At 45.1% G+C, this 288,358-nt stretch overlaps 1 protein-coding gene and 1 long non-coding RNA gene across 8 annotated transcripts; one reads left to right on the top strand and one right to left on the bottom strand.

The window, feature by feature from the left end:
- Positions 1-78,113: 78,113 nt before the first annotated feature.
- Positions 78,114-127,285, bottom strand: LOC137231474 (uncharacterized). Of its 3 annotated transcripts, XR_010946563.1 has the most exons (5): positions 126,802-127,285; positions 98,239-98,313; positions 87,440-87,529; positions 84,565-84,655; positions 78,114-80,615 (listed from the first exon to the last, which is right to left on the bottom strand). It is a non-coding gene; the product is annotated as an uncharacterized lncRNA (long non-coding RNA). The 3 variants fall into 3 exon arrangements; XR_010946562.1 differs by having other exon boundaries at positions 78,114-84,655; XR_010946564.1 differs by lacking the exon at positions 84,565-84,655.
- On the top strand, positions 126,110-282,383 carry EXOC2 (exocyst complex component 2). Of its 5 annotated transcripts, none has more exons than XM_067751836.1 (29): positions 126,111-126,552; positions 157,311-157,470; positions 161,312-161,488; positions 163,476-163,602; positions 174,479-174,592; positions 176,035-176,159; positions 185,738-185,818; positions 193,612-193,757; positions 193,892-193,973; positions 194,711-194,813; positions 198,470-198,588; positions 212,152-212,277; positions 216,885-217,009; positions 222,577-222,642; positions 222,816-222,973; positions 223,341-223,462; positions 224,564-224,625; positions 230,836-230,916; positions 231,183-231,242; positions 231,924-231,985; positions 233,722-233,788; positions 237,541-237,657; positions 247,764-247,905; positions 269,692-269,747; positions 271,705-271,827; positions 277,023-277,084; positions 279,150-279,282; positions 280,999-281,130; positions 281,346-282,383. In XM_067751836.1, the coding sequence occupies exons 2-29, from the start codon at positions 157,353-157,355 to the stop codon at positions 281,361-281,363; spliced, it is 2,904 nt and encodes a 967-aa protein (XP_067607937.1). In that variant the 5' UTR covers positions 126,111-126,552; positions 157,311-157,352; the 3' UTR covers positions 281,364-282,383. The 5 variants fall into 5 exon arrangements, with proteins under 5 accessions (XP_067607939.1, XP_067607937.1, XP_067607941.1 ...); XM_067751837.1 differs by having other exon boundaries at positions 126,112-126,552; positions 279,223-279,282; XM_067751838.1 differs by lacking the exon at positions 237,541-237,657 and having other exon boundaries at positions 126,110-126,552.
- Positions 282,384-288,358: the final 5,975 nt, after the last annotated feature.

The following is a 288,358-nucleotide window of genomic DNA, read 5'->3' as shown; positions in this document are numbered from 1 at the left end:
AGATCATCCCAGTGTCGCCTGGTAGGGGCCCTGATAGGTGTGGGCAGCACAGTCATGGGAATAAGGGGGGAACCTGGCCCAGGAAGCAGGGAGGATGTGCAGGCACAAGGCACACAGCAGCTGCAGATAGGAGCCGAGGGGATACGTAAGTGGGGTAACTGCATACTCGGGGGGAGGGTTGCCTCCACACCCATCGTGGTGACTGTCCACATGGCATAAAGTAAACACACAGAACGCAGTCATCGTCACCTGTTTAAACTGTAGAATAAAGGGTCTGTGCTTACACTAAGATCTCATTAGTTTGTAAAGACCATTGATATCAGATTACTTACATTAAAACTGATTTTGGTTTTCAAACCAAAAAGGGACGGAGGAACAGGCAAACTTGCACCTGACAATTTCTAAAAGATGCCAAAGATACTTTCTTTGGCAAGTAATTGACCTCAATTTTATGAGTGTAAACATTCCGACTGACTCTTCTTAGACAGCTTTGCTATGTTTTACTCTAATAAGTCAAGTTCATATGCTGAAATAGAAACAAAATATTTTTGCTTAGAAACAAGTAGTTTTCAGAACTGACCGGCACTTTGCAGGGTGGCCAGCAACCTGGGTGACTCAGATGCTCTTAAAAAGCAAATAAAATACAAGACTCCCCATTCAGTGTGTGCTTTCAGCTGGGGTACGGCTGTGTCTGTCAGGGTCCAGCCAGGAAAACTGAAAACACACTAGTGCATTGGACAGTGGGGATTTAACATAGGGGCTTTGTTCTATGGTGTTGGACTCAACCTTGGTAACCGAGAGGTAGTAACTGCAGGAAGCAGTTCCTCGCCGGCTGTGATGGCTGTGACCAGAGGAGAGAGGTTTGAGGTACCAGCTCCGCGCTCAGGGAGGGGGAAGGGCTGCAGAGGTGGGACTCAGGCCCAGGAGGGGACGCTGCCTGGGGGGCAGGGGTGGCATGTCCGGGAGGCATGGCGAAGCTGGTCTGGGGAGGCTGGGGTGCAATAGGCCCCCAAGCCAGGCGTCGGGTGCAGCCAGGGAGGGGTGCTGTCCACCTTGCTCCTGAAGGAGCTCCGGCCCTGGCGAGGAGACGATCCTCTGCCCTCGTGCAGCCGTGCAGCTGCCCTCTCCTGCTCCTGGTCAGAACCAGTGAGGAGCCGTCGGCAGGCGGGAAGCCCAGCTCACAGCCACGGCCCAGGGTGGGTGTGCCTGAAGCACCAGAGCTTCGTGAGGGGCACAACGGCCAGACGGCGAGCGTTTGGAGCTTTGCGAATCGTAAGGTCATAAGGTCACGCGGAACGTGGTAAAGGGAAAGCAGTGTGGACGACGTGTAAATAAATGAGCGTGGCTCAGTTGCAGTAAAACTGTATTTATAAAACAGCAGGAAGGTGGGTTTGGCCTGACAGCCGTCCTCTGCCAGCCCTTGGTCTAGCTCGTGCACGTGATAAAACCCTGGAGCTTCCGACGTGCTCACCAGAGTCACAGAGGTAAAGGTAAGTAATAAAGTCCTACTTCTCTTTCCAGTCACGCACATGGGCCCTGGGCTCAGAGACCGCAAGTGACACGCGACACCCCAGTGCCCCACGGAAATGGCCTGAAGTGCAGGGACCTCCGAGTAGGGCTGTTACAGACGCTGGATGGCCAGAAGCAGGTTTTTGCTTCCAAAGTTGGATAAGAGCAGAAGCAGGGTTCCTCTTACCGGAAGTAACATCCCTTTTTCTCAGCCTCAACACCTTAGCAGTTGTGACAGCAGATCCAGCGTATTCCCGGGTCAACTGTAAGCAGCAGGCCCCCCATCCAATGTGCCCGGGTGACAGCACACGGCCTCTCAGGAGCATAACGCCCACTGGGGGAGGGAATCGGGGGCCGCTGCTTCAGCGTTTGCTTTGTAGAGAGTTCGTACACAGCAAAACTACAATGAGAACCAACTTTTAAAAAGCAGTGCAGGGGCTTCCCTGGTGGCGCAGTGGTTGAGAGTCCGCCTGCCGATGCAGGGGACACGGGTTCGTGCCCCGGTCTGGGAAGATCCCACATGCCGCGGAGCGGCGGGGCCCGTGAGACGTGGCTGCTGAGCCTGTGCGTCTGGAGCCTGTGCTCCGCAACGGGAGAGGCCACGGCAGTGAGAGGCCCGCGTACTGAAAAAAAAAAAAAAAAGCAATGTAGTCCATAGGCGGAGGTCCCCAGAGGTCTGATGAGCAGAGTGAAGACAGGCTGCGGGCAGGGGAGGTGTCACCGTGTGCAAGCAACCAGCTCACTCGGGGCCGTAAAAAAGGTGCCGCTCTGTCATCAAGGGAACAGCTACTCGCAGAACTGATTGACGGTAGAAGTAACACCCTTCATAGGAAATTTAGCTTGTTTCCAACAACCATTCCCAGCCCAAGGGCGTTTCCTCCTCTGACACAGAAAACTTACTTCCTCATGAGTGGCCATGGAGCAACTCACTGGCCTTCAGCGTCTAGTTCAAGTTCCTTCTAACCTAGGAAGTGTCCTGTGGGCTGAATTGGCAGGAACTTCCACCAAAACTCCTCGTCTGTGAATTCTATCTTTAAAAATACACGTTTCTAGCAAACTTTCCTCAAGGCAGTCAGCACTGAAATTTCTTCTGGGCGTTCTTTCAGAGGCATAAGAGGGGCCTACCTGGGCTTAGGAATGCCTGTCACTAATGTTTCTCAGACGGGCACTCTGTGACGGGCTGAGTACAGGGCAATGCCAGGGAGGGTCCCCCATCACGCAGGAAGTCCTGTGCACGGCAAGGACAAACAGTCACATCCCCTCACCTTACAGCCCGCTTTGCTCTGGGTCCAGATCTGGGAGCACCGCTGGCAGGGGCATGGGGGTTGCAGGTGTAGAGCAAGGACGACCATGACCGTGATCGAACGTGCTGGGGGGAAGGAGACACCGCCCACTCGGGCCCTCTGCTCTGGTCGCCATCTAGGCTTCCTGCACAGCTGTGTAGCCAGCCACACACTCTCATGGGGCTCCGGAACAGCAGTGGGGACAAACGAGGGTCTGGGGGGCTTGCAAAGAGCTCTTCAAGCCACTACAAGCAGACAGCTGCTGCCTGCACCCAACCTGGAGGTCACCCACCCCCGGGGAGGGGCAGACACAGGTCAAAGGTAAAGAGCGGCCACCTGGCTGAGCCGGGCAGCGTGGACGGCAGTGCTGGCGGGGCCAGTTCTGACCGTCCGAGGCCTCAGAACATTGGCCTCTTTGCCAGCCCAGACAATTGCTTATTCTAGAGTATTCTCTGTAACTGGGATTCACGTTTCTTTTTCTTTAAAAAGCCAGAGAGTAAACATTTTTGGCTTTGCGTCCATAAAGTTCTCCCACAACTTTTCAACTCTGCTGGCCACAGACAATGTGTGAACCAATGGCATGACTGTTTTCCAAAAGGAACTTCCTTTACAAAAACAGGCAGTGGATGGATGAACAGATGAACAAGATGTGGCCACACCTGCAGTGGACTATTAGCCTTGAAAAGGAAGGAAACTCTGACACGTGCGACAACATGGGCAAACCTTGAGGGCACGATGCTCAGTGACATAAACCAGACACAAAAGGAGAAGCACTGTGTGGTCCCACGTATGTGAGGTGCCTGGAGGAATCAGATTCACAGAGACAGAGCAGGAGGGTGGGCACCAGGGGCTGGGGGAGGGGTGGGGAGTCCGTGTTTAACGGGGACGGAGGTTCGGTTTGGGAGGATGGAGAGGCTCTGGGGATGACGGTGGGGGTGGTCGCACAACACTGGGAATGTGCCTGATGCCACTGAGCCATGCACTTAGCGTTCAGATGGTGAGTTATATGTTCTGCGTATTTTATCACAAACACACATGTAGACGGACATCCTCTCTGCTTCTGAAGAATAACGCGTTCCTGTGCAGAGAAGTGTTCACTCAGCACAAGCCCTGGTGCTTCCCCAGGACCGACCCCCGTGGGGAGTGGTGGGGCCTGGGGGCATGGGCCACGTGTTCCCGGCTTCACTGGCGACACAGGACATGCGGTCGTGAAATCACTTAAATTTCCAAGAAGTTCAGAAGAGAAAATAAGAGAGAAAGAGGTCTTATTTGGGGGGAGCGGGGGTGGTTATTATTTTATTCTCGAGAATAACCCCGTGCACGTGAAGCCTGTTTGAACACATGAAGTTAATTGTTCTCATGGCCTAAAAGTATTCCCGAGGAGCCGTTGTAGCAGAAAACCAAATGTGGTCCCAGTGCTGCGTCACGTTCGTCTACGAGCTGGCATAGGCAGCCGTGTGTGTGTGTGTGTGTGTGTGTGTGTGTGTGTGTGTGTGTGAGAGAGAGAGAGAGAGAGAGAGAGAGAGAGAGAGAGAAATGCGTCCACACAGTCACGGTGCGTGCACACATGTACGTGTCACCAAGTGGTACTGAACCCGTCAGTGTAGACATGCAGGGTGCAGAGAGGGAGGGAGGTCAAGCCCAGCCTCCGCTTTGGGGGTGAAACTAATTCAAGCAATTCTACCAGCCCACACCCACCCACCCCACCCCACTCCCGCACCCCCGGAGTGAGAGGCTCTAACTCCGAGCAGGACTCTGTGGGTTCCGGAGAGAACGGAACAGGGCTTGACCCTGCAATCGGACTTTTTCTTGCCCTTCCAGGGTGTGGGCTGAAGTTTGCCTGGGGCATTAGCACCACCTGAAAGGGCAGGCGTTGGCTAAGTCAACACGCCCCACTTCCTTTCCTTCCACAAATGCTTGCCGAAGCTCTGATTAGATTTGCTCACGATCTGGGCTTCTGTTCCTGCTGCTTCTGCTCCCCAGCGGGGCTGCGTCCACACAGCTCCCTTGTTTCTGCTCCCCAGCGGGGCTGCGTCCACACAGCTCCCTGGGGACGGTGGCGGGAGGTATCCTCGCTTTCCTCACTTAGGACTTTCTGAAAATTCTCCCCACCAGCCCTTGGGTGGCTTTAAACCCAAGACCTCGAAGCAAAAGGCCTGGGAGCCTGCTGGCAGCTCCGCTTTACCCCCCCCCCACAAGCCCCTGGCCAGGCCACCTCCGTCCACTGTCCCCAACTCTTATTTCCTACCCTTTAGGAAGGCTTACGTGACATCCAGCCCCTAAGGTGAGTCTATGAGCCATATTCCTACGACTGTAGTTCTTTTCCTCCCTAACACCTCTGCAGCGCTTACTCGACCTTGTTTGATGCTGCCATTGACTTTGGACTTGTCATTACTGCTACTGATTGAGAGAGCTTCATGCTGGATCGAGGCACAGTGACCATCCCCTGTGTGGGGAGGGCACAGTGGAGCCCTCAGAGCGAAATGGCACAGAACGGTTTTAATTAGACGAGACTCACGGCAGCCGCTCTGTCCTCAGGGTGATGTAGGCCTGGAGTTCAGAAATACCGAGGTCACATCACCTTGAAGGAAAAGATGACTGGTCCCCAGCAGAGCCTCCGAGCTGAGGCACGCCCTCCTCGTCCAGTGCCCACTGCCTGCGATGCCCACTGCCCACGACGCCCTGGCAGAGGCCAAGCTCCCCACCCAGCTGCCCGCCTGCTGGCTCGTCTTGTCTGTCCTGAGTCCCCGCTCTGTCCCTGGCAGCCCAGGACCCGGCCCGCTAACTGAAGGGCCTGGGCCCTGGAGGAAGCGTGCAGGGTTGGCAGAGGGCAAAGGCCACAGCCCCAGGGTGCCCACCAGTCCTGGGCCCAGCTTTTGGTCTAAGTAAGAGTAAAAGGGGAAAATCCTCTCCCACCGGTTGTGTTTGGTGACAAGGTGATTTTATTTTTATATTTCTGTAATTTCTAAAATAAGCATTCCAAAATTCTCATTATAAGAAAAAGTAATCTTTAACAAAATCATACCTATTCTTTAACATCTAGTTTGTATTCCAGCCTCTCCGTGAAATCTTAACAGCCGTGCACGTGCAAGAATTCCAAAAGCACTTCTGTGCTCACAGATGTCGTTTCTCCAAAACCCAGTCTGTCCAGGAGGAGAAAGAGGACACGATCGCTTCCCCCACTTTATTGATAGGACAGAGGGTCAGAGATGTGACAGCACAGAAGGAGGTAGAAACACGTCTCTGACCTTTGATCTCTTGTCTGGCCAGGACAGATGATGCCTTCCTTGACTTTATTTGGCAAAATAAATCCCTCTCCTCTGCCTACAGACAGTTCAAAAAGCAAATAAACAAGCAACAACAAGTAGGTAAAGATACGTCTGCTAAGGCCACTAATTTAAGAAAGTCGTGTGTGTGACAGAAACAGCAAGACTCGCACAGACAACCCTTCCCTGGGGGCCGAGGCCGGGGCCCGACTGCTCTGCTCGCCAGGTGACCGACTGGCCATCGGGCAAATCGTGCAGGACTGGAATGAGAGACTGAGTGATGGAGGGGGACCTAAAAGTAAGTATGTTGGCCTGAAATAGGCGGACACGCCTGTGTTCTGGCCCTGGCGTCTCACAGGCGCTCTCACCTTCTACAGGTTCTCTACGAGCATTTTTAACCCAGCACTTACGTTTTATAACCTGAAAGTTTACAGTAAGCAGAATGAGTGATCTCTTGTCCTGGCTCACCTGGGACTGTCCCTGTTTCAGCACCGGAAGCCCCTCACCCTTGCAAACCCCTCAGTCCCAGGCAAAGCAGCCACTCGTCCGTCACCTTGTCTGGTGAAGTCCTTGGGACAAGATAATGCTTCATGAACCCAGGCCAGGGTGCGTCTGTGTTGAAGACCCTGTGATCACCTAAAGTGTGATCCTTTAGAGGCAGAATCCGTCCCCGCCCACGTCACCAGTTCATCGAAACAGGTCCCATTTTGACAATGTGGTGCACATGTGCTGGGGTGTGAGGTGGGCGCCTGGGGACCCCTCACCTCTGTCCTGGGCTCATCCAGGTGAGATGCATCCCTGTCATCTCCACCCAGTCACCCCACCCCTGACATCACCCCCAGGATAGGACTGGGACAGCAAAGCCCTCTGCTCTGGGAGTAGAAGGGTTCCACCAGGAAAAGGGAGAAGTCCTTTCTTCAGACCCTTGTTAGTTTGGGTGAAAATATTTAAATCAGTGTCTCTTGTCCTACAAGCTTCTTAACTTGCATTTCTCTTTTCCTGGTGGAAAGTAAAACATTTTTGCTTTTGCAAAATTGTAGCCTTGGTAGTTGAGACATTGCCTTCCTTTTCTGTCTCTCTCTTCTGGAGCCTGGAGTAGGGAGAGGCACAAAGGAAACAGAGAAAGAGAGACAGGATTTGCTTTATTTTTTTTTATGTAGGTGTTTCTTTTTTTAAATTTTATTGGAGTATAGTTGATTTACAATGCTGTGTTAGTGCCAGGTGTACAGCAAAGGAATTTCGTTGTACATATACATATATTCATTCTTTTTCAGATTCTTTTCCCTTTTAGGTTATAACAGAGTATTGAGTAGAGGTCCCTGTGCTATACAGCAGGTCTTTGCTGATTATCTATTTTATATATAGTTGTGAGTGTGTGTTAATCCCAAGCTCCCGATTTATGTCCCCTTCAACGTTTCCCCTCTGGTAACCGTAAGTTTATTTTGGAAATCTGTGTGTCTGTGTCCGTTCTGTAGGCGTTTGCTGTGGAGAACGTTCTGTCAGCAGGAGTTTCTGCCAAGCTTATCTCTTGCTGTGGCTGCAGCTTACCGGCTCTGGCTCTGCACCTGTAGCGCCATCGATAGTGGTGCACAGGAGATAAGCCGCTCGTAGCCATTAGTGACTTTTCTACAGCAATAAGCTCGGAGCTGTAAATTCAGTTATAAACCTAAAACAAATTAGCAGGATCAGGCATCCTGCCCTGCGGCCGACCAGTTTATCTAGTTGAGTAAACTTTGCCTTGAACGTATAGTTCAGCAGCGACGTGACCATCGCGGGCACATTCCTGCAGGTGAGAAGGGGTGGCAGGTGGCGCTGAGGCCTGCACTGCGGGTCAGACGGCTCTTTTCCAGTCTTCCAGGGGCCGTGGAGCCTTCGAGCAGAAGAAGAATCTTGCTCTGCTGTGGGGAAGTTCACCGCATTTCTTTCTTTTTTTTTTTTTAACATCTTTATTGGAGTATAATTGCTTTACAGTGGTGTGTTAGTTTCTGCTTTATAACACAGTGAATCAGTTATACATATACATATGTTCCCATATCTCTTCCCTCTTGCGTCTCCCTCCCTCCCACCCTGCCTCTCCCACCCCTCTAGGTGGTCACGAAGCACCGAGCTGATCTCCCTGTGCTATGCAGCTGCTTCCCACTAGCATTTGGTAGCGTATATATGTCCATGCCTCTCTCTCACCCCGTCCCAGCTTCCCCTTGCCCCTCCCCATGTCCTCAAGTCCGTCCTCTATGTCTGCATCTTTATTCCCGTCCTGCCCCACATTTCTTACTTTCCCGTCGTGTAACAACGACAATGAGGTCCTTCAGGAAAGAGGGCTTTTTCTGGAAACTGGGTAGCGACCTCAGCAAGTCACATAAGGATGTGGCTGTCCTCATGGGGTGGGTTAGGACCTCAGTACACAAGCTCAGAGCCCCCAGCTGTGGGCCCAGGACCACCTGCAGCCGGCAAGTGCCCCCACGGGTGTGTGGGGTTAAACGATAGGAAGGGAGGGGCCGGGGAGGAGACGCAGGGCGGACCAGCCTGTAGCTCGTGCCCGAGCCCACGTCACGCGGTGTGTGGAATGTGCTCTGGGCACTCTGCATCTTCCTTCACTTTTCAGACACCGACTACAGAGCAGCCTGTGAGGGGAGAAGGCTGCTCCCATTTCAGGAATCAGCGCTCAACGGTAAGGAGGAGGGAGATGGATTTCCCCTGAACTGCTATGTGCGAACCAATTAGAATTAAGCCGGAAGAAGCTTTGTGTTTAGAGCCCTGTTCTAGGGTCCTGGAATGGGGTCTCACCAACCCACTGTGACTTAGGACATCTGCCAGAGAAAAGGCCACCCTGAGCAGGGGACAGGGGCTGAGGGCCTGTGTAATTCTTCAAGGCTGGGCTGAGATAACGTTGCAAAGAAGGTCTGGAAAGGAACGGGGCGGCAGAAAATGGGGTTTCTCCCAAGGGGAACTGTTTAGTCTAGAGAAGCGTCAGCCATGGTGAGAAAGGCCAGGCCCCAGGGCTTGGGGGAAGCTGGCCGAGTCCACCTGACCAGCTGGTCCCCACGAGGGGCAGCCCGTCCCTCTGTGGGCCGCGCGGGCTGGGAGGACAGGGGCAGAGGAGGGACTCAGGAAGACCAGGATCCACTCGCCATCCGCACGGGGACAACCGCCACGTCCCCGAAGTCCCTGCCCAGCCAGCTGGAGAGGACAGCTCCCACCATGCCCTGAGCCCCGGGGCCAAGCCCCCTGCAGTCCCTAGACTACAACTCATGCCCCAAGCGCCCCCTCCCGCTCAGAGAGCTGGCGTCCTTGCCAACTTCGAAAAGACGACTGATACTTCGGTAGGTGTTTTCATCTTCTATGCTGTGATATTTTTAAGCAAATAGGGCTTTATCAGTTCAAGGGGTTCTTTTTCCTCCCCTTGGGATGGCACATGGGCAGGAAAGCCTCAGCCCCAGGATTCCCTGCAGGATGGGCCCAGCACCCAAGGAGCTGGGGAGCTGGGGGGGGGGGGCGGTGGAGGGACTTCGTCTGGAGAAGGAGAAAGGCTCCTCTGGAACAAAGACTTTGTGCAAATATCCTGCTTCCCACCCCGCGGAGAGGGTGGGGCCGAAGGGTCAGGAGAAAGAAAGAGCATCAAAGAAAGCCAACTGAAAGGCTAAGAAAGGGAGTCCCATCCCATTGTCTGCCCCAGCCCGTGTCATGAGAACTGGCTCCTCCGAGGTCCCACTTCCTGCCCCTTTGCTCTTTTCTCATGAGAATCCAGCGTCAGACTGTGGGTCTGTGATGGCTTCCGACGGCCAGGGGCACTGGCTGTCCGCTGAGGACGAGGTGCAGGCACCAAATACTAACCAGTAAGACCACGCTCCAGACTTGCGTGAACTCCCAGGCTGGCAAATACTCCGGAAGCATCCGGACCAGAGGAAGACTGTAAAACGTGAACCTCAGAAGTCAGTCCCATGAGGTCCTCGTCCAGCCCCAGCTCGTCGCCACGAAAAAGCTAACAGACAAAGCGTGCTGAATCTGACCCCTGGGAAACAGAAAGCTAGAGCCCCGGGGGAGACCCCTCCTCCAGGAAATCCTGAGGGCAGAACAAACTCATCTATCAGGGTAGTTGGTCTCATTTTCCGCAGAGAAGCTGGAGTCCGGGTGAACAGCCTCCCAGGACCCGTCATTCTTTCTCCCGTTTCAGATCCATCGAGGCTCGAGGAATAGGAGACACTGGGCCACGCGTCTCAGGCCCAGAGGCCTGTCAAAGGTCAAGGCAGGGGAATTTCACAGGACGTTTTCTCACTGAAATTGTGGGGTTGAGAGGGAGACATCTGTGCTTCTCTGGCTTCCTCTCAAATTTAGATAGATGATAGATAGATAGACAGATGATAGATAGATGATAGATAGATAGATAGATGATAGACAGATGATAGATAGATGATAGATAGACAGATGATAGATAGATGATAGATAGATAGATGATAGATAGATAGACAGATGATAGATAGACGATAGATAGATAGATGATAGATAGATAGATGGTAGATAGATAGATGATAGATAGATAGATAGATGATAGATGATAGATAGATGATAGATAGATAGATAGGTGATAGATAGATAGATGATAGATAGATGATAGATGATAGATAGGTGATAGATGATAGATAGATAGATAGATGGTAGATGATAGATAGATAGATGATAGATACATAGATAGATGATAGATAGATAGATAGAGGATAGATAGATGATAGATGATTGATAGATAGATGATAGATAGATGACAGATGATAGATAGATAGATGATAGAGAGATAGATAGATGATAGAGAGATAGATGATAGATAGATAGATGATAGATAGATGATGGATAGATAGATGATAGATGATAGACGATAGATGATAGATAGATAGATGATAGAGAGATAGATGATAGATAGATGATAGATGATTGATAGATAGATGATAGATGATAGAGAGATAGAGAGATAGATGATAGATAGATGATAGATAGATGATAGATGATTGATAGATGATAGACGATAGATGATAGATAGATAAATAGATGATAGAGAGATAGATGATACATAGATAGATGATAGATGATTGATAGATGATAGATATAGATAGATGATAGATAGATAGATAGATGATAGATGATAGATAGATAGATGATAGATGATAGATAGATGATAGATAGATAGATGATAGAGAGATAGAGAGATAGATGATAGATGATAGATGATAGATAGATGATACATGATAGATAGATAGATAGATGATAGATGATACATGATAGATAGATGATACATGATACATGATAGATAGATAGATAGATGATTGATAGATAGATGATAGATATAGATAGGTGATGGATAGAAAGAAAAATAGACTAGTGCAGCATATGAGAGAGGCAGGCAGGAGGAAATTTAGAAAAATGACCAAGTGGCCCATTTTGGTTTTTGGAGCTTTTCGTTTGCTTATATTTAAAATGGATTAGAAGAGAGTGAAGTCTGTGGTTGACTGAGAAGCCCTCAATTTCTCTTCTAACTTGGCTGCTGTGAGGTTCTTGTCAAGACACAGAAAGGGCGACATGACCAACCACGTCTCCATCTGATCACGTCTTCTCAATGGCGCGGGCTCACCTTCCCCATTCGAGGGCCCAGAGGAGTTGCTGGGCCTCCTGGCGACGTCGCTGACGGTGATGGGGACCACCTGCAGAGCCCAGGCCGGGCCACTGTCCACACCCACCCGCGCTCTCAGCTCCTCCCAGAAATCGCCAGCTGGCCTTCCCTCCAGCTGCAGGCTCAGGACAGGGACTTAAGAAGACAAAAAACCTCTTCCTGCTTCACCGGTGCTGGATGCAGGTGGCCAAAGACACCCCAGCGGATGCTCTCAGTTCACATCCCGTGTGACAGGGTCTCCCAGCTGGAGACGGGGCGCCTTTGGCAGGGCTGTGAGGAAGTGGCCCCCATGAGCCTATCCCTGTCCTCTCGGCAAAGGGGATCTGGTCTGGGGTGGCCTCTTTGTCCCCCCCTCCAAGGGGCCCCGCTGCTCACGGCTCCGTCCAGGTATCAGGAGCTACCCAGGGGCAGGCTCTGGCTGTCTCCCCAGGGAGTGGCTCCGACTCCAAAACAGCAGCTGCTGCTGACCCTTTGGCTGCCCTGAAAACAAAGGACACCTGCGGCTTCCCTGCACCAGCCCAGCTTCAGCCAGAGACCCCCAGGCCCCAGCTCTGCCCAGGGCCCCAGCGGCACGCCTGCCTCTCAACGGCCCTGGGAGAACAGAGTCCGGGGCCAGACGTCAGATGATCCACCGCCCCCAGCCTCTCCCAAGGGTGGCTCCAGCCCTCAGCCTCAGGCAAAGCCTCTGGAAACCAGGGCACCTCCAGCCCGCCGTCCCATTCTGCGCAGACCCTCTCTTGGGGATTATATTAAAAATGAAGTGAAGTGTTATTAGAGCAGGTACTCTAGGCCCATTTTCACAGCACGCTGTACAGGACCTAACTCAGCCCTGACCACATATGGTATGTTGGTTTTTTGAGTAATAATTTGAGAATCCAGCACTTGGTCCATATTCTGACCTCCATTATGACATAAATAATGTAAAATATTTATACATATAATATAAATTAGACTGGACTGACATCATTTCAACTTGCAGTGCCTTTCCCAGAAGCAAACCAGCCTGGTCCCAGGAACGTAGTCCTGACCCGCAGGCGAGGGGCAAGGGGTCCCAGAACGGGGGCTACCCTTTCTCTGCTACTTTCTGGCCGAATTTCTTAGGAAAGAGTGTCCACTTCCTCTGTGCGAACTGTAGCTAATAATGATAATAGCCGCCTCACCTGCTTTGTTTCATTGATCATCAGTGAAGATAAAAAGAAAAGCGATTTGTAATTGCTTTCCAAAAGTCAGCTGGGAAGATACACATCTGCTTGAAGCAACCCGTAATGGTCATATCCACACAAGATAATTTGCATTCTCTTAACTGTTACATTTTCCCCATTTCTAAGGGGAAAAAAATAGACCTTTCAGAGAAGTTAGTGAAAATGGATGGTACAGAGTTTGCTCCGGCAGCTGTAGCAAATGCCACGGACAGGGGCGCGGCTCAGACGCAGAAGTTCATCTTCTCACATCCGGGAGGCTGGAAGTCTGAGATCAAGGTGTCGGCAGGGTGGTCCCTCCCGAGGCCCCTCACCTGGGCGTGTAGCTGCTCCCTGCTCCCTGTGTCCTCACGTGGCCATCCCTCTGTGCCTGTGTCCTAATTTCCTCTTCTTATAAGGACCCAGGCAGGTTAAGTTAGGGCCCACCCCAGTGACCCCGTTTAACCTAATTGCCCTTTAAAGACCCTCTCTCCAAATACATCACCTCACCTTATGCAGTCCTGGGGGGTCAGGCTTCAACACGCGAGCTTTGAGGGGACACAATTCAGCCCATAACAGGTGGATAAGACAGAAGCTTCCCTTGTGAATTTGAACTTGCTCATTTCTCGTTTCACTGTTAATAACCAGATCTATCAAGAAAGACGATGATGTAGTGGATGTGGGGACTCTGGGCTGTGGCCTGCTTTGCTCTGCAGTTTGATCAATGTCCGCAGGTACCAATAAGCCTCGGAACGTTGGTCTTGTCAAGGAGACAGAAGCATCACCCCAGCCAGTCCAGGCGCAGCTGAGTTCCAGCGCTGGGGGTGGGCCTTTTCTCCAGCTCTGCAAGGAGCGCTTGGCTGTCCAGAGATGACAGGCTTCATGGTTTTCTTCTCCCTGAAAGGTTTTCAAAGTTGGCTTTACCTTATTCTTTGGTCAGTTCAGAAAAGAAAAGCTGACCTCCTGAGAGCTCCTTGCAAATAGTCTCCAAACAGCCCAGGAAGATTTCCTATGTGTTCACAGGGCCCTGGGCCCTCTCCAGGGTCAGACACAAAACAAAGATAACAGAGAGAAACTGTAACTTTACCAATGAAGGATACCGAAGCCACCGTTTCCTGTGTGATAACATGACAGAAATACCCTAACACACATGCATACATTGCCATAAAGGATTTTTATGAAAGATCCTGCCAGTGAAGGTAGGGCTAATATTTAGTAGAAAGAGAGCTAGCACTTTGTGTCTGTAACGCGATAAACATTTTGTTTTCAAATCACCATAATCTTTCACCTATAAGCTAAAAACTTAAAAAGTGCTTTCATGTTCAACATTACATTAAAGAAAATCTTACTATCGTCTCTCTAGAGAGAACTGGCATTCAAAAATGTTTATTTGTTCAAGATCAAGAAGTTGTGTCCTGAAGCACCAGAAGAGAAAATATGTAAATTAGACTTGATTAAAATTTAAAACTTTTATGGTTCAAAAGACACCCACAGAATAAAAGAAAATATTTGCAAAGCATTTATCTGATGAAGGGCTTGTATCTAGAATATATAAAGAACACTTGCAACTCAGCAATAAAAAGGTAACTAATCCGATTTATAAATGGGCAAAGCGTGTGAACAGACACTTCTCCAAAGATTTACAGATGGCCAATAAACACACGAAAAGTTCCACCTCATCAGTCATCAGGGAGATGCAAACTCAAAGCACCACGAGGTCCCCGCACACGCTGCCAGATGGCTGTGATCGCAGCGACAGACAACAGCAGGTGCTGGTGAGGTGAGGATGCGGTGGAGCTAGAAGGTTGTACTCTGCTGGTGGGAATGCAAAATGGTGCATCTGCTTTGAAACATAGTCTAGAAGTTCCTCAAAAGGTTAAACATAGAATTACCATATGACCCAGCCATTCCCTTCCTAGGTATATACCCAAGAGAAGTGAAAACCTGTGTCCACAAAAACTTGTAGACGACCGTTCACAGCAGCATTATTCACAATAGACAGAGTGGAAGCAACCCGAATGTCCATCAGCTGCTGAACGGATAAGTGTAATGTGGTCTATCCAATAGAGTGAGATACTATTTGGCCGTAAAAAGGAATAAAGTACTGATAAATCCTGAAGATAGGATGCTCGGTGAAAGAAGCCAGTCCCACAAGATCTATTCGTATGATTCCACTTACATGAAGTGTCCAGATCAGGCAAATCTATGGAGACAGAAGGCAGACCTGTGGTTGCCAAGGGCAGGAGGTGGGTGAGAGGAAATGAGAGTGGATGCCAGCGGCTTTGGGGTGATGAACACGTTCTAAAACCCACTGTGTTGACAGCTGCACAACTGTGAAAGTACTAAATGCATTGAATTGTACGCTTTAAATAGGTGAAGTGTAGGGCTTGTGAATTATGTCTCAACAAAGCTGTTATTCAAGAAAAGCTCAGCCCCGCCCCACCTAACATAAAGGCAATTTAACATGTCACTGTACCTATTCCCACAGCCTTTAAAAAACAATGACAATATATATTGTAGGCCTGCCCCTGAGAAAACATGACTGTTAATGCTTTTGTAAACTCAGTTGGAAATACGACACACCTGCAGGAAATCCACGGCAGGAGCCATGCAAGAAAAATGCTTAGAATATCAGGTGTAATCAGCGATCCACCCCATTCCTTAGGACTGATGGGTGTGGACACACCCCAGTGAAAGGTCCGCGGTAAACACAGACAGAAACACTTAGGCCTGTTCCCTCGGCACCACTGACCATGTGGTCGGGTAGACTTTCCTCCCGGGGATGTGGTTACACTCTAAAAGGACGAGGTGTCCGCGCCCTGCCAGGGAACGACCTCATCTGCGTTGCGCATGACTGTGTCTCCCGGCATCGCGGATGCTGGTAAGTGTCTGTTGAATGAATGAATGAGTGAACGGTACGTATTCTTCTCAGTCTCTCGTCACCTGTCACTCACCCTGGCACACGGGACTCAGCCCTGTGGAAACGGTTCGCAGCCTGCTGCTTGGTTGGGTGATGGTGTTTCCCACTTAACTCCTCTGCACAATAGACATTTTAACTCAGAATAAGAGGCTGTTTATTACCAAGTACATGGTGGGCATTAATCTCCATTCAAAAACTGGTGCGTAAGAAGCCACTTTCTTGTTTTGAAAGTGAGCTGCTGTCGTTGGCGGGCCCCATTCCAGAGCGATGGGAACCCACTGGACCAACTGAAGTGTCCCCAGAGCTGCACAGGAGGGGAGGGAGGTAGCCAAGGGCTGCCTGGCCTCGGGTCCGTCCGCGCTCAGTCCTGCCTTTCTGGTCCTCTCCTTTCCGGCCACTGGTCTAGGAAGTTCACTGCTGTCCCCAGATTATGACCTCCTGGCATCTGCCCTCTGGGCCACACCCACGCCATGTCCAGGTGCCCAGCAAACGTCCGCTCACTCCAGACCAGAGCACCCCGTAGGGTTCTTCCTGTTCCCACTCGGTTCTGGGACCCCTGAGGTTCTTTACCAAGACTTTCTCTGTAACCATCCATGCCACCACCAGCGGCCCTGTGAGCGAGGGCCAGAGCAGAGGCCCCTGAGAAGGGGCCCCCCGGTGCGGGGCCCACCTATCCTCACCATCGTGTCCCCAGGCTCGACAGCCAGCCAAGGCTCATCCTTAGTCTTACGTCAGAGTCCAGGCCTTTGAAACTCAAGAGCCCGAGAATTCCCTTCGTTCGTCGTCTGTGTGTGACTTGTCTTCCCTTCTCTGCGGGAAGAAGGCGGAGTGGGTCAGGGGCCTCGAGAGGGCAACGTAGAAGGAAAACCCTCTCCTGGCTCAGGTTCTGAGGATTCTACCGTCGAACTTTACAGAAGTGAGGCTGCCGGAAGCCGCGGGGCAGGTGCAGGGCCGGGGAGGCTGCAGCCTCAACCCCCAGCTGCGGGGCAGCCTGGGCTAAGCCACAGGTGAGATGGAGCGGGGCGGGGAAACAGCCGGGCTCCCTCAAAGCTGGAAGGCGAAATGATTTCAAGCCTCAGGTGCGCTCACCATCCCGACCCATCCTCAATGTCAGAGCTGTTGCCCAGATGGCAGAATTCGGTCCCAGGAAGTAAGGCAGGGGCCTCTGCTTTGCTCTTCGTGGGTCAGACTAGCTCCAGAGGCCTCCCCCGGGGCCCGCGGGGAAGAGGGTCTGAGAACCAGCTGAGGCACAAACAGCTGAGCACACCGGGCACGGCCAAGCTGGCGAGGGGGTGGTGTGGAAAGGCTGGGCCCACAGGCGAAGGCTCCCAACATCAAAGGCTTGGAGAGTGGCAGGGCGGGGGGAGAAGAGGGGAGGCGGGGATTTATTCAAATAAGAAAGATCTGCAGAAAAACGGGGTCGACCCAGCACCTTCCTTCATGAGGGTGCAGAAGGAGGCTGGCTGGCGAGGCAGCCTGACACGTTTCTGCTTGAGGTGGAGTCGGGCCCAACGGCCCTGAGGTCACAGCCGACTACGAAGAGTCAATGGCTTCAGTGTCAAGGTCAAGGTCATCTGATGTCATTGATTTGGGAGCAAACATAAAACCAGAGACCCAACCCAGCCTTCTTCAAGAATAGACCCACAACGCTAAAGATTGGTTCTCTTTAGCAAAAAGTCATTTCATTTAATAGTCATAAGAGCAAATTTCAGTTCAAAGTCCAGGAAACATGTTAATTAGCACATCACACATCAGCTCAGCCTCTGAATTTCTGGGTTCACTGCCCCTGACGACAGCCGCTCAGATGTTATAGGCTGGTCTTAGCTCAGCCGGAGTGGTGGCCGACACAAGCAGTGTTTGCTGTTAGGGGTAGCTGTCTCAGCAAACATAAATTTGCCTAACACAGACAGATCTGCCAGCTATCCATCTTCTGCGCGTATCACAGATTTTGAGATTATATTTAATTACTAAAAAACCTTCCTTAAGAGTCCTGTTGGCACTCTGCAGAGGCCAGTTTTCAAATCTATCAAAGGGAAGTGGAGAGAGAACACAGATCATCTCTAAGGAAACATTCAGTTCTGGAAGCTACGATTCTAACCCTACTCCCTAGGACAGGGCTGGCTTTAAGGGTTAGCAGCATCTCTGTTTTTCTTAAATTTAAATAAACAGTAATAGTCCACTGGCTAATCTGCTGGTGCAAGCTGGCCTATTTATCTGTAGTCTCTTAGATAAGTAATCAAAGTCTGAATTTAGACTTCATCCTTTCCCCTCCCCCCCTCCCTCATTACACTTCCTTCGGGCAACTTGCTTTTATTTCAGGCACCAGAGGAGAAAAAAAAAAAAAAAAATCACACATGCGCAGCTAAACCTGCCCTTTATTCCTTTTTAGGGAGGAGATCTGCCTTATTTGATATTTCCAACATAGATGAATCTTTGGGAGAAAAACCATAGTAATTTCAGGAAGTAGCTGTCCCAACACAGACGACCTCCAGCTGAAAGGCCTCCAGCCTCCCTCACTTGCCCGGGGGTCTGCAGGATGCTGGCTGGGGTCGGGGAGGGGCGGATCGGAGGGACCGAGGCCAGTCGTTGCCTCTGGACAAGCCAAGAAACCTCGGTCCCCTTCGGCTGCCGAAAGAAGCTAAAATGGAAGAATTCCTTTAAAAGGTAACTATAGCTTTCTTTCCTTTGGCTTTCACTTGATTCCGCTTAGGTTTTTTTCCTCCCTGGTCTTCTTTCTTGTCCTGGTGGATCTGGTCAGCCTCGTCCTGGCCCTCGGGGCTAGTGAACCCTTCTCTTAAGTAACTGTTTATATCACTGTTTATCCTTCCAAATGCTGGTATGGAAACTGGAGCTGATAAACGGGTCCATTCAATATTATCACCATTTTTCTGTCAAGAAAGGTGTGAATTTGTGAGGGAGTCACTATCTATTGTCTTTATTTGGGTAAGATAAAGGAATTATGGAATAGGGTGTACTGACTTATAGTCAACACGAGAAACCCCACCAAGATTAGCCCTTGGAAACTGTGAATTAACTACAAAAACATCTCTGGAACTGTCGACCAAACTTCCAGGAGACCTGCTGGCTCATGGGGCAGGGCAGGGGGAGGAGACGCCTCTGGGGAATAACCCGCCGTTCCTTCCTGGCCGCCCTCCGGCCCTTTCCCGACAACTTCACAGGGGCCAAGGGTCACCATGCAGGGGTGCTGGGTGCTGGTCCAGGCATAGCCCCCACCAAGCCCCCAGGGACCCCCATCTAAGGGTCTCCACCTCACGTCCACTTACCCTCTGGGCCTCGGCTGGACACGGCACCTCCTCCAGGAAGTCCTGCTGGATGCAAAGGCCTCCGGGGGCCGGACACCTTGTCCTACTGAACGAGGACCCCTCAAGAGGCAGTAAGCATCTGGAGGAGTGGGACCCCTGCGCTTTCTGAGGCGCCCGAGTCTCAGGGCCTGGAGCAGGGCCTGGCTCACCGGAGAGGCCGGACGAACAAGGCACAGGCCACTCCCTTCACGTCCCCAACGCTGTCATCGACCCGAAAGTTAGAGCAAAACACTGCTGTGCAGGGCGGGCCGACACGCCTTCCTAAGCACGTGGTTTAGATCTTTCCAAGGTTTCCTGGGGAAAACGTACAATGACCGCCCCAGACCCGCGCTGGTGCCAGGCCTGGATGCTGTACACCTTCCTGAAGACAGCAGCAAGAGAAGGCGCGTCGGGAAAGGCAGTGAGGACACCCCCCACGAAGAAACCCAGGAACACGCAGGCCCTTCCGGCCTTTCCCCATACAAGTGCTTTCCCTCAGAGAGCAAAAAATAAATACCTGCAGACCCTGGGATGACTTGGAAAATAAACTAAAAGGTAAGTTGTGGCACGTGGAATATAAACCCCTGCCGAAAGCTCAGACAGCCCAACGTGCCCCTGACAAGAACTTATCTTGACTTTCTAGGAAATAAAAGAAAGGCCAGGAAAACGTAGTAGTTAAGTAAAGCACGTCTTAGAACTGCCAACGCTGACTCTGAATGAGGCCCTGGGCTGTTTCTAACACACCTGCACGTCCTCTGAACTAACATTTTATGGACTTGTGCACAGTGACTGCTTTATCGATATGATTTCTAGAATTAAGTAAGCTGATTCTAAAGATTCATAAGAGAAGGCAAGGAAAGGCAAGACGGAGCTGGAGAGGAGGAGACCCAACTTTGTGCGTAAACGTAAATGCCTCCGGGCTTCCCTGGTGGCGCAGTGGTTGAGAGTCCGCCTGCCGATGCAGGGGACACGGGGTCGTGCCCCGGTCCGGGAAGATCCCACATGCCGCGGAGCGGCTGGGCCCGTGAGCCATGGCCGCTGAGCCTGCGCGTCCGGAGCCTGTGCTCCGCAACGGGAGAGGCCGCAGCAGTGAGAGGCCCGCGTACCGCAAAAAAAAAAAAAAAAGAAGCTGGTCAGGATGATTATTTCTGTCTTCAGACATGGCTCCACTAACTGAGGTCAGAAGAGACCAGGTGGACCCCACTTTTCTCCTGTGCTCTCATTGAAACAAGCTACCCCAAAAGGCTCTTCCCCAAATTCCTCGCAGTTTTTAATATGACTTCACAACCACTGTCTTCTGACCCTCTGGCAAAATCCCATTTTAACGTATCCCAGAGGACTGTCCAAATTATTTCACGGTTCTGGAATATTCCAATTCACATAAATGTTGTTTTGAAGAGGTGCACAGTCACCGAAGCAAAGACTCCTGCTAGTGCAAGAGTGCGACACCACGTTAGCTGTTCACGTAACAGGATGTGATCTGCAATCAGACCAGTTGATGGGGGCCACGGTGCCCCTTATCCCAGAAGCAGGCGGGTCAGTCCTCAGCCACAGCCACGTGCTGGACGGTCAGAGGCTCTGTGTCCAGGTCAGAACCAGTGCGCCACAGGGACGTGCTGCTCCCACATCGCTTCTTCCGGGTCCAGGCGGTGGTGTCCAGGATGCTGAGACCCTTGGTCACTGGTCAAGGCAGCCTCGGTCTCAGGAAAACAAAGCCGGCCCCGGCCGCTCAGAGATCCCGTCCTGGACCGCCGGCCAGAGGACGTGATGTGGCCGTGACGGTCCTGGGGGAGGTGCACGTGATGGAGAACCTGGGGAGTGAGACCAGACTCATGCAAGAGCACCCCCAGAGACGCAGGCCACGTGGAGGCCAGGAGCTGGGCCGCAGGCAGGGGCTGAAGGAAGGCCTGCCAGTCCCAGAGGCCCACCAGGAGGAGGCGTGCCAGGGCTTCTGCTGGGTGCTCCCAGCCTAAGCCGCTCGTTACCTGTGCTGTGTCGTCCACGCCCCGTGGCATCCTTCTCAGGAACGTGGGGACACTGGGATCCCACAGGCTGCGATAGGATGTGCTTGGCTCTGGTGACAGGACAGCTCATCCCCCGGTCCCGTCCCTCCGGTCCTGCTGCCCCGTATCCCCAGACGGTGTTCCAGAGCACAGGCCACGAATGTGAATGTGCGATACACACACACACACTCACACACACACACACACCAGACCCTGTGGTTAAGTGTCTGGAAAGCACCGTGTCTCCTGAGAGTTCAAGGCACGTCACTACCGAACCCCATCATGAGAAAAGGTTTCCTCCGAGCTCCCCTCCAGCGCAGCGCCCATGGAATCCCAGTGCCGGCATGGAGGCGGCCACTCTCCCATCTCCTCCCCAGAACTGCTTCTCCCTCCTCACAGGCAGAGCTCAATCACGTGGCTGTTTCCACAGCATCGGGGGTTTGAGCGTGTAGCCTTGTAGGTAGGCAGCCTCGTGTCCAGTCCAAAATTCTGGCACAGACACGGAGAAAACAAGTGGACCTCTGACAGGACGGTTACGGAGGGGACCCAGAGGTAACGTGCCTGGAGAGACTGGAAACCCAGGCCGCCGCCTGCCCCCTCCCCCCACCGATCACGTGCTCTGGGAAGAGACGGGTCCTGGCAGTTGGGTGTTCCTCATTTCCATGCCAGTGACGGCTCTTTTCGCAGTTTGGGGGATGCCATGACTTTTGTTGTTTAATTCCTTTAATAGTCCCACTTCCAAGAAAGAATAATTTCAAAAGATCAATCGGGCCTGTGATGAAAACTACTCTCCTGATGTGTGCTCCTAGAGGTGTCCTAACAGGTGGCCTGCTGGACACTGACCCCTTGGGGGAGGGCAGAGACCAAGCAACGCCTCCCCACATGGGAGAACGTTCCCATGGGCATCAGCCTCAACTACAAGAGGCTCTGAACAGAGGCCTATTTTATTCAGTTCTGCTACCTGAGTTCCTAAAACAGTGCTGACACATAGCAGGTGTTGAGTAACTATTAGTCCATGGATGGACAGATGGATGGATGGATGGATGGGTGGATGGATAGATAGATGGATGGATGGATGGATGGATAGATGGATGGATCAATGGATGGATGGATGGATGGATGGGTGGATGGATCAATGGATGGATGGGTGGATTGGTGGATAGATGGCTGGGTGGATGGATGGATGGATGGATGGATGGGTGGATTGGTGGATAGATGGCTGGGTGGATGGATGGATGGGTGGATGGATGGATGGATCAATGGATGGATGGGTGGATTGGTGGATAGATGGATGGGTGGATGGATAGATAGATGGATGGACGGATGAATCAATGGATGGGTGGATTGGTGGATAGATGGCTGGGTGGATGGATGGATGGATGGGTGGATGGCAGTGATGTGGATTTCCCACTGAGCTGGTGTTCTCATCAGCACACTTCACAGTCTACACCATCAGACCTCTCAGCATTTTGAATGTTGAGGTTTGAGCTTTGCTTGCAAACTAGAATATTTTAATTCCTCATTCTCATCTGAAGAAACCAACCTACAGAAAATCACAGGAATAGTCCAGTGAGCCTGAATATCCGGCCACATTTTAATATGACTGAGGTAAGAAGGCTAGAACGCCCTCAGCAGGATGTGTGCACTCGGTTGCAATAGTATCATCTTTTCTATACGGCTCCAGTCGGCATTTTCACTCGTGTAAATACACAATCTTTTTCTAAATATGAGAGAAAAAAGGCTACAACTGGCTTTGTTTTTCCAGAAGACTAGGAAACTTGTAGTTTTCAACCCCGTGCTTTTCTTCAGCTGAAAGGTTTTTGGAGTATCTGACTCCAGGGGCCAGCTACATCTTCGGATTTCTGTCTTTAGTACTAATGTTTACTACAGCACTTACGGTTTTCCAAAGAGATTGGAAAAACAGACATCTGCTACTCGACAAGTGAGGCTGTGACCGAGCCTACCACACGTTGTCCACAGACACCCAGATGCCCGCGGGCCGTGTCATAAGTGAGCGGTACGCACCGAGGAAGGAGGCTCTCCTGCCGACTTCCACCACCAGCAATCAGACTCCAGTGGCCTTGGGACTCGACTGAAAATGCTTGACTATTGAGTCAGACCTCTCATGGAAAGAAAATAATTATTTTTTCTGTTCTGGGAAGTAGACTTAACTTGAACTCCATCCTGCAGAATTCTTTGGATTCAGGAGCTGAAAGCCCCTGCCTTGGTTCCTCTTTGTAAAGAGCACAGGGTCTGGATTCCGAAGTCCCCAGTTGTACCCGCACCGGGGGTTCGTCTGCTGGGCGGTTTTCTCTATATCACTTATCTTCTCTGCGCCTCGCTTTCCTCATCCAGAAATGATGGTCAGCTGGCTTAGGGACGTGGTGTGTGTACCTCGCGTGCAGACTCTTTGCAACTATAAACTCTGGACGGCAGAGGGGGCCATTTCGGAGAGAGGGACTGTTCTCAGATTGGGGGTCACACCTGCCGCTGTTGCTGGTGGGTCAGCAGACAATCTCATGGCCCTATTGGGAGATAATTTCAGTGGATGTGAGAAACAAAATGTAAAATGTCGTGCAAATATTGTCACACTATGAAGTGAAAGCAACTTGACAGATGGTTTCACTCTGTGCTCAGATGTCTCTGTCATGGTCAGGAAGGCTTTAACCTGCCCAAGAACACGATTTTTTCTGTTTTCCTCCTGGATGGTTTTAAGATGAAACACACTTTAAAACAGAGTAGGAAAGTTTGAGTTTACTTGACATTTTTAGATTAAATTGTCTCCACTCAAAAGAAAAAGAAAAAGCCTCAAAAAAAAATCAAGCATAGTATTAAGGCTTTAATTCAAAGGAGCAAAATCTTTCTGTTCTGCATTACGGGATTATGCTCTTAGAAGGAAAATTGGCGTCAGCATCTGGGTATCACTGCCGGCTCACGACAGCGGACAGCGCTCACGGGCATCTGCTCATCTTACAACCAAACCTCTCCACATACAATAGCGCCAACAACTGCTCGCAGGAAATAAGGAATCAGATCCAAAACGTTTGAAATGTGTTTATTTGGGTGGCGGTGAGGGGAGTGGTTGGATGGTGAGTGTGTGTGTGTACACACTAATGTGTTCTTTTGTAGATAGAGTTTAGTTTTAGTTTTAAAAATATATATATCATCAGGAACCGTTTACACTTGGAAACTCCCACAACCCCATGCCTCGGGCTTTTCCAGGGGCTTGGGGTCTGGAGCGGCCGTGTGAAACATGCAGCAGCTCTCCCTCACACAGACCTCCCACACGCGGGGCTTTGATGGCCTGGGGCGGATCCCTTTACTGCCCCGTCCCGGAAAACGCACAAGATGCCTTTCAGATGATGGGTCTACAGCAGTTGAAGCAGCGATTGTGCCTGGCAAGGAGCCCGCTAGCCACACATGATCTCCACGCGCCTCACCGTTCTCATCCTTCAAAGAGCAGCCCCTCGGGGATGCCTGCCCTGCTCGAGAGGAGCAGAGCAGGGCCCTGGTGTCCAGGAGGCTGCCAAGGGCGGGGCGAAGCCCGGCCTCGCTTCCACACGTCCCTCTGTCAGAACTGGGCTCTCCTGGTGGATACGGACCTTGTGCCCCCTGACTGCCCTGGTCTATAGCCTCCTTCCCGGCAGCGAACAACTTGTAAAGTCAGAGAGCAGCCTTGCTGAAGCAGAAGCTGAGAACCAAGCTGTGTCACTCAAACAGCCCACCTTCTTCCCTCTCCTCGCCAGACAGAAGGCAGCAATAGGGTTCGGAGGGAGGAAGGGCCACAGGCGAATCTCGGAAGTAACTTAAGGGGAAGAACGACGCGTGTCCTCTTGCAGCACCTTCACTGCAGGCCCCGGCAGGCCGGGGGCGGGGGGTGCCCTGGCCTCAGGACAGAATGTTCTCGACTGGCAGTCACAGGACCTGCGTGGGGCCTCTCAGGTGGAGAGGCAGAGGGCAAGACCTCTTTTATGCATTTTGGTCAAATTATGAGAAAAAATTCAAACTGAAGCCGTTGAAGCAGCGATTGTGCTGTTTTTTGAGCTTAACTGGTTCTCTTCTCACCTTCTGTGCCTTTCTGACCTGGGCTGTAAGGTTGGTGGGCAGTTACACACAATCACCTTTAACGAAAACACAAATGGTGTAAACTGGTGAGCCTCAGCCTGGCTTTTGCCTGTTCCTCTGAATGAAATCAGACTCAAAGCACCAGCTAGTCTTCGTGCACAGCAATCCACCAAAATCTGGTGGTTTTCATCCTGGGCGGGGCTAAGGTGACCAGCCCAATGGCCTCATTTTAAATTAATCACCTCTTAAAGGTCTCGTCTCCAAACACAGTCACATTTTGAGGTGCTGGAGGTTAGAACTTCAACATATGAATCTGGGGAGAATGCAATTCAGCTCACAGCACCACCGAAATCGAAAACAACCAAAGACTGTACAGTGGTGACGGGAGATAAGAAAGGAAGCAGTCCAGCACTGCCCCGCCCACCTGCAGCTTGAACGCGGCGCTGTTCACCATCTGCCCGTGCCCCACATCCCGCAGCCTCTTTGCCTGCCCACCGCTGCAGCGTGCATCCTTTGAATTCATCCTGCTGGTCGTAATACGGTCTGCCTCTTCTGAAGACTGCCACTCGCTTAAGTAGAGTTCAAATCAGAGGACACTGGGGAATCTCCGACTGCTTTAACCCTGCTGTACCCTTAGGGAAACAGTAGAGCCCAGGTATAGCGTGAGTGTCCGTGGTGCTCCAGGCAAACGCAAGGATGAAGTGGGGACCCAGGGAGCAAGGAGGTAGACCTTCCCAGCCTCCAGAGCACATCCGGACAGACAGAGATAAAACCACAACCTGATGGCTGAAATCAAAATGAACCAGCCCTGAGAATTCTTTCATTTTTTTGTTCAGAAGATATTTATCTCCGAGTGCCTTCCCTGAAGGCCTTGGGGTGCGTCCCTGTCCTGGGTGTTCTGTTCAGATGCCCCTTCTTGGCAAGCGACTCATGACAGGCACAGGCATGGAATCTGATACCCTTCTTTCCCTTTATGTCTTTAAAAAACAGCTGCTGCTCTAACAACTAAGCCTCCCAGGTGCCAGAGCAAAACACAGTGAGAGCAGGAGAGCGTGGTGTCTGTCTCAGGTCTGCTCCTCCCCTGTCTCCAGCCCGTGATCAGCTGGGAGCTGCTGCCGGCTACCCTCCCCTGTGCCTCCAGTAAGGCGGCCAAACGCCTAGAGCAGGGCCCTTGCTCGTATGGACGAGAGAACCATCCACACGTCACATAATAAAACATGTTGGCTAAGACCAATGCTTCTTTTGTCTTAGCAGAACTGTTTATATTTCAGCCTCTGACAACGAATGGCCAGAGACACGAAGAAGCATAGATGCGTTTTCTCCCCCGTCTTGTCTTCCAGGGAAGCACAGGGCATCAGGATGATAAGAGGGGTCTGTCTGTGAGCAGCAAGCTCAGGGCCCAGGAACCTAACACAGATCCGTGCTGTGCTCCAGTGCTGAGAGAATTCAGAAATCCAGAGCGCACACTTCCAACGGCTGGATTCTGTCTGTGCTTAACTTTTCAAAGATGTTTTCCTTATTTATGAATTTTATATGCAAGGCCACCTTTTAACTATGAAAAAGGCATGTCCATCTAAAAGAGCTCAGTGTCAGACACTTTGTATCCATCGTTGGGGACCAAGTGTTAGGTTCATCGCTGCCTGAGGATGAGAATCTAATCTTCCACGCGCTGGAGGAATCCCATATTTGCATGAAAATGGGTTTCAACATACTTGAGACTAATGTGACCTGTACATTCATATTTTCCATGCAATGCCCTTTGATAAACTTACAATAAGGGAATGGATATATAATTCGAGTATTTTATCAACATGCAAACATAATAAAAGAAATTGAGGAAGGTCCACACAAATGGAAATCTACCCATGTTCATGGATCGAAAGAATTAATATTGTTAACATGTCCATACTATCCAAATCCTTCAAGATTCCAACTGCATTTTTACACAAATAGGAAAACAATTCTAAAGTGTTTATGGAATCACAGAAGACAGGAGGACAAAGCTGGAGGCATCAGAGTTCCTGACTTCAAGCTACAGTCATCAGAATAGTGTGGTACTAGCCATACAACAAACACATAGACCAAGGGCACAGCACCAAGAGCCCAAACATGAACCTGTGCAAACACAGTCAACTAATATTTGGCAAAGGAGCCAAGGATACTCAATAGAGAAGAGACAGTGTCCTCAGTAAACAGTGCTGAGAAAACTAGATATCCACATGCAAAAGAATGAAACTAGACCCCTATCTTACACCACGCACACAAATTAACGCAGAATGGTTAAAGACTTAAACATAACACACAAAACCACAAAACTCTTAGAAGAAAACATAGGGGTAAAGCTTCTTGCCATTGGTCTCGGTGGTGATTTCCAGGATATGACACCTAAAGCACAAGCAACAAAATAAAAAAAAGCAAGTGAGACGACATCAAGCTAAAAAGCTTATTCATAGCAAATGACTGACAAAATGAAAAGGCAACCTATTGAATGGAATAAAATATTTGCAAACCACACATCTGATAAGGGTTACTATCCAAATATATGAGGAACTCACACAACCCAATAACAACAACAAATCCAATTAAAAAATGGGCAACCCCAGAGGGGTGGGATAGGGAGGGAGGGAGGGAGACGCAAGAGGGAGGGGATATGGGGATATATGTATATGTATAGCTGATTCACTTTGTTATAAAGCAGAAATTAACACACTGTTGGAAAGCAATTATACTCCAATAAAGATGTTAAAAATATAAATAAATAACCCCCCCCCAAAATGGGCAATGTACCCAAATGGACATTTTTCCAAAGAAGAAATACAAATGGCCAACAGATTTATGAAAAAATGTTCAACCTCACTCATCACTGGAGAAATACAAATCAAAACCACAATGAGATATCACCTCACACCTGTCAGCATGACTAAGAAAAAAAGATAAGAGACAAGTGTTGGTGAAGATGTGGAGAAAAGGGAACCCTTGTGCACTGTTGGTGGGAACGTAAATTGGTGCAGACAATTACAGCATGGAGATTTGTCAAAAAATTAAAAATAGAACTACCAAGTGATCCAACAATTAAACTTCTGGGTATATAGCCCCAAAGGAAATGAAATTACTATTCTGAAGAGATATTTGTAGCCCCATGTTCATTGCAGCATTATTTACAACATCCAAGATATGGAAACAAACTAATACATGAACAGATGAATGGATAAAGAAAATGTGATATATATATATATATAATGAAATATTTTATATATGATATATATAATGATTGATATATATATATAATGAAATATTATTCAGCCATAAAAAAGAAGGTAATTCTGCTATTTGTGACAACATGGATGGACCTTGAGGGTAATAGGCTAAGTGAAATAAGTCAGAGAAAGACAAGCATGGTCTGACTCACATGTGGAATCTAAAAAAGCTGAGCTCATAGCAACAAAAAACAGATTGGTGGTTCCCAGAGGTGGGGGGCAGGCAAACTGGGAAAAGGGGGTCAAAAGGTACAAACTTCCAGCTGTAAACTAAGTAAGTCCTGGGGATGTGATGCACAGCGTGGTGACTACAGTTAATAACACTGTATGGTCTATTTGAAAGTTGCTAAGAGAGTATTTCTTAGAAGTTCTCATCACAGGAAAAATTGTAACTATATGTGATGACGGATGCTAACTTGATTTATTGGGGTGGTCATTTCACAAAACATACATATATCAAATCATTATGTTGTATACCTTAAACTTGTGCAATGTTATATGTCAATTATCCCTCAATAAAACTGGAAAACAATAAAATAAAGAATAAAATGGGGAAATTTTTTAAATGAAACAGCAATAATTTGATGCACGCAAGTGTTTGTGTGGGTGTATGTTTTCAATCTTTTGGGCATCTACCTAAGACTGGAATTGCCGGGACTTCCCTGGTGGCGCAGTGGTTAAGAATCCACCTGCCAATGCAGGGGACACGGGTTCAAGCCCTGGTCCGGGAAGATCCCACATGCCACGGAGCAACTAAGCCCATGAGCCACAACTACTGAGCCCACGTGCCACAACTACTGAAGCCCGTGCGCCTAGAGCCCGTGCTCCACAACAGGAGAAGCCACCGCAATGAGAAGCCCGCACACCACAAGGAAGAGTAGCCCCCGCTCGCCACAACTCGAGAAAGCCCGCGTGCAGCAATGAAGACCCAACACAGCCAAAATTAAATAAATAAATTTATTTAAAAAAGAAAAAGACTGGAATTGCTGAGTCATTTGGTAATTTTATGTTTAGCTTTTTGAGAAACTCAAGCTGCTTTTCAAAGTGGCTGCACCGTTTCACGTTCCTACCAGCAGCGTATGAGGGTTCCACATCCCCACATCTCTACTCACACCCGCCCTTGTCCATCTTTGTTGCTATGGCCACCCTGGTGGTGGGAAGTGGTATCTCAACGTGGTTTTGATTTGTGCCCCTAATGGCTCATCCTCTTTATCTTTTTATCGTGTGCTCTTTGGCCCTTTGTGTACTGTTCTTGAAGAAGTACACAGATCCTTCACCCACTTTTAGTTAGGGTGTCTTTTTTCATTGAGCTGTATGGTCTCTGTATATTCTAGATACATGTCTCTTGTCAGATTATGATTTGCAAATATGCTGCCCCATTTTGTGGGTTGTCTATTTAGTTATTTATTTATTTTTGATAGTGTCTTTTGCAAGCGCAAAAGTTTATGGTTTTGATGAAGTCTAAGTTATCTATTTTTTCTTTTGTTGTTTGTGCTTTTTAAAAAGTAAAATTTTTTCTTAATTTTTCTTATCTTCAAATCTTTTTCTTTTTTTCTTGAACCTCATGTGTGTCGTGAGTTGCTTACTGTTTCTGCCCATCTTAATCACCAGTTTCATGTGCCACTGGAACTGTAGATTTTAATCAAACCATTAACTTCATCTTCAGTGAAAATAAACTGTTAGAGCTATTTCCTTCTTTGACAAGAGTCAAAGTTCCCAAGCCATGAGCAACTAGGGTCCCTGCAGCCTGGAAGCTGCTTCTGTGAGAAACTATGTCCTCCAGTCGGTGGCGTTTTCAGGAGGAGGGGTGTGTTTCCTGTGAAGCTCTTGTCAAGTTTCAGTCCAAATAGATCTGAAAGAGTTTGCAGATTGGGAAGGCGGAGGGCAGAGAGCTTCGTGGGACTTGCTGGTGCATTTGTTTTTCCTAATACTGGGCTTGCCAATCAAAGGAGTAAGTAAGCCCAGGCTCAACGCGGCATAGACTAAACAGCCAGGGGACGGGGTGGGAATTTGCTTACACAGGGATTTCCTGCATGGTTTGGAGGTCAGTGGCAGTGGAAAAACGTCAGTTGAGGGGCTTGACCTGTGACTCAACATGTGTTCTTGAACATAAAGCCCCACCTTTGCCTCTAAAACCCGTGAGCAGGACGAGGCAAAGGCTCTCCCTCAACTCCACCTGTAAGGGCAGCTCCCCTGCAGCACAAGCCCCTTCTTGGGACACGTCACGCAGGTCTCCTGCAGAGCAATGAAACTAGGTCACGTTTTCCAAAACTGACTGATGTGCAGCAGAACGACTTAACTGGCATCCTGAATATTGTCAGCGAACATTACCAGCGCTCCAAACTTCATCCCCCCAGCGCTAAAGCAAACCGCCACAGGTAATAGTCCAAAATCACCAAAGTTTTCTCTGTTTAAAGGATATAAAACATTGGAGTGGGGTGGGGGGGTGTGGACACTGAAAATTAAGGTTCTGACTTTGAAAGATCTGGAATAAATGGAGAGTTCCACTTAGCAGAAGTGACTCCCAAGAGAAATTAATTAGAATATAAAATCATACTTCAGTAATACTAGAATCAAGGACAGTGATGTTTAAATAATCCTGGGGATTTTTAAGTATTATGAAACCCATATGCCACCATAAGATAAACAGAAGCTTCCACAAGGGAAAATAAAAGTTTGATTATGTGGCAATAATAATGAATCACAAAAGGAGTGAGGGAAAACCCACCACGTGGTAGGGAGCCGGCCAGCACCTCCCACCCCGCTCCCGGGTTCAAACTTTCCACCTGGTCAAACGACGTGTCTTTAAAACATCTTCTTCCGGAAATCCTCTCCCAACCCTTCCCTGTGGAGGGAGTTATTTCCTCTCTGACCTGGGAGCATCCCAGCACGCCCATGACCCACCAGGGAGTGACGATGGGCATCACGCCTGCCGCCCTGCAGGACGCGGAGCTCCTGAAAGGTGGCGTCGGCGACTTGCTGGTCTCTATTCCAACCACCCAGCAAGGAACCTAGTAAACCATCGCTACTCAATGAATAAATAAATAAATGCACTTCACTGAAATACACAAATGCAGCTACCACCACGAATATTATCACATTGTCCCTTAACCAATCTAGAAAATCCAGCACTGCGTCACATGTGACTGAAATCCAGTACATACAGGAAGCAACCTCTCTCATTGTAGAGGTTAGTAAAACCGTTCTATGTTGAACTAATCAGAAAGAAACAAATATAGTAACGTGAATGCATCATAGAATTTAATGTAAAAGATTAAAGAATTCTTTTTAAAATCCAAACATTGTTATGATATATATGAGTACATAGCATTGCTTACCAAATACAAGTTCTGCAGGGTCTGTGCTGAGTGATTTATATGTAAGTCCATTTGTATGGAAGAGCTGGGAAAAAATGCATTTTTTTTCCTACATCGCCTTATGATACCAATCTGCTGAGCAAACAGTTTTCTAGTGAGTAATTCAGAGGCAAATTTCAATCTGGTTCTTATAAAATTATCATGAATTAAGGTGGACTAAATTAACTATTTAGTACTATTTAGCAAATATTAGAAAGAGCGGTTTTGTTGGAAATAACTAGTGACAGGAAGTAATTTGATTGACAGATAATTCTTAGTATACTTTTGTGTATTGATTTGTTTTACTTTTTTATTTTTGGTTTGTTTAATTTTGAAAAGAGACAAACACATACATTTAACTTACATCTTTTAACTTTTTAAACAATATATAACCTTCTTTGGAAAGAAAACTATTTTAACTTATCTATCTCTAGACCCATAAATTTTCAATTCCAATGAATTCAACTTAGCTTGATTTGCTCTGAACAACTATTTTTAATCACTACATTAAAAACTATGGACAGCTGATGTAGTGTAACTTTTTTAAAAATGGAGTCCAGTAAAAAAATAAAAGTTAACTTCTGAAGCTCTGATATATCACGCTCGGATCTCATCACGTTTATGTCTATCATTCAGTCGATCATGTAAGGGAACCTAAAAGCTTTGGATTTGAGGCCAGGTCGTTCCCTTACTGGTGGTGTGTTTTGCTGTAAGTTTTTCTCTTGGAGCTTTAGGTCCTAATCTGGAAAATGCCCAGTGTCATCCCCACCAGCATCACACATGCCTGGCATGCTGTAGCAAGAAGTATTGTTTCCAGTAATGCGCTAAGTACCCTGTGTTCCCCTCACCAGCCTGACCATAAGAATCGCTTGGACACTTATTAAAAACATAACAAAGAGCCCACAGCTATCCCCCAACCCACGAGTCAGGATTTCCAGGGACGAGCCCTCAAGTCTCTCTATTTAACAACCCCACCCCCACCCACCCCCACCGCCGAGTGGTCCCTAGGGTGGGAGTTGGGGAAACTGTGCTCAAGGATCCAAAAGAGGATGTTTCTGCCCAAGGAGTTCCCCTGGATGGGGGGCAGCGGTGGTACAAGGTGGACCAGAGAGCCCGGGGACACTTGTGGTCTAAGTGGCACAATCACCATCACCACAGAAGCCCCGACCCCAGGCAGCAGTGGGCGGGGGCCCAGCCGTCAAGACACGGCTCAGGCAGCATCTCATCACCTGGAATCTCTTGTCGTTTCAGCCTGACTCATTTCACGCTCCAGGCTCTTCTCTTGGCCAGAAACACCCTTTCTTAGGCTCCTCCGTAGAAGCACCGTGACCTTCAAAATGCACCTCAAATGTCACCCCCTCCGGCAGGCGTCCTGACCCTCCTGTTGGATGCTGCTCGTGGCCTGATCGTCTGCATCGTTAGGACCTTTTTTCTCCAGCCCCACTGCCCTCTGAGGGCGCGGACTGTCCTCCCCTTGATGACCGTGTCTCCCCAGAGGACCTGGCGCAAATAAGCAGGAGAGAGAGGAGAGAGCAGGTGCCGGCTGAGTTACCAACACCCTGGAGTCCAGGGGATGGTCACAGCACTCCCCTGAATAAAAGGTCCATGAATGTGTTGAAATGGGATTTGTCTCCACACAAAACCTGCCCCTTCCCAGCAGGCCCGACCAACCCAGTCTGGGTCAGCTCATAGGCCGGAGTGAAGACGCTTCCCCTCTGTGAAGGGGTGACTGGCTACATCTTTGCTGTGTGGGGAGAAACAGCTGGAAACATCCCCGAGGTTGTCGAATTCCCTCGTGTTGCAGGGAACTGCCTAGAGTTTCGGCCTCTGTGTTTTTGACGACCAGCCCACAAAGCACATCCGAGGGGCTGGTGGAGACCTTAAGCCCAGACGGGATTCCCGAGCACTTTACTATTTGAAAAGTGAAACTGGACGGCCACGGACCAGGCGGTTCCGGGCAGCCTGTGCTGGGATACAGGGCAGAAGCCCTCAAACCTAACTGTGTTCACTGCCCGTGAAAACTGGAGCAAAATTGAAGTCTCAGGAGTATGAAAGAATGTGCATTACATCAGCTAAAAAACCTATGGCTTTCTTGTTTGTTTCCACCCACCTGCAAGGGGCCTTTGAAATGAAGCTGGAATAGTCAAGCCTAAAGTTTAGAAGAAAATAAAAATACCGCTATTTTAAGATTTATAAACCACTCAAATAAAAACTGAGATCAGAGCCTCAGATGCAGGGCACAGACCCTCGGCAATCAGAGCTCTCCCACTGCTCTGCGTCTGTCCAGCAGCCTGAGTCACGGCCCTGGGCTCCTCGAATGCCAACCCACGTCCCGATCCTCCCGGCCTGCCCTGCGTGTACCTCTCTCCTTGTCTCCACAAGACTTCTGTTTTACCTCCCATCATTCCTCCTGAATCTTCTTGTGGAAATCAGAATTGCTTCTCTGGTCTTTCCAGTAAAGCTTCTAAATGCTGCTGTGCATCTTACTTGGTGCGAACCTCGGGCAGTGGCCTAATTGCTCAGTTCTTTTACCTGCACCTCCCACTTCTTTTTAGGGACTGTATTTGTATTTAGATGCTACTTCATGTAAGTTTGCTTTGTCCTTGCAACTTTACTTAGTGCTGATTAAACTTGGAGTAAATAACAGCTTCGGGGCTGGTACAGACCCTCAAACACCCAGGCTGCATGCCCACAGGCCAACGTATAACCTACACATAGATCTCCTCGGTTGGATCTATATTTAAAAACAAGATGACATCCATAAGAAATCATTTTCTTCTGAAGCCTTGCCTTAGCAGGGACTCACGTTCAAAAGTTTATTCATCAAAAGTTTTCCTCCATGTGAGAATTATCCTGGGATTTTGCAATGGATGAAAGATTTTGTAGGTTAGTAACATGCGTAACCGAAAGCAACCGTAAAAGCCTAGAATTAGGCAAGAATGTCCACTGGAACGCTGACCGTGTATATGCTTCCCCACAAATCCTTCAGATGAAACGTCATACCTGAAGACCTTAAGGCAATTAGTAAGGGAGATTATTTCTGCCTTACATGGTGCTGAGGGATAGAGCTTAGCCCCTTTGAGAAGGGTCTTATTCAGACCCCCAGAGCACAAATGTCTGTCAATAACAGACTCTCAGGAGGGATGGAAGCGGCGGGAAATACAGAATGAATTCCACGTAAATCCCAATTAAAACATCGTCTTGAAAATGAGTGAACTTTAAACTAATTCATTTAAAAATAATGGGAACCGTGGAGATCAATTTCTCTCGAATCCCATGAAAACCAAAGACCTTCAAATCTGTGCAGTGTCATTGCTTTTTATGCTGACAAGTATGAAAACAGGTGTGTTGTAGCTTCACTTTGCTCAAGGCCTCACTCGCAGTCTACTCCGTGTGGCAGAGAGAGAGAGAGGGAGGGAGGGAGGGAGGGAGGGAGGAAGGAAGGAAGGAAGGAAGGAAGGAAGGAAGGAAGGAAGGAAGGGAGGGGGGGAGGGAGGGAGGGAGGAGGGGGAGAAGAAACAGAGAGAGAAAGAGGAAGGAAGGAAGGGAGGGAGGGAGGGAGGAAGGAAGGGAGGGAGGGAGGGAGGGAGGGAGAGAGGGAGGAAGGGAGGGAGGAGGGGGAGAAGAAACAGAGAGAGAAAGAGGAAGGAAGGAAGGGAGGGAGGGAGGGAGGGAAAGAAGGAGGGGGAGAAGAAACAGAGAGAGGAAAATGAAGGAAGGAAGGGTGGACTTTGGGTTGATACCACGTAGGACAGATTTCCAGCAATATGTAAAAAAAGAACAGCCCACATTCAAAGGACAATAAATTTTAAAATTCTATTCCAATTCTTCTGTTTATCTACCGATAGGTGTCCATTCAGAGAACCACTTTAAGGAATAACACTGACACCTGCTGAAAACTTACAAGACCCTGCATACGTCCGTTAACATAAGCCTCACGACAACATCTCGTGGCTGTGTTTCATTATTGTGACCACTCTATACATGAGATAACTGAAACTCCAAGATGCTCAGTAGCTGAGCCAAGGCGCCCAGCTAGAAAGCAGCAAAACTTGAGTTACTCAGATGATATGGCTCTGGAGCCCATACTCTTAAATACTACACAACCATTTTGAGAAATTACATCATGGGCTGAACAAAAGCGGGATGTACGAGCAGGCGGGAGGACCTCCCGGGCTTACCCCAGTCCAGTGTCTCTGGATGACAGGGACAAAAAAAAAAAAGGCAGCCATGACCCTGTATCACTGGTCTCACATATCACAGCCGTGGAACTTGAAAAATAAAGCCTAGAACAGTGAGTAAAGAATGATTCGAAAATATCTGTACTTTAACTGATCAAACATACATTGTTGGCTTGCGCTTGTGCAGACAAGGTGGTCAGACGCTTGGGACCACTAAGTCCTTCCTTTTGCCATTGTCTGTATGATGTCATCTATATTCTTCTCAGGTAATTCTATTCTCTTTAAAGCAAGATAAACACAAGCAACTTTTTTTTTTTTTCGGTATGCGGGCCTCTCACTGTTGTGGCCTCTCCCGTTGCGGAGCACAGGCTCCGGACGCACAGGCTCAGCAGCCATGGCTCACGGGCCCAGCCGCTCCACGGCATGTGGGATCCTCCCGGACCGGGGCACGAACCCGTGTCCCCTGCATCAGCAGGCGGACTCTCAACCACTGCGCCACCAGGGAAGCCCAAAGCAACTTTTTTTTATTGCTGACAGGCAACCCTATCCATTGACTCATCCACTCAGAAATATATATCAAGCCCCTGAAATTTTCAAAACTGGAAATGCACGTGAGACCCACGCGGGGTTGGCCTGCACAGCAAGATGAGCCACACCTTACACGATTTTCAGATATGACAGAAAACACCAGGCCTTGTAGCTTTACTCGTTTAAAAGTAAGGAGACTTAAAAAGTATATGAAGTTAGCAGATTGATAATTATCTGAAAAATGTAACTTGTAAATTTACCTGCCATGTGATTTTTAGAAATAAACCAAGGTATCTGGACTCTGGGCCAAACAGCAATTGACCTTGAATCTACGAGCTTCACAGATTAACATTACTTCCATGTCAGTGTTCATAGAACTTTTCCTCTTTTATAATAAAGTTCCTTTTGCCTGCTTTTAATTTTCTAGAAATCAGAGCTCTCCTAATGTCCTTCAAATCCATGATAATTTTCTATAGCAATTACTGTAAAATTTCAACAAGGAGGCTCCCACACTAGGTACCAGGAGGTGAAAACGCTGGCCCCTCTGCACTTCTGTTCTAACGCATTACTACCACCCTAAGTATCACAGTTGACGCTCTGAGCTATGTACCAGCATCATATGAGCCCTTCAACACATCCCACTTGTAAGATTTCTGTTCCTTAGTTAAGCAGACCCTCCCCACTATGTGTAGAGATGTCTCTGGGACCAGAAGCCTCTCTGACCGGGGTCGTCACAGGACTGCAGATATTTTCACTTTGAAAGTTGACACAAGTTACTACTTTTACAACCAAATGCCCCGTGCTTCGGGGTCTCAGGGCGCAGCTGCAGTGAGATTTTGTCACCAGTGCTAACGGCACAGAAAGCTTACAGTCTCTGGCTGCTGTGCGGGATGACCTCACAGAGGCGTTGATGGGGTTCCGTGGACCAGCAGGACAACACATGGGACTGCAGAGTTCTGGGGACAAACTCACTTGTCGATTTATCGTTAGTGAATCCCCCTCAACGGCATAGAAATGACAGAGCAGAGTCCCTACCTCAGCAAACTTCCCACGTCCCTCCCGACCTCAGTCCTAGGAGGCGGAAGTGGGGAGGCTCTGTGAGCCTTGAGTCAGGTGGTCCCAGCACCCAGACCTCTCAGGCAACTGCCCTTTGATACAGCCAGGTCTGCGGGCGCCCAGCTATGACGTGTTCACATCACTTTGCTCAGCCTCCCAGGGTCCTAGGGTCACTGCCCTCACTGATCTGTGCAAGGAAGCTCTGTACCAATCAGACTGCAGGACGTTTGATCCAGAAGTGACCTGAGAGCGTCCCTCCCAACCTCCTCCACTGATCAGTGGCCGATCTGGCGCTGGCTCTGCCTCGGCGCCCCACACCCCCACCTGGGGCTGCACAGCCTCCTCTGAGACAGCCACCTCTGCTTCCTTCTGATGCGGCTCAGTCTGCATCGCTGCATCATTTCCCAACGCTGCATGTTCCCAGGACGAGGCACAGATGTGGACGCACTTCCCTGCGATGTCCCTAGAACAGGTTCCCCATCACTGGGGAAATTTAGAAACCAGCCTCCTGCTACAACCCAGGCCTGGCGCGATGGTGCTTGGCTTCCAGGGGCAAGCCCAGGAGGAGGGCTCTGAGTGCCCTCCGGGCTGTGGCTCCCGGAACCAGGTGTCCAGATGGCGGTCCTGCAACCTGGGGCATTCTGTCCTCATCCAGATTGAGGCCTGCTTGGAATCCCACTGAGTCTGAATTTCCAAACTTCTAGCATGCTGACCCTAAATGCACAAGCATCTCTTTTGGGCACGAGGATGAACAAAAATAAGACACGTTAACCACAGAGTGCACGAAAAAGGCAAACTTTAAGCCTGAAGACAGCGTGCGTGTGGGTTCTGCCTGAACTTTATCGTCACGTCTCTAATTCACATCTTAATCGAGTTTCAAGTCCAAGCCTTTGTAGGTTCAGCTCATTCCTGCTTAAGTAGCTGATGATGAACCATCTGGGGCACCTGCCAACTTGAACGCAGTGGTCCGCGCCTGCAGAGAGTCTGAGCGCCACGTCCTGGAAAGAAAAGGTTCTGGGAACTAAGTGATCCCAGGAAGGGAGGGGCCGCGGGGGGCGCTGGTTTCCAGTCCCCGGAACCCCAGCTCACACCGGGATGTCAGCATAATCTCTATCACACTTTTCTTCTCGGCTGTGTAAACAGAGGTGATCGCATTAACCTTTTCAACACAAGAAGTAGAAACGCTCATTCCATATATAGAAGGAAAATGGAGCAAAGAGAAAATGAGCAATTATCCTGAGGTCAAAGAAGAGCTTTACCTCGGATTTTAGAAAAAGATTCTTCCTTTCAAGTGGCCTCACAGGGCAGACACGGGGGATGAGAAAGTACCAAACAGGGGCAAGTTTGAGGTAACAACGTAGAGTCTTGCTGACTAATATAGATGCCAAACGCACGTTGCTGTTTTAATTGGAAACAGCCCAGATGTCCTTTAATGGGGTACAAGAGACCACATGGTGGCACCTCCGTACCGTGGAACACTACTCAGCAATAGAGAGGAACAAAGCATTGATACAGTTAACAGTTCGGATGGGTCTCAAAGGAAATATGTTCAGTGAGAATAGTCTCAGAAGATCACATATTGTGTGATTCCATGCATATAGCACCTTGAAATAACAAAATTACAGACATGGAGAGCAAGTCTGTGTCGTAGGAGTCCGGGACGGGTGGCTGGGAGTTGGCTGTGTCTCTGAAGAGCAGCACAAAGGTCCTGGGGCAGAACCGCTCTGCTCTGTGTCCTGACTGTGTCTCAGGACCCTGCACTCATGGTGGGGCTCAGTGCACACCCAGCACAGAGCAGGTAGAGCAGGTGACAGCGGGCGAGAACCGGGGTTGCACCAGAGTCCGTTTCCTGGCTGGGGTGTTGTGCTGTGGTCTTGTAGGATGTCCCCCGCCCCATACCCAGGGGAACTGGGGGGAAGGTGCCTGGATCTCTCCACATTATTTCTTACAACTGCATGTAAATCTACAATTATCTCAAAATAAAAAGTTTTAAAATACACTGGATTTATTTAAGGAGAAAACCTTAAACGCAGAAAGGAAGATGGCAGGACCCAAGACAGCGCCTGAAGCCCTGGCTCAGTCGGCCTCTCTGGGTGAGGCCAAGGTGGGGTACCCCCGGCCTGTGTCCCCCGTGGAGAGTCCATCGCAGCCCTGGCTGGACGCTGGGCTCGGGGCACAGCTTTTAGAAGTGCTCATGCCCGGGTCTCACCCGCAGAAACGTCACTCATGGAGAGTGGGCCCGGGCACCCAGGTTTCTGAAGCCGCTCAGCAGTGCTGATGTGCTGCTGGGATGGGACCGGGTGCCGCCGGTCCTCACTTGCCCCTGCCCGACGGTTCTCAGACCGGTGAGTTCGAGGAGAAACTGACAAGCAGAGGAAGAGCTCGCTCCGCGGTCCCGCAGCCGTCAGATCCTCCTGTCGTGCGTCCAGCCGCCTGGGGTGGGCAGGTGGTCACCGTCCAGGCCGGGGCCTCTCCTGCGCTGTCAGCAGCACACTTGGAATTTTGATTTCCACCCAAGCATCTCCTGGGCCTTATCTCCCACTTGGTTCCAAACACAGAAGGGGGGAAAGTGCTATTCTTTGACCCTCCCCAAAACCTGAATAGTTAAAGCCCAGTCGAGAAGAATACATTCAGTACCTGACTCGTGGAGGTTGGCTTTACGAGACTGCACGGCCATAGCAAGGGTTACATCATCTTATAATAGTTTGAAATAGAAATCCTGGACAGGTCCAACTGAAATAAATAAAAGTTCATTTTGGAACTTGCCAGCTCTCCACCGCTTGAAGTTAAGACGCCTGGAGTAACAAAGCTAACATCAAGCCCTCTTTACGCTTTTAAGTTCCTACAAGGATTGCCATTGCACAAAATAGACTAGGGTTTTTAAAGCTAAGGGAAGAAATTAAGTTATTACACCTGAAACCTGTTCCTTTAACCCTCAGACCGAGAGCCTTCAGCCCCGAGCTGAGTGCATGGCCATGGCCCCAGAGGCCGTGGGCCCTGGACTGTCTGTGGGCTCACACACAGCCAGTGACCGGGGTCAGATACACCTCTTTCCAGACCCTGCTTTTCGACTCCTTTTCTAGGCTCCTTCACGTGACCTTGGTAAAGTTACTTCCTTTTCCGGTTTTTAGAGTCCTTTTCAGTCCATCGGAAACCACCGTTCTCATCACCACTTAGTAGAGCTCATGAAGAACCAAAGTCGCTGCGTGAAATAGGCACTTGGCTTCTTGTCTCAAGTGCAGGCGCAGGAACAGACGCCGGCTAAAATCAGCTCAGGTACACAACCGTTTGTTTTGTGGATACAAATCCCATAATATGAGGGGAACAAAACGGAAGTAACAGGTCAGGAGACCACCGAGACCTCAGCCCATGGAGTTAGGGGTTGGGGGCCACCAAACGCATCTGCTCTTAGTCAAGAATTCAACACACCCTCGGGTTTAGAACCAATGGAGAGAGATGCAGGTGTAAACAACTACTTTTATGTTGGTAGAAGCTGGACCAGAAAGCATTGCTTGCATGAGGGGACAAACAGCCTTGTACACAATAATCATTAATTGTTAAAGCAGTTTACTTTTGCAGTTATAAACAGGCATTCGTGCTTTACTGAGCCCTACAGTTCCAACCTCTAAAGGATGTTGTAAGGATGCTGGTTTACTCCGAGTTACATCTTCGAACGGCACTTTTACCTGAGAGTGAATATTCAGACACTGACAATAAACATGAATGCCTCGTAAGTATTACAGACCTTGTCAAGCCTCTAGGTGTGATGATCACCTGTATCACTGACCACACAGAAGGTCAGAAATGATACAAGATGTGCATTTTCTGTTTTGTCTTCTAAAGGCTGGGACTGAAGCCAAGGTTAAAGACAGATTTTCTCTGGATCTTGAGGCCTGCTCTGAGCTTCAGTGCCTCCCTAAATAAAGAGAGATCGAAGGTAGAAGATGGACGGTTGGATGGACAAATAGAAAGCCAGTTTAGCATGTAGAGCTTCCTCTGGAACCATCATTTCACCATGGCTTATAAACAGAAGGTAAGCAGGGTCAAGGGAAAAATGTCAAGTCCATCAAATTCTGGTTCACTGATATTCAATAATTCTTGCAAAATATCGGAAAGCAAGATAATTATATAAAAGCTAAAATTAGAGATTTTATGGTCAACTACGAACTTCAGTGATTCTTATTTCCCTTCACTGTAATAAAAAAAAAATTGGTTGTATAAGTGCACACCAGGGTTTGGTTATAAGATTTTAAATCTTCCCCACTTGGAAGCACTTCACAACAATCTTTTAAAAAATATGACTAATATGCTTTGCTCGAAACTCTTGGCGCTGTTTCCTGGAGAAAGATTCCACTATTTCGTCTCGCACGTTAAGAGGCGGCCACGCTGAGAGCGCCGCTGAGCAGCACCGAGGGCCGAGGCATCCGCTCTCCTCGCAGCGTTGGTCTTCATCCACGTTGCTACAGATTTGAAAGGCAGAAGGGTCTCAATGCAGACAATTGTTTTGATTTGCTTTATTTCAAGTCACAAAAATGGGCGTTTTGAAATTCCTCCCCTCTAATTAAATGCTCTGTGCATTTTTTTTTTTTGCGGTACGCGGGCCTCTCTCTGCTGTGGCCTCTCCCGTTGCGGAGCACAGGCTCCGGACGCGCAGGCTCAGCGGCCATGGTTCACGGGCCCAGCCGCTCCGCGGTATGTGGGATTTTCCCGGACCGGGGCACGAACCCGCGTCCCCCGCATCGGCAGGCGGACCCCCAACCACTGCGCCACCAGGGAAGCCCTCTCTGTGCATTTTTAATGCATCGCACCCTCTGGCACCCCAACCCCTTCTCTATCAAGGGCCCTGAATCTTGACTCAGCCCCACGAGTCCCTCTGTCTTAACACCTAACAGACGATATCCCAATTCTCTGTTTCCTTGCCTGTTTCCACCATTTTATGCAGGCTTTTAACTAGTTTCTCATGATTATCCAAGTAATACTTGTTCAGATAAATTTTGGAATATTTAGGAAAGCATAAGTTTTGTACCCATAGCACTCACCAAATTACACTAGCATGAATTAATGAAGGAAGAAAGGAAGGAAATATTTAGTTCTAGAGTAGCGTGCTTGTAGAAGGTGTGGGTAATGGAGACTAGGCTGGAATTGCAGGTGGGCTGATTGTATAGAGAGCTTTCAGATCCATGGTAAGGTGTCTGCTCTTCCCTGTGTAGCAATGGAAATCATGCTTCAACCTGCACTTTAGAAAGAATGGTGGTGACATAAAGACTATGGATTGGGAAAGGGGAGACTGAAGATTGTGATTCTATCAGGTCCAGTAAAAATTCAGACTAAGGAAGCAATATTGTAGATTAAAGATAGGATATAAGGTTGCTGAATGGAGCTGATAAAGATCAAGAAACTGGATAGTCTGGGATTAGCAGATGCAAACTATTATATACAAGGTGAATAAACAACAAGGTCCTACTGTAGAGCACAGGGAACTACATTCAATATCCTGTGATAAACCATAATGAAAAAGAATATCTATATGTGTGTGTGTGTGTGTATATATGTATATATATAACTGAATCGCTTTGCTGTATAGCAGAAATTAACACAACATATTGTAAATCAACTCGACTTCAATAAAATTTAAATAAATAAAGAGAAATTGGCTAGTTCTGCAAATGACAGGGAAGAGGTGACTATGATCAGAGGGTTTCTCCCCTCGCTGGTGGTGGCGTGAATCAAGCCCCGAGGGCGGGAGAGGAAGCTGTCCCTGAGGAAGACTAGATGCGGGGTGGACACACACACACACACACACACACACACACACACACACACACACACAGAGATTCCACAGGATTTAAGCTCAAACACCTCCTGGGGCTGCACGTGAAGCCCCGTGAGTCATCTGCAGAGAACAGACCAAGAGGAGGTGGAAGTGAATATTCCCCGAGAAGAAACTGCGTTACAAAAGGAGAATGCAAAGACACAGCCTGGGGATGCCGGTGTTTCAGAGCAGCTTACGAAGGGGCCCTGGCTGAAACACATACAAGGAGTGGCTGGAAACGGAGAAGAATCGAGAAAACGTGGTACCGCAGGACCCAAGGGCAGAGAGAGCTCAAGAGGGGCAGCACCTTCAAACCCTGCAAGGAGAGAATGCGGACACTGACCCGGAGAGCTCTCTGACATACCTAAGTGCTAAAAGTAATGTCCATGATGATGAGATAAAGGATGAAAGTGGGCAAAAAGAAATTCATATTAACATATTAACAAGGTTGTTTGCCCACAGAAGAGCTTGATGTTTTCACTGACCACATAACATACAGAAATCACGTGGTTCCTCCAGGGCCTCTGTTTACTGTCTGTAAAGTGAATTAATTCAGTCGAGTAATCAATCATTTGACTGTCGTGTCTACCGCTCCATGCCTGTGTACATCCCATTAAACAAAGTTGTAAACAAACTTGCTCTCATGACTTTAAACGCAAATGTTCGAGATGTGTAACTGTCTGCTCTGATGCCTTCATAACTTTATTCTGTAGCGCCGAGAAGATTGTTAGTCACTAATTTTCTTATGGACATTCCCAGGTCTCAAGCAACGGTCAAATCAAAGTCTAAAAAGCTTAAAAACCCTAGTAAGATGCATGCGAGCTTCTAAAATTTGTGAGATGCTTACACGTGTCGTTTTAAAGCCTCATCCTTAAATCACAAAAGTATTTTTTCAGAGGAGGGTGTGGTGTGATATTTATTCACCATATTTAGGTATGGTTTCTTCCAACAAAGAGCAGAAATGTGTCCTAAAGGCCCAATTATAGTAGGTAAATATTTCCATCAAGAACATCTGGCTTTTTGCAAAAACTTAGGTGGTTTCACGACCGTTCCTCTCTTCTCCTGCCGTGCTTCGTGCTTGGATGGTACAAATCTGCTCCACTCGGGCTGCAGAACGTTTTTTCCTTCCGCCTGAAAAACAATTCCTTTCGACTTGTTTTCTCTCATTACTATTCTGGTTCTGATCCAGGCTGAGTGGCAGGGCCAGCCTCGAGGCTTAGCGCTTCATTTTCCCGTCCTGTGTATTCATCTGTACATTTCCCTCATTCTCTAAGTTTTATTTTATGCGTGAATAGTTTGAGTGTAATATATCGATTAACATCGATTATTTCCCAGCCCTGGTTCTGTCTTGTGACTCCAGGTAGTTTGTGTCTGTGAGGCTTACTCTGGGGTTGAGATGGCAGATAAAGCACAAGTTGAAGTCCCCCGCTCCTCTCTGAACAGATGGAAATGCCGGGTCGAATACGAAGTGTTGAGAGCCAATCTCTAGAGCACGGAACGAAGCATTAAAGGAAGAGGAACGCACAGCAGTGAGCAGGATTTGCGACTCAGTGCACGGGGGATCACAGGCGCTGGGGTTTTGACAATGGCTCAAGCAACAGGAGTCGAAATAGCAGTCGAAATAGCATAAAGGATGCAAGGATGGTTCAACACACAAAAATCAATTAATGTGCTATACCACATTAACAGAATAAAGGATACAAATCACACAATCTTTTCTATAAAAGAAAAAAGGGATTTGATGAAATTCAACACCCTTTCATGAATAAAAACTCTCAAAAACTAGGAATAGAAGAAAAGTACCTTAACATAATGAAGATCATAAATGAAAAGCTCACAACTAACATCACACTCAACAGTGAAAAACCATAAGCTTTTCCCCTATGATCAGGAATGAGGCAAGGATGCCCAATCTCAACACTTCTATTCAACAAAATACTGGTGGTTCCAGCCAGAGCAGTTAGAAAAAGATATAAAAGCCATCCAAGTTGGAAAGGAAGAAGTAAAACTGTCCCTCTTTGTAAATAACATTACCCCATATACAGAAAACTTTAAAGACACCACTAAAAAATCTGTTAGTACTATTACATAAATTCTGTAAAGTTGCAGGATAGAAAATCAGTATTCAAAAATCAGTTCTATTTCAATATACTAAAAACAAACTTTCTGAAAAGGAAATTATAAAAGCAATCCCATTTATAATAGCACCAAAAAGAATAAGATACTTAGGTATACAGTAAACTAAGGAGGTGAAAGACTTGTATATTGAAAACTACAGAACATTGATGAAAAAAATTAAAGACACAAACACATGGAAATACATCTTGTGTTTGTGGACTGGAAAACAATATTGTCGAAATGGCCACACTATACAAAGCTATCCACAGATTCAATTCAATTGCTGTCAAAATCCCAATGCATTTTTTACAGAAATAAATTGTACAATTCATGTGGAACCAGAAAGGATCATGAATAGACAAATCAATCCTAAGAAAGAAGAACAAAGCTGGGGGCATCACACTTCCTGATTTCAAAGCATATAACAAAGCTACAGTAATCAAAACAGTTTGGTACTGGCAAAAAACAGATATATCGATTGATGGAACAGAATAGACAGCCCAGAAATAAGTCCATACATATAAGGTCAACTGATCTTCAACAAAGGTACCAAAAATACTCAAGGGAGAAAGGCCTGTCCCTAGCGCTGGGTAAACTAGATATCCACATGCGACAGAATCAAATTGTACTTTTATCTTACGACACACACAAAATCAACTCAAAATAGATTAAAAACTTAAACTTTAGACCTGAAACTGTGGAACTTCTAGAAGAAAACATAGAGAGAAGTCTTTATGACACTGGTCTTGGCAATGATTTCTTGGATATGACATAAAAGCAAAGGCAATAAAAACAAAAATACACAAATGAGACTATGTCAAACTAAAAAGCTTCTACACAGTAAAGGAAAACAACAGAATGAAAAGGCAACCTCCAGAATGGGGGAACTATTTCCAAACCATATAACTGATAAGGGGTTAATATCCAGAATATATAAGGAACTCCTACAACTCAACAGCTAAAAAACAAATAACTGGTTTTAAAAATGGGCTAAGGCATAAAAGGAACGAAAATGGGTCATCTGTAGAGACGTGGATGGATCTAGAGACTATCATACAGAGTGAAGTAAGTCAGAAAGAGAAAAACAAATATCGTATATTAACGCATATATGTGGAACCTAGAAAAAACCGTTTGCAGGGCAGAAATAGAGACACAGATGTAGAGAACAAACGTATGGACACCAAGGGGGGAAAGCGGCAGGGGTGTGGGGTGGTATGTGATGAATTGGGAGATTGGGATTGACTTGTATACACTGATGTGTATAAAATGGATGACTAATAAGAGCCTGCTTATAAAAAAATAAATAAAATTCAAAAATAAATAAATAAATACATAAATGAGCTAAGGACTTGAATAGACATGTCTTAAAAGAAAACATACAAACGGCCAACAGGTATATGAAAAGTGCTGCATGTCACTAAACATCAAGGAAACGCAAAGGAGACACCAGATATCAGAGCCACAAGGAGAGACCATCTCCACACCTTCAGGATGGTTATTATCAAAGAACAAAAGCCAACAAGCTTTGGCGAGGATGCGGAGGAACTGAGACCCTCGCGCACTGTTGGTGGGAGTGCAAAATGGTGCAGCCACTGTGGAGTACAGTATGGAGGCTCCTCAATAATTAAGAGCAGAACAATCATATGGTCCAGCAGTCCCACTTCCAGGTATTTACCCAAAAGAGTTGAAACCAGGATCTTAGACAGATATTGGTACCCCATGTTCATTGAAGCACTTCACAATAGCCAAGATGCGGGAACAACCTGAGTGTCCATCAAGAGATGATGGATAAATAAAAGTGGTCCATACACACAATGAAATACTGTTCATTAAAAGGAAGACAATCCTGACACAGGCTACAGCACGGATGGACCTTGAGAGCGTCACACTCAATGAGAAAACCAGTCACAAAGACAAATATGCATGATTCCACTTATATGGTGTATCTAATATAGTCAAATTCATAGAAGCAAATTACGGGATGGTGGTTTCCAGGACTGGGGAAAGGGAAATGGAGCACAGTTTCAGTTCAGCCGATGAATGAACTGTAGAGAGACGCCTACAGTCAACAACGTTGTGTGCATTCCGAACTCTGCTGAAAGGGCAGATCTCGTGTTAAGTGTTCTTACCACAGTAAAATGTACTTTTAATTGGGTAACGGTGATACCCCAGTGTGTACGTTTACCGTGCCTCCGAAGAAGGACTAGGGCCTACATTTTCTGACAAAGACCACCCAGCTCTTCGGCAGAGCCCCCCCTCCTCCCAACCAACATTTCACTGCCAGGTCCTCACGAAGAGAAGTTAGAGTAGCCTTATGGAAGGAGAGTGGTAACAGCTACCTTCATACAGAAGAGTGACCAAAAAGTCAGGACAGAGCTACCAAATGTCATGGCAACTATGTAACATGTATCAGAAAAAGTGAATTTACTTTTAAAAAGAAAGACTTTACCAACCAAAAGATAAAAATTCCAAACACACACACAGACACACACGCACGTGCCAAGTAAACAAGAAAATTATGCACAACTGCTTATATAAGGCAAAGTAATCAGGTGACTGACTCAATAAAACAACGTAAAAATCAGGAGATAAAATTGAATGAATAGCACTGTGCCTGGTCCTTAGAAAATAAATAAATATTTGTTGAATAAATGTTTGCATTTCAGATCTAATGAAACATATTAAGAGCTAAAAGAAACCCTTGTATAATGAGAATATATACGAGAAACACCAGTGTGTAAATTAGACATCACTGAAAGCTGAATTACGTACACATAGAGGAAATGCTCAAAGCGATACCAGTGAATGGGTATGACAATCACAAGGTGAGGCCTCACTTTCCCAGAAATGACTCTCTGTGTCATTAGCACTTTTCCATATTTTAATTAAATATACACGTCAAAGAAATTCATGAAGGAATACCATTGAAATAAAAAGTAAGAAAAAATACTGAGTAGATATTGAAAAGAATCAGAAAGAGTCTCTGCAGCTAGATTAAATAGTAGCCTGTATGTAGCTGGAATTAGAAGATAAATCAGAGCGCCTGTTCCAGGATGTACTGTAGTTATGAGATGAGGAATACAAATTAGAGATTGAGAGGTATATGGAAAAAGAAACTCCTTTCCAGAAGGATTTCCATGGGGGCAGAATAGAGAGAAGGGCAGAGAAGCAACACTCAGAGGTAGCGGGTGAGAATGTGAAAGAATGAGGGAAGAAACCCTGTCCAGGACCGCAGAGATGATTCCCTTTAAATCCACATACAGACACAACCCAGTGGAGCTGAAGACATCACGGTAAAGAGAAAATTATTGGAGCTTCGGAGAGAAAAGACAGACAACACACAGAGGAGCCACAGTAGGACGGCAGCAGTCGCTTAGCGTCAAAGAGGCCAGAAAACCACGGACGGGAATCCTCAAATCTCCGGCAGGAACGACTATGGGTACAAAGTACCCAAACTCACCTATGAGCCGGGAGAAAGAACCCTCTTTCGGGTTACGTGGCAAACACAGAAAACCCTCATTACAAAAAGAAGGGGAAAATACACGAAGCACTGTTTCTGATGTATGAATAAGCTGTGAAGAGAGTAAGGAAACTTCCTGTAGCCAGAAATGAAGTGGGAACGGGAATGGGAAGCACAGCTCTGGAGTCGCTGGCTCCTGGGGGGTCGGGGGGAGGGGATCCACCATTGCGGGTGGTCTTGACCTTGACGGGCTCGGCAGGAGGGAGGTGGGGACTCACGTTAAGAAACCAGCAGAAAGCCTGACTCCCCAGAGGCCGGCCCTGGGGGAGGAGCCCAGGCCCAGCAGAAGGCCAGCAGCTTCCTCAGCTCATCCTGGGCTCCAGGGAGAGACATGAGCCACAGACCGGCCCTTCCAGGCCTTGGCCTCCTGCAGTCAGAGCTCCAGAGAGAGCAGAAGTGTTAAAAGTTCATCGGAGAATACTCCTAACAAGTTCTGTCAATACATTTGAAATGTATTATACTTTTCCCAGGGGAAAAATGACAAAACTGACTTAGGAAGAAATTAAAACATTGATTTTCTGAGAATAATGAAATAAAATGGATCTGTAATTCAAAGTATTCCACATAGAAAACGTGAGAGCCAGGTGTTTTTATGGGTAGCGTCTGTCACCCGTCACAGTGAGGGCGGCATTACCAGGGTCACAGAAAGGAAGGGAACCACCGGCAAACCTTGACGTTGTGAATGTGCTAACGCGGCTACCGAAGGCTGGCAGCTGAAGGCGGGGCTCTGAGCAGCCCTGCCGGGCTGATTGTCTCCTGTTTCAAAGTGGCTCCCGGCTCCCAGCGAACAGGGTCCAGGAAGGAAAGAAAGGGCGACGGGGCAGTAAGCAGCGTGTGTGTATAACGGCACGTGCGTGCATGTAAGAGAAAAAGCGAAGTGCTGGGCGAGAGGCAGAGCACAAGCCCATTGCTGTAAAAACAGAACTGGACTTTGCACGTGGCCAGGAATGAGGCCGCAAAACTATACAAGAAACTGTTCCACACGGCCAGCAGCCGCTGCTTCTGCAAGCTGAATTCGGCCAGAAACCGGAAGCTGGGATCGAACAGGACGCGGCACATCTGCCTCGGGCCCAGACGCCAAGCGGGCACGTGTGCTTTGCGTTTTCAGCTGAAGTTTCGGGGCACTGAGTGCCGTGAGCTCGGGATGCGTGGTCATCACTGACCAGCCCATTTCTCAAATGTCTCCTTCTGCCCAATAAAATGAAGACTTTCTCCAATGAATCACAACTTGAGAATGAGAACATGTTTCTCCGCCACGGGTTGCCCGTCTCCTGGCGGGGACGTGTCGGGCCGGCCACCCTCTGTCCCCAGGGCCCTTGATGCCCTGGGCCCTGGAACCACGGAGGCTTCTCGTCTAGAACCCGTTTGGGGAGCTGTGTGCAGACTGGTCCCAATTTGTTCACAGGGTAAAAGCTCAGATACCAGACGGCCTAGTTTAAACCTGGACATCTGGCAACTCTAAAAACAAATTCAGTTGTCTTTCCTCAGAGAAAATTGTGCATATCATATAATTTCTGAAATTGGGTTAAATTACAGCAAATTGTAGCGTGTAGAATTGGTAAATAAATACAACAGACGACACCCCACCGTCTGAGTGCAGCTGGGGGGGGGAACATTAGGCATGATTAGATGTGGTTAAAAGTTATCATTGTTTTGCGATTTGCAACATAAACATACTGTGTAAATATCCCGTGAGAAAAGTTAACTTCTGTAGCTCTAGTTCACGGATTGATTTTCGTGTTAACTTCAAAAGCGACTACAAATATTTACATAAAATTGTTTGCATAGTTAGATCACCTCTACTTCTCCAAGATACCCCTAGTCCCGACTCTAACGGGTCGGTCGGGGTGCCCGTCCTTCACCTGCTGAATGCAGATTCTCTGTGACACCAGACGTGTCCCTGCCAGGGACGTCCAGGGGACCCCGAGAAACCTCAGCAGGTGGACCCGACGCCTCCACGACTTGGCTTTTCCTCGTCACTTTCAACATCGCTTGCGTGGCTGGCTTCATCTGCATCAGAACCCAGGAACTGTGCGTGGGGAAGGGGGGCGTCTGTGTGTGCACGCGTGTGCGCGCGTGTTGAGTGCGTGCGTGTCCACCCGCGTGCACACAGGCCTTCTCCTTCATTCGTCACTCAGAGATGCATTCAGTTCACGCTTAGGCTCCGTCCCCTTCAAAGCGTCTGGAGGGCAGACTAGAAAGCGGACAGGATGTGAGGCTTAATGTCACGAAGACGACCTTACATCGACGTCTAATAAGGCGCAGCTCTGACCTTTTGTTTTGCCATCTCTGCATCATTGCAGTGTGGTTCCAAGTCTTCTGACTGTATAAACCATCCTCGACCAGAGGACAGAACGCAAATCAAGCAGTGTTCTCTGTTTCAACCACAGAGCAGCACCGAGCCTGTAACTGCTCAGGAAGCACCTTTTGATTATGAAGAAGAAATGTTAAGTCAATTGTTCCTGACAAAAGTACACGGATGCATTTGTGCTCCTAATCCCAAAGTCAGAAGGCATAGTCAGCAGCAGGGTTACTATCGTATATTACACTAGAATACAAATTATGTGAGTAAGTGGGGGCCACTGCTCAGGGAGCACAGGTTTGTACCTGGACGGTGAGGGTCCTCCCTGGTGACCTTACCTCGGGTCTAAGACGACACAGCCCGGCTCTGAGATGGTGACCCTCTTTCTGCTTCAGGGGGCAGTTCGATGGCCTGAGTGTGACAGACAGCCATGGACAAGGGGAGAGGCCCCCTGTGTGACAAGAAAGGTCACGCTGTGTCACCATGAGAGCCGTCCATTAGCCTAAGCAGGTAGAGGCCGCCTGTTCCCGAAAAAATAGGACCATATCCTCCACACAGAATGAGTTCCATGAAAGCACTTGTCGTATGGGGTGGGAGATGGACCTCACAGCCTCAGACCACTCTGCCAGTTCTAAGATGCTAAGATTGTCCCCGTAAATGGGAGACGCTCTGCACATTCCGAGAGGTGACATGTTCAACACAGAGAAATAAGCCTCAAGACAGACGGGGCGGACATGGCCACCGCAGTCAGACTGTGAGGACTGGAGATCAGCAAAGACACACATGTAAACACGTCATCACGGAAGGCTGCTTCCGCCAGGCTCCTGCAGCTCTTCTACTTCAATCCTTTGGGGGGTTTCAGCCTTCTTTTTGCATATTTGGCTGCTGGCGGTGGGCAGTAAGGTGAGAAAAGGAAAGGACTGGGGAGCTCGGTAAACCTGCAAAGTGAAAACTGTCAAGGAAAATGTCACCGCTCGGTGGTTTGTGACCACCTAGAGGGGTGCGAGGGAGGGAGACGCAAGAGATATGGGAACACATGTATATGTATAGCTGATTCACTTTGTTATAAAGCAGAAACTAACACACCATTGTAAAGCAATTATACCCCAATAAAGATGTTAAAGAAAAAAAAAAGTCATCGCTTTGTCATCTCATCTCCAGGACGCCATGGGGGCTGGACATCTCTGTGAGACAGACCACCGTTTGGGAGAACCAGACGGGTGACTTTTTGTTTTGATGTCTTTAAAGTGTTTATCCTGGAGAAGAAAAGAAAACAAATAAGCCAGTATGTTCCAATTACTGGCTGTATAGAGATCCAGTGAAATGAAAGAATTCAAGAGTGAGCACAAAAGATCTTTCTTCATAAAGAAAAGAGTACAGAGTATAAAGTTAATCAACTTGGAATTTTCCTTTCTGTGATTCAAACCACATTTCTCCAGAAATGGTCCTATGTCTGAAAAATACATATCCCCACTTTGCAAAGTTTAAAAATGCTGAGTTAAAAAGTCAGGAGGTATAGTTAGACATATATTTATTAAATATATATGAATCTGACTGCCTGCTCTATCATTTATTACACATAAAATCTCAATTTTGGAACTTCTTACAATTTTAATTAAATATTTTAAATAAAAAACTAATTTTATTAAAACTTTAAAATATAAGTAATGTTTTATTCAGACGTCCAAACCCGAGCAATTTAACAGAAGGTTCAAACATCTGCTTCCAAAGCGGGCTTAGCAAATGTTCGACAATAAAATCGTTTCTCCCCCCCTCACTCAAATGTGCAAAGGTTGTACAGAAGTTGCTGGAAATGAACGGAAGGTCTTCTCACTTTCCACTCAGTCACAAGTGAGCAGAGGCAAGAGGAAGTGCTGTGATGGCAGAGTTAAAACCACAGCTGAGGGGTAAAGGCCTCGGTCCGTCCACAGAGGGGAAAGGGGGGCCCCGGAGGGGAGCAGAGGACCACCAGGGAGCTCTGCCCGCAGACCTGCTCTCTCCCGGGGCTCCTGAGAAACTGCCTGGGTTCACCTGAAATGATATAAATTAATCTACATCTGCTTGAAATGAAACTGCTGACAGAAATTTCAGTCACTAGGGCAATTATAATTTATTATCCAGAAACACATTAATACTCGTTAGAAATAAATTTGGAGATTTCTAAAGTGCCGTAAGTTTAAAGCAACAGTTTTGTCGAGATGCAATCCTTACACCACATAACTCTTTCATTTACAGTGTACAATTCAACGGCTGTTAGTATTTCACAGAGTTCTGAACTTACCTCCACGACTTTAATTGGTGCCTACGCCACGGAAACCCTCCTCCCCTCGGCACCCCCCAGACGTCCATCCCAGCCCCAGGCGACCACCTGCGTTGTCTGTAGACTTGCCCGTTGAGGACATTTCATGTAAATGGTACCAAACCATATGGAGTTTTTAAACTAATGAAAGCCATTTTTTAAAGTCCTAACAAAATTCACGATCAGAAACACTTCTTCAAATCTCTCCTCTTCTCTCTTTTTCAGTAATGCAGGAGACCTTCAAAGCAAGTTCAGCTTCGTTTTTCCGGCCGTGACCCGTGGTTTCGGTCTTACCCTCGGGTTTCTGCCGGCGGCTCTGCTCCCCACCGCCCCCTGCTGGCGCTGCCCCCGCACGTTCCCGAGTCACTCCTCGCCCTTCTAGGTCTTAAAATACTGAACAGAGCACAGGACTATTAACCGGTGTAAAACGTCAGTGTGGTCGCTCCGATGTAAGTATCCTATTCTTCTCCTAGAAATTTGAAAGCTTTGAGTCAGTCCTAAAACTCTTATCAAAACCTCGTCCAAAAATGTCGCCTTCTTAACACTTTTCATTTTTCACAAGGAAAATGCTGAACCTTAAAGAATCTTATTTCAATCCTAACAAAAACATAAACTTGGAAAGCTCTTTCTTTACTGTTTAAATGAATACAACTCATGAGAGATAAAGATTTTACTAAAACCATGTGTGAAGACTACTAATAAAAATGGAAGAAAGAAATATAAAAATTCGAAACATGCATAAATAATAGTACGTTCCCCTAAGGCTTAGAACCGTGTGAAAGTTATTTTTAGTTATTTAACGTATCTATTGCTCTTTGAGTATTTCTCAATTTTTAAGTGGTTTTAAAATGGAAACTTTACTATTTACTGAATATTTTTCCTAACCTTAAGAGTTGGGTTTTTTTTGAAATTTAAATAGACAGTAAAAGAAAATAAAATTTACAAACCACTTTCTATGGTCTTCATAATGTAATAGTCTAGTGCTTCATCTTTGTATACAGTAAAATTATTTCTGATTTGTTACTAAAACTCCATAATCCTAGGACTAGTGCTTCAACATCTATGCTTAGCAGCCTCAGTAAGCACTTAGCCATTTTAAAAACATTATCTCCAACCTCGCAGAAAGTTTAAGAATTTTTCAGAAGTGAAGGTTTGATTTAGCATGTTACTCTGAATTTCTCTCCTGGTTTTAAAACAAAGAAGAAGTAACATCAAAAATTCCTTTGGGGGCGGATGAATGAGTACATGTGTTAGACTTTCAGTTATTTTACTATTACTTGTGTGCCCCAGGTAAGAGTACTCCCCAGGGAGTACTTTATTCTATTTTACGGAGATTTTAAAACATATCCGTGTACCACCTAAGGCAAAGAAATTTTTAATCAGTTTACATGTAAATAAATAAACTTTTGAGTTGAAGGATGCAAATTGAGTTTACCGTACTTTTGTTTTAAATAAAATGTTTAATGTATAAATAAGATATGGATAATAAATTATGTCCTTTGAAAAATGGAGTTTTTATGTATAGGTAAAGTACAATGAAGAGAGGAATTTTGCATTAAATCTGCATTTAGACAAAAAGCTTTGGTTTCTGAAGGTTGACAAACACGACGAGGCTCAGGAAACCCATCCCAGTGCTTTGAACACAGGGACCTCAGCATCCGTCACCGCAGAGGAGGACGTGTCGTTTCAGGGCTACACGTCCTGTGTGTAAAGGAAAAGCTGGAGGTGAAGAACGTGTTCACACTGATTATTGTTATTATTATTATTTTTTTTTTTTTTTGCGGTACGCGGGCCTCTCACTGTTGTGGCCTCTCCCGTTGCGGAGCACAGGCTCCGGACGCGCAGGCTCAGCGGCCATGGCTCACGGGCCCAGCCGCTCCGCGGCATGTGGGATCTTCCCGGACCGGGGCACGAACCCGTGTCCCCTGCATCGGCAGGCGGACTCTCAACCACTGCGCTACCAGGGAAGCCCCACACTGATTATTTTTACCATATTTAAAGCATGTTTCTCTACTCACTACTGTTGGTTCCTCTTGAGCATGGCAAAACTCACACATTTTAATATAGAAAATAATGCTGGATGGGTCCCCTTGCCTTCTTTATTATGTATCACTGCCCAAAAGACTGATCCAACCCATCGCCTCTTAAATAAAGCAGCCTTCATTTCTCCTATATTTCAAGCCTACAAAGAATATTAGCTTCCCTCATTTCTTGTGGGTGTTTTAAAACAAACATCTCTGTGCTGTTGGGTCCTTTACTCGGCCCATCCCTCCTACGAAAAGAAAAGAACTAACAATTAGAGGATGCTGTCTTCTCTTGGCCGGTGATACTAGGTGCTTGCTCTAGTCGTGAGGGGCTACCGAGGATGGGGGGCCTGTCTTGCAGGAACTACCTTTCCTTAGAAAACAACCGGTAACGCTTTGCGGTTCCAGCAGGCTTTGATACCCATCGGTGAGTCTGTCTCTGGCCTCAGATACACCGTTGTTTACGCCAGGGAGTAGTCCACATTTCAGTGCAGGGAAACACATGTTCTGCTGAAACCTGACCCTTCCCATCGGCTGCTGAGATGCAGAGGTTGAGGACAAAAGACAAAGACGGCTGGTGACAGAAGCAGCCAAGTTCGGAGCCGTCTCCAAGGACGTTTCTTAAAGCGAGGGAGAAGTTCGAAACCTGGCTGGAGGGTGTGGGTAAAGTGAGTCTCCAGGACACAGGCCTGGGTGGGGACACCTGGCCTCTTGTGGCCCCCGCCAAGCCCCCCAACATAATTCACTGCGGCAGGAAACCCGGTGCCGCCTCCCAATGACCCTGCCGAGGTCACGGGCACGCACGGCCAGACGTGGCCAGAGGCTCCTGTTTCTGTGCTGGGGTTTCCTGCTTGTAGCTCTCATCTCTTACCAGCCTGGATTTGTTCCTGCTTCTGTGTCTTGGGCAGGAATCCATCACTGGACGCATCCAAGTGGGGACATTGAAACAGACGGCAGTGACAGGAGCGTCTCCAGCCTGGGGCAGAGGCCCAGGGGAAACGGGGAGATTTCCGAGTGACCACAATCACAGCTCCTTCTATACGATAGACACTTGCATCTGCTTGTGAACCAGTGACGTGTGTGAACATGATGTTCCCTGAAAACCTTCTGTGAATATTTTAAATGTGTCTTATATGTACATGGACACAAAGCCCTAGGTGCCATTATATCTATGAACCTTTTTTTTAACTTCCCAACAACATGTAAAAGTATAACGTCAAAGCTTCACCCTCTTGCTCTTTGCTCTCTGCACCTGAGGACTGGGGCCTGACAAGATCCAGGGCTCCGGGACGGCGCTAACCCCTCCCCGCCCCTCAACAGATACATAAACGGGAAGGGAGCAGAAAGGGCTCAGCATGGAGCGGCCGCTCCCGTTAAACCGACCTTCTCCAGCAGAGCCACGCGCCGTCTCCCAAGAGTGGATGTCAAGGTCACCCGGGCTACCCCGAGCCCGGCCCGCACCGCCCCGCAACAGAGCGGCCAAGTCAGGGAACAGGGGTGAAGCCACCATCACAGAAATCACGCGGGAACGTCCAGCGTTAAGGAGGCACCTGACCACAGCGGCTGCTAATTTGTGGAAAAAGCCCAGTTACTGGATTTAAACTTGAAACTTACCACTGCACCCTGGGACACATTCCAGATCAGGGTGCACATCACAAACCCATGCTGATCTAGAACACATAGTGCCTCCTACAAATGCAATAAAAAGTTACATGGATACATGCCTTTATATGCGCATATGAAAAACAATATAATTAATTCCTTTAACTTTGCTAAAAGTATGAAAACGGTTTATAAGTACCATTTTTAAAAGGAAATCATTTTTCCTATGCAGAATATAACTAGGGTCTAGGGTCTTGAAATACTCTACAGAAAACTCCGGTAAAAACACTGGATAACATTTCTATTAAAAAATGTAAGTGTATGAATGAAAAGTAAAATATTTTAGTGACTATTACCCACAGAAGTCTTTCAAACTGCATTTTAATTCCTAGATTCTATGATCTAAGAAAATCTCATTTTCCGTGGTAGAGCTTACAAATGAAATACAAAAAACTGAGGTTAGAAAGAGATTGCATTAGTTACATTTAATGCCATTTAAAAAGCTGAGTCAGAATTGAATGTCAGAGAGCAGCGTTTATTGTACACGTGCTGAGGCTCGTTGATGGTGCTGGAAAACTGCAGTGTGAGGTCAGGGGGTCGGGGGAGCCGGTGATCACGGAGGGGTGGGATCACAAAGGCAGGTTTCCAGTGACCAGTGGACCTGACCCTCCACCACGTGGACTCCTGGACCGGGGGCGAGTCTCATGTGAAGATTTCCTCACAGCCCCATCTCGGCTCTGCTGGTCTCGCATCGCAGGGTTTGCCCTTCCTCTCTCCTGGGGGGTGGGGGGCAGAGGTGTGTCTGGGGGGCAGGGAGGGCAGTTCTGGGGGCCCTCAGAGCTGGCCAGGGTGGAGGGCGGGCTGTGGCAGAAGGTGGACAGTATCTTGGCTTCTCCTGTTCTTCCCCAGCTTTATGGGGAGGGGGGTGTCTTTATTTGGTAAAAGGAAAATTTCAGACAGAACTTCAGGCACATGTTCACATGTACCTACAAAAGCAAAACCCAAAGCCAGATACACATAATTTTTGGATGGTCATTATTCTGGATTGCTCCTGTGATTTTTTTTCTTAGCTAAGAGATAAAGAGAGAAACTTGCTGCAGTGCATGAGAATGGGCAGATTTTCATATCATTTATTTTCCTCCAAGGAGATAAGAGGGCACATTGAACAAGCTGGCCACCCCTGTCCTTCCCGAGATGAAGACACCCATCCTCCCCAAGCCGGTCTGGTACCAAGCCTCTGTGCAGAGTTTTGAGGATTCGTCTTAGTTTTCCAGAAAGCCTGCCGGTTACACTAGTGTTTGAAGCCCCGCAGGATTTCCGATCGCCTCACGGGAGGCAGTGACTGACCCCAGCAAAGCCACCGGCCCGGAAGCTGCAGCATCCCCCACATCCTCTCTGAGAAGCACCATTGGCAACGGTGCCGTTTCCATGGAGACAACTGCAGACCCAGAGGAGAATCTCGTCCCAGCAGCAGGTGCCGTCAGTAGGACCCTTGAGCAGAAAATGCAGAATTAGGAGAAAGCAGTGCCCTTTTGTGGAGAATCAGGCCCAGATTAGAGTCTAACCTGGGTCTCCTCCTGGCACACACTCACGCATCTTTCCACGAGGCCCACTTTGTGTTAATATTTGCATAACAACAACAACAGCTCCTGCTCTGATTTTCATGGTAATCAAGATGCCCTGGGCCCATTTTACAGATGAGAAGGTACAGAACAAACTGCAGCTCACCCAGCTTGTAACTGTGCCAGTCGTGTCATATTCTGAGCCTGTCTACTGTAACCGTGTCACATCACCAGGTGGTAGAATTGGAAGGGGTCCCCAGATGGATCACTGGCATAAACTATTTCCAAATCTATACCACAGAAACCAAACTTACAGAGGGTATAGGGTATGCACAGCTGTAACCCCATCGTGGGTGAGTAGGAGGCATTCTTAAGGAAGGAACTCTCTCCTGAGGCTGTTGTCTGTAAAATGCTTATAATCTGATGAATAACACACACTTGGAGGCTCCCATACGATTAAATGGGCAGGTGAGTACACCTCTCCTCCCACAAGGACCAGGATTTAAGGCTACGTTAATGATAAGCAAAGTTGATGAAAAACGCATGAAGACGACGCACAGGATTCTCTCAGAAGACCTACATAAAAGACCCCTCCATGGGCACAGAGACCTTCTAGCATTAGCAAACAGCACTAACTGTTTTTCTAGCATTGGGTATGCGGCCAACGCTATTTCATCCCCAGGAGCATTCTGAAGGCCGTCCACGACCTCTGGGAGGTTTGGACCTGTTAACCATTTAATCATGTGACACTTACTTGGAAAAAGAAGCCCTTTCTGCTGTTTCTTACAGCTTCTCCTTTTAGCACTCAAGCCCCATTAGGTAGTAGGCAGAATAATACATTTCTTCGGTTTCCCCTCCATTCTAAGCCCAGTATAAGAAATATGGTCCAGAAACCTACTGAATGTTAAAATTGCTGGCGCTGGTTCAGATCGATTAGGGAAGAGCTGACTTCACAGGAGGGTGCTGAGAAGGGGAGGATGGAGTCAGCCTCACACTGTCACCTTCACGGAGCGTCCCAAAGAGCTTGCTCTACCCCGGCCACAGTGTCCTCACCTGTGAATTGGGGGAGGTTTCACCCAGGCATAACCCAGGCCCGATTTCCAAACCCCTGACCTCACGAGCAGCATTTCGAGCCCAGGGCTCTGAGCGCCTGGGCCTTTGCGGCTCCTGAACAAACCTGCCCGGGGCGAGTGAGCAGCAAAGCGGCCTGGATCCAAAGTACTTGCCCCAAAGTCTAAGCACCTCGGGCTTTTACGTCCTCGAGGCCTCACCGTCCTTTTGGTTGTTATTGTGTTTTTTCCCAACAGCCTGCAAAGTCTAAGGGCACGAGGCCTGAGTGAGAGCTTCGGATGGTATCGAATTCTGTGGCGCCGCCAGTGGCTCCGTTTGGAGAAGGAAAAGCCCGCGGCAGGGGCTCCCTCTGTCCTCTTCTGCTGCAGCTGTAGCAGGTCAGTAGCAAAGCGACCCAGAGGCTCTGCTGTTACCTACACACTTTGTTTACCTTGTACACAGACTGGACTGAAGCAAATATTTTAACACACAGCATTTGTTCATCTTGAAAGGTGAGAACCTGAGTTTTTGTCATATTATTTTCAGTATTTGTATGTTTTGTTTTTGCGATAGAAAAGTCAGCAAAAGATAATAAACACAAAATATTAAAACAAGAAATTTAAGATTTCCTGAGAGGTTTTTAACTTAGAAAATTTAAAATCAGATATGTATTTTATTTTTCTATGCCTAAATTTGTTAATAACTTGAATATTTCCTCCCTGGAAAAAAGAAGAAAGAATTCAGAAATCACAAAGTAGTGTTTGCTACTTATTATTTTGGTTTTCTACATCAGCTATAATAGACACAAAATGTCCCTAATTCCTCAAATTCTCTATTGCCAATCTCTGCATTGTCAAACCAACTACATCAAGATGAAAATCACATTAAGATAAATACAATTCAGTATATTTATGCTTTTGCATTAATGAGACAGTTTCAGGTCACAGGGAAATTGATACTCAGATTATTAATTATTTGCTATAAACATCATGTTTACTTCACACAAAATGTATAAAATGCACCCCAATTTTGTAAGAAAATATGTTGAAAAAATGTAACTTGTATTGAGAACAATTTTAAAGTTCTGGGAATGCAACCTAATCCATTAACTCTGAAAGGAAAATATCACATCACAACGCTAAAGAAACTGTGTCTCATGGTTAATACGGACATATACTAGGTAACAAACAGAGTATTTGCTGGGAAATTGTCTCACACTAGCCACGGCCATCGCAAGGGCAAATAGCGTTACTGTATCTAGTGAATATTAGGAACTAAAAAGCCATGTTATAAAATCACTTTGACTGACATTTAATAGAACACATGAGAGGCAAATATAGCAATAAAAATTTATTCAGAAAGGCAGCAAAATAAAACTTTGAATGAATTCCTAAACAGGTAGTTAGAGTGTATGTAGACAAAATTGTTTGTTATGAAGAATACAGAAAAAAAAAATTTGGAGGAAATATAATGTCATGCTGCACAGGACTGAAATAGGAAGAGGAAATAAAAACTAACACATTTCAAGACAAACTGGTATTTCAGAATTAGTATTTGTAAATACGTCATGAGCAGAATAAGCGTGAAAAAAGAGCATCAAAATTTCAATCTTCATCCTCAAAGACTAGAAAACTCTCATCTTCAAAAGCAGAGGCCCAGCCTCGAGGAAACCCAGGTGAGCCTCTCATCATCGCCAGCTCTGGCTCTTGGACGCCCAGCCATCACTGTTGTCAGGCGATAAATCACCCTCCACAGAGTGGAAGGCACCGCTAATGCCACGTGTTTAAGGGATTAGACCACTGCCCCTTGATATTCAGCCTTGCATGAAGCCTCAACTCCCACGCTGGTCCCCGGGGCCACTTCCTTCCCCTCCAGGTCACTTCAGAAGCCCAGTCTTGCACCCACCTGTTCCTCTCCTCCTTCCTGAGTCCTCCAAGTCACACACTGAGTTCCATCTGCAGCTCACAGCTGGCCGTAGCCCGTCCGGAATCACGGCTAAATCAGTGTGTCCTCCAGACACTTGGCACTGAGGAGTTCAGCCGGGCTTTTGAAAGCCGACAGGACTGGCTGCCCACAGCTCCCTTTGTCTGCGGACGGCTCCACGCCATCCGCATTCATCTGCCCTTTTCATGGACACAGATATAAACTTCACTTGAGATGCCTTCTTCTGGTACAACGTTTCTTCTGGTCATCGACACATCGGCCATTCATGACAGCGTGCTCACACAGCTCTGTCTTCTCTCTCGTGTCGGAATGTTATGACCCGTTAAAAGAGGAGGCCACCTTTTTTTTTTTTTCCTTTTGGGAAGCACAATAAATATCAAAAGACTTGGCCATACTTGCTGTCTATAAAAGGCAAAAATGAGCTTTCCTGTGAGCATCCAAATTTATGTAAACTAATATGCAGCTGGCATATTTACGCTTGAAATAACTCAACTTTCCTCGTTAATCTGAGCACATGAGAATTGATCCATCTGTATACTGTTACCAGTTGTTGTTACTAAACTCTTCAATTTTCCTTTATCTAATACTCAAGTTTCTCAAATGCTGTGATTGGGGCCCCTGTGGAGATCATTTTGTTTGTTCTTATTATGTTGATAGATCCACTAGCTTCTTGCTTCTCGTTCTGATTTCTAGAATCCTTATTAGTTATTCAGGTTTCAGTGGGCAAAATGCCCCTCAGAAAACTTTGTTCCTAATTCATTTTACTAAATCATTAATATGGAGTATCTACCTAATACTGTAGCAATGCCTCCGTTAATTTTGAGCCATGGCTTATGATACCAATTAAATAAAAAACTAAAATGTGAAGGGAATAACTAAAATTCTACCTGAAAAAAAAAAAGCAGCAATTGGTTTGACACTGCAGTCTTGGCCAAGTTACTGAGGTCACCCCACCACCAGGAGGTCCTAGAGGGGCCTTCTTGGCCAAGTTACTGAGGTCACCTCACCACCAGGAAGTCCTAGAGGGACCTTGGCCTGCATCACCCTTCGCAAAGGCTCGAGACGCCCCTCTTCCCACCCCTGGGACTCAGAGGGCCCCCAGGCGGACAACTGTCAGGCCTCCAGCACCCTGCCTTGGGGACGAAGGTCCCAGCCTTGGAAGGGACATACAACCTGAGGGCCCTGAAACCAAGCTTGGTTAGTGTAATGGCCTCAGGAGTTGAGGGGAGAAGGGAAACAGTCGTGGGAAGAGAGGATCCACAAAGCCGTGTGTGTGGGGTGACCCCAGGGGCCTGGGTTCTCATGGAGACAATGTGAGTGGGATGAAGAGCCTGGTGGTCTGAGGCAAACCCGGAGGTGGAATTTGGCCATGGGGCTGGAGGACCTTGAGTCCCACACCCCTTCACCCCACAGGGTGATATGGGGCCGGAAGAGGAGGGGTTTCAGCTACGGGCTGTTAGGGCTCCGTTCCAAACCCCAAAGCCCCGATCCCTATGGCCAAGGGAGGGGAGACGGCTGAGGAAGACGGTGGTCTCACCCTGCAGCCCGCGGAGCTCTTGGTCCTCACCGTGGATGCTGGGAATGGTCAAGAAGCCCGCCGGGGCCTGACAGAGAGAATCCAGAATGTTCCGCTGGGATGGGGGGTGGAGACGGCCTCAGATGGCTGCAGGTGCGGTGCGGAGTCTGCGCTTGCCCTGCCTTTTGCGTTCAAGCCCCACCAAGGGATGGAATCAGCTGGGAGCCACATGCTGGGACTGACCTGGGGCCAAGAGGTGAAGCTTAGAGCAAAGCCCTTTCCGATCGAGAATGAGGAAAATTGCCGACAGGGCAGGCGGAATGGACTGCACCCCTAGGTCATGAGTTTCAACACTGAAAATATTTTAGCCAAGACTGTAGGGTCACTGGTAAGAAAAGATGTAGAGAGGATTTGTCCACAGAATAGGAGTTTGGAGGACAATTTCTAAGTTTCCTCACAATGATAATTTTAGAATTCTTCCAGCCTTCTATGAACTTCTATTACTTTTACAGTCTCTTCCTTTCCACACTGGTTTCGGGTAAGTTACCAGGCCTCCCCACCCAGAATTCAGGGGGTGGCTGCCACACTTCATTTTCCTTCTGTGTCCTCAGAACGTTGAGCACAAAATTGGAACCAAGTACTGACCGGCTGATTGATGGTTTGGTAGGTTTATGTTGTTAGTGGACTTTCCTAGTATGACATTACTGTACCCTCTTCTTTCCATAAGGCCACAATTTACAGTACTCCAACAATTAGGGCAAAAATGTTAGGAAATGGTGAACCTGGTTTTCGGCTTATGGGAGTTGAATCGTACTGTTTCTGCTTCTTTTTTCAAAGTAGAAAAGTTTTAAAGACCTTAAAAGAGCTAGGTGAGTGCTGCGTGTTGGCCGTATTGGCTGCACTCGTCAAGGCGTTTCAAGAAAGAACTGGTCTCAGGAAAGGCTGGTACAGAACACAGCAAGCAGATATGAAAGTGGATGGAGAAAGTCCAAAATGTGGAGCCTTAAGGAAAGGAAAAACCAAGCGATTCCAGATCCGAGCAGGAACAGAGGCAACCAGGAGCGGCTTCGAGAGCAAAAGGCGCAAACCCTCCCCATTTGGTAACATGACTAAGAGCACGCGGAGGTGTGGCCTCCACGGTTATTTCCAGGATGAAACTGGCCGGGGGCGGGGCGGAGGGTGGGGAGTGGAGGAAGCCCAGCTAGAATGGGGGGGAGGGGCCAGGGTCCCGAGGGCAGGAAAGCGGAGAAAGTAAGCAACTTTGAGAATTATTATTGAAATATCCTCTGGGTGTGGCTAGTGGCATATGGAAGTGACCAGCAGCACGTAGGTCAGACACCTACTAAGTTTTTAACAGCCTTACTGAGATATACTTCCCGGACGACAAGAGGCACCCATGCAGTGTATACAATTCAGTGGCTTTCAGTGCAGTCCCAGAGTGGCGCAGTCCTCACCACAGTTGATTTTGGGCACTTTACTCACCGCAGAAAGAAACCCCGTGCCCGCTGGGGGTTACGCCCACTTCCTCCCCTGCCCCCAGCCCTCTCCCAGGCCATCCCTGATCTATTTAACGTCTCTGTAGATCTGCCCGTTCCGGAAGCTTCACACGTGAGGAATCATATACAACATGGGGTCTTCTGCGTTTGGCTGCAATCACGTGGCACGTTTCCAAGTCTCATCCATGTTGCAACCTTCCTTTCTACGTAGTCTTCCTTTTTAAGGCTGAATAACTTTTCGTTGTACTGCTACACCACATCTTGTTAATCCGTTTATCAGGTCATAGTCATTTGGGTTTTTCCCACTTCTTGCCTTTTGTGTATAATGCTGCTATGAAGATCCATGTACACAAGGTTTTGTGTACACAGGGCTTTTCAGTTTGGGGGGTATATACCCAGGAGTGGAATCGCGGGGTCACGTGGTAACTCAGCTTAGCTTTGAGCAGCTGCCAGACTGTTTTCTAAAGTGGCCGCACCGCCTTGCCCTCCCACCAGCACTGTATCAGGTTCCAACATCTCCCGCCCTCTGCAACACCAGCTATTGTTCACCTTTTCATCGTGGCCGTCCAAGTGGCTGTGAAGTGATGTCTCATTGTGCTTTTGACTTGTATTTGATGAGTATGTTGAGTATCTTTTCCTGTAAACCTTCTTTGCATCCCTTCTTTGAAAAAATGTCTATTCAAATCCTTTGCCCATTTTTAAAGTGGGTTGCCTTTTTATTGTTGAATTGTAAGAGTTCTTTATATATTATGGACATTAAACCCTTATCATATTGTGATTTACAAATATTTCTTCCATTCTGTGGTTTGTCTCTACACTTTCATGATAATGTCCTTTGAAACACAAAAGTTTTTAACTTTGGTCAAGTCCAATCTATCTGTTTATTTCTTTTGTTGCTAGTGCTTTTGGTGTCATATCTGAGAAAACAATGCCAGCCTATGAGAATATCCCACTCTAAACACCTCTAGCAACTTTTAATAGCCATGAAGGGCTAGGTCTAGCCACATAAGAATTGTTGAGTTGTGTTTTAAAAAATCAGAGATACAACACAAAAATTATTCTGAAATGAGTGAAGTACTGAATCTGCAGATGAAAACAGCATATCTTTGTTCAGAAAAAAAAAATAGAGGTCAGTCACTGAGACACATCCTGGTGAGGTTATTGATTTCTATCAAATTGCAAGGATCATGAACATTTTTTCCCAACATACAAGCAGAAAAAGGAAATCATCTACCAGGGGGAAAATTCCTTTTAGGCTCAGTTTTCCAACAAGCAATGCCAAAGACCAAGGGAAAAAAGGCCACAAAACTCAGTAGGAAAGGAAGTGTGACTGTGGACTAATGCACGCAGTCAGCTTGTGATTGGAGTTTAAAAACTAGCCTCTGAATGTCACCCACGTCACCAGAAAACCATCCAAGTCTGCGATTATTTCCATGTTAGTCTGTCCTGTTACTGATGTCCAATTGCTCTGCATGTTTCCCAGGACGGACTGCAAATCCCTGGAGGGCAAGCATGTTTCTCTTTTGCTCTTCGTAGACCTGGCTCATAGGAGGCACTCCACCCTGTGTGTAAGTATATGTGCCCCGTGACAGCTCTGCACCAGCCTCTCCCCGTCTGACTCTTGGAGTTGACGTTAGTGCAGGTCAGAACCCCCAGACGGCTCGGTGACACCGATTCCACAGGTCTGGGTGGGACGGCACCTCTGCAGTCCCAGGGGCTACTGCTGCTGGACCAAGGCCACACTTGGAGGGACACTGCTCTACGCGGCAGCCCCAGCTCTGGCTGCACCTGGACATCACCTGGGGAGACTACTGCTGGTGCCTGGGGCTCCCCGAGACGTAATGATTCAATCCACTGGGGAGAGGGCTGAGCACTCGCGTGACTCCCTCGGGCACCCCGTGCCTGAGCTGGCCCTCCTGCCACACATCCTATGTGTGGGCACGGGATACAGGTATCTGTCTGGGAATAATGACAGGTGAAGGCAGAGATCGTGGAAGGTTTGTGGGTTACTTTCCTCCCCAGCATCTCTCTCTCATAGTGACAACAGTGAGTGACCAAAAGGTTGTTTGAATAAAGGAAGGAGTGAAAGGAAGAGTTGGGACAAGTCACAAAGAGGAATTAAAGTGCAGTCCTTGGTGGGAGCCCCCCTCCCTCGCATCCTCCCATAAAGCCCAGCTTTGCGTGGGCGACAGCATCTCCGTCCCCGAGAAGGATCCACCTGCCCCATATTACTTTCATCTGTGTCACCTCATCTCCTAGACATCTTAGAGTTTGGACCCGGGGTTTGGGATGCTCTGTAATGGCCACGGCCCCCCTGGGCCGGAGGGCGGGAATTCGGACCAGAGATCCTGTCCCGGGGGTGGGGGGGGCTTGGAGGTCACATCGGATTTTTTTCCTAAATTTGTCATCATTGCAAGCAACGCACATGCCTATTTCTTGAATAACTGAATGGAATTGACAGAAGTCACTCCTGTCCAGCTCCGCAAGGGCCTCCTTCTTGCAGTCTGCTGGCTTCGCCTGAGCCCGCTTCTCAGCAGCCTGGGCCCAGCGCCTCTAGCATGCTCTGTCTCCAGGTGGGGCCCACCTCCGTGCCGCCTTCCGCCTTCCGGTTGCTGCCTTAGGCACCTGTGCCAGTTCAGCTCCACCTCCGAGGGCCGGAAGGTCCCGGGTTCTTTCCTGAAGCTGCTCCTTGCCTGTGATCTTACCCAGAGCTCTCGGGCGGACCTGGGGGAGGGCAGGGGAGGGAGAGAGGATGGGCAGTTCTCCCCATTACATGGTGTGTGTAACACACAGCAGAGAATTCACAGCTAACAATCCTCGCTGTTGTAAGGACAACTTCTGAATCACCAACAACTTTATTTATTCAAAATACATGGAAACAAGGAAGACTTCTCTTTCAGAGTCTCCCAGAATTTCCTGACAGATTCGGCTGGAAACGGGACAAGTGCGTCACTCCTTGGAACTTCCACTTCGCTCGGGGGAGCCTGCTCTGGGGGTGCTCTCTTTTTGGTCTTAACGTCTACAGCTAATCAAAAGCCCGACTGGGTTAGGATGAAAGAACCCTGTCCCACTGCATTCCCACATTCCTCCTTCTCCTTTCAGTGTCTTCCAAGATCTACTTTGAACTGGAGTGTTGTATACTGTTCAGGGGCCCTTTGACCTCTTCCCATTAAATCAAAAGGAAACTGGGTCTCAGCCTTCACCCAACAGCCAGCCCACTAATGTCCGTGTCCAGCACCCCTGCCAAGGAGGTGGTCATTTCTAGGAGCTTCCCTGCCAGTCTGTCTACACAGCTGACTGCTAATCCAGTCCAGATTAGTGGGTAATTCTGGAATTAGCCTCTTTGAGGGAAAGTGTTTAAAGGATGGAAGTTTACAGGGAATTTTACCGACCTTGTAAGACAACACAGAAGTTCCCAGCGGGCGGCAGAGGAAAGGAGAGGAACTAGCACGGCCCCCGACCCCTGCACGCCCCACCCTGTGTGTGGGCAGCCCACATGGCACCTTTTGACTTTTCCAAATATTGGGAGAAAAAGCAGCCACGGTTTTATGTGAGAACAAAAGCCCTGAAGCTCCAATTTCCGGTGGTTAAACAAAAGAGGACACACACCAAGAGAAGCCAGTCCAAATGCGTGTGAAAAGCTGGACAAAAGAGAATCTGCATTTAAACAGAGAAAAAAAAAGGAAAAAGAGAAATGATCCATTTTTGGATGTAGCATAACTGCCTGGTAGGTGTTTTCATAAATTCCTTGGGCGTCCAGGGACGGGATAGTGTTATAAGGTCCACATCCCTCGGAAAGAGAACCGATCTGGCCCTGCATCTTCTCCGAGGGATATTCATCACGGGGCACAGTTAGCACACAGATAAAGCTGCTCTCACCACAAGCACGGGTGTTGCGGGCCTGAGTTCAGCATTGCTGGGCCTGGAGCCCAGAGACACCCAGATTTCTCGGCGGGCGCACAGCCCCCCGGGAGCAGGGCCTGCGGCAGAGCAGGGCAAGTATTCCGTAAAACTGCCCATCAAAGAAGTCAGTCAGAGTGGAGTCAGGGAAAAGCTGCAAATTGATTCCAGACCCTGCTTCTCTCAGGCCGTCCTGGAGAGAGTGGCTGAATTTATTGAAACCTTCCCGCCAGGGTGACTCCTCCAATCACTGCACCCTGGTCTCCTGGGAACGGGGTGGGGGGCCCGGGACCTCACCTGAGCCCCAGGGGCACCGGCGGGGCAGGTGAGATGCAGGATGCAACCCGAGGGCTGCAATGGCCAGCCACCTCCTTCGTGTCCTGGAAATCCCTCCCCGGGCACGTTTTATCGCGCATCTGGATATAATCCTCTTCCGGAAATCTTAAATTGACCACGTTTAGTCACATCTGAGGAATCACGCTGAACAAAGAGAGGTGCGTGAATACTGGAGAACGACAAAAGCGCCAACTTTGTGTAAGAAAGAACTAGACGCATCTCAGGTTCTCAACTGGCACATGGGACTCAGATACAGAAGAGCTCTAATGGAATAGTCAGTTTATTGATAGCTTGACTGCACTTGAAGAGGAATAAACAACGCATCCAACCACGTGAAGTGACTGAAGATTGGTTATCACACGTGTCTGTAATTGAGGGGCTCCCGTGACCCACGGGTGTGGACCCTCAGGTGACAGTGGCCTGGAGGAGAGCCTTGTAAGGCCAGGCTTGTGCAGATGGCTGACGCGCCAGGTGACGGAATCTACACCAGAACGATCTTCAGGCCTTGAGCGAGGAGCGAAAAACAAACAGATCAATTTATTAGAGATAAAAGTTGAAAAAATATAAAATTCTGATTTCAGAGGCTCACAAATGATTACACAGTTCCAGTGCAGGTAGCAGCCAGCTTGGGAGGAAGGCTTGAGGATGAGTTGCAACTGCTTCAAAGAGATAAACAGAGGCAGCCGTGGCTAGAAGCACAGAGTCCCCGTCACGGGTCCCTAGAAGCCCTGGCACACGTGTCAGACAGGCCGTCCCGGGCCCCGCCTGCCACTTGCCCCACGCCCGCCGCTTCCCCTCGTCCTTCCCCGCTGCCCAGACGCTGGCCACACCGACAAGCACTGCTTCCCCGTAACGAGGTCTCGCCCGCATTCCAGCTTTAAGAACATGACAACCTACTCATTTCAAGGCCAAGTTCAAATCCCGCCTTCCCTGCCTGGCTCTCCTCTTCTCACAAGGAGATGATCCTGCTGCCTCTGGCCATGGATCCCGCAGCTCGGGGTCCTGGTGACTCTCAGCTGCGTCGTCAGAGAGGGTCTTGTCTGAGACACTTCATTACACTTTATGGCTTCTGAACAACTCTGTAGGCAGCTGAGGCTGTAACTGTATTTTTACGTAGAGTTTGCATTTGTCATATAAGCTTATTCCTATTATGGGGAAGGAGGGAGGGAAGAAGGACCCAGTGGCCAGAATGGGGCCCCCAACTCGCAACTCCCAGGAGGAGGGGTTTCAGACAGTCGGTCACATGTCACACAGTCCATGATGCTGGCATCAGTTATGAGATTATAACGCTCTGCACCAACGTGACAGTTAATCCCACCCGCCTTGAGAGAGTCAGGCTTGGGCTTGTTGACTGACAGGTCTCAGTCTACACGGATGTGCCCCTTAAAATACCAAGCACCACTGTGGTCGTGGCCCCTCCACCCAGGTGTGAGGTGGGTGTCGGACACGCTGGCAAAGAAAATCTCTGCACCTAGTTTCCCTGGAAAACTTTTCACAGGAAAATCTCAATCCACAGGGCAGGAAAACGAGGTGCAGAGAAAAACGTGTCTCTGAGCCCAGCAGTAATTTATTAAAAGGTCGGGGGGATATATAAGCATTTTCCCCCTGAGGCATATGTAGACAAAACTGGAGGAAAATGCAAGTATAAAATATATTACATTTCAAGCCAGTAAGCGCTGGTTCAAAAAGATTTAAAGAGGTGCGGCTGCACAAGTGAGCTTGGGAGCGAGTCTGCCCAGCTCTGCCCCCGAAGCCGGGGAGGACTCGGGAAGGGTCAAGTCCGCGAGCAGGGTTTAGACTAACAAACCCAGTTTGTTTTGGAAGCAAATTTCTTCCAGAATGTCTCAATGGGTTATTACTATTCTACTGATTTTCTCTAATCCCTACTGTTTGCTGGGACTTCAAATTCGCCAACCGTGGCAGTCTTCGGGTCTGTGGCCGATGACCATGAACCCAGCGGGGGGAGCCCCGCTCGGTCTGGCTCCCTGGGACGGGCTTACACACAAAGACAAACTTTTATCCGAAGGGACTCCTGGACACAGGTCTAGCCCGAGCCACCGTCGCTGTGCAGAGAGCGCGGCAGAGCCTCTCCCAGAAGCCTTGGACTTGGACATAAATACATCAAAGGTTGGATGAGACCCTGATAAGCTGTGGGGGCACAACGGATTTGTTTACGACACCGCCCAACCCAGGGATCCGAGCGGTCTCCTGACGCCCGCTGACGGTGAGATGTGCCCCAGTCTGCAAACAGGATGGTTTCACTCAGAGAAGGGCATTGGCCTGTGAACACTGCGTCAGTTTAAAACAATCTCATCTCACCCCGCTGCGGGCCCCAGGCATGAAGTCCTCGTAAAGGTTTACAGAGCATGTGGAGCTCTATCGCAAAGACAGGTCGTTGATGGAGACTGCCAGGCGCTTCTCCCTATTTCCTACTTCGAATTTATTATTTTCTCCTTTTAAAATATCTTTTGCAGAGTGTAAAGTTTGGGTCAAGCCAAAACCTCAATCTTTATATTTTATTTCTGAACGTATTATGAGTAGACAGTTGAAAATAAATGTCGAAGCACTTGGTCTCTTTTAACCAAACCAATAACAAAGAATTTAAAATAAACTTTCCGAGACGCTTATCAATTACACGATGTACAAAAATTCCACAAACACATGAAAATCTTACTTTTAAACATGTTATTTACATTATAAAAAAAACCTTCAATATGTTTTTTCTCAACCTCCAGACAGCTTTTCAGATGAAGTACCTCTAAATTTAAAATTAAAAATGATCCTATTGTTAATCTGAAACAAAATCGCAATAAGGACACTCCAAATATTCTGGAAACATGGGGAAAATAGTATATTTATTGTATTTTTTCAGGCTAACGATCAGACTTCTTGTTTTAAATTGAGTTACTTTACCTAAAAAGGTGTCTGGAGGTTGAGGGGAAACGTATTAAGTATACCCTTTGAAAGGTAACTAATAAACTGTTGCAATAGGTTTGTCCTCTGTTGCCAGGCTTTTCGGACAGGCTGCACGTGACTTCGGCTCAAGTAGCAGAGCGTTCTACATACTAATGAAGTACATATGGGTCGCAAAGCTACCGCCCAATGAAAGTTAAAGACATGAACGTACGTATTGATCTATAGAAAGAGGCTGATTAGGCAAGGGACAGGTCACAGAGTCTCTCTGAACCCTCAACAGAGAAAAGAAGCGTGAACAAAAGCTGGGGTGTACACCCCCCCCACCCCCCCAAGGAACAGAGGTTCTAGCAAGCACACATTTCCTGAAGGCCTGGGTTGCTCAGCGACCCATCACACAGGCCCTGACGGCCCACCAAGCCTGTGGTCCATCCATGGGCTGACTTATTCCACACATCTCCTGAGTCTCTACCCTGTGCCAGCATCACGATCCCTGGGAAGCTCTTTTTGGGGTTTAGGCACAAAGTTCCCAAAGGCACAAGACTCGACACAAGGTAGCTCAACTCACAGCACTGAGGCCCCTGCTCTGAATGCTCCAGGGACGTGTGCCCACGTGGGGCACCCGAAGGAGGAGACTCAGCTCCCAGGTCTTCAGAGGGTGCCTTCCGGGCACTGCTCACTGCCTGGGACCGTCCCTAGGATGCAGGCAGAGGATGCTGTTTTGATGCCTCTGGCCAAGAGGCGAGGCCTAAGCACAGCCGCCCGCTCTTAAATTCTAATCTCACATTAGCGTCAGCATCACAAAGCCACTGAGAGTAAAGGCACGTGCGATCTTCATCTCTGCTGTGCTGTGTTACACAAATCTGGGCTATTTTATTCGATCAGATTATAAATGGGCAATATTACAATTTGTTAATTGCCAAATGTCAGCTTAATTCGTTTAAGATGATTGCTACTGCAGAGCCTCCCAAGGCACCCCGACCCCATCCATTTTCTCAGCCAGATGCCCCTCCTTCACAGACGTCCCCACGCACGCACAGACATACGTGGGCCCAGCGGGCTGAGGGTCCCGCCCCACTGGCTCTTCGCCTTCAGCATTTCCCAGGACGTGGTCTTCAGCGTCTTCTCTCCCTCAGGCCATCTCCCGAGACCCTCCGTGAACCTCCTGGACTCTCCTCTCCATCAGTCTCTCAGTCCTGACCCCCCTTCCAATATTTTAGGGACTCTTGTCACCATAATGTCAGTTTGCAAATATGCAAACTGAGGTCTAAAAGGAGTAACAATCGAAGATTTAAGCATCAGAACCATATGCAAAAGCTCAGCGTAACAGATACACCAGCCGCAGAAGCAGGACTGCTGAGAAGCACGCGTGGCCCTCCTGCCTCCCTCCCTCCCAGGCTTGCTCTGAGTATTCCTGCTGGGCTCACCACCCTAACTTTTGAACACAGGTGTAGCCTGGCTGACGGGTGCTTGTGCTCCATAAGGTTTCCAGGCGCTCAGGGTCCCCCTGCCCTGATTCTCTGCTCTACCCAAAGTGCCACCTTCATCCGCCTGATGCTCCCCCACCAAGCGCACACTCCAGCCACGAGGGAGGAGGGGAGAGGAAGGGGGGAGCTGTCCAGCAGGGGCACAGGGCTTCCATGCCTTCCATTCACCCCCACCCCCCCGACACACCTCGGCCAGAACTTAGGCATCTGGCCACACCTGGCGGCCAGAGAGGCTGGGATGACGTCTGCACGTGTCCAGCCAGCTATGGACCCAGCTGAAAACCCTACTGCTCTGGGCGGTGAGAAGGTGGATACTGGGAGACAAGCAGGAGGGTCTCCACACCCAAGCTCTTCTTCACGTGTCTCTGCTCAAATTTCACGCTGAATATCTGCGGTCCTGCAACACGGTCCATGATCGGCCAGCCGGGTGCCCCGCAGGGCACCCCTGAGCAGATGCACCTCAGTCAAACTTCCGCCATCAGCTCAGGCTTTCGGGAGCCCCTGAGAACCCCCCACCTCCCTGACTCTCTGCGCCCTCCGCCCCCACCCTGTCCGTAAAGGGCCCCCTTGCCACATCCCATGACGCGCTCCCTCCTCTGAACTCCTGCACCTGTCGGGCACCCTTCACCCCATGCTCGGCCCTCAGCACCTGCCGAGCAGCCCCCGGCTCCCGCCCCGCCTGCTCGGGAAAGCTGGACCTCCAGGCCGGTGGTGCTCCCGAAGCAGCCATGGCGGGTGCGCTGCCCCGTCTCCCTCGCTCTGGGTGGACCAGCCTCAGGCTGCATCCCGTTGGAATCCCGGTGGAACTAGCAGGCGCCCACCATGCAGCTGGTCTCATGTGTTCCACGTTTCTGCCCGTGCTTCCTGGGATCACGCTAAATACACCCGTGGTCCTCGAATCCTCATGTCAGCATCTGCTTCTGCGGCCCAAACTGAGACAAGCAGGCCCCGCCTTCCCGCCCTCCCTGGAGTCCCGGTGGCTCACCTGCTTCCTGCACACAGTAGGCACTTAACAGAGGCTGGGCTTTGTCAGAACTGACTGTGTCTACCTTTTCCTTCTCTGTCCTAAAGCCAGTGTAGTAACTTGTTAGTTCAAGACCCAGGTTGCTAGGGAGCGGCTGCTGCACACTCAGAAGCCTGTGGTCCCGCCAGGTACCCGCCTGTCACTGCCCACGGGGATTCAGCCCAGAAGTACGTTCCCCGGGCTTACAGGGCACAAAGCTATTTGTTTGGGCTTCATCAGCACCACTTCACTGAGCAGCACAAAGGGAGGCTCTACGACGAACCAGCTCTGCACCAAGCCTTGCCTACTTTCTGCCGAACGAACGTGCTAATTCGCTGTCGCAAAATCCACGGCTGACACGAAGATCCGTTGTCCACTATCTTCCAAACGTGAGCAAATAAAATGTGTAGCCGATGGCCCCGCAGGACTGAGGTCAGCCAGGTCGGCGGTGCACGGGGCTGCTTCTCCCCCTCCGCCGCGGCTCTCTCGGCGCCCCTCGCCCTCCGAGGAGGGGTCCCAGGAGAGAGAACCATTTCCATCCGGCACGGCCGCCCACAAGCTGCTTGGGTTTGCACCCATCACTTTTGCTGCCTCCCCAGGTCGTTGATAAAGTCTTTGCGGTTGTGTTTGGGCGTATGTGTAGAACTTTTTCAAGCATTTTGAATTCTGTGAAATCCAGAAGAAGCTGCCCAATCTATTCCCTTCTTGTGTTTTAGACCCATGTACATTTAAAGGGATATTCAATACTTTTGTTTTTGAACTGGTTACCCATATCCCATTAAAGCGTTGTCTTTTAAAAGCTATTTGCTATTCAAGGAGCCTTGGGAGCCCATTAAAAATCCTTTTTAAATCCTTTTTCTCTGAAACAGGAAGTTGCATTTTGCCGAGTAAACACTCTGGCCTGAGTGTGGGGTGCCGGCCCCGCGAGCGGCTGCCCACGCTTCACGTGTGTGAATCCCCAGAGGAAATCTCGGTCAAGGCAATTAGCATTAGAAAGCAACAAAATGAAAATCAGAAGCTTAAATACCAGCAAAGAACTTGTTCTTCTTCTGGGGCCAAAACCAGTGATGACCGGAGAAGACGTGTTTCTCGGAATCTCGGGAGCTCCTGGGAGGAGGGTGCCGCGTTTCCTCCCCGGGCTGCTTTGGCTGCACAAATCAGCGCACGAGTCGGGCGGCGTGTGGCTACGATGGCCATCTGGACGGTCGCACCCTCAACACTCCACTTCACCTTTAACTGGCCCTGCTGGGGAACACACGCCCCGGGCTAGAGAAAGCAAGGTGAGCCCCCTTCCTCCTACTGCTTCCTGTTGTGGACGTAAGGAGATGCATGACCACTCTGGGTCAGCTCCCTACAGCTGCCAGAACAAACCGTCACGCACTGGGTAACTTCGAACAGCAGCGGTGTGTTCACTGTCTCCCCCGTGACTCTGGAGGCTGGACTCTCCACCTCTGCGGTCACCCGGGGTCCTCTCTGACACCGACGTTTTGGACTTAGGGTCCACCCTACTCAAGTGTGACCACACCTTACCTTAACCACTGACACCTGCAAAGACCCTATTTCCAAACAGGATCACGTTCTGAGATCCCAGGTGGACATGACTTTTGGAGGGATGCCCTTCGACCCTGGAGAGGCCCCCTGCTGGCCCCGAAATGTACGTTCATCCCACGTGTAAATTACATTCACCCCATCCCAACTTCCCCAAAAGTCTTATCTCAGCATCACCTCTAAGTCCAAAATTTCAAATAAATACCATCTGCTCAAAAAGTCCCAGTCTCACTGTCTAAACCAGATATGGATGAGGCCCTGGATATGAGCCTTCCTGGGACAAAATGCCTCTCCCTCTGGGGACCTGTGAAACTAGAAAACGAGTTAACTGCTTCCAAAATGCGAAGGTGGGACAGGCGGGGGATAGGCTTCCTAGTCCTAGATGGGGGACAAGGGGGCCACTTGTCTCAAGCAAGTTCAGAACACAGCAGGGCAAATTCCGCCAGGTTTCAAGGCCTGGGAATAATCCCATGGGTCTCCACGCTTTGACCTCCAGGCCCACGGAGGCCCCAGGAAAAGTCCGATCAGCCCTGCTCTCTGGGCGATGCGTTCCCACCCGTGGAGCCCAGAAGCCTGACACGCTTCCCTCATCTCATTCTGTGTCTGTCCACTCCAGTCCAAGCTGGCAGTGTTCCTGCTGGAATGACGTTCTCATAAATCCGGTTGGTCTTCCATGGATATCACAGGTTCCAATGTCGCCAGACACAAGGGTCCTCCGTGGGTTTTTCCTGGACCAACCGATCCCTGTCCCTTACTCCTGCTGCAATGGTTCAGGGACCCACAAGGGTTAAACCTAATCTCTCCACCAAAGCTTGTCCAGCCTCCCCCTCAGCCCTTTCTCCAGAGCACACCTTGGCACCTTCGGCCGTATGGACAGGTTGAGAATTTTCCAAATCATCAAATGCTTGTTCTTTTTGTTTTCCAGTCCCCTCTGCAGTTTATCTCCTTCCTCACGCATTTTACTGTAAACAGCAAGGAGTAACCGGGCCACTCCCTCCGTCACACCTTGCTTGGAAATCTCCCCAGCTAAATATCCAAGTTCATCACTTTCCACCCAACATAGAACTTAATTCAGCCAAATTCCCTACCATCATATAACAAGGCTCACCTCCAGTGTCCAATAACATTTTTCTCACTTCCTTCTCAAGTCTCACCGGAGGTACCTTTAAGGTTCACATCTCTAGCAACGTTCTGATCATGACTATCTATATTCCCTAAGACAGCAGGAACTTCCACAGTTTTAGATGTTACAGTAGAACCCCTCTTCCCAGTACCAAAATCTGTATCAGTGAGGGTTCTCTAGAGAAATGGAATCATTCAATAGGAGAGATAGATGGATGACAGATAGATGGGTAGATAGATAGATACATAGATGATAGATAAGATACATAGATTAGATAGATAGATAGATAGATGATAGATACATAGATTAGTTATAGATAGGTAGGTAGATAGTAGGTAGATGATAGATAGACAGATAGAAAAGTAGGAGAGAAAGAGATTGACTGCTTTGAAGGAACTCGGCTGGTCCAACATGTGTGCGGCTGGCAGGCAGGAGTCAGCACCATAGTCTTGTGCATAAATTCTCCGGGACACCTCAGTTTTGCTCTTAACAGCCTTTGCCTGATAGCGTGACGCCTACCTACGTTTTCCATTTTACTTTTTAAAGTAAACTGATGGTGGATGTTAACCACATCTACAAAATCTCTTCATGGCATTTAATTAGGTAACTGGGTACGAGCCAAACTGACACATGAAATTAAACATGGCACATTCCCAATGTAATGAGACCCCAAGATTTAAAATCGTTTGTCCATATTTGAGTGGTCGCTATTTCACTTACTTTAAGGTTCAGTTGGGCCTAAGATGAAATTCTTATGTGACTTTTAGGGGCAACAGCATCATTTTTTCCAATCAAAGTTCAGAGATAAAGGAAAACCAGTTGACTTGTCTCAGTTCTTACAGCTTAAAGATGTAAATGGATTGAAAATGTGGGAGACAAATGTATTCCTATCCAACGCGCAAATGTATAACGTTTGTACCGCATCAAAAAAAAGCGTGTACGTATACCATAGGAAAGCACACTTGATTTTTGTTTTACTTTTAAAAAGAATCTTTATTTCTCCTGGTTACAAAAATAATACATGTTCACTCTAGATAATTTGTAAAATGCAAAGAAGTAAAGAAAAGAAGAAAAATCATATAAAATTCCACTTCAGAGGTATCCTCTCAACATTTTAGCGTATTTCCTCAAACATGCTTTGCCATATACACCTACATACATTAACATACACATGTATAATCCAGAAATGTGTGTAGACACACACACACACACACACGCACACGGAGATACATATACACATATATATACATATAAAATTCAAAACATCATGACACTTTATATTTTCACATTTCTGGTTTATAAGTCCCCTTTTCCTCCCCAGTAATCATCTCTATTAATTTGTGGCCAAATTAGACCCTTCAAAAACGTCCAGTGTGTATCAAAACTTACAGCCTAGAACAGATGTTTAGAGACTATGCAATGATAACCTACTTTCCACCCAAAGTGGCAGGATGTCACAGTCTGACCAGCAGATCTAGACACAACTGCAGCAGGTAGTAACCTGAGTATAATGTGGGCACGCTTCCTGCACTTCCGACAGCACAAGTTTGATACCAGGATTAAAACACATGCAGGGGGGCTTCCCTAGTAGCGCAGTGGTTGAGAGTCTGCCTGCCGATGCAGGGGACGCGGATTCGTGCCCCGGTCTGGGAGGATCCCACATGCCGCGGAGCGGCTGGGCCCGTGAGCCATGGCCGCTGAGCCTGCGCGTCTGGAGCAACGGGAGAGGCCACAACAGTGAGAGGCCGGCGTACCGCAAAAACAAAACAAAACAAAACAAAACAAAAAAGAAAGAATCTCTTGAGCATCCAAACCAAACGAAGGAGAGACACACATTAGGTGGATCATCTCTAAGAAGAAACGGTCAGGCCGGCCTCAGCTTCTCTCACAGTCACATGTGGCATCAGGAGACAGGTGCCAGTACCTGTGATGGCCTCAGTGATGTAAGAGGAGGTCTGAGAATGTAACTGAAGGAGGTCAACTGAGCTCTCACTCACATAAAAAGGCAACAGCAAAAGTTCACAATAGGCAAGAACTCAGCTCCCGTGACCCTTTACTAAAGAAATCATTAAAGGATGGACTCTGGCCAAAAACTAGCAGTGAACACTGAATCCATCAAACTGCAGGATTAGGATTAAAGGAAATATGGGCTGAATACAGTAAATTTTATAAATCTTCTCAATGTAGAAATAATACCACAAAAGGTGTGAGAAGAAAAAAAGATGAAGGTGCAAAAAAGAATAAATATGCTGATTTCATCCTTGCCTTTTACGCTGGATAGACAGTTATGCCACCTGAAGCTGATGAGTCAAGTAATAAAGGTATATTTAAAGATAGAAAATAACACCAAGAAGAATAAAATAAATAAAACTGCATGATGGAGGGGAACGAAAAAAGATGAGAAAGGAAAGTATATTAATTATAATAATGTTCACAGAAGCAAGTCAAAGGATATTGTCTAAAGAAATGTAAAGTAAATTTATAAAGTTAACCATCAGAACAAAAATTCAAACCATCCAAGTTATCAGAAGAAATGGTGAAAAAGGAATAAAGAAAATACAAACCATATTATGAAAAAAATTTAAATTTAAATCGAAGGTATAATGTTAAATATTGTGGCACATAGGAATTGGTATAAGGGTCAGGTCAGAAAATGCAAATGGGCAAAACATGCTTAATAACAGAAGCAGATTTAAAGGTTGTACCACATTATGCCATTTGTAATCTAAACATTAAAATAAATGATGGTAAAAGTATATTAGTCAAATACAAACCCCCCCAAAAGTTGTTGATTTAATATGATTTAAGACTGATTTAAGAGCAAAAGTTTTTTGTTTTTTTGGTTTTTTTTTTTTTTTGGCTGTGTTGGGTCTTTGTTTCTGTGCGCGGGCTTTCTCTAGTTGCCACGAGCAGGGGCTACTCTTCGTTGCGGTGCGTGGGCTTCTCATTGCGGTGGCTTCTCTTGTTGTGGAGCACAGGCTCTAGGTGCGCAGGTTTCAGTAGTTGCAGCACGCAGGCTCAGTAGTTGTGGCACGTGGGCCCTAGAGCACGCGGGCTTCAGTACTTGCAGTGCGCGGGCTCTAGGGCGCACGCGCTTCAGTAGTTGTGGCTCACAGGCTCTAGAGCGCAGTCTCAGTAGTTGTGGCGCACAGGCTTAGTTGCTCCACGGCATGTGGGATCTCCCTGGACCAGGGATCAAACCGTGTCCCCTGCATTGGCAGGCGGATTCTTAACCACTGTGCCACTACGGAAGTCCCAGAGCAAAAGTATTAAGTCAAGTAAAGAAGGTAAATTTATTAAATTCTATAAACCAAATAATACAGTACCTACATTCATAAATCAAATTATATAATTAATATAAGAAGAAATATACAGAGGTACATTACTTTCAGGAAACTTTATTTCACATTGTGTCAACCCAGGACAGATCAAGTGATCAAAAAAGATCTAATTAATATAATGAGATACATATATATGGATGTACATTGAACTCTGTGCCCTAAAGAAAAAAATATATCTTATTTTCACATAAACATGGAACATTCATAAAATTGACCATATAGTAGGTCATAAAAATCGCTCAATAAATTTTAAAAAGTATAACACAGGCTCCATTCTCAGAACAAAAGGAAATAAAACTATACATTAATAATAATACAGGAAACAAAAAATACGTCACTTGAAAATTTTAGAACTCTCATTTAAACAAAGAATAGCTATAAACTTTTCATGAAACTATAGAAATTACTGTAAGTTTTCATGGAAACACTAAATATCAGACCTTATAAGATACAAGAAAGTACTGCTCAGAGGAAAATATATAGCCCTAAATATATATACCAGAATAAGAAGGATGAAAATCTATAAATTAAGCATCCAATTCAAATATTTAGAAAAAGAACGTTATAATAAACTTAAGGAAAGCAAAGAAAAATTAAAATAAAGGCATTAATGAATAAATTATAAAATTTTCAAACGTTTTTATTTCTTGAAAAATAAATAAGTAAACTGACAGTGGTAAACACTTGGCATGGCTCGTTTAACCCTCTTTGACCCCCTTTCTGTTTGGACAGGATACAAAATAAAGAACAACATTTCCCGTACTCCCCTGAACATGGGAATCTGGTGTATGTAGCAGAGTCCACCAATGAGACACATTTGCATGAGATTTAGAAAGTCTCAGAGGGAACCATAGGTGGAGCCTGTAGGGGGAAAATATCAGGAGTTCAATTTTAGACTGGTTGAGTTTCAATTGTCTTTTAAATGTCAACTGGATGCACTGAATAGGCAACTGGATTTACAAATGTGAATTTGGAAGGGTGCTCAGAGACAGAGGTATAAGTTTGGGAGCTGTCAGCACGTAGCTGGTCTTCAAAGTCGAGAGACTAGATGAGATCCCAAGGGAATACATGTGGCTAAACAGAGGAAAGAACTGAAGTCTGAGCCCTGTGGTCTCCAACATTCATTCACTCAGTGATAATAGGTGGAACCAGCAAGGGAGATAGAAAAAGAGTGACCAGTGTGATAGAAGAAAAACTGAGTAAGTGCGACTTCTTGGAAGCCAAGTGTAAGTGCACATCGTAGAGGAAGGAGGGATCACCAGCTGATGGATCAAAAAGACGAGGACTGGATTTAGCAAGTGCGGAGGCCATAGCTGACCTTGGAAGGAGTAGTTTCAGTTGAACAGAGACTAGTTAACTTTGCCGTCTGCTCATTACCCATAAAATAAGAATAATAATAGCATCTACTTCAAAGGCAGTGTTGTGAAGATTGCATGAGTGAGTATGTGTGGAATGGTGCCTAGTACACAATGGCGAGACAACAGATGTTCTTGCCACATAGCATGATTCCATACATGAGAAGGAAAACCAAGCAATAACTCCAAACTGCTGAGCAGATATAAATGTGTGTGCACAGAAAATTATGTGGAGTAATATACATAAACCTACTAACATCACCTCTGAGAATGTAAGTATGACTGGGAATGGAGACCAGGGATGACGAAAGTGTAAAATAAATGTTTTATCATATATGGTTCTTTACTAAGTTCTTTGCACTGAGAATGTGTTCATGTATATTATTTGTATGATACTTTCTAATTAAAAATTTATAGAGGGGAGCAGCCTCAACTTGATAAAGATCATCTATAAAAAAATCCACAGCTAGCATCATACATAATGATGAGAAACTAGACGCTTTGCTCCTAAGATTAGGAACAAGCAAGGATTTGCCCTTTTACCCCTCTTGTTGAACATTGTATTAGAAGTCCTAGCTAATGCAATAAAATAAGAAAAGGAAATAAAAAGTTTACAAGTTTAGAAGGAAGAAATAAACTATCTTTTTTTGCAGATAATATCATTGTCTATGTAGACAATCCCAAAGAATTGATTAAAAAAAAAAAAAAACCAAAACCTCTTGGCACTAATAAGCCTGTATATTAAGGTTGCAGGATACAAGGTTAATACACAAAATTCAATTGCTTTCTCAGATATCAGCAGTAAATAACTGAAATTTGATATTAAAAACACATCATTTAACACCAAAGAATTAAAACTTAGGTATAAACCTAACAAAATATGTACAAAATCTATATAAGGAAAACAACAAAACTGATTAAAGAAATCAAAGATCTAAATAAATGGAGAGATAGTATCTTCATGGACAGGAAGACATAAAATTAAGATGTCAGTTCTTCCTAACTTGACCCATAGGTTCAGCGCAATCCCAGTCTAAATCTCAGCAAGTTATTTTATGGATGTTGACGATCTGATTCTGAAGTTTATATGGAGAGACAAAAGGCCCAGAATAGTCAACAAAAGACTGAAGAAGAACAAAGTTGGAGAAGTGGCATTACCCGACTTCAAGACTTTCTACAAAGCTACAGTGATCAGGACAGTGTGGCACTAGTGGAAAAGTAAGACACATAGATCCGTGGAGCAGCATGGCGAGCCCAGAGACAGACCAGCACAGACGCAGTGAACTGACCTTTGGCAAAGGGGTGAAGGAGACTCAATAAAGGAAGGGCAGTCTTTCTAAAACATGGTGCCGGAGAAACTGGGACCCACAGGCAAAACACTGAATCCAGACACAGACCTCACACCCTTCATAATAATTAACTCAAAATGGGTCACAGACCTGATGAAAATGCAAAACTATAAAGCTCCCAGTAGATAACATAGGAGAAAATCTAGGAGACTTTGAGTTTGGGTTTGGTGATAACTTTTTAGGTACAACACCAAAAGCAGGATCATGAAGGAAAAAGTTGGTACGTGGAACTTCATTAAAACTAATAACTTCTGCTTAAGACACTCAGGAGATTGAGAAGACAAAGCATAGACTGGGAGAAAATATTTGTAAAACTCATATCTGATAAAGGACTGGTATACAAAATATACAAGTTTCTCTTAAAACTCAATAATAAGAAAACAGGGACTTCCTTGGTGGTCCAGTGGTAGAGAATCCACCTTCCAATACGGGGGACGCAGGTTCAATCCCTGGCCAGGGAACTAAGATCCCACTAGCCGCAGGACAGCTGAGCCCGTGCACCATAACTCCTGAGCCCGTGCGCCTCAACTAGAGAGCCCAAGCACCACAAACTACAGAGCCCACGCATCCTGGAGCCTGTGCACCGCAACAAAAGATCCCGCATGCCTCTATGAAGATCCCGCATGCCACAACTAAAACCTGACACAGCCAAACAAACAAACAAACAAACAAATAAATAAATAAAATAAAAGGCTGTGGGTGGCAAGAAAAGAGATCACATTTTGTCTTGTCGGGGTGAGGTTTCAAAAGGTTGCTTTCTAAATAAACCTCGAAGTAGAAATAGAGATAGAAAATAAAAGATGCACTATTTAAAAAAAAAAATAAGAAGAAAACAAACATCAAACTCATAGAAGCAGAGAGTAGAAGGTGGTTACCATGGGCTGGCTCGCAGGGTGGGCAGGGGGCAGACACTGGTCAAAGGGCACGAAGTTACGGTATGTAGAACAAGTCTAGAGACCAAGTGAACGGCATGACGGCTAAATAATACTGCAGAGAATGCTGGAAATATGCTAAGAGAGTAGATGTTAGGTACGCCCATCACACCAAAGCCATGGGCCATGTGAGGAGGTAATATGTTAGTAGCTGGGCTATAAGAATCATTTCACTCTGTGTACATGTATCAGTCGTGTTGTGCACCTTAAATATATACAATTTTGTCAAAAACTATGTAAATAAATGACAAAAGTAATAGGAAAAAAGGAAACAAACACCCCAATTACAAAATGGGGTCTGAACAGACACCTCACCAAACAAGATGTACAGATAGCAAATAAGCACATGAAAAGATACTCAGCATCACAGGGATTAGGGAATCACACATTAAAATAACAGTGAGATTCCTCCACACAACTATGAGAGTGTCACACAATTAGAATAGTAACACAGAGATTTCTATCATTTACCTGTGGAGTAAACATAGATTTGCACTTTGATTACGTTGTTGCCAGCCAGGGGAGTGAATCTTTTGTCTCCTATGATAGAATCTGAACCAAACTAGAAAACAGACAAACCAACCAGACCACTGACAAGAAGCCAAAGACCCGCGTGAGTACTGATCAGAGGAATAAAATACTTAACACCCCAAACTAACTTTAACTGTCATATTTCCTGTAAATATTATCAGTGCCCCATCCCTCAACCAGCACTATCATAGTGAAAACGTTGTACAAGTAGAGCTGTTTCCATCTCTTAGAGATTTTTTCTCTCTTCCCCCTCTCACTGAAAGAATTCAGCTATGGGTCTATTGAAGGCAGTGGTTCTCAACTTCGTGCATTCTCTCACCTGGGAGCTCTAAAAATGTCCAGGCCAACGAAATCAGAATCCTTGGACAATTCTGAGTTTAGTTTAAGAGGTAATTCTCTCTAACTGGAAGATGTGTTTCTCCTATTTCATATTTTTGACAAGTAGTCTTTGGCACAATAATAATAAAGGCTAACAATTGTACTGCTCTTACTGTGTAACAGAAGTTACAGTAAAACGTCAACCCCTTCGTCTGTAACTGTGTCCTCAGCTCCTTCGTGCAGAGCCACTTTCTCTTCTGTTTAAGAAAAGTCCACGCACTTGGTTAGACTTAAACTGGAGACAAAATCAAAGCATCACATTTGTCCGCGCTCTACAAGAGGACGAATCTGCATGACTGTTTCTTTTGGTCCCTGTTCACGAAGCCTAAATTATGAAGAACTTAAATGCATGATGCAAATATTTTAAAAATCACCTTTCCTTCTGCCGCAGTGATGGGACACATTTTGCAGCTAATCTGCAGGTTTCTGGTCAGATGTTCCTTCCTCCCTGACAAATTTGCCTCCTGGGTGTAAGCAAGCCCCCGGGGGCAACCTCCCCGGAAACCCCACGTGCCAGCCCCTCTCCTCAGCTTCATGGCAGTCCGGCCAGACCCATGTGGCTGACACCGGGTTGTCCACTCAGGACCCGGGCACGTGGATGAAGCCTCAAGCTGCACACCCCCCAAAGGAGGTAAATAAAGTTCCCGTGAAGCAGCTTTGCTCTTTCCCTCAGCTCCCTTCCCTAAGGACGACCTCAGTTCTCACCGCCTCTTTCCCTAGAAGACCTGTGACAATTGCTTCCCCCAAATCCACACATGGTGCGCCTACCCTCGCTTTGCAGAACCTACTCAGAGCCTCCTGGTGACAATCCACCCTTCCCTGAGGGATCTCGCCTCCCAGGACAGGCAGCTGCCACAGCGTACCTCCGGAAAGACAAGACCCAGGTTTGCTCTCTTAGAAGACATTTTCCCACACAGTGTCTAAATTGTACTTTTTTCAAAAGGGTTTTTATAGAAATCATGTAGCTAGCTACCCATTGCCACTCTGAATCTATAGTTCTGAAGATACAAAAATGAACTGAACTTACCTCCGCTCAGAGATGGAGAAGGCAGGGCAGTGGAAGAACAGGTGGCCTGTCCAATTTCTCAAAGCTTATGGCAAACTGTGGAAGGTCACACTAACCCCTTTGACTTACAGCCCAACTTTCTTACTGCTAAAGAGCGCCTCCCAGTAAGGACAAACTTTCTGCTTGAAGTGGGTCCTTCATCTTTATTTTCTCATCCATAAACTGAAGCTACGCCTTATCCTTGAAAATTCAAGTGGCTTCTGTGAGGACGCATAATATGAATGTGAACATACTGCGTGTTTCTTAGAAGAAAGAGACCTAATCAATACAAGGTGTTGCTCTAACCAAGATCAAGTTTTGGCCTCGGTTACATGTCAGTGGCTGATGTCATGCATTTCGAAGCAAAATTAGCCCGATGTTGTCTGGGTAAACCAGGCATGTAAATTAACTCAGCCGCAAAACTTCCTAAAAATTTTGGAAGAGACGGGCTTTGTCAAGTCATTAAACTACAGAACAATATAAGTATTTCAGGATGTTGGTGCTACCCACTGCCATCCTGTCCGTTACTGTTGCGGCACTGACAGCCTGGCACAGACCACTGGCTCTTGTGAGAGGTAGATTTGTCCTAATCTGTTCATGAGATCGTTCACACTAACCCCTCTCACAGGGAAAAGAGGGCATGGGAGGTACCAGCTGAGGTGAGGCAGGTGATCCGGCGCCACTTCTGCCCACCCCGCTCCTGGGCGTGGCCTGTCTGGAGGATGCAGCAAACTGAAGCGATCGCCATTCACCCTTTTTCTCTACGACACGCCTGATTTTACTACCAAAGCCATGAAGGCATCATCGTAACCCATGGAGGGCACTTAGTAAACTGAATGGCATTGAATCATACCCAGAAATCTGCAATTGCTTTCTGTTTTGTTTTGGTTTTTAATACAGAAACACATTTGAAATGTATTTGTCTGGTAGGGATGAGATTGGCATAAAGGTAAACAGCTGGCAGGCTGTTCATAGCAATTAATTTGTGCCGTGGCTTTTCATTCCCAAACTTCAGAAATTAGAGACTGACTGTTCACCAGATGTTGTTAAAAAAAAGATTTTTTTTTTTTTTTTTACTAATTAACTACTAAATTACTAAAAGGTACACTCTTGTAAGTCCTCTTTTAGCTGAAAATGTCTGTGTCTTGTTAACTGTTTATTGAATTGAGTAATTATATTGCTTTTGCTGTTAAATGATATTGACATTTTTGAATGAAGGTTTTCGGTCAGGAGAAATGAACATGCCTTCTGGCAGTAACCTAAGGTGTGCAGTTGAAACAAACAAACAAAAAGCTTGACTATTTGTGTTATTTCTCCCTTTTCCTTTTCCCCAAGTTCTCTGGGTGTGACTCATATCAGAATATACTTAAAGATGAGGACTTTGTCACTTACCATTGAAACGTTCAAAGTAAGTCCCTAGGGAGCTGCTGGAGTTGGGGTTGATTTAGCCCTGAAACAGCTGCTTCTCAAACCGTGGGGCAGCTGCTTGATTCATTTCAAATTATTGTGATAGAAAAAGGAAAAAAGGATTTTTAAAATAGACATAATATAATCATCATTCATTATAACATTGCCAGAAGCTTAATGTTTTGTAAAACATGTTTATTAGGACTCAAGACACCACAGCAAATGACAAAACTAATTTCCAGATGGAATTGTCAGTTTGCTGCAGACTTTTTTCTCTACGCAGAATGTTCTAGTGTAAAAATCTCTCAATTTTGTCTGTTATATGATTGGCCCTCCACAAAGCAGCTGTAATTAGGCCACAGGAAGAGGATCAGTGGCAAGGTCGGCCCGCTGTGTTCCGACACATTCCTTTCTTCTCTGTCCCGCTTCCCACTGTGTAACAGAGGGTGACCTTAGGACTCCTTATTCATTTAAAGGCACCATTCTGATTTGTGTGGAAGAAAGAAGTTGAATATAGCCCTGAATGTTTCACAAAGAATCTCCAAGGCAGATTTTTTTCTTTTAGGTCTCCCTGTCAAAAAATAGATTTAGACATCAGAGTAAGTCAAATATAATCAAATGCGAATGTCTAGCACCAGCTGTGTCCACACAGTAAGGCAGCAGTCGACAAACCGACTCCCTTAATCCAAGCCCAAGTCTGAAGGCATTTATTCATCTTAAATATCCAGAATGACTATCAGGAAAGTCTCCAGTTGGCCAGTTTCTCAGCATCCTGTTTGCTTTACTTTACTTTAAAGCACATTCCTGCAGAGCCAAGGCATAACAATGTGACCAAAGATCTGGTCCCCACTCTTCTGCTCATCGGCAGGGCTGCTTATATCAGGTGCTAGGATGGCCCGAACCAAACGGGCGATCCCGATCCTTCAGTCCCAGAACAGGTTCTTGAGCGTCTTGAATATGGTAGGCCTGGAAATGTGAGGAGAACTGCTAAAGGCATTTGAGTCCATCACAAGCAGAGGCGCTGAAAACCATAGGGCCTATCTGGTGAAAAGTGAGTGGGCTGAACTATTCAGAGTAGGAGGTTACTTTCAGTCTTGAAAGATGTGTAGGTGGATGGTGGTGGGTGGATGGTGAGAACATTAAAGAGAACAGGCAGGACAGTTAAATTAGCCCAGCAGGTGAAGTAATTTCCAGAGGTCTGGCCAGCCGGAGCGTAAGTTCTGGGTGTGGGTGGGGACCGGTTCACACCAGCAGGAGTCAGGTAATCGAGTCTCCAGGCATGCTGAGGGCTTTGAATTTAATCCAAGAGGCATCGGTATTTTTGGTGAGTTTTGTGTTTCAGAATGATCACCCCCATGACTTAGAGGGTGGGCTGGAGGGACAGTAATATAGGAAAGAAGACATGAAGTGGGAGGAGAAATTCTAAAAGGTGGAGCAGGCAGGCCTCCTTGTTGGGTGGCACGAGAAAGGTGAGGAAGATGGTTTGGGTCACTGTCTCCATGAAGGTGCTCCTCTTAGATATGAGGGAGAAGTAGGAGTTTGGTTTGAGACAGGGTAGTCTAGAGAGGTGCTTGTTAAACATTGATGCTGAGGGAATTCCCTGGCAGTCCTGTGGTTAGGACTCTGCACTTTCACTGTGGAGGACCCGGGTTCAATCCCTGGTCGGGAACTAAGATCCTGGAAGCGGCTCACCGCTGCCAAAAACAAAAAACAAACACATTGTATAGGGCTTCCCTGGAGGCACAGTGGTTAAGAATCCACCTGCCAGTGCAGGGGACACGGGTTCAAGCCCTGGTCCGGGAAGATCCCACATGCCGCGGAGCAGCTAAGCCCGTGCACCACAACTACTGAGCCTGCGCTCTAGAGCCCGTGAGCCACAGCTACTGAATCCTGCACGCCTAGAGCCCGTGCTCCGCAACAAGAGAAGCCGCCGCAATTAGAAGCCCACGCACCGCAACTAGAGAAAGCCGGAGTGCAGCAATGAAGACTCAACGCAGACAAAAATAAATGAATAAAATAAATAAATTTATAAAACAAACAAAAAAACATTGTAGCTGAATCCCCAGTAGATGGGGATGGAATTCGGGAAGGATCACTGGAGCAAATATGTATATATGTGTGTATATGTGTGTATATATATATACACACACACACACATACACACAATAACTAAAATATATAAATATGTATCATATATGGGATTATTCTTCTGATTTAAAAGTAACAGAAGCTTATTTCAGAAAATTTAGGAAAATCAGCAAAGTGTAAAACATAAGATCTGAAATGGGGCTGGATGTATAGACTCAATAGTCAAACGTCCTGAATGACAATTGCCGTCTAGTTCACACGTGAAGCATACATTTTCAAAGGTTTATCATATAATAAAATGCACTTAAAAGTAAAACTAAACTCTTTACAGGATGTAGTTTGACTGTCATGAACAGAAAATGACCTTTAGAAACTGAGCTACCACGAGAAGGAAAAGCTCAGTGTTCACTGCACTAGAATCGAAATAACATTCATATCAACCAAATCCAGTCTTCAGGTCCACGGGAATATCTCTGCAGCTCGCCTGTCTCAGCAGGCCCATTAGAAAACAGTACCCGGAGCCTCATAGCCTTGGGCTCATCCACTGTTAACACAACTACCCGTAAACACCTGCTCCTTTAATTTTCTGTTGCCTATGTATGGAATTCCACGATCTCAAGTAATAATCGCCCCATACATGAGCAAATCCAGACTTCCTTTGAGAAGAAGTTGGCTCTGTCTTTGGCCAACTCTACAGCTCACTTCCGCAACAAGGTGGAACCTCTTTGAGGCAAGAATGAAAGTCAGCGTCTACCATTTCCACAGGCGCCTCTCACCTACGTAGAATGTGCACACTCCAGCCTCTTTCCAAACCAGCCCGCATTTTTCTTTTGTGTAGAGGTGTGCCTCACATGAAGCGCCCAACTAGATGACTTCTCCCATGTACCGTAACAGGCCTATGTAATCACCACCAAGGTCTCGATAGAGAACCTGTGCACTCAAATGCCCTTCGTTCCCTATTACTGAGGGCTGGGGAGGTAGGATAGGCCAGGAGGTGCTGGAGGGGGGCCAGGGGAACATGGTCTAAGAGACTGTGAGGCCGTGTCTGTGGGGCGACGTGCAGGTGACGTCTGGGGCTTCGAAGGCTGAGAAATGGGGCTGAGTCTCAGCAGCACGGAGTGAACCGGAGCAGGACCCTCAAGACCCTCTTGGGTGTAAGAGCCCCACCCTCATGTCTCTGTCTCATGAACTCAAAGGACTTGCATCAGGCCTCCCCTGAGTCTCAAAAGTCTGGCTCAGAAGTTAATGATGAGGAAAATGTGAATGTGTAGAAACAAAGAAGAGCTGCTGGGCTGGAAACTGGTGACAATTTTAATGACAGATCAGCAGAGACCTACGACCCTTAGCTCCTCCCTGAAGCGCACAGGTAACAATGTCTGATGCTCACCCCTAACTTGTTTTACAGAAACCGGACTCCCACCAGATGGGAACCGCTGACCATAAGCCCGTAGACCCCAGATGGGTTGGGACGAGAAGGTTGACGATGCTGACTTCTGAAATACCACCCTGTCATCTCAGCACCAGCCAAGCAGAATAAGGTCCACGAGCTGGTCCCACTCCCCGAAACCCGCTCCCTCACCCTGCCTTTAAAATCCTTTCTCTGACAGCCCTCAGGAAGTTCTGGTCTTTTGCGCACGAGCTGCCCATTCTCCTTGCTGGCAACCCTGCAATTAATGCTGGGCTTGCCTTCTCCACAACCCCATGTCTGTAGAGCAGCTTTGCCAGGTGAGAAGACCCAAGTTCAGTTCAGTAACAAGAGGTCAGGGAGGAAGACAAGTTGCCTAGCTGTCGGGAGGGTGCCCAGGGCGTCAGTTCTGACAGTGTGAAAGTTGGAGAAGTGAACAACACACCTATGGAAGGAGAGATGCCAGGACAGTCCCCTGAAATGAAAACAGGAGAGATGTAGATAAAGAAAGAGCCTGGGAAAAGAGAAGGGCCAGCCCCCTTTTGGGAGGGTTTGCGGGGGAAGCACGGAGGGAAAGCCAGGCTTCAGATGAAGAAGTAGGAAAAACGTTGAAAAAATGTTCAGGATATAGAGGAGTTCACTAAAAATTAAATGAGGAATTCACAAGAATAGTCCAACTTATATTTAGATAAGGAATTAATTAGTGAAAGCAAAAGCCCCATGAGCCGTGTTCCAGAAACCAAGCATTCCCCTGCTTCCACAAACTCATGGCGGTTCCTACGCTTTTCTCCTCACCTGGTTTCTACATGCTGACGTGGGGTAAGTACTTTGTTAGGTCATTTCTTTGCAAATTACAATTTTAAATCAAGAACTTAGCTTGACTGCCCTACATCTTGTCAAACGAATTCTAATTGAAGGCAGCATTAAATGCCCTTCTGCCAGAACTTCGAACACAGTGATGGAATTATGTGAATTGACTCACTTTCCCAGGTTTAAGTCTCCTCCCGTGTAAGAAGCATGTTCTCCAACAGCGAAGCTTTGTAAGCTGGTGACACATTTGAAAACTGCTAGAGTTCTAACATGAAGTGAGTACAGGACTTTCCTAGACTCTAATTTGATGCCTCAGGAAAACCAAATGATTAGGTATCTTGCTTTGATGCTGTCACTACATCAGTCCTAGAAAGAAACGTATTACTTTTGAAATTATTTGACCTTAGTGGCACTGAAATTCTACTTGCTCTTATTCCCCTTGCCACATTCTAGGATTTTTCTTTACAAACCACTGTTTTCCCTTGTTACAGAATGTTCAGCTGATGTCAGTGCCCTGAAGCTTGCTTTTCCTCCATCATGAAATTATTGGAGTCACGTAATCCAAAAAGTGTACATGGAATAAAAAGAAGCCAAAGTTATTGCAAGATCATCTTTCAGAACTAGCTATTATTCTTAAAGTGTAAGTCTAATATAAGACCCGGTCGACTGGATGTCTGCAGAAACCAGTCCTAAGGGAGCAGGCGGTATCACGGAAGTGGGAGGGTCTCGGGGGATGCACGCCTGCCTGCTTGGCAGAGGGCAGGGCCCCTTATCCGCGGACAGAAGCAGGCTCTGAAGCCCGGGGGGCCTTTGGGTCTGCACTCAGTCCTGGTGCCTCGATTCTGGGTCTCAGTGGACTGTACCCTGGGGGAGAGAGAGAAAGCCAGGACCTGCACAGCTGGAAGTTTCGCTAAGAGACTAGAAGAGCGCTGGAGGAGGGGGGTTGCTCTGGTCAGGAGGTTGGGGAGGGGAGAAACACAGGAACAGAGGAGACCCCACTGCATGTGGACACTTGACTCTTACCTTAGTGGTGGGTACCCAGGGACTCACTTTCTTTTTATTCCCCAAATTATACACGCATTCTTTCCATCAGGTTGTTTTAGTTTGATGTGAAAAAACTTTGCTAAAGTCAAATCCATGTCAAAATATAAGGGCAATTTCAATTTAGAAAATGACCTTTGTTGCCCACAAAAAGCACAGCTAATATGTTAAAATACCTGTGAATATACAGTCACCCCAGAGGACATGCTTTTATAACAGTTTTGCAATAACCCACCTCCTCTGCTTTATCCTGCATTTGGCGAATCAGAGGAATACCAAACCTTGGTTTGTCCAATTAGCTGAAGCTCAACTCTGTCACCAAATCCACTATACTCCTCATTTTGCTGTCAGATTGTAACAGATGACCGTCTGTAATCACCAGGGTTGCTGAGAATGACTTGCAAGTTTTCAAAAATCAAATTCATACACCTCAAACAAAGAATGACCAAAAATAAGGTTTTATTTTAATTTTCCAATATTTGAAAACAGTCCTAAATAGGAAATGCAAGCATTTTGAGGACTGGCCACTCACCAGAATATGTGTCCAGCTTCCCAAACGACAACCCTGAGAGGCCAACATTCACTCAAAAGTCAAAAACTTTGTGTTATGTTTTTAAAGAATCAATTTCCTTAATTCATATTATACCCCAATAATGCTTTATTAATGGAGAGATGTTTCTGACAGCCCACAAACCACTTATAGAAAATACCAGCTGTTGAAATATTATAGTTAATATTTTCTCTGTTAAGTACTTGAAGAAATCAAGAGATGTTGCGATTTGCAATTTTAATTAGATTCACTTGAAATGTGGCCCTAGGCTTCAGACCTGGCATCCTGAGGACAGCTGTAGGCCAAGAGTAAATGCCCCTCTCTCCCAGCACTGCCTTTAGAGGCAGGACTCCAGGCCGGTCACGTCAGCTGACTGGTTACACCCCACACGCACAGGGCATTCCTGCCTCAGCACCTCTGCACCTGCTGTTCCTTCCGCAGAAGCATCTCCAGCCAGAAGCCCACGTGGCTTCTGTTCAGGTCTCTGGGTCTTTCCTCAAATGTCATCTTTTTCTGTGAGCCCCCTCCCCCAGCATTCCCTGCCCCCATTCCTTCTTTCTCTTCCTTTTCTTCTTCTTAATTTCAGCTTTATGGACTCAGCTGACAAATAAAATTGTAAGACCTTTAAAGCACTCATCATAGTGATTTAATATATATACGTTGTGAACGGATTTGCCCCGTTGAGTTAATTAACATGTCCGTCACCTCACATACTTACACTCATCTTTTTTTCTTTTCTTCTCCTTCTCCTTCTTCTCCTCCTGCTTCTCCTTCTCCTTCTTCTTTTTCTTGGTGAGACTATTTAGGTGCTACTCTCTCAGCAAATTTCAACTATACATTACGGTTTTGTCACCACGTTTTAACATGAGACCCTCAGACCTTCTCATCTTATGGCTGAAGGGCTGTGCCCCTGTGCCCACCCCTCCCTAGCAGCCTCTCCTCAGGGCGGTTAACACTTGCTTTACCTATCTAGGTGCTGCTATGTTGGGTGCACGAATATTTACAAATGTTACATCCTCTTGTTGGATTGACCCTTTATTGTCATATAATAACTTTTTTGTCTCTTCTTACAGTCTTTGGCTTAAAGTCCTCACCCCTTTATTCCTCCACAGTCTTTGTCACATCTATCGTCTTACACACTTTTTAAGTGTTTTTATTGTCTGCGTTCCCCGCTAGAGTGTAAGCCCTGTGGGTGCAGGGATTTTTGTCCTTTTGTTCCTGCTGCGTCCCCAGCACCAGGGGGAGGGCTGAGTACTTAGCAGACGGGCAGGAAATATTCCTGAGTGAATGAGTGGAAGGCAGCCACCCACATTCACTTGTTTCAAATAACGACGAGAGGAAGACTCCCACCTACGGACCTTCGGGAGAGGCCGGGTCTCCAGTCACCGAGGTCGGCAGAGTCTCCCGGGGCAGAAATCCTCTGGACTCTGAGCCTCACGGCCAAATCAGGATTGCAGAGCAGGGCACACGCACCAGAGATTTTTCTCTCTTTGCCCACTTTTCGAACCCAATGAACATTATAGAAACATCCTTTATTTCCAGTAGGTTTTGCCATAACTCTCCAAACAATGTTCCAACGCCAGCTCCCCCGGCAGGAGCGCCGTGTGGGGAATGAGCCTGCGGTCAGTCAGCCGCTGCCTTTCTCGGGGACTTTCCACGCCGTGTTTTTCTCCTCATTCTTAAACCTTCCGGATCTGCTCATTTCTCCTGGTGAGAGATTTAATTACTGGTATTTTCAGGGGTGCATGTTCACTACAGGAACGATGAAAGCGGCTAGGATCGGGGCTGAGAGGGCTGAGTCCTGCCACGGTGACCACGAGCCCTGAGTGACGGCGACAGACGCACCAGGGCCGGAGCCCCCACCCCGGGCAGCTCATGCTTGCAAAGCAGCTCAAAGCCCGACAGAGTCAGTCCTTTCCTCACACGCTCAATTGTAAAATCCTAGAGCAGCGTCAGCGTGAGAACGAAATGGTAATTTGCATGGGTCTCCTCCATGTACTCCTTCTGGAGAAATAGAGCCGTGTGGGGTGTTTCAGGCTGAAAAGCCTTTCCCTGCGCTCTGGCTTCAGTCCACTTTCCATGGCTGGCTCAACAGGAAAATGAGTAGGAATAGGATAATCAGCACGCTGGTTTCTAACTGGTTCCATCTATCTATTAATTCAGCACAATTGACCTAATCTGTAGAGTGAAGTCAGGTGGCATTTGTCCACAGTGGAAACAGAAATATGTCACCAAGTAGCCACTGCTCCGTCTTTAAGGCAGACGGAAATTTATTTATTCATCTGCCAGTCTTTTATCGTCACCTGTCCTGGGGAATTCTGAAGGGAGTATAACACGATTTCTCCACCGATTTAATAATGCTGGTCAGTCACTCGAAGTCCAGATGCAAACCTGGCCTTCTACAGAAATCTAGTCATCTACATAGGCAGGTGCAGGTCTTTAACTGGCGGGGATAATTTTATATATGAATCTTATTCATTACTTAGAGTTTACAGAAAATGGAAAAACCTCGTTTTTAGCTAATAATGTGGAATACAGCATACCCAGTGTTGTCCAAACTTTAGGCATTCTCATTCTGCTTTCAGAACTTTTGTCATCTCCAATGTACTTCATTTCTATGACACTCTTTAAATTTCCTGAATAATTTTCTTTACAAACCCACCTTTACCTTCATTCCAAGTAACAGTAGCTACCAAAGCATTGGTTTGGTTCATGCTTTCATCTAACAAATATTTATTCAGCGTGTACCTTGTGACACATTTTTGGGAGCTGGAAATATAGCTGTGATGACGGGGGACCAAGACCCCCTCTCGGGGAGGTTACATTCTGAAGGAGGAGAGAGTCAGTAAACAAGTACTTACAGGGTGTTCCAGAAACACCATGTCAGCTGCGTGAGAAAAAGAAAACTAAAGGAAGGTGAGGGGAAAAGAGAAGTGGGGTGAGTGAGCCTCTGACGGGGGGACATCTCAGCGGAGACCTGAGTGCGAGCCCAGGCGGCCTCCGAGTGGGAGACGAGGGAAGATGCTCCCAGGGGACAGCGGAGGTGGGGTCTGGGACAGAGTCGGGGGCAGAGCCTGGGGACCAGGATCAGGGGCCAGGCGGGGGCCTCACAGGCCCCGGGGAGGAGCTCGGGTTTCCTTTGTGGGTAACTGGGGGGGTTCTGTCATCGTCATCACTGGGGCTCCTGCGGGAAGAACAGACCTTGGGGAGCAGTTCTGGGCACCACTCAGGGTTCCCACAGGGATGGGGGCGGGGAAGCGGGTGGATGAGCCAGCTAGCTTTATTCTTCTCTCTGAGACACACCAAAATGAACACACGACTACTAGGGGAGGTTTGCGGTCCCTCCACGTTCTGTGTGGACGCATGTCGCAGGGTTCCTGGGTCCGGCCGTCGGGAGGCCGCACCACAGGCTGGGAAGGCGGGCTGCCTGGGGTCCGGCCCGCTGCCCGAGTTGCTGCCTGACACATCTTTTGCAGGTTTCTCCTTCTTTGTCTGGATACCAAGGATGCCGAGAGCTGTCTCACGGGGTCCCCGGCGGTAGCAGCGAGATGGGTATGGCCCTGCTCAGCGCATTCCTGCCGGCTAATAAGCAAGGGCTGCCCCAGTGTCCGTGAGCAACACGGGACCGAGCCCTGACCTTCCCACGGCGACGATAACCAGCCCCACGCGGACTGCACGCTCAGTTTTACTTGCTGCTCTTATTACCCTTAAGAAGAGCCACGTTTTGTTTTTAATTGGGCATTTAATAAACAGCAGTAATACTTTCCAAATATAGGGGGTGTTTTCCAAATAATTTCAGGGCTTCAAAGTCCCAGGAGGCTTTTGCTCCTGTGCTCCCGCAGGTGAAATCACAGCTGGGACGACCAGAATTCTCTCCGCCTCCAAGAGTCTGAGTGCGGTGGGTAAAGCTGACCCAAGTGCCCCAGCCGCCCCCGAAGAATGAACAGAAGCATGTGTTCTGAAAGGGACGTAACCCTCGGTTCTCAGAACACACATCGGCTGACACCTGCCGGGCCACCTGGCTTCCCTTATCGCGTTTATTATTATTAACTATTTCAAAAGCACCTTGGAGATTTTCAAGAAAGGGATAGATTGTGATCTCTGCTTTGAGTGTGGTCCTGCCAAGAGACCCAATGACTCTTTAAAGGTCCCTTTACTGACACGGTATGTCTTAACTGATACTTTCCTTTTAAAAACAACAGTCCTTTTGGGGAGTGTGCAGAAAGGATATTGGGGATTATGCTTGAATAAAAACACTGGAACTTGCTTTCCTGTGCCCCCTTTTTTTCAGGGAAGAAATCCTCTTGGAATGTGGAAAAGAAATGAGTTTGAGCAACTAAATCCAAACATCCCCACGCTGATCTGCTCCTCCCAGGTCAGCACCAGAGCAGAAGCCCCACGATGTTCCCCTCCCTCCTGGAAGATGGGACCACAACGTGCTTGCCTGCTCGAGACGGGCGGGTGGTCTCCAAGATGATTCTCCTGTGAGAACAAAGGCCTGCACACACACACACACACACACACACATGCTTAAAAGACCCCTTGAGGAGGCCTTCTGTGAATCTCTGTGCTGTCCCCAATTCTTCCAACTCAAATTGAAGAGCCCTCTGACTTTTCAAACTTTCCCTAAGTAACGCCAAGTGCTGGGCTTCGCTGTGCTTTCCTAACTGGATATTTACTTGACCGGCCTAATCAACCCCCATCTGAGAATAACCTCCCAGCTTCATACTTGATTTTCTTCTAACCGTAAACTGTGGTGGCCTCTCCTCACCAGCCTCCAAAATGAGCGTGATTGGGTGAATCTCAGGACAGCCAAGCCCAGACTCACTGAAACACGGGAACGTGTGACCAAGGTGACCAACAACACTTTTCGGTTCAGCCCAAACTTACCTGAGTGCTCTTGCAAAGTGCTCACGTAGTTTGACAACCTGTCGATCTGCGGAGCCGGGCCACAGGCAACCTCAACTGTGGTAGAAAGATACAGTTGGGAGTTACGAGGGGCAGCACCTTCCAACACTGCCTTCCCCCGAGTCTGTTAGCAATTCTCTTGGGAGTTGGTGGAAAGCCCATTTCTCTACCTGGGGTAAGTGTTTCTTCTTCTGGATTCCGTACTAACTGAATCATCCCACATATTAAAAAATGTAATTCGTGCCCCCACTTATGGAGAATTTTACAGCTAAAATGTAGAAATACCGTAGTCAGAATATTTTATGAAAGACCCAAAACACGTGGTTGTTGATTTGCATGAAATTTCACAGATACCCAGATGATAATATAAAAAGGAAACAAACTCTGTTTGAACCGTGTAGCTGTTCTATTAGATTATCCCCTGTCGGTCCCAATTCCTGCTTCTGATCTAACACCTATAAATGGCCATGGAAATTGTGTATAAAACATGCATTTCATATTGCAAAGGTAGAAAGTTCAAGTTGTACGAGAGTCAGAATTTTATTAGAATTTCTTTGACTCATGCCTTTTCCTAGCCTTGAAAATGTGGGCAATTCATTTCGATCACTCTTTGTAACTTGGAGAGTTTGGTGGCAGTTTGGTGGCAGCCGACAAACTGGTCAGCGAGCTGGGAGACATTGCTGGGCTGTGAAACATGGCGAAGAGGTGAACCAGATGAGTTTGAACTTAATAGTCTTCTAATCCATTTTTACATTAATTTCTTGAACAAACGGGCAAACTGGAGGAGCCCCCGGTGGCTCCACTGACCCTGACCCTGGCGGTCTGGCTCCTAAGCCCCCAGCTTGCATCACTCCATCACTTGCTTTCCTCTTTCCACAGGTGGGACCTGATCCACTGCTGCAAGCCTCCCAAAGCGAAGGCATCAAGCAGAGAAACTCCTTCCGAGGCGCACTTCTGTGCCAGTCCTTCCAGAACGTGGCCTCTGCTGGAGATTTCTAGCCAGAAAGCTGCGTTGCGCCTGTCCTTGCCAATGCTCCTATGTCTCTTCTAGCTTCTTGCCTGGCACCCCTCTCTCTCCATCTCTCTCTGTCTCTCTGTCTTTGTGTCTCTCTGTCTCTGACTCTCCATCTCTCTTGATAGCTGAGGGCCAAAAGATTGGCGTCCAGTTCCCACGACGTACAGACTGTGTCCGGGAGGAATGTAAGGCAGCGCAAAGACCTCGCCGGGAGCCGCAGGCGGGAAGGGGTTTCTGTCTGCCTGCTCCTTGGTCCTCATGCCTCGGGCTCAATCACGCACGGAGCACCGCCTGAGAACCTCCCCGGCCAGACTCCTGGACACGCTGCTCTTGTTTTTATAAATGCAAGAAATTCCCCGTGATTTTAAATCAGGACCACAGTGAGAGAGCTTCTCCCAAACACGTGTGCCCAGTAGACAGCAGACCCAGGACTCCCACCTCAACTCCAAACCCTGGCTCCCGCCCCGGTCAGTGTCCCTGGGCTGCATTAGCTCACAGCCGGTTACTTCACAGTAATGTCAAGGGCCATTGGAACTATTATTAGCAAAGTCCCTGTAGCAAAATTTTCAGTATCTGTTTTCCAGATAGACTGTGAATCTACCGCTGAACTAGAGCTAGACTCTAGACTTCCTGAAAAACTCCATTTGCCCACTTGCAGCGTCTTCATAAGCTCCCTTTGGTGTGAGAGCACTTAAACCTTCTGTTCTCCCGGGGCCCCTGGGCAGTGGGCAGGTGCACCCTAACCGCGACAGGCAGGTGGGAGTCAAAGACTAGGGACAGGGTGACACCAGATGGTTAAAGCTGTATAACTCTTCCTCCCCCATAAATGTGAACTTCCCATTCTTTCTTTCTTAATTAAAAAAATTATTCTTTATCTAAACAGCAAAACTTAAAGTTTAACCATTATTTATAGATGATGTTTTAAAATCCCTCAAAGAAATGAAAGAGGAAATTCTAACCAATTGCTACCTTTCCCCCATTTTCTACCATATGAATCTACACCTTCAGTTTCAAAGCTCTTTCATCCTGGCAGTCTTTGGCAACTGTTTGGGCTGCCCAGTTCCACCGCTCAGGGCACTGGGCAAACGTTACTGTGGCTTCAGCTCTTGGCTGGGAATTTCTCAGGTGCCTGGGCAGTGACTTACATCCTCAGGAGATCCTGATGAAGGACCCTCCATCCCCAGGTAGAAAGTGGCCATTTTCACTCCTTTTGTTTTGAGTTTCCACCACCCCTTAGTTACTTAGCTTCACTAATAGCCCTTATTTGCATATTATACTGTTTATTGTGCTTTATTTTTGGCAACAACCGGACTCACAAACTGCTTAACTAAGAAAAGTCTGAACAAAATGTGAACGACTCTTAGGACAGGTCCTCACACGAACTGGATCATTTCACATCCACTCACTGGAGCTGCCCCTGCGACCGTCACCGGAACCTGCAGGCTGGGCTCCGGTTAGTAGCACAGCAGAGCCGAGCGTAACTGCAGGACGAAAAATCCCAGTAGATCACAGAGATCCACTTATAAATTATAATTTTCCTCTGGGTGGAAGAAAATATTCCAGACCTGTATCATTCACATACTTAGAAATGAAAACAACTTATTTTTGCCCTACTTTCTCGAATTGCTTGGGGGTGAAAAATGTTAAACGGATAATATCTTTCAACGCTGAATTGATTTCTCAGCTTAATTTAAGCATGGAAATTATGTGCCAGATGGCATAATCAACATGTTCTGTTGAAAGACTGCAATTTTATTCCTACAAGAAAAAATAAAAGAAGCGTTTTTCCACGTGGTCTACTCAGCGGGAAGGAAAGTTTATACATGCTCCCTCCAACAATGCCACCCTTGATGAGGAAAATGACAACAGCTTTGAATGTATTGACTGAGCCCTTTGGAAAGCAGGAATAGTGCTTTGTTTCATTCTGCCATGCGGTTCACATGGGAAGAGAAAGAGTGAAAGGAATAATCATGAATACAGTAAAACTCATCTCAGCGCCACTGGACGTTTAAAGTCTTTCTGAAATGCATTTCATTTTCAATCATGTCATAACTATTTCATTAGATATCCTGAGCCTCATGCTATAAAATCGGAATATGCCCTTGGTTCTCTCCTCCCGGGAGGTTGTTCAGAGATTTGCGTGTCTTGGGAGAGATGGGAACTGCCTGTTTTCACAACCCAATCTGTTTTATGTGACATTCCCACTCCCTGCCTGACGCCCATAAAGCTCTTGGCGAGGAACTCAGTTATGAGCTAAAGAGAAAAGCGTGATGTTTATGAAGAGGGACGAGCACAGTTCACCGGCGCAAACATCTGAGCGTGAAGAAGAGGTGGGGGCGGAGGAGAGGAGAGCAGACGCAGGGAGGGTGACTGATGCGTGACCTCGTTTCTGTGCGATGAAGATGCCCTTCCTACGACAGATCAGTTATTGCTGGAGAAGACAGGATGTTTCTACTAACTTTGAACAAAAATTTTAAATGATTATTAAAACAGATCCTTGGAATAAGATATGTTCCAATGAAGCAATAACCCCTCAGTCTGCACTTTTTGGGTCTCGTCAGCACTTTTATGGTCATGGGCGCAAGTTCTTTTTTTCATCTCTGGGTTGAGACTCTTCCCTCTTATCTTTAAAACACCCGTATTTTGATGCCTCGTCAACTCTAGGCATCCCTGGCCCGAAAATGACAGCCTGCTTGGCAGTATTATGCTAAAACACATTTTTCAATCTTCTCACATAAAAATAACTCTATTGAAGATGCATTCGCTTATCATAGCAGATACATTTCAGAAGAACCACATTATGTTTATTCAGACATCTAAATCTTATTTCTTGAGTGTCAATTTTTTTCCATCATTATTCTCATGATTAAATACACGTCACCACAGTCTCTTACACAGGATGACATGATACAATCAGCTTCTATGAAGTTTACTATGTGTCTAACAGATCACTATTTACACACAGTTCAAAGATGACAAATCACACCAGTTGACACGTTAATCACTCTGCACCTGGGCTGTTGCAAGTTCCGCATGTCTGGGGTCAAGTATGAATTTTCATGTTGTTCCAACCCTATTTCTATCCCGATACCAATGAAAACAATATGAATCAAGGAAAGTTGTTTTTAAATGGTTTGCTTTTTAGTTTACATTCTAGAATAAACAGCCCAAATAAGTGGAACATGGGGTGGGGGGAGAGCAGCTTTTATTTACCAGACAAAGTGACAGAAAAGCCATACTTGAGAAACGTGAGCAACACAAGGAAGAACGAGGTGCAGAGACCACAGAGTCTGTGTCCAGAACAGGGGCAGCGAGTTTCCAGAAGGAGACGGCGGCATCGCTGTCAAAGGCAGCGGCTCATCAGAAGTCACTGATTAGGAGCTTCGGCCACGAGGTGGGTCTGAGGCAAAGTGCAGGGTTTGAGGTGTGAATGTGCAGCAGGAAAAGGGACAGCAGAGAATCTTATGCAGAATTTAGAGCAACCGTTCTCCATTTTTTTTCCCTGTGAAAGGAAAAGTGAATGCCTGCTACATCGTTACGGCTCCTCCCTCAATCTTTAAGTGCTATTGTGGACCCCAAGTTGTTGCGTCAATTTTGCACTCTACTTATTTTGCAGTTGAGTGATGTTGAGTAGTCTGTGTTCTAGTTTTGAATCTTCCGCAGTGCAGAGACCGAGAAAAGATTTGGGTGCAGCGAGAGAGCAGAGGGAGAGACAGGGAAGGAGGGAAGGTGGGCAGGGGTAGCTGAGTGGGCTGCCCCTCTGGGGACGGAGCCAGTTCCAGTGGGATCTGCCGAGGAACCACCGCAGACCCTCCTCTCCAAGACCTGGGGCCGGGGGAGTGTGCACTAGTGCCCCCAGCACACACACCGGGCGTTGCCCCCCGGGGCCTTACCCCTCCTGCACTTCCTGGGGTCCGACTGTGTTGGAGGGACCCGGGCAGAGGAGCCAGAGGAGAAGGGGCTCGGTGGGGAGGGAGTTTGGGGCGCCTGCCCCCCCAGGGGAGTCAGACAGCCTCCTGGCTCCGCCAAGGGTCCTGCTCGGTCGGGGCGGCGCCATGCTTTCTCATCGCCCGGCCTGGGAGGGACCACTTACACCTGCTGGAGGAGCGTGGCCTTGGATGCTGTGAATCTAGGTGCCTTGAAACGAACAGATAAGCAGGTTGAAAGGACCCCAGGCCGTTAGTGGAGTCTGATATGGGGATGAGGGCCGAGCGGCCTCCACGCAGAGCCCAGGAGCCCGGGCTGCGGCCCAGACAGATGCAGGGTGATGCGGCCATTCTCCTGTCTCCTGTGCCGGCGGCTCCAATGCCAAACCCGCCCCTCACAGAGATGGATTGGGAGGTCGAGCAAACACTTCTGTGTCAAACAGCACAAGTAGCTAATAGCGCATGCAGTGTTAATAGCACAAGGGACCACCCAACTCCAGACTGACCGTCTGACGGCTCCATGCCCCCTCCCCACGCCTGACACGGGCCCTGACACACAGGTGGCTCTTGTCCTATCAGTGCGGGGCTCCACCCCAAGGTGTCACAGCGATGCCAGCGCTTTCAGGGGGAATGGAGGAACCCACAACGTGTGCATTTCTGCCTCCCCAAGGAGCTCTCAATGTCTCAGACCCGCGAGGCTCCTACTGGGTTCCCGAGCCCAGAGCATCCGCATCACCTAGAACAAGTTCTCCCCCGTGACCGTGACGGAGACCGAGACTCTCTCCTGGACCAGCTTTGGCCTCCGAGCCCTCTTCTCAGCTGGGCCCTCATTTCGGCTCCTGTGTTCTCCGCGCTGTCCAGTTCTAGCAAGAAGCCTGTCAGGTGGGCTTAGCCAAAGCCCTACCACCCACATCTGCTCACAGCCGCCATCTGATTGGTCTCCTCACCCCTGGAGCCCCCAGGCTGTCCGATTGCCCTCAGTGGCGATCCCGTGGGGTCAGTTCAGCCAGTGCGCCCCGCCGCCCCGCCGCGAGGTTTCCTCCGAGTAACCCTCCTTTCCCAGCCCCCTGCTCCTTGGCTGTGAACCCGCACTCTCCTTGTGGCGCTCTGAGTGAGGCCCACCTCTCCTCCCAGCTACAGGGCCTATGGAAGTGCCCCTTTGAGTGACGTCTTCCTTACCGTCCTTAAGAAGCAGCAGAATCGCTATTTTCTCTAACAACCTCCCTAGACCTAGTGAAGCGGAAACTCTGAGAGTGGGGTGCGGCACCCGGGTTTTATCCAGCCCTCGGTGGGTTCTGGGGTGATGACACACGTTTGAGACCCACTGCTCAGATGGAGACCCTACACAGGGCACTTTCCTGCTGCAAAGACGAGGCCCTGGGTGACCAGGTAGGTGCCGGAGTGCTCGGAGGAGGTGGAATCTTCATTCCCGTGGGTCTCCTGTCTGAGAGAGCTCCAGCTGGAGAGGGGCACCCACCAATGTGCAACAAAATTGAGAAAGGCTGACCCAGGCCCCCTGGAGGAATCGTGATTATTTCAGGCATCAGATGGTAGTCATTTAAGATCTGGATTTAAGTATGGAGACAGTTGTGGCTCTAAAAACCCCACAGGACAGTGGCTAAAATTCTAATTGCCAGGATCAGTTCTGTGGTTCTGGACTGACCTGTGGTTTCACATGGGAAAGACCCACAGCTGTAGAGGAAACCACAAAGGTCTGGAAACGGCGGGCAGAGGTAAACAGAACCACAGTACATTCTGCAAAGGATAATAAGGAACCACAGAAAAGCAGCAAAAGGGGGAAAAGTGCATTCCTTGGCTGAGACCCTATTGAATGTTTAAAGTCAGGGAACAGACGGCTAAGAAGGGAAGGGGACCTCCTAGGCTTGAATTCCACAAAGAAACAGCAGTTCAAGCCTATATTTTTACTTCTTATTAAGGCTGGTTAAGAACATAATACAACAGAGGAGTTATTTCAGAATATGTCATTGTTTCACTTCGTATTTTGGTTGCATTTTAAAATCTCTACAGACGTTAGGAATGTATATGTCTCTGCAAATGTTGAAAAATACAGAAACTTCTATAACAGACATGCTTTTACAAGAGGAATATTTAAATAAGGAGAAAACTTCACTTCTCCAACTTCAGCATTTGACCATTACTATCAAATCAGCCACCTAGGAGACAGGTGAGCGAGTGGTAACTGTTAGGGGGCAGATTTCTTCAGATTTCGCTCCACGTTTGTCCTGGAGGAGCCCTTAGACTCCCTCTGGTGGCAGCTCCTTTGGAGCTGGAGAGAACAGGCATCTCAGAACTCTGCACAGTAGAATTTCACGTGAAATTTCAAATCCAAAGCTGCCCCATTGCTAATGCCCACCTGCCTCCAAAACAAAAGTACCTTTTCCTTAATTCACTAGAAATACCGGGAGAGGGTTTTACTTTGTGGCAAACTCTAGTGCAATATTTGAATAGTCATTAAATTCTTTAAATTATTCCTTAAAATTATAACGTTGATGTTAATACTTATAAGTCATTTATATACGTCCCTATCAGAGACAGTGTTTAACATTCACGATGCAGAAAGACAAAAGCTATTTCTTTAATTATGAATTGTCTGTTCCACAAAAATTAATAAGACAGAAACTTTATATCTTTGCAAAGGTTTAAAACATTTAAAATTGGGAGAAAACTTCAATTCTCCGACGTCAGCTTCTTGGGCGCAAGTACTTACGCTCCAAGTCCCTCGAGGTCCAACCCACTTGGGGTGAGCAGGCCCATCCTGCTCATCGCAAACGTCCTCTCCTGCGCCCCGTCCCCGCCGCTGCCCTGCCCGCGTTCCCCTCTTCCTCCATCCTCACCCTCCCCTGCTGTCTTTAACACATGCTAGTTTAGGGCAGCTTCCATCCCATGATCGGCCGGACCGGCACTGGTCAAACGCACCCACCGTTTTCCTCTGCCCACATCCAGTGGTCCCTCGGGTTTCCTTCCTACTTCCTGAGGGGAACTGGACTCCTCTGGCCTCCCAGCTCATGACCCTCCAGCGGCTGCCCGCTCCAATCAGAAGGAAATACAGCTCCCCCCCATGGCCAACAAGGTACTGCACCATCCAGTCTCGCCAGACCTCCACACCTGTGTCCCCACGCCCACCCTTGTGCCCCTGCACCGTCTGCTCCCCCTGCATGCACGTGGTCCGCTGCATGCCTCTCCTCCTCTGACCACCCCGTCAAAGCAGCCCCCACCTCATCCATCACCTTTCTCAGCGTGCACGGCACCTTCCCCGTCTTGAATCGTCTCGTCGGTTCCTGTGTGTGGTGTCCCCACCACGAGAACGTAAGCACGGTCGAGTCAGGGATCTCCTCTTGTTCAGCCACCACTGGGTTTGCGCGCCAAGTACTCAGGACGCGGCCTACTTACTGAACAAATCAACGAACGCGTCAGTGGTGCTGTGAGTTGCCCCTTCCTGGGCATGTTCCGGGCTGTGCTGGTTTCCTCCCCGCTAGACCACTTGTGTTCAGGACCTGGGCCTGGTGAGCATCCCGCTCCCACGTCCTCCATGCCCCAACACCAGGAGAGCCTCGAAGGGAGACTCCTCAAAGGGAGACCTCAAAGGGAGACCGTTCCTGGCTCTGGTCCCCGAGACAGACGAAGGATGAGTGGATCACGGCAGACACGAGACCAACACGGAGGCGATTTCAATGGTCCAGGAAAGAGATTAAGTGCCTGAACCGAGGCCCCCGCAGGGGCAGGCGAAGAGTGAATAAGCTCGAGAGATGCTGTAGCAGCAGAATCGAGTCTCTAGGTAAGTGGGTTGGGAGTGTTCTCGTCTGCTGGGGCTGCAACAAAATTCCACAGATGGGGCACAGCTTAAACAACCGACGTTTATTTCTCCCAGTTCTGCAGGCTGGAAGCCTGAGACCAGGGTGTCAGCAGGGCTGCTTCCTTCTGAGGCCTCCCTCTCTCCTTGACTTGCTGGTGGCTATGTCCTTACAGTGCGTGTGTCTCTCTTCCTATAAGGACACCAGTCCTAGGGGATTAGGGCCCCACCCTATGACCTCATTTAACCTTAATTACCTCCTTAAAGGCCCGTCTCCAAATACAGTCACATTGGGAATTAAGCTCCAACATGTTAATTTGTGGGGAACAAGATTCAGTCCATAAGGAGGCCTGTGGAGGTTAGGGAGCATCTAGAATGACTTCCAGAATTATGTGAATTGCTTGGCTGTTCTTCGTTTCTATTACTTATGTCTTATTTATTTTCTATATTAAGCATATTATGATCATTTTAAAGGGCAGGAAAACCTTCTGTTGCTTGCAGAGCACAATCTATAGATTGGTTTTAGGACACAGGATCCCTCAACTTCCAAATTCCACCCCAAAATCCCTGAGCCAATTTCTGCATCACTTTGATGAGTGTGTCAGGGGGCTTCATTCGTTTTCAGCACCTGAACCATCACTGCTGCTTCTCAATTCTCCTTGAAAAGATTGGGAAGGAGCTGAGGACACTGTGGTCCCTACAGAAGTGCCCACTGAAGGCTGAGGGTTTGAAGAGTGAAGCTTGCATACCCCAGGTGGGAGGGCATGCAGGACGGAGCCGGGGTGCTGTCCCAGCTGGGCCACCTGCAACTCGTCACCTCCTGCTCTGCACACACGCCACATGGGCTTCCGACCTTGCAGGAGCCCCTCTTGTCCCAGTGCCAGGACTGCCACGCACCACACTCCACGGTCAAGCCTCGAGCCCACTTCACCGACTGCTGAAGGAGAAGCAACACAGCTGAACATGCCTCTGGCTCAAAGCACCATTTCCCTCAGAAAATGTGCGATCTCCCTCCAGCACACGGGGCCCTCCTTCTGGCTCCTTCTCCCTTCCCCAGCCTCTCGATGCCCATGATCTCCTTTAGGACCCCTCCTTTAAAGATCACATCCATGTCTCTAGCTCTGCCCTTGCCCAGCTCGACCGTCTTCCACGCAACACCTCCGAAGCGGAATTCCCGATGTTTCCCTCCACCTTCTCATCGCAGCCATGGGCACCGAAGCCACCGAGCTGCTGAACTCACTAATAATAATGAGAATAATACTTGCTAACACATGTGTGTCTACTGGAGGCCAAATTCTGATCTCAGCAGGAAACCTGCTCATTTTTAAGCCTTCCCATTTTCTACACTGAGCATCCTTGGAAAGTTTCTTGGAAGGTTTCTTCTGTACACGGTAGGAGCACAGCCACAGGGCAAGATCAGAGCTCCCCTCCCGCCGCAGCCCTCACCCACCCATGCTGGACCACGGATGCTGCAAGTCTGCACCTGAGCAACCCCGCCCCGCCCCCGGAATGCCGTGCTCCCCTTCCTAGGGAGGGTTAGCTGATGGTAACAACTACCACGCTCTTTTACACCCAGGGAACAGAGAGCTCACAGAAGACACTGCCTCTCGAAACTGCAGCAGGAGACACTATTAGAAACACAACCGCAAGGAAAAGCTTTAGCTGCAGGTCGAGACCCGCAGGCAAGCCCAGGGCAGCCGGGCTTTGCGGCCAGGCCACCCTCCCGGCTGTTCCTCCCCCTCGAGCCATGGAAAGGGACCACATCCGTGAGCCAGTGGGCACCAGGTGGTGGCTGGGGACACATGTGTCCCTGTGTCCCGGCCGCAGTGGCGTCTCCATTGAAGGGCTCGGGCGAGCGGCTCAGCTTCACAGCCGTCAGGACTCTGGGTAAACACGCTTGACTGATTAATGATAACAGCTCTAAAACCCCACAGACGTTTCCAGCACCCAGAAATGTTTATTTTTTATACTAAATTAAATTCATTTTCTCCCTCATTCCCTCTAAGGGAAACGGTGACAAATTTAAATTCAGAGTGGCCTTCTCTCTTGGAGGTGGCCCTGTGCCATGACCTCTAGGCAGGCTCTGGTTTGGGTTTGTCTTTCAGTGGGGGCGGGGAGGGGGAGATTGAAGGGCAGGAAAAGAAAAAGCACTGGGTACAGTGCCCTGAGCCAAGCGCCTCGCGCAAGAAGGAACTTGCTAAGGATTTCGTATTTACCAGGCTCACGGTGGGTGCTTACGTATGATGGAAAAAGAGAAGGAGACAAATCCTTAGGAGCATCTGCTTTGTGCCAGACACCACGATGCTGGGAAACAGAAGACGTGGTCTCTGTGCGGCTCCTCAGAAAACTGAAGCTTGGAGGGGTTCCGTTGCCCAGAGCAACACCGGGCAGAACCAGGGCTTCAGCTCAAGTCTCTTGCATTCCAAAGCCCATTTTCCATCTCTGTATGTTTATCCACACAGCCGTCAGTGAGGAGAGCAGCAATGGACCCTGATTTCTGCAGTGCCTATTTGGTTTACGTAAAGCATTCTGGCCATTTTTATGCTAGTACATTTGTGACCTCTTGAAAATCTGCATTAGACTACATAGTCTTTGTGCTTCTTTCCATGTTAGCCTGGCAATTCCCACCAGCTGCGCACTGGCCAGCAGACAGATGTTCTCAGATGAGCAATCCCTCCAAGGACTAGCTTTCCCTGGATGCTAAGGCTCTACCTCTGGACTCAGGGACGTACACAGATCCTCTAGGAGCTGAGACAGGATGAGAAATTCAGATTGTTGAGAATATCGTTTTAAAACACTGAGCTGAAATAAAGCCATGGTTTGTCAGTCAGTTCCAAAGGACAATCAGACATTGCTTTTTCCAGTTTTGTTTTCTTTTTTAAATTTTAGTCACCAATGAATTTGTAAAGGCGCATGCAGTTACGTATAAAATAAGAAGATGTGTGGCTTAGCTGTGACCTTCAAGGAAAGAAGACACTTGACTGGCTGTTCAGGAGAAGTCATCATAAATGTTGGGAGAACGCTTGACGATGATTCTGATGTTTCTTCTACATGCTAAAGATGGGCCTGGATTTCCCTCACTTCATAAAGTGTAATGTAGAAGTGAGGGAGGCCAACAGCGTGGATTGGGTTGCGCTTCACTAAGGGCCTGTATCAAGAGCTGTGCTCGGTTTCAGGGTCGCAGCTCGGCCAGACGCTGCCCTGTACTGATGCCCAGTGGTGGGTGGGACGCAGGAGTGAGAGCAAACAGCCAAGTGCAGGACTTGAGCCAAACTATCAGCGAAAAAAACGCTGGGAGAGATCACGTTTCAGAACCTCCTCTCCCATCAAAACAAAAACGAAACAAGCAAACGCTTGCCCCAATGTAGTAACTACTAACTCTCTGAGTCAAAGATTCGTTCCGGAAGGTGCAACACACTTTATGAAGCTCTCCAGGCCTTCCTCCATGGCTCCACATCACAGAGGACTCATGGGGCCAGTGGCCATTTCCTGCTCTCTGAATGCTGAGCTCCTGCGCATTCCTCAAAGCCCAGCAGAAGAGCCGCCTCCTCCAAAAGGACCTTCTGGATATCCTGAGTACACTCTGTGGCCGGCTCTACTGCTGTCTTAGAAACAGATAATTCTCTAGCCCGCCATGGCGACTGTTTCTGCCTTTTGCCTGTGGGAACACATGGCCCAGGCAGAGGCCACCTGAAGTTATCAAAGAGAGAAAGCTCTCCTGCGAGACCGTCCTGTCATGGCAGCCCAGCTGATGCTTCGACATTTGGTCAAAGGAGAGCACCCCATGGTGCAGGGGGCCCCTGCTGCTGCTGGGCCCCTGTGGGCCCGTCCACGGAGCCCTGGAGCCGAGCACATGGGTGTCTGCCTTCCACGAGCCCACTTTTTGAGCTTAGTGCAAACAATCAGGATGGTGATGTACAGAAGGGCCCCCGACCACGGTGAAGCTGTGCTGAAGGCGGGGAACCACGCTGCCTTCGTAGCAGCACCACGTCGGCTGAGCTGTGCTTTGCTGTCAAAACAAACAACCCTGAACCCTCAGGAGTGACGACAACAGCACTTCTCTCTCACTCCCGTGACCCCGTCCTGGCTGCGGCTCTGCCCCACCCAGTCTTTCTCCCAGGACCTTGGCTGAAGAAGCAGACATGATGCAGACATTCTCCAGGAGGGAAAGAAGGTGACAGGTCCCAGGACTGCTTTTCAGGCTTCCCCTGTTGCTGCTCCACCATGGAAAGAAGCCCGGGGCCGAGGTGGACCCCAGGGGGACGGGAAGCCTGTAGGAGGGGCAGGGACTGTCCTAAACAGTAATGTCACCCGCCACAACCTGTGAGAAAGATGTGCTATTGAAGCAATCCAGAAAGAACGCTAGACGAGCAGGTTCCTACTGAGTTGTACTGGAAATACAGTCCCTCCAATTGTCTGGTTCTAGGCTTTAACATTTTCACCTATAAAATCAGAGGTTTGGGCCACGTGGTGTCAAGGTCTCTTCCGACTCTGCGTTGAGCCCGAAGCCTTGCCTCACGGTTATCTGTTTTGCTCTCTTATCCAAAGGACAAGCGCCTGTGTCATTTCTCTCTTTCTCACCAAGTGCGGTGCGTGAGAACACAGGCTGAATAAATAAGTTAAACCTAATGAATAGCTTACGCGTTAGTGGGAATTCAATAGATGATTTCCTGGAAGCAGGTTCATGGCCCCCGCCTCGGTGGAGAAGGAGGAAAAGAAGGAGAAGAAACAAAAACGCAGCACAAGAGGGCCTGGGGGTGGGGGGCAGGCCCGACAACGCAGCCTGGGGATTCCCGGCTCCTGGGACGTCCCCTTGAGGGCAGCTCCGTCACCACGGGACTCAGCCCTGGATCTCCCCATGGCTGAAAACTGCTTAACTTACTAAATCTAAAGGCATATGTATTTTGAAACTATTGCAAATGGAAAGAGGTTTCTTTCTTTTTTTCCCTGTTCCGTGTTTTGTGTAGGGAAAGTAGGTAAAGAGCACACTCCCAAATCATTAGAATTCAATTATAGGAAATGCTGCAGTATTATGCAAAAATGAAATTCCTGATTTTACTGTGAAAAGGAAATGATAGCCTTTCGAACCTAACAAAATAGCTGATTTGCCAAGAAAATGCTCTCAGCTAGAAGGAATCCGCCAGGAAGAAAAATAGTCAGTGCTTGGGTCCCATTTACTCTGTTTTTGTAAGGTGATGAATAATCATTTTTTAAAGCTCTCCTAAATTTATGACAAATACACAGCGTTCTTATTTCAATAATTACAAAGCATGATTTGGGTTTCACATTTTGTCTTCAGCTGGAGTGAGTGATGGGCACTGTCTTCCGCTCAGCCCTGCCGGTCCCGCCCCGAGGTGCAGCTTGGCAAGGTCACCTGCGAGTCTAACTCCTTGTTCTAAGGATTGTAGCCCACAGTAACTCCTCAGTCATTGCACTCCTTGGTTGTAAGCGTAAATCGGATGTGTAGATTCACTTTGCGTCAAGGCTTTGTGTGGTTTGAAATTAAATACAAGTAGACCCACAACACAGATAAAATCCATCCGAATAATAGGGGCTGTTTTGTAAGCTCAACCAACATCATGCAGCTGGAAAACCAACCCTTTTTCCTTTTTCCTTAACTAACTCCAACATGATGAGCTGTAAAACTCCACATGCTGTAGTGAAATCTGAGAAGTGAAACAGAAAGCAAGTGAAGGAACAACGCAGGAGTCGGGGTACGAACGCACAAACCTTGAAGGGTCCTTTGTTTTCCAGCTTTCCTTTTGTGGCTTTCAAGTATTACCTTCAAATCAGTGATTTGAGCATTTCAGAGAAACACATTTAAGGAAAGGCACTTCTACAGCATAACTTTTTACCTCCCTCAGAAATCTGTACTCAGGAGACACTGGCCCTTGCTCTGGGGAGGGAAGGCGCCCCGTCTCCCTACCTCATGACACACCCACTGGCTACAAGCCGTACCACCAAGTGGGAGACAACCCACCCTTAAGCCTGACACTTCTAACTCATGAGCATTTTATACTTTTCACCAACTGTCTGGAGTATTTCTGCTTCCAGCGGCTAAAACTCTGTATGTGGGCGATACTGAGAACGTTCGGGAAGCTTAGGCTTTAAATATATAACGTTCGAAGAACTTTCAAGTGCTACTTTACCACTAAACCCCCGAATCACAGAGCCTGGCAGCTCCACGGGCAGGACGTGATGCCCGCCGCCTGCCTCTGGCGTCACATCCCCCCGTTGGTCTGCAGTTTTCCTTGGAGACGGGCCATCTTCACACTGTGCCTGCATCCCCTTCCAGCCCTCCTGCCACTGCTCTGTGTGCACGACCCTGCCTGGGGCGCCTGGGACGGATCTCCTGCCATTTCCTGCACTCTGCACAAGCACTAATTGAAAATTTGGGTGGCCTTGCTTATTTATTTTCCTGGAATGCAGTGGGTTATATTTTCATGGCATTTTCTCAGCAGTGCAGCATTTCAATTTCAAACTAGGACAATGAGAAGAAAAGCCAGTTCCCATCAGCAAAAGACGACTGCACCCAGTTTGGATTTGCAGGATGGCGTGTATAAATTGTGACTAAACATAAACCATCAGAAATGCCTGTTTTTTTCAGGAAACTAAAGAGACAAGTTGACTTTCCCCCTAAAAAGAAAAAAAACAACAACATGGTGATGGGCTCAGTTACCACAAAAAATGAAAGATAAATAGAAGGTAACATTCAAAACTATTTGGTAAAATTCAGCAATTCACTGTCCATGTCTAAATCTTCATAAGATGCACTGGCTCGAATTTTCTGTTGGATTCATGCATGTCAGAAAGCTTCACAGCAGCACTGGAGTCGTGTACAAATCACATCCTGGTTTGCATGGGCATTTCTCTTTAGCAATATGAAGGCTAACAGTGGAACTTTTAATTTTATCAAGATGTTATCCCATGTTATTCTAATAATCTACCACTGCTGTAAGTTTTGTATTGCTTAATATTTAAAGAGGAATCTATTTCGATGAAGTTGTGTAAAAACACAATTTTGGCAAAAATTGAATTTATACACATGGCTTAGAGAGTTTACACCTTAAAACTGCCTTTCGATTTCATCCTGAATGTGTGCATCTTTCATTTCTGAAATAACAGTATATATAGAGTGAATTTTTAATATCTGATACATTTTGCATGAAATATTTTAAAAGAAAACTTTAGAATGGTTGAAAATATATGCACATGTTAAATAAACTTATTTACCAAAGACAATTACTTTAATAAAACTCCCTGAAAAAGTGCCAGTTGAGGGGCAAATACATTTCCAATTTCGTGTCTTAAATAGGGCTGAGTCTAGGTCATTTTCTTAATCTTGAGAGCTACCTTCCCTTGGTCTGTATGCATTTCTGCCATTGGTGTAATTGACGGGCACACTAACTGTACATCAGTTCACCTCAGAATGGGACATTGATGAGACCTTTTCATGGAGCAAAGTTGCCACGCTATGATCTGAAAGTAAAATGTTCAAAAACGTCTGAACTAGTTTGGGCAGATGATTTGGGAAATAAAGAAATTTCATCTGTTCATTTTAATCAAACAATTAATAATATTAAGTTGCTATTCTGAGTTACTTTTTAAAAATTGGAAATAGTGCTAAATTGCCAAAGAATAAATGACAATGGCACATATCTTCCCATAAAAATAAGTACTAAAGGTATCTGGCTTCTCAGGTGAACAAACTTATTAAAGCTTCACTATAATTCATGAATAGGATTTCTCTTCCACACACGTTTTGTCTTAAAATTAAGGGTGTTAAAGAGGAGAACAAAATCTGTTGGACTATGTAAATATTGCTGAAGTACTGATTTTGAACATACAGATGTGAGCTGAATAACATAATTATAGTTTTTCATGTGCTACTGATTATGTATTTGAAACTCACTCTATAAGAAATGCTGTGCATGTAATAATGGTAACACTTCATGTTTACATAGGTCTTCATAAACTTCAAAAGTATTTTTCAACACATGTAATTGAGGTTCATAATAATTCTTTGAGGCTCACTTGCTTAAAAAGCACATTAAATTTTGTGTTTTAAGAAAAGGTATTAAAGGAAAGTAAGTGTATGTTTATTAAAAACATAGACATAGTCGTAGAACCAAGCATGAAAAACACAAAAATTTTACAGTTTAAATAAAGAAGATACTTGGCCTTGGATGGCCGTGTCAAATGTTTGCTCCAGTGCAGCTCTTCTGACCTTCTGAACAGCTTAGAAAACAAGCTAGCAGAACTTCACTAGCTTGGTAAATTCAAATATATTTTATGTAGTATTTTTCCTTTCATTTCACTGACTTTAATAAAACGATAAAAGGAAATATTGCATTATTCACACTCACATCATTTTTTCCAGCAGTGGGCCTCTTCTTATGTCTGTCTTGTTATGTTAAATTACACCTTAGGAAAATATATGCCACCTGAGATGCAGTCCATTAGGAGACTTGCCGTTTGTAGTTGAGTCAGAACAGATATGGGGAAAGATATACTTGCACAAAGTGTCAAAAATAAAAATTACATATTTCTAATATTTCCCAGTATCATTTCCACTTTGCTGGAATTAACAGTACATTTTAGTATGGCTGATGATTTCTTCCCTAGATGTGAAATAGCAAAATATTTTTTAAAAGAAACGTACGTCACAGAACAAACAAGAACCAAACCGCTTCTGGTGACCAGCCCTTCCCTGCGTCTGGCGGAGCTGCCGCTCCCTTAGGTCGGGATGTAGGATGACTCCAGAGTAGCGTAGACATAATTCACAGCCGGATTTAGGAATTGCCCAACAGAAATTAATTCCTAAAATGTCGAAACTACTCCTAATAAAACCGCCAAGTCTGGGCTGGAGGATTATTTCCATGACAGGGGCGGGCCGTTACCTGCAGGGGAACAGGCTGCTGCGGGGACTGCACAGAACAGAAAACCGAAAGCCTGAGTACGAACATCTTCTCATCTGTGCTTTCTCTGGAAACTTAACGACTTGGACAGCAAATGAGGTACATGGACAGTGTTGGAGAACAGACTCGTTGGATCTATGTATCGGTTTTCTGCATCTGACATCCAACTGTATACAACTGACAACTTACCTGATTTGGATTAGTTTATCCAAAGCACAGGCAAAATAAACCAGGTCCTGATTTCTTCTTCTTGAGAAAATAAGCTGGTTCTTCTGCACACTTTCTTGTAATAGAGGCAAAAAGCGGTGCATAACTAAGAGAACAAGGCACCTAACAGACTTCCAGGCCAAGGATCTGCCAGTGTAGACCGTCCACTCCCTTCAAGTCGGGGAGTGGAGCCCAGACCCTCCCAAACACGATTCTCCAGTTACACGGCCTCAGACAATCTCAAGAGCCATTGAAAGCAAAGCACAGTTTACAACCTTCCTGTGATGAGGAGGCCAGCCGCAAAAGAGAAGTGTGTCAATCGGAGAATGTTTTAAACATTAGAATGCTGCTGTCAGCATTCCTTTCACAGAGAATTCTGCCGAAGGCCTCAATTTACAGAAAAGATGAAAGAGCTGCGAGGAAAACAAGTATTTGAACTGTGACTGAGGGACAGGATGAGGCAGGTGGGCTGAAGCGGGTTAGGACAAGCGGAGTCTGAACATCAGAAGCCTGCAGCCCCCGTGGTGGCCCCCCGGTCCTCACACCCGCCGTCCGTGGGACTGCGACCCCCAGGGGCCACCCTCACCCCTGCAGCCCTTCCCAGCGGCTGATACCTCCAAGCTCGGTTTAAGTTTTCATTCGTTTCTTAGAGGGTGTGGGTGCGTGTGCATGTGTGCGTGCACGTATGCGTGGGTGTGTGCGGCGGGCAGTGACCCACGGTGCACACCGCCGGCCTAAGCTCAGCAAGCCCCTGGCCTACCTGCCAGGTGAGTCTTTGCCCGCAGACGAGGTGGGGCCCCTGCGCAGGGCACAGCCCTGCCCTTGGGTTGGCTGCCTCCACCCGCCACCTCCCGTGGCTTTTATAAGGTGAAAGCCGAAGCATCAGTAAGTCCGTGCAGTCACTTGCTACTCTTCCTTCCACTTCTCTCAGAGGCATTTGTTCTGTTGGGAAGTGGAAATGGAAGGAGGGAAGGGAGGGGGATGGCAGGAGAGAAGGGGCCCTGGTCTGTGCGCTCGCGTCCCCGTCCCCTCCTACTCAGTTCTCCCCCAGGCACCATGACTTGTCAGCTGAGGGGCCTCGCCTGCCTGCGGCTGCCTCTTCTGGTTTTCTAACCATTTTTCTCTTCACTATGAAAGTGTGATTTTCAGTAATAAAAAGCCACAGGATATAATCAACCCCTGTGAATCTAAGACAAATTATTTATGCAAAAGGGATAAGAAGTTGACACCTGCTGCTACCGTCTCTGGCAGGTACAAGTGCTTGCTTCAGTCTTCTGGACCAGTGGCCACCACCTCCTGCCCCCCAGGGTGCGGTGCCCCCTGGACTGGCCGTGAGGCTCTCCATATGATTATGTTCACGATGGCCTGAAAAGAACTCCAAAACTGGATGGAGATGTTTACACCTCAGACTCCCACAGATTTTGTACATGAAAGAAGGTTTTTGTCTCTAAGTGTTTCTCAGCGACTGCAGACTACTATTAATTGTAAATATTGTTAGCAATATTAATTTTATTATAACTATTACAGATATGCTGAAAAGATAAGTCAGCCTAAATTCATATACCAGAGTTGCTAACATTTTTAATTTTTTCACCTTTAAATAAGCTGCTTGCTTAGTCTTCTTAGAAGTGCAGTTCATTAAGTGCTTCTACAATGAGAACTATTCTGATTCCCTCTTTAAAAAATGTAAGGTCTCTCAAGTTTGTAAAAGTTAATCTGCGGTTGCTGTTGATATGCTAAGACAACATGAAATCTCATTGGATGAAGGAGAAAGCTTTGATTCCATAAAAGAGCTACCTGCATCCTCTAATTATATTTTATAAGCAAGGTCAGTATTCTAAGTTAGTTATTTAGGTTCATTAAACGTCATGAAATATATAACATTTATGGTAATTTAAAAATGTTTAACATGCAGTTATTAGATTCCTAATAAGGATGGGCACATACTTTCAAAGTGCATTTGATTTGTTATTGTCCTTTTACAAAGAAAAAGGTGGTGATAATGTGTATTTAATTGTATTCTCGTATGAAGCTTACAAATGGCCTATATTTCTGTATCTCCGAGATCACAATAATGTGAATGTGTGTGCATATAATGTGAATTATAACATATAGACTTCTTCCTACACGAATAAGTTCACATTAAAAAATTCAAAGATTAATAGTGTACAGGTCGCTCACTTTTAAAGCAGTGTTTATCTGGGCTAGCATTGTAACAAGATTAGTTGTGTCAATAGCCTTGTACCTGGGATTATTTCCACCCCTAACTCTGCTTACATAATTGTGTTAACTCAAACCTAACCAATACCCCAGTCCTTTACATGGTTCTGCTCAAAACTTGCTGGTTTAAATATGTTAGAGTGGGGCTTCCCTGGTGGTGCAGTGGTTGAGAGTCCGCCTGCCGATGCAGGGGACACGGGTTCGTGCCCCGGTCCGGGAAGATCTCACATGCCGCGGAGCGGCTGGGCCCGTGAGCCACGGCCGCTGAGCCTGTGCGTCCGGAGCCTGTGCTCCGCAATGGGAGAGGCCACGACAATGAGAGGCCCGCGTACCGCAAAAATAAATAAATATGTTAGAGTATGCTTGAAAAACAAGCAGGAAAGACAGATTCTTCAGAATTCTAGCTCTTATTTGTTAAAATCTTCCCCCCAAAGATTCTCTCAGACAATGAATTTGCTTCAGCCCTAATTGTAAATATTTATGAAACAAGACCTGCATGCAAAAAATAAAAAGACAAAACAGGATGTTTTATTTATCATCATCACCTTCCACAGTCCAAAATATGTTGTTCTTATTTTACTTTTGGAAAATAAATATTGCGAACAAATAATTAGAATGTCTTTAATGGCAGATAAGCTTAATTTATAGAAACAGAGAGAGGACGTGTAGGGAAAGAGCAATGCCCAGACCATGAGGCACTGTGTCTCTACTTGTTGATCTGCAAAGCAAGCTCGGATTCCTGCAAAATGCATGTACAGAGGACCTCTCTGAATTAGTGGCTAGATGATTAGTTTTGTGCAGAAAACAAACCTTTTTTTGAAAGTGCCTGTTAGAATTCAACTGCCTCTAGCACCAGTTAAACAGATATCTTAGACATTAAAAAATTACTACCAGCTCTATTGAGGTAGACTTGAATACAAAAATTGCACATATTTCATGTATACAATTTGGTGAGTCTGGAAGTTACACATCTTGAAAGGAAAGAATTACGGTGTGTAAACCAAGAAAGGAAAGCAATGTGAAAATTCTGTAAGTATAGGAAATCAACTAAAAATGCAAAAAGCTTGCCTCTCTGTTTGATGTGGGAAGCTGCCTGGTCTTGTTCAGGAAGAACATTCTCAATTCTCTGAGAATTAATTTAACTCTTATTTCTCTTAAAGCATGCCAAAACCCATGGGTCGGAGGCGGCCAGGGCTGTACAGCAATGCATTGCTTCTCCTTTATTTGGACGATGCTCTACTTTACACTACAGTTTCTGGTCTGAAATTATATTTACTAGAAAAATTGCTGCCACATTTAGAGTCAGTGGTTAGCAGCATGTTTATGCAAAAACTATTAAACTGGATGGTGTTTAATTTTTTTCCTGGCTATTAACCCATGTTGTGTCTTGTCACACCATGGCTGGTCGCTCTTCCATTAGACAGTGGAAGAGAACTGGCGCTTCAGAGCAAGCCAGCACTGTAACCAAGGAAAATATGGTCTGTAAATTCTGGTTCAAAACTGATTTTCATAAAGAATGAAAACCTCCTTCTAAATGTGTTCTGACAAATACAAGCTTACAAAGAGAAGGCCAGTTCACAGCAGTGACAATGACATTTAAACACATCCGGAACACAAATGGCACAAAAGGGCTAACAGCAGTCACTGAAGTTTTCTTCCACAATTTGAAATCAGCAAGCAGAGCATATAAATTTCTGGGATAAAATTATAATTACAGCATTAGAGAGAGAGTCTCCACTAGTTCTCAAACAAAGCTTTGTTAGGGAGCCTCAAAAGTCTACAGTTCGAAAAGCTGTTGTTTATTGGAAAGAAAGCATATGCGCACAGGCGGAAATCCGCCATTCATACCTGTGCATTCGAGGGTCTCTGTTAGCGGGATGGATACGCCGCATGATAAAGCACAATGATGCAAATCAGCACAGCCTCACACATCTGGGCTCTGAAAAAATGTGGCCAAGCGTGGAGGGAATTACTTTATGGAAAAGTAGGAATTCAATAAAAACACAACGTTGAAAATCAACCCACATGTTTACATTGTATTGTTTTCCTCTTCATTGCTTTACTTCACAGCTAACCTCCTACAGTTTGACTTTCCACTCCAGCTCCACTCCAGTGCCACCGCCAGGGACAAAGAGGCAAAGATACTAGTTCACGGGGGCTGGGGGCTGTGGAGGTGTGGACGCGATTCAGGACAGGGGGCAAAAGTTACAGAAACAGAAAAGGATCAGCAATCTGCTTCAAGTTCAGAGAAGGCAACCAAGAAGTTCTGTTTTAAAATGGATTGCATTATAGGTGACAAATTCAAAGAACAAAAAGATCCCTTTAATTGAATACCAAGAAAAATTAGTGTGACCTGCTACCACTGGCATATAGTTATTCCGAAAATCCCCACTAACAGCCCCACCTGTCTTGCCCTATGCACAGAGGAAGGCCCAAATTCACTGCAGAACAGTCGCTTGCTGGAAAACAGAGCCATGAGTTCAGGGCTTACAGGGGCTTTACGGTGGCTCCTACCCACCACCTTATTTCAAAAATGAGATCACCGGACCTCTCAAGGGGTCAAAGAATGCACCTGATCAGGGTCCATATAAGGTTGGTCCAGAATGTGGGTTTCTGGACTCTCAGTGTAATCTCTCTCTATATCTATCTATCTACCTACCTACCTATACATCCACCCATCCATCTATCCATCTATCAATCTATTTACCTATCACCTATCTATCTATCTATGTGTATTTAAACCAACAGCAGTATAGTCAACTCTTGATTTTTCAGGGACCATTGATATTTGTTTATTTTTAGTATGTCACTGCTCAAACTCCACCAGGAGCACAAAAATAAGTTCTTACTCAAATCAATTGGCTATACTTTGTTATCACTTCTTTTTTTTTCAAATTCAGGTACTTATTCAGGACCTGCATAGGTTTAAAAAAAAAACCACATACAGTAAAGTAAACAAATCATAAATGAAAAACTGGATGAACTGTCACAAAGTGAACACACCTGTATTATCACACAGGTTAAAAAGTAAATTCAATTATTGCCAGCACCCCAAAGTCTCCTTTTTGTCCAGTCCCAGTCTCATCTCCACCCCTACATTACTGTTTGCCCATATAATTGAAATCATACAGCATTTATTCTTTTGTGTCTGTCTTCTTTTGTGCAGTATCATCTGTGAGTAGATCTTCATTGCTCTGCTGTACTTCATGACATAAATATGCCACTATTTATGTGTTTATTTTCACTGTGGACAGGCGTTTCACACACACCGATGTGAATGTCCTCTTACACATCTTTTGTGCCAGTATAGACACAGTTCTCTTTGGTAGATGGCTGGGGACAGAACTGTATGTTATCACTTTTGTTATAAGGGTCCAGTCAGAAAGGAAAAAGGTTCAGACTGTTGTCTAAAGTGTGGGCTGGATATTTTCTTTGGCTTTTAATTTTCTGTGTACTCCTTGTCCCTCTGTACCACGGAAAGTGTATAGGGAGCTCTGCCTTCCTGGGGGATGGCCCGGGATACTGGGCGGTGGGAGAGTACCAGCAGCTGCTGGCAGCGGAGCTCACAGGGGGCGGGGGGCAGGACCAACCTCCGGGATGCACAGGCCTGAGAGCTGGGACACGGGTGTGGTGAGCAGGTCCTGCACACTGACGCTTGCTGTTGCTGTCGGGAACACATTCACTACCCCAAGCTGGGTATAGCTTAGTTCACAATGTAGGCGAAATCTACTGAAAACAGAGGGTGAGAAAACTGCCTTCAGGGAGTTTAAAATCTTTTATCAGCTTGGTGGGAAACCAAGGAGTTAGTCGAGCAATGAAAGGACTCATAAGTATCGTGTCACATTAGAATAAAAAAGAATGAGATTTGAGGCCAGGCAGATTACACGTATTCAAGGCATTCCTAAAACTCCTGGGAAGCGGGAAGCCTTCATAAAGAAGTGTCCAGAGGACTGAAATCCTACGCAACAGCCGAGAGGCCGACAACATGTCTCCCTGCCTAAGTAGAGCCGGAGCTGGCGACATCTGCCTTTACAGCAGGGCACAAAGAGCAGCAGGCCAAGGCAGCCGGCTGCGCCGAGCCCCCGTGCGTTAGGACAAGCATCGCGTCAGTGGAGTAAACTGGGAACATGGTACCATTTTCTACGGCTACTGATAAATGCAAAGCACATAGGACCTTAAAGTGGAAAGTCGGAAAAGACAAAACACACACACTCAAAAATCCAAGACAAACAAAAAAGCTCCCAACCCCCTAATGCTGCCTAGCAATTTAAAACAAATTAATGCTACCTTTCATTCAGCGGTAAGTCCTTCATTTAGAACATAAAGAGGTCTAAATTCCTAGTCACAGAACCTCAGCAGCAGCAGGGCCTAGCAGGGCAGGGAGGCCTCACTCCAACCCTGTTCCCTCTCTCCAGGTGCCACACCTCTCATGTCTCTGGCAGCCAGTGACTGTCCTCAATCTGTCCTCTTCCAGACCACCTACAGACAGCCGGGAGAGACCCCGGAATAAACACAGCTGCGTCTTTGTGCTGGTGGCAGCAACGGGCTAACGCTGTGGAAACACGGCATCCTTGCGCAGACCCAGCTTTATTTACAGGGTGCTTAACAAAATATGCAAAGAGAAGGTAAGCAGAAAAACACAAGGGCTCTGCTTTGCTGTAGAATTGGAGACATTTATTCTGAGGCCTTTGCAGATACAGCGCTTTGAAGCTGACAAGAAACACAGCTGCTGAAGTCCACACAAAGGCATCTGCTAGGAGTACAGGGTAGCCAGATTCCTCAACCAACAGGCCCAATCTGAGAATTGCTAAAACAACGTCATAACTGTCACAACCTTGGAGGATTTCAAATTGTCCTTGTGATCTTAAATCATAAAAGACTCCAGCAAAGAATGACAAAGCTGGGTGGTATTCGATGAAACCTCTCAGCAATTCATACATTGTCAAGATGGACACAGTAAACTGGGCTCACGTTTGCCTCTAAGTGACCATAAAGCACGTTCTGAAATTGACTGCTAGAAACAGCCATCTCCCCCAACTCTGCCACTATCATGATGTATCGTTATGATTGTTAACTTTTCGTTTTCCACTCAACACTGACTTAGGTTGTGGTTAGTGCTATTACTGAGTGGCTGGCCTGATGTATTGAATACCTGCTGTGTAAGGCCCTGTGGTATCTACAATGGAGACAGGAATTTGCCATCAAGGGGCTTTGTTAAGCTGTGCGTTAACACATCAAACCATCGTCAGTCTTTGGTCAAAAGGATCACTAGATATGGCAAAATATAGTTGTTTCGAGGATTAGAATCTGTACTAACTATGGTCCATTCCAGACTGATATACCATGTAGCATGAAACACTTCAGGTGTTCACTTAATGTAAAAAACATCTACAGAATGGGGAGCTGTGCCATCACAGTGTTTGCTAAGACTGAAACCAAAGGAATTCCATGTTTCAAAGTGATTTTTTCCTCTCTAGGACAAACGAAATCTGATGCAGAATTGCAAACACAAGCTCTACAGTGATATTTCATTGCCTCAGCAGCTACAGCAATTTTGGGTTTAATGATTTAATTTCCGGCCAGCTTCTGCACGTATTACACTAACATTTGCCAGCTGGCTTCAGAATGTGGACCAGAAGTTTAAGAAAAAAGAAACACTACCAGTAATTTTTATATTAGCAAAAGACTCTCTTTCTTCTTCTAGTGTTTCTGTCTCAGGGATACAGTATTATTTATCACTTTTTTGATCCAGGAAAGACCTGTGAGTCCTCAAGAGTCATTCATACCAGCTTAATGGCAGGATCGCCTGACTTGGGAAACGATGCATCGCCGAGAGCAAAGGAGAGACGAGAAACAGGTTCAGTTTCACTGTGAGGCAGGGTACCACTGCCGACCTGTGCTTCAGGCCACTGACTCGTGCTTCCTGTGTTTAAAGTGAATGATCCTGGGAAAGCTGAGGTACTGCACACGGAAGCACTCCTTCCGAGGTAAAGGGGAGAAAAACGAAGTCACGCCAAGTCCCACAACTGCGAACGTTTGTCCAAAATGTTACCTTCTTTTTCTCAGGATGTATTTCTCTAATATAGGTGTGCAATTCAACACGTAAAGGTATTCAAATTATAATAAAAATAGGCTGCTTATTTTTCTGTGATAACGCCTGTCTTGGCTGGACTCCCCCGGAAGCTGACCCTGCGATATGGTTTCCAGGCTCGAATTTAACTTGGGAGGTGATACCAGGAAACATCAGGAGGGGATGGGGAAGCCAGGTGGGAAAGGGGAGGAAGCAAGTGGAGGTGTGGGTGAAGGTGGTCCTGAGGGTACTGGGGCCCAGCCTCGAGGGCAGCTCTGGGCACGCTGCATACCGTGCCTCCCAGCTGCCCCGGGAGCTCCACACCAACTCCTCGCCCGTCTTTGGCTGAAGCCTGCTTCCGGGCCAGGAAACTCTCCAGTGCTTCCAGCCTACCACGTGTCCAGGAAGAAAGACCCAAGGCACAGCGGCAGGTACCAGAGAGCAGAGGGGCAGCAGAGGGGGTACGGGTGGGCTCTGGTGGGCACTGCTACACCCTGTTGTGTTCACCTGGTCCTGTCACTGGTGCCTCATGGAGTTACACCCGCACCAGGAGTGCTGATAGGCTGAGCTGTGGGCTCCTGCTGCAGTTAGTCCTGGGGCCACAGAGGTTCTCAGCATCTTCCTCCTTTATCACTCGTTCCGGATGTCCCTCACTCTCCAGCAGCACTTCTGCTGGCCTAGGTTGCCTGCTTGATGATGTTGCTTGTTTCGTCCCTGTGGGGTCTGAGCCCCTGGTTGCCATACCCCTGTCAGGCCAGGGGTGCTGCGTTATCCATTTGCTGCTATCACCAGGCACGGAAAAGATGCTCAGCGAGTGCCCTGAGTCCAGAAGTAATCCTCCCTGCCCCTATTTCCTACTGATCATAAAGGTCATTTTTTTTTTTTTTTTGGTCGCCTGTATGAGGAGCCCAGGGGAGGAGAGGTCTTTAGATTGAGTGGAACCTTGTGTCCCCTGGAGGTGCATCCTTCCCTGCCGCAGGAGCCAGGGCTCTACTGGGGACGCAGCACCGTACGCTGGTATGAGGTTCACAATACACCTTGCATCCCATAGCACAGCATCCCACCCCCGCAAAAAGTTATCCCCGGCCAGAGCTACAGTTGTGCCCCTGAGGCCGTTCTAATGTTCTACGAGGGTGGCACCTTCTGGGTGTGTGAAGTAGGGCAGACCCAGTGCATCTTGCGGTACTGGCCCCTCTGTCATACCTCTTTCACTCTCAAACGGGTCCCTGTCCCAGGTGATATCACGGGAAGCCCCCTGATGATAAATCAGACACAGTGAGCAACTGCACAGTGATGACTACCAGAGCCCTGCAGGCAGGGAGGACTAACCCGAACCCGGATCTGCATCTGGGTCTGAGAAAATCCGCTTGCCACCCAGTGGCTGCCTGGCCTCCGGGAGGGAAGGCCCCGTTCCCCGGCTGGACCTCGGCCTCCGCGTCCGGAAGGGCGGACGCAGCGCGCAGTTCCATAGCCGTCACCACGGATACACACTCCCAGGCCCCGGAGCAAACAGGCCGGCCCGTCGGCTGGAGTAACCCGCACAGGCGAGCTGAGAGGAGGGGCGGGGAAGCAGAAGCGCAGCCAGCCCTCAGCCCTGGTACACACAACGCGCGACTCCTTCCGCACTAAACCGAGTGGCCGGAAGAGCGCGTTCTCTTCCGTCCCGCAGCGCTCGGGGCTGCGCGTCACTTCCGGCCGGCCCGCGGCGGCCGCTCCCTGTCAGGCAGCCGGTTCCTCCTGGCCGGGCCCGGGTGGGCCGCCTTTCTATGTCGGAGGCCGGCTCCCGGCAGCGCCCGCCCACCGAACCCGAGCACTGTCCACGCTCAGGGGTCCCGGCCGCGAGCACCATGGCATTCCGGCCTGCGCGTCGCCTGCCGCCCAGACGCGGAGGTTCAGCCTGAGGCTCCTGAGGAACCGGGGTCGCGGACGGGTGCTCCGCTCCCATCCGTCTCCCAACTCCCGCCCCCACCCCGCCCCTGGGGCTCGGCCGTCGGGCGCTCGACGCTCGACTGCGCGGCGGATCGACGCCCTCGGCGCTCCGGTGGCGGAAGTGAGGGCGTTGGCGGCGGGGCGGCAGCGGCCAGGGAGCCCTTGGTCGAGCGCGGGGCCCTGTCCGTGCGGGCCTGCAGGTAGGTGTGTGGGGGGGTGAGGCCTTGGCTGAGGCCGGCCGGGGCCGCCGTCAGCCCCGCGCCGCCCTGCAGCCGCGACCGTGCGGAGGGACCCTGCGCGGGTCCCGGAGCCCCGCCCCCTCCCCGCCGTCCGGGGCCCCTGCTGGGGACTCGGAGCCCCGCCCCGGCTCCCGGCGTGCGCCTTCGGAGCGCCGAGCCGCGGGGGCGGGTGGCCGCTGGCCTCAGCTGCTCCCTGGAGCGCCTGCTTACCTGTCCCATCGTAGGGTTGCGGGGTTCACTGGCGGGGAGCGAAGTCAAGAGGCCGGTGTTGCTTGTTCTCCTCGGTCGCGTCACTGGAGAGCTGCGCCGAGCGTTTACTAGCGCCCGTCGCCTTGCCTCCGGATCGATTGCGTTATCCCCACTTGACGGCCGGCTAGACGGAGCTCATCGTGGCGGGGCGCCTAGCCGTCAGTCTCAGCGCGGGCTGCCTGGCGGCCGCGCCCCAACGCCGGCGCTCCCCCAGTGAAGCCGGGGCGTGCTCAGGCGGGCGGGAAACCGCGCGCAGGCGCTTCTCCTCCGAGAGCGAGTCTGAGAAACGTGTGCCTTTCTTTTCATTTTTTTTTTCTTTTAATGAATCTGAGTAAACTTGCAAGGAAAGCTTTAACAAAGTGTTTTAGAACGCTTAAGTAAGTCACCTGGATGCGCTGTATTGAAAAGCTCCTTCTCGCTGAGGGTGTGCGCACCGCTCGTCGAATGCCTGACGATGCTCTGCTTACGTTCTGGGCAGGCTTGGTGTAACGACAGGAACTGACAGCCGGAAGCTTCCCGGGGAGCCTGTGTGTCCAACGTGGTGGATCCACAGGGGTGATGGAAAGAGGGCGATGCGTGCTTGGTACTTAGATGCTCTCTTCTGTCTGGTTCAGTAGAAGTCTAGTAGTTTTAAACAGAGGGCCCCCCAGCGCAACTTGGACCAATTCTTGGAAGTTTCAGAAAATGATTTTTTCTTCTTGTCAGGCATTTAATTTCCCGAGCTGAATATCGTGTTGAAAGTTACCTCTCTAAAAGACGGTTTACCAGCATGCTAAGTCGAATTTTCATTCATCCCACAAATACTGGAGAGCCCGTGCTGTGTGACTCTAATGGGAAGGGGGACTAGTACTTAAAATTTTTGCACAGGCAGCCTTTTAATAAAGCACTGCGGCCAGTTTCCAGTGCTGGGCCCGGCAACCTGAGGCCATGTAGGAAATGCTGGTTGTACAGTTAGCCTCTGCATTACTGTTCACCCGTTCTCCACCTTACTCCTGTCGTCTCGCCAGGGTTCCTAGTTCAGCGCCTGCCACAGAGGAGAGCTTACATGTTTTCCGAGTGCGTGGGTTTTAGGCCCGTGTTGGGTAGAGAGGATTGTAAATTGACTGGGGTGGGAAGTAACGTCCGTCACTCTGCTGAGCAGAATGCTAGGGCCTTGATTGTTCTCAGACGCTGGGGAAGGTGTTCCTGGATCCCCGGGAGTGCCTGGTGAGACCGCAAGGTGGAAGTGTTAGTTACACTCTCATGATTCTGTGCATGTTTATGCCGATTGGAAAGAATTGTTGATGCAAACACAAGCTTACAGTAATTGTAGAGAAATGATGCATCTCTGTGGACACACCTGTAGGTATCCTTAGACCTCAGTTTGAAAATTATGGGGTCGAAGCACCATTTACTGGTCCGTGTGCTACCACCACCTGCTCTGTAGCATGGGCTGAGCTACTTAGCAGCCTTTTTGGGCTTCCGTTTCCTTGTACCTGAGGATATATAAAACTAGATTATCTCAGAGTTCTTCCTGCTTTGAAATTTTCCAACTCAGTGAATCCTATAACCACTTAGCGCTTGTCCTGTCCTGTGGTATCTTAGGGGTTGTAGCTATTGTTGGTATTTACACGTCTGTCAACAGACTAAGCTCTTGCCAGACAGGGATTAGCCTTAGTCATTTTTGTATCCCAATTTTAGCATATGCCTGACACATGTTAGAAATAAAATTAGTCTGTATTCAGAAAGGGGATATTTTTGCCCTCTCCATTAAATAGCCAAGAACTAAGCTGCAGTATTCAGTGTAAGTACAGCAGGAATTCAGAGGGGGGAAGGATCTTTTGGGGTTGGAGCAATTGGGAAGGCTTCATGGAGATCAGAACTTGATGGGGGAGGATTTGGCCCTTCCGAGAGAAGGCATGTGAACGTCTGGGTGGCTTATGAGAGACAGAGGCCCATAGGCTGGGAAGTGAGTGCATTTTGGATTATGGAGTTCCTTGAACTTCAGGCAGAGGAGTTTGGAACTGACTTACGAGGCTTTTTTTCCCTGGAAAATTGTATTAGGTTTGCTCAAAAGCTTCATTAACATCCTTTAATACTGTTGGTAGCAGTTAAGACTGGGGTGGACTATACAGTTTGCTTAATTTTCGGTTTGGGTTTGAGTAATTCCTTCTACTTACTAGTTGCCACTTACAGTCAGTCTTGGTGCCAGGATGGAAAGAGCAGTGGACACTGGGACTTAGGAAACCTGGATCTTCGTTAGGATGTGAGCTGTGCAAGGCGGGTCCTCGCCACGACCTGTGGTGCTGTCTGGCACCAGTTCGCTTTCAGAAGTCCTTGTGCAGCGCTGACTGAGCTCTGCCTGCCGCTGCTTGCTCGCTGTGCCACTTTCGACAGGCTCGACCTTTAGTTTCATCTGTAAGCTTTGGTGCATTTTTTACGGCCATATCCGCTTGTAAAGTGCGGGGTATATGATTTTAACTTTCGTTGTATTATAATTTTACTGAAAGACAAAACAAGGTAAAAAGCAAGGAATATTTGGTTTTAGTTTAATTTTAATGAAAGCCCCATGTGATTGACATATCTGGGTGTCAGGAATCAGAATTCATGCCAGATGGTTCAAATAATGAGATTTAAATAAAGAAACTACTTGCAGAGGTGTGGGCAGAGTGAGGGAACAAACGGGATAGTGAGGCCCAAAGGGCTACTAAACAGCTGGAGGGGGCAAAGGAGAAAGCAGAGCTGCCCCAGCTGGAGCCTCGGCGGAGGGGTGGCTGCTGCCAGAGGTGTGGTGCTGGGGGCTGGGGGAGCAGGACAGAGGTGCCCCAACCTGAGACTGGTTCACCTCTGAAATCCGGAGCTCAGACCACCCACTCTTTGCTGGCAGTCTCTTGTCTTTTTGACCCTCACTCAGTTACCTGCCTCTGCTCCTTTACCCGATATTCCGTCACCCTTCTACCAGGATGCTCAGTTGTGTCCTCCCTCATCTTTCTGTGGCATCTGGCCGACAGATTATCAGTCCTGGACCATCTCAACTCTTTGCCTTTTTTAAATGCTTGAACTGAGGTTCTGAGACCAGAAGGGGAAAATCATAGCGTCTAGATTTGTACCCCTATAAATCTGTGGTCACCACTTGCAAGTGGCCATCAAAGAGTTTTTTAGAGTTTTCTTTGTTAGCCACTTGCTGCTTCTCTGCAGAATCTATTTTAAGCATTTTCTACTCTTGTCAAACCTCTCATCCTTACACATAATCAGTCTCTACTAAGCAGATAATCTTGCCACCTGAGAACTATGAGAGCTCTCAGAGGAGAACCCTGGGCTCTCTTCCAGAACTTTTCCTCCTCCCAGTTACATTGAAAGTGGTTGCCTTTACCCCAGGATGGATCCCTGTACCCCTGCACTCCTGCCTTTGGGAGCACTTCACTCAGTGTTCCTCTCTTGCTAAAGGCTCCTTCCAGTCAGCCTTTAAACGTGCTTAGACAGACAGCAGCAAAGCAAAATAGAAAAACAACAATAAAAAGGTAGCATCCTCCTTTGATTTCACATTCACCTGTTAAAGTTTCTCTCTCCTTCCCTTCCAGCCAGATTTCTTAAATAGTTGTTCATACGCTGCATCAGTCACCCCACTGCTGTCTGGTTAGGTGCCCACCACTCTGCTGAAGGCCAAGGTCACCTGGGACCCCCTTGTCACTAGGTCTTGTTCCTGTCATTTCCCTAGTGTAGTGCCAGAGACCCAACCAATGCTTAATAGATACTTGTTTTGACTGAACAATCTGAGGGTACTCCCTCGTTTCAGATCCCGGTTTATCTGCATCTTTTTTGTTTTTCTCTTTCTTTTTTATTAAAGATTTTTTTGATGTGGACCATTTTTAAAGTCTCTATCGAATTTGTTACAGATATTGCTCCTGTTTTTGTATTTTGTTTTGGCGCGAGGCATGTGGGATCTTAGCTCCCCCACCAGGGATAGAACCCGCACCCCCTGCATTGGAAGGCGAAGTCTTAACCACTGGATCGCCAGGGAAGTCCCCTCTTTGTTTTTCTTAGGGATGGGAATCTGACACTGTCATCTCTTGAGGTGCTGGGTAACTAGTCTCTCTATATATCTCAAATCTTCTGGGTCCACTAAACAAATAGAAATCTGTTTTATTTGATAATGACCTTTTCAGTATTGTCCAGGTGACCTGTCTTTCCAGGGGGACCTGGACATTTTTTTCCCTAAAAAATTACATTTCCTAAAATATCAAGAAGTTATGTTGTGTCCACCCCATGTGGATCTAGTAAAGAGGAAGTGGTAGGGACATGGGGACAGCTGGCAATAGACTTGACGAACGAATAATGCCGTGCTTTGACATGAAGCACTCTCCTTCTTCCTTCCAATAAGTAGTGTATCTTCTTGGACGTTTTTGCTCTTACGTTTCTTTTTTGAAGGGTGGTGGTAGAGGGGATGGATTTGCACTGTTCTGTTTCATTTTTGATATGTCATCAGTGTCCAGTGGCATGAGTTAGAGGACCAGTCACCTTTGGACCCACAGCTTTTTGCTTTGAAATGTAGTGAAGGTAATTGTCCCCTAGGAGGAGACTTAGCCTGCTGAGGCAGAGAGTTTATAGTTTCTGGGAAATAAAGGAGTGTTTTAATAAACTCTTCTAATTAAGATGGAATCCAGTGCTTGTTTTAAGGGAATAGCTGGGTAATCAAGTATTTATGTGACAGATGAGGTGTGTGGGAGCTCTGGAGGGTGGAATTGTCAGGCTTTCCCTGTGGACTGTCTGGCTTCCAGCATTCCCTGCTAGTCGCCTTGTGTACCTTCTCTCCCTTTAATACCGTACCTCCAAACATTATTATTATTATTATTTTTGGCACGCGGGCCTCCCACTGCTGTGGCCTCTCCCGTTGTGGAGCACAGGCTCCGGACGCACAGGCTCAGCGGCCATGGCTTACGGGCCCAGCCACTCCGCGGCATGTGGGATCTCCCCGGACCGGGGCACGAACCTGTGTCCCCTGCATCGGCAGGTGGACTCTCAACCACTGCGCCAGCAGGGAAGCCCTATCAGTTATATTTTTTAAATCATTGGATTTTTTCTCCCCAAATGAGTTGAAACTTATACATTCATTAAAAAACCCAGTATACCTCAGTTATACTTTCTTTATGGGAGTAATAAGGGAAAGAGGTATAAGGAGAGCTGGGAAAGCAAGGATGCTTTATCTCTTGTCTGTCCAGCTCTTCTGCTGACGTCCCTTCTGAGACCTCAGGAGCCTTCTTAGTACACTTGGTACCCCACGGATTCTTTCAGATTTGTGCATGACTCTGTTTTTGTTAACCATGGTTTTGAGACGGAGCAGGAGGGAGATGATTAACTTAGGACACTGGACAGGAGTTCAGGACCTTGTGTCTGAGACTTGTCCCACCCTGAGCTTGAGATGGTGGAGGGTGTGGCAGTGTGATAGAACTTGACCTTGCTCAGGAACAGTAGAGTTTACAGAGGACAGAAGGAGGTAAATCACCATTCTCAGAGACTTTTCCCCAGGTCTCTGGGAGATCCCTCTGGGGCCACCTGCCCCTGCCGTGCCTTGCCGTGGGGGGCAGGTCTATCCTAGGATAGGTTGAAGTGGCTCCAGGAAGATGTGAATTCTGCAGTTTGGGTGTGTTGGTGGGTGGCCCAAGAGTCTAGTTGGGTATGATTTTATTTTTCAGACTCATTAGGCAGCTCTGCAACCAGATTTTTCTGGGGGTCCTTTGGATCCAGGGCGGCTCTGGGCAGGATAGGTCTACCGAGTGCTTCTCAGACACTCCTGTGCACAGAATGGCTTAGATGTGTATTAGTGGGTCGGGCTGGGCTGCTGAGAGTCCCCCTTCCTGATTTGCTCCCTGGTGATGCTCATTTGAGTAGCATGGGGGGGGGGTGGGGGGGTGGGGCGGGTGGCGGCGGAGGGAGTTTGGGAGTTTATTATTACTATGATTTGGTGGTTTGCGGGGGAAACTCACTTTTCTACGGCCTGACCTCAGAAAATAGTGCTTCAGCATCAGGAGGCTTTCCTTGGCCTATTTGCTGAAGGTTCTCCAAGTCTTCAGTGAGTCAGAACTTCTGTTTTTCCAACTCCTGGCCTTATCCCTTCAGCTGAGCTGGGCCTCTGGGTACCTGACAGTGAAAGAACACCTGATCACTCGTTTTGTTCAGATTTCTTGTCTGCTATTCCAATCAAAATTCTTCCTTACTAAATAGTAAAAAATTTTGGTTTAATCCTTTTAAAGCTACTTTGGTGGTTACGTTTTCTGTTTTTTCCCCCCAAATGCTGCTACTTGTTATTTTTTTCTATGTACATTTAGCCTGAAATTATGTAAAAAATAATTTACTGTGTTTTTTTGTATCAATAAGTCTTTTGGAAAATTAAAGATTGTGCCACAGTGAAATATGGGAAAATTATAAAATTAAAATTTTCTGACCTCTGTTGCAGAAACACTTGATATTCATGTTATGGGCTTCATTAGAGGAAAAGAGGCAGGCGGGTTAAAACCAACGTAATATAAATCTAAAAGAAAATGCATTATTTAAGTATATATTACAGATTATAAGAAAATACGTTTGTCTTTATTTTAATGAAATGCTTTTATAATGGTAATTTTCTCTTTTGACCTGTGATGGATAGGAGGTTAATTGATGTTAAATGGATGCTTTGTTAATCCTTCATCAGCTACTAAATTGGTTGGGGGAGTACAGGTCAAGGCCACACAAGGCCGGGACTGGCTTGTTTTCTCAGGGAAACCACTCTTCGCTGTCCTGACTCTCTCCCTTTCTGGCTCTCCATCCCCTCCTCCCTCCCCCCGCTCCCCCCCCTCCCATCTCTCTCCTCTCCCCTCCCCTCTCCTTCCCTCCCTGCTTCCCCCTCCGCTCCGGGCCCCGAGTGACAGCTGTTGGACGTTGCGTGCGAGTTGAGCCAGCGCTGTGTGGTCCGAGTGTGTGGTCTCCCTCAGCCGAGAGGCTGCTAACAGGGTGGATGGGAGAGAGCACGACTGTTTACTTTACTTTCTTTCGGATGCCGGGATTGTGCCCAGAGTTTCTCCTAAGCACGAGCAGCTTCGATCCCTCCCAGCTGGGCTGCAGCCTCCGCCTGCGCTGTCTCCCTGTTTGATCCCTGAGGCTCATGGCACTGCTGAGTGCTGGGGTGATTTTGCTTTCGCTGTGCCAAGATATGTGGCCTTGGAGAAGTTTCTTTTGAGATAGAGCTAGGGAAGTAAAGCAGAAATTTCAAGATAAGTGACAAAGTTGATGCATTTTTAGAAATTGGGAAAGCTATTATACAAAATTTGGGTCAAATTAATCCAGCTCTGCTTATGTAAAGGAATCTGGGAGTTAAGTGACATCCTGTCATGTATAACAATTTTAATAAAAGTAACCAATTTAAGCTGACAGTTGATTCCTTGACCTTTTGTGAAAATCTACATTGATTTTGGCATGCCTGTTTACTGTAGTTATTATATTGTCAGCAGTCATATTGGCTTATTTCATGGTAAAGATTTGACAAGTCGAGACTTAAAAAAAGAGACAACAGGCCCCAAATGGAAGCACTTGTGCTAAAACCTATGTCACCAAACTGAGACTTTAATACCTAATTTAATTGCAGTTTCAGTCTTTCCCAGGAAGATAGTCTTAACCAGTCAGTCTGAAATTGCCTGGTCAGGACAGTGAGGTAATCCCTGCTGTTCCCCGGAGGAAGGTGACCTTGCCTGAAACAGCTCTATGCTGGTAACTTCTTTATCCAGCCCCTTCTGCCTGCAGAAGTCTTACACTGGGTACAGCTCTGAGGAGGACCGCCTTTCTATTTGCTAGATGGGGTATTGCCCAATTCATGAATTGCTGAATAAAGCCAATTGGATCTTTAAATTTACTCAGTTAATTTTTTTAAAATGAGACAAATGAAACTTTGTTTTCATGCAATAATATATATTTAGGATAATATCTTTTTTTCCTAATTCTTTTTTTTTTTTTTTGCTGTACTCGGGCCTCTCACTGTTGTGGCCTCTCCCGTTGCGGAGCACAGGCTCCGGACGCGCAGGCTCAGCAGCCATGGCTCACGGGCCCAGCCACTCCGCGGCATGTGGGATCTCCCCGGACCAGGGCACGAACCTGTGTCCCCTGCATCGGCAGGTGGACTCTCAACCATTGCACCACCAGGGAAGCCCCTTTTTTTCCTAATTCTTTCATTATAATTAGCTTAGTTTCTTGATTTTATTCCTCTCTCATTCCTGAACGTTCTCATAGAGATGGTTAAATATCTTGTGACTTAAAGTGAGCACATGTGGACTGTTGATGTCATTGGGATTTTCCATTGTTTACTTCTTCCTCTCCCTGTCTTCCCAACAGTCTTGCTGAAATGGAGTTGGTGTTGCTGATGCCTGTTCAGGACTGGAAAGGCTAGGCCACTGACGCTTTCCAGAGGGGCTAATATAGGTGGCTTATTGTTGTTTGACTGCTTTTCCCGCTGATTTTAACCCTGGGTTTCAGTAAATGAGCTGGGAGGGTAAAGCCTTCCTCCTCTCCCTTGCTCCCTTTCAGTCCTGGCCTTGGCCTTCCTTAATCTCATTTGATCTTGTATCAGAAGATTTTAGAACTTAGTAGTGTCAAATGCTTTAAAAAAAAAATACTGCCATCCTGTATTTCCTCTTGTGTCCATTTTTGGGAGGTTCTGTGTTTGTGGTGATAATGATAATCTAATGCTCCTAGGAATTCTGAAGCAAAATTAGTATAGTCACAAAATCGTGTACACATCACCACAATCGAATTCTTTAACATTTTCATCACTCCACTATCAATCCTTTCCTGTTCCCCTCCTCTAGCCACCACTAATCTACTTACTGTCTCTCCGGGTTTACTTGTTCTGAATTTTCATACAAATGGAATCATAAAATATGTAACCTTGTGTGTTGATTATGGCAAAATGTGTGTAGTGTTAGTAATTTCATTATGTCTTTTACGTAACAAATGAAAATTATGTAGAGAGAGAAAACACTGATAAATAGATGCTACAGTCAAGTAATCATTAAAAATAAAATTGAACTTATGTTTTGGAAACAAATATTTAACAGGAGCTGTGAAATGTTCTAGGCTTATCTTCGATAGAAGTGCTGCTTGTGTACTGCCTGTCACCCAGCCCTCTGCCGCAGCAGCCCTGCAGGGTCCTGAGTTGCACAGTGTCATTGCTAACCGGTTGTTTGAACTCTCAGTGGATAAATCCTGATTGGACTGAGTCCCGCCATTTCTTGCTTCGAATTTACTGGGCTGAGTCCTCCAGGAATGAGCCCTGAGCAGGGAAGCAGGAAAAGGGGCCACTGGAGTGGAAACTGCCCTCAAGAGCAGCGAGTCCTTTGCAGGGCAGAGGAAAGCATCTGTAGAGCCACAATACCGTGGCAGCGTTTTTAAAATAGCATCTCCAAATGCTTCTCTGTTGGAGACAGATTCGTCTTTAAGTCTAAGGGAAAAATTACTGTCTTTGTTTGGACTTTACATTATTTAGACCTGAAGAGTTGGAATCTCTTGTGGGGTTTTTTGGAATTCTTTTTATATTCTCAGTACTGCTCCTTTTTTTATGTGTGGAGTTTTTAAACTGAAAAATCAAACTTAAATCAGTTTTGGCTTGGTTTTTGTAGAAATAAAAGATGGTGAAAAATAAATATTTTTCTAATCAGAGATTTATGAGGGGTAAAACTCATTTTGGTTTAAACATTTTAAGTACTTTTGGGGAAAAGGGGACTCAGTATTAAAGATCTGACCGTACACATTAGATTTCTGATCTTCAGGTAATTCTTTGTGGAAGTGGTAATAGAATAGGAAACTTTTCACCTCTTGGGCATTACAATTGGAGACCACCCCTCCCAGAGGCAGCCCAAGAAGAGGAGTTGTTCTGAGCGGGTCTTGGTAGTTAATTTGGATTCACCTCTGATTCCTTCCTGTGGTGTGAACTATAACCTGCCTGTAAAGTGAGCGCCACTGGGCTGGGTGGCCAGAGGAGCTGTCATAGGGTGATCGGGTAAACTTTTAGGATACAGTTAGAGGACTCAGTTTCTATAGTAGTTTTTGGTGATTGCTATTGTGGCACAGATTTATTGGTTTAAAAAAACAATGGGAGGGCTTCCCTGGTGGCGCAGTGGTTGAGAGTCCGCCTTTCGATGCAGGGGACGTGGGTTCATGCCCTGGTCCTGGAAGATCCCACATGCCGCGGAGCGGCTGGGCCCGTGAGCCGTGGCTGCTGAGCCTGCGCGTCCGGAGCCTGTGCTCCGCAACGGGAGAGGCCACAACAGTGAGAGGCCTGCGTACCACAAAAACAAAACAACAAAAAAAAAAACAATGGGATACAGCACAGAATCAAGGAATGGCATCTGTCCTGCAGTGGGACAAATCAGGTTGACATCCCTCTCAAAGGCCACCTCTTGGTGGTGTCTTATAGCTGGAATCCCACATGGCCTGAGGTTTGCTGCTGTCCTTGAAGAGCCAGAAGAAGAGAGCGCCAGTGAGCCCATGTGTTCCCTGGTCTCTTTTCCCAGCCACTATCTGCCAAGTGTCCACGTTGTTCTGGCCCTGGGCTGGGTGCTGGGAGTACAGAAAAGAATACGACGCAGTCGTAACCAAACCCATTGAGGACTGTTCTTTATCAGGGACCTTGGTACAATAATTCTTTTTTTCTCCTTTTTTTTTTTTAAATGTAGGGGATGCTATTGTTATCCCTTTCCTATGCAAATGGATTTGCAGGAGTAGTGAGCAGGTCCAGAACTACCAAGAGGAAACTGTGGTCACTGTTCCTAAGGAAGTGGTAGACTGCCTGGGTCCCCATCCATGAGGGCTGCTCTGTACTGTGCTCCAGAATTGGCCTTTCTGCACAGCCCAAGGCTGACTGCACCTCAGAAGTTTACATATGTGCTCATTGCCACAGGGAAAGCCATATAAAAATGTATTAAAAGCATGATTTCTCTGACCCTCTACCCTCTCCCAAGAATGTTAACCTCTGGAATCTGTCCTCAGCCTTTGTCCATATTCATCAAATAGATGTACAAAGGTAGCATTGGTTTTGGTTTTTTTCCCTCCCTCCTTCCCTTTCTTAGGAACATTGGTTGGATCCCCATTCTACCACATCCACTGTAACAAATACTTTTTTTTTAATATTTATTTATTTTTATATGGTTGCACCGGGTCTTAGTTGTGGCAGGGGGGCTCCTTAGTTGCAGCATGTGGGCTCCTTAGTTGCGGCAGGTGGGCTCCTTAATTGCGGCTCGTGGGCTCCTTAGTTGTGGCACGCGGGCTCCTTAGCTGTGGCATGTGCACTCTTAGTTGTGGCATGCATGTGGGATCTAGTTTCCTGACCAGGGATTGAACCCGGGCCCCCTGCATTGGGAGTACAGAGTCTCATCCACTGCACCACCAGGGAAGGCCCTGTCACAAATAATTTTTGAGACAATATAGAACAGTTGGACTTGGGCTGAGTACAAAGTCCTTTATAGAGACACAAACTGAAATATTTATGGATGACATGGTATGATATCTGGGATTTGCTTTAAAATACTCCCTCAAAAACAACATAAAAGTGTGTTGAGGAGGAGATGTAGTTGAAAAAGAGACAAAATGGGAACATGGAGGTTCATTATGCTGGTCTCTCTTCTTTTATGTGTGTTTAAAATTTCCATAATAAAAAGTAAAAAAAAAAAAGAAAAGAAAAACCACATGGAGAAGCAGAATAACATGGCTCTGAGGACTGGTTTTGAATCCCAACTCTGCCACTCACTAGCTGTGACTTTGGACAAGCTGTTTAATCTCTGATAATCTTACCATTATTAATAAAACTACTTAGTATTTTAGAAAACTAAACTTTTTCTATACATTCTAAAATCATAATATATATAAAAATTATATAGTAACACAGTTGTAAATATATAGATTATATAATTAGTATTTTTTTTTTTTTTTTTTGCAGTACGTGGGCCTCTTACTGTTGTGGCCTCTCCCGTTGCGGAGCACAGGCTCCGGACGCGCAGGCTCAGCGGCCATGGCTCACGGGCCCAGCCGCTCCGCGGCATGTGGGATCTTCCTGGACCGGGGCACGAACTCGTGTCCCCTTCGTCGGCAGGCGGACTTTCAACCACTGCGCCACCAGGGAAGCCCATAATTATTAATTTTTAAAGAAAGAAATTAGATTTTTTTATTGGCAAAAATTGAAAATGCTCATATAAATTACTAGCCCAGAGCTTGAATTTCCATTGGATCCATCGCAGGAAACAAGAGTCTGTCATTTCTTGCCAGGTTTGGGGGCCCTTTCTAGGCCTTGAGGGTGTTTTTGAGGAAGCTGATACTCTTCAAGCACAGCTGGCTGAGGTGGTCGACCTGTTTCCCTGCATCTGGACCTGCAGGCTGTCCTTGGCTCTGGGGGCAGGAGGGACAGTGGTGTTGGCCTGGCGTTGCTGCTGGAGGATGGCAGCCCCCCAGTGTGGCCCAGATTGTAGGCCTCCAAGGTCAGAACCAGGCTTACCTGTTTACTAGAAGCTTTCTGTGCTGGGCTTGTGTCAGTTGGGTAGGTTTTTCTCTCTCTTCACAATAGAGTCTTGTCCAGGAAATGTCACTTGATATGCAGGCTGTAGCTCTTCTAAACATCTGGTCAGGAAACTGTCCCATGGAAGCTTTATATATTGTGTTACATATGTATTTGTGTGTGTATGTGTGTGTTATATGTACATATTTATACATAAATTATATAAATATGCATAATATGTATACATATACAAATGTATATATAAAAAATGATTTAAATTTATAGAAAAAGTTCCTGGCAGTAAGTATTCTAAAATGGCAAATAGTTAGCTAAATATATATATGTGTGTATATATATGCCCCCACATGTCATTATTTTTAACCAATTTGTTTAAGTGTTCTCTTGGTCTTGCATACTTTTCAGAACATTTTTTTAGAGGATCATCCTGCCAGTTAAGCCATGGCATCACTTTGAGACCAATCATTTAGAGCTTGAAGAAAAAGGAGTTGAATGGTTTTACGTGTAGACATTATGAGCTTCTTAAAGGCAAAAATTACTGCAGCTTTTCACACTAGAAATAAAAAAGCCACTGAAGCATCCTGTAGGTTTTAATTTCTAATAAAGTAACTATTAATTGCTGTCACTTATATAAACAAAAAGCCCTTTGGGGTCCCCCCTCTCCTTTTTCTTTTTTTTTTTTTCCTGCATAATGCGGGCCTCTCATTGTTGTGGCCTCTCCCGTTGCAGAGCACAGGCTCCGGACGCACAGGCTCAGTGGCCATGGCTCACGGGCCCAGCTGCTCCGCGGCATGTGGGATCTTCCCGGACCGGGGCACAAACCTGTGTCCCCTGCATCGGCAGGTGGACTCTCAACCACTGCGCCACCAGGGAAGCTGCCCCCTCTCTTTTTTTTTAAAAAAAGTAAAGGGTTCTTGTGACCAAAAAGTGAGAAAATCACTGCGGATTATCTCCAGCCACTATTGGCTCATTTCTTGCTTAAGGAACCACTGTTAGGAAGCTCCAGGCTCTTGTGTGAGAGTCTTGGCTCTTTTACCTAGGGAGCTGATGCTTGGTGAGAGGGACTTGGACCACAGGTGGCTTCTTTCCTTTTTGTGATTTTTTTCTCTTTATTTTCTCTATAAAATTTGTTTTTTCTTTTTTCTTATTCAGTGTACAGTTTAGGGGGCAAGGTGGAGGACAGGGTGGGGGCATGATCATGGGGTGTCAGGGGGGACTCTGGGGGACAGGGTGGGTGAGTCTCCATTTGCCCCCTCTCTGTGCAAATGATGTGAAGCAGTAATGACTGAGAATTTTCCAATGTTAATACTAGACAACAAACGGCAGATCCAGGAAGCTCGGAGAATATCAAGTAGGATCAGTACTAGAAAATCTGCCTCTAATCGTATTATATTCAAACTGCAGAAAATCAAAAAGAGGAAATCTTGAAGTAAGCTAGAGGAAAAAAGCCTTACCCTTGGGGGGGACCAAGAGTAAGAATTATATTGGATTAGAACAAATGAACTAAGTGTTCAGTCCAGACAGAAAAAGAAAAGCAAAATAAAATGCAAGGAAGAGGAATTAATACATGTTGAAGCTGTCAGTAATGAATTAGTAACAGTGCTCCTGAAAAAGAAGGTAGAATTTATAGCTTACATCAAGGACTGTTATTATAAAAGGTCATTAAAACAAAATATTGACCAGTCTAACCATGAAAAAGATATTTACAGATACTCAAGACAATGAAAAAAGTAATAAAATGATAGCTGTGGAAGAAAATAGTATGATATTAAACTTGAAAATCAGAGCAAAATACCTGACTTTCTGAAAAATATAATAAAATTGTCTGAAGATTTATAAAATACATACCCATAATCATTAAGCAAATTCCCAAATAATCATACCCAGCGTGGTACTAGAATGAGATGGTTTTATAGGCCAGTAATAGGAAACCTACAAGGAAAAATATTCCTGTACTATTTATAAGATGACAAGTATCGAAAACTTCAGATTCTTTCTATAAGGTAGCAATAGCACTCTGGATACAGTAAATGCTTAATAATATTTGTAAACTGCTGAGTGCTTCCTGCTACTACAGCAAACAGGCAATGGAGTAAAAGAGAAGATAATTTCTGACTAATTGTAAATAAGATTAAAGACGTAGAACTCCTAAATAAAGTATTAGCAAATCAAATCCAGGAATACCTAAAGGACTAGTAAAATGGAACCAAGTAATGTTTATTCCTAGAATGCCCACTAATTCATTAATAGGAAAATTATTTCAATTCACTGTATTAATAAGTAAAAAAAATTATCTTGAAAGATGCTGAAAAATATTTGATAAAATTAAAACTTCATTTCTGATTTAAAAAATAGACTTTCAGTAAATAAGGCTAAAGACATTTTCTGTAAGATAACTACATAATATCAATAGCAGACATCTTAGTGGTGAAATGCTAGAGCATGTATTCTCAACAGGAGCAATAACTGAAAATTAGCTCTTGAGGGGACAGGAACATCTTAACCTTTATGTATAAAGTGCAGATAGACATACAGTACCTAATACAGGTTTTACATTATGATATTGAAACTTCTTGGGAGTGACTGAGAAAAAGACCTAAATAGAAATGCTTCTCCTGGGGTAGGAAGGCAAACAGGTGGAGAAGCGTTGCTCTAGAGGCTTGCCTGCTACGGTCACACCTGTGCTTGCGAATACCACAGTTCGCACTGGTTGGGATGTTACAGCAAATGCAATGAGGCAACTGAAATAAGTGACACAAATATTGAAGAGTAAGAGCCAAGGCTGTTACAGTATTTGAAGGTGATGAAAGTTTCTGCAGAGAAAACATAGAAGGTCTTTTGGGAAATTATTTCAGTTGAGAGAGGCTCAATAAGTTGGTTTCAGATAAATTACATGAACGCTCCCTGTGAACAGAGCTGAATGCTTTATTGACAGTCATAAAAAATGAGTAAGTGGGAAGATTCAATGTTGTAGCTATTTTAAATGCCCTGAAATTATCCAGAAATTCTGTGTAATTTATACATTTGTTCATTTAACGAATATGTGTTAAGCATCAGTTGTATGACATACTGTTCTAAATTCTGGGTGTACAGCAGTGTGTGGACAGACAAAAAGCCCTTCCCTACTGGAACTTATACTCTAGTCAGTAGAGATAGACAAAAAAGTATAAATAGAGTATGTCAGGGTGGTGATAATTCCCATCAGAATTCTAGTAGGATTAGTTTTAGAATCAAATAAAGTATTTTAGAGTTCATCTGGACCAATATCTCTGAGAGATGGCTAAGATAACTTGTTAAAGATTAATTGTCCTGGGCTTCCCTGGTGGCGCAGTGGTTGAGAGTCCGCCTGCTGATGCAGGGGACACGGGTTCGTGCCCCGGTCCGGGAAGATCCCACATGCCGCGGAGCAGCTGGGCCCGTGAGCCATGGCAGCTGAGCCTGCGCGTCCGGAGCCTGTGCTCCGCAACGGGAGAGGCTGCGGCGGTGAGAGGCCCGTGTACCGCAAAAAAAAAAAAAAAAAAAAAAAAAAAGATTAATTATCCTATCAGATAATTGATTATAATATAAAATTGAGTTATGCCATAGGTGCAAAATAAATCAGTGGGGTGAAATATAGAGGGTCCAGAAACAGACTCAAAATGAGAATTTTTGTCAGAGATAAAAGTGGCATTTCAGATCAGTGGAGAGAACAGTGGGTCATTCAGTGAGATGGTATTGTGGTCGACCAGCTATTCTCAGTACTCCAAAATAGATTCCAAAGGAGTTAAATTCCAAAATAGATTCCAGAGGAGGTAAATAATCATAAAGATTAAACCAGCATTAAAGTACCAGGAACATGACGTTGAATGCGTGACTCTAGAGTGGCGAAGAAAAGGTCAATGGGTTTGATGTTAAAAGACTCAAGATTTCCCGAGGCCCAAGAGCACCGTAACCAATGTGAAAAGACAGTGATAACTGGGAAGATTTGGACAGTGGACACAGGGTGAACATTCCCATTAGAGATCTTACAGTTAAGGAAATTAAGCCTAATAAAAAGATGCAAAGGTGATGAAAATGGAATTTACACACAGTGCAAGTTGAAACCATTTATTTTGTTTTGCCTGTCAGATCACTGCAGATTAAAGAGGTTCTGACACCCACTGTTGCTTGTGGGAGATGTGCTGATAGCACTGCAGGCCAGTTTGGTTTTTACGTTAGGCTCTTAAATGTACATCCTTTGGCCAGTGATCCCTCTTTGAATGTAATGAAAGGAAATAATTGGGTAAATGTGCAAAAATCTTTTGCAGTCAAGTGTCCATTGTCATGGTCCAATAGGAAAAAATTGGAAGCCATCTCAATGCCACTTTAATTATACATCCATACAGTGGAATACTAAGGAGCCTGAGACTGGTGTAGCTTTGTATTTACAAACACAGTAAGGTGTCCCTTGTGTCATTTACGTGTTAGATGACACTGCAGAGCACATGGCACCTGTGACACCTGTAGACGAGGCTGCAGAGCACACAGCTAGGTGCCCTGGTACACGGAGGACCTGTGGCCTCAGCGCCACGGGCATCCTGACTGAGGCGGCTGTGTGTGGACGCCTGCTCTTAAAGGTGAAGGTGGCTCCTTGCCCTGAGGGATGGTTTTTAATCCCTTCGTGTAGTTGGACTGTTCACGGGTTTCTGCGATGGACGTGCCTGTCCTTTTCTCAATGCAGGCGGGAACCCTGAAGCCCCTCTCAAGGGAGGAGGAGGAGCAGGGAAGGTGAGGATTGAGGCTGAGGGGTCCAAGTTGTCTCAGAGCTGGTGGTGCCCTGCTGCTGGGCACGAACAAGGCCCAGGAGGTGCTGGGGCTAGTGCCAGCTCACTGGTGGGCAGAGCCAGGTTCCTGAGTGTCTTCTGCAGGGTCCTGGGGGGTCCTTGAGCTGATGTCCCCTCAGCAGTGGGTGGGACCAGTTACTGACATGGCTAACTGCAGGGTCCAGGGTATTCCAAAGTTGGTGTTGGCCTGCAGTGGGCAGGGCTGGCGCCCAGGGGGTTCTGGGGCTGGTGCTGGCCTGCTAGTGGGTGGGCTGGGTTCTGACATGGCAGGCTGGTGGTCCTGGAGCTTGTGTTCCTTAGTGGCTGGAGTTGGGGCCCATGGGGTCCCAGGCAGGGCTGGTGCCCGTCCACTGGTGGGTCAGGCTGGGTCCTGGACTCTGGTGAACAGGGCTGGGTCCTGGGATGGCTGGGGGGTCAGGGGGTATTAAGGCAGCAGGCCTGCTGGTGGGCGGGATTGTGTCCCTGCTCAACTAGTTGCTTGGCCTGAGGCCACTCCATACTGGTGCCCATAGGCTGGTGGGTGGTGCCAGGTCCACACTAATGAGCTAGAGGACGGGTTCCAAAATGGCCCTTGCCAGCACCAGTGTCCTCCTGACAGAACGAGCTCCCCAACGTGGCTGCCGCCCGTGTCTGTGGTCCCAGGGTCTATGGCCCCAGGGTCTGTGGCCCCAGGGTCTGTGGTCCCAGGGTCTGTGGTCCCAGGGTGAGCTCCAGCTGCCTCCTCTCTCTCTGGGAGTTTCTCCAAGATCAGTAGGCAGGTCTGATCCAGGGTTCTTGTGAGATGCTGTGTGCGCCCTTTGAGAGTGGAGTCTATTTCCCACAGCCCTCTGGCACTCCCAAAAGTAACCCCCATGATCATAAAGCCAAACGACCTGGGGGCTATGGCGTCTTCCTGGTGTAGCACCGCCAGTCTGGGAGCCCGACCTGGGGCTTGAACCACACTCTCCTTGGGGAGAACCTCTGAAGTTGTGATTACCCTCCTGTTTGTGGGTCGCCCACCTGGGGACCCCATTCTGTGGGTCTTAACTGCACCACATCTGCACTCCTCCTACCTGTCTTGTGTGGTTCCTTCTTTATGTTTTTGGTTACAGAAGATCTTTTCTGTAGGCTTCCGGTTTTCTCATCAATAGTTTCTCTGTATGTAGTTGCAGTTTCTTGAGACCTTTGGAGGTGAGGTCAGGGTCTTCCTACTCTGCCATCTTGGCCTGGTTTTGTTTTTCATAAAGCTTACGGGCTTTTCAAAACGGACACAGACCCTGAGCTAATTGGGTTGAAAGTCTGGACCCTTACTGTCTTATACAGATGTACCTTTTGTTGAGCCTCTTCCTTTGTAAAGCTTTCATGAAAAATCATTGGTGAAGAGAGTTGGATAGTTGATTCTTATGTTCACTGTCAGTTTTTTCTTGCTTTTTAAGGTGCCAACAAGAAAAAGCTTTTCTAACTCAACTCTGTTTTTTTTGGGGGGGGGAAGGATTGTAACAAAATAAAAATAATTTTGAATCTTGAAACAATTTGGTCAGTATTTTATTATAAAGTGCTCCTGTGTAAAATGGGAACTTCTCTTTTTAAAAAAAGAAATATAAACATTTTCTGAGGGATTTTTCTTAATTTAGAGAGCTCAATATGATACCTGAAACATAGAAGATGTTTAGCATTTCGTGTGTTACATAGTCCTTGTCAAGCTGTGTGTGTTTCGTCAAAGTATGTTAGTGTATACTCATGGGTTTAGATTTATCATCTACAAAGTTTGAATTGGTTATTCGTGAGGCTTGATAATAATGCTTCTTATTCACACAAGGATTCGAAGAAATAGTCAAGTTGATGTGGACCAAGATAACTTTTATATAAACCAAGTTTCCTTTTTTTTTTTGCGGTATGCAGGCCTCTCTCACTGTTGTGTCCTCTCCCGTTTCGGAGCACAGGCTCCGGATGCGCAGGCTCAGCAGCCATGGCTCACGGGCCTAGCCGCTCCGCGGCATGTGGGATCCTCCCGGACCGGGGCACGAACCGTATCCCCTGCTTCGGCAGGCAGACTCTCAACCACTGCGCCACCAGGGAAGCCCCAAGTTTCCATTTTTTTCCCGTAGTATTCCAGTATTCCATTTAGAAAATAATTCTTACTGCTTCATTATTTTGAGAAGAGGAAGAAGGGGTTTTTAAAGGGCTACTACAGTGAGTTAAAGTCTCATGAAGAAGGGACGTTCATATTCTTTCACGTTGAATTTTCGTTCTTTAATGGCTCATGCAATAAGATAAACCACTAACTTGGCAGCCTTTATTTTTGCCGACTCAGTAAATTCTCATGACTGTATTTCCATCAGTAATGAATAATTTCCTACTAGATTTGGTGATAAAAATACTTTGTTAATTTATTTTGTTTTGCTGATTTCTGAATTCCATTCATGGTGTTGTGGAAAGAACACAGAAACAAAAGACCTAGGCAAGTCACAGGAACTCGTCTGCAGTCTCTTTCGGTTTTGAATAGATTGTGATTCAGTAGTACTCTAAGGGTTATAATACGGACAGTTAAACAGTTGTTTTCAGAAGTATTTCAAAAATAGTGTCTTAAAATTAATAATACATAACCATTTCAGAGTTATAGTTTAAGCTTTGTGAAGCTGTTTACTTTCTGACTTCTGAGTTATACAAAAGTGCTTGGTGAATATTTTCAAAGCTGTTTGTGAAGATTTTTACAAAAATCTGCTTTTAACATTTTAAAATCCTTGACCTCATGGGCATTTTTGTAGACTTTAAATGCAAGATAAAAATGCAAAACAATTTATTACGATTGTATTTTTCTCCATATACAAACCCTACTTATGACATAATGCCTTGTGATGTAAGGTTAGTAGATAGTCAATAAATTTTTATTGTTTAAAAAAAAGAAAATAAATGCAAAACAAATCTTTAACACAGAAACTTGTAAGATATGCAGATTTTTTTTTTAGTTGTGCCGTCACACAGAAATGACTTACCAGGCTTGTTTCTAGTATCTTTTCCATATTTTTCTTTGGTTTATTTAATGAGAATTTCTAAGCCATAGTAAAAGTCTCTCTTTTTACCTAAATGTTGCATTCCCTCTCCCCTCCTTCCTTCCCTCAGTCTGTCTGTTCATCTCTCTCTTTCTCTGTTTCTCCTTTAATAAAATGGGGGAAATGAAAAAAAACCTGTGGTTTGTTTTTTAAAATAAATAATTGTGTATTTTAATCTGGTAACTATAATGGTTTACTTTTAATAATTTATTTTTAAAAAGTATCTGTAAAAGCTTTGTAGCCTAGTCTTTGCAATATAACTTTCGAAAATGAAAGGGATAATTAGGCTATCTAATACCCTAATATTCAAATATAAGATTTTAAAAATTCAGATTCTTCTAATGATATATCAAAAATATTTTATAATAAATACAAGAATTTTTAAATGAATAACAACATGCTTTTATCATAGTTTAGTTTAATTGTGAAAAGCTAGGGAGGCCAGTTTCTATAGTCTTAACATTGGTAACTGAATTTAAAAGCTTTGTCCTATAAGACTCTCATAGAATCGAGAACTAAAAAGCGGTCTTAGGAATAATCTCATCCAGCCACCTTATATACAGATGAGAAAACTGTTTCAGAGCACATAAGAGTAACCAAGGGCTTTTAGTTGTTAATGCCAGAGCCCAGCTTAGAACCTAGATCTCCAGACTATTCACAAATGTTAAGTTTTTGAGGTTGTTCTATCAAGGCTTCATTCAGCGACTTACAGCTTGGATATACTTCTGTTTATTAAAATATATCTAGATTACCATGTGAAACTGTTACTTATCTAAAAAGATAAAATTCAAATGAAATTCTGAAACCTTTTTGAAGGGAATTGTTGTCCTTGAGTGAAGATGTCCTTTGTTCCTATAGATAGGAAGGAATGTATTTGCCACAAAATGATAATTCCATGGTAAAGCAAAACCTCACATTAAAAAAATCAACGCATCAAGTTGAGAAATTATTTCAGCTTCTTCCAGTTCTTTCTTTTAGAGAAACACTGCTGAGAAGCAAGAAAACACTTACGCTTTTATTTTCATTGTGTCTACAGAATGTAAATCATTGACAAAATGTAGTATTAAAGTGCTTCCTTACTGAGGTACTAAGCAAGTGAAGCTCCAGCCAAAACATTAGCCTTGCTTATTAGTACCTCAGTGAGACAAAACAAAATATCTCACCTGGTCCTATTTCCACGAGTACAGACGCTCTAGGAGGTAGCACAAAATCAGGTCAAGAGTGGGCACATTGGAGTCAGGCAGTGCATCCAGCTCCGCCCCTCACGTGCTGTCTGAGCTCGAACAAGTCTGTTTACTTCTCTGAGCCTCCGCTTCCTCTTGGAGGCAGGAGAGCTGATAAGACTTACCTTGTCTGGCTGCTTAAAGGAAGATGCGGAATGTGGTACCTGGACGTCAGGCAATGGGATATGACTGAGTCATTCAACTGGTATTATTGTGTCCTTTAAAATTTAACATTAAATATTGCAGTGGTAGATATGTGTCATTATACCTTTGTGAAAACCTACAGAATGTACAACACCAAGAATGAACCCTAATGTAAACCATGGACTTTGGGTGACACTGATGTGTAATGTAGGTTCATGAATTGTGGTAGATATACCAGTGTGTATACCAGTGGTAGATATACCACTGGAGTAGGGTGTCCATCATAAGGGAGGTTGTGTGTGTGTGGTGTGGGGGAGGGTTGTGCAGTGGGAATCTGGGGACTCTGTACTCTTGGCTTAATTTTGCTGTGAACCTAAGGCTGCTTTAAAAATAAAGCTTATTAATTTAAAAAATAACATGAATAAATGTTAGTTGGGTCACCTGTCCATCACACATTGGGTAGAGAGCCCAGCATCCCTCCAGATATCTGGCAAGTTTTGGAGAATTCTCTTAGACTTGGGCTCTTCTAGCTTTAACTTCAGGTTCTGCTGCGTTGCCAACCTCAGCTCTGCCTTCTCCAGCTACCTGCTCTGTTCCTTATTAAAAGGCACTGGCCTGTATACGTGCAGTGTGAGCAGGAGAATGTATTAAAAGTTTGGGAGTATGAGTGGGAGAGGGAAAAAAAGCACAGCCAATCAAAAGTGTTAGTGCTCCCATTCTAAAAGTCTCTGGGTTGTACCTGCCATTGGGACAGTTCATTGGTCCCTTCACATAAAGCTTTATTCTCTTGTCATGATTTACTGACCCTTGCACCTACCACTCTCTTCTCCCTCTCTCTCTCTTTTTTTCAGTCTACCTAGAGAAACTGAAAAAACTTACTTTCTTAATGCAGATCCATTTTCTTTCCTTGGTTCTGTTAAGAATTATTATTTTTTTAAGGGTAAAATCACGACTGTGTAAATAAATTTTAAAAGTAACACATTGAAAAGAAAAAGTGCTTCCTTAAATCCAGAAATGTTTCAGTGTAGTTTTTATTGTCCCACTAAATATAATTTGCTATAAACTAGACCTGCAATTCATATGATAACGGTGATATATTTTTATTCCGTTAACTAAAAAAGGAAAAAAAAATCACTCTTACGTGTATGTTTATTCACTGTAACTATATCAACACCATACCAACATCAAAAGAAATCAGACAAGTGTCTATTACCTGGTTAATTCCTAAAAGGGTCCTCTTAGTCCCGTTTATTCCCATTCAGGTCCAGGTAGTTGAAATGTTCTTGACATATTAACATGAATCTGGAGACATGTCAGAATTATGATTGCTTTTTAAATTTTTTTTTATTTTTTAGGTTAAAGTATAATTGTCTTACAGTATTATTTTTAGGTGTACAACATATTGATTCGATATTTATAGATTGTACTCCATGTAAAGTTATTATAAAATACTCCTATATTTTCTGTTCTGTACATTACATCCTTGTGACTTATTTCTCTTATACCTAGTAGTTTGTACCTCTTAATCCCCATCCCCTGTTTGACCCATCCCCTCCCCCACTCCCTGCTGGTAACCACTGGTTTGTTCTCTGTATCTGTGAATCTGTTTCTGTTTTATTTGTTCATTTGCTTTGTTAGATCCCACATATAAGTGAAAACATACAGTATTTGTCTTTCTTTGTTTGACTGTTTTCACTAAGCATAATACCCTTCGGGTCTATCCATATTGTTGCAAATGGCAAAATTTTATTCTTTTTAATGGCTGAGTGGTATTCCATTGTATATATGTACCACATCTTGTTTATCTGTTCATCTGTTGATGTACACTTGGGTTGCTTCCATATCTTGGCTATTGTAAATACAGTTCCATGAACATTGGGGTGCATGTATCTTTTTGAATTACCGTTTTTGTTTCCTTCAGATATATACCCAGGGGTGGAATTGCTAGATCATATGGTAGTTCTATTTTTAAATTTTTTGAGGAACCTCTATACTGTTTTCCATAGTGTCTGCACCAATTTACATTCCCACCAACCGTGCATGAGGGTTCCCTTTTCTCCACATCCTTGCCAACACTTACTTCTTGTCTTTCTGAGGATCGACATTTTGACAGGTGTGAGGTGATGTCCATTGTGGTTTTGATTTGCATTTCTCCAGTGATTAGTGATGTTGAGCATCTTTTCATGTGCCTGTTGGCCATCTGCATGTTTTCTTTGGGAAGATGCCTATTCAGGTCTTCTGCCCAGTTTTTATTCAGGTTGTTTGTTTGTTATTGAGTTGTACGAATATATTTTGGATATTAATCCCATAGTAGACATATTATTTGCAAATGTCTTTTCCTATTCAGTAGATTATCTTTTCGTTTTGATGATGGTTTCCTTTGCTGTGCAAGAGCTTCTCAGTTTGATGTAGTCCATTTGTTTATTTTTGCTTTTGTTTCCCTTGCCTGAGAAGACAGATCCAAAAAAATATTGCTAAGACCAATGTGAAAGAGTGCACTTCCTATGTTTTCGTACATTTAGGTCTTTAATCCATTTTGAGTTTTTGTTTATGGTGTGAGAAAATGTTGTAATTTCATTCATTTGCACGTAGCTGTCCAGTTTTCCCAATACCATTTATTGAAGAGGCTGTCTTTCCCCCATCTTATAGTCTTGCCTCCTTTATCATAAATAACCGTGGGTATATTTCTGCCTCTCTATTCTGTTCCATTGATATGTGTGTCTGTTTTTATGCCAGTACCATGCTATTTTGATTACTGTAGCTTTGTAGTATAGTTTCAAGTCAGGGAGCATGATTCCTCCATCTCTGGTCTTCTTTCTCAAGATTGTTTTGGCTGTTCGGGGTCTTTTGTGGTTCCATACAAATTTTAGGATTGTTCTAGTTCTGTGAAAAATGTCATGGATAATTTGATAGGAATGGCATTAAAGCTGTAGATTGCTGTGGGTAGTACAGACATTTTAACAATATGAATTCTTTCTGAACATATCCATGAACACGGGATATCTTTCCATTTCTTTGTATCATGTTCAGTTTCCTTCATGAATGCTTTATAGTTTTCAGAGTATTGGTCTTTCACCTCCTTGGTTAAGTTTCTTCCTAGGTATTTTATTCTTTCGGATGTGGTTTTTTTTTTTTTTTTTGGCGGTACGCGGGCCTCCCACTGCTGTGGCCTCTCCCGCTGCGGAGCACAGGTTCCGGACGTGCAGGCTCAGCAGCCATGGCTCACGGGCCCAGCCGCTCCACGGCATGTGGGATCCTCCCAGACCAGGGCACGAACCCGTGTCCCCTGCATCAGCAGGCAGACTCTCAACCACTGCGCCACCAGGGAAGCCCTCTCGGATGTGGTTTTTAAATGGGACTATTTTCTTTCTTTCTCTTATAGTTCATTATTAGTGTTTAGCAACACAACAGATTTCTGTATGATTCCTTTTTAGCAAATCTATAACCCTGTTTGGTACCTAACAGGTTTTAAGCATGGAGTATGTTCTTAGGCTAAGAGCCAGTGTGTAACAATTTGCAGCTCATCTAAGTGTACCTATGTATGTATGTAAAATTCCCAATACAGTACTCTGCTGCTGTCAGCCTTTATTATTTGTCCATTTGTATAATTTAATCCTTTATTATTAGTGTGCTTGGGTGAGGATATTGCCTTTAAAAATGGCTTATTCTGTGTCTGCAACAATTTTCCTTACATGAGTAAGTAATAGCTACTTTACCTCCTGTCTCTGTCATTCCACTTTCAAAAGATAAAATTAGCTTGTGGTGTGTAATTTTAGGGTAGGTTCTTTCACTTTTTATTCCTTACCTCTTTCATTATCTTATATGGCTGTATAATGTAAACGCTGGATATTGTTTTAATTAAAAAATGAGGCTTATGACAGGAAAGTCAGACTTTTGTTAACCTCTGTTCAGTGTATTTATATAAGAAAGATCTTATGACAGAATTTCAAAGACTGTTGCGTTATTGCATTTGGAAAATGCTTGTGAGGAAAATGTATAGGCACTTAATGACAACTCTAGATGAAAGTTTTCCTTTAAAAATATCCTTGTTGATTCGGCATGAGTTGTGAAACTGAACATGTTCAGAAACTACATTCTCTTTTCTTAAGGCTTAGACTTTTTCCTGAGAGTGATGATAATGTATTTCATTTATTTGTGATTTTAAATGTAAGAACGTTACCTATAATGCAGAATGTTTCTAAGTGGAGGTGGGTTGAAAAGAGACATCTCTTTCCAGAATTCATTCCACAGATAATTATTGAGTGCATATTTTGTGGGTAGGTACTGTTGTGTGTGTTGTGGACATTGTAGTGTAAAAAGTACATATTCTTACATTTGTAAGTTACATGGCTCACTGATCTTCCTGAGATAAGGGTTTGTCCATGCTTGGGGATGTGTAGGTGATGCTTCATGGTAAGGAAATGCCATTTAATTTTTGTATATGAACCAACATAATGAACACTGGATTTTCAGCTGCCTTTGATGTGTATATCTGGAACAGAGCTGTACTTTTCAATCATAAATAAGAAAATAGATCATAGTTTTTGATTCATGACTCTCCATAGTGGCCCAGACATTACCTGTTATTACGAGACCTACTTTGTTTTACGTGGACAAACTTTGAGGATAACATAGGTAAGATTTATGATCCTCTGTAAACACCTTCAAAATGGATTTGGGAAATTGGGAGTAGGTTGAAAGTGTCTTGTCCTAATTGTGTGTGTGTGTGTGTGTGTGTGTGTGTGTGTGTGCATGCCCTTTTATTTTTTTTGAGACCAGAGGTATTCTAATTTCAACTCTATCTCGCAGCAGGATGAGCCAGTGCCCCCAGTCATGTAAGAAACAACTAAGGTTCTTAGAATGTGACTATCATACACAGATGACCTAGTAAGATGCAGGATGCTCTAAAGGAAAGAGTGGTATCAGACTCCTGTGAGTCAGGAAACCAAGGGTCTGGTCTGTTTTACAACGAATTGGGTGTGTGACCTTGAAAATGGTCTAACCCTAACTCTGGGTAGTATTGCCATCTTAACAATATTAAGTCTTCCTGTCCACATCTTTCAATTTATTTAGGTCTTTAATTTCTTTCAACATTTTAAAATAATTTTCAAAGTACAAGTTTTGCACTTTTGTAAAATTCATTCCTGAGTATTTTATTCTTTTTGATGCTATTGTATACAAGTATCTTTTAAACTTTTTTTTGTTTTTTCATGTGTATACCTAATACCTCTCCCCATCCCTATTCTCTACCCCTTGTACCTCTTCATCCTATTTTAATTCCAGTATTCCACTGATACCATGAACATTCAGAAAACATTTATTCAACTTCCGTCAGCAGTCATCTGGCATGTTTATTTTGTGTCAGGTACTGTATGACAGGTATTAGAAAAGTAGAGTTGATTGAATATTATGTGTTTTCAATGAGGAGATACAGACTTGGTATCTAAGATGTAACACTTATGTAACAGAAGTGTTATAGAAGGAGGAGGGATCAGGGAGACTTTTTAGAGAAGGTAACATTTAAGCTTGACTTTGAAATATTGGTAAGGATTTAACAAACTTGGAAAGTCTTTCTATTTAGTCGAAATAAGGTAAATGAAATCAGGAAGGCATAAAAAGTACCTGGTGGTTCTTAAGAGGTGAGTGGGCTTGTGTGGTTAGTGTCAGATGGGTGAGGGAAATGACTGAGGATGACCTAGGAGTGTAGAAGAGTCTGATGGTGACAGGTTTTAATAAGATGCTAAGGATGTCATGGGGACTGGAGACCACTGAGCAGTGGGGGAGATGTTTTTTTTGAATCAGGAATGATGATTAGATCTGTAGTTTGGAGAACTGACTCCAGTGTTTGCTGAGGGGGGATTGCAGCGAAGGGATAACAGGGGCAGAGTGACCAGTTAGGAGCTGGCTGGCTTCAGTATCCAGGGAGAGAAGCAGTGGACCTTGGACTCTGCCAGGGGATTCTGTTTGATTCAGGGGGTGTGATGGGGAGGGAGGGGAGTTCAAGATAATTTTGGGTTGCCTCATTTGGCTTATTAGGTGAATGGTAACCTCCTGTGGTTCTTCGCTTTTTGCTGCTGTTGTTTTGCTGTTTTAATTGTTAAAGGAGTTTACATAGGCATGATTGAACTCAGTCTCCAGCCCCCTCCCCTTTCTCAGAGGAAGCCAAGCTGATGGCACCTGGCTCAGAACCCCAGCCCTCTAATCACAGGGTTGCTGTCTCTGGTTTGGCAGTCCTGGTACTGGGCTGCCATGAGCACTACGTACGAGCGGTACTGAGGGTTCATGAAGAGCCAAGACACTCCTTGGATTTTGAGTCTCTCTCTCCCAGAAACCAGGGACAAAGGTCTGTCACCTCTGTATTATCCATATCCAGCACAGCCCAGACTTGTTTAGCTCACTCTGCCAGCACCCACTTCCATGTTTCCAGATTCTGTGGCTAATCTGCCAGTATCTGGATAGTCACTTCTGGATAAAATTTAAAACTCCCTCCCCCTCTTCCCAGATACACATCTGCCTATTTGCAGCCTTATTACCACTTCTGTTAAACCAACGGTCAGTTCTTACATTAACAGGACGATATAAATCTCTTTTCTTTTGCCTCTTTTCAAAGTTACAAGAGCTGTTATTCTTGGATTGATTCCTTTTCATGGCATCCTGTTCTTTTAGGCATAAAAGTTTTCTCCTTCTGCAGATATTTATTTGGGGGTCAAAGTTTACAGTACTTTTGAAGTGTGTGTGTGTGTGTGTGTGTGTGTGTGTGTGTGTTTCCTGTTATCCACTGTGTTAATTTGCTGGGGCTGCCATAACAAAGTACCATAGGCTGAAACAACAGACATGTGTTTTCTCATGATCTGGGGGCTAGAAGTCCAAGATCAAGGTGTTGGCAGGGCTGGTTTCTCCCGAGGCCTCCCTGCTTGGCTTGGAGATGCCACCTTCTCCCTGTGTCCTCACGTGGTTGTCCCTCTGTGTGTGTGTGTGTGTCCTCATCTCTTCGTATAAGGGCACTGATCCTGTGGGATCAGCGCCCATCCTAGTGACCTCATTTTACCTTAACCACCTCTTTAAAGTCGCGATCTCTAAATACAGTCACATTCTGAGGTCCTGGATTAGTACTTCAATGTAATTTGCAGGGAAGCACTGTAGCCTGTAGCCTTATCTCTGTTTCCTCTGGATCTTTTTTTAATTTTTTTTAAATTTATTTGTTTTTTTATTTTTGGCTGTGTTGGGTCTTCGTTGCTGTGTGCAGGGCTTTCTCTAGTTGTGAGCGGGGGCTACTCTTCGTTGTGGTGCGTGGGCTCCTCATTGTCGTGGCTTCTCTTGTTGCAGAGCACAGGCTCTAGGCGCGCGGGCTTCAGTAGTTGTGGCGCGTGGGCTCAGTAGCTGTGGCTCGCGGGCTCTAGAGCTCAGGCTCAGTAGTTGTGGCGCGCGGGCTTAGTTGCTCCACGGCATGTGGGATCTTCCCGGGCCAGGGCTTGAACCCGTGTCCCTTGCATTGGCAGGCAGATTCTTAACCACTGCGCCACCAGGGAAGCCCTGGATCTTTTTTTTTAATCTGACTATCATCTCTCGCTCACGTATTTTCCTTGACCACCTTACAGTCTTTGTCCTTGTGCCTTTTAGGATGAGGCTGTGACAGCTGCTTGTTTAGTCTAGGCATGGGCAGAGTTGGTCTGTATATGCTTTTCCTTGGGTGATGTGGCTGCAAGTAGTCCTTTCTGGGAGGACCCTTCCATGTTAGAGTCTTCGGTTCTGTCTTTCCAGGGCTCCTTAGTTTCTCCAGAGTGATTCTTGTTACCCGGACAGAGCGGAGTTGGGTGAGAGGGTTGGCGCCCTCCTCTCTGTGCCTGGTGTCTGTCCCTCAGTCCTGGTCCGTTCTGTTTGGTTTCGTGAGAGATTGAACTGATCTGGCTAATGGTGGGGTGAAGGCAGGGGCCACTGTCTAACTTCGCTCTGTGAAAAGACAGACAACCAGCAGCTGTTTTTCTCTGAACCCACCCTTCCCTTGTCTTCTGGAGCATCTGAAGCCTCGAGCACTTGAGGAGTTCTGTGGGTTTATTAGTGAGGTTTTCTCATTTCCTGGTTGCCTGCTGTGCACTAGGTGCTCTGCCCTGCTGGGATTATGTACCTGATCTTTGTTGTAGCCTTATGGAAGGTTCTGTTACTGGCCGCAGTGTCCGTATATGAAAACAGAGGTTTGGAGCGGAATTAGAGCGCCAGGACTAGAGCTCAGGGCATCTGAACTCAGAAGCTGCACTTCTGCCGGCTCCGCACTGGGACAGTTAGCAAGTCTCTGCTTCTGTCTCAGTGTCGAAGATGTCAGTGTATTGATTTGAGCACATTTAAAAGAGTTGCTACACTAAGTCTAACACAAAAATAAAATGAAATTCAGTATACCTATGAGAATGGAGATGTTCTTTAATTTTATGAATCTGATTAGCTCAGAATGTGCTCCTTCAGGAGCTTCCAGCATATACTTTGGGTGCAGCAGGTGGTGGCATGGAGCTCAGGGGGACCTTAGGTTCTGTCTGTCCTTACATCAGAAGTTTATGTTCTTGATGTCTCCCTCCCAGTACTAGCTAGTGTCCTTAGTCACCTTCATGTGCAGGAATTGTTGGCAGACAGGCTAACTGACAGCTAAAAAACCTGGCGCTGTATGTTTGCAGAATACTGCTGTGTTTTGGTACTGAATGTCTAGTTCTGGTGTTTCTAGTTGCTGCTCATCTCAGTTGGCACTAACCCTTTTTTCCTTTCTCTTCTACAGATTACTTCTGTAGCTTGACCTCTACTTTCCTCAACAAGCAGAATGTCTCGAACACGACAACCCCCGCTTGTGACAGGCATCTCTCCAAATGAAGGAATCCCATGGACAAAGGTCACGATTAGGGGAGAAAACCTGGGGACTGGGCCAGCTGACCTCATAGGTAAGGGCAGGGACGATGCTGTGTGTTCATGGTGAATGCATTTTTATGTTGGGCAACTGAGGCAAGATATACTATTTTGAAATAGTGAAGGTGATAGAAAAACACCCCTGAGGTCTGTACAGGATGATCTGAATAGAAATGAAAGAATTATTTGGTTTTCTGATTTTTCTGTTAAAATCATTATTTTGTCAGATCTTGCCTGTATTGTCTTTCGCCTGGTCATTGAGAAAGCCCCCCACAGCCGAGGTTTGCCTCCTTTCCTCGGGGTCGGCCTCTCCTGCCAAGACTGCCAAAACAGCCGCCCAGCTCTTCTGGCCTCCCCTCATACAGCTGTCTGTTCTTCTCAGGTGCCGGGTGAGCTAGGCCTCTTCTGCTCCTATTGCTCTCGGAACCAAATCTAAACTCCCTCCACCCAGAGGAGCCTGTGCGCTCTGCCGGGCCGCACCGTGGGACCTGTGGGCATTTGTCTGCACCCGATGCCCATTGGGGCGGGAGCACTGAGCCTCCAAACTTAACAGCCACAGGCTCTCTGCAAACTCATGCCCGCCCACGGTTTGCATTAGGCTCCCCTAATGTTTACATATTTAGAGCAAGCTACGTTTTAGTTTTTAGGATCAGTTTATGCTGTTTATCTTTATAAGCCCAAGGACGCGAGCAATAGAACACTGCATCCACTTGGCACTGCGCGAGTTTTTTTGATTTTGGTTTGCAGTGTGCCCCCTTCTTCTGGGGGAGACCCTTTCCTGCTGGTTATTTCATTATTCTGGTCTGTCAGTGGTTCTCACCTGGCTTGTCTTCATCTTCTCTAGAACTTAAAAAAATGCTCTTGCCTTAGCTGCTAAGTCTCAGTCTCTAAAGATGGAGCCTTATCATTGCTTTTTTTAAAGCACTGCCAGGATAGAGAGCAAACCATAAATATCAGTGTGTGGTCAGTTTGGGTTATTTTCATGTGAACTCTGCATGAGGGTGTGCAGATACATTCAGAATAAGAGAGCGGGGAGGCAACTCAATATGTGCTGCTGAATGAGTATTCTGATTTCCCACATGTTAATTTATTTGGATTCAGACATTCATTTGACTCATTTCTTAATTCATGAAGGACCCCTTGGTAAATACTAGAGATTATGAGTTAGAGCTTGTTTTCCTTGCATTATAGCTGCTGGTTGACACATTGTTTTTTGGCCATCCGGAAATCCCTTGGAAAAGAGAAGGTTGATTAGAGCTGGGCACCATGTTTAATTACTGAGTCTTGCCCTCCCCAGCTCGTTCTTTTCACTAGTGTTACTTAACTGTGTCTCATTTTATACTGTTTTCTCCAGCCACAGTTTTTGATTCTTCAGTAAATAAAACTTAAGTTTATTATCCTTATGAAGGTAGTCTGTCTTATCCTATGTCTTGGTTCTTGACAAAGCTCATTCCAGGTTGTTCTTTATCCAAAGTGGAAAAATCCCTAGAATTCATGGAAATAGACCATCTAGATGGAGGTTCAGTTTAACTGGCAGTCACTGAGCCCTCACACGTGACTGCTGCCCGTCTGTGTGGATGCTGATCTCTCTTTAGCTTCAGGCAGCGCGATTCCTGTTTGACTGAGTGCGCACGACTTTTATAAACCTGCTAGTTCAGCTTTCAGCCTGCCCATGTATTGCCAAGAAACCACTTTTTAAAAAAGCAAACTTAACCTACTAAATAATTTAAGCATTTTTATAACTCCGGTGACATCTACACTAGCCAAGTAAAATACTACAAAAACACTTTATTTGGAATTCTACAAGTTACTTAAAAAAAAAAAAAAGATGTTATATTTCATGAAGCAGATTTCTTGGCAAAACATGTTTAAGAAATAGATCGTATGATCTTATTTAATTTTCATGCATTTAAAATGATCTGTTTAAATCTGTGTTTTAAATTATATGGTGATTATTAACTTTTTTAGTTAAAATGCAGAACAGATATTAAATCTGAGGAACCTCGATAGCAGCTACAACGAGATGAATAAACTGTTATTCCGGGTGCTTTTTCCCAAAGTTCCATCATCATGGATATCATACATGTTTGCTCATCTGAACATGTTTTTAAGACTTTATGTCTGTATATCTGAAATCTCCCATTTCTCAGTTTTAATCGTAAGATAGCTCCCCAGCAGGGGACTTATATTAGGAACTTTAATACATTAAGTCCTGACATTGGATTGCGTTATTTCCTTTCTAAAGTTAGTATTTAAATCACAAAAATGTTTTTGATATTGTAAAATTTAAAAATATCAAGTTATGTATTGACCTGGAGTGATATTGAAATATATACCATCTATAACTAAACAGTTCATAAATTAAAACATTTCCCATTTATATAAAAAAATACATAGACTGATTTATGTGTACATAAAAATTATTAGAGCACTGTATGTATTGAAGTGTTTCACAGGCTTACCTTGGAGATGGAGAGGAGTTTCAGGGGGTGCTTTCAACCTCTTAAAAGGCTTAAATTTTTCATAATAAAAGTTGAGTATCAAGAAAACTAACAAACACTCCCATTTTGAAAAATAATTTTGAATTATGAATGCATTTAAAAATGTGTAAATGTCATTACACATTTAAAAAGCCAATGGAAAACTTAGTCCTAAAGGAACTTTGAAGTGCTGTCATTAGAAAAACTGAATTCCTTACATGAATAAATAGTAATGTCTTAGGGAAATCTCTGAAATTAATTATTTCAATAAACATCTTTAAAATGGAGTTGTTTTTATTCATTTATGGTTAGTATAACATTCTTACTAAATAGTGCTTTAAGTTGTAACAAAAGATGACTTGAATCCCTCCCTACATTTTTTCAACCGAATTTGGCATAAGTTGAGGTGTTCCTGGTATCTGATTGAAAAAACAAAACAAAAAGCTTGCATTTGCTAAACTTGACTGCCGAGCAGTATCAAAAGTTAAATGGTGAGAAAAGAAAGTGCGAGTGTCTGGGTGTTTGCTGAATACACTTCGGTCTATTTTCTCCATGAATGTTTATTACATTGGTCTCTGTTTAGCAGAAATGCACGTGGTGGGATGGTGGTCCTCTGCCTGGGGCCACGTCTTCCCTGTCTGCATTGCAGTCTACGTGGGTCTGGGCAGAGATGCCAGGCGTGGGCTGAGATTTTGGGAGCAGAGTGTAGTACAGCGACAGGACCATGAGGGAAACATTTAGGCAGCGTGGACTGCCGTTGCAGGAGTGATGTACAGACATGAAAAATGCACTAGTAATCCAGTAATGCCTGAGAACATTTACTGATTTAACAGACTTCAGGCTGTGCTTAACATAAACTACAAACTTTAGTTCATTCTGTAGTATCATGTATAATTGAACACTAGGAAAAGTATGTGTGGATTATTTTCAGGAAGATGATAAATATTTTTTTTAGGGAATGATGTACACATTTATTAATACGCTTTAGAGCTTTATAGCACGAACTTGGACTTCTAAAAATAACAATAATTTCCTTTCTAATACCTATGAAAGCAATCTAAGATTCTCATAGTTAAGTAATCTGGAGTGCCTAGACATTATTATGGTTATTATTTTCTAATTCCAATGATGTTTGAAGACACTTAAATATAATCTAAAAGAAGTATTAAATATTAGAGAAAAAATAGGCAAATTCAGTAGAGACAGTCGTTTATTTGCAAATGATATTGGGTATATTCAAGAATAGAAATAACTAACTGATGAACCAGGAAATGCTATTTCTAGTTCTGTTTTTCAGTTCAGGAAAAAGGCCTGGCGATACTGACAGAAGAATTGTCTTTTCATGAAATAGCTGTTCTTTGGACTTTGTTATGTGCATGCATGTTTTTACTTTCAGGTCTGACAATTTGTGGGCATAATTGCCTTCTGACAGCAGAGTGGATGTCTGCGAGTAAAATTGTATGTCGCGTGGGACAGGCCAAGAACGACAAAGGAGACATTATTGTCACAACCAAGTCAGGTGGCAAAGGAACCTCCACAGTCTCCTTCAAGCTGCTCAGACCTGAGAAAATAGGTATCATCTCCCATGACTTTACTCTAAAGAAGAAAATAAAAGTGGGTTTTGTTTTTAAAACTGACAACTGGTAAATTAGTATAAAATTTACTTACTCTCATATGTCATTAACTTAGATTCAGTTTATGTTTATTTTTTCAGGAATGGGATATTGGTTAAAATCTGCATTACTTTTGAAAAGGCAGTTAGCTGAGCTGACGGTAAACCCTAAGGATGCTAACTAATCATTAGAACTGCTGTTCTGTCCTGTATAAAAGCTGTTCATGTAACACGTCCGAAATGCCGATTCTAGTTTCTTGATCTTGAATACAATAATTGCATTTCCTGCTGTGATACAGATAAGATTTGAGGTGAAATACATACCTGGTTTGGCCAAATTAGCCAGTAATGCCTAAATAATGTTCCGTGTTCCTTCACTTTCTGCGTCCTTTGAGGCCCCGACAAGATGTTGCCCACCTAGATGTGCCTCTGGCCTCCAAACTAGAAATCACACTCTTCTTGTGCCCTAGAGCCCCTCCTGTGTTCCCTTTGTGCCCTTAACCCGTGCTTCCTCACCTTGGGGTACAGAGCTTGGTCTGAGAAGCTGGGACTCTGATCACACGAGCAGCCAGCTGTGGGTGGAGTGGAGTCACAGAATCACCTACCTCAGAGGATTGAATGAGTTAGAACATTGGAGAAAGTGCTTAGCATAGGTCCTCACACAAACTAAGGGCTCCATAAATTAGTGTTTTTAATTATTCGTCTCCTAGCTCTTTATGTATATGGCATCTCCTCTGCTAAAGTAAGAATACTGTTAGATTCATCTTTGTGGTCCTGTAATGACTTGCACATGGTCAGTACTTAATAAATATTTGTGTAATGTAGGACTATCACAGGCATAATTAAACCCAGGCCTTCTCTCATATAGAAAAGCAAAGAGTTTTGCAAATTTTGTTTTCTGTCTTAGAGCATAAAGCCTTTCTTCAGCATTATATCCTTAAATTCCTTGATTCTTTTTAATAAAAATTTGAGGAACTTAAGGGAAAACCAAAAATGGAATTTACATTTATGTACGTGTGTGTATGTAAACGTATGTACATATATATACATACAATATTTTTGTTTTTGTTTACTCACTTTTATTTAATGTCTTTGAAAACCGAACTGTGAAATTAAAGCAGGAACTTGTTTCCAGTTTTCTGGAGGAACTTAAAAACATTTTGACAGAATCTAGCATCATCTTGTATCATGTTTGTACAGCAGGTGAAGAAAACTTATTTGAAAGTATTGATTTTATGCTAAAATGCTCTGCCCAGGACTTAGCACAGCACAGGCTCAGGAAAGGCCTATAGACCTGAACCTGGGAGTGTCTGGGCCTGAGCTTACCCTCTGACAGAGCTTCCTTGTGTCATCCTGGTAGACCTGTGGGTGCCCATAGAGTTAGAAGGCTCACGAGGAGCCCTCTGGTCTCCCGGCCCTGCGCTCTACTCTGCTCCCTCGCACACTGCCCATCCTCTGTTTCAGCCCAGTCCGAGCCACAGGAAAGAGGGTACTGTTTTCAGAGATTATATTTTGTTTTTCCTGAATATCCTAGTCATTTCCATCACACAAGCCGTGCATTCCGTGGAAGGTGTTTGATTTCTTTATATTGATATAAGGATTGTTGGGTGTTCTGTTGATGTACCAAATTAATTGTACTGCTTATTATTTGTAAAATACATTTGTTTTAGAGAACTTTTTCTCAGAGGCTTAACTTGTCTTCTGTATTGAATAATGTACAGTGCAATCAAGAGGTGTTATTTTTGCCTTTCTATAGATTTTTAGTGGTTTTAATTAAGCTACCAGCCATTACAAAAAAAAAAAAATCTGGAGCTTTTGTGCCTTCAAATCTTTAAAAAATTACTGTAGCATGCATTCTGTATTAGGTGTTTCAACAGTAAAGCAGTATGGTAAGACTTAGTGCCTGGGGAGTGTGTATCTTATTAAGGCTGTGCTCCTCATTTGGTAGGTATTTTGGATCAGTCTGCTGTGTGGGTTGATGAGATGAATTACTATGACATGCGCACTGACAGGAATAAAGGGATTCCTCCCTTGTCCCTGCGTCCTGCTAATCCACTCGGCATCGAGATTGAAAAGTGAGTACCGCCTTGCCTCCGTTGTCTTTATTTCTAGCTGCTGAAAAGTTCTGTGCACTCAGTGAAGAGAGTCGGGCTCCAGGAACATCCAGGGAAGCACAGTTGAAGACACTCTGTTGTTGGGAGTCGGGCATCATCTCTAGGAGCTTGGTCAGCTTTGCCAGAGCGAACCTTCCAACTGGTTAGAACTGTTGGCGAAAGCTACTTACCTCTTCAGTTTTTGAGTTTACATTTTGTGAAGAGGAAAAGTATCTTGAAATTTTGAATAACTAATACTTTTAATGATATGAGAATTAACGGGTTGTCTGGAGTTGGTAAGTTTAAATATTTAGATGGTACTTGAGATTAAAACAGAATTTTCCATGTGCTTGATTTTTCAGGATATATTTGGCAGTAAGTAGAACCAAGGTAGTCTTGTCATTTTGTTTACAACCCCTACCTGTAATTCATACTTAATTCAGACTTACTTTACCAGAATTGTGGCAGGTAAATCTTACAAGATGTCTTGGACCAAATCTAGAATTCCCTGTTCTCATTCCCTAGTACAGTGTTTTTGTAGATTTTGTAATCAGTGCCTTTATCCTTGCAGCTTCCTTAGTCAGTTCACCTAACACGTTAGTTGTTTCTGACTTGTCTCTCGGCCTTAGTGACTCTGCTGGTGAAGTTACTACTGAGCGTTTCTCCACAAGCATTTCTGCAGGCGACAGATTAGTTCTGCTAATGTTTTAGCCATAGTTTATTTTAGGTTTTTCTAGGAATGGAGAAAGTTGTCCACTGATCTTTATATATTTAACCTTCAAGCCTACACTTGAAGACCATTAGTAAATCAAAAGTAAGCTTCTTTTTCACCTGCTGGGGTTTGCCCTGGCTGAGAGGGAGGGAGCACGTGTTTGTCGTGGGAAGTTGTCTTGTGTTGAAAAAGGCCTGGGGTTTGGCAGCTTTTAGTGAGCGAGGACTGTCCTGGGTCACAGCTGGGAAGCTCTTTGGCCAGCGTGGGTCATTCTGGAGCTGTTTTAAGGGTTTCAGTACCCGATAAATTAAGAGTTTAAGGATCACGAAGGTCCAGGAAAGAAAAGTAATTGCTGGGTCTTTATTTGAGCATAGTTTCCTGCATGAATGGACTTTGTGGTTGAGAGTAAACCTCTCAGTGGCCTGCTTCAGTGGCCTGGATTCGGCTTCTTTCCAAGGCCCACCACAAAGGAAGTGTGGAGCAGAAGCGTTCTTTGGATTGTTCTTTTGTAAGGAAGATACAGTTTTGCACCCTTGTACCAGGATTATAGGAATATGGTGTGACTTTTGTCTGAGCCTTAGATGGAACTATCAAAGTTAGGATTAAATTGGTTATTTACTATCATAAAATGGATTTCCTTAATTTTTAGTTTAGCATGTAACTCACCCCTCGTTTGATCTCTTTACCTTTTCATGTCCTCTTACTTTTTGATTGTCTTGATTGTTCCTGTTACTGCCGCTGCTCACACAGGGGTTCAGCTTGAACTCTCTCTTACAGCTCTTTTTCTTAATACATTTCGGGATAATCCCGAGGTAACGTTGGTAACCAGCCAGAAGCACTAAAAGTGCCTGGCTCTTTAGAAGTTGTTTTTCTTCTTCTCTGAGGCAGTCTAGTTGGGTCTGAGCCCCTCTCTCAGTTTAACTCTTGGCCCTCCCGTTACTTGCAGGGTGACTTGGAGTCTGCTCAGCTTCCTCAAGGTGCAGACGGGGCGGCCTGGGTCACGCGGCGTGTGCGTTTCAGCGGTGGGGACGCTTACTCGCAGTGGGCGCTGGTTGGATGTTCGTCGTCGTCACCGTGATCCCCTGCTCTTCTTACATGTGCGCTACTCAGTGCTGTGCCCCCAGGGAAAGAATCTTATGACTTAAGATTTCAGGGTGATGAATTGTATTCAGATCTTAAAATAGTATTATGTACATTCAAGAAGTGCTTAAATGGTGATAAAATTTACAGTAATATTTCTTTGAAGTTGTTACTTGAAAGTTTCAGAAATAATCTGCTTAGCCATGGAATAACTAAAGGATAGTTTTTGAAAAGGTAAAAGCTTGACTCGCATACAAATACAAAATGCGCACGTGTCCAAGCTTTTATTTAATTCATTAATTAATGGGAAAACCAGTGAAATGTTAAAACCAGTTCAGGGGGAATTCCAGAGGACAGACATAATGGGCAGTGAGGAATGCTGAAAGGTGCAACACCGGCCACTTCTCCTCAGTAACCAGTTGCATCTTCACCTGACACGTATTTCTGTGCCAGGCATCCCTGGTCACCATCAACCCTCCACTTCTGCTTCTGTAACAGAGCTGCAGAGCAGAGACAAGGCATGGATGGGGGAAGATCAGGGGACCCTGGGCAGACCCCTCCAGACAGTGAAAGGATGGCCAGGAATCTTTTTGCCCATTTAAAGTCTTTCGCAAGTTTTCTGGTCAAAAGGAAGAGTGGATAGACGGCTTCCTTGGTGGCGCAATGGTTAAGAATCCGCCTGCCAATGCAGGAGACACGGGTTCGAGCCCTGGTCCGGGAAGATCCCCCATGCCACAGAGCAACTAAGCCCGTGCGCCACGACTACTGAGCCTGCGTGCTAGAGCCCGTGAGCCACAACAAGAGAAGCCACCGCGATGAGAAGCACGCGCACCGCAATGAACAGTAGCCCCCACTCGCCGCAACTAGAGAAAAGCCTGTGCGCAGCAATGAAGACCGAGTGCAGCCAAAAATAAAATAAATAAATTTAAAAAACAACAACAGCGTTCACTTAAAAAAAAAAAAAAAGTGCATAGAGATACTAGGAAGCAAGAAAATGGAAGGTGAAGGTAGGAAAGGGTATAGAAACCAAGAAGAAGAGTATATAGTTTGGCCAGAAAAATGCTTTTCCAGGTTCCTTTTCACCTTTTAAAGATACTGTCAGGAAAACTGCATTTGTTTTATTGAAGTCTGACTTCAGATAGAGAAGCCTTATTTTAGAAAAAGAGAGTAGGAAAGGAAAAGCAGATGTTAAAATATTGGTGTGGGTTTTATTTCCCTGACTCTCTTAATATCTTTTAGATAAAAGCTTTGGTCCCTGTAGAGAATGGTGTTAACATTGAGGTTAGAATCCCTGAGAGCATTTCCTTTTACTATGTCTTTTATTTCTGTTTCTTAATGTCATTTGGGGTTTCTTTTATAATTAAAAGACGGGAGAGGACCTATTTTAAATTTTTAAAAAAATGTCATCAGAGAAGGAATAACAGGATTTAATTACTTGCTTGTTGAAATATACTAATTGAGAAGGTTTGAAGAATTATGACTGCTTGTTATAAAGTACCATGGTCCTGATGAATTACCAGACTAAAGTAGTGAGGTCGCCTTTGGAAGAGGAATCAGCTCCTGGTAATTACAATGCTGAGTGTTCATGGCAATTCTCAGCCCACAGTCAAATGCACAAAGTGGAGCCAGGAGGAGCCTTGCAGTGTTGTGGCCACTTCATGTGACCATGAGTAGCAAGCACGAGTAGCCGAATACAGTGTTGTTCTTTGGTGTGAGGCAGAGTTTAATAAATGTTTTATTGGTGTGCTCGGTGTGCGCGCTGCCATCTTTCAGCGCACAGGCTTAACACCTGGCGTTTATGGGCCTCCTTCGGCTGCTGAAGTTCTGCATATCCCTAGAGTTTTAACTGATGTTCTGCACACATGGTGCCTTGATACTTATAAAAATGTTACTAATTGCTCAGAAAAAAATAACTTCACTTTGAACTGAGACTAGGATTTGCTTGTAAAAAGTCTGTATTTCTGATTTACTATACTGTCACAAATACGCATTCTTTGCACTGCTTAAAATTATGATGGAGACAAACTTAACTGAAAAAGAAGGTAAAAACAGGTTCATATTAATAAGTAAAAGCCTTCACTCTGTTTTATTTCTTAAAAGTACTCTTTGCCTACTAGGAGAATATCTATAAGTAATGTTTTTGGAGACAGTACATACATGGGAGTTAGGGCCTTAAAATGGAGCTTTGCCCCTCCTGTTTTTATGGGATCTGCAACCTTTTTGTGAAATTACTACCTGGGAAGAGCTGTCTAGAGTAGTCAGTTGATGCACCACTAGTATCTTTATTTCCACAGAGGCTTCATGAACAATGCAGGTCTGACTTGCTCCTCATCAGTTTACTTTCCAGTACAAAGAAAAGGTGGCCAGTTTTCCTGCTCCATTTAGAAGACAAGGAAAGGTGACAAAATAATTCTTAGTATGAGTGTGGAAGGGAAAAAAGCCTTGGGTAAATTTTCAGAAATGTTATGAAAACAGATTTGTGGGCTGTGATGTAGTGCCTAGGTCCATAAACTGGACCAAAAAAGGAAAAAAAACACACAACGTAAAACAAGCTCATAATATTTAAGGTGCAGAGTAACACTGGTGCTGGAGTGAAAGCTATGAGAATTGAGTGTGACACACACTTGGAAGAGCCCCCTTTCCTCCTATCTTTCTACCTGCAGGTCAGGAGAGCGTGTTCCCCTTGGTGTGAGCACAGTGATGCAGCCGTACCCAGGCTCCTCTGCGCGGGTAGTTAGACTTTCTCTCAGAAGGGTTTTTGTTGTTTTGCTGGCTCGCGGGTCATCACTGCCAGTCGTTCTCGTACTTGAAAGTGAATGCTGCTGTGTTGAGAGCATTCCTGTTTTGCATCTGACCACTGGGTCAGTCAGGTCCGTGTACCTGGGGCTTCATGGCTAATCCTTTTTGGAAGGTGTAATCTGAGCTCACACTGCCATCTAATGGGGAGCTTGCGCTGTAGGGGCATGAAGCTTGTCAGCTACTGAAATTGTTGGTTCCTTAATGAAAACACTTCCCATGTTTACATGGTAGACTCTGTGTTGCTTTCGTCCTCCAGTTAGTGGGTTTAGTTTGAATCACTCAGAATATACCTTGCTGTTACTGACTTGCTAAGCCATCACTTCACTTGGAGGGTCAGAGCCTAAGATCCAGTTATTGTGGACAGAGGTTTAAGTTTTAACTCTCCAGACTTCGTGCTCCATTGACACAGTGTTTCTGCCCTTCCTCATGCTGTTACCAAGACCATTAGCAATTTTCTGCATTCTGAATCACTGTCTCCCTCAGTTTCTATCTTTCTGGATTTGTAGTTGTGGGGTTTTTTTCATGCCTGAGATTCTCTGGTTCTTTAATTGGCAATAGAAGTGTGGGGTCCTGCTCTTGACTGTTTACATGCAACCTCTCCGGGGCTGTTTCCTGACTGTGAAATGGGAATACATAACTCATGTTGTTACGAGAATCAAACAAAATGGTTCTTACGAAGAGTCTGTTAAATATAGAGAACCAAGTGGAGAGAATAAAAGTAACAGCAAGTAACATTTTTGAGCATTTATCACATGTCAGAAACTGCTAAGCCTTCCACACTGCATTACCTACTTTAATCCTCAAAATAGTCCTAAGAGGAAGATACTATGATCCCATTATCCTCATGAATAAATGGAACCTTAGAGAGGTTAAATATCTTCCTCAAGGTTATTCCAACAACGCTAGCCAACTTGTAACTACTGCCGTGGGCCGTCTCTGCTTTTGTGGGTACACTCCCACAGAGCATCATTGCTTCCCGTGTTGTCATTCGTTGTCTCTTTTTTCTGGATCTTCTGTTTCACATTCATTTTGAGGTGTTTGCAAAGAAGATCTTATTTTGGGATAGACTCTTGACTCAGGATGCCTTCAGCTGTGAGTAGCAGAAACAAAAATTCATTCTGGTTTAAGCAAAAAAGATATTTATTTTCTCATAATATACAAAGTCCAGAGATGGTGGACTCCACGATTGGCTGAGTCTGTGGCTCAGAAGTGTCACTGAGACGTAAGGAGCCTGGGTTTGCTGTTCTGCTGCTCTTTGAGTGGCACTGATCTCCTTCATAACTGTAGAGTGGCGTTAGAGGTTTCTAGTGTCGCGACGACAGTAATACACAGGAAATAACAGTGTTAAAATAAAGATCCAGTATTGCAGAAACTGTAATAATACACAGGAGATAACGAAGCTCGGTAAAGTCTGAGGGCAGAAAGACACCGTCTTTTCTTAGTTCTCCTTAGAAGTGTGGAGGCCTTTCCCAGAAATGCTCCAGCAGCTCTTTCCTCAGACATTGTGGTCAAAATCCAATCACTCGATCAATAGCAAGGGGAGCACGATAAGCACAACTGCTGAGGATTATTGGTGTTCGTACTCAGTGAGGCGTGGACACCCCACTCTCTCTGCAGGTGGTTCTGTCCGCGAAAGGGGAGGGGACGTCGGGTCTTGGGCTGACGGCGGGCCACTTGTGTGGTTTGGATCGAACTGTCTGACTCCGTGACATAGTGTTGTCATCTTTAGTGTAACTTGTCTTATTCTTGTACGGCTGATTCCTAATCACTCTTTTTCTAATTTAAATGTATAGTAAGATTGGTAAGAGTTGAATGTCTTCAGGAAGAAATCACTCTAAAATAAACTCATTCTTAGGGGTGATTATGAGGGTTTGAGAACTAGGACTTAGTGTTCTGACCAAGAGAGATCCAGTACCTTTCAAAGTCTTGACCCGTTCAGGTGTGTGAAGGAGCTGTGTGTACAAGAAGTGCAGTGGGTGGGGTGGATTAATGCTTCAGATCTCAGTGGACAGCTCTCACGTGGCCCTTCCAAATGTCGCCACTCACACTAATGCCAGCACTCAGGGTCAGCCCCTGCCCCCCGGCTGCGCTTGAAGGGACGCACAGGGGTGCAGAGCCCATGGAGTCCTGCGGAGGACGGTGTGGGGAGGGGCTCCCGGGGCAGCAGAGTCCTCTCGTAGAGCCCACACTAGACTTCAGGCCTTTATCCTGTGATGAAGCAGACCCTGTACATGTGTAAAAACAACAACATAGGGCATTACAGGTGAGGTGTTACTAAGGTTTAGGGATCAGATCAATTTTAAGTGTGGGAAGTTCTAGATGGTTGGGATTTGTTATCTTTCAATACCACCAGTTTAAGCATCCTAACAGTATAGGATATAACCTTTTGTTTTTTAACTTTTTTTTATAGCTTTATTGAGAAATAATTGACAAATTTGTAAGATGTTTAAAGTGTACGTCTTAGTGATTTGATTTACGTGTACATTGTAAAAGGAGTCCCACCATCTAGGTAACTAACACATTCATCACCTCACATATTTACTTTCTTGGTGGGAACATATAAGTTCTATTCTCTCTATGGTGTTATCACCTGTAGTCACATATTACACATTAGATCCTCAGACCATATTCATCTCGTGAGTGAAAGTTTCTACCTCTCCCTATTCCCCCATCTCCAGGCAACCGCTCTCCTACTCTATTTCTATAGTTTGACTTTTTAAAAAATATTTCACATATTTTGCACATCTGATAAGGGGCTTATATTTGCACATCTGACAAGTGGTTAATATCCAAAATATATAAAGAAGCCTACAACTCAATAGCAAAAAAAAAAAAAAAAAAAGCCAATCTGATTAAAAAATGGGCAGAGGATCCGGACGTTTTTCCGAAGAAGACACACGAATGCCAACACGCACATGAAGAGGTGCTGAGCATCACTAACCATCAGGGAAATGCAAAGCAAAGCCACAGTGAGATCCCCTCGCACCTGGCAGAATGGCTCACAACAAATAACAAGTGTTGGAAGAGGTGTGGAGGAAAGGGAACCCTCCTGCGCTATTGGTGGGAACGTAAATTGGTGCAGCCACTGTGCAGAACAGCAGGGAGGGCCTCAAAAAGTTAAATATAGAGCTACCATATGACCCAGCAGTCCCGCTTCTGGTTATTTATCCAAAGAAAATGAAAACAGGATCTCAAAGTTATCTGCACCCCGTGTTCACTTGCAGCATTAATTACAGTTGCCAAGATATGGGAACAACCTTTATTCACAATAGCCAAGATATGGAAACAACCTAAGTGTGCATCCACGGACAGGGGGTTAAAGGAGTTGTACGTGTGGGTGCCCAGGCTCGCATTGTTACTCAGGAAAACAGGAACGTTACTCAGCCGTGAGAAGGAGGACAGTCCTGTCATCTGCAACAACGTGGGTGGACCTTGATCTCAGTATGCCAGACAGGAAGACAAAGTTTTTTTCTTTTTTTAAAACTAAACCCATTGAGTAGTACTTGCTGTCAGACCTGTGGGAACTGCGTGGCCTTAGCCATCTCACTGTGGCATACAGCTTCTGTATTTTTTAGTTTCGTGTCTGCGTTTGGTGCCTCTTTGCTTTATTTGCTGTCATTGTCTCAGAGCCTTTTTTGTCCTGTCATACTTAACTCCAGCTACTCTTCTCACGTTGTGCTTTGATGATGGGTAGGAACCACCCAACGAGAGTAAAGCTGCAGGGCCCGAGCGAGGGAGAGAAGCTCAGTTTGGCTCCCAGAGGCCCTTTCTGCTGCTCTTTTGTCAGTTGTATCTTCAGTGTCTTGAGTGTGGACCTGACCCTTGTTAGGTGAGAATTTCATGGAGTTGAATAATTTATAAAGACTGTTAATAGCAGGGATTTAGTTGGTATCAGGTGATTCTGTGGTACTTTTGATTCTGTTAAGACTATTTAACTTCAGGACTACATGGAGCGCCACGTTGACGAAAAAGCAGTAGGTGGACCGCCATGCCCTTCTTCGCACTGATGAGGCCCCACTGGTGCACCAGGCTGTCCTTTCCAGCTTAGACAGCTCCTGGGCAGATACCTCCCGGTGGTGAACGTAGAACTGTGGCTCGTGACCCTTGCCTTTCAGAGTGAGCGGAAGGCTCCTGGGTGCCTCCCTGGGGCTCAGCTAAGTCTCCACTCAGCCATATATTCCCCCAGAGTTCCAACGTGGAGGCATGAAGTATAAATAAATAAAATGATAAAAACTTCCAAAGGTGACAGGATTTTATTACTAAGTAAAGTATCAAACCAGCATGAAGAATCTAAACCAAAATAAACTTCAAAAAATGCAGTTCTCCAACTCCCTCTCAAAGACTCTGGTGACAGTGACCAGCGTGCCTGTGGAGCACACACTCAGAGGCACACCTGCTCACACACATCCCCCAAGAAGATTGAGGCTACAGTTATTCTTCACTCTTGAAGCCAGTGAGGAAAGATTAAGGTTGACTTGGTCTCCAAGTTACTAAGACTCAGGTGATGCCAGCTTGGTATCCACGGCTCCCTTAGTCTCATCTCACCTTGTCTGTTACTCCCATGTTAAACCTTTTCTTCCCCTAATTAAGGAAAACTCCGTGGTGAGAGAGGTTGAGTGTAACAGGAGGGAACATGGGACCTCCTGGCCGAGGTGCCAGCCTCCGTGTCCAGATGCAGGGTTTCCAGGGGAGATCGTGGAGAGCTGTGTTTTGGACTTGTGTCCCTTGCCCTCTGGGGGAGAATGGGGACAAAGGAGCCAGTAGAGAAGAGGAGGGTGGGCGAGAGCTGCTGGAGGGTGTGACGGGCTTCCCGGCCACCCGGTCAGGGCCCCCGAGCCCAGGTGAGCACCTCCCTCTCCCTGGAGAGAGTGGGCTCCAGGCCTTTGCCAGTTGTGCCCAAGGGGACTGGTCACCTGCAAGGTGAAGGGCTCCAGCGGGCAGTGCTCGTGGGTGGAGGTGGGATGTTGCCCTTGGACAAGGCTGCCTAACTTCTTAAATGAGGCTGTGTCTGTGATAATGTGGCATTGGGACTCTCAGAGAAGTCATCAGACCTGCACACCTTTTCTTCCAGGCTGGGGATAATTTCTCCCACTGAATAAATTTTAGAGACAAAATAATTGTGTGTCCCGTATGGGGGTGGGGAACAATTTCAGTCAGAGGGGAACGAGGTAAAAACGACCAGGATGTTTGCAGGAAACTGTGATCCCTTTGAAGTTGCTGGAGCTTCAGCTTCGAGGATTAGGGTAGCAGAAATGAGTCCTGAGAGAGAAGCAGGTTTGGGAAGTGGAGGGACTTGACCGCAGAGCTTGGACTTCATTCTGCAGGCGGAGCGTGGGCACTGTAAGGGCTGCTCACTCACAAGCCCTCAGTGGGCCGGGTCCTGCCCAGTTCTGTTTGCTCTCAGACACAACTTGCTCACCTCCAGTGTGGAGCCTGACACCTGTGGTAGGTACTTAATTCGTGTTTGAATGAATAGATAAATGAACTGATCGAGAAGTTGACCTTAAAAATGTGGGCAAGAAAGTGAGCTACAGATAAGGGAGTGTCAGGTAGTGTAAGCTTTTCTTGAAATTGATCTAGACGTGGGCATAGAAACATGGATACTATATAGATCTGATTTTATCAGTAGGGGTCATCAGGCATCAGTGTGTCTTAAAACAACTTTCATATAGGTCTTGAACAAAAACCATTGTAACAAGTTGATTTACTGTTTTTAATTTCAGTGTACCCAAATTTTGATTTTTATCTACTGAGTAGGAAATGATTTCATGTTTGGATAGATTTCGTGAAGTATCAACTCAGCCTCTTTAAATCTTATATTCGGGCTTCTCTGGTGGCGCAGTGGTTGAGAGTCCGCCTGCCGATGCAGGGGACACGGGTTCGTGCCCCGGTCCGGGAAGATCCCACATGCCGCAGAGCGGCTGGGCCCGTGAGCCATGGCAGCTGAGCCTGCGCTCCACAACGGGAGAGGCCACAACAGTGAGAGGCCCGCGTACCGCAAAAAAAAAAAAAAAGAAAAAAAAAATCTTATATTCTTTTTTTGATGTAATTTCTGTATTTTAACTAATTTCCTATCTTACATATACAGTCAAAGTTTATATGTTAAGTTAGCTGAGGTGTAGGAAGTATATTTTTTTACACATGCAAACGTAGGCTCCATGATGTATCATGTATCATTGTAATGGTTTGTATTCACGTTTATTACTGTTGGTTACATCTTTGTAGTAATAGCACTCAAAATATATCTCAAACCTTTTCCTCCCTCAGAGGTAAATTTCCCCAGAAGGACTTAGAAATGCTGTTCCCTGGAATGAGTGCTGATTTTACAAGTGAGAACTTTTCGGCTGCCTGGTACCTCATAGAGAACCACTCCAACACCAGGTTAGTGGGTGCTGGGCTGTGTCGTGTGGTTTCACGGGGTGCAGCTCATCAGACTTCAGGTAACGCGGGTTTCCCTCTGGCTTTGCTGCTTAGCAGCCCTTTGACCTCGGGTGAGCTTGTGAACATCTCAGAGTATCTGTTTCCTTATTTATAAAATGGGATCATTAATCAAGAGGACCCCTATTTCCTACTATCATGTTCTTTCTATATGTTTCGTTATTTATGCCACCCATTAAAACTTTGGAGTCTCAGCTGTGTCCTGTGTCTGAATGTGATCCCCCTCCCTACTCAAGTAACAGAATTCTCGAGTGCTGCTTTAAAACGAGGAACACACCTCCTTCCCTGACCAGAGAGCAAAGGAAGATGAGTTATTTATCATTTTGCAAAGACTTGGCTTAAAATTAGCCAAAAAATAAACAAGGGTCATATATCCAATTAAAGTCCTCCTTTGTATCTGCTACGTATAGTTTACCCGCCCTCTGTACAAGAGCAGATCTGTAACTTTTTCGCAAGACTGGCTTAAAACAGTTATATTTAGTAAAAATGTTTTAATAAATCAGTGGCTTAGTGTTTAAAATTTGTATTCTTGAAAAGCCAACTTGTTAAAATATACCTTAGGCGAAATCCTTCCCTCACCTATTGGGATGAAAACCATTATAGAAAACAGGAAAAGTTGGTATATACCTAGAGTAAATTTGGCCTGATAAATTTTTAGAGCAAATGCCTGTCACTTTCTTTGTGGAAGACGGTTCTGAGTTCACATTATAGATGTGCTTTTCTGTCACCATCTCAGGATTGATCTCTGTTCTCTGTGTAGGGCCATCTTGGCATTCAAGAATATAGTTAACATTTTACATAGCCAGATTTTCTTAGCTCAGGTGGAAATAAAACTTCTAAAATACAGAGATCTGACTGTTTTTTCTCTGCCTGAGATATAAAGATGAAATAGTGTGATCTGTTTAGTTATTTAAATTTTGAGTTGACCCCCAGGTTTTCTGTAATTTCACTGTTAATGGCGGGGCCTGGTCATGATGGGCTGAAGAGGACAGCGTGCGCAGCTTGTGTCCAGAGCATAGCAGTGGACGTCCAGGGGGTCCTTCTTAGTCCTGTCACCCAGCACTGCATGGTCCAGGTCTCCACATCTGGGAGACGCTCTTCAAAACTCCTTACCTGGCAAATCCTGTGTGTGATTTGGGTCGATTATAAGAATGTCTCCATGTGTATTTACTTCCCAGGGTTCTGACATATGAGGGCTACAGATCTCCTTGTATAGCTGCTGTAACTTTGGTGTTCATAACATGTAAAGGTTTAGATCTAGGTAAGCATTTGAAAGCTTGGTTTCATCTGATTACATACTGTATCAGTCTGTATCCTTCCAGGGTAGGCTTCAGTATTTCACACTTGATGCATCATCTTCTTGTGGCTTCTTCATTTCACTTCAGTTTTGAACAGCTCAAAATGGCCGTCACCCACCTGAAGAGACAGGCTAACAAGAAGAGCGAGGGCAGCCTGGCGTGCGTGAAAGGGGGACTCAGTACTTTCTTTGAGGCACAGGACGCCCTCTCAGGTAAGGTGACCCCCAGCCATCTGCTGGGGCTTCCCCGCGGACACCAGGCCCTGCACGTACGGAGTGTTTGCAGGCTGTGATGCTGAGGCTGTGTCCCTGGGAGCGGAGCTCTGCAGTGGCCACCAGTCAGTCTTTGCGGCCGGGCTGGAATCTCTTTGAAGGCTTGGTACCTTAAGTATTTGTCCCTGAGGCTTTGCTCACCCATCAGACACGTGTGAAGTAGGAGACCACTTTGCCTCCCCGCAGTGTCTGGTGTCCAGGGACGATAAGGAGTTAAATCCCAAGGGTAGAATTCTAGAATTTTAAAAATCCTTGTACAGCCATCAGTATCTTGCACATGGGACTAATTCTGTAGATGTGACCCATTGTGTGTTTGGTCTGGGAAGAACTGGTGATAACGTGTCCCTTCTTTGTAGCCATCGCCCCACCAGCCCCGCACGGTAGCTAACTCCCTCACCCACATACTCATCCTTACATGTGAAGGAAATGGTATTTAATAGAAATGGTATGGCTTTAGACATTTCAAGGGAAGATGTTGGACAGGTTATTTTATTTTTTTCTTTTTAACTACCTTTAATTAATAAAAATCAAATTATTGTTTATCTAGTAAAAAGTAAGATATATTAAAAAAAAAAGTTAGCCCAATTCTCTTTAAAAACAAAGACACCTATAACTAAGTACCTGTATAGCTAGATACCTATAACCCAAACTGTAGACTAAGAGGCCACACCTTCCTCAATTCAGAAAGACTTAGTTTTTTAAATTAATTTGTATTGTTAAAGTTCGGACGTCCTATTAGCTTTTTTAAAACGCTTCTCCTCCTGGGCCAGACACGCTTGGTTGCCTTTTGACAAGTTAAATGTGCATCTGGTACAGCTCTCTGCACGTAGAAGTTAGGTCTTTGAAGGAGTGAGTTGTGAATGCCTGGGAGGGAGCTGAGAAGTCAGGTAAACTTTGATAAAGTCTCTGTGCCCTGCGTTTTTTGATGGTGTGCTGTGCTGCTTTCTTTGTGCTTATTGATATTCTAAGTTGTCAGTGGTGCTATGTCAGCAGCAGAAACTTGAGCATAAATGAACTGAGTTTAGTGTTCTCGAGTTGAACGAAGTTATCGATATGCCTGGTAGCTGTGCACATGATAATTTGCCATATGTGATTAGCAATTCTCATAACTATTGTAATTACAGTATTTCCTTAGCAAAAACATGCTTGACTTTTCTCTCCATCCTTTTTTTTCTTTTTTTTTTTGCGGTACGTGGGCCTCTCACTGTTGTGGCCTCTCCCATTGCGGAGCACAGGTTCCGGACGCGCAGGCTCAGCAGCCATGGCTCACGGGCCCAGCCTCTCCGCGGCATGTGGGATCTTCCCGGACTGGGGCACGAACCCGAGTCCCCTGCATCGGCAGGCGGACTCTCAACCACTAGTGCCACCAGGGAAGCCCTCCACCCTTTTTTTTTAACATATGTATTTGTAAACACATGTATACTTGTATTCATTTATTTATGGTTTTACTTATGTAAATGGCTTCACTCCTGGCAGATTTCAAGAGATTTTATTTGGTGCATTAAATTTAGTCTCACTTATTAGACATTTGTCCTAGAAGTATACTGGTAATTTAAAGTTTAGCAAAGATGATAATGCTGACCAACTACCAATAAGCGAGTGACTCTGTGGCATATAGAAAATGATTTTAATGGTAAATTAGAAAATTTTAAACATACATATATCTAGCTTTTCTATTTTTTGATGTAAATGTACATTACAAAAAATATTAAACAGACAAATAATCAAGAATGACTTACAACTCTACTGTAGGGATAATCACAGTAACATTTTGATGTATTTCCTTTTGGTCTTTTTTCCCCTCAGCTTATATGAGTGCCTATTAAAAAATTGGAATTATATTGTGTATATAGTTGTGTGTGCTAGAAATCTTTTATATGTTAGGTGGCTCCTCTGAGTAATTATTTTACTATACTTTAGCATTTGATTTGTTTTATTAGTAGCTCTTTAAAAATTTTTTCAACTGTAGTCTTAATTGAAATTGAACTGTAGTTTTAAAAAATGCTTTTTCGGTCAGGTTTTGGTGCTACTGTTATACAGAATCATGTGGATCTGTACGAGTATATGTTCGTACTGTGAAGTGGGTTATGTAGATTAGGAATTATTTGAAATTTGAGAGCATTGATACATTGAAAGAGCTAATAAACTATCTGCTCAGGTAATTAGCTTTACTTTCCTATTATGAAAAATTTCAAGCATGCTAAGAGTAGAGAGAATAGTACCATCACTTCCGTATATACCTATCACCTAGATTTAACAGGTCATATTTTTCCATACTTGCCTCATCGCAGGTTTTGAGGTTGGCTGGTTTGTGTTTTGCTGATCTCAGGCAGCACGACCTTTCTCTCCTGTGCACTTCAGTGTGAGTCCCCTGATAAGGATGTTACGTACTCGACCACAGCCGCGTGACCACAGCTCAGAAAGTTCCAGTAATCCTTCAGTATCATTCAAGGCCCCAAATTCAAATTTCCCCAGTTACACTTACTTGGTTTGTCCAAACCAAGATCCACATAAGACCCAGACAGTTCATTTGTTTGTTTGTTTGTTTTTTTTCAGTCTCTTAAGGCTCTTTTAAACTAGAACAGTCCTTTCACCTTCGCTACCCGTCTTCGTTTTTCTCATGCTATTGATTTGTTGAAGACATGAGGCTGTTTGTCCTGTAGGATATCCCATATTCTGGATTTGACTCATTACTTCCTCATGGTGCCATTAGCTTATTTTACTCTCCATTGTATTGCTGGGACTTACCTGATTGGATACCAGTTAGGATTCAGTTTTGACCCTTGTGGCTACATGTGGTAGTGTGTGCTTCCGATCTTATCCCATCAGGAGACGTTAGTGTCTATTCTTCCTGGAGAGAGACCCTGGGGTGTATATATAGACACTGGCAGTGTGTATATAGATACACTTTTGAAATCTCTGCTTTTTGTGTTTTGTGGATTTTGGTTTGGCTTTCTCCTGAAGTTCTCTATTTCATTAAGATTTTCATGCCTTTTAGAATTACATTATAATTGAAAAGTCATTAAAAATTCATTGTAATAGGCCCTTGTCGCCAGTTTCATTCACGCGTGTGTCCTACTTCTTTGTTTACGTTGATTCTTCAGTTATGCCTTTTCTGTGTTTTTAAAATTTGAAATTTTCCTCTTTGATCTAGTAGTTTGTAGTGGATTTTTGTTTTTTAAAGTTAGTTTCTAGTCTAACTATATTATGAAAAGAAAATGTGTTTCTTGATAGATACCAGTTTTCTGCAACTGCCTGTTCTCTTCAGGGCACACTGATTGGTGTATTATTATCAGTGCCTGATTAATTACTTATGTTATTTAAGTCTAGGTTATTTATAATAAACATGCCAGACAAATCTCCCTCTTTAATTTTGATTCTGTCAGTTTTTCTTTGTATGTAAAACATGTTTCCTTTGTAACTTTTGATGCTTGGATTCTCTTGATACTATATTACACTGTAAGGTAATAATAATAGCTGCAAAATTGGGTACTTCCCAGGACTACCGCAGGTTTGGTGATCAGCGGGAAGAACTCAACAGTTGTGTACTCACAGTTGTGGTTTATTATAGCGAAGGGAGACAACTTAGCTCAGCCTGGGGAAGGGCACCTGGGGTGGGGCCAGGCAGTCCCACCCACAGGGAGCCCTGGTTGTCCTCTTGGGTGGAGTCATGTGGCACCGACCCTCCTGATAGTGATGTGAGATGGTGGCGTGGAGTGTTGCACCCAAGCCTGGGTCTGGAGTTTTTATCGGGACTCTGTCACATAGACACGAGCTGACTCCCAACAGCTGACCTCCATCTCCAGTCCCTCTGCAGATCGAGCCAATGCCAAGTGACCAAAGCCCTTACCATAAACCACGTTGTCAGACTGTGCGGTGCAGCCCCATCACAGAAGATGCTTGAAGAGCTTAGAGGTGACCTTCCAGCAGCCGAGGGCAAAGGCCAACCCCCTCTTTGGGCAAGATTAAATTCTTTACTGTACAGGATTAACATTCCATACCCTTCTTTTTGTATGCATTTGCTTGATGATATTATGCATTAAGTTCCTTTTAACCTTGAGAAATTTTGATTTTGTTTCTCTCTTATAAGCAAGAAATGGTAGGATTTATATTCTTTTATGCCGTTCTGAGAGGTTCTGCCTTTTCATAGAAGAATTTAAGCCATGTACATTTATCATAAGTGAAACTTCTGTACTTTTGTTCTATAATTGTTTTTTTTCATTTTTACCTCTGCTATATGGACCATATTGTTTGCAGATTTGGAAGAAATGGTCTTACATTTTGTTACAGGTTGTCTCTGACTCCTGATGTGCATGACAACAGTTTGTCACATCTGCATTCCTCATGTGCTTTCCTTTTTTCTGGTCTTAATTTAATCTGAAGTCATAGACCTAGCTGCTTTTTTTTTTACCTTTTCTATTTTATGATTCTGTTTCTAGATTTATTCTTGTCTTTTGCATTTAATTTCATATTTACCACAGTTACTTAAAATTTACCATTTATACACATACATTTCATTGGCTTTACTGTTTGTTGCCAGTTGTGTATGTGTCATCTTTCCTCTTCGGATCTTTTGTTTTGTAACTCTTGTGCGTTATCTGTTGAATTCCTGCATGCAGAAGTGTCTCTTGCTTTCATACATGAACAACCTCTTGGCCATAAGAGAATGACTTTTAAAACATTGATTCAGGGTCTTTTAGTGTCACAGAGAGGAAATCCTGAGCCAGAGTAATTCTTTATTACTTGTAGGTGACTTGTTTATTTTTCTCTCTGCCTAAATGCTTAAGATATATTTGTTTAGCCTTAAATTATTTAAAAAAAAAACCCAAAACACCTTTTCAGGGTATATTGGAATGTAGGTCTTGTTTTTATTCCTTTTACCCAACACTTGATGAGCTTTTAGAGCCTATAGACTCACACCTGCAGGCTCTGACACTTTTCTTTCGCTCGGTCAGCTGTCACTCCCTGGGGTGTCTCTGAGAGGCTTCTTCCTCTGCTGCTTCCCTGCACGGTGCCCAGGGGAGGAGCCCTCTGCTAATTTCCCTCCCTCTCCTGCGTGCTGGGTGCTGGGAAATGGTGTTCTTAAACAGTCCTTTCCTTAAAGGGGTGTTGGAGGTGAGAACAGTAGGGGAGACTCTGTAGTCTTGAAGACTTGGGAAAAAGTCTGCAGGTGTGTCATGTCTGGGCCACCCTGTGTTACAGAGTTAGCTGGATAAATACCTTTCTCTGCCCTTTTGATATCAGCCGTGTTCTTCTCTTGACTGTAGTGGACTTTTTTCATACACAGTCCAAGGATTCTTTTCAGTGCATCCCAGTCAGTGTACAGTTGGCAGCAATTACCTTCTCGTATGGCTTTTATTTACCTTTAAGGTTTTATGCTGTTTTCTTTATTCCTTTGTGTACCATGAGTATTTTAATTAGAATTTGGCAAGAAGTGTGTCTGGCATAACTAATCTGCCAATGTTAACCTCGGTGTGTTCATTATTATAGTTTTTTCTTTACCATATCCTGCAAAAATATTCCCAGTAGCGTACTTCCCTTTCCCGTGGCTGTCACCCTGCTGTTCCCTTCCAGGCCTCAAAGCCTTGAAGCCCAGGTTCTCCCCCGTTGCGGTGGTGCCTGTGGGGCCTCCTTACAGGAAAGGCCGGCTGTTCCTCAGTCCCTCTGACCCTCACCTGGCCAATCATTTGTTTTAGTGGCAGGTCCAGCCCCATCAGCTGCTCCTTGTGAGAACAGCTGTGGGCCTGGCCTTCTTTACCATATACGCTAGGTGAGGGGTCGCCGAGGGAGGAGGCCCAGGCAGAGTGGCAGCGCGTACTGCTCAGAACACGCGTGGCCCTCCCTCCGTCCGTGCGTTGCTGCTGCTCCAGGAGCGGGTGCCACTCTGTTGAGGGGTGCAGATAACCTTGGCATGCGCTTATCCAGGACCCACTTTTCTAAGTGGGCTCCTTTGTACCTGCTAGTCTTCGAAGGAGTAGTGGGAATTATGTTGTTATTGTTTTCAGTATAACTGAGGAAGGAGAGAATTCATGGAGTACCCAACCAATTTAGATGTAATTTATGTATGATTTAGCCACTCTGATAAAAATTTGGTAGAGTAAGAAGTAGAGAACTAAATGTTTGAAAAGTTCTATATAAATCTGAGTTATTAATACATCTCAACCTAACCCTGCCTACTGTCCTATCTTAGTATTATCCTCAGAGGTCGGCAACTCGACCAAGTTGGGCCACACCTGTCTTTGTACACGTCAGGAGCTGAACATGCCTGTTTTTCAAGAGTTGTTTAAGAAAACAGGGAGAAGAATGTGTGCCAGAGGCCCCCTGTGGCCCCCAAAGCCCTCAATATTTACAGTGTGTTTCTTACAAAAGTAGTTTGCCAGTCTCTGGTGTAGCCTGAGATGCCTGCCGCACCCAGGCCGGTCACAGCATTCGGTGGTTAGAGCCTGCAGCTAGCTTGTGGGTGGCCGTGTGCCTGACACTCCTGAGGGACTCCACCTGCACTCATGCCTTTCCTTAGTGGTCACCTACTAATGGCGTTATATAAACGCTTACATAAATATTATGAATTCTTAAATTGAAATTAGAAAATTCGATGTCTACATTCTTCTGTCAGAGTTCAATAAAACAAATCATTTCTTTGAATCAGTAGGCAATCTTTCAGTAACTGATTTTTCTTTGAGTAGAACTTGCACATACACTTTTTTGTTTCCCAAATATAGATTTATGGTGTTCAGCTGCTTCACATATTTAAGTTTTAATACATGAGAAACTGTAACAAGCCTGTGACTGTGGACTGAGTTTTTTTTTTTTTTCTTGAGGTTTTCCTGCTTATCAAGGTCACAGTTTTTTTAAATTAATTACTTTATTTTTGGCTGCGTTGGGTCTTTGTTGCGGAGTGCGGGCTTTCTCGTTGTGGTGAGCGGGGGCTACTCTTCTTTGCGGTGCACGGGCATTTCATCGCGGTGGCTTCTCTTGTTGCGGAGCACAGGCTCTAGGCACACGGACTTCAGTAGTTGTGGCGTGAGGGCTCAGTAGTTGTGGCTCGCGGGCTCTAGAGCGCAGGCTCAGTAGTTGTGGCGCAAGGGCTTAGTTGCTCCGTGGCATGTGGGATCTTCCCGGACCAGGGCTCGAACCCGTGTCCCCTGCATTGGCAGGTGGATTCTTAACCACTGCGCCACCAGGGAAGCCCCCAAGTTGCTTATTGAGTTATACTATTTAAAAATGTTTTCAGAGAAAATAAAAGGTCAAGTGACCCAGACCTTGGGTTATTTGCATTAGTTTTCTGGAAAATAGGATTGCCTTTATCAGATCCTAGTGTCTCTGGGTCCTCATGCTGGCTGACAGCCTGACGGGTCTGCTGTGTGGAGATGGGCCCAGGAAGCCGCTTTGTGGCAGAACAGGGCTGTGAGCCATGCAGCAGCCTGGACCTGTGGAGTGGCGAGGGGCCTGTCAGTAGCAGAGAATGTGGCTGGGGACTCATTTAGCGCAGACTCTGACTTAGAAGCAGCATTCGAGCAGAAGCTCTCAGGTGTAACCTCTTAACTGCCACCGATAGACCGGGAGCGGTGACCACCTAATAACATGCCACGTGGCCACTGGCTCCCTTCCAGCCAGGACTGTCAGAAACACAGCAGCCTTTGCTCAGGAGCAGTGCGAACAGATGTGCTTGTTTGAAACATAGGCGTCCTTCTAGTTTCGCTTTTTAATATTTGGGCTTTTTTTATCTCCATTCCTTAAAGATAGGAAAGTTCTTTTCCATTTAACTTAATCAGTTCAAGGTATGTGGAAATGTTTTATGTCATCACATAATCCAAATTTAAAATATTAGATGAATAACTCTTTTCATTCCTGAATCAACCAAGACAATTAAAAATGCAGTAGTTGGTTTTTCCCCCCAAATATATATATTTTTCTTCCTATGAATGTGTTTTTTTCAACAGAGAAGTAATATATTTTTAGAGTTTCATGCAAAATTTGAGGTTGTTTTACAAAAAAGTATAAAAAAGGACAAGATTAAGAGTAGAAACTAATTAAAAGAAGTCGTGGATGTTCAAAGCTCATTTGACCCAGAATTCCCTAACCAGTGAGTCAAGGGAAACCAACTAAATTGTAATTGATTAAAGAAACACACATCAGGTTTTTTTTTTTTTTTTTTTTCCCATCAGTTTTGCTTAGACAGACTTTTTTTCCCTGTAAATCTGCCACTCCTGACTGGTGGGTTGAGGCAGAACCTGTCAGTTCCTTCTAAGGAGGAGTTTGAATGTTAGAGAAGAGCTCATGTCCTGGAGTGCTGCTGCCCTGGAGTCCTGCCGGGATGCTGGGGAGTGAGCTGTCCTGCAGCGGAGTGTGTGCTGGAGCATGTCCGGGAAAGGCATAGAATCCTGGCTGTCTCAGCAGCTGTTATTTTGGAAAGAAGTCTTGTATTTGCAACTGAATGCAGTTCCCCACTGACATAGTAGTTCTGTTGTTCCCAGTTTACAGATGTGGAAACAAAGGCTGAGGGGGTTTGGGTCACCTGTCCATGCAGTGTGGGCAGGATGTGGTGAAGCTTCTTGTCCTGGGATCATACCGCTTGAGCTCAAATTTGGGGTTTGGCTTTGTGACCTTGGTCAACTTATTTAATTTTACTGAGCTGTGGTTTTCCCATCTATGAAATAGAAATAACATTAGAAGCTCATCATTGGCTTCTTACCAGATGTGCGTCGTGCGTTAGAAACTTATCATGGTGCTCTGCTTATGGTCATGTCTCGATAATATTTGCCTTGCTATTTTTATTACTTTTACTGTGTCACAGTTTTGCATTTGCAATTGTATTTGGAGATTTGTTTTGAAATTTTTCTTAATGAGTCACCTGAGCAAGCCTGATCTGCTGTTTAAAGCCTCCTCTTCAGTAGGTAAAAGTTTTTAAATATAAATTAACGCTTTCCTAATACTCTTTATCAGAGTCGTTCAGATGTGCGTCAGTGTTAGCAAACAACTCCAGTGTAATTCGTACATCCACAAATTGACGTATTGGTAGATGTTACTAGATATTTCTTGAGAACCTCCAGGGAAATAATTACAGACTAAATAGAATATGTATAATATGTATTTTGCCATGTTAAATCCCAAGGCTGAAATTAAATATTTTGAGGTTGATAGATATCAAATAGTAGTATTTCTATTTTGTAGTTGGTGAAACTGAGAAATAGAATGACTTTCTTATGGCCAGATATCAAAGATATTAGTTATTTAAGCCTCACTTTTCGTTTTTAATTCAACCGTCTTTACCACTCAGCCTTGGTGATCAGATGATTAAGTATGTGTATTATGTACTATTTTAATAGCATTAAACTACCATGACTTAATACTGGTGTCTGCTGGTTACTTTGCAGAGTTTGTGCAGAGTTTTTGTGTTTGTGCTTCTTTCTAGCACTGAAAATATGACCATTTTTTATGCTGTTTAAAAATGTCATTTTGACGTAATGTTTTCCCACCCATTAAAATAGCCTATATTTTAACTAGATCCTTTTTTCTAGCCATCCATCAGAAACTAGAAGCGGATGGAACGGAAAAAGTTGAAGGATCCATGACGCAGAAACTGGAGAATGTTCTGAACAGTAAGTTTTGTCCTACTACCCAAAACTATTTATGGACTTCATAACACGCTTTGATACAGTTCTTGGACCTGGTTTCACAGAACAAGGCAGTAAGTTGTATTTTAGTATTTATTTCTAAATAGTAGTGATTTAATGAACATAAAGGGAAATAAAAACATTGAAAATGAATGTTCTCTTTCTGTTTGCATTTTATTTATGAGAACTCATCATTTGAAAGCAAGCCAGTGTACTTCTTAAAAAGTAAAATTTGTTACCATAAAGGAGGCCAGAATATAAATAGCATCATCAAAGATAGAAAAATGCTGCAGCAGTAACCAAGATTGTCATTGACCAAAACCTGAAAAAGCATCTTCAAGTACGTGCCATCGTCAATGCTGATAACATCAGCTACTAGAGTGACAGATACCGAGCTGCTGTCTATTTATTTGTGCCTTACCTTTTTCCAAAACAACTTTAAGGCAGCTGCATACTTGAGTGTTTCCAACTCTGAGACATTTTGTAGGAATTGTAGGCCAAGAGAAACTGATACATGCAATTTGAGGCCCTGTCCACCTCCCCTTCTTTTTTCTGACATCTGTACTTGCAGCTACTTATCCTACTGATTTAGAAGAAACTCATCAGATAAATCAATCCCTATGATAATATTAGTGGCTTAAAAGTAAATTATTCTCTTCCACGTATGTAGTAAAAACATCTGACAAGGAGCAGTAACGCCCAGGGGACTCTCCTAGTCTTCAAGTATAAGCATATATAGCATATGATTTCTCCAGGAAGTAGAGTAGGCTCGAGAATAACGGAAACATTTAAGAACCTCGGCATCGGCTCTTTAGTGATTCTATAAATGCAGGACTGTGATAGCAAGTCAGTTTTGCACGTCTAGCTTAATTTAGTCCCATCAGCAAAAGTTTCTGAGCTTTTTTGTAAATATCTATTTGTCATTGACCAAAACCTGAAAAAGGTTTTGGTCAATGACAAATATCTAAACCTGGGGATAGCTCTAATAATAAAAGTGTTTCCTAGAAAGAAGCTTTAATTTGACACAGGCTTTCCTTGGTAGTAGAATTTGAGTACTTGGATTTCATCCCAAAATTTATGAGTTTAACAGCACTTTAAATTTTTTGGTCTCTGGTTGTTGGTATTACTATCATCATCATCACCATTTTGCCTTGGGATTTTACCTCGTTCCTCGTTCTCATCTGAGAACCAAGTCACCAGCTTTGTTCAAATGGCTATATTCTGAATTCAGCCCACGTAAGCATTTACTAAAGCTATTTCTATATTAACATAGACATTTTAAGGTCTTGGATGGATATTTTCTGTTTAGGGATGTTATTTTCCCTGGAGAAGTTGCCATCAAACCATGATATCTGTTTAAAAAAAAGATTGTGTCAGTAACTTTTAAAAGGTGGCTTGTGAGAACAATCTGGCTTAGTAAGTATCTCATTGTATCAGTAGAAGAAAATGGATATTTGCTCAGGTTTGGAAAAAATTCACGATCTGTTTCATGGGTGAGCCCTGGCATAGTACGTTAATGTAATTTTTTTCTTTTCAGTAGTTTAGGTAATTCTCCTTTGGGACTTGTGGTATAAAATTTGTAAGGGAAATGGTTTTACTTCTGTTCCTTTATAAGCACAAACTTTTTCTAGAAATGTGTCCTTTTACCTTTCTACTGAAATTTGCTCTTTTTTGGGTAAAGTTGGCTTAACGTGAGTGTCACTTCTTTGAGACTCAGGACTTTTCTGGGATAAAAATTTCCTGTAGATTATATTCCTTTGTAACAATCCGTTTTTCCTAGACACATTTTTATGTCAACTGGATGTTGATGTTTGCTATCTTAGGGTAAGTCGTGTTAGTTTAGGTCAGCTTGGCGAACATTTGTAAGACTGGTTGTGTCAAGTGCCGTGCTGGGTCCAGCGTCGAGCTTGGAGCTGGGAGGGATGTGGCTGCCGCCCAACAAGCAGGTCCCCTGCCCCGACGGCGTGCCCAGGTCACCGATTCACCGATCTTCAGGAGCTGTACCGCTGGGGAACTGAAACAGAAATTTTGCAGGAGTGCAAATGTAGTCTGGTTTGCTTAAATTATATATTTTTTCTTTTATTTGAATTTCTATTTCTCCATTTATTTATTTATTAGCATCTTTATTGGAGTATAATTGCTTTACAGTGGTGTGTTAGTTTCTGCTGTGTAACAAAGTGAATCAGCTATACGTACACGTATATCCCCATGTCTCCTCCCTCTAGCATCTCCCTCCCACCCTCCCTATCCCACCCCTCTAGGTGGTCACAGAGCACCGAGCTGATCTCCCTGTGCTATGCGGCTGCTTCCCACTAGCATTTGGTCGTGTATATATGTCCATGCCACTCTCTCACTTCGTCCCAGCTTCCCCTTCCCCCTCCCCGTGTCCTCAAGTCCATTCTCTACATCTGCTTAGATTATATTAATGCTTTAATCTTGTGTATAATTACATACTAACTTATGTGCATTTTCCCTGAGTTATTTTAAATGAAAGTTTTTTAAATTTGGGCAACCTTTTCCACTTTGTTTCTAAAGGGTGATGTTGACTAAGAAATTCAGTCCCTTTTGTTCAGAATTTATCAATGTTGAAGCCTTTCATTGAAATTCTTTTTTGTTTTCACTGATACATGTTTCTCATATTTGCCTTGGTATTTAATAATTCCATCTTGATTTCAAGCCAGTGATGAAGTGATGACTGTTAATTTCTATCAGATCCACATATCTCACTCTGTGTTGTTACCTGTTCCAAGAGCATAGAACAGCGCCGTCCAACAGAACTTCTGCCATGATGGAAATGTAGCTCTTGAGCACTTAAAATGGAACTAGTATTGCTGAGGAATTTAATTTTTATTCAATCTTAATAATTTGGCTTTTAAGTCGAAGTAGCCCCGTGTGGCTGGTGCGGCTGGGCTAGGCAGGCAGGTGCGGGGAGGGACCCTGTGGTCTAGGTGTGTGTCGCCAGAGCTGGGACAGCTAGACCTCTGTGCCCCTCACTGGTGTCAGGGCTTGCTCCCACAGTCCACAGATGCTCAGCCCCTGCGGTAACCCCGGGAGGCTTGTGCTGTAACCCGCATTTTATTGACGAAAAACTGAGGCTCAGAAGGATTGAACGCGTTACCTAAAGTCACATCAGCAGTAAGTGGCAGAGCTAGGATCTGTGTCTGTGCATCTGGCTCTGAGCCTGCGCTTTAAACTACAGACTGCCTTGCTGGTTTGGGATGCGTGGGTTTCAGTGACCAGTATTCTTGCCACGTTGCATCAAGCACACACCTGGTTGCTAGCTCTGCGGTCCACTGAACGTTCGGCAGTAACGTGCCCAGCTGCTCTTCCTGCAGAGTCGGGGGGACCCACTGCAGACGCTTGCCAGGTCCTGCTCAGACAGCAGAGTGTGCCTGTGGGCAGCCTCCTCGTCTCCCAGAGAGAAGCTTGCAGACATTTCGCAGACATGGAGACTCAGAAGGGGAAGTTGGCCCACAGAGATGAAAGCGCATCAGAAAAGAGAAAGTGATGACAGTGTGAGTGGAATTCAAATCCAGCACGACTTGGGTTGTAGAAGTGGCTGTGGTGGGGTGTGGACACTGGGAGGCCCGAGGAGCTCAGTGAGGGTGGACTTCCCCACCGAAGCCAGGAAGGTGTGACGAGGAGGTAAGGCTGTCCCAGAGGGAGTGAGGCCGACGGAGCGCTCAGAGCTGACCAGTGAAGCTGGAAGTACAGCAGACAGACGTGGAAACGAGCGTCATTGTTTGTCAGAGCGCAGAAAAGATGCTTGATACGTGCTGTAAACTTTATGACAAGAAGAGGCGGGCTATCTTGATGATAAATTTTACAAAGAAATTAAACATTGAATTTTCAGTTTCTAATGTTTTTTATTATAGTGTGCTAAATAAAAATTAGTTTTACTGTTTTTTCATTTTCTTATTGATCTATAACCAACAGTAAGCAAGTTTTTAATGTTTCAGCAAAAATTTTCTAAGTCACAGAACAGGCGTCGTTTTCGCGTTGATTATTAGGATTGCTTGCTCTGCTCGGTTCAGCTGCCCGATCACTGACGTGGTCCTGCACATGGGCCCTGTGCTGTCCCTCCCTCAGGGGACAGAGTCCTGGGCACTGGTTCTGAGGCTGGTTTCTGGCACTTGCCCTGTAAGCGTTTATTGAGCGCTCTTATTCCTCTTCAGGGACAGGAGGATGAAACTTTGTGCTTTGCTTCCGAGAGTTTATAATCCAGTGAAAAAGTAGGACCAGATAGGTAGGGGATTAAATTGTGGTGTGACAGTGCTCTGCCGGTAGGGGTCCCGGAGCCCCGATGGAGAGAGGACGGGGGAGGACTGCGAGCCTCAGGAGAGGAGGGGGACAGGCCAGGCAGGCTGACATTGGCCGGTGGGCACTAAGTGGGCCCAGGTGCATCCCGGGCGGGGCAGGCTGTGCGAGGAGGAAGGCGCTGACCTCAGGGGAGATGGCTGTGGGCCATGAAGCAGGACCGAGTACCCTGGGGTGCAGACGTGAGGGCTGAGGCTGCCGGGTAGAGGGGTCTGCTCATGACAAGCTCTCTGTGCGGCGTTGTGGAGTTTGTCTTTATCTTGAGAATACTGGTGAGCCGTGGGAGGATTTTACATAAGGAATTCACATGGTGAACTTTTAAAAAAACATTCTGTCATCTGTCCAGAGAATGCACTGGAGGGAGCTGGATAGAGACCAGAAGAGAAACCAGTAGAAGTGTGCACTGGTGACGTGACAGCGGTTTGTAGGACCCCAGCGTCAGGCCTGGCTGGGAACAAGCACTAGGTGACTCAGGTAGTGACCTTGTTCATGTAATGTCGCCCTGTAATGTCAGATAGCTGCCTGTCTGGCCGTTTTCTGGAGTCTGTTAAGAGAAACGAGACATACAGTAGGTTGTTCAGTCTCTTTGTGTCCTGGTTTTGCTATGAATTTAAGTATACGTTGAAAAGTTACCTTAAGTTTCATTCAGCTTCATTGTTCCTGGGGTAAATTGTGTCGTGAGTGTGTAGGGGGAAGCCTCCTCCCATCCCCCCCCCCCCCCCCAGCTCCCATCAAGCAGAGACGCAGGTTATACATCACCCGTACTGTCCTCTGTGCTGGGTGCCAGTGCCATGAAAAGGGGCCAGAGAGAGCTTCGTGTTTACTTTAATAAACATGCTTGAAATGACCAGGCGCCATCAGAAGTACATGACTAGCTTTTGTGGATGACGGGTTCCTGGCACAGTTACAGTGTTTTTCCATCTTTGAGGGCAGGTATGAGTTTGATTGGTCAGTGGGCAGTACTGCAGTGACTTGTCTTCCCATCTTATTCTCCAGCTCTGCTGAGATATAGTTGACACAGGACATTGTGCAAGTTTAAGGTGCGGAGTGTGATGGTTAGATACCTGTCTGTGATGCCGCGTGTTCACCCCACCCCCACCCCCGCCAGCGCTGTCACCACACGTAATTCCATTTGTTTGTGATGAGAATGTTTGAGATTTCCTCTTGAAGCCACTTTCAGGCTACAGTACAGCATTGTTAGCTCTGTTTCCGATGCTGTGCATCACATCCTCAGAGCGCATCCATCTCCCCGAGGCCCCAGCCCGGCCTGCTTACAAGAGCTCGGCTTTTCAGGCTCCACGTGTAAGTGGAGCCACTCAGGGTCTGTCTTCCTGTGACTGCACGTGGCGTGGAGCCCTCCGGGTCCATCCGCATCTCCCTGTCTCGTGCTGAGGAAAATATCACTGCCCTGCCAGCCCAGCTGAGGCCAGTGTCATTGCTGTCAGTGCAGGGGGGGCATCCATCCCCCAGACCATGATGCAGTGTCCCTGCGGGGGGAAGGGGAGAGCCTTCAGCCTGCACGTGCCCAGGGCTGCTCGTGGGCTGGCACAGGTGGCCTTCAGGGCGGCCCTGCCTCCGCTCGTGGGGCCAGCGCGCCCTTCTCCTCTCAGCTGCCCTCAGGTGTGGCTGGTGAGCTGCTGCTGCTTTTTTATCCGCTTGCACAAATCTCGGTTTCCCTGCTTTCGTTTCGTTTCTTACTGTCTATAATCATCCAGTTATCAGAGCTATGAACTCCCAGAATTTTATTGTGAATGCAGTAAAGTTTGCAACAGAATAATTTATGGACAGAAATTATCTATAAATTAAAATCATAATTTCATGACTTAAAATTTGTACGTAAATTAGAATTCTCTATATGTATACATTTTTGTGTAACTAAATTAAATTTTAATTTTATAGTTTATAATTTCTGCCTATAAGTTTTTCTGTATTAAATATTTATATTTTATTTAATTTTAAGCAAATTTTCTACCTGTGCTTGTTATAACTTTTAGGGGAGTTTGAAATTATTAGTTTGTATTTTTTTATTGTCTTTAATAAGATGAAAAAAAATCTAGTTTTGATATCTTGTACTCCTTCATTGTAGAGAAGGTGCTTGGGGATTTAACATCCGCAGCGCACACATAAGTAATCAACCTTTAAAAATATTCAGTCCCCATTCACGTATCTAATTCATTCATGAAGCCTCAATTCGTGAAGTTTATTTCTAAATGATAAACAAATGCTTAATATTAATTTTCTTCCAAGAAAAATACTTTTAACCTTAATCACATTTCCAGTATTCATTTAGTCATCATTATATGGTTTGGTGGCAAGAAAGGAATATATTTTTTTTCTCAGAGTAGAAATTTAGTATTCTACATTAAATAGCAGGTGGTGAAAATAGCTGTCCTGACAAAACAAAGTTTTTATACCAGGCCTTTAAAATTTCAACAGAATTTAAACATTATTTAGATAAAACAATTATGTTACAAAGATGACTTTTAACACACTCAGGCCACCCACAGTGTGGACCAGAGAATGCGGCATGCCAGCCACCCAGCGAGACTGAGGTCGTTTTTTTTTCATCTTTGCTTAAAGTATAGTCACTAGACCAGATAATGTAGAAACTTTTTATGAGCAGTGGTCAAACAGCCAAAAAAAGTTTATCCTTTTTCTTCCCTTTCCTTGTGACTAATTAAAAATAATTCACAAGTTGAAAAAGCTTAACTATTTTTGTACACGGTAAATTTTGTTTTAGATAAAGAAACTCTTTCATACAGTGATTCATAGAGTTTGAGGTCTTTAAGGTAAAAAAAAAAACATATATATAGAATGTCCAGTCTGTGTATCATTTTAAGAAATACTAAGCTGATTTAAGAAATATTCATTAATAGTGGTGTGTTAAAGTTTGACACTTTAAATTGCTTATATCATTTTTTGTGCCTGCTACATAATTAGATAATTTTATGTAGAAGTAGGATTAGGTCTAAAATATTTCTTTTGAACAACTTTTCTGAAAAATTTTTTCCGTTTTTTTTTATTACTATGGATCTGTAAATATTGAATCCAGAGAATTTAACTAGTGTACTTGTGTGTGCACGCGTGTATGTGTGTGGGTTTTAACCTGTTGTCTGAATTAATGAAATAACCTAAGGTTCCATAATGCTGTAAAACTTAAAAGAAGCTAAAATAAACGTAGATTGACATTAGACAATTTATTTGGGCCCGGTAAGTGTGGTTATTCTTAATTGGATACCATTAACTGGTATGCACATATGAAAAGACTTCAGAGGCAAAAAGGAAATTGTATTTTAGCAAATCGTAAAATAAACCTCCAATATAGCTGACTTTTAGAAAAGTTGACTGAGTTTTAATATTAAGTGCAGTAGCAGTCTAACATTTTATTTCTTTTGTCCAGTGACACATTTTCTGAGTAAAATGAGTTTTTATCTAAGTTTCTTTTTGTCCTTTTAAAATAGGAGCAAGTAACACTGCAGACACATTATTTCAAGAAGTCTTGGGTCGTAAGGACAAGGCGGATTCCACTAGAAATGCGCTCAATGTGCTGCAGCGATTTAAGTTTCTCTTCAACCTTCCTCTGAGTATTGAGAGGAACATCCAGAAGGTGGAGTGCATATTTGTGTACCTATGGTCGTAGAGGCCATAAATTTTAAAGAGTTGTTACGATGTTTTTTATCTTAACCAAATGTCTTCATTAAACTTTACTGACAGTCTCCAAAATGTTTCTTTATTTTAAAGGGTGATTATGATGTGGTTATTAATGATTATGAAAAGGCCAAGTCACTTTTTGGGAAAACGGAGGTGCAAGTTTTCAAGAAATGTAAGATTTGTTTATTACTTTTAGATTTTCTACTTTGCTTTTACAGGAAGAATGTGGAATGTAGTCTGCAAAGAATGTTACATTCGTTTTAGTTTTTGTTTATATGGTGCCCTTTCTCAGGTGTAAGACAGTTACTTCAGAAGTAACAGGATGGCTCTTCTTACTAAGATGGAGTGAAAACTGTAGGATAGGTTAGTCTTGGACATTCTTTGCTGCTTGTTAATCATGTTGCTATTTAAAGTCTTTTCTACTGGAAAGAATCAATTATAGATATTTTACAGAAACATAAATCTACATTTTAATCTTCCCTCTTCAGAAAGACCAATATATTTATGAATTCTAACCCTACTTTAAAGTAAACTAAACAACTTTTGAAATTATCTCTAAGGCTAGAGTTACAGAAAATAAGAAAAGCCTAAAATGCCTTATGGTCATGCCTTATTAACTAGGAGAAATATCACAGGGCTTGATTAAATTTGTAAATAATTTTATTTTTATTGTGATAAATTTACATGCAGTGATATGCACAGGCTTACATGTTGCAGCTCAGTGAGTTTGACAAATACCCACGCCCATGGAACCCACACCCTGGAGAGAGCGTTTTCATCACTCCGGAAATTTCCCTCTTGCCTCTTCTCAGTCGCCCCTCTTCCCCAAGGCAGCCACTGTTCTGCTTTCCGTAATTGGATTTTAAATTTTCATTCTGTAAGTCCTGTAATTCTTTCCTTTTTAAACAGATTATGCTGAAGTAGAAACACGGATTGAAGCTTTGAGAGAATTACTTCTGGATAAGTTGCTTGAGACACCATCGACCTTACATGACCAAAAACGTTATATAAGGTAAACCTTCTGCAAGAATTTTGACAAATCACATGTGTCTGGATAGTGCTGCATACATCATGTAACTCTTAAAGCTGATTTGGGGGAAATTGGGAGACTGATGAAATGGTAAAAGGGAAGACAAGTAGCAGAAATTTAGGGATACCTAGTGTAGGACACCAAAATTCTTCTGTGTACTCAAAAATTTGGGAGCACTCACTCTTTAAAGGCAAGGAAATCCTGCCGGTTTGGAGAAAGGAAAAGTAGCCTCATTGCACCTCTCCTCCCGTCCACAGCACCTTCCCCAGCCTGGGGTTGCGGGGCCCTCCCCGTGGGCCCCTGCAGGTGGGGACTCCCTGACTGGCTTCGAGGGTGGCACTGTCCCACAGGCGGGAGGGTGTCTGGTGCCCCGAGAGTGGCCAGGGCTCAGCAGCAGAGAAAATTCTGAAAGCTTTCAGTCTTGAAAAGGAAGTGGGAGGGCTTACGTGAAAAAGACAGCAGTAACAGCAAAAGCCATGGACACCACAGCATAGAGGGAACCATGTTGCCCGAGAGGGAGGGGCTTCAGCAGGCGCAGGGGCGCTGGAACTGCTGACTGCCCCCCCCAAACAAGCCTGCGCAGCTGTGTCTGAGCCTCACAGCCGCCATGCGGTGTCTGCATCACACCTGGCGCGCAGGTGAGGACCTGGGACTCAGAGCGGTCGCTGCTCAGCACGCACCGCCACAGGCCTCCCTGTCTGTCTGGCTTCACAGCCTGTCTTTGCTTTTCTCTAAGTGCCCCCAGAGGAAAGAATGCATTTGGGAGATTTTTCTGGCCTGTAGAATCATAGAACTCTAATGCTGCGAATAAACTGCACGTTAGTTATCCAACCGCCTTTTTTTTTTTTTTTTTTTTTAACATGTAAAGTAACAGAGTTCCAGGAAGGTTAATCTCTCATGTAGGAAACATAGCTGGTTAGCATCTTGTCTGTGTTCTGCTGTGTTGCTTCACTAATCGGGCTTTGTGTCTATTTACCTGTTTACACTTACTCTTTTTCATTTGCTGATAGTCATACGTTAAACCTTATTGAGTGCAGGATTTCTTTGTGTAGCGAATTACCATTTATGTAGATTACTCATGTACAGTTCCTGTGACTGGTTAACCTACTGGATACCGTTTAAAAGATGGTGGGTGTTAAAAAAGATTCTTTAAAATGGCCTATTTAATGTTTTATTCCCTGTCATTTTAAAGGGAAAAGAACAAGAATGTCACTGAGAATGTCAAGTCATTATTTTTTAATCATTATTTTATTTTTGATACTTTGAGAAGATACTGAGCAATTTTATCATCCTTCTTAAATTACGGGTTTCATTATTAATGAATAGGAAAAACAACATCACAACCAGGCCAAATATCTGTTGGACTTTGGAATCTATGGTGCGCAGTCCTTTGAGCACCAAGTGGGGATGAGACTCTCAACTTTATCATCAGCAAAACTCCATCTCTTAGCTCTCACGTAACCAGGTTGCGCAGGGAATGAGCGAGTCAGATTACCCCTGTGTTGTTGTGCTGTTGTTCACTGCTGTATCTACCTAAAGACATCCTGATTCTTTTCACTCTCCTTACTCTGGTGAGGCTAGTAGCTCAAGTAAGAAGCAAAGTACCACATACTTCTTCCATGCCAGTGTGATTCTGTCCTTGGTAATTGTTAAAAATCATGTTCGAGTATGGCTAACTACTTTAATTCTTAAATTTAAAAATTTTGAGCCTATGCTCATCATAATTAACATTCCTTACCTTCTGCCCTTTAAAAATGTTTTTTAAAAAGTGTTCTCGGATAACACGTATTTAAAAGAAATAGCAATAACCTGTATCATATGCTAAGCCAAGATCTTTGAAATGAAACTACAAACTAAAAGAAAAGAAGACGCTCATTGCATTAAGTCATTTAACCAAGGAAGAGCCTAGCACAAGTTGTGCTTTTGAACTGAGACACTGCGGAGTTTCTGAGACAAGAAATTTATCTTTCTTTATAAAACTCTTTTATGTAATACCCATTAGCAAGATGATAGAAAGAGGATTATTATTAAATTTTGGGAGGACCTAGTCAGCATACTAAAAAGACATAATCTGAGAAGATGCTGAGCAGAAAGGCATGTTGATCTTGCTGTACTGCTCGAGAGCGAGCCCTGTGACGGCCCCTCTGTGTGCTGCTGGTGGTGTGTGCACACAGAGGGAGGGAAGCCGCCCTCCGACAGGGACGGTGCCATATTTACTGCTGCTGCCGATCTGAGGTTGCTGTTGAGTGCCAGCGTCAGGAGGTGCAGCAGGACCTGTCTGAGGGCACCTCCGGCAGACAGTCCCGCCCTGGCAGGAAGGGTGGAAGCTCACGTTTTGGGGAAAGAAATGACACAATGTACTATTTGTCATATTTACATTCCAGAGGATAGAAGAGGAAAGCCTGTGTGAGGGGAAGACTCAGATTAGGTTTTGAAGGCTTTGCTGAACGTCACCTGTTAGATCCTCCTGGGGATGCTGGTAATTGATTTGCCAGACTCTCAGCACAGCCAGCCTCCTGGCCCCTATAAATAAAGGGTCATGGCTCGGGTAGGAGAGGAGCCCGCACGGGACACCCCGCTGTCCTCGGAAACCATTCTTCCCCGTTAGCCCGTGGAGGTCAGGGGAGGTGGGTCGTTCCCGAATGTGATGTCAGGTTTCTTCTCAGTGTTTTATTTGCCACTAACTTGTTTCTCCTCTAATTAGCTGCTAAGTAAGGAAATACTCAGTATTGCAGAAGCTGGGGAGAGAAGCCCAGGTGTGTCCCTGCGTGTTTAGAGGTCACAGCTTGTCACCATTAATTAAAATTTATTCTTGAACAAAACTTTTAACCCCAAGACAACAGACAGCTTAGGGTTTAAGAGTTATTTTAAGACAATAAGTCCAGCTTTTGAGGTTGATTTAATTGGATTTAACTTGTTACATTTATATATTTCATGAGGGCCAAGTTTTTAATGATATTTGGCAGAAATTTTTCAAGTTGTCTATCTGGGTTTGGAATTTTTACAGAGAAAGAAGACTTTAAATATTTTAAGAACTATTTAAAAACTAAGAAAAATGCCCATCTATACTGTATTTTCTAGAGAAATATCTTCTCATGAATTAGAGTTTAGACTTAGAAGTCAGTGCTTGCTGTCACCAAATCTCTTTGTGTAATAAAGTGTTGCCCTGTTTGGATCCTGCAGAAAAAAGGGTCACACTGCCACCTCGTGGCCGTATTTCAGACCAGAAAGGAATGAAGAAATATTCACGCTGAGGCCTCTGCTGGCTCTCACCTGTTTTCTGTGTGACTGAGAACTAAGTAGAAACAGTCTGTGAACAAAATGTAACCATAAAGATACGCTCTCACTGGGCGTTATAGGGGCATTGCAAGTTGTCTTTGTCTCCTTGGTTGTATTTTTATAAAGTCCTAACTTCTTAAAGTGTAGGTTTATTGTTTGTTAATTGCCTGAAAAGAAATCTGAATATATTTCATTTAGAACTGAATATTAAAGACTAGTATTGACGAATGCTTTACTAATTGACAAAGTTTTAGGTTTTCTTAAAAGTGATGACTTTAAGATATGCTAGCTTTCCTCTTGTCCTCATTATGGCTGTGCAGCAGAAGCTGACTGGGTCAGCCTTGGCCTTGCTGTTTCAGGTACCTGTCTGACCTCCACGCGCCAGGCGACCCTGCGTGGCAGTGCATCGGAGCCCAGCACCGATGGATCCTCCAGCTCATGCACAGCTGCCAGGAGGGCTGCGTGCGGGACCTCAAAGGCAAGACCCTTTCTCCCTGCCTGAGTCCTCCCCCTCATCACTCGACACACTCTGGGGACGCTCTAGATTGAGGGATGAGTCGTTCCCTTTGTAACTATACCTGCCCCCCACCCCGGTTAGCGTCCTCCCTGGGCGAGTAAGAGAGCAGGGGAGGGAGAAAGCCCTCTCAGCATGCCTGTCTCATGGCTGACTGGCAGTGTTGACAGAGGTTCGGCTTACAGAACAGTTACCTCTTGTGGAAGTGACATGATGTTGTAGAAATGATACTAGTCTTGATCAACAGGAACAGTGCACTCACTATTCCATCAAGTGCATGTTGAGCCCTGCTGCGCACCAGGCACCATGCCAAGTCCAGGTGCACGGACGCAGTCCCAGCCCTCATGGAGCTCAACTAACCAAGTACCAGGTTGTGACTGGTAGATGGCAGGTTTGGGGACGTGTCTTAGACAGGACTCTGTGTTAGCAGAGAACCTAGAGGATGAGGAATGCCTGCCGGGCCGCCTCCAGCACAGGCCCTGAGGAGAGTGGAGGAAGAGTCACAGCTGGTTCACAGCCAGCACAGTGGCAGGACTTGAGGCCGGGTGAGGAGGCCCCTGGCCTCCTTCGTCCAGGGGTTTGAAGCCTGCGAAAGACCCGATGAGACGGGGACAGTGGAGCCGGTTAGGAGGCTGCTGTGGTGATTCAGGCATCTCGCCGGCACGGGGGCCGTGGGTGTGGAGGAGGAGGGGATTCAAGAGCTGTGCGGAACCTGCGATCGCCAGGACCTGGTGAGGGAAGGAGGGGTAGGAGGGGCTCGGTGATGCCCAGAGGTCTGGCCTTGGCAGCTGGTTGGGATGGGGCGCCGTGGGGCTGGGGCGAGGAGGAGAAGATGGTCTTCCCTTCTCTTTGGACCGGTTGGTGTGCGGCTGTCTGACGAACAAGTGGACGCGTCCAATAGGTAACTGAATTTAAAGAGCGAGAGGTTTGGGTGTGGTCTGCACGTAGATGGTCCCTGGGAGTTGACATATTCACCCAAGAAGGAGAAAAAGGAAGAAAATGTAGGAATGTAGGACAGAGTCCTAGGGAGTGCTCTTTACAACACTGGTGGAGGAGAAACCTGCAGGGTGGCCAGGGAGCCGGGAGGGAAAGGAGGGTCAGCAAGGGTTTTAAGGTGAAGAGTCCGATAAAGGGGTGTCCTTTAGATTTTGTGCTGAGGCTGTTGATGACCTTGGCAAATGCAGTTTCAGTGGCCTGAGACACCAAATAGATTGTATAAATAAGGCGCAGCGATTCTTACAAGGTTTCCGGACGAGAAAGTGAAGTAACATGAGAGCAGTCCTGGCACAGAAGGAGGTGCCACAGAGAGGCCATGATTATTTATTTATAGTTTAGTTTTGTCGTGAATTAGGTGGCTTGGAGTTGAGTATTTTCCAGCTATGAGTCTGTTCTTTTCTATTGTTGATGTTTAGGAAAACCCAAATATCTCTTCACTGATGCCATATCTAAATTTCTAGTATGTCATTAATTATTTTATAGTTTTAGCAAGTGAAAATGACATCAAACAACATATGCACAGTCTGAGGTCATTGGGGGATATTTAGAGGTCCTCAGGTTCTTGTGTACTGAGTCTGCTCTGTTGGGCAGGACTCTCAACGTGGCTGCCCGTCACAACCCCCTGGGTTTTTTTAAAGATTGTCACTTCCCAGCGTCCTCCCCATTCCTGACCTGATTAGACTCTCTAGCAGTGGAGTCCACGCAGCAGTATTTTTTAAAGCTCCCAGGAGACTGTGGTGCAGCCGGGGCTGGTAATCAGTGTGGTGGATGTGCTCTCGGGACTGAAGAGCCGTGATGAGCAAGACCCAGAGGTCTCTGGCCTCTTGGAGCTTGTAGTCTAGTGAGAGAGACCTATGTCTTTAAACAATTCACATGTTGTTTATTACATAAGTGTACTTGTGAAAGGTATTGCAAAGTGGGGAGTGCAGAACTCTGCCTCAGTCTCGTTAGCGGGAGGCCCAAGGAAGTTTCCTAGAGGAGGTGTTGTTGCCACTGAACCTAAATGAGGGATGTGAGTTTTCCAGGGAAGGAGCCACGGGGAAGTAGTCCAGAGACCCAGTAGGTGCTCAGTAAGTACCACCCTTCCCCTCTCCAGTGAAGAGGCTGTAAATACAGTGATACAAACAGGATCACGGTCTGACAAACGTTTTCCCTACTCAGGCTCATAAGAAACAATCCAACTGTATGATTTAGTTCTGAAAATACTTGAATTTCTGGAAAGCATGTGTCATTTATGAAGACAGCATATAGACCATTTGAAATTGGAGAAGTGCCAGGAAAATTCATATGCCTTATTGTCGCACCCATACCTGAAGGATCTGATAACCGATATTCCATCACTAAAGGTCTGAATCTTTCTTGAAGATCAATAGAGACACACCCTTACCTAATGGATTCCTGCCCTGCCATCTTGGTGTTATGTATTGCTATATGTATTTATCCAAAACTGCTGAAAATCAGCATTTCTGGAAGAAAAAAAAAAGACACGAGCTTCCGTGTAACTGGAGACCTGCCTTTTTATTCACTCTGACCAAGCCTGTTGTAGACGTTGCCGCTCGCATATGAAGTGCTTGGAGGACTGTGCATTACCTGGATCCTTTTGTTAGTGATGAGGTTTACCTAAAGTTATTTTCATAAGTTGGTCTTTAAAATTAGGAAGTGAAACATAACAGTTTACGACTCTTTGAACTTACTCCACAGATTTCGTGACAATACAATGTAAGTTTCCTAAATTCATTAGCCAGATGTTTATAGGTTAGGATTTAATCGTCCTTGACATTCAGAGGAACATCCTGAGCCGTGCCCACCTGTTGTCAGCAAACACGACTAATATGAACAGTATAGACAGTCCCAACAGATAACTGTCTTTCAGTTGGAAAGTTGGTGTGTTCTTTTGAGCTCACCATCAGGAGTTCTTATTATTTTATTTTGGAGAATTCCAAACATACTTAAGAGCACCAAGGGTGATACCACAACCTCCCGTGTACCTGCCCAGTTTCGACAGTTATCCCCTCACAGCCAGTCTCGTTTTATCTACACCGCCTCCCTCACCCTGAATTATTTTGGAAGCAGGTCACATCATTTCATCCATAATTATTTCAGTATGTAATTTTCAAAGGTAAAGATGCTTTGTGAAAACTGTAACTAAAATACTATTATCATTACCTGAAATGTGGTTTCTTAATATCAAGTATTCAGTTAATTGTCAAATTCAAAAGCAGTTTAATACCTCCAGTATCTTTTTAAGTACACGGATACTATGTACTTAATGTGGCTTTTTAATCGATAGCCAGTGCAAAGGCAGATGATACGAGAAGTGACACAGATGGAGACAGAACTTGTGTTTCCTAGAAGAATTAGCCGTGGTGACATAGTGTCCACTTTGGCCACTTGGCACCTAGATGCCTTCCTGGTTGTTGTCATCAGAGTGTGCATATGTCACTGGACACGTCAGCTCTTTACTGTGCACCTGCCTACCCGTGTACAGGTAATGTCATTATATAGCATAGGCATGTGCATGTGTGGGTGTGTTTATGTAAGATATTGGCCTTAATTATACGTTTGCTGGGAATAAGTACAATTTTTCTTTCATGTAATCTACACCCGATTGTTCCCGATAGACTCCTAATTGATATTTATGAGCGTCCTAGTTAGGTGTAATAGAAGTGCAGTCAGTATGAGGGCAAGTCTCCTAAATATCATTTGGACTTTCTGTTGGCCATCCTCTCGTAATCACAACATTTGGGGTCTGGAAGAAACCTGGGAAGTTGTCTGGTTTGGTACATGACTTGGATCTGTTTTGCACGTGAGGAAGCTGCCTCAGAGAAGCCAGGTGACAGACAGCTCAGCTTCTCCGTGTCCTGCACGGTGGTTCCACAGACCTCTCTGTGTTCTGTGGTTGAAGATAGTATTTCATCAAGTGTGTTTCTGAACACGGTGAACGGATGGCACGATGGCAGTGCCTTTTTGTGAAGCTGCATTGCTTTCATTCAGGTCTTCTCCAGAACCTACTTTCAGAATGAAAGCTTGCCGCATTCTAAATCTAAAGAATGCATTGTAAGTTCTTCTATTTGTAACACCTGTACTTGGACTTTTAACACCAGAGAAATGCTTGTAACTGATGGATAACCCAGTCTTGTGAGGTGAAATACAATTCTAAAAAGACAGACTGTAAATATTTTAGACAGGAAAAGACTTCTTTGTGTCTTTGTAAGTAAAGCTGGTTTTTATGCATGAATTTAAGAAACCTAATTAACATACAAGTTTTTTTTTTTTTTAAGTCTTTACATGATGCTTTGGGTTAAAATGTTAATTGTATTTAGTCTTGTGGTCTTCAAGAAAAGTTCATGAGCCAAGATGGTGATAGATTTTCAGAGACAGCAGTCCTACATAAAAAAGCCACATTTGTCCAGGTTACATTCATCTGTATGTGAAGCATTCATTGCTCAGCAGAGGTAGGTCATAGGGTTGATATTTTTATAAACACTGCATTAGAGCCTTCTCTGGATTCCAATTTTTATAATAATAACGCATACGAACCTGGTAGATGGTGCCCCTAGATGTCGCACACCAGGACACAGACAGGAGATGAGCATTACGCCTCAACGCACCCTGCCAGGTATCCAGGAATTCCTCACTCCTCTTCTGCGGCCGCCTCTGTAGCCCAAATGTGATCTTTCCGTTTTTCTAAGGGGAGACAAATAGGAGGAAAAAAACAAGAATAAAGATCAACATTAAAAAAAAAATTCATCTTGAAAGCATAAACACCTATGGAAGGGCCTGTTTTCTTCCAGCTTGAGCTAGTCAACTCTACAGCTTCTCTTCCAAAACTTTTACTGCCTTATAAGAAGTGTCATTTGTCTCTTAAAATTTCTGTGAAATAGGGCCAAAATTAGACTAAATCTTCAGGTTTCCTGTCAGGAAAAGCCTTTGGTTTAACCCCCTACGGACATTCTCAAACAGGATTTTGAAAGGTAGCCTTCAAAGGTGTGTTTTTTCCTTTGTTCTGAAAATGAGTTTAACTCTAAACTCATTTAAAATACGTGCTGACTACATGTGGTGACTCCAGGGAGAAGCATCTAGAGCAGTTATCTCTGCTTTCTGCTGTCTGCACCGCTAGGGCTTCCCAGAGGACATATTAGAGCAGAGGCAAGTGACGCGTTTAGAATGGAAGCCATAGATTCTTTCAGACAGTCACACAGCAGATGGGAACACATTTCCATGTGGCTCAGGTTCTCTTTGAAAACTTAGAGATACGTCACACCTGAAAGGTTTATTCTGAACCATCACAGTACGGATCTATTATAGAGGAAAAATGTTAAGAATAGAGGCTAATGATCTACTCTTTTAATTATTTCAAACAGAGCAGATTATTAATGACTTGCTGAAATAAAAAGACTATATTTTCAATTCAAGCTCATCAAATACATGCATAAAGTACATTTTAAATTTTTGTACAGTTTCATGAATTTAGTATAACTAAACTATATTTTTTCTTGATATTTAAAAAATAAAGATGTGACCTTTATGTAGATAATCACTGGGGTTAAAAAAAATATAATTCTAGTATTTCCACAATTTGGCATCTGGTAGCTCCTGGGCACCAGATTAGGTTGCAAGCCTCCATTAAGAAATTGGCAGCAGATTTGTCAGATCTTCTACGTAACTACAAAAATGTTTCTATGTTTAAAAAGACAGTAAACGTTTATACATAGATTTCTAATAAAATTTCTAATTTTTTATTTTAAAGTTGTTATCATGAGGTTGTACATTAGGAAGTTTCTTTTATGAAGTTTCATTTTTGGAGATTTAAAAAGTAGTTTCTCTCCTGAATGTTTATTATACCAACGTGAACCCAGAATGATAGACGTTGATTTAAAAAGAAGAAAAGGCACAGCTCCTGCAAGTACAGGTAGGCGACACTGGTTTGGTCTCCACCTTCCCGTCCCTGTGACTGAGTCCTCCCGATGTGAATTGTGCTTTACCTGCTCACTGTTGCTTCAGTTGGCTTTAGAAGAGGCAGTGCTTCTAAATACTTGTAGTGGGATTTTATTCACTTACTTTGAGAGTCGTAAGCCATAAAGGATTACAGAAGAAGGTAGATTCAGGAGAGAGGAATAGAAGAAAAGTACCAGTTTATGACTGTAATAGCAAAAATCTTCTCTCCAGCAAAGTGGTGGTCTGGTTTTCCTTTCCCTTTTGTCCTTTTTCTCAGAAAGAGAAGAAACCTAGGTGATACTCAGTGTGCCATGAATTAGATTCACAGTGCATCCTGTTAGAAATTGTCGCTGTTGTTTGTAAACAGTATAAGTTTACATAAGCAGTTTTAATTACCTGACAGCTTAGCAGGATTTTACGTGATTGTAAATTTGTTTTTTAATCTAATTTGAAAAGACAAATTTAGCTTCCAAATTAAAATGAGGACTAGCAATTAATACTAGTAACTTAAACAGTTTTTTAGAAGTCAGTAAACTAGCACTTGAGCATTTGATTTACTGTTCAAATAGTACAGCGTTCATTCGCAGGTCCTGTCAGTGCTTCCCCAGCTGTTGGGTATGGTCGGAGGAGTGAGACTTGCCTCGTTTTGTGCTCGGTTCTGGTCACCTGGTGGCAGCGTCTGTCTGTGTCAGGTCAGACAGGGCAGCAGGGCTTCCGTCAGGAGGACCTCTCCGCGTGACGTCCCAGCGCTGGGTCTTTTCTGCTTGGCTCACTGTCTGTCTGGGGGGAGACACACCTCCAGCCTTCAGAGAAAACGGTTTTGACAGTAAATGCCCCGCACACCTTGAATTGCTAGCATTGCCTGGTAATTTTAGAATATTCAGGGGTACAGATATTTTATGTCTCCTGTTGTCATTTTTGTAATAATTCTGTTGCTTATACAGTCTAAGTAGGTGCTCTCTACTTAAATCTGTATATAACTGCAGAAAAGGGTCGTACTTAAATAAAAGCATAAATAATTTGGTTTTGGTTATTCACCTAACCAGCTTGTTACAATGTATGGTTCTTGCTTATATAGCCAATGTTAGCTGAGAAGTGCTTCTTCAAGGTTCACACCTGTAGTCTTGCTTTTAAAATACGTCTCTTCCTTTCAGCTTTTTTCCGAATGATGTTGGAATACAGTTCAGAATTTGGCCCGCAGCCCTAAGAAGTGGAGTGAGGTTATGCGGCCTGTTAAATACGCCTTCCTTGGTTTAATTTGGATTAAACGATCCCCTTTAAATTGAAGAAGTACCCCGTAGGAACTTCAAATGTATGTATAGAAGCATCAGATCAAAAAGAACATTCTTACCTGTGGACACAGTCTCATTCCTGGAGGCTGGTAGCTGCCTTGCTGCACCCACCCCATCCCAGTCACCGACCTTTGTGTGTGCTGTGCTTGACAGGAGTCCAGCAGGCCTGGGTCTGCAGAGGCTCCTGGCCCCGAGCACGGTCAACAAGCGGCAGGGGGTGGTCCGGCTGCTGCTCAGGACAGGGGCCTGCTGTGTGCAGGAAAGTGTGTTTGGAGGTGTTTCGGGCTGAGGAAGTGGGCCACCTGGAGAGTTGGCTATAGACCAGGGCTCCCCGTACCACGTGGGCTGGGAGAAAGCTGGGCGGGAGGCCGGGGGCCGAGTACACATGGCTGATGTATCACCTGGCCCACATCTGCAGGCCTCCCCCTCCACAGAAAAGCCTCTCCTGCCCTTTGTGTCTCAGGGAGTCTGGTAAACACATACTGACCACTGCATTTAAAGAAGGGAGAGCGCACCCAGATAGCTGGAGTTGAAAGGATTTGGCTGATGTGTGATATGGAATCCTTGGTATAACAAGCATTTCTTACAAATCTTCCTAAAGCCATTATCAGTTTTTTGTCGTACTCAGAGTTTTAAGGTAAACTCTTAAGTTTTTGAGCTTTGCAGAAAATCTTGCCATATCTCTGAAGTTCGCATGAAGCTGAAGACTTTTTATCTGGTAAAAATCTCATAGTTGGAAAAAAATAGCAAATCTTTCAACTCGTTCATAGCAAATTGTGAAAGATAAATAGTTTTTCTTTTAGAAAAGTAATACACTTTAAACTTGATTTCTGTACTGCCACTTTTACTCTTCGTGAAGCAGCTAGGATTGTTAGTGTTCTGAAGAAAGTTACTTCTGCAACTTCTGAAGACAGATTTTCTGTTTTTCTCTTATTAAAAGTAAATTTCTGTTTTGTTTATATAGTATTCCAAAGGTGATTTTTCTAATTTTATATTTATTTGTAATCTGTTAAATTTCTCCTGCATACTCACAATTAGAAAAATAGTTCCCTTTGAGAATGCTGGTAGCATGTTTTAGAAGCTTTATTTAAACCGGAGAAACAGAATGTTGACTCAAGTGTGTCAACGAAAATAAATGATCTGTAATGGGAAAAGAATTTTATTTGATAGAAAAGAGTTTTATTTGAGCCAAACTGAGGACTGTAGCCCAGAAGACAGCCTCTCAGATAACTCTGAGGAACTGTTCCAGAGAAGCATGGTTTTCAGCACAGTTTTATATCTTGTCAGAACAAAGAACATCAAACATGTCAGGGATACAGACCAGCATGTACACAGCGAGTCAGTGTGGCCTTGGCACCTGGGAAGGGAATCTCACCATTCAAGAAGGACCAGCATTGGTGGCCCAGGGAGACAGGCATTTCATCTTTACTTTTAGCGTGGACATTCTTTACTTCTGGCCACTGTGCCCTCTTCTGTAATAATTAAAGCAGATGTACAATGTGTGTTTGATTGAACAGCCACAAACAGGCTGTTCCAGTTAGTATAAAATTCAAGTTGACGCGTGTATAAGCCAGAATGTCTTCCCCAGACCGCAACACGTGAACGTTTCTTCTATCAAGGGTCAGTAATTAAGAAGCTTAGTCATTTTTTTTTAATTTTAAGTGTTTAAAAGAGTTTTTCTTCCAAGATGCTTCTTCCAAGCATATGTAGATAAGATATATATGTTTTCTTTGATGTATTGGTAAAAACCCAAATATTAGTTCATGGAATTTAGAAGATACAGCTATACCCTAGGATTATTTAGTTCTAGAATTTTTTTAGTATCCTTTTTTTTTTTTTTTCCCCTACAAACACCATATAGAATTTTAGGACTGGAAATACCGTACTGATGGAAGTGTTGCTGTGTGAAGTTTTGTCAGGAGAGCAATCTTTCCCCATAGTTATTCCTCAGATAACTTGGACAGATTGCGGCCAAGTAATCTTGATCTTATCAGCACACTGTCATTTGAGGGTGTTTACTGGTTACTCTGCTTGGTGCCTCTAAAATAGCCAAGCTGTAAGGTCCACAATAACAAGTATGAAATCCTGGTGACGTTTTCCCTGTTACTGTTTTTGTCGCCTTTAATATTTTCTTGATGAAATTTCCTTTTACGACTTAACGCTCACGTGTGCTCTCTGTGCAGAGGCAGAGACTGTTTATACATTTAAACAGCACTGCTACTCATCACCCTCAGTTGTCTCAAACTATTCCAGGGAGCGGAATAGGCGGTGGTTCAAAGTTTCAAATTCAGATTTTGTATCATAGAATCAGAATTTTAGAGCTGAAAAAGGCACTAAGGCTTGTGTAGTTCAAGCCCTGATTTTTACAGGTGAAGAAGCACATGCCGCCTGTGACTCCTTCTGCCGCAGAGCGGGGGCCCCTGGGGTAGGGGGCAGTTGTCAGCGCGAGCACAGATGAGGGAAAGCTGGGCTGCGATCCTATTTGAGAAAAACTTTCGTCAGGGATAAAATCGTAGGAACAGTTCATTTCTAGAGAAAATCTACTCTCAAGAAAACAAATGACCTCCCATAACTCATTAATGCAGTTTTAGGTTTGAAAAAGACAAAGTCAAACACAGTTTTACAAAAACTTTAGGCTCTGTCACCTGCAGAACAGCTTAGTGCAAACTGAGCTTCTAATGAAAAACCCAAGTCCTGTGTATACATGTATTGAACACCATCCTTAGGTGGATATCAGGGCAGATAATTTAGTGTTTTCAGGGAAAATATACGAAGTAACATAATTTTCATTTGTGTATGGTCTGCACATAAATAAGAGCATGATATTATGAAACTTCCTAGTTACTCTCATTTATAACAGTATATTTTATATAACATTTCTCTTAAACATATCAAGAGGTACTGCTATCGTATTGTGAGGTAAAACAGTCAAGAGCAAATGAACGGATTTCTTATATTTTAAAACCTTTTGCTGATTTTATGTTACAGAAACTTTTTTTCATCTTTTTCTTTCTTTTATAATAATGTTTGTTTATCATCAGAAGCACTTCATATTTGTAATAATTTTGTGGGGTATAAATATCGTCATGTAATTTAAGTTTAAAAGGAGTGTCAGAATCCTCAAGTTTTTTTTTTTTTTGACACTTGATAGTAAATAATTTCTGACAACTGAGATTTTAAATGTTTTCATTAATTTTCTCCTCAAAGGACAATCCTCCTAATTCCCCATAAGATTACTCATTGCAAGACTTTTTCTGACCAGAGAAAGGAGCAGTCTGTTAGAGGAGAGCGAGTTCTGGGCTCAGGCCCGGGCTCCCACTGCACGGCTGGTCCCCGGGCTGTGCAGGGCACCACCTGCCGGACCCTTGGCCCAGCACGCCCACGGACGCATCTGTCCCCAGGGTCTGGGGGCCGTCCTCTCCCTGCTACTGTGCTGTCCTTGCTGCTATTCGACAGACACTTCCAAATAAGAAATTAGTTCTTGGTAAGCTTTCTTTTCCTGATATCGTAGAAAATGATGATACGGTTTCTAATAGAAGGAACTCATGTTCTTAATAGTTTCTGCCATTAAAGGGAAAAATAAATCAGTCTTTTAACAGTTTCAAAATTCAAGTTTATTTAAATTAAACTATACAGGACTTAATATCATGCATTTAAATTAATGTTACGGGGAAAAACTTTTTCTGAGGATCTACTTAATGATCATTGTATATTTTTGTAGGAATGGTATACAGTGTGTATTTAGGAAACTAGGAGGTTTTCCTTCTAATCAAAAATTTGTAGTCCTGTTACGGGGAAAAACTTTTTCTGAGGATCTACTTAATGATCATTGTATATTTTTGTAGGAATGGTATACAGTGTGTATTTAGGAAACTAGGAGGTTTTCCTTCTAATCAAAAATTTGTAGTCCTGAAACCTTCAAGGGTAGTAACTTATAACGTTTTGAATTAAAGCATTCTCTTCTTGCACCTTTCAATATACATGTTTACATAAATTACACATTTTATACAAACATTTAATGTGGTGCCAAGTTTGGGCTTTTTTACATTTCCTTTTTTATATAAATTTATTTATTTGTGTTTGGCTGCGTTGGGTCTTTGTCGCTGCGCGCGGGCTTTCTCTGGTTGTGGCGAGTGGGGGCTCCTCTTCATTGCGGTGCGCGGGCTTCTCTTGTGGAGCACTGGGTCTAGGTGCATGGGCTTCAGTAGTTGTGGCATGCGGGCTCAGTAGCTGTGGCCACAGGCTTAGTTGCTCCGTGGCATGTGGGATCCTCCCAGACCAGGGCTGGAACTCGTGTCCCCTGCATTGGCAGGCAGATTCCCAACCACTGTGCTACCAGGGAAGTCCCTACATTTCCTTTTAAAATATGTCAGAAAATTGATATTTTGATATTAATTTCTTGAATTCTACAATTAATAGCAGTGGTGACTCTGTAAACTTCAGAGGAAAATGTCATAAATCTTCAAAGCTTCCACACAAATCCCTCTTTGAGATGGGGAAAAAATCAATTATAAAAAATATTATTTCTTCATCTATGTGTTTTCTTAACTCTCATTTTTCTTGCTATTTTAAAATATTGAATTCTACAAGTCTTATCCTAGATTTAATGTGTTCCGAAGTAGAAGTCCATGTAAATAAAGCATTTAGCATAGTAGGTGAAACATCGTGGGTATTTAATAAAATGCCGTTCCACTGAAACTATCTGTTCAAATGACTTGGTTTCTGTTTCTGTAAAACCTGCCTGGTAGAATCTGTGAGGAGGCAGGGAGATAGCTCATACTGTATCATGCTGAGTGGCTCATGATGGGAGGAGCCATGAAAGCAGACTCTTTGCTTATATTGTATTCACTTATGTCTTGATTTTCTGCCTCCACTGCCAGGATGTAAACACCTTGAGGACAGGCCTTTACCTGTTAACCCACTGCCATATCCCAGGGGCCTGCAATTCCTGGCACGTGGGAGGGCTCAGTAAAGACTTGTTTGATGCTACTGAATAACTGACACTATCACTGGCATAAAATCATTATTTTATAAATGGGTTTCATCTTTTGCCCTTGGAAACAAATCTATAAGCTTTTCATATTCTGTTAAGTTATAAAACAAAGGAAGAGCATTCTTATTGAATAATTTAGTATCAGTCACTCAGTGTATATTGAAGGAATTATATGCAGAAGATCCAGCTGTGGACAGAGACTTAATATTGATCCTTATCCCCGAGAAGTTCTGACTGGAACTGTTAATGAACAGCAGAAGGCAGAATGTTGAGTCAATGAGACGGTGTTCATTCGGAGGGCAGGGAAAGTAGACAGCACTTTGAGCTGGAACAGCAGGAGGCGACTTGTGTTTATTAACAGGATGGGGAGGATGATGAAAAGGGTAGGAAGTGAGGCAGGAAAATGAAAGATGCATTTTCATAGTGTCCTCTGCACCGTAAGCACCCTGTAAATGTTTATTGAATTCAGCTTGTTTTGGAGGTCTTTGAATGCTCAGCCGCAGAGCTCAGAGTGCTGGTTATAGCACCTCTGCAGGCTGACAAGGCGAATTCTACCCATAATGCCAGCCTCTCACTAACAGGATTAGCAACACGGGATTCCATTCCTGGTGACTCCGGAGAACCATCTTAGAAAAAGTGTTTCCTGGTTCTTAGATAATTTGGGTTGGAATTCTGAGGGTTTTCTGGAAGACTTCTGAGAAGGGAATCAAGATAGCAGTATTTTGGTGGTATTAATCCAGGACAATAAAGAGAATGTCTTGACATTCTCTAGTGAAGTGTTAGGCTTCTAGAATATTAACAGTGTGGGGTGAAAAGGGTCCCAACTAGGTGGCTGGCAGTGGGAATAGAAATAAGAAATCACATCCCACATTGCAAAGAAAGAAGTTGTGGTATTTGGAGATTTAAATTTTAAGGGGGAAGTCAAAGATTTATGCTGTTAAGTCTGCTCCACTAAACCCTGTACCTTCCTTTCCAAGTGCCAAGTTGCTTTTCAAAAAAGAATTTTTCATCCAGATTTTTATGTTTATGGAACCCCCTCCCCTCCGTTTTGCTGAACATTCATTCTGAAATGATATGTAAGTTACATGTCTGTATTAAGCCAGAGTAATAGATTTAATCCTCCAAATCTGTATGGTGGGAGTGACTTTTAAAAGCTATTTAGAGAAAATATTTCTGGTTTTACTTTAGTAGATGTCTTCTTTAAAAAAAAGAATGGAACGGTTGAGCAAGAAATCTCTCAGAGAAGAGGTCCATTAAATCACTTAGTAAGCTCTGTGAGTCCATGGAAACGCTGCCTCTCTCTTCCAGGGCCACCGGGCCTTCACAGCGCCACGCTGGACCTGGACGGCGATGTGCGTGCCTCCGCGCCGGGTCATCTAGGCCAGACAGCGTCTCTGAAGAGGGGTAGCAGCTTTCAGCCTGGTCGAGATGACGGTGAGTGTCTCCCTCCCACCTGTATCTTTTAAATTTGTACTCGTGTAATAGCCAGCATTTTTCTCTTGGAAAATTCCATAATTACCTGTGTTACTGCTGCTGAGTATTACCAGCCATCATCCCTTCTACTTAAGCAACTACACAGTAATTAAATTTAGATAATTAAAATGAATTTTACATTGTACATTAAAGAAATGCCATTTGATTTTTTAGTAAGTCATTTCATTGGGCACAGGTCAGTGTTATTCAACACATTTCTGTGGTTGAATTTTTAAAAATATGCCACAGAAAAAATTATCTGAGAACGTCTTTAGGATGAAGGTTGCAACAAAAGTGAATCTCTGTAGTCAGTACAGAAAAATAGTAGACACCTTTTTAATGAATTTTAAAATTTGGTTTGAAAAGAGTTGTTTGTTTATTACCCATAAATTAGTTGCTAATCATTTTTTCTACGCTAAGGCATCTCAAGTTGTAACTGTGTTACATTTCTTCCTGAGGTTGACATTTATCTTTTGATTGTTTACCTATATGAGATACAAAACATGTTGGTTATAATGCCTTTGTGTACCAGTTAGATGCTGTTAGTCACTGGTTACTTACAACCTCAATAATAGATATAAGAAATGCAAATAAGGTAATAGAAATACCTTACTTCTTATTAAGTTCAAATACCTCTAAAGATTATTTCAAAGTATTTCATATTATTCTTCTGAGTACTGGAGTAGAGATTTTTTTTCTAAAGTTCTATTAATAATATGAATGAATGTCCATCATAAGCACTAAAATCAAATGATACATTTGCACTAAATGAAGGGATTCCATAACTGTCAGTGTGGCTTCTTCTTGTCCTGTTCCATTCTCCACCCAGCCCACCAAACTCTAGAATAAACACTGGAAAGAGCAGAACTGTTTGATTCTGTACATTGTGGTACCGTGTAGCCCTCTAAGCAGATATAGCCAGGGCCTGACCCTGAAGTGCAGCCCACCTGAGTTTCAAAAAAAATACTTCCTTTCTTTAATGAGTAGGATGACACATGATCTGTGAAAACCCTTTCCACACCCCTTCCTTGCCCTTTTGTGATTCACTACCACCCGTGGACATGCTGACAGGCTTAAAACAGTTAGAAATTATACTTGAGGCTGACTGTAATGAATTACATCATCTTGAACAGTTCAAATTTATCCTGCCTGGGGTTTGTCAAGCTTCTTGCATCAATTTTATCTAATTCTGGAAATTTCCATCAAATTTGCAAAATTTTTGGCTATCATTTTGTCAGATACCTTTCTGCTCTGCTTCCTTTTCTGGAATCCCAACTGCATGTATGTTAAGCCAATGGATTATCCCGTAGATCACTGAGGATCTGTTCCCCACCCCAGTTTCTCCACTCTGTGCTCCACTGTAGAGTTAATTGTTATGCCTTCTCTGATCTTTTATCTTCAGCATCTAAGCTGAAGTTTCATGTAAAAGTTTCATGTACTTTTTCATCTCTAGAAGTTCCATTTGGTTCTTTTAAATATCTTCCCTTTCTTTCCTCATTATTTCACGTTTTCCTTTACTTGAACATTGTCCTTACAGGTTAATTCTCTCTCTGTCATTTGTGGCTCTGTTACTCTTGACTAGTTTTCTCCCTGGTTTCTGGTTCTGATTCTCCTTCCCCTTTTAGCCTGGTTAATCATGTTTCATTGTTTCTCAGACACTGGGAATGTTCAGTGTTGAGTGTCGGGGTTTTGTTCTCTTCCTTTAAAGAGTGTGAGACTTTGTTTTACCGGTTACTTGCAAATAAGTTTGATTCATCCAAGGCCTGTGGTTAGTTGCTGGAGCAGTAGCCTACCTTCCAGGGAGACTTGAGGCCACTCCTGAATGGCCTGGGGTCACTCAGGAGGACTGCTCCCCTCCCGTATGATTCCTGGGAACCCTTGGCCTTACTACTCCCTGGCTGCTCTTTGCCTGGCTGTGAAGTTCACTGGACATGAGCATGACTTAGGAAGACTCTTATGTGGATTCTGGGAGCTTTTTTCCCACGTAGTTCCTCCCTCCTTTCCAGAACTCTTCCATGTATCATCCACTCACCCCCGCTGCCCTGAACTCCATCTTTCCAACTCCGAAAGCCCACTGAGCTTTGCTTCAGTTCCTCCTCCCTTGACCTCTCTTGTCTAGAAATGGCAGGCAGAAATCCAGAGCAGCTGTGGGCTCCCCACCTGTTCACTTCCCCTTCCCTTAGGGATCACAGTCTTGTGCTGCCTATGAAATGCTTGTTTAGATATTCCCCCACCCCCACCCCCGCCCCACAGTTTTCTAGTTGTTCACCACCAGAGGTTAAATCCAGCATGGCTAGAAGTGAAAGCAAAGTAAGTCAGCTTTAATTTCTCCAGAGTTATTGAAATTGGAACATTATGAGGGATTGCTTGCAGTAAACAATAGCTGTGAATAAAGTTGAGGAAGCTCATTCTTGATCTTGTGATCAAAAAAAGCCTACGTTATGACTTCTATTGAGACAAATTAGATACTCCTGCCATATTCCCTTAGTTCTTTTCATCAGTCTTAGGAGATAACTCTTAAAGTTATTCTTTCGGTGATAGAGCATGTGGGAATTTATCAATAAGAAAAGAAGATCCAAAATCATTTTTTAGTTATAATGATCAGAATTTGGATGTAGTAGGCTTAGAAGGAACAAGGGGAAAGGGCTCTCAGTACACACATACACACGTGGGTGTAAAGAATCTGCTGGTGATAAAAAGATCAAAAACACATGACCCTCAGAATTGTTCCCTGTCACCGGGCAGGAGGCTGCAGGAGCCCGTGTGTTTTCCGAGAGCCCTGGTGCCTGAGTGCCAGCCCCTCGGTAACACGGCCCTGCAGCCAGTGTGCACCTCTGGCGGGGACGCTCCATCCCAAGGGGAATTCAGACAAAATCATTTTATCAGTTTATCTGCTATAGAAAGATTCAGCCAATGGAATCCAGAATCTTTTTGGAAGCCTTTTGGAATTGGTTTGTTTTTATTTATACTTGTCCAGATACTTTTCCCATCATAAAATCGTTTCACATAGAATACTTGTTAATTTTTTTTCTTTTTTTATATACATTTATTTATTTGTTTTTGTCCGCCTTGGGTCTTCATTGCTGCACGCCGGCTTTCTCTAGTTGTGGCGAGCGGGGGCTACTCTTCGTTGCGGTGCACGGGCTTCTCATTGCAGTGGCTTCTCTTGTTGCGGAGCATGGGTTCTAGGCTCATGGGCTTCAGTAGCTGTGGCTCGCGGGCTCAGCAGTTGTGGCTTACAGGCTCTAGAGCACAGGGTCAGTAGCTGTGGTGCATGGGCTTAGTTGCTCCGCGGCATGTGGGATCTTCCCAGACCAGGGCTCAAACCTGTGTCCCCTGCACTGGCAGGCAGATTCTTAACCACTGCGCCACCAGGGAAGCCCAGAATACTTACTAATTAGTGGATTCAACAAGAGAGAAGCTGAGTTTACTTCCTATTTGTTTATTTTGTGGTTTTTAAAAAGATTTCTTTTTAAGTGGTGAGAAGGCAGTGTTCCCTCTTTCCCTTGGGGTGGAGGCATCCTCTGTGCCGACTGCTCTTGGGAGCAGACGGTGTGTGTGCAGGACGTGTGCGCACACAGAGCCACCTGGGTGTCGCAACTTCAGACCAAGGGGGACTCGTCAGCTTGGGTCACTTTCACGGGTTCCCTGCAGACCTGGCCGAGGATCTGTGAGCTCGGGAGCCCGATGAGCTCTCCCAGCAGGGGATGCAAACCGGAGATCAGTTCGGCTGCAGGAGCATGGATCTTTTGAAACTAATTTTCAAAAAATTAGTCTTTCGAAATTAATTTTGGGGACTATCCTGTGTAAGAGTCTGCTTGCACCCTTATGAGGTGGGTCTTCTAAAGCTTCAGGTTTTAGATCTTGTCCTGTCTCCTGCCTTGTCCTTGGCCTGTGATACTGGAGCTGTGGCCACGCCAGGTCTGCTACTGCCACCGTTGGAAAGCAGCTCGTGTCAGTCCATGTTGAGTTGGTCTGTAGGTGATAAAGGGTGGGGGGATTGGGAAATAGTTGGTGCTCGCAGACGTAATACTTTCACCTTTATTCCCTCGAACTTACTCTTCCCACAAGAAATCTGTCAGACCTTGTTTCCCACTTTCTACAATAACTGCGTTAAATGATGTGTTATCCAAGAGGCTTCAGTGTTTTTACTTTCTGTTAAATGTATTTGTTATGGGAGGAGTTTTTAATTACATGACTGTGCTTGAATATGTCCCTTTATGATAATTTGATTCCTTACTGAGTTTCCACCACTGAGTTACAACCTGAAGGCAGCAGGATTGGAAAGCCGAAGCCCCTCCTCTGTGAAGGTCTCCTGTCCTGCCTCCGCTCCCCACTTGCCCCGCCAGACCCGCTGAGCAAGCAGGCCCCTCTGCTCACTGTGCCGCCACAGGCGTTGGTAGTTGGTGGGAAAAGGAAATACTGGTCTATCAGCAGATAAAAGCTCTGCAGCCCAAGTGGGACAGCACGGGGCACGTTTTTAGGTGGGGGAGCAGCAGTATGTTCAAACGCATTTTTAGTCTTGATTCAAAAGGATATTAATAGTATTTTATTCTTTTCCTCTTTAGCATGGAGATACCAAACTCCCCACCGGGTGGCATTTGTTGAAAAATTGACCAAGCTTGTTTTAAGTCAGCTGCCCAACTTCTGGAAACTCTGGATTTCATATGTTAACGGAAGCCTTTTCAGTGAGGTATGTGTACAGATTTGACTATAGTTGTAGCTAAGTCGTGGATTTCTAGTCTTAAAAATTTTAGATTTTGAAGTGACTTTTTTAAAGCCTCAGAAGTCCAAAGCCTCTAAGTATTGTCAGATGTTTTAAGATTAGTAGAAAATGCTGTAAAGCCCTAACACTTAATAGCTGTATGGCCTTGAACAAGTTACTCAGCTCTTCCGGGAGTCACTGTCCTTGATTGTAAAGGAGAACAGTGAGCGTCTCTCTCAGAAGGCAGGGGTGAGTGCTCAGGGAAACAGTGGCTTAAAGAATAAAAGAATCTGAATTGAGTATAATGCCAGTCAGGCCATGTGGTGGATGAAACTGTCGTGCAATTGATGATGAACAGGTGATACAACAGGGATCAAATGTTTGCATCTTGCACGTGGGTCTCAAGTGAGAGGGAACTTCCTAGTTGGAAAGAACTTAAAGATCCTGTTTTCTGGCCCCTATGTGATCAGCCTGGAGAAGTTGTTTAAGGCTTTACACTCTCACAAGTTGCACGTGTACTTAGTGTCCTAATCATGTATGATTGGAGCACAGAAATTACGAGCGTAAAGTAACGACTCTTGACTTTTGTGCGTAGCACACAGATTCGGACTCGTCACTCAGTTGTCTCACGTCAAGTGCCCATGACAGGCCTCCAGGTCCCAGAATATAGACTCTGAGGCCCTTTGCCTGGAGCTGTGGTGGCTCAGGAGAAGACAGCTCTGGTTTCGTATCTCCGAGGAGACTCTTCACAGCCCTGGGGAAGCTGGGAGAGGCGGGGTCTTCCTGGGGCTAGTGCACTTGCCAGCACAAAACCGCTTTTGCTCTTTTACACCAAGGACACCTCTGCAGTTTGACAGAAGGTGGTGGGTGTCTTGGTTCTCCAGGATCCATCCAGTCTCCTTTGACCATGGATACATGCTCATGCTGCTATTAAAGAAGTTTGCCACTATCTCTTTTCCTTTTAACGTGGTAGATCCCTAGATGTTTGTTTAAATGAAAGGTTAGTTATCTAAGCCATAAAATTTACTTAGTACATGAAAAACAGAAAAACAATAGTGCATGCAAAACAACAGACTCCTTCATGCAGAAAAACCTACCTCTTAAGCATGAGTTATCCCTCTTTTTTTCTTACATTAATTTCAGCAGTGTATCAGTTACTGACACATTCAAATATTATAGCAATAAATAACATACCTCACAACTCTTTCATGTCCATTTTGTATTACCTGGTTATTTTACAAAAGCTCTGTTAAAAAGTTCACTGTGCAGAGAAAGTCAGTCTTCCATAAAATATGTGTAGAGTTTGGCTGGCCTTCATTGCTGCCTGAAGAAGAGAGTGCCTTTAGGTGTCCTGAAAAGAGTTTTCTCAGCGTTGTGCTTTCAGACGTGCCCGATCAGCCCGCATTTTTGTTCATGGCAGCTGGATGAGAGTGGCGGCCTCTGTGGTGGGGAAGGTTTGGGTTTCTTGCCTTTTGCTGCAGTGGGGGACAGCCACCCGCTCCTGCCGTGTTGTACCCTCCTCCTCTTACCTGCTCCCTCTAAAGCAGAGCTCTTGTGAGACTGGAAAGGGGAGGTGCTTCCATGCCAGTGCCTGGACAGCTGTGTTCACGGCGTCTCTTGCAGAGCGCCAGGGTTAGAGTAGAACACCCAGTGTGTGTCGCTTACTAGCTGTGACCTTGGGCAGATACCGTTACTTCTCAGCCTACTTCCAGGGGGATGGTTTGGGAATTAGATGAGTTAATATTAAGTGAAGTGCTTATAACCGTGTCGGGGAGATAAAAAAGAATTTGCTCTTATTATTTGGAGTAAATATTTATTCCAGTATTTGAAGTGTCATTGGCCTGGCACACAGTAGGTGTTTCACGAACAAAGCTTAGTAGTGGTGAGAAGTGTGGGGCTGATGTAGAACAGAGACGTGCTGAACGTTGCCAAGGCGGGTTCTCACGTGTGAAGGAGCAGAACCCAGGAAACGTCTGGAAACCTAGTTCTGTTTCCAGCCGAGTGTTTTCCTTCCAACTGGAGCGGTGTCTGGAGGTGGCCCCCACGCATGGACAGTAGTTGCCTCATCTTGCATCTTTCTAGGGTTTTTTGATCTGAGATGATTTAGTGAAAAGGGACGGTATTCTCCTTCTCACAGGTTATACCTAGTTGTCTAAACGTCTAGATGAAGTGTTCAGTTGCAGATGAGGAATAAATGAGCTCAGGAGTCACAGCACTGGAAAATCATTGTGATCAGTTGTGCTGAGTTGGGTGTGCCTGTGGAATTTCCAACAGTTTATACTCATAAACTTTTCTTAAAAGTTTATGGTAATAATTATTAAGTGTAATTCACTGTACAGATTTGGGCATGTTTTTAAACTAAGTGACTCTCTATTGAAAAGCCAGAAAGACACCAGAGGACAGTGGAAGGAATGGAGGAGTTAGGAAAGGGTGCCAATCATGTCATGAGTGAGATCCAGAGACTTAATTAAATTAATATTGGGAAGAGTTCCAGGGTTTCAATCTCATACAAGAAAGCTCTCTTAATATTTAAACACAATTTACTTGGAATTTCTTATTTTTTCTTGTTGTAGAACTGTTTTGTTTTATTTCGAGTTCATCTGTTAAAAGATTTAGATGGAGTTTCCAACAGTTTAACAAATAGTTCTTCAGACCAGTCAAGGCCATGTGAGGTAACATGTGAATCAAAACAGTGCGATCTAGCCGTTGGTCTTACCACAAAGTAGTTTTGGTCTGTGTGTGCAGGAAAGAGTTAAGGTTTTTAGCTAGCAAAATGGTTAATAGTAGGTTAAGATTTTACCTTTAGATATATTTTAAATGTAGTGTATTTTGAGGTGAAAACTTTTAAAGTATCCAAATAATTTTTAAACTTTAGGAATCAGCATTTTAAAAAATTGCATAACTCATAGTATGTAAATTACAGTGTCCTTTCTGTTCCAAAATTAAATTTTCTTTTAAAAGTAGGGCAAAGTGTACATAATTCAGCATGTTGGAGATGTTCAACTCTTCATCAGATTAAAACAATAAGTAACGATTTTTTTAACAATTGCAAGAGGTATGCCTTACAGGTAGTTCCCCTACCCTCTCCACTTCTTTTGTGTTTGGAGACAGGCCCTCGATGTTTAAATAGTTATTCTGTCCAGTAGGTGTCATCATGCGTGCATTAGCACCTGTTTGGTGGGCAGAATTGTTCTGGCAAAGTTTAACCTAAATTTTGGTATGATGTTTTTCAAACAATTGATTTTCACTCTTTTGATTCAAAAATATTTCACAGAACAAAGAAAGGACTGTGAAATAATCTTCCCCTTGAACAAGCCCATTGTATAAAAAATTCAGCGTTAGGTGCTACGGCAGATAAAACCAGAAAAGACCCCATCTGACGGGACACTTGCAGGTTTGTGTTGGCTTGACCCTTCCCGGGGACAGATGGCACCTTCTTCCAGAGGCCCTTCCCATCCGTCCTCCACAGCACAGTGAGCCAGGGCTCAGAAGAACAACCAATAGGGTGTTGGCTCTGTTTCCAACCGTGTATATAAAGAGAATGAGCTTTACTCTAAGGAGTTGGCTCGTGTGACTGTGGAGGGTAGCAAGCCCCAAAGTCCGCAATCAGCACGCTGGAGACCCTGCAGTTCCCAGCTGGAGGCCAGCAAACTCCAGACCCAGAAGCACCACCGTTTCACCTTGTTCTGCCCAGGCCTTCTGCGGACACCAAGTAGGCAACCTGAAATTCAAATTTGGACCTCAGAGGAAAGATTTGGGCTGGAGGTGTAAATTTGGAACGGTGATCTTGAGATTTATAATAAGAAATATATATTTGATCTTGCTCACCCTTGATATTGTGACTTCCTAAGTGAGGAGTGGTAAAAGATGCCTTTTGTTGTGATAATGAGTGTCTCCCACCTGAGGATGGGGGCTAGTTGTCTGGAGGACCAACCCTGTGTTTAGAGGGTAGGAGCTTTCAGTCCCACCCCCAGACCTCTGGGAGAAGGGCTGGAGGCTGAGTTCAGTGACCAGTGGCCAGTGATCTAATCAATCGTGTCTACTTAATGAAGCCTTCATAAAACCCCCAAAGGGCACGTGGAGGTTGGGGAGAGTGTCCCACCTGCAGAGGGCAGGGGACTCCACCCCTTTCCCCACACCTTGCCCTGTGTCTCTTGTCTTTGTAGCTGGTCAAACTCCGACATGAGCCCCTCTGGTCATGCCTCACTGCAGCTCTAAAACGCTTCAGTTACTTCTCATTTGTCCTAAAAAGAATCAATTTCTGTAAATCCTGATATACAAAGAATTTTGATGGTTGTTGGCCAATGAACTTAGAAATTTGCTGATTGAATTATTATTGTGAATTTGGGGTTTAGTTTTTTTAAAAACTAAACTTAAATTCTTTTAAAAGCGCATCTCTACAAAGAAAAAAATGATAAAAGCTGCAAGATAAGTGTAAATTAGCTCCGGAAGAGGTGTGTGTGTCTGTGTGTGCTGGCCTCTTCTGTCAGGGTGTCTGATACTTTGTTGAAGACGTCAGCAATCCTTATCCTTGTCTTACTCCTTCCCGTCAATGGTGTTGATCCTGTAGACCAACTCTCCACACTGTTTCTCTAGCTTATACCTTAAATAGAAATAGCATACCTTGAAGTATTTTAAAATTACCTTGGCATCAATGTCATAATTATTTATAATGCAGTTTTTCCTAAGTAAAAAGTTCTCTAACCAAATACACCAGTATTTTACCTTTAAAGGGTAACTTTTACATTATGTTGGTGAAGTATCTGAATTTTCTTTTACATTGTACCATTTTGTGATTACTTCTTCCTTTGGAAAGTTCCCTAAGTTTGCTCTGCTAGGACATTCTGTATAATAATATTTAGTTGTTAGAAAATTTGGTAATAAAAAGTTAACTGAAATCCAGTGGAACAGATTTCTCATTTAATCAGTGTAAAGTGGTCTTCTACACATTAAGGAGAAAGCAATCAGAGGAAAACATGGCTATCAGTAAACAGATAACAACCAATTCTAGAATACATTCCCTCCTAAATTAGACTGTGAGGCCCCTGGAAGAAGAGCAGTGATGTGGAATGTTTTAAAGTAAAATGCCAGCGCTAATGCTCATGTTCACGAGAACTGTCGGGAGGAGTGGAGCGGGGTGTCCAAAGGCGTCCGGACACTTGTCCAGAGCTTCTGCTCCTCTCGTTTCTGCACCCACTGCCCGGGAAGTGGTGCTGGAGCGGCATTGTGGACTGAATGCCCGTAGGCTTAACTGTAGAAAACTGTGGATGAAAACAGCATGTGAAATTCACCTACAGAAAGTTTCAGTTTAATACTTAGGTTTATTTATGAGAATTGTACTTAAAGGTTTTAGGAAGATGAATAGCTTCTTGTTGGAATAAGAAGGGTTTTCTAATTGGTCATCCTTTAATCAGAAACTTAGATTACTTCTTATACATTCCTTTTAATCAAGTTATAACTATATTTCATGCTTTCTTTATATACAACTGCTAAAGCATTTCTTTTTTTTATAAATTATTTCTAAAGACAACTAATTTTTTTTTTTAATTTTTAAGACTGCTGAGAAGTCAGGCCACATTGAAAGATCAAAGAATGTAAGGCAAAGACAAAATGATTTTAAGGTGAGTTAAGGATAGGTATGTAGACTTTTTCTTGGGGTAGGGTTTTCTCAAGCAAAGTGACTAGAGACCTTGATGTACATTGAAGACATTTGTCTTGTGCAGGCCGACTCTTCCAGTTGATTTAATCAAGTTGATACCTTTTAATGTAGTTTTGTTTGTTCATCATTGTCTAGAAAATGATCCAGGAAGTAATGCACTGTCTGGTGAAGCTGCTCCGGGGGGCCCTGCTCCCGCTCAGCGTCACGGAGGGCGGAGGGCGGCAGTGCAGAGGCTGGGAAGTGAAGGCCGAGCTCTCTGGGCAGGGGCTCGCTCACGCCATCCAGACTCTGAGGTAAATGTGGGCGCGTTCTCCGGAAAAGGAGGAAATACCACACACTCAGTGTGGATATGATTTTTAATACACTCAACACAGAATTTTACTGTCTCCTTTTGTGTCCACTGTTTCCCGTGTGTCACCTGATAACTAAGCTCTTAAACCTTGCTGGTGCTTTTGTCTGATGAGAATGTCACCTTTTTCATTGTTTAGTTCAGTGTCACTGTGATATCCCTGTGAATGGGCTTACTTTCCCCATGTTTTCAACATAACGCTGTAGCTTATAAGCACCATTGTGAATCGTTGTGGGATGGCCAAAATGATGTCTGGAATTGCTTCCAGATCCTGCTCTGCTGACATTTGTTTTGCTGTGTTTGTTCTACAGGCTTACTTATGAATCCTTGACTGCCCTTGAGATTCCTAATGACCTGTTACAGACGATCCAGGACCTCGTCTTGGACCTTCGAGTGCGTTGTGTGGTGGTCACACTGCAGCACACAGCGGAAGGTATGTTGAGAAAAACTGATGACATTGGCTAGACAACAGTTATTTGCACATGCCACCTCTTTCCAGCTTCCAAATCCTTAAAAACATTAAAGATGCTCTGATAGAAATCTGAGTATTTCAGACTGTCTTTAGCTGCTCAATATAACTTTTTTCCTTTTTTGAAACTTTTCAAATCTATTTACTTTGAGATGCCAGACCATATATAAATTAAGATGGGTATACTTGAAAAATATTTAAGGATATAAGAACATCCTTATGGAAAATGCTAAGTGGAAAAAGTCGAATATAAAATGTGTATAAAAGTATGATCCCAATTTTGAAAATATATATATGTATATTTAAAATTTTTAATTTAGAAATGTCAGCATAAAATCAGAAGAAAGACTGTTAACAGTTTCTCTTTGCCGCAGAAGTTATAGGTGTTCATTTTCTTTATACTTTTATAGAGTTTTCAGGATTTCTGCATATAGTCATAAACAATGAAGGTTATCTTTACAAAGCAGCCTTTTGGGTTATTAAACATTTTCAAAAACAATCAAGAATATTGTTGTGAAAGGCACAAGCCGTTGGTATCTGTCCCAAGGACTTTGCTGTAGGAAGGCTGTGTCTGCACAGCACCGGCCCCTGGCCCGGGTCGGGGCTGAGCCCTCAGGTGTGCACTGGTCGTGTTCTTCCCTCCGTGGGAATCACGTTGTCATCATCGGGAGCATACAGGACTGAGAGAGAGTCCACTTTGGTCATCAGAAATCTTAGGGGGAAATGCCGTGTGTCTTGTATTGTACCTGTTTAATATTACCAGGAGTGCTGAGTAACTACTAAGTTGTTGTCTGAAGCTGTCACTGAACCTAGCCCAGCATTCTCCAGATTGGGCTACACAGTAGACAATTTTATTTACATTAATGTTGTATTAGAAAAATCCAGTGAGTGATACACACTTAAATCCTTGAGTCTACCAGAATTATATTCTCTCCCTACTTTCACTGATTTTTTACAAACTTACATAAAACAATTAAAAACCATAACCTTTATGCATTTTTATCTCTCTGAAGTTCAGTGAGATAATTATAATAAGACGCGCTCGTGTACTTGTGTTCCCTCTAGAAGTAAAGAGATTGGCTGAAAAGGAAGACTGGGTTGTCGACAGTGAAGGCCTGACGTCCCTAGTAAGTTTAAATTCTTTTTGGTGATTAATCATTAGTGTCTGTTATATTCAAAATAATTGATTTATTTTGATAATGAGCATATGCTCTCTATTGCAACTCTAAAACGTTTCTGGAAATGCAGAAGCAAACTTCTTAAAGTTTTCCTTCTCAGAGTCATTTTTGCTTAACACTAACCACAGGTATTTAAAACTGAGTAAAAACAGTGGATCCCCCTTTAGAGTGATCTTTCTTCATCCTGTGACTCTTAACTATTTTTTGTTGTGTTACATTTTTTAATGTAATTCTAAGTTACCCAGCAATTTGAATTTTTCAGAAAAGCACGATAGGAAACCAGTGCTGTTGCTGGGCCCTAAGGCAAAACAGGCAACAGCGAACTTCTCCAGACGCATGCAGGGGTCAGGTGGGCAGTTAAAACCATGGTCTGTTCGCTCTGGAATAATCATCTTTTCAGATGGGGCTTTGAGATTTTCAGAATCCCCTTGAAAATAGTATTAGTGTTAGAGTTTGTGAGTTCTCGTGTTTTTGAGTCTGTCCCATGGATCCCACAGCAACCTGTATGTGGGTGTCAGGCAAGGTTAAAACATTCAGTGGCCTAAAGAAGAGGGCATTTCCTTTTTCTCCCCCACTAAAGAGGTTGGGACTGGTGTGGCAGCTTTGTCATGTAGTACGGGCAGTGTCCAGGGCTCCTCCGACTCCTGCTTTGTGACCCTTAGTGTGGCTCCTCTCTCAGGATGGCCTCATGACACGGGATGGCCACTGCAGTTCCAGCCACCACAGCCTTATTCCTGTCAGCAGGGAAGTCCAGCATTTTCCCAGGAGCCACAACGGACAACTCTGCTTACATCTAATTGGCCATAATTTGTCCACGTGCCTACTACCCCTGTCTGCAGCGGAGGCTGGAAAAAATGTAGTTTTTCAGCAGAGCACAATCCTGGCCCCAGCAGTTTCTGCCTTACCTTAGTAGACAGGCACAGTGGGATAAAACGGTCTGACTTGCTCACAGTTACAAAGTAGTGGGGCTCAGGTTGTTGAGGAGCAGCCACCCCGTGACATTTCTTCATGTCCTTCAATTTGTGTGCTTGTCCACAGCTTTCCTCTGACAATTGGGGATTTGTTTTGAATTTTATTTATTTTTCTATACAGCAGGTTCTTATTAGTTATCCATTTTATATGTATTAGTGTATATATGTCAGTCCCAATCTCAGTTGGGGAATTTTTGACAAGTTGAAATTCTTCTTTTCCTCCAAAGTTCAAAGTTCTTTCTTAAGTTAATACAAAGCTGTACAAGTGTGTGTTTGGAACAGCAGTGCTTACTTCCAAATTTTTGTAAATTAAATCATGCTTGAAATTACGGGAATTTATTTTTAATAAGTCTTATAATTATATATGTATATTTTTAAATCTTATTATTATTTTTGGCTGCATTGGGTCTTCAGTGCTGCACATGGGCTTTCTCTAGTTGTGGCGAGCAGGGGCTGCTCTTCATTGCGGTGGGAATACTTCTCATTGTGGTGGCTTCTCTTGCTGCAGAGCACGGGCTCTAGGGGCACGGGCTTCAGTAGTTGCAGCACACGGGCTCAGTAGTTGTGGCTCGCAGGCTCTAGAGCGCAGGCTCAGTAGTTGTGGCACACGGGCTTAGTTGCTCTGCGGCATGTGGGATCTTCCTGGACCAGGGCTCGAACCCATGTCCTCTGCATTGGCAGTCGGATTCTTAACCACTGCGCCACCAGGGAGGTCCCTGTAATTATATTTTAAAGGATTTAATTTTAATAAAAATTTGTTTTATTTGGTTTATTTTTCAGAAGTATTTATGTTTAAATACAAACTATCCTATAACTAAATATTGGGTTGGCCATGAGGTTCGTTCGGTTTTTTCCGTAAGATGCTCTAGTAGCACTTAGTTGTGTTTAACTTCATTTGAAACAATCTTGTTAGATTGTATGTGACACCTGTCATATCAGCGTGCATTTAAAAAAAAGACTTATCTAAATTGGTGAATTTCTGTATAACTATTTTAATATTGAAGATGGAAGAAGAAGAGCAACATTTTCAGCGTATTATGCTTTATTATTTCAAGAAAGATAAAAACACAACCAAAATGCAGAAAAAGATTTGTGCAGCATATGGAGAAGGTGCTGTGACGGATAGAACATGTCTAAAGTGGTTTGCGAAGTTACGTGCTGGAGATTTCTCACTGGACAGTGCTCCACAGTTGGGTAGACCAGTTGAAGTTGACAGTGATCAAATGGAGACATTAATTGAGAACAATCAGTGTTATACCACGCAGGAGATAGCCGACATATCTCAAAATATCCAAATCAAAATATCCAAATCAAGTGTTGGAAAATCATTTGCACCAGCTTGGTTATGTGGATTGCTTTGATGTCTGGGTTCCACATAAGTTAAGCGAGAAAAACCTTCTTGACCGTATTTCCGCATGCGAGTCTCTACTTAAACGTAATGAAAACGTTCAGTTTTTAAAACAAATTGTGATGGGCGATGAAAAGTGGATACTGTACAATAATGTGGAGCGGAAGAAATCATGGGGCAAGTGAAATGAAGCACCACCTACCACACCAAAGGCCGGTCTTCATCCAAAGAAGGTAATGTGTGTGTGGTGGGATTGGAAGGGAGTCCTCTATTATGAGCTCCTTCCAGAAAACCAAACGATTAATTCCAACAAGTACTGCTCCCGGTTAGACCAACTGGAAGCAGCACTCCATGAAAAGCATCCAGAATTAGTCAGCAGAAAACGCATAATCTTCTATCAGGATGATGCAAGACCACGTGTTTCTTTGATGACCAGGCAAAAACCGTTACAGCTCGGCTGGGAAGTTCTGATTCATCTGCCATATTCACCAGACATTGCACCTTCAGATTTTCATTTATCGGTCTTTACATAATTCTCTTAATGGAAAAGAATTCAATTCCCTGGAAGACTGTGAAAGGCACCTGGAACAGTTCTTTGCTCAAAAAGATAAAAAGTTTTGGGAAGATGGAATTATGAAGTTGCCTGAAAATGGCAGAAGGTAGTGGAACAAAAGGGCGAATACATTGTTAAGTAAAGTTCTTGGTGAAAATGAAAAATGTGTCTTTTATTTTCACTTAAAAATCAAAGGCACTTTTTGGCCCACCCAGTATTTAGAGGAAGGAGGTGTAGAGCAGACGGTACCACCCAGCACAGCAGCCACTTGGCACAGCTTCAGACTCCAAAGAAAGAAGATCTCAACTGTCTGTATTGACTACATGTTGAAATAATTTTTGATATATTACACGTTATAAACTAAAATTTAGGTTTTTCTTCTACTTTTCTTATTGTGGTTCCTGGAAAATCTAAGATTACGTACATGACGTGTGTTTGTGGCTCACACTGCACTTGTGTTGGGCGGCACTGGTGTGGAGGGAAGGCCCTGTGCTGCTTCAGTGTCTGGTCTGGTTACGTCCTCAGTTCTGTCTCAGTAGCCGTGCCATCTTCAGAAGCCACTTAACCTCTCTGCCTCTAGTTAAAGAAGCAGAATGCTTGTTCACAGTGGTGTTGGTTACGATTAAATGAGATGCTGTAGAAAAAAGCTGTAATACAAAGCTTTATACACATACAGAGAATTTTAATTTATTAAACTAATACTTGTAATACTGGGACCACTATGATAAAAATACCTTAAATGTACGTAAAGCCTTACTATTATCAAAGCTCTATCCTATGCCCCTGTCATCCCTAATTATCACAGCAGGCCTGGATGGCAGGCCAGAGACATCGCTGGACCAGCACTGCTGAATTACTGCCCCAAATGAAACAAGCCAGGCAGAGCAGACAGCACAGCCCTGACCCTGGGTTCTTAGTACCAGCTTCAGGTCATCTTGTGCAAAGACAAAGATGTGTGTTCAATTTGAGAAAACGGAGCATCTGTTTTCAAGGATTTATGTTCATTTAAAAAAAAAAAAAGGACAAAATATGAACAACTTAGTCATAAAATAGGTATTGGCTTCAGGTTAGTGTTTTTTGTACACGCAGTCTAGTGTGCGTGTGTGATGGCTGCAAATCTGGGTCCCCAGTGTGTGCGTGTGAGATAACAGCCACATCTAAGGTTGTTTGTTTGTTTGTAGTAGATAAGCCCCCATGAAAGTCCTTCGAAGTGGTTACTGTAGAGGCTTGTTTCTAATAAATTTAAAGTTTGTAACATGGTAAGATACTGTATCCATGGCGTAGCTGGTCTCGTGTTTGGTGACGCACAAGCCAGAGATCTAAAGCCACTTATTGGTGATTTGGTGCCAGCCAGTGTGTCTTATTGGACGTTGTTGAAGAAATGTGCTAATAATCCCATAGGCCTCTGGGAGCTGAGCCTGCTGTCAGCTGTGGGCACAGACTTCCCGTGAGAGGGAAGGTACATCCAGGCCTAGAGCAATGTCCAGGGTCCAGCTTTGAGTGTTTACCTAACATCTGAAATTCTCAGGTTTTGAACAGAGAGTCAGTTGTCTCAAAGGCTATTACATACACTACTTTACATTTTCTTAGCATTTACATAGTACTGATCCCATTTGTTTGAAATAAGGATGTTTTTCTTTCCCTGTGAGTCCTTATCAAGTTAAAGAAATGCACATGAGCTTTGCCCCCATGACTGTGCTTTCAGCTGAGTGTCTGAAACAGCTCGTTGGAGAGCATCCTGTTTTCTACTCTTGTTGAAAATGTTTTCTGCCTTTTTTCAGTTTGGATAATTCTGAGAATTTTCTCCTTTCAGAATAACTGGAATGATATGTGATGTTATAATCAGCAGCTTGAGTGATTCACTGACAAAATGCAGAGATAGTGCCTGTTCTTTCTTTTCAGAAAAAAGAAATCGCAGCTGTGTAGACTCATGTGCTCCCTTTCCCACTGGCAGTGCTCTCCGGGCTCTCTGTTCACATTCTAAGGCAAGACAGTTAGGAAACAGCACAGGAACACTGAACTGCCTGCCATTGGATTTGGGGTTGAATTCCCAGTGTTATTATTGTAACATCTTAGATTTTCCTACCTTCTGGGGCAGGTAGGTGGGTTCGCAAGGCCGGTGTCTACCAGGACTTTACTTTCTGTAGGCGGTATTTTCTGTCACATCCATCCCTGCCCCTGCCCCCGCCCCCGACCTTCTTTCTCTGCACTTAAAGACTTTTGCATGTTCTTTATGGTGCCCTCTGGTGGCTCCAAAGTGCAGTATTAAAATGACATTAAGTTGAGGTGCTATTAGTTTTCCTTAAGCCTGGATTCCTTTTTGTGAGAGAGTAAACTTGTCTTTCTTTGGTTTGTATACAGGTGTGTCTTTTTTTCTGTTCGATTTTTCCCTGAGTTCTTTTAGTAATTGAAGCAGATTTTGCCCAGAGCTGGTTCAGCTGAACTGAGCCTTGCCCTGCCCCGTGCAGGCTCTACCAGGCTCTGGCCCGTGGTGGTGACTCGGCACGTCCAGGCCCCTCCTGTCTCTGTCCGGGGGCGGCCCCTCTTGCCCTTGGTCTCAGCTTGGATGTTGTCACTGGCTCAGGGGCTTCTCCTGCTTAGGGCAGAACCCCTCCATCAGTTTTCCTCTGAGTGCCCGCTTGTTCTCTTCATGGCCCTTACTCTACTTTGCAGTCCACTTATTTTATTTCTGTACTTTTTTTTTGTAGAAGTGACAGTTTTGTCGACTCCATCCCAGGATGTACACGTAACGAGAACACGTGTCACCGTCCTCTGGAGTGGGCCTGGCACGAGGAGGTGTAGTTAGGGCTCATTCAGACTCATCCTGAAGCCCATTTGTTGGACATATTTTCAGGTTTCATTTCTGACTTGATGGGCATAGAAGGTGACCGTAGAGATGGTTGGAATGAAAGGTCGGCCTTCCTCTGGGTCATCATACTAACGTTCCCTGGGAGATGAGGAAGGCCCGGGAGATGGAGCTCGTCCCAGAGTATGTTACGTCTGCGCTTCATCCCGGCATCTGCCTCTCAGGAGAGTAGAATTTTGAAGAAAAATTCTCATTCTACCCAACTTCTATTCTAATTGAATTAGATGTGCTTCCAACTGTCAGGGTTCATGGTCTTTAAATATCAAGTGCAGAACATGCCAGGTCTATCTAGGTCCGGGTGGCGGGGAGGCTGTGTGTGTCTCCATCCCTTTCCTCACGTCTGGAAATCTGGGCATCAGGGCCGAGTTTGCTTCTGCTCGGGGTCTGCATGCCCAGGTCCTGTTGCTTTTGTCTTCTGCAGCCATGCCACTTTGAGCGCTGCGTGGTGCACTCCCTGCAGTCGCTGCGAGAAGTCCTGGAGTGCAAGCCCGGAGAAGCCAGCGTGAGTGTCTGAGAGCAGCCGTCTGCGGTGGGGGCCGGGCAGCCGGGGACTCCCCTTGCAGGTTTGGGTCATTGCGATGCCAGAGCTGCTGCCCTGTCACTCAGGCCACAGTCACTCGGCCCGAGGCCAGCTCTCCATTCCTGTCCCCTTTCAGAGTCAGGTGACCCACGCTGGACACACTTTCCCACGTGTTAACTTCTTATATCGAACTTCATAAACAAAAAGTTTTCTTAGCCAAGTACAACAATTCTCATTCTTCCTTACAGGTCTTTCAGCAACCGAAAACCCAGGAAGAGGTTTGCCAACTAAGCATCAACATCATGCAGGTACTTTGTAAAAGCACTGATGCCCTGAAGCCTGAAATAATGCGAATTATTAGTCTTCCCTCCTACTCATAATCAGTGTATAGCAGATATTAAATATGGATTCTTTTTTCCTTCTTGTCTGAGAACATAATAGTTTATGGTAAATAAGTTCAAGGTAAGATTAGTTCCACCTTGCTTAGCAGTACCCCAATAACTCATTTTTATTATGCTCCCCTTTTTTGTGTTCTCACAGTACTTTGTGTGTATATATCTGTTAGAGCACAGATTAAATGACATGACAGTTGTTTACGTTGTACCTAGAGCACCAAGTTCTTTGGGACCAGTGCCTTGTGGGCACATAAACCCAGTTGAACGCATGAGTGAATGAGTGAGAGGAAGGAAATAAAATACATTCAAGAACTTAACAATGGGATCAGAACATAGGTGCTTTAAATTTTTTTATCACTTAGCATCATACGTTGGGATGTGTGTTCCCAGTGCTTACATACTTTTATGTGTGTGTGAATATATACTCTGTATATGGGACATACAGTCTATCCACTTACAGAAGATATATATGCATACATACCACTTAATAGAGATACACTGTATTTCTGGTTATTTATGTAAAATTATCTTTAATGTCCAAATAGATTAGTATCTAAGCGTTCATACCACTGAAACGTCTTATTTTTGACTTAGGTTTTTATATGCTGTCTGGAACAGTTGAGCACCAAGCCTGATGCCGATGTAGATACTGCACAGTAAGTAGAGCTGAGAGTAGCCTCACCGATGCGTTTACCAGGATTGAAAATACAGGCTTTTGTTCTGTATTTGGTCTTATACCCTGGGGCTTCCAATAAGAGAGAGCAAGTAGTCATATGAATTATATTTTTATATATTTGGCCTGTATTCTTTCCACAATTTCTTCATCTTCTGAACTTGTCTCACCTTTCCTAGGGGCACATTGAACAAACTGAGCACACAGTTAGCTTACTGATGATCCAGAGGAACAGGCTTTATAAATAATAGAACAGGGAGTTAAAATGCGTGACTCCTCGTTGATAGCTGTTGTGGTTCTGGTGCAGGGGGTTACCCTGGCACTCCTGTTAAAGGGACACTGTCTGGGCCATTCTAAGTTAGTTGGACTCCAGAGGACACATCTCTATTCCTCATATTTCCAAATCCATTTGATAATTCTTTTATAATGCTGCTCTCTGGGATTTTTTTTAAACCTACTTTTTCTGACTGTTTGGCATGTGTAACTTCTGTGTACCTAAGGTTTATGCTCTCTGACACAGATGATACTGAAATAAATGCCTCTTAAATCTATAACTGACAACTGGAATTTTTTCCATGTTTGTCTATTTCCATGTTTACATGGTTTTTGCCTCTCAGTATATAAGACACTTATCTCTCTGAGACCTAATAAATATTTAGTTATTCTAGTTTTTCTTTGATTTTTACATGTTTATTAGCACATTAATTTACCAGGAATTTGTATTGTTAATCAGTTTACTGATGTTTTGAATTAAATAAGTCTTGTCTTCTTGTTTTGTTACAATTTCTGTGCCTTACATCATTGAATTCTAATATGTAGTGAAGGTATTTCTGAACTTTATCTTCGGTTCTATTCGTTCACAAATGTTTCCTATCAGTGTTTGTTGTTTTAATTATCAGTAGTTTTGTTTTTTTGTTTTTATTTTTTTTGAGAGGGCTTCTCACTGCTGTGGCCTCTCCTGTTGCGGAGCAGGGCTCTGGACAGCGGCCATGGCTCACGGGCCTAGCAGCTCCGCGGCATGTGGGATCTTCCCGGACCGGGGCACGGACCCGCGTCCCCTGCATTGGCAGGTGGACTCTCAACCACTGCACCACCAGGGAAGCCCAGTAGTTTTTTTTTTAAATGTTTTTCAGATTGTTATCCTTTTATTGCTTCTTTATTTTAAACTTATTTTATATTTTTATCTATTTAGTCTTCCATATGAATTCTAAAATCAGTTGGTTAGATTTAAAGAAAAGGAATCCTGCTAAGGTGTTACTTGTGATTCTGCTGTATCTGTAATTAATCAGTGGATCTTTGGTGTTTCCTCCCCTGCAGCTTTCTGTGTCTGGTCACTTGTTAGGAAATTAACTAATTTCCTAACTCAGCTCACCTCAAGTCATTTACTATGAACGTGAGCTTGAAAAAATCCCCTCTAGATTCTGATGGGCAAAAACATTTCAGTTATGAGAGTCTATACCTAGAAATTAAATTATTGGGAAGACCCCAAAAGCACATTTTATGTGGCCCATGTTAATAGATAGTCCACAGTGTCTACTCTGAGCTGTTAGGTGTTAAATATTAAAAAACAGAAAGTTATATGATTTTTGACGAAGAGGTTTTAAAGTCAAGTTTACATAGGTTTCATTGCATTTTTTATTGAGGTATAATTGACATATAACATTATGTTACCATTTTTAATTTTAGTGCTTTAACTTGTTCTCTTACTTTTCTATTCAGTCTCTCCGTTGATGTTTCTTCTCCTGATTTGTTTGGAAGTATCCATGAAGACTTTAGTTTGACTTCTGTAAGTAAGATCATAGATAATGAAGGTGATAAATAGAAAGTAAAATGTCATTTGTTATAAAACATGTCATTATGACTGTTTCACAACTCAGTCTAAATTATTAATACTTCGTTACCACATTACTGCTGTAGCATGCTACTCTTACTTTGGAGCTGTGTTTTATTTTGTGAAAGTTTTAGTAAAAATATAATTTTGTAAATATTCCACACTTAAAAATCTTTTAGCTGAAGTTGCAGCTTAAGTAGCTCCGTCTCCTCTCTGCATTGTGTGGAGATCCTGAGTGTGGTACCCTGTTGCTTGAAAGCTGGAGAGCAGGCAAAGGACAGGCACCGTTTCTCCCCATTTTCCCTCTTTTAAACAGAGAAGCTCTGCTTTTCTCTATTTTTTTTTTTGTTGTTGTTGTTGTTGTTAAGTTCCCTAATAGCATTTTATTTGAACACAAAATTCCATGGCAAAACCAAAACCAAATCACCTTTTCTATAAACACACATATATTTTAAACATATGCATGTGTTTAGCAATGATTCACACATATACTTTATCCTGTATGTGAATTTAGCTGTTGAAATTCAAACTCCAGCTATCCTAAAAAACAAACAGACAAAAAAAACAACGCTTTCTGGTTTGTCATTAGCTTGAATGATGTGTGTGTATGTGTATGTACCTGTCAAGAAAGAAAACATGTGAACTAAATTTCCTGCCATATATAATTTCTACAGTTATTATAAGTTTGAATTCCTAAATAAGGATTTGTTATATTAGGAAAAATAGGGTTTAATCAAAGTAATTTTTTTTTAAAAGCTATTGTAGGTTTAATTACTTGGGTGACTAGGTAGATAACAGTACTGTTCATGAAGAGAATTCAGGAAGGAAATGGTTTCTAAAGAAAGATTAAAAATTCAGTTTGGGACCAGATGTGTTGAATGAGAGATGTTCAGGTGGGATGTCTAATGGGTGATTGGACCCCAGGAGAGAGATCTAGGTACAGATTTGTGAGTCAGCAGTGTAAGGCCTGGGAGTGGATGAGAATACTAGGGAAAACAGTAGGAGGAGAGGAGGGCCAAATATATAAAAATAATATTGAGGGTGCCAGTATTTAAGGGAGGGCCTGAGGCAGAGAGCCTGGAAGTTCCCTGAGAAGGAAGAATCAGAGAAGGAAATCCAGGGACAGGTGGGAGAGCGCGTTTAAGCAAAGGAATATTTAACGGTATCACAGACTGACAGAGCATCAGGCCAGGTCAGACAGAAGCCAGGCCTCGTGGGAGGGCGTGTGGATGGCCGAGGGGCAGCTGCCTGCGCTGGGTCAGGGATGAGTGGCAGCTGAGGAGGGCGATGTGGTGAGTTCAAACTGTTCTCCCGCTGTGAATGGGAGAGGACATGCGAGGAAGGATCCTTCTCAGTGGAGAAAGGCCTTGCTGCCTGTCTGGCCAACCACGTTTCTTCTGGGTCTTTTGGGACAAGCCTAATTTCTACGTGACTATCTTTCCAGTGTTTGGAGCAGCCGCCGTGTGCTCACATGTTCCCTTCTTGAGCAAACACGGCTTGCTCTGAGCCCAGGACTCCCCCAGAGCCATGCCTTCGCCTCCTCTCCTCTGTCACCCAGAGCCCTGCATGCTTCGCACTTGCTTCTGCTGGTCACTGGACCTTCTCTGTCCCATTTCACTCTCCTGAAATTGTTCCAGATTTGGAACTAAATTCAGTTCCTGTGTTTTTCCCCATTGGATGATACCGTGTTAGATTTGGTCCAGGTAATTGAGATCTTCTTAGGGTCTTGTCCTGTTATCCAGCAGAGAGGCACCTTGTGGGAAGAAAGAGGGCTAGGTTTCTGGTTCGCTTGCTGGTCTGCTGCTTACTGACAGAAGAACCTCGGGCATGCCACGGAGGGTGGCCTGATGGCCGCATCACAGAGATGATGTGGGGTAGCCAGAACAGTACACAAGGCCGTGCAGTCCTCAGTCTGCAGGTGCTGCCATGGATAGGTTGAGTTGTTATTTTCAAACATGTGTATTCATCTGAGTTGTTTGTCAGCTTTTGATGAGTCATTCAATTTTAAGAATTTGATTATTTGTCAGGTTTTCTTCCCACTTTTGTTTCCTGTGATTGGTTATATTTGAGGAAAAAATACACTTACTAAGAGTAAGAATTCAAATCACTCAAATAGTTTTTCCATTCTGGGGAAGAACCATTCAGATTACAAGGGTAAAAATCAACCAGAGTTAATTAATGAAGAGGGCAGAGAAGGTGTGGCAGGCTGGGGTGGGCAGCTGGGAGGCGGTGCCTGGAGGGTAGTTAAGGATTGATCCTGGGGCTGAGAGACCAGTTGAGATATTTGGGATGCCACTGCTCAGAGTGGCTGATGAAGCGTCACGGTGACTTTATGTCACACGCTTTACAAGGGCCACATAACAGTGATAGTTAGCTGTGGGCAGGGGTCTGGGCCTCCCCCAGCCTCACGTGTCACCTCCTGGTGCCCACCTCACGCGGTTTGAACACAGAACGTGGACGAGGAGTAGACGCACAGCGCATTTGTTTTAGGCTTTTTTTTGCCGCCACTTCCTGTCCATAGAGTCATTCAGGCCACTGACAAACTTTCATTGCTTTGAAAGCACTGTAATAATTCCTGGGCCTTTTAATTATATATGTTGATGACCGCAAAAGGCAGCAAATCGGCCACACTCTGCCAGAACTAAACAGTAAAATTTTAAATAAAGACATGGAAAGTTTTACACATTTTGGGGGAGCTGAATGGAATTCTTGGGTGATCCAGGCTCAGTGAGCCTAGCCCTGTGGTCTGTGCACCTGCCAGGGCCTGGTTATTCCCATCTGCCTTCCTGACATTAACCTAAGCTACCCTGATTAGTACACAGCAGTGATCAAAGTATGGGTGAGAGCTTCTCCTAGGAAGGAGTTCTGCCTTAGTTTTTAGTCAGGGATCTAAACCAAGGCCCTAAGTTAGTCACAGTGGTTCCAGAGAAGCCCTCACGCCTGAGGGAGCAGGGACAGTGCTCAGACAGCCCCAAGAACAGTGACGGTGCCATTCCTAGAACTGTATTTAGAAAGCCAGTTCTTCTGAACTCTGAGAGGATGATTGATTCATCAGCCTGGGGGGTCTGGTAATTTTGATAAGAAGTCACCTTAAATAGCGGGAAGCCTGGGGAGTGTAGACTGGCGCCCTGCATGGCTGACCGGGGGAGAGTCCCCGTAAGAGGGAGACTCTTCTACGTAAGAAATTCTGTGAAGGCCTGGTGTTTGAAGGAGTCCATCTATGGATGGCATTACAATTCTCTTCCAAGTTACAAGAAATTTAGAAATTATTTTCTGAGAGTTTCTCCATTTTTTGGTAGTTATTTTTAAATATCCATTTTTATAGCTTTTTTGGGGTGCAAAACGTATGAAGTGGAATAACCAATAAAGTAGAATCCCTTTCCTAAGAAAGCAGCTATCCTGTTTTACTAGTTTACTGTGTTGCATCAATCTGTTTTTCCATACAGCTGATAAATTGCAAAAGGAATTTGAGTCAAACATTGTTTGGCTCTATAGTGTGTTATGTCATAGTGAGCAGTTAGTAGAATTATAGAATTGTATTTTGTTTCTCCCTGTTACTGGAAAGAAGGAACCAAGAAAACAAAGCACTGAATATTGATATTAAACACCAAGAGATTATAATTACATTTAACAAGTGATAAATGTTATCTGTTAGACTTTCAATTTGTTACTATAAATATTTTTCTAAAAATTTGTATTGGTTTTAGGAACAGAGACTGTTAATAGTCCTGAGTAATTGCTGCTACCTAGAACGTCACACCTTCCGAAATATCGCAGAACATTTTGAAAAGCACAACTTCCAGGGAATAGAAAAAATAACACAGGTAAATGGATCGCGTTAAATGGACAAGTGGTGGTGTCATCCGCTTCGTTCCCAGCTGTTTCCTCAACCCCCCACCCCCGCTCCTCCCCGCGCCCGGGCCCTCCTCCTCACAGCTCACTGGAGTCACTGAGGTAATGCTCTCCTCTTTCTCTAGAGCAAAGCCCTCTCAAGGTTAGAGCTTTTCAAAACTGAGGGAGGAGAAGGAAAGAAAGGCTTCAAAGCCAGATCTTTAGGAGTCATCTCTGATTTGGCTTCTTTTAGGTTAAAGCTTTTACTTCCAGCCGACAGCAAACCCTGAGCTTGGAGAGCCACCTCTTCTTCCTCCCTCCCGCTCCAGGGGGCCACAGCATTGCTTCTGCTTGCCTGCCAGAGCACACGCACACACGCGTGCGTGCACACACACTCCTGCACGCGGGCACAGCTCTAGGTTGCTTTGTCTTACCTGAAAAGTACATACCCTCCACTCTTCAGTCCTGCCTGTAGAAAGGTGGACAAAAATGAGCCCTGTATAAATCAATGGAGTAGTTTTTTTTAGTGTTACACTTTGTTGATTCTACTTTTCAAGTAAGCAGAAAAGGAAAAAATGAAGTAATCATGTTATTATTAAAGGCTGCTTGGTTCCTGGACAAAAGTTTATCAGATTTCTAAGTAAAACTAAGCTAGAACCACTTTTCTAATGTCAGTACAGTTTTCTCAGTGCAAAGAATAAGAAAGATAGTGATCTTGTTAATCTTATAATCAAAAAGTGCTCTTGATGGATTGCATACTTTTTACAAATGATGGTTCCAGTTCATGAACTAGATTGGGATTTTTTTTTCAAAGATTGAAAATGTCAGAGTGGGTGGCTGTGTCTTGTTTTCTTGCCTTTTCGTAAAGATTAATCATCCTGATGAGAAATGTTGTGACTTAAGACTTTAGGGCCAAATGTCGAGTTTATTTCCAGAAATTTTTGTGTTGAGAACTGCAAGGTGCTCTCTTGCAGTAGAAAGTTAGTATTTGTAGAAAGTGGGCATTTTATTTTTATGCAGTAACAATAATGACACATTATTATTGAAGAAATCTTTTATCATTTTAGAAATATATGAAGTGATTAGGAACTGCATATAACAAGCAGGGAGATTTTTAGGTTTTTACAAAGTTATGAGTGGGAATTATCTGTTAGGTTCAGTTTGTATCATTAGGAAGAAGAATGAAATTGACATGCAGATGGGCTTTGATGTCCTTCCCAGCCTTTGTCCAGATTGTTCTGAGACAAGGTGATATGCAGGATCGGGGGTGGGCTATTTTGGGCACTCAGAATTTGGAATTGAATATTTTGAAATCATTCAGTTGAGTATTAAAGGAATAGACAGTAAACTAGATTTATAGTGTTTGTGCCGATTCTGTTTTTTATGAGTGAATTCATTAATTTCATGATGACAGTCAAGTAAAATATATTTCTTGAATTAAGTTATAAAAGTTGCCAACTGCCACTGTTTTTCACGGTTCCTTTCTCAAATGACAGATAGCTCGGGAGGCCCAGATCCTAGAACAATCCCAGGGCACGTGGGTCCCATGAACATTGGTTATCTGTTCTCTGGCTCTGCCCTGCTCTCAGAGGGAAGTGCTCACCGAGGGCTTCTGCCTGGTGTGCTTCTACCAGATGGGCCCCACCTCTCTCAGGTCTCCTTCAGGCTGCAGGTGGGGACTTTGCCAAGGGTCCTCCAGGCATAGTTCCTTCTGCTTTCTTGCTCCGCCAGGAGCTCTACCAGGAGCGGCACAGAAATGGCCAGCCTCTTCAGTCCCCTTTGTCTCAGTCTCCATCTTCAAGAGTAGAATTAATTTTTACATAGGAACAGTACGTGCATAATCACGCTTGTTAGGCGTTTATTAAAATTTAATCATCACTCATCCTTTAAAGCTAGAATGATTTTTGTACACAGTTTTATTTGATGAAAATAGCTCTGTGAAGTAATCAAGGAAAGTATTATTAACTCCATTTTTTTCATGCAGAAAAATGCTCGGAGAGGTTAATGCCTTGACCTGTAAACAGCAGAGCAAAGCAGGACTCAAAATTAAGTTTTCTCGTGCTAAATCCAGAATGCTTTCTGGCCAAGCACCATACATATATTAAGATAAAGAACAAAGTTGTTTCCATGGAAGCACACCAAAGGAATAGGACATGAAGCCGGTTGACTAATGTATATCATTTCAGACTTGATGAAACAACATTAAATAATAAACATTAAATTTATCAGATCAGAGTATCAACTCCTCTTTCCCTACAAGTTACGTCCTTTAAAATAGGCCCCATTGTAGGCCTTCAGTGGATGTGCTGTTTGGAGCCCGTACAGCAGGTGCCAGCCCTTGAGTACTCTGTGTGTTTCCACGTGCCGGGCCAGCGCCTTTGAGTTTTCCTCAAGTCTTGGAAGTGTTTTTCCAGTCACGCATTTTTTTTCTTTATTATAAAAGTAAGACCTAATTATCATTTTTTAAAAAGAGAAATACTGAAAATCTAAAAAAATTTTTAAATCATCTATAATGCGCCAAAGATGAACACTGTCTTATTTTAGTATATATAATAATTTAGTGTCTTATATATACCGTATACCTGTGTGTATATATGTTATAAAAAAAAATATGAAACATTTTTCCCAATTCTGTTTACCTTGAATGTATCTTTTTCTATCGGCTCTTCTGTTGTGAGCACTTTTCCATTTTTATTAACTATTTTTGTAAAGATGAGTTTTATGGCTTTATATTTGTTAGTGCAGATGTACCATTTTCTAATTTTTATTATTTTAACTTTTTTCCTGCTGGTTATTTTCACTGTTGTTACTGAGAGGGGAAGATAGTCTTTGGTCACATTTCTTACTTCCTCACAGTGGATTCTTACAACTGGGAGTACAACTCCAAAGACTCCTGGTGGGGTTTGCCAGATTGCTTTCCAGAAGCCGGTCTCACCACATTTGGCCATCATCGCTGATTATAGTTTCTAGTTTGATAGGTAAACATACTCTTTCATGGTATTTTCATCTGCATGCCTTTCTCTGCTTGGTAGGTTAACACTTTTTCATATGCTCATTGACTGTTTACAGAGTTTTGCGTTCTAAGTGTGCACCCCAGGTTAACCACAAATCCTTAACTCTTTGAGACCTTTGAGAAAGGAAAACCAGAGCTATATGCTTAATAAACCTTAGCTTGTAATTTTATTGCGGTAGCTGTAATTACATAATTCCAAGGAATTTTTTTTTTACATATATTTTAACCTGTGCCAGTCTTTTAAAAGGAATTATCTAATTTAGAGTTTGGATAATTGCAGATTTTTGACCGACTCAGGAATGTAGTCATAATGGCCATTAAAGTCTGGCATGAAATGCTTGATTGAGGTTTTATTTGAAGCCCCTAAATCTCTTTCAGGTATTCCAACATGGAGGTGGAGAAAGGACAGGTGTTTTGTTTTTGTTTTTTTTAAATATGTCCAGGGAAGGTCCTTTACAGCAATCAGTTTTAAAGGTTTTTGAGTCACTTGAATCATGGGTACCATATTTTACATATTTGATTATTTTTAGCTTAATTGTATATAATTCTCTTTTTTTGCTGCTGTTTTTATTTATTCTAGTTAAAACTTTGTTTTTTAATACAACTTTTAAAAGTCAAACTCCATTTACAGTTATTACAAAATATTGGCTCTATTCCCCATGTTGTACAGTATATGCTTGAGGCTATCTTACACCCAGTAGTTTGTACCTCCCCTCTACCACTGGTAACCACTAGTTTGTTCTCTATATCTGTGAGTCTGTTTCTTTTTTGCTTCAGTCACTAGTTTGTTGTCTTTTTTTAGATTCCACATATAAGTGATATCATCCGGTATTTGTCTGACTTACTTCACTAAGCATAATGCCCTCCAGGTCCATCTGTGTTGCTGCAAATGGCAGAATTTCATTCTTTTTATGGCTGAGTAGTATTCCATTGTATACAGAGACCACATCTTTCTCCATTCATCATTCAGTGGGCACTTGGATGCTTTCAAGTCTTGGCCGTTATACGTAGTGCTGCTGTTTTTTCACATAGATGTTGTTTCAGAGATGAGAGAGAAGCTCAAAGTCTGTTTGGAAAGTTGGGGATGTGCAGGGCATAAGTGAGTAAAACCATTGATTCACCACTTGGGCGCAGGATGTGGGTTCCGAAGTCAAAACCTTGAACCCTGGCAGATAAAATTCAACCACTGGAGTTGTCTTTTACCCCACCCCTCTTCCCATTTCCGTCCTCATGCGGGCGCTCCGGGCCCTCCTCAGTCTCTTCTCGTCTACTCCCTCCGTCCCTTTGTCAGTGGTGCCCGTGATCTTTAACCTGCAGGCCGTTTCTAGGCTTCGGATCTGTTTCCTACGAGACGTCTTCGCTGGAAGTTCCCCTGGTATATCAGGTCATTGTGTCCAAACCAAAATGGCCCTCCGCCTTCATGCCAGCCCCTTTCTGTGCGTCCTTGTCTCAGGCGGCCAGCTGGGCCCTGGGGGTGTTCTGGCCTCCATCTCTCGGGACGGCTGATGAGCGTCCTCTGAACCTGTCTCCACCTGGTTGGCTCTTCCTGCTCAGGCACGGCCCTTCATCAGCCGACCACTGTGCTTTCGCAGGAGCCTCGCTCCCTGGCGCTCTGTGCCCTAAGTCCCTTCGCTCTGCACCATCCTGCAACTCCCGTCTCAGATGCAGGTGTCTCGTCCCACAGAGAGCCTCCTGTGGCATGGCCCTGTCCTGTTCCCCCAAAGCGCGCACGGGCGAGGTCCTCTGCTCTTCTTGTGGTGCTTCCTTCAGATGCTGGAGTCGCATTTGACCCCTCACATTGTGACTACTTTAATGTTGGTTTGCTTCTTTTCTCGACTAAGTTCTTTTCAAATATTTCTATATGAAATGTTTTATCCCTACAGAGGAATAGCTCTTGTGTAGATGTGAATTAGAAGAAATTGCAGCTGAAGAAATGCAGTGTCGTGATCAGGACCCTCGGTGCACATTTGCATCACCTCCCTCCTCTTGTAGAGTCACTTGTGCATTTTGTGGTTCCTGATTAACACGTTGTTTACTGTTACCTGTTTCTGAGTTTTAAATAGCATCAGTGGGATCACAGGCGTGCATTTTTCTGTGACTCCTCTTTCTACTCAGTACTGTTTTTGAGGTTTATCCATGTTGCTGCATGTAGGTTATGCTAATTTGTAAAATAAGTTAGAGTGTCTCCTTTTTTCTTCTTCTGAGAGTTTATATAGAGTTGGAATTACAGTATTCGTTATCTGAATACTTAGAAGAATTCTGGTAAAACTTTCTGGGGCTGTATTTTCTTTGTGAGACAGTTTTTAATGACTGGTTCATTTTCTTTAATGGTTAAAGAACCATTCAGGCTTTCCGTTTCCTCTTGTTAATTTGGGTCATCTGTGTTTTTCTTGGACTTTGTCCATTTTGCCTAAATTTTCAAATGTATTGGCATAAAATCGTTTTATAATAGTTCCATATTCTTGCAATCTCAACTGCATCTACAGTTATGACCCCCTTTTATACTTAATGTTGCATGCTTAATATTTTAGTCTTTTTTTCGATCAGCTTTGCCAGAATCTTTTCAAGAGCCAACCTCTGTCTTCACTGATCTCTCTTCGCATCCTTGTTTTCTGAGGCAGTAACTTGGGTGCTGAGCTTACTTGTTTTGTCTACACAGCTCACTGATTCCAAACCTTTCTCCTTTTTCACATGAACATTTAAGGCTATGAATTTCCCTCTCTCTAGTGGCGTGCCGCATGCTAACACATGGTGTTCTGATTGTTCAGTTTATATGTTCCAATTTTAATTGTGTGTTTTCCTTTGACACATCAGTATGTAGAGGTGTGATTTTAAATTTCCAAATTGAGGGAGCAGCTAGTTTCCATATTGGGAGTTAGTTTTTTCTTTGTTAGAGATTTCTGACTTAAGTGTTCTGATGTCAGAATATCATATTTTTAACTTTGTTGAAACTTGCTTTGCAGATGATACATGGTGAGTTTTCTTAAATATTCTACCTTGCTTGAAAAGACTGTCCTTCAGTTTTGAATACCAGGTTCCGTTTGCGTCTGTTAGACCCAAGATGTGAATTGTTCATATCTGTTCCTTTTGTTTGTTTGTGTGGTCTTTAATCTGTCCATTACTGAGAAAGATGTAGTACAGTCTCTCTTTGGCTACTTTTTAGATATTTTCTTCACCTCTAGCATTCTGTAGTTCAACTATGATGTGTCTCTTGGTATGACTTTTTTTTTTTTTTGCCTTTTTGCCTTTTTGCCTTGACTCTGATTCATACTTTTAAGCAGTCCTGGAAAATTCTCAGCCATCACCTCATCAAAAATTCTCCCCTTGGGCTTCCCTGGTGGCGCAGTGGTTGAGAGTCTGCCTGCCGATGCAGGGGACATGGGTTCGTGCCCCGGTCTGGGAACATCCCACATGGCGTGGAGTGGCTGGGCTGAGCCTGCGCGTCTGGAGCCTGTGCTCCGCAATGGGAGAGGCCACAACAATCAGAGGCCCGCGTACCGCAAAAAAAAAAAAAAAAAAATCTCCCCTGTTCACTCTTTTCTCCCTTCAAGAATTCCTGTTGGATCATATCAGACCTTATATTCTCCATGTCTCTTACCTTCTTCTTTCATGTTTTTTCCCTCATCTTTAAATACTCTGTAATGGTTAGGAATATTTCTTCAGATCTCTCTCCTCATCCACTGCTGCTTCTGTTATGTCTAATCTTGCTGAAATTTGCTGTCTGTTGACATTTTATTAAAGTTGTTTTTCATTCCCAGAAACTCTTTTTGGTTTTTGTTACTAAGTCAGGGAAAACAATTAACTTACTCTGGAATAGTACACTTTGAAACATTATACCAGTGTAGGAGATGGTGGCGGTAAAGTGCTTTCCAGTGGCCCTCAGATGGTTCTGCGTAGGTGGCCAAGTCAGCTGCAGGCTATAGTCAAGTAAATGGAGAGGGATTTTTGCAGTCAGGTGAAGCCTGATTAATGGGATGTGAGCTGGTTAACTTGATTATAAAAAATTCACAGAAAACCAACAGTTGGGGAATATATAGATCATAATCAGTCACAGGTTAGAACCACGGCAGAAGGAAGATGAGGAGAAGTGGCTCTCGGCAGCAAGTCCTAGGTGGTCCTTCTGTGTCAGAGTGACAGGATGTCCTGCTTTATCACAGTTTGCTCTTTTGATTTAATAGTGCCACCTCTACTAGGGATTAAAGGTTTATTTTTTAAAATTAACTATTTACTTGGCATTTATTTTGTCCACATTTGACAAGTTATGGTTCAGTAACATGAAGGAATGTCAGTTCACTGTCCAGCCATCTGTTTGTAAAGAATTAAAAATATATTAATTTGACTGAAAGTAGTAATCCAGATTCACTTGCATAGAGATTCTGATTATAGTTTGACGAGTTTATTTCTGTAGAGCTGGCTCAGTTAAATGCACTCTTTCTGTCATCTTTGAAATGAAAATAACAGGGCTTTTTTCCTACTGTGTTTTTCTTTCTCAGAAACTTATTTGTTTTAGAAGTATTCCTTCCAAAAAGTTTTTAAAATAGTAAACCAGAAAATTTAAGTTGGAAACATTAAATCACAACAATGAGATGATTTTACGTTTCGTGAACTATTTGAGTGAGCTACAGACCCTTGTGTAGACACCGGGGAAGCAGGGCATCTGCCATCTGCGTTTTGTTCCTGGACGTGCCCCCCGTGACCACGTGTGACATCAGAGCACCTTGACCTGCACGTTGCTGCCGAAGAGAGAGCTGGTAGATCATCACAAGCCTCTAAAATGCTGCCTCCTAACACGCTCTGTATTTCTCCATGTTATTACTGGTTGTTGAACTACAGTTGGCCTTGAACTACGTATGCACTGGGGTTAGGGTGCTGACCCTCCACCCAGTCGTGTAACTTAGAGTCAGCCCTCCGTATCCACCCTCCCCGTCTGTGGGTTCGTACAGTACGGTAGTATTTACTACCGAAAAAAATCCACATATCCGTGGACCTGCACAGCTCAAACCTGTGTGAGAAAACCTATTTCTAATTACATAACTGCTGAATTAGCACCCTTTTTTCCCCTTTTCCATTAGAGACGGCTGGCCTGGAAGCCGTCAGGCCCCACCTTCCCTGAGAAGCTTTTCAGCCCCTTAGCAGTGCCCTGGTCACTCTTGCTCTCTCTGCTTCCTTATCAGCCACATTCCGTGAACATTGTCTTTCGTATGTTTTCTTGTCTGTCTGCCCTACTGGACTGTGGTTTCCTTCCTAACAGAGTTTTTTTTCACGTAACTTTCATCCATCACTCTCAGGTGGTGGGTTCGTGATAGACCCCATCCTTGCATAATAGGGTCAGGTGAACTCAGCTGACATCTGTGCTTCTCAGATGGTATGAACAGGGCATTTGAAAAATGATAATCATAGCTGCTAGCATTTATTATGTATTTTAGATGTGCTACACAAGGCTCATAAATTATCATTTCTAATCTTCACAAAAAAATTTATGAGGTGAGTATCGTTGATTCTCATTGTTTCATTTGTCTGGTACCTATCTGTGCATACATTTATTTTCAGCCTTTTTTCTTAAATTGAGATATACCTTATATACAGTAAAACATATAAATCTTTAGTGTATTAGATTGGTGACTTTTTGCACAGTACCCACCACCCAGATCAAAATATAAAATGTTCTCCTTGTGCCAAGTCCCATGCAGTGGGACAGCTGCATGGGCACCCCTCTCACCGCTGTCTGACTTCTGTCTGCACAGGTTAGTTTCTCCTTTTCTTGAACTTCATGTGAAGTGGAGCCGTACAGTTTGTAGCCTCCCGTGTCTGGCTGCTTTTGCTCAGACCTAATCATTTCTGAGATTCAGCCAAATTGTGTGTCTGTTACTAATCTGTTTCTTTTATTGCAGAGTTTAGGTAACATATTTTGCTTACTCATTCTTGGTAATGGGCTTTGGGTTGTTTCCAGTTTCAGGTCTTTATGAATAAAGTTGCTGTGGGCACTGCTGTAAAAGCCTTTCTGTGGACATTTGTACTCTCCTATTTTACATATATACCTAGAAGTGGAATTGCTGGTCATGGAATAAGTTGATAGAACCTCTGACTATTCCCAAGTGGGGATATCCTTTACACTCAGCCAGCAACGTGTGAGTGTCCAGGTGCCCCACTTGCTCACTACCACTTCACTTTCTGTTTTATTTTAGCCCGTCTCCTGGCTTTTGTTGGCATTCCCTGATAAACAGTGATGTTAGGCATCTTTCTTATGCATTTAGCTGTTCATATTCAGGTACCGTCTTTAGAAGTGCCTGTTCATTTCAGTTGTTCATTTGTTAATTGGGTTGTTTACCTTTCTATTAGTGATGTTAGAAATCTGTGTATATCTTTGTCAGATATATATTCTTTGAGTAGAAATTTTAAATTTTGATGAGGTTTATCTACTTTTAAAAATGTTTAGTGTCTTTCATATCCTGTCAAAATCTTTACCTGCTCCAATGTCCTGAATTTCTTTTTCCCAGAGGCTTTGTAGTTTTAACTGTTATCTTCAGGGAGATGATCTGTCTCTTACTGAGTATTACATTGTGTTCATTATTACTATAATTATACGTATACTATGATAGCTTTATAGTATGCATTGAAAGGACAGTTGTGCTCTTTTTTCCTGGTATCTTTTCATGCTGTATTGTATGGTCTACAACCTCTAGTACAGTCTAGTGCCAGCCCCGACCCTGCACTCCCCAGATTCTCACTCCTCCCATGTCGAGGGCTCAGCCCACCCCCTCTGCAAGTCCTTGGCCCCTGGGTGGTGGTGAGACCAGGCATGGACGCACGGGGCTGACACTGACCCGCTCTTCCAGCAAGAACTAGTTCATGTGGGCTGACCTTCTTGTGAAGACGGCCCCTGGTCTATACAGAGGACTAATTCTTATCTTGTTACACAGCTGCACTAGAGTGGTCTTTATTACTGAAAGTAAAATAAAAATCTTGCCTTTTTGTAAGAAGTTGGTAAAAACTGTTAAAATCTACTGAAGTATTTATTTACATTGTTTTACTTTTTTCTTCACCCTCAAGCAGACAGCTCATAATTACTCTTCTTTGTGTTTATAGGTTAGCATGGCCTCACTGAAAGAGTTGGACCAAAGACTCTTTGAAAACTACATTGAATTGAAGGCAGACCCCATCGTTGGCTCCTTAGAACCTGGAATTTACGCAGGCTACTTCGACTGGAAGGACTGCCTGCCCCCGACAGGTGGGTGGTTTGAAGTTACTGAAGTCTCCAGATGCATCCAGAGGGGTAAATATGGATTTCCTTTTCTCAATACAGGCTGAAGATGCGTTTCTGTTTATTCCCTTTTTTTTTTTCATGTTTACTGAGGGGTTGATTTAAAGTTTTATTAGCTTACCCACTTTTTGGTAGCCTGGGGTTATTAGTACTTAAAATGGTTAAAGATATTCTTAAATTCCAGAGAATAATTAATTACACCTCATAATGTGTGATCATCTCAGTAACGTACACTTGCTTCCTATGATATTTCTTTACTTCATAGAAATAATAGACTGTGAGTGACAGTTTTATGCAATGACCTTGCAACCTTCATCAAAAAATTTACTTAAGACGTTTGGTCACTTCTATGGAAGACCCAGTTACTGATGCCAAAAAGGTGAAAGATACAAGGAAAACGTATGGGAGTAAGATTATTATAATAATTTAACAAAGAACATTAAACTGGAGAAAGATGACTGACAGTTCCAGTATTATCGTTTTGACATCAAATGAAAGTCACTTAAATCACTTCATAATATATATTTTAGAACTAACTATTGCTTGTTGATTGAAATAAACTTTTTGATTGATCAAATAGTTGTTTCTTTGTATGAAGTACTGTAGAATACATAAAGCCAAGCAACCTACTAACATCGTTATGTCGATGTAGCGTGATGTGGAAATGGTTCTGTTCATATTAGACATCGGTTCTTCGAGGTGAGTGTGGCTGTACCAGTGACCTGCTTGCAGGTTGTTACCTTCGTTCTTTCAACTAACTGTTGTGATCACCTGTCCTTTTTTTTGTGTGATGCTTTTATTAGATGGTGATAACATTGTTTACTCTTTAATACCTTTGGTTTTTATTGTTATTTTTCATATTAGGGGTAACGATACAGTGATGCCAAAATTCTAAGCTAAGAGCCAGAATCATTAAATCAGTAATATTTTATGTGACTGCAGGTATTTAATTCCTGAAATCACCATCATTATAGACATACGCGCCTTCTGCTTACAGCTGACCATAATTGATCTTTTTCCTGCCATGCCAGGACTCTTGTGTACCCATGTTTTTCTGTGTCCAAACTGGATTACAGTTCACATGCCAAATATATCCTTTTACAGTTTAAGTCAGAGCCTGTCAGTAACTTGCTTAAAATTTTTGCGGCATCTTCCTGCTCACTCGCGGTAAAATCCACAGAGCGGGCAGCACTGAGTCCGGCACCCGCCCCCTGCGGCCCCTCCAGCTGCTTCCAGCACACTGGGCCTCTTGTGGCCCAGACTTCCCACATCCTCCCCCAGGTCCTTCCCTTTGCTTAGACGGTAATCCTCCCTCATGTGTACTTTTGTCCTCAGGCCTCTACTTAAATATCAGGACACCAGCCATCCACCCTGCAGAGGTGACACGGCCAGTGGAGAGTAGGCATGGCGTTTTAGATTAAACCTGTGGGAATTACGTGTATTTTATGTGTAAGATAATTATCTACAAGGGAGAAGGCTGTACATGTGGTTCCAGCACCTGCCTTTATGTTGGTTGAGCTTCTTAAAGCCAAATCCGTGAGGTTGTGGGTAGTGGTCAGTTATCCAAGGTGGGTGATGAAATGCACCTTCTGTGTAAGCCGGGTTCCTGACTCCACGTGAACAGACCTCTGGAACTTTTGAACTCAACAGCCTCTGGAACTTTTGATCTACCATCCTTTTCAAAACTCTTGGGCTAGATGACTGGGAGTTTCAGTATCTTTGGACTTTAGGAAGGTAACAGTGCACATACCACATATTATGTTATATCCCCGGTAGAGATCCCTGCAGAGAAATAGGTGAATATTAGATTAGGAGTGATAACAAGATCCTTATCGGTTCAGGTGAGACATGCCACCACAAAAGTTCATCACGAATTTGCAAGTTCACAAACAGAGGCTCTTGCCTCCCGGGTTCTATGTCTCCCTTGTCTAGACTCCAGCATGGCGTGTGGTGCCTGCTCGTGAAGATTTGTTCAGTGACTGGGGTCCCCTTGCAGCTCCCACGGAGCCATGCCCGTGTCCTCGCTGCCCCCCCCCCCCACCGCCTCACTCCCGCCGGGTCCGCGCCTGCTCTGCCCCGGGGGTTGTTTTCGGGTCCTTTTAATCTCTCTTGTAACTCTTCAGTACACGAACGTGATAGATGTATTTCTGTATCTGTTTTTTATTTCCCTGTTTTGGAGAAATTTTTAAACAAAGATGTGAGGAGATTCCTTTCACATTCCCAGACTTCTCATCATTTAAGTTTTTTATAGAGCAGTGACTGAAAGGTTCAGAATTCCAAGGGTCAGATCGCAGAATGTTTTTCAATAAAATCTCTCCATTTTCTCCTCAAGGGAACAATACCCAGTAATCAGCTGTGCTCTGTGCTTGGCCCCTAGCCTCTGCAGACCAGCCTGGCTATTGCTTCCCCTTGGGGGCCTCTCTCCTTCCCCTGAGACATGTATGAATTACCTCACATGGGCCCTGCTGCACCAAGCTCTTGTGCAGTTAACCAATCCCCAGTTCACAAATGAAGGATACAGCAGGCCCTGCACACGTGCACACACGTGTGCACACACTTGCACATAGTATGTACATATGCACACACATGCACACCCTAAATGTGTTAGCTCCTTGCAAACAGTTTCAGTCATTTGCGTGCCTATAACACCTGTGCCTCGCCTATGATTATCACTTAATACTTACTACCATCTTCTAAATTTCAACTATCCTAAGACACAAATTACTTATGACCTCCTGAGGGTCGGGGAGGGGTGGCTAGGACATCAGGCACTAACCCTAAGCTCTGGTCCCCCTAACTGTACTCACAGCCCCGTCACACTCCTCTTTACAGCCCAGCTTCAGAAAGTCGGCTGGGTGGTTCCTCAGAGATTCCACGTGAGGCCCCGTGTCCTCTCGTGTCCTCCTGACATCTCCGGCACCCCTGCGACTCCACCTCTGTGCCATGGCTGGGTCCGTGGACACGCTCGCTCTTGTGCTCCGTGACCGGAGTGCTCCCGGGCTGCTCCCTCTCCCTGGGAGAGATGGCCCTCCTGCGGGCCCTGCGGTCCCACTGCTGGTGGCCGGCCCTCAGTCTCCTTCCCCTGCCTAGCCTTGCACCCTGGCGTCCCCGGGACGCCGGCTTCCTCTGGGCTTGCTAGTCTTTCCTCGGACTCTGCCCTTCCCACGCCTCCTCCGGGAGCTTCCCTGCCCCCCCCCCGCCGCTCCCCGGCCTGCCCTTGAGTCCTGCACGTGGGCGGTCACTGTGCCCCCGGCTCCTGTGCTGCGAGCTGAGGGTGGGAGTTCACAGGTTACAGCCTCAGTGACGTGTGGGTCATGCCTCAGTTTATCTTCTGAGTACTTGCTCTGTGGTTCACAGTGATTTTTCTCAGTTGTTTTTCCGATAGGAAAGTAAATCGTGATGTTCTCGTTTCCATTAATCTTCTTGTTCACTTTTTAATAAATACAACACGGTGGGTGTTCATATTTGTTTAACCGAAGTGAGCATGTTAGCACTTGCTTCCTGTGGAAGCTTTGTGCATCCCTAAATCTTGAGCAATTGCATTTGAATTAAAACGTGCATGTCAGGGATACCTGACATGTGAGCAGTTCTGTGCAGCATCGCTGTGCTCTTCAGGGACAGTTGAGGTGTGTCTGGCTCAATCCCTGTGAGGACGAGGGTGTGGGAAGGGCAGTGCCAGGCTCTTAGGGTCTTGGGTCCCACTGCCTCCAGATGGGTGACTGACTCAGACTGTCCAGATCCTGCCTTGAAGGGACCTGGGGTCCTTTCTCTGCCACTTCCCATCTTCCCAGCCCTCAGCGTGAGTGATGATGGATAGAAAATGATGTCATCATTATCGGGGCCACTTTTTATACAAAATTAAGCTTCTGCTGGCCTTGGGGCATTGAGGCCTGTGGCTCTGTCTTTCAGATAAACTTCCAGAGCAGACGCACACACCACTGCTTTGTCAGCCATTCATTTACCATTTCTCTGGTTCCAAAGCCTCTTAGAAATTGTTGGTTTTAGTTTCACTTTTATAAACTGTATTTAGTTCTGTTCTTGGTGTAGCTTTGACTTCGTGATCCCCAACTGAACTTCAGTCTCGCATAGTCATATAGTGATTTTTAGTTTCTTTAAAGACGACTGAAGTTTTGAGACCTCGTGTAAGGTGAACAGCCAAAATAGTTTGACTTTAGTCTTCCAAAATAATTTCAATTAACAACTTTAGTATTATCTTTAGAATTTTCATCTCCAAAATTTCATCCAAAACTGAATTTTACAAATCACGTAGGTAACCGATTGTTGATTGCAGTAGTTAGCAATAAATTTAGTTTCTGATACTGTTTGTGGTGATTTTTAAAAAAAATTCAGGTGATTAATTTCACGATTCAAGAAGAGATATTCGTTAAAGCTTTTTTTTTATTATTTTTTTTTTTAGCGGTACGCGGGCCTCTCACCGCTGTGGCCTCTCCCGTTGCGGAGCACAGGCTCCGGACGCGCAGGCTCAGCGGCCATGGCTCACGGGCCCAGCTGCTCCGCGGCATGTGGGATCTTCCCGGACCGGGGCACGAACCCGTGTCCCCTGCATCGGCAGGCGGACTCTCAACCACTGCGCCACCAGGGAAGCCCCATAGCTGTGCTTTTTTAACCTGACAGTTGGATATTTAAATTCTCACCTCTTTATTTGTATATGTGTCAGGAAAGATTATTCTGGTTACTTCTGAGTCACTTAACTGACTGTGTCGTTATTCTTATCTGCAGTTATTAAGAGCTCTGAGTATTTGCATTTGATAGGTTTTAGCTAAATTGAGAATGGTCTTAGTCTTCATTTATGAATACACATGGAAGTTCATATCTTTAAAACATATTGAATAAGAAAAATAATCTTTCTTAAAATTTTCTCTTAAATATTGGTGTTCTGTCTAAAAGGCATTCAAGTTTACATATATTCCTAAAGATACTTAATAAATGAATTTAAAATTAACCATTTTTATAAAGGTAAAGTACTTAACCGATTTTTAACTCAAAAGGCCTTTTTATTAATTGTAGTCATTGACATTATCAGGAGGAGGGAAGACATTTATGTCATCGGTGATGTGAGTGAGTGGAGTGCCGGGTGTTAGCGTGGTCAGCCGACTACTTGTGTGGGATGCATGGAACCCGGAGCAGAACGATTTCCACATCAATCATATGTCAGATCCAGTATTTGGAATACTGAGACTACTCAAAGTCTGTAAGAAAATATTCCTCTCATGGACAGATAGAGAATTTCCTTTCATTCACAAATTCAGCCAGTATTATCAAGTCTGGTAACATCCGAGGCACTCTACACATTCCCCAAGTTGTTCCTGCTTCCAAGGTTAGAAGGTGGTAGAGAAGCTGAGGGTGGTGCTGCGTGTGAGGTGAGATGGTGGCTCTGACCCGGGGGAGTTGGGATGCACCCGTGTCCCCCCTCAAGTCATGTGGCCTGCTCCCAGTGGCACCAAGGAGAGCAAGGCAGGACTCAGGAGGGACCAGCGCTGCTCCCCGCCCTGTGGGGGAGCCCTGGCACCAGCACCCCCAGGGCAGCTCCCGAGACCACGTCGTAACCTTGGCGTCTGTACCTGTGGTGTGTGGTTCTGTGTTTGTTATGGGGTGGTTGGCGGTATGTGTGAGGGCAGCTGTTTTGGTGAAAAAGATCACACAGCGTGAGGTGGCAAAAAAACTAAAATAGATCCGTTGTTCTCTTGTGATTTTTATATCCATTTATTTTTTTAAATTATATCATCTTGGAGCCCTTGAGGTATTTTTTTTATCCTTTAAAGTTAAAATCCAGTGCATTATCGGGGGAGGAGGGAATGTGAAAAATAGCTTCTGTGCTGTTCATTGACTGTCTAATCATCTCATTTTTTTTAAGTTATCATCGTTTCTGCAGTTACCTAAAGAAAATATATTTCCACTGCCATGCGAAGAGTATCTTGATTGGTTATTGTATGTTTTCTTCCCCCAACACTTTTCTCCTAATACTCTTGTGATTTTAATTGGATCCTTGTATTTCAGCGAGCTAGTTGCACTTACCTCTAACTAATCGCACTTAGTTAGCATGAAGAACTCTGAGGTAGTGGCCAGGCTGCCTGCCGTTTATCTCATCAAATCAGCACCTCCATTTAAACATTCATCTCAATAGTTGTTAAACTGTAACCACACGTAGGGAAAATCTTTTTCTGAAAGTTCTCGGGGAGTTTACTAAATGCTGGAACAGTGCTGTTGCGATCCTGCTTTCTGGATCCTCCTGATAGATGAGTCGTCGTGTCCAGTATCAGGGAGGAGGGGAAAGAAGGGACTCTGGCCCCATCGCTACCTCCGCCTGCACAGAGGGAAAGAAAGAAAAACACCGTCTGAATCTTGGGGCCTGGGGAATCCCGATGAATAACAGTCTTCTTCTCTGTCCACATTTCGAACCGACTGAAGAATAAGACGCAAGAGTCAGTAGGTGAGAAGGCCGGTGCCGGTGGGTCAGAGTGAGAGCCCAGACCCCTCGCCCAGCCCCTCCGAGAAGCAGCCCCTCTGCCTGCTCCCCACCTCCCGCAGGCAGGGGTAGCGAAGAAGCAGGGGACAAACCCCCATGTGCTGCTGACCCTGCCAGAGGTGGACAAAGGCTGTCCCTCCCTCTGGGAAGCCCCACTCAAACCAGAAGGGCGGGGAGACGCCGTTCTCCTTTAAAGCACCAGACGTGAACTTCCAGCAAGAGGTGGCTGGCTCTGGTTGTGCGGACAAGAGATAGGAGCTGATTTCAGCAAACAAAAAACTTGTTTTGTCCCATTAATAAACAAGGAAGCAGAATTACTTCAGAATCTAAATATTAATTCCTATTGCAAATAAAATACCGCGGCCAGCAGTGCAAGGGTCAGTTACAGAGACGGTCTGTAGAAAAGGAGGGGACTCAAAGACGTCCTTCCCTCCGCAGCCCACAGCCTGCCTCTGGTTTCGGGGGTGGGGGGCAGCCCTCAGGCCCTCGCTCCCTCCCACGTTCCCCTTCAGCCCCACCCCACTGTCTCCAGGCCCCCAGGCCACCGCCCCTCCATGCCTGCAGCCCTTGGTGGTACCCAGCACAGGGAGATCCTTCCCTGACAGACTTGGTCCATCAGTTGGTTGGTGAATGAGAAACACCTCGGCAGAAATTACTCAAGCAAGTAAAATACTAATTTACAGTTTAGTTTTTACCCTGGTAGGTATTTTCAACAGAATGTCGCATTGAATTGTCTCTTAATTCAGCTAATGTTAAAGAAGAGAACTTTGGTTGATTACATAAGAAAACTGTTACCAAAAATAACATGTGGACTACCCATTCAGAAATAATTAGAATATTATAAAATTTTATATCTGTGTAAAATGAAAAAATCCTCACACCAAAGGTCTCCGAATGTCATTTCACCTTTCCAGAATTACTCTGAAGACTGCGGCTTGCAGAATTCTGAGGGCGCCTTTACGAGCGTCACATTCTTGGTGCTGTTTGTTGGACACTCTAGAAATCTCTTCTCTTCTCGAATGTGGAACACAGGTGGTAACGCCCAGTGACACGGCTGTCCTCTCGTGCCTGTCTTCCACAGGTTTCCTGCGCCCTGGTCATGGGGTACTTTGGCACACTATCGCATCTGCTTCTGATCGAAACAGATGCCAGTCGCGTGAACTCCACCTTTGAAGAGAGACATCCAAGTCAGTAGTCTTTCCCGGTACTGAACTTCTCAGAAGGAGTAGTTTTATCAATTCCTTGGACTGTTTTTCTTAATTTCATTTAAAACGTACTGTCAGGTAGATATTAATAAACTTACATTTCATCTATTTATGAGAGAAAGGCAATGTTACATTTTTCAAAGGAGGATGGTCCTAGTCAGTCATCTTTTTTTAAACACACTTTCATCATTTAACCTCACTTTTTCCCAGCCATTTTCCCCTTTTTTATAAGCAGTTTCCCGCATCAGTGTCAGTGCTGTGAGGCCGTTTATACAGTGCTTCGGCCATTTGGTTACAGGTTGTCTGCCAGGCATTTTTCAGTAAAGCTGAATGTTGGCTCTGGTGGCGGTCAGTGTGAAACGTATTACCCTTGAGCGGACCCGTGGCCCTACATACTTTCTTCATTGCATGTTTTATCTGTTGAAGTATTTATTTTATTGTGTCTGAAACTGATAGCTGTTTGGCACCAGGGTAAACTAACGTGCTGTTTTGCAAAGGCCATTGTTTAAACTTATTTTGGACATTCCTAGACATTTATCACAATAGAGCAGGGAAGCGCAGCTCCTGACCTCGTGGCAGCTTCAGCAGGGCCAGTCTTCTGCCCCCTCCTCCAGATGAAGGATCATTTCATCTACACACAGATCAGATAAGGACTGATTTCTTTAAAAACATAACCTCAGTACCATTATCAGATCTGGAAACAAATAATAATTCATTAATTTTAGCAAATATCCAGTCAGTGTCCAGAATTCTCAGAAGAGCTTTATTTTAGATCGTTTGCTCAGATCAGGATTCTGTCAAGGTCTATGTGTTGCTTTTACTTGCTGTGTCTCTGAAGTTTTTTTCTTTTTTCTTTCTCTAGGGCCCCCTCTTCAGCTTATTTGTTGACTAAATCAGGTGGTTCTTATATTCTCACTTTCTGAATTTTTCTTATTGTTTCCTCATGGTGTCATTTCACATGTTCCTCTGTCCCTTGTGTTTCCTATGAACTTGTGGTTAATAAAGAAGCCTTATCAGTTTCAGGTTCAATTTTGTTTTAATTTGTTTTCTGCCACCAGCAGGTCCATCACGTTTGATTGTCTCCATGTTTGTGATATTAAGATTGAAAACTGGATTCAAGTGTTACCAGCTTGCTCCACCCTTTAAAATTTTGTCATAAACTTGTCATCTAATGGTCTTAGCACCATGGGTAATTGTTGCCATGATCTGTTGTTTCCTTAGAGATTGCAAACTAATGATTGGTAGCTGGAGCACGAAATTAAAAAGTAAAAAATTTCATCAACTATTTAGTTACTCTGAAGTACAGTTCATGTAGGAAAGGCAGGATAAATGTTTGATTTTTCTCTTTATTTAGAGTTTTCAGAGTAAGTTGGTTCCCTTTTGTTTCTTTTATTAAAGGTGATGAACAAGGTGTTTTTAAATTATCTTCGTTAATTCATACCTTGAGCATATTACATGAGTTTCAGTTCATTGTCATAGTCAGTGTTTTTTAGTAATCAAGCTGTCCCCTCTCTGGCTGGGAATGCCCCCCCCCCCATGGGCCCCGGGTCTTCCCTGCTTTCTGTGGTCCAGTTGTCCCACCCAGTGTGTGCCTTCTCCTCCCAGATGTGGGACCAGCCATTGGATGGGAATGAAATGATATGAAATACGGAAAAACTTCCTCTCTCTTAACTTTCTTCTGCTCTTTCCACACTATGTCTCTGTCCTTCCTAGGGGCCCCCTGGCTTTTTTGTCATCCCTCTCACTCTTGTTAAGTCACACCCAAAAGTCCGTTGCTTGTCCATGATTAGACAAGCACCACATTACCTGGTGGTCCTGTGTCCTGGTGGCCCTGTGTCCCAGTGGTGCCGCCGCTTCCCTTCAGGTTGCACCAGCTGGCCTGTTGCTTAACATCACATTCCTGCCCATCGGCTCGTGGCGGGCTGTGTCCCCTCTGGCTAGTGAGGCCTTAGGAAGGCTGCGTGGATGTTCTGTAATTACGAGTTATGTCCTACGGACAGCGTTAGGGATTTTTTTTCCTCACTTCACCTGATTTTGTCTAATTATGACCTAGGAGTCTTCTTCTAAAACTCGTTTACACACTTCACAGCTGTGTGTGCTGCGGGAAACAGCACAGTAATGGATACTCATGTGTATCCTGCCATTTTGGCGTTGCCTTCTTCATCCCAGCTATTTTATTCCCTGTGACCTTGGCTACCTTTGAGGTTAATGCTCACTCTGAACTTACAAGTATTTGTCTTCAGACAGTTCTGTGTGAGGAGTTTGAAAGGGCGCTGGAGGGTCTGCCTTTGTTCTGGTCTCCGACTCTGGGCACGACCTGAGAGCCAGTGGAGGCCCGGTGCCCTGGCACAGTGAGCTGACAGCTGTGCCGGCCCCTCCATTTGGCCACAGCCCAGCCAGCAAGCACACCGGCCCCCCACTGGGGACACTGACAGCTCGACCGACAGGGCATTGGGCCGTCATTTTCGTGAGTTTAGCCTAGATGTTGTAGCTACGTTAGTCTCCACCCTGATTCCTCCTCAGAACCAAAGCCATGGTTCATATTCCTCTAGTTCTAGTAAAGAAGATGGCTGCAGAACACTGATTAACTTGAATGCCTCTGCTCTCGGCGTTAGCTGCGGGTTTTAGTGGTGTACTGTAGTGGTCTCAGTGTGTGGATAGATGGGGTGCATTGGTAGCACAGTGAGCAGACAACTCCAAATTGTTGCTTTAACCTGAAAATGGTGGCAAGTGTTCACTTTCCCAGTTACTTAAAACATTATTTATCACAATAGAAAGCTGAGGTTCATATGATTCCAAATGTTGTATTTCGACTTCTTAACAAAAAAGTGCTTTGGTATATTAGTCAGTGGTTAATAGAATCTAAGGGATTCCTCCGCCAGACAGACCCTCACGGCCTGGCCCAGGCCCTGTGTGCCGGGGAGCGTCACGGCCTGACCGTACCGCGCACCCAGAACCTGCCAGGCTTGCTCTCGTCCAAGAGAGGAGGATGCACACCTTTTGGGCTCCGTGAGAAAACTAAACCATAGAGCAGCCTCGGGACGCTTCACTTCCTCTAGCCTGTCCAGCCGGGGCTAGAAATGCCGTCCCTGTCTGTGTCTCTCCCAACACCAGGCAAAAACGTCCGTAACCATCTTCCCTTAATAACAAGCAGCAAAGGCCAACCACCCCTAACCACTTGGAGTACAGCTTAACAGCAGCCACTTTGGTGGCTGTTTATTCTGCACATTCCGGTGGGAAACTTGTGAGTGTGTGTTTTTAAAACAATAATGTCTCAAATGTTTCCTGGGAGTCCACAGTAGAAAGGAGACCCACAGGCCTGGAGGGGCTCAGAGACCTGCTTCCCTCCCCTAAAGCCGAGGACGCTTGGTTGACAAAACTGGGACCTGTCTCTCTGTCTCGTTTATCAGTGAGGGGATTAATCGGGCAAACCCCCCATCTCTCCACCGTGTAAACAGGCCAGTGGTGGGACGGTTTGAGGCTAGGTGTTAGGTGACGGGAGGAAGACGTCAGCAGAGCAGTTCCGGTCCCAAGGAGCAAATGAAAGGTGATGCGAATAAAATCTTCACGTTGTGCAGGAAGTTTACTTGGGATGTGAGTTTTCTTTTGGATCAGTTTACTTCAATTTTCTATTAATATCTCATACTAATAATCAAACTGTTTGAGTGACAACCAAGGTAGATTCATGAACATGATGTATTTGAAAACGCGTTTTTCATTTTTGCAGTTGCTGTCATTTCTGATTGCAGATGGTGTGACAGCCTCTGATCGCGGTAGTAAGGACTTCAGGATGACACGTGGAACGCGTGTCGGTCTGAGCCGGTCTGTGTACTGAAGGAGTGTGATGATAGGCCTTATGAAATCACAAAGACACCTTGAGAGGCTTTAGACGTGATGGGAGGCAAAGGAGTGAGCACGCCTGTGCTGCACGGTCGGGTTGTATTAATGAAAGGAAAAATTGGTGTATATTCTTGGACTTTTCTCTCTTTTTTTCCTTTGTGCTGTGGCTTTTTCATCTTATGCTAAGGAAAATAGGCGTGGAAACCCTTTCTTTAAACTAGAGCACGTGCTGCTTTGGGATACGTGGGCCACCGTCCAGCAAGACGGCACGTAAACTGCTGTGGACGACGGGGTGTGTGGTGGCGCTCAGGGCCCTGCTCTGCTCTCTGCGGGAGAAGACTGGCGGGAAGACTGGTGGAGCCGCGGGGGCAACCAAGCCCCTTGGCAGGGACCCAGCCCCACCCCAGGGCGCCGTGGTGGGTGTTTCTGCAGACAGCAGCCTCCACTGCAGCTCTGCCTGAGGTAGCCGAAGGCTGGAAGCGGCTCCAGAGCCCGCCCGCCCGCCAGCCAGTGGGGTGGGTGCGTGAGCGTGATATCCTCGTCCAGTCAAGGTCTGTGTGGCAGGGAGACCCTCCCACACAAAACCAGGCCGTGACCTTGAGGGGAGCCGCAAACTGGGCTCCTCCTGTGGGAGTTCATCCCTCTGCCTGTGTGAAAGCCAGCACCTTGCCCAGGGGAGGTGGAGGTCAGGTAGTGGCGAGCTGCCGGGTATGGGCGCGACGGGGGCGGGGCGCAGGAGGGCCTGCTGCATCTCCCTCGGGATGCTGGTTACCTGTGTGTGCGGGGCACGCGCAGCATCACGTCGTACACAGGAGTTACATGCTTCCCTACGTGTGAGTTCTACTTACTTTGAAAAGAGGAGAAAACTCCTGTTTGCAGACTTAAAAACCTCGACAGCAAAACGTCATGATTAGCAAGTATGGCCACTTGACACCTCTTCCAAACTCACATCTTTGTGCGGCGCTTTGTACTTTCTCAGCTCTGAAAGCCAGCTCAGACTCAGACCTTTAACTCGTTGATTTCAATTCAGAAATGCTTTTTGTGTGGTTAAATGTAAAGCTTAAAAAAATTGACTGTGATGCACTGTTCATCGGAGTCCCCTTTTCCTCACCAGGAGGGGTGGTCCTGCACTGCCCGCGGAGGACAGGCATGCCCTGTGGAGGCCGGGGCCCGAGGGCCGCATGGTTTCTGCTGTCTCTGCCCTGTGCTGAGGGGGGCCTCTGAGAGCTGAGACGCCTGAGTGACCCACCTCCCCACAACCCCATTGGCCTAAGACAGTATTTTCCCTATTGGGCAGATTTTTTAAACTTGGAGAGTAAGAAAAGTCTGTGGCTTGTTCAGAGCAGTACAACTGTGTCTTCAGCCCAGTTCTGTCTCCAGAGTCTTTGTCTTCTGAGTGGAGAGGTGCGGGGGGTGAGGAAATGGGTCAGACCAGAGGGGCAACAGTACCGTGTAACTTTGTATGTCCTACCGTTTGTAAATAGTTAGATTAGAAAGCGCTTTCCGCCTTCCTCTGTCTGAGGTGCGTCTTCCTCTCTCCCGCGCACGGCCCACCCACCCCAGCCTCCCAGGCTCCCCGGCTGCAGAGACCGGCAGAGGCTGGCAGGAGGCCGGGGCATGTCAGGCCTGCCTTTCCCTGGACCAGCAGTGGCTGATTCGGGATCATCTCAAAGCATGGCAGACTTGTGAGATTTATAGTCATGAATGATAAAGACACTGGGAAGAATAAAGGGTTGCATTCATTTTGGGATAAGGAATCTGCACAAACCTGTTACGGGGCCCTGAGCAACGAGTTCAGTAGAGTGGTACCAGCAGCTTTGGCGGTGAAGGTGGAAGAGCAGCTAAGTAATTGTCAGTAAAATTTTCAAGAGAAAAAGTTATGTGGATCTGAGATGTTGGGGTGAAGATTTTGCTCTGGGATCAGAGAAGCAACATCCTGTCAATGAAGGGAGCCCCCTGTGGCTTTGCAGGTATCCCTGCGGGAGTCTTGGAGCCGGGCTCGCCCAGGGGTGGAAGCTGACGTCTCCTGACGTCTCCGGCCTCCCGCAGGTGCAGGCCAGGCCTGTGGGTCCCTCCCTCACAATTAGGCTTCTCCAAATGCTGACTTAAAAGACCCATTATTGTGTAAATGAAGACTAAAATCCAAGTTAACTCTTGACTTTCATGTTTTTTTCTGCCTTCCACTTTATTCCAACTCCACTGTTTTTTTGACTCCAAGGTCTTTTCTTTGGTTCAATGGCAGAAACTTACCCTAATTGGATTTCACTTCTCACACTGTGGGTGGAGCCCTGTACTGAGACCAGGACTCGGTGCTCTGCTCCACCTTGATGGCTCCACCGTCAGAGGCAGGGCCGCTCGGGCCGAGCCACCTGCAGTGGCCACGCGTGTGTCCATCCACGGCCACGGGCTAAGTAGTGGGTCCGCAGTCCTGAACCAAGCCGTCGGGCTCCAGAGCCACGTTCTTCGGCCTGGCTTCTCTCATAAGCATTTATTAAGTTTGATTCCACTGAAGTCATTCTTGGGGGAAAAAAAGTACTCCTAGAGATTTTGAAATTTGAAGCTATCAGTACCACAGACCTTTATGAAGTATTATATACAACTGTAACACCTCGCAGTGTGAAACACATTTGCATACGTAGAATGAGTTCTACTTTCTTGTCACTTTCACTTTTCTAACTGGAGTTGCCTTCTAATGAAAACAATTTTTCTCTGCCAAAAGAAGAAATTGAAACAAAGGAATTTGATTTATGTTAAATCAAATTTTTATACCTTTAAGTCTAAAATTCAGTGTATCAGTGTTGAAACTGATATTTCATGCTAAATGTATAAAGTGTTCTGTAATATTTTAGGTTAGTATAATTCATAGACTACATAATTCATGTAGTTTTACACATCAGACTTTAACTTTGAAGTGGGAGAGGTTGTGACTCCCTTACCATATTGGACTCTTCAAAGCTCCTTGTCTCTGAAATTTATGAAGGCTAAACTCTTACGAATATAAATCCTTTCTTACAAATGGAAAAAATAAGCTATGAAATAATTTTACTGTTATTTTCACTGCTGGTGATATTTTGTTTTATCTTCATAGGGAAAAGTTTTCTTATTCATATTTAAAAGCTAGGAGATATATTAATTAAAGCAAAAAAAAAGGATTCTGAGAAAGAAAACAGAAAACTGTACAGGCCATGTCATTCATTCATATACTACACGTGAAAGGTGTCCTTTCCACCCCAGGTATTCATTTAAAAATCCTCTACATTTCAGAAGACATTTATCAGTTTAGAAAAGGTCATTAATTTAAGAAAGCACGAACTAAAACATAAAGACTTGGACCTAAAAGCCCGTTCTCTGTTCCAACAAAAGCTGATTTTGTTGCAGAATGTTCAGGCCTTTTTAATCTGTCCAACAGTATTGATACCGTTCTGGTTGCCTTTTTTTTTAATAGGCAGTAATTTCAATCATGTATTTTCACACTGTAATTGAATAGATAATTTACTTGAAAAAAACAATACCCCAAAGTTCTTTCATGTAGTGTTTCAGTTTGACCAAAAAAAAAGTACACTGTGGGATATTTATAGTATTTTTCAATCTATTTTTATCTGTAGACTAGGACTGGTAGCTGATTTAGGGCATAAGGGTTAAAAACAGGAAATGTGGTTTATAAAGTAGGTAGCATCTCCAGAGTTTCCAGAGTTAGACTGCTTTTATTACTGACTGTCGTGTTTCAAAACAACATGAGGCAGGGCACCGAGAGACCAGTCTGTGTTTGGAGGATGTGACAGGAAATGCTTCAGAGGAAAGCTTGTGTTCCTGGTACAGGTCAGGGGGGTACCGGTGTTTTCTGTACATGCGCCGTCTTTCTGTCCAGCTCTTTCTCAGATACTCTTTATACAGTCAGATTGAGTATAAGTCTTGTGCAACACAGTAAATTTCCTTTGACCTTCGCATTTCGCTTGAATTTTTCTTCTAGTGTTTTAATGGAAAGTTTTGTCGTCGTCATAGTTCAGGAGCATGTGTTATGGTTATTGTTAATTATAGTAATTAGAGAATCCAAGTTAAAGTAAAAAGGCATGAAGAAACAGGAGTCTAATCTTGAATAGCCTTTTCAATGACAGGTTGACAGAACCAGTCAAAACCCAAAACCTTTGACTCAGCAGTTCCACTTCTACAAGGTGTCTTAAGTCAGTTATTCTACGAGAATACAGGGTCTGATATGGTTGTGTCGTTATTTATGACGGTCAATACTGAAAGGCAACAGGACTGTCGAGTAGTAGGAGAGTAAGTTATGAATAAATAAAGTGAAAAATAAAACAAGTAAGTCAGATAAATAGGAAGATAAATACCTTATGGCAGATCTGTGCTGTAGAATACCAGGCAGCCACTGAAAACTGTAAGGTCAGTGTGTGCACACTGGCATGGAAGAGTGTGTGTGGTACATCACGGAAGGAAGCAAGTAAGTTTCAAGAAAAGAGTGTGTACTGTAATGTCATTTTTTAGGGAAAAAATTTATATTCGTTGGAAAACATCTGGAAGAATACACACCAAACTAGGGAGAAGGATAAAGGGAAAGCTCATTGGACTTGTATTTGTTATTAGGAAACTTACACTTCTGTATCTTAATTCCTTACGAGCAATTAATTTTTTCAAATTAAATTAAGAATGTAGGCTTGATCAATTCAAAATTGTTCACTGTTCTGTTCTTTAATGTGGCCGTTCTCTAGAGAGGTCTGCCTAGTGGTTTGCCAAACTTATAAGAAGACTCAAATCTGCCTGTGTAACACTTTTTAATTGAATGAGCATTTTCCCATACTTCACGGAAAACCTGAAGTTTCAGTGAATTAACTGGTTTTCCAGCCAGGGTTTAAATCCACGTCATTCCGTGCCCCCGTGTGCATCACCTGTTACAGGCTGTAGCTGGGACTGGCCATAGGAGCGCTGCTTCCTTTCCACCTGTCGGGGAGCATTTCTCCACAAACAGTGCTGAGGGTTCTCATCAGACAGAAGCCCTCTGTTCTATTGCTGCCAGACAGTTTTGTTTCAGCCACTTGCCTTCTTGGGGGCTATTTCAGAGATGAAGTGAGGCTGTCTCCTGTGGAAGGTGGCCATGTTTTCCAATCTGGGTGTGTCCCCGGTGGTGTGTAAGCCCTGTGAGGAGGGGGCCTTTGTGTTTTGTGGGTTTGTTCTTGAGGTCACTCCGTGTCCCCAGCACATGGAATAGAGTCTGGCATGTAATATTAATAGGCAGTCAATAAAAATTTTACTAGTTATTCCAAAATTAAGTGTCCTCCCTATTTGATTAAAACAAGTAACTGACAAATAGAGTTTTATGAAAAACAAGACCATTGCTGGCAAAGATGTTCTGAGGTCCAGGCCCCCTTACGAGAAGCCCACCCTGCGAGGGGCCCAGAGGCTCTTGCCCAGAAGGTCTGGGCTCTGCCTTCTCCGTGGAGAATTCCCACCTGGGCCACTGGGTGAACTGCTCAGTGACGGCCTGGACTGAGGCTGCGTGGTTAGGGGCACTTTTTGGTCAAATATCATGACACATTCTAATTTCACGTTCAGAGCATCAAGGAGATAATATTGTAAATACTTAGAAGCTGCTCTCATTCTGTGTCTAAATAACATGGGAAGCTGTGCGGGAGGAACCTTTCTACAAACACTTAACTACTGCATCACAGTAAAGTAGCTGTTGTCCGTTTGCTTTATTCTTCCTGTGCACATGCTCACGTTGCCGGCTAGTCCCGTCAAGTCAGCATTTATGACCCGCTGCTGTTGAAGCCGAAGCTGAAGCCAGCACATTTGCCGAGTGTTCATACGTTCTAATAAGCCAAGCGTCTTCCTAGGTATCTGGCACAGTGAGCGTTTAGTAAGTGTTGAGTGTAGTATTATTTGGAGCAAGCTTTTGCTTTAGGATGCAGCTAGAAAAATCGTATTTTAAAAACAAATGTATTTAGCCTCAGCAATATTCTGTCCTGCTATACCTTCTTTATTTAAGTTGTATTTTTCAAATGGATCCTGAAAAATTGTTTCAGAAAGACTGTCTTTGTTTTCTTCAAGGCGAGACCAGATGCATTGTCCAGATTCTGCACGGTGTGTTTCAGAAAGAGAAATCAGTGTATATTTTCTAGTGGTCATGGCTTCTAGCTGACTTTTTGTTTATGTCTTAAGAAATGGTACCTGAAATAGGCAGGCTTCTCTGGAGTCCTGACCCCAGGGTGCGTGCGTGCTCTTCAGTGGGGAGGGAGGGTCTCGCCTGTTCGGCTCACGGGGGTGCACCCCACTGGCCGTGCCCAGCAGATGTTTGAAGGAGAAGGGAATAAACACACATCACATTTTCATCACAGCTTTGTTAGCAAAGCAGATGTTGTCATCTCTGCCTTGTGCGAAGTAGGCAGTTGTCTAGAGGGTGAACTGACTTTTATCTTACGGCCGCACCATTTGTATGTAGGTGAGCCAGAACTTAGACCCCGAGTCTTCTGACTTTACACTGAGTGTCCCTTCTGTCACCTTGAGGAACTTGAAAGTCGTCATTAGCCATTAATGTTCGTAATAGTAAAAGCATACAGATAAATGCAGTGGAGAGAGAGCATGTATCACTGAAGTTCACTAAGGATGGTCCCTTCGTCAGTGTCGTGGAGCCTTTGAAAACTGTAACCAAAATCCTCTCCTGATCCCACTCCGGGCCTCTGACCACAGCCCCTGCGGACGCATCCCCAGCTTCCCCGGCTGCCCCCTGAGGCCTCAGCCACGCGGATGACAAAATGTGCCTGCAGCTCCTCTTGGAGCTTCCCCCAGGCCGGGGGTGCCCTCTGGTGCCTCCACTGTGCCAGGCCTCTTGTGCTGCAGGTTTGAAAGAGCCTACATCCTCCTACAGTTGGATTTGGAGCAACATTTCAAAGCAGGAAACTCAACAGGCAGTTAAACCCAAGGAGCAAATCTGCATTCAGGCTTTAGAAACACACCTGAAAGCGTCAGTGTGGTCCCTGCGAGGTTCAGAGCAGGGCCTGGGGAGCAGGGCCACGAGCAGGGTGACCTGGCCTTGTGTCTCTCCTTAGAGGGAGGAATTGCGATTCCAACCACAGAAGACCTCAGTGGTCTCATCTGTTGCACGCTTGTGGCCTTCAGACCTCGGTCCCTGGACACGAGGCGTCTAGGCCCCAGCCCAGTGCCCCTGATGGCCTCCACCTCCCCACCCCCGCACACCACCCCTCACCTTTCAGGAACGTCACAGAACAGGGACAGCAAGGAAATGGTTCACAGGTTAGCGTCCGTCGGAGAACAGCGATCGTTTCTACAGCACACAACCCTTCCATGTGGGCACCTGGCATTACTTCTCCCTGCCCCTTGGACAGAAATATGAGCACCCAGCACCTTGGGGTGAAACTCGGGAACTAGCACTTTGGGGATTTACGCACATTCTGCCTGGAGGACCCAGTGCCCAAGCACCTCCGACGTGTGCCTGGCATGTAGTCGAACCAGCAGATTCACGCGGGGTGAATGAATCCATTCCCTTAGCGCTAACCAGTTTCAGCACAACGATTAGCTGTTTGGAGGGAGGCTGTCAATGATTGATTTTTGTGTTTTTAAGTTTTTCTTGTTACCACACCAGCACGTGTGTTGCTCCGGAGTTTGTGATCATGTCTCGCGAGCTCCCTGGGGCCGCCTGCTCTTTCAGACCTGCCGCTGCCCCCTGCCCACTCCTCATGGGACTGTGGGCCCCCTGCCCCCCCTCCTGATGTGACGTGTGATGGTCCAGGAGCAGCTGTATGTCCTCTCATCCCAGGACCACAGCTTTTCCCTTCTCTGTTTCCGTTACCCCCCCCTTTTTTTTCCCTAATATTTATTTATTTGCACCGGGTCTTAGTTGCGGCAGGCGGGCTCCTTAGTTGTGGCTTGCAGGTTCCTTAGTTGTGGCATGCATGTGGGATCTAGTTCCCTGACCAGGGATCGAACACGGGACCCCTGCATTGGGAGCACAGAGTCTTAACCACTGCACCACCAGGGAAGTCCCTCCAGTGTTACTCCTTGAAAGAGTTGTTTGGGAGGAGGGTAATTATTTCATTCTTTCTATTCATCAAAGGAAAGTCTCCAGGAAAGATAAAGTGTTCTTACTTGTGCAAGGCTGAGGCGCTATGCTCCTCCCAGCGTGTTACCCTGTAGCCACATAAAACGGGAAGCTCGATTGCTTTTTCAAATTTTCTTTCAACGCAAACATGGTCCTGACTCTTAGAAGCGCCTGCACTCTTATTCTTACCTCCACAGCTGTGTGTTTGGAGTTGGATTAGTGAGTTAGATTTACCTCTTCCTTGGGGGGCTTAATGGCTGCGCCTAGACCCGTGCTCTTGCCAGGAGCCGCCTTCTCTGGGGCAGCGTGGGCATCGGGCCCAGGGCGAGCGGTCGCCCACACATGACCTCAGCTTGCTTCGTCCTAAGTCCGATTTTCTGCTTCTCAGGCAGCTCTCTGGCCCCACTCGTCTCTGTTCCCTTGAAGAACCTGAGGAGCTCACAGCTGCCCTCATGTTCCAGGCACGTGGCTGGGCCCAACTCCTGGTGCTGGTCCCAGCAGCACTGACAGGACCCCGGTTTCATGGAGACAGAGGCCGTGGGAGCCCCTCCTCTGGCTTAGACCCTCACTGGCCCAGTGTCGGGCCGAACTTCTAGTAACCGCGTTTTCTCTCTGTACATGCGTGAGCCAGCCCTCCACACTGTTGCAGTTTAAAGACTCGAGACCTGAGTCCAGTGGTCACGGAGTTGACCCGAGCACAGGGGCTGAGGCCTGTGGGCCCCGTGCTCGTGGCCTGCCTCACGCCCAGCCTGGGGCCCTGGGAGACAGCCCTCCTCTTGCGGGCAGAAAGCTTTCCTGGTCGTCAGCACAAGTCACGTGTTCCGCCTTCGCTGATATGAAGACTTGTTACTCTGCAGCTGTCCTTTTCTCTCAGGAAGAATCGACCTGTTTCTGGATTGTATTTAATTATTCTTCAACCAGTTTTCTCAGTTACTCCGTCAGCAAAATAGAATTAAAAACGCCTGCACCTCCATATCCCCAAGAAATATTTATGAGGTTGGCTCCTCAGAAGAAAAGCCGTGTGCCTCCTTACACACCAGGGTACATGGCAGAACCAGAAGCTGGCTGTGTATTGAGAATCTGCAAATGCCACGTCAACAAGGTGATTGCAGTTCAACTTCCCTGAATAATCAGTAGCTTGGACGACATTATGGGAGAAGATCCTCCTCAACATCATCATGATTTTGCAATACAGTAGAATTTTCTGTTTTGTAGAGAAGGAATTGTCAGTTTGTGCAATTAATTCTAGAAGGAATCCTGAGATATTAATTCCACTCCAAGTGAAAGCCATTGTTTTAGAGTTACAATAAAGCAGCATTTTGTTTTTATATTTTTTTTCTTGCAAAATAGCGAAGGAGCTCTTAAGGAGCCCTGTGAATGCCAGGACCCCCTCACTGCAGCCCCACACGGGTGCGTTCTCACACTCTTGTCGATAGAAGGCGAAGCTGGGTCCCTGTCTTCCTGCCACAGGTCACTGCTTGTAGAGAGGAGGCTGGACTGAACCCATGCCCGCTGCCTGCAGACTGCGCTCTGCCCTCTCGTGTGTGCCTGCCCTGGAGGGCAGCCATGCCATCCTGAAGTCATGGGTTTGTCCAGTCTCTAACTTGCTTTACAGAATCAGGTTGGAGTGTGTCTTTTTCAGAAGTTTCACCCAGAACTAATTCTTTTAAGATCAAAATAGTCATTCTGCATAATAATTCGACTTTTATTTGGAAGTAAGATGCTATAGTAGATGTTTAGCATATGTTTCATAAACTTTGGTAAATATCCTCCTTCTGTCCTCTGGGTTTTGTCTGGCGGGGGTGGTTGTGTGTGTGTGTGTGTGTGTGTGTGTGTGTGTGTGTGTACATATGAAGAATATGTGTATGAAGAAACTGAAGGGCAGTTTTAAATTTCACTTTTGACAGGCGGATCAGCAATTACAGAGAACAGAACAATGACAGAAATGGAAAAACAATGAAAGAAAACTCCTAATTAATTTAACCTTTTTTTAAAATAACTTGACCGAACATAGCCCTCGGGCCATTTGGCTCTCAGGCGCCCTGGGCCAGTGCTGCCCCTCTGTCTCTCCTGGAAGGTGCGGGGCAGGGGCAGCCACAGCAGCACCCACACTGGTGTCTCCACTAAATGCCTTTCCCTCCCCCATCTGATTTCAGGTGTCAGAAACTACTTAAAAGAAGCATTGGTGAATATAATTGCTGTGCATGCAGAGGTAAGCCGTCCTTAGCTATTCCTAAGGGACGTGGGTAACTGGAGGAAAGAAGAGGCCAGTTCAATGGGTTTTATGGAGGTCTTTTTCCCTTCAGAATGTATTTTTGGTGTAAATAAAATACAACTCTGGTTTCAGCGCACGCACATGTGTGTTTTAACTGTGAGAGAGTCTTTTTCTGAAATTGGGTATGTTCTTTTCTCATAATTAAAACTAAACTCATGAATATTTGAAAGGTAAAGAGAAGAGAAATTGAAAGGATGTCTTTCCCTAACTTGGAAAATTCCTTGCCCCGTTTTTAACCAGTGTACAAATGAGCGCTGACATCTTATTCTCGCAGCTGTGGGGCGTGTTCGGAAGAAGTTAGGTGGTGGCCTCCCCTCAGCATCTCACAGAGGTGCCCCTGGACGTTGGTGCTGCTGGTCACACCCAGCCTGCCCTCCCGTGGCACTTTGTGCTTAGTGTCCCGCCGTTGTCCCTGCTGTGACTGCCTTCGTAATTCTGCAGTCGTGGACTTCCAGGTTGGCTGTGGCCAGTGAACTGTTGTCCACCAGATGAAATGGGCCCAGCAAAGAAGTTCTCAGTAGAAGATTTCAGGCGCAGTTGACCGCTGCTCGAGAACCTTCTGAGTATCTGCATCTGGTGCAGGTGCATCGGGGGGTGTCAGGTTTACGTCACCCTCCACATGCACACGTGCTGCCTGGGTTACCAAGGTGAACTGGAGAAATGTGGATCATTAAGGCTGAAACAGAAGAGCGAGCAAAGGACACAGATTGCAGCCTCCACCTGGCTCTGAGTCTGAAGCAGCCAGAGCAGAAAGCGGAGTGGGGTGTCTTGTAATTTTCATTTCCTAGTGAGGCAGAGCATACATGTTTCTCCATAAAGTAAAGTTTTTATGTGATCTGACTCAGGCACGAATTTGCCATGTACATCTTTTTATGAAGAGTGATATACTTTCAACCCTGATTTTATCAAAGACATATAAAAGCGCTTTTTTGTTAGGTTAGCTTCCGATAAAGTTACGAGTGTAACATTAAATCATCAGGCAGTGGAGACATTTCAGTCGTAGGTGGGCAGGTGGTAATCAGAGGAGCTGCAGAATATGTGGGCATTTTAGTGATGATGGTGATTCCCACTGAGGCAACTTTGATTAACGTCCACTGTCGGTCGATAACCATGACGTTGTTTGTATTAGGCTTTTCAAGGCCCTTTTTAATATATCCCAGTGGCTGAAAACAGAATTTTGTACTTAACATTTACTATTCCCACATGATCTTAACTTGCCCCAAATTTTCTTCAGTACTCAGGTTATGTTTGGGTTGACCCAAAGGTTTAATACTAGTGATTGAATCTGAAAAAAGGAAAAGCTAAAAAGAAAATACGATTTAGTCTAACTTAGAAATCAGGATAGTAATATGTTTCTCCAAATGTCCAAACTGTTAGTTTGCAAATATCAAAATTCAAAGCTTGAAAACAACGTTTTTGTCAAATGAAAGGAAATATATATTTAATTCAGCAAAGAGTAAAATCGGGAACTCTGTTGGCCAATACAGAATAACGTATCCAGTATGAAGTAGCATTTGTTTTGACCCAAGGAGAGTCTGACCCAGTATGTTTTTATTTCTATAATTTCCTCTTTAGAAATCGTATTTCTTCTTGTGAAAAGGGTAGAGGAGGAAGAAATCTTTAAAACTATTTCAGTTTGTCCCCATCAACAATACCTTTCAAAACTACATTTGCCAATATTTTTTAAGAGGAATGTTTTTTGTCACGAATCAGTGAATACAGCTTGTGTGCAAGCCCGTGTCTGCCTTTCCTTCGTCAATTCTGATCCTGCAGAAATACAGCTTAGGAGACCTGGGGGGTGTTTTGCTACGTGCATCCCTTTGTTTTTAACAAGTTCTGGTCAAGGCAAGTCCTCATAATGCATCATTTCTTCTTATTTTCAACGTTCTATCAGGTGTTCACTATTTCCAAAGACCTGGTGCCTCGGGTGCTGTCTAGGGTGGTGGAAGCAGTTTCTGAAGAGCTGAGTAGGCTGATGCAGTGCGTCTCATCCTTCAGCAAAAACGGAGCATTGCAGGTACAACAGCCGCTCAGTTCTGTGTTTCACTTAGTTGTTTGAAAACACAGAGATGTGTTTTCAGTCATCAGCCTCAGGAGGTCCAGACAGGCTTCGTATTTTTCTGTGGATCTGCTGGTTGGAGAGCTACATGGTCTCCTGTGTGAGCCATATCCATGACGTCGACAGGTCCAGAGTTCCTGTCCCTTTAGAGTACAGTGACTCTTGTGAAACTATCTGAATGCAGATTCCTTCTGAAGTTCTGTGAGTTTTTCTGTTTTACAGTTGTCTTCACCACGTTCAATTTAACAGGAAATTTTTAGAAACTTCTTGTAAATAGTCTTTCCAGAGCATTCAAATGCAGTTTGCATAGAAACAACAAATAACTGTTTTTCTACTCATATTCCATTGGTTTATGTTGTATTTACTTAAACTACGTAATTACAATAGCAAAGGTAACTTCTGTAAGCCAGATGAGCCTTGGTTTGCCTGTAGCCAGATCAGTAGGAACCAGGGTGTGCAGGCCTGTGGGGGTGTGAGCCCCCCTGTACGCCCTCATGCCCAAGGGCATTGTGAGGGTATCTTCTTAAAGTACCAGAAGTTTTGCATCTAGTAATGCCTGAGGACCTCCTATCAGGCCAAGCCCCTGCAGATAACAACTCTAATCCTGAATAATATATAAAAATAAAAAATGTAAAAACAAAAACCTGAAGACTCTAGAGAGTGAACATGAGTGGCTGATTCTGGAAGAAATGGCACTTGGGTGAATTCCTCACTTTTTATGGATTTTGGCCTGAATGCAGGCCCAGGGGAAACTAAAACTACATAAAACCTGTTGTCTTTTCAGTGTAGAAGAATAGGCTTCAGGGCAGCCACAACTACAGGAAAGCAAGGGAGGTATCCCAGGGAGCAGAAAGCAGGAGCCGTAAGTTCTGTGTATACACTGCCTGGGTCTCTGGTTGGCCCCTAAACCACACGCCTGGTCAAACTCCACTGCAGCCCACGTAAGGCAAGAACCGAAGTAAGAACTGAAAAGCTGCCCCAGAGCCGAGGGTTTTCAGTCTGAGTCCAGATACATTTATTGCTTGTTAAAATAAACAAAAATCAGCTCTTCAGAAGCATATTCTAGAACCCAGAGTCTTCTCAAGATAACATTCACGATGTCCAGGATACAATCCAAATTTAGTTGAAATGCACAAGCAGAACAAAACAGGAAAACATGACCCATTCTCAATAGAAAAGACAATCAGCTGAGACCAGCCCTGAGATGACCCAGTTGTTAGAAATCAGACAAGGATTTTAAAGCAGCTGTGTTCAGTGATGTAAAGGAGACTATGCTCCTAATGAATGAACAGACAGGGAATCTCAGCAGAAAAATGGGAGCCCTAAAATAGGAACTAAGTAGAAATTCTGGAGTAGAAAAGTATAATACATTAATATTTTAAAATATACTTGATGGTAATAACAGCAGGATGGAGAGGACAAAAGAAAAACAATCAGTGAATGTATAGACCAAACATCAGTTATCCAATATGAAGAAGAGAGAGAAGAATAATTGAGAAAAAGTAAACAGAGCTCTAGGGACCCTGGGACATGTGATTCCATGTCCAATCAGCAGGTGAAGGATGGTCCACATCGTTAATTATTTGAGACGTGAAAGCTGACACAACAGTGAGTTCCCATCCAGCAGGAAGAAGAAAATTAAAGACTGAAAGCACCCAGTTTTGGCAAGACTGTAGAGAAGCGAGTTCTCACGCGTTGGCAGGAGTGTGAAATAGTACCGCTGCTTCGGGAAAAGTTCTTGCAGTTTCTTTGAAAACTAAGTATACACTTACCCATCCAAACACTGGAAACAGCCCAGGTGTCCATCAGTAGGGTAAACAAACAAATGGTGGATCCATAAAACAATTACCGTTCAGCGTCAGGGAAGCCGCGTGAAGGGGGCCTTGTACTGGATGGATATCATTTTCGTGGAGAAAACCCCAGGACGATGCTGTCCCCTGGGTGGTTGACACCAGTTGGGGAGCTGAGGGGGCTCTGCAGGCGGTGGTCCTACACCTCGGGATGGTTCCCGCACACAGTGTGTGCAGCAGCCCGAACTCACCAGATGTGCACTCGAAGATTTGTCCATTGTGCAGTGTGTAAGTTTTAACTCAAAGAATCAAAAAAGTTGCAACAGCCTACTCCAGGCAGTGACGCCTGTGGCAGATGCGTGTGCTGTGGAGAACATTGGCGGCGGAGTCTGTGCTGCACGGGTGCTCGCCGTAAAGTTCTCCCAGAGTCTCTGCACTTGAAAAAGTTCACACAGAAACGCAGAGTGAAAGGGATTGAGCATGTGTATTGACCTGGCAAGCTGGCGAGGGGAAAATCCATCACAGAAACTTCATAATATTTCCATGATCATGGCTGTTCTAATAGTTGGGCAGGAGGAGATCAGTAACAGGAATTGTGTATGTGAAGATGAATTGAAAGGAAGTTGCAGTAGCTGCTTTGGGCCTAGGCGGTCCTGGAATTACAACAAAAAGCTCCCCTCCCTGCAGATTTTTTCTGCAGCCCATTTAGCTGATGACTGAGTTCCTCTCGCAGGAGGGTCAGCAGGAAGGGGCAGAAAGAGACATCGGAACCGGCTGGCAGCCCGGCCTCCTGAGCTCTGTGCCTCCTGGAGACTGGCGTCAGTTGTGTTGTGAAACGTTGGCCACTGCCGTTCGGGATGCCTGTGTGTGACCTCCTCCTGATCAGATGGCTCTGCGAGGCCCGCGTGAAGGGTTGGCCTGGCCATCAGCCTCAGACCTTCCCGAGAGCCGCCGGCAGGGGCGTTTTCTGGCAAACGGTCCATGTATTTTGTATAAATAATCACAGCTTTTACAATTGGCATAATTCATAGGTTAATTCTTTATCACTTTGTTTGAATAAAATTTCTAGCAGATACTAGTTTTACAGTGATTTAATCCTTCTCCTAAAATATTCAGCCGAAAGTTCTACCTTGTTTTTTCTCTTTGATGTTTTCGTTGTAGGTTCGTTTTTATATACACTAGAATGTAAACAAGAGAGACAAATTGTCATATCTACGCTTTGTCATTACAAACTGTTTCAGGCTTCTAAACCCCTGAAAAATGAAACCAAACAATTGCTTTCCAAACTGAACATTTCACTGAATGTACTGTATCTTATGTAAGTCAGCTTTTATCTTGATTGGTTAATTTAAAAACTAGCCATGTCTTTCATTGTTGTTTGTGTTTTGTGCACGCCTAGAGGTGAGGGCTGTGTCTTTAAAACAGTCTCCTGGGCAGCACGCACACTGCGGTACCTGAGGTGAAGGAGGGTGTCCTCGCTGGGGGCCCTAGGGCTCCGAGGGCAGCAAGCTGTGTGCAGAGCACACCCTCTCCACCCTTGCCAAGAGGTAGAAGCGTTAGGTTAGCTTGTTTTTTCTTAAAAGTCTTACGCAGATGAAATTCATATGCCGTACAGTGCGTCTGCAAGATAAAAAGAATACAGTTCAGTGGATTTTCTTCTGCTGTGTTCACAGAGTTGTGCAGTCCGTCACCACAATCCACTGTGGAACGCTGCATCACCCCAGAGAGAAACCCCAGCCCCGTTAGCGGTCACCGTCCACGTCCCTCCCAGCCCCCACCCCAGCCACTGACAAGCACCTGTCTGCTTTCTTTCTCTGGTTTGCCTCTTCTGAAAATTTCATAAAAGTGGGATCATAGAATATGGCTTTTTGTGACGGGCTTCTTTCATTGAGCGTAATGCTTGCAAGGTTCGTCCCTATTGCAGCCTGTGTCATGCCTTGTTGTGGCTGAATAACGTCCCATTGTATAGATATGCCACATTTTATTTGTTCACTCATCATTTGATGGACATTTGGGTTTGCACTTTTTGGCTGATACAAAGAAAGGTTCTGTGAACGATTGTGTACAAGTTTTCTGTGGACACATGTTCTCATTTCTCTTGGGGATACCCCCGGGACTGGAATCGCTAGGTTATGTGGCTACTCTGTGTTTAGTCTTTTGATGAGCTGCCAGACTGTTTTCCAAGTAGCTATACCATGTGCTTTCCTACCAGCAGTGTATGAGGTTTCCAAATTCTCCACATCCTCGTCGGCACGTGTGACTGTCTGGTTGGTCGTAGCCGTCCCCGTGTGTGTGAAACAGTATCTCATTCTGTGGGGTCGTCACTTTTGTGATGGTGTCCTTTGTAGCACAGAATGTTTTGATTTTGATGAAGCCCAAATTATCTAATTTTTCTTTTGTCGCTTGTACTTCTATTGTCATTCCTAAGAAGGCAGGCCTGGCCTAATGTCACAGAGGTTTACTCCTGTTTTCTTCTAAGGGTTTTATAGTTTTTTCACTTACATTTAGGTCTGTGATCCATTCTGAGTCAGTTTTTAAGGAAGGGACCCACCTTCTGTCCTTTTGAGTGTGGACGTCCAGTTATCCAGCTGTCCCTAGCACCATGTGTTGGAGAGACCACCTCTCCCACCAAATGGTCTCGGCACCTTGTTGAAAGTCAGCTGATTGTAAATGTAAGGGTTTGTTTCTGGGCACGCAGCCATGTTCCTGTTGATCTACATGTCTGTCCGTGTGCCAGTGCCACACTGTTTGGATTATGGTAGCTTTGCAGTAAGTTTTGAAATGAGAAGGTCTGAGTTTCTCCAACTGTGCTATTCCATTTCCATATTGTTGTGTCTAGGATCAACTTGTCAAGTTTTGTTTTTAAAAAGAAAAAAGAAAAGAAAGAGAAAAGCCAGCTGTGACTTTCATAGCGCTGCACTGAGTCTGCAGAGCTTAGCTCTGAGGTTAGCATCGTGGAGCCTGGAAGGGCAGGGCAGGAGGCAGTGTGGCAGCCCGCGTCCTTCCACTTCCTGTCAGTCTCAGGACAGGACAGTCCTGGTCTCCCCAGGGAGACCAGGGGAGGCACTGGTTGGAGGGTGACATCTGGTGGCTGGACGGCCCTGGCACAGTCCCTACCTTTCAGAGCAGGACACCTGCCTCCACACAGTCAGACTTGACTCTCAGACAGTTTTCAGTGAAAGGGAACTTTGTTGTGGCCGGTTTCTTTGGGCTGATTTAGAAGGTCTGCTCACTCGTAACGAGCTGCCACTGTGGCCATGGGGGTCTGCCCTGCATGGAGCAGGCTGGGGGCCGACCCTCGCGTTGTTTCTGTTTGACAGACAACATAGTTCCCATGGTCACCTGTCCCTTTCTCACCTCCAGGCAAGACTTGAAATCTGCACCCTGAGGGACACCGTGGCTGCTCACCTGACGCCAGAGAGCAGGTGAGATGCTCCGTGGCCGTGCTGTGAGTGCTCCAAAAGCCCCTGTAGTAAAGCTCGTCGTACAGGCGTGAGGTCCCAGGTGAAGGTGACTGATCACAGCGAGCGCTTGTGACTGTGGTCTCATAGTTCATGTGCGATCAGTTGTTCTGTTAAAAGCACAAACCTACAGTGAGCCAAGGATTCCAGAGACTGCTCCTTTGTAGCACAGAAGGAAGAAAGGTTTAATGTAATTCCATGTTTCTCATCCACTGAGGTAAGTCTTAGTCTCATAAGCGGTGTAGCAGAGCATTGCATACTTCTTTTGAAAAGGAGAAAATAGGAATTGAGTCAGTCTATTCATCACAGACTCTGAAGGACGGTTCAAGCATCATGAGTATCAGCATAAGAGGAAGACCTTGTGGTTTCTCTGCAGAATTTTGTAGTGGAAATTTGGTGATAATTCTTAGCTGTTTTGAATGAAAGTCAGGATTTCCTATCATTGCAACATCAGTAGGTGAACTGAAACAGCACTACCTACAGAAGATTGTTTACCCCATTGGCAGTATTGCCTGGGAAGTGTTGGGTCCACAGGGGAACTGCTTAAACACGATGTGCGATGTACTTACCGTTCGTTTCCAGCTTTAGACGGTGTGCTCGTGCCGTCATCCTGACTGTCATTGCTACAGCTGAAAACTTCTCCATTTTTTCCTAACACATGAGGTTATTAGCCTCTTACTTCTGTTCTGGCGGCTGACCGGGAGCCTTTCTGGTTCGTTCCCACCACTGCTGCTCTGCACAAGTGCTGAGTGATAGACACCAGAAAGCACCCGCCCAGGACCCATGGGTGAGGTGCTCTGCATGAGGACAGACCTGTGTGTTCTTTCCCACTGACTTGACCTTTCGTAGCCCAGCTTCCTCATCTGTGACAGGAAGATAATAATACTTTCTAGGCAAAGTTTTGGGGGAATTAAATGAGAAACTATGTCAAACCACCCAGTAAACTCTTGGTGGGGTCACCTTCATCCTCTTCTTCTTGGTCGTGATGTAAAAATAGAGAGCAGTGGCCTCACATTGCTCTTCATCGAATGAGAAGAGGTTTACAGGAAATCAGGTGACAGTGGAGGCGGCGGTAGAGACTTCTCTCCACGTCAGGGAAGAGGACTGAGTGCCCACAAGTTGTGACCTGTCCCCACCCCCCCATACCTGACCCACCAGGAACAGCTGGGCACCCTGCCAATTTCTGGGGCCCTGTTGGTACTTTGCTGTCTCTCTGTGTGTTGCTCTGATACCTGCCCCTAGTTTGAGAAACATTGCTCAGAAGTTTATTTCCTGGTCCACTGATGCAGACGTTTTTACAAAAAGAAAAAAATCAAAGGCCACTTTGAAGTCAAAATAATTACATTTATTTCTTTACTTTAGTCAATAGTCATAAAACAAAAAGAGATGAGAACTGTTCCTTAGTGAACAATACAAGTTATTACCAAATAATCTCCCCTAAAATGCTTTTCATTTGATTTAGTAACTTTTCTGGTACTTTCTACTTTAAAAAGTTAAACATACCAAATTGGTGGTTTTTAAATCCACTCCCTTTTCCGTATTTCATGAAATGAAATGATGTTGAATTACACACACACACACACACACACACACACACACACACCCTCTCCATTATCCTACAAATTTTAAATATGATAACAGCTAAATCCTCTTAAGACATGTTGTTATTATAAGAGGTTGGCTGGAAATCAGGCCCTGCACAGGTCAATTCTAGAAGTACCCCCTTTGTATACTGTTGCACAAGATCATCCCTGTTTCTACTTAGCCCTCTTCCTCCCTTACCAGCTTTCATCTGTGTACTTCAGCTTTGTTTTGAAAGTAAAGACCTCCTTAAATTTAATGACTCCACACGAAGCTCTCACCTACCACGGTGAGTAGCACCCTTGTGTAAAAATCAGCTTCTCCTTTGCTTTTCAAGTTGTGTTTTATTTGCTGGTTGAATTCTTCTGGCCCAGCTCCTACAAACCCTCACTTTCACTTTCACTTTTCCCCCTGCTTCTACTGGGCTGTATGTTTCTCTGTATGTAAGATGCGCTTTTTCTGACGTTCCTCTTCCTGGTGGGGCCGGCGTGTCCCTGCCTGGGATGCTGTCTGTGTTCCAGATCCAGTTTCAAGCAGGCTCTGGAAGCCCTACCGCAGCTCTCGAGCGGAGCGGACAGAAAGTAAGTCTGGGTGCTGGTCTCAGGGACCTAAACTCCTCCTCTTCAGGTGGAGACTTGGCCTTGAGGAAGGCGGTACTCGGTGGCCCTCAGGTATGCGTTGTTAGCTTGTCTCCCACGCGGCAGAAGGAGGTAAAACCTGGGTTTCATGACGATTCAGAAATTGGTTCTTTTACTGTTTTAAGTGACCATACCAGTCCCTTAAACGTCCATAAGAAAGTTTATTTTGACTCACTCAGTAAACTATATTCTTATCTGAAATTTTTAAGAAAATACTTCGAGAACCGTAAAAGAGAGGACAGCATAGTAAAGTGCAGGACTCAGTGATGTTTCCTTCCAGTAGGTCAGCAGTGTACCTTTTGTGCTCTGTAATATGAAGTGTTAAGGCTAAATTTGTAGACATGACATAATAAAGTTATATGCGTTTCGCTAATATTGTACTAATGGTCTCAGCCTGACCTCAAACTTTGCTACTCACGTAACAGGAAATTCTGACCCGAGACAAAGTCTAGGCCAGGCAAAGGTCACGAGTGCCCGGGCTCCCCTCACCTGAGACAGCGGAAACACCGCCGGCCTGGGCCCCTTCCCCAGCCCGGCCGAGGTCCGCCCACCCTTGCAGCTGGCTGACGAGGCAGACAGTTACGGAGCCCTGACTGCGTGACACCCTCGGTGTGGCCTGGGGCAGCACAGAGGATGTTGTGGACACTCAGAGGGCAGAGGGAGCCTGTAGGGTGTGGACGGGGCTGGGAGGACGGGCGGCAGAGACCTTCCTAGTCTCCTGCTCCTCTCGCTGACTGCGTGGTTCAAATGCTGTCCATTCCTCTAGCATGAACATCATGAAAGATTGAAGCAGCCACGTATCGTTAACATGTGCAGCTAGTGCTCGCTAGGCTCAAAAGACCAGTGCTTTTGAGGGAGTCAGGAGCAGCAGACACCACAGTGAAGGCCAGGACGGGGGCTGTTTCAGATCTGCGGGGAGCGCCGTGAAACCAGGAAGTAGTCTCTTGACCCCAGTAAGCTCGTTTCTTGGCTGCTTCCTCTGAGCCAGACGAGCTGTAAGGTCCCTTGTGGCCCCAGAATGATGCGGCTCTGTCTGGCCAGCACAGGGACCAGGCAGGTTATTGCTGGGGTTGGGACTGACCCTGGGTGTTCCTGTGCTGCATTCACCCCTTCAGTCCCCTTCTCCAGTGTTTGCAAAAGACAGAAATGCAAAATAAGAGCAACAGAAAAGAGACCAGTAGTTGCCACGGGGTGGGGTGAGGGCAAAGGTGACGACAGACGGGCAGCACAGGAGGATTTGGAGGTGACGGGACTGCTCTGTCCCGACGGCGGGGGTCTTGAGGCTGCTGCGGTGCGTTTAGCAACGGGCACAGAGCTGATGCCAAAAAGAGTACATTTCAGTGTATGTGAAGTGTTTAAAATTAGAGGCTCAAATACCCAAACATCAGTCTGTTTGGGGGAGCATCTAACTAATCTAGGGGAAGGGGACAGAGGGCGATTTTATGTGTAAGGTGAAGACGTCTGCACGTGTATGTCCTTGCAGCTAGCTTCTTTGGTCGGCTTATTTCTGTCATTGAGTCCAGAATCCACAGATGAGTGACTTTCCTGGCCCAGGGAGGCACCGTGGGGCAGGGCGTGTGGGGGACCGGACCGGACCGGGCGAGCGTGTCTGGGTCCCGCCCGCCGCCCGCCCGTGGCTGTCAGCGCCTCTCCCCACAGGCTGCTGGAGTTGCTGCTGAGCCGGGTCAGGAGCGGCGTGCACCTGCAGCTCGCCTGCTTCCAGGCCGCCCCTCCGCCTGCCGTGAAGACGCAGGTGCCTTCCAGATGACGCGCTCCCCCGAACACCCACAGGTATATCTGGGCGGAAAGCTCCGGTTAGGCTTGCGATCTCTCTCTCTTTCCATTCCCTTGAATTGGTAGCTTAGGAAGATGTTGGTATGTGTTATATTTCAACCAAAATGACCTGATATAAAACGTCCAAGCAGCATTTGCTTTGTCGCTTTTATTACGTTAGGCCCCGTATGACTTTCAAATGCCTTTTTAAAACACAGCGTTTTCTCTCGTAGCTGCATGCTGCATGGTGAAGGCTGCGGAAGACGGGGCGGCTCAGGCCTACACCAAAGCATCTTCCGGGGCCTCCTGCAGCTTCCAAGGCACCTGGGGCGGCGACGAGAGATTCATCGGGAAGTTACATGCGAGCATCTGGAGCTTCAGCTGTCCTAAATTGTGCAGCTGTGCTTAAAACCTTTATTTCATACAGATGGCTCCCGATTCAAGTAGACTTTTAGAAAAACGTGTGGTCTGAATAAAAAGGTGTGACATTTGGGCTGTGCTTTCTGTGGTCCTCCATCCGTGAGTTAACTGCTGCCGGTTTCTATGTTCACAGCGCTCGTGACATCGGGCCTCTTTTGTGTGACTCGCCCTGAACCTGACGTGAGCCTTGCGGCATCGTGCCTCCTGCCCCAGACCCCCTTGCACGCGTGGGGAACGGTGGGCCCAGGCGCCTCATCCGCGCTGTCCCTCTGGCACCTTCCGCGCCACTTCTGGCCCCTCGAGTGGCCTGCTTGGTGGCCGCGGGGGGTCTGCTCTGGTGGCATCTGTGTCACCAGGCGTGGGAGCTGCCGCTTACACCGTTACCAGAGCAGGTCAGGCTGCCGCGACCTCCTTCAGAGTCAGCTTCCCTGACCTGACTTTGTCACACCGTTTGCTTCAGAAAACGGAGTCAGGGTTTTAGATTTTCCCAGGGATGTCACAGAATCCCCTTTTCAACACTGGCATTAAGGTCTGTATTAATACGGGGAGCTCTGCGGTCCATCATGGCCATGTGCAGTGTCCATCGTTTGAAGTGAGTCCCTGTTGTGTTTGTGCATTTGTTGCTGTTGGGGGATGGGGCGTGGCAACTAGAAGGGAACGTTTCACCTTGTACAGATGTTCTGGATAAGCTTATTAAGAAATATACGGACTGTCGTCTGTCCTAAGCATGTTAACCATTGTATCTGCCACGGCTGAGAACTAAATTACAAAACTGCAATCCTGAGTGTTTGTGTTATTTTAAATATCTGATGCAGAGCCTTCAGCCAATAAAGAGTGTGTCTTTAATACGAGATGTAAGTTAGTTGACGTTTTTTCCCTAAGCATCTTCATTTCAGCATTTTCATTAGCTGTGTAACTTTTTATATGTCTAGTTATAACCCTCACAATAAATATTGGGTTGGCCAAAAAGTTTGTTCGGAACTTTTGGGCCAACCCAGTGCTTAAATCCCGGTTTACCTTGTGTTTGTCTGATCGTTGTTGGAAAGCATTACCAGGGGTCCCGCTGATTCGCCTCTTGTTGGGGGCCCCGCCCTGTCAGGCCCATAGGAGCCAAGACGAGGACTTCATGGCTCAGGGAAGCACAATAACACTTAAGCAGAAGCGGACCAGGGAAGCACTTCTGTGGCTCGGAATGGAGCGTCGGAGCATGAGAACCTCAAACCCAAAGGAGGGGGTTCACGGAGGACTTGCTGGAAGAACAGCTGCTTGGGCTACAGAAGACGGTTTAGTGGTTAAGAGGAGATTGCTGGCTGTAGTGAAGTTAAAAGAAAGCCGAGAGGCGAAAACAGGCGCCGAGAAGACACGAGGCGCCCAGAGGCCCTTGGGTCCAGCACAGCCACGTCGGCCTGGCCTTCAGCACCAGGAAGGTACTGGCAGTGGTCTGGGCTTGCCGAGACTCCCCGTATCTGTGTCCCATGAAAGTGCATGTTCCAGAAATGATTCCCTCGTCACAGACAAGCATCCTGCGGTGGGCGCGGCACCCAAGTCACTGTCCTGTCCCCGTCCTTCATCCAGTTTTCTTGAAGGAGGAGAACTAAAGAGCTTGCACTTGCAACTCTGATTTGGTTCAAGACGGTGCTGGGTCTCTGTCCTGATCATGTGCTGTCAGGCGTGCAGCTGGTGGTTGTATGAGAGCCACAGTGTGTTTGAACCAGCTTTTACATCAAGATGAGGGTTCTAAAGTAAGAGTCAACTAGGTTTTATTTAATACATGGTTAAAGTAATTGTCATAAAACTACCTACCAGTACTGTCGTGAAGGTGAATACGCTCTGCAATCTAAAAACATGGATTGAATGTCCGATATGCATAACACAGAACATCAATTTCAATGACTAGCTTTGCTTTAAATGCAGGTTGCATATTTGTTGTATATGAGATTCATCGTGCTCTTTGTGCACTGATGTCACCTCAGTTTCTGTTCACCCACACTTTTCATTCAGTTTCGGTGTATGTATCACTGGAAAGGCTTTTTGTGCCTGGCCAGGTGATAAATACATAACAAAAATGTTTTCCGAACAGGAGCTGGGTCTGCGGGTGTGCCTGTTGGTGAAAGCCAGGAGCGCCCCTCGACCGGCTGGCCCTGGAGCTGGCCGCACTGTCCTCCTCATTGTGGAACCATGACTGTCCCGGCTTGTGACTGTGGCCACTGTTGACCATTGTGCTGGTTTTCGTTGTTTCTGTCACGTTTTTCTCGAATTTCCCTTCCCGCCCTCCCTGCCTACAGACCTCCAGCTGGGCACCAGCAGCCCCTGAGAGCAGAGACCACTGCTGACTCTGATTGCCCGGGAGGCCCAGGGACTTGAGTGGGGCTGAGCCACAGCGGTCACGGAGCGACAGGATCATGGGAAGAACAGAGGCCGTCGGCAGGCGGGGCGGGGGTCCAGGGGATGAGTGCGGAGAGGTGGTGGCTGGGCTTGGCAGCTTCCTGGTTTCCTGAGTGACCAGAGAGCAACAGGGAAGGAGTCGGAGGAACTGGAGACTTGGCACCGACTGCCCACCGGCCACTGGGTCAGCCTGCAGGCCCCTCCTGGGCTCCGGGTGTCCGGTCAGTTCCGTCGGGTCACCGCCTTTGCTGCTGCCCTTGCTGCGTTTTCTACGTAGTCTTCCCTCACCCCAGAGCCCCTCCACCCCAGCTCCACGGAGGGCCTTGCAGACGGGCTCAGGTTCGCCTGGAGTAAGTAAGGTCGCCCAGCCTGTGCCCAGCCTGTGCCCTCAGGTCCCTGCCTCGGCCGCTGCTGGAGCAGCCACCGCTCCATCCCTCCTTGGTCTGGCAGCTCCCTGAGAAGGGTGGGCGGAGGAGAGTGTCTGAGACCGTGATAGCCGCGTGAGGATTCTGGCTTGGAGGCCTCCTTCCCAGCTCTCGAGCCTTTGCACCGTCGACCTCAGTGGCCGGCTCCGTCGCTCTCTGCTTGAAGGATTGTCTCCTTTTCCCAGTTCTCAGTTCCTGACGTTGCTCTGGGTTGTGATGCCTTTTGGTTCCTAGTGCTGAATCGAATGTCTTTAGATTCTGGGAAGTTGTCTTGAATCGTTTCTTTGAATCTCCTCTGCCCCTGGTGTGTGTGGTTTTGTTGTTTTTTTCTCTTTGTTTTTAGTATTAGGATCTCCTATCCTGGACCTTTTTAAAATTTTAAAAATCTTTTCCCTCTTGTTTTCTCTTTGCCTTTATCCTACTTCCTGGGAAACTTTGACATTTACTGTCCAGCCTTCCTGTTGGGTTTTCCATTTCTGCTATGTTGTTTTTAATGTATGAGTTTTTTGTCCCCTGAATATTCTTTTTTGTAGAGTCCTGTTTATTTCTTATTTCTCTGGGAATAATAATACACTTCTAGAAGTTTTTTTCTTTTTTCTTTTTTCATAGTCTCCAGTTTGCTGTATTCTTCTGTCTTATGCATTAGAATAAACATCATAAGCTTTCTTCAGCTCTATAGCAAGCTTGGATATCTACTTATATTTAGCAGTAGAGCACTATAAAGCTGGATTGGATCGTGAGCTCCCTGCGGTGGAAGGGGCTTATCAACTGTGGGCTTCAACCAGGGTGGTCTGGATGGGCCTTTTCATTGGGGAATCCCCTAAATTGATACATTTAGGTCACTTCTCTGGGGCTGGTCAGATTTCCCAGAGGGGGTTCTTCTGATCTCATGCCAAGTGGGTATGAGGTGCCTTCAGCGTCTGGAAGCAAGAGCAGGAAGAAGGCTGGGAGGTCACGTTTTCAGGGCAGCACCCCTGCTCTCACCTGGACCTGGTATCGCACAAGCTCCTGCATTTACCATCGCGGAGAAGGAAGCCCTGGCTCTGCTGAGGGGGACAGGTGAGGAGCCCTGGGAACATCTGCCTCTTTTTTATCAGCCTTTGAGCCGACCATTCAGTTTTAGCCCAACTTTATCCCCACTTTCAGGAGCTGCCACACCACAAGTTCTTGAGCCTTTGGGGCTCAGTTTTGCCATGTAGACTAGGCTGCATCCTTGCTTTTTATGCTGCCAGTTTAGGGTCTGACTTTTAGGTCAGCTACATCAGTTTCCACTCACTCATATCCTCGGCAGCTTTTAAACTCCTGTGGCTGTTTCGTCTCCTGTTCTCCTTTTTCTTTGCAGATATACATATATATTTATTTAATTGTATTATTAACTATCTCTGTATAACTACATCTGTACTGTTGTGTGCAGTAGATGGACTGTGTGCATGTACTGGGCATGGATGCTGTACGTACACACGTACACACACACACACACACACACACAAATGCACTGTCATTTTCGTAGGGTTTTGGTTAGAGCTAAGGTTAATGTGCGGTTTTAGTCTGCCATCTGTAACTGAAAGTTCAGGTTAACTTTTTGTTTCTTTGTTTTGTTTGATCATAACACCAAACTCCTTACATGTGCATGGTCTTCAGGTTTGTTGCTCACAAGACATGATCATTTACTGCAACTTTCAAAAATTGAAAGGCATATTAGGGGAGAGGAGCCATGGCCTCCTGTTCTGATGACACCACTCCCCACCCCCAGGGGTGACAGTACCAAATCAGCCTTAGTGTGCAGAAAACATCTTTTATCCCATAATTAGAAATAAGTCTCACAATACAACAACGACAAAGTCTTACCAGAAAGTCAAACTTGAACACCTGGATCTATCTACTTAATCCACAGGAAGCACAGGGGCTAGAAGAGCATGTCCATGGACAGCCAGCAGAGTCACTGCAGGCAGGCCGCGGGGATGTTACGGGCTCAGTTTCAGACACTGCAGTAAAAGGGAGAGTCATACAGATTGTTTGCTTTCCCAGTGCATATAACAGTTGTGTTTATACCATACTGTAAGTGTGCAATAGCATTGTACCTAAGAAAAAAATGTACATGCCTTAATTAAAAAATACTTTATTGCTAAAAATCACTAGCCATCATCTGAGCCTTCAGCGAGTCATAATCTTTTTGCTGGTGGAGGGTCTTGCCTTGCTTGGTGGTGGCTGCAGGCTGATCAGGGTGGTGGTCTCTGAAGGCTGGGGTGGCCGCGGCCATTTCTTAAAATAAGACAATGACGTTTGCCACGTGGACTGACTCTTCCTTTCACGGACGATTTCTCTGTAGCCTGCAATGTTGTTTGATAGCATTTTACCCACAGTAGAACTTCTTTCGAAATTGGAGTCCTCTCAAAATCTGCCACTGTTTTAGCAGCTAACTTTAGGCAGTATTCTAAATCCTTTCTTAGAGTTTCAACAATCTTCACAGCATCTTTACCAGGAGTAAATTCTATCTCAAGAAACCACTTTCTTTGCTCATCCATAAGAAGCAACTCCTCATCTGTTCGAATTTTATCCTGAAATTACAGCAGTTCAGTCACATCTTAGACCCCACTTCTAATTCTGGTTCTCTTGCTCTTTCCACCACATCTGCAGTTCCTTCCTCCACTGAAGTCTTGAGCCCCTCAAGGTCATCCATGAGGGTTGGAATCCACTTCTTCCAAACTCCTGTTCATGTTGACATTTTGACCTCTTCCCATGAATCACAGATCCTTAATGGCATCTAGATTGCTGAATCCGTCCCAGAAGCTTTTCAGTTTCCTTTGCCCTGATCTGTGAGAGGAATCACTGTCTACTGCAGCTGTAGCCTTGCGAAATGTATTTCTTAAATGGTAAGACTTGAAAGTCAGGATGGCTCCTTGATCCACGGGCTACAGGATGGATGTGTTAGCAGACATGAAAACAGCATGAACCTCATTGTACATCATAGCTCTTGGGTGATCAGGTACCTTGTCAGTGAGCAGTCATATTTGGAAAGGAATCTTACTTTCTGAGCGGTAGGTCTCAACGGTGGGCTTAAAATAGTCAGTAAACCATGCGGTAAACAGATGTGCTGTCATCCAGGCTTTGTTGTTCCATTTATAGAGCACAGGCAGAGTAGATTTAACATAGTTCTTAAGGGCCCTAGGATTTTCAGATGGTAAATGAGCATTGGTTTCACTTAAAAGTCACCAGCTGCAAGAGCCCCTAACGAGAGTCAGCCCGTCCTTTGAAGCTTTGAAGCCAGGCATTGACTTCTCTTAAGGTTTGAAAGTCCTGGATGGCATCTTCTTCCAGTAGAAGGCTGTTTCTTCTGCGTTGAAGACTGTTGTTCAGTGGAGCTTCATGAATTACATCAGCTCGATCTTCTGGACAACTTGCTGCAGCTTCTCCATCAGCACTTCCTGCTTCACCTGGCACTTTTCTGTTATGGAGACGGCTTCTCTCCTTCAACCTCGGAACCAGCCTCTGCTGGCTTCACGCTTTTCTCCTGCAGCTTCCTCACCTTTCTCGGCCTTCATAGAATTGAGGAGAGTTGGGGCCTTGCTCTGGATTAGACTTGGCTTAAGGGAATGTTGTGGCCGGTTTGATCTTCTATCCAGACACTAAAACTTTCTCCGTATCGGTAGTGAGGCTGTCTCACTTTCTTACCATTCATGTGTTCACTGGAGGAGCACTTTTCATTTCCTTTAAGAACTTTTCCTTTGCCTTCACAACTTGGCTAACTGGCAACAGGGGCCTTATCTCACCTTTCGACATGCCTTCCTCACTAAGCTTAATAATTTAAAGTGAGAGACATACATCATTCTCTTCACTTTGGATATATTTGAAATTTTCCGTAGTAAAAATTTTTAAGGAGGACGGACATAGAAAGATAGCCACTGAATAACCCAGCTCATTTATACTAAAGTGTCATCAACTGAACAAGTACAGGTAATTGATATCGAACCCTTTCATGACCGGAAAGAGATGACTGGAGAGTGAGTGGGCATCAG

Source organism: Pseudorca crassidens, chromosome 10 (assembly GCF_039906515.1).
Source record: "Pseudorca crassidens isolate mPseCra1 chromosome 10, mPseCra1.hap1, whole genome shotgun sequence".
NCBI lineage: Eukaryota > Metazoa > Chordata > Mammalia > Artiodactyla > Delphinidae > Pseudorca > Pseudorca crassidens.
The sequence above is the reverse complement of the archived record's forward strand: the minus strand, read 5'-3'. Positions and strand labels throughout refer to the sequence as shown.

Excerpts from the sequence above, each read along its gene's own strand:
- EXOC2 (XM_067751836.1), top strand. The coding sequence starts at position 157,353 with ATGTCTCGAACACGACAACCCCCGCTTGTGACAGGCATCTCTCCAAAT. Across the intron at positions 176,160-185,737 it reads GGCACAGGACGCCCTCTCAG|CCATCCATCAGAAACTAGAA; the intron begins GTAAGGTGACCC and ends CCTTTTTTCTAG. Across the intron at positions 193,974-194,710 it reads GGTGCAAGTTTTCAAGAAAT|ATTATGCTGAAGTAGAAACA; the intron begins GTAAGATTTGTT and ends CTTTTTAAACAG.